This window comes from Actinia tenebrosa, unplaced genomic scaffold (genome assembly GCF_029948245.1).
Source record: "Actinia tenebrosa isolate PJP-AT-01 unplaced genomic scaffold, QUT_ActTen_1.0 PGA_scaffold17__23_contigs__length_9995812, whole genome shotgun sequence".
Classification (NCBI taxonomy): domain Eukaryota; kingdom Metazoa; phylum Cnidaria; class Anthozoa; order Actiniaria; family Actiniidae; genus Actinia; species Actinia tenebrosa.
The window spans coordinates 5613774-5897169 of NW_028292577.1; the positions used below are offsets into that span (position 1 = coordinate 5613774).

The following is a 283396-nucleotide window of genomic DNA, read 5'->3' on the forward strand; positions in this document are numbered from 1 at the left end:
ATTACTCGGGAAAGAAGTTGATCCTTTGTAGTATTTGCCTTTGCGCCGTGAGTCATGCTAACGTGGGCTTTCGTTTTTGCGACGATAATGGCATACTACAGCCCATGCGCGTAAAGACGAACAACAGGGAGCCTGCGCATTTCTCCGTAGAGCCGCCAGCGAATAGCGCTGAGAATTTATCGGTTTGGACTCTTCACATGGTTGCCGATTGCCACGGAAAGGTAAAGCTGCAAATGCGTATAGACGACACGGGAAGCGTCTGCATAAACAGCATAGAAAATCAAAGGGATGAGATTTACAATCACAAGGTTATTAGCACTCTTACGGTATTAAGTCTATAGACCTGAAATATATGAACCCACATAAGAAAGAAGAATTTTGCTCACATCTTATGGAGGAGAAGCGCTGCTTACAACAGCAATGGTACGATACCGGACTGCAGGTGAAGGTTGGAGGTTTAGGGCTGCTCATGTGCACCATTTGCATTAACACGGAGGCCTCATGTAATGTTGGGTTTAAAATTGTCGATGAGAACGACCAACCATTACTACCTTTTAGAAAAAAAGATAATAATAGGAACCCAGTTCATTTTTCGGCGGAGCCCTATGGAATTTCCCAAGAAAACCTAGCGCCCGTAACTTTTCATATGATAGTCAATTGTCAATATGCGAAGCTTTATGTTCTTCCCAATGACGTCGCCAACCTTCGCATAAATGCCGCTCCAACGGTAGGTCCTTCGTCGGATGCTACTTGGAATCATAAGACCATTAGTACTATGAGCGTATTACCTTTAGTTCCGCATTACCAAGGCGGCGCGAATACTATCTTTACTTATCCCCAGTCGAGAACACCTCGGGCGTCCGACGACGATAAGCCTGACATAACATACAAGGATAAGATCAGCCCTTCATCTTCTTCAGGAGTACCACCCCAATAGCGACGACTAATATCCAAACGTTATTACCCACGAACTTCAACAGTTCGCCGCCGGTTCTTAATACCAGGCTTAAAACGCTACCAAGCAAGCCCGGAATGCTTGCTGCCATTTTTTTACCTAAGTCCGTTAGCCCATTGCCTAATTTCTTTACGCCCGCGCCCGTAGCCTTAAGTGTGCTAAGGATGACTCCTACTACGCTCGAAATAGCGACCGCAAATGCCAGCGGAACGCCATACTTCAAAAGGGCTCTTTTTATCTTTTCCTTGGTGGTAAGCCCCAGCTCCTTTTCCTTACCTTCTATTTGCGTTTGTAATTCCGCAACTCTTTCTTGGAGGGTTTCTACTTTCTTTTGGGCTGCTTCCCTTTCTTCTTCAGGGCGAGTTTGATCTTCGATTATTACTCGCTGTCGATCTATTTCGTACTCCAAGTCTTCGACGGCCTGTTGAAGTTGCCGTATTTGTTCCTCCGCCACTGCCTTGTCCAGCATTACTTGTCTTTCTCTGTCAACAGACTCCATTAATTCTTGTCCTAAGCGCTGTAGTTCCGTGTCTTTCCCCGCCGCTTCATTCAAAGCAGCCCTTAGCTGATTCCTTGCGTCGCTTTTTTCGTCCAACGCCTTAGAAAGTCTATTCCTAAAGTCTACGATTTCGTTGGCATGGCTTTTAGTAGTTAGTTCATTTTGTTTAATGAATTCGTCTTCCAATTCTCTTATACGTTCCTGCAATGCTTGGTTTTCCTCTTGGACGGCTTCGAAGCGACTGACGAGACCGCCTTCTTTCTTGGTTACGTCATCAAGTTGTCGCGTAAGGTCATCGATAGTTATGTTATTTTCCTGTATTTCCTTCTTAAGTGCTTCCTTTTCAGCACTTATTTTCTGCAAGTAACTCATTGAGCCTCCGGTCGCAGAGGGAAGTTCTTCAAGTCGTTTAAGTTTTTCCTGGCACTCCTCTTGCAGTCTGATTGCGGATCTGAGGGCAACTTCGCTACCCGGCAGTGAAAGGCGACTAACGAAGACCTTCTTAGCAGCTTTCGTATCCTCTTTAGCTAAAGTGCTTAGCATCGTCAAGTTGGGCGTTCCAAGCGCATTTGTGACTCCTTTTGGAAGCTGGTTGTTAAGCAGGTGGGAATTCTTCCTTTGATACAGGTTGTGCCATTTTTCCCTACCCGATTCTCTAACTTGAGCCTGCCCTTTGTCTCCTATTTGGAAGTCCAAGAGAGCCAGGTTTAGGCTTGGGTATCGCTCTCTTAGGTCCTTGATGAGGTCCGCTATTAAGAGCGACTGTCTGTAAAAATCGAGAATGGTCGGACAACTGTGAAAAATTCAATTTCTCCATACTTTGCCCAAAAGACCCTTATGGTAAACTATTTTCGAAAATAGCATTAAAAAGTTTGGCCGATTTTTATTTTTGACGAAATTGAGAAAAGTTGAAATTCCCGTACGACGGCGTCTGGCGGCCTTCCAAATGGGTGGAAAATGAAGCATTTTTGATGATCGCTCACGACCTGACGAAAGGCCGTTGGAAACTGAAAATCCCACAACTGATTTACCTATGTTTAAGCTATCACCACATATAATTTGAGCTATAAAGACGTTTTATTTATTTTTATTTTCTTACTATGCTGAGGGCAGTTCGGAGCCGCTAGAGAAAACATTGTATTAAGGGCAAATTCAATGCAATAATTCTCCAATGCGCTATACAGTTTTACAGAAAAAATAATTTTCCCTTGAAGCCCAACTATCATAGTTAGTCACCACAAAATTTCTAACTTGGCCCGCTAAAAGCCTTACTTCTAGAGAAAGAGTTCTAAGCACTACTTTGACCTATTGTAACACAATCTCGCACTTGAGCGTTACCGAGATGATAGGCCTTAGCGGCTTCTAAAAAAATGTTCTGTGCTTATAGATGACTGTCGTATTAATTTTTGCTTGTTATTCGACAGCAGAGGTATACGTTTTATAATATTAAGATGATAATATCCGAGAATCTAGGTACTGACCTGCAACAATGGACTACAAGTTACATTCCTACAGTAACGCAATCCAATAACAACAAAGGCCTAATATGATAATTTTGCACAAAACCAATTCAAAAGAGGAAATATTGAAACAAAACTGAATACAGCGAGGTATTTAACTCTGCATATTTGTAATTTGAAACAAATGAACGATTTTAATCGATATTAACGGCAATAATACGTGACAGCCGTTACTTGATAAATGCCGCTGCTGTCTTCAACCAACCTAACAATATTGTCTTTATTTACGAAATTGAAATTCAAAATTATATGAACATGATACATACTGCATTTATCAATAATAAAGGCCAAATGCGATTACTAATATTTTCAAACAAATTTTAAATTAATTGTAAATTTAGTCAGTACGGCTACTGACCTTTGTTTAGCCGTTTGTTAGCTGTTTGTAATCAGTTCCTTAATATCCGTCCCGATTAGTAGATGTGTTATTTGTTTAGCTAATCTTCGAATTCCTATATTATTGTGACAGAGTTAATATTCACGATCAATTTAGCGAAAAACAACCGTGGCTAACAATAATAACAAAGAAAACCGGTGGGGGTGTTGGAGGAGGCGGAAGGTTTGGGGTTAGGGAGAATCTTCAATGTTTATAAAGTAGAACACTGGCAGGTTGCTACCATTTCTTTCAAAAGGGCAACATAGGGCGCTTTCTTTCGGCTGTCCTTTGGATCAGTGAGGTGCAAGTCAAAGTTGTTGCAAATTAATTTCAGAACCGGTAGCTTTAATTTATATAGAGAATCGTCCTTCACCATCGCGCATACGTCGTACTGCTCGTACGCAATGGGATGCCCAATTTGAAAAGATGACAGTATGACTTGTTGGGCGTTGCTGAAGTTGGTCTCCTCTTGAGCAGCAAGAATATCAGCCTCTGAGGAACTCTTTTGCTTCGCTGCTTGTCTGGAGAAAAACGCCTTAATTTGCTGTGCGGTCAAGAATTCTGATACTCTAAACATCCTCTTTCCGTCTGTTCCCACACATTTCCTCATTTCTTTTGACACCGCTTCTGCACTGACCTTATGTCCAGAAGACACACCGACTTTGAACTTTGCAAAGAGAAAAGACCTTTGTTTCTCGTTAAATCGATAAGATTTGGTTGCTTTCTTCAGCGACCATCCCTCTTCAAGTACGGGGTGATTAGCATCCTCCTTATCAGACAAGGTAGGCGTAAGCGTTGGGATGACTCCAACTCCCTCTTCTAAACGTAATGCGTACTTTGTCTTTGCTAAATCTAACAAAGACTGCCTTTCAACCATTTTCTCGCACTTTTCCAGGGATAGGTGACGCTCAAGATTAGAGTACCTGTCATGAAGAGATAATTATGCACCATAAGTTGACGGGTAAAATGAATAAACCGTGAAGCAATTCCTTATAACAAACCTTTGGAAGACTTTTACGCAGCCATCCTCTGGACACGAATACAGGTTGCTTGCTGTTTCTTGTTGTGGGTCAGAAGTGCTTTCTTCAGTCGTTGTAGGCTTGATCGTCTTAGTAGTTCTCACAGCCATTGTTCTAAAGTCTCCTGGGGAGAATTGCGCGTCGAGCCACTGGTAACTGTAATCTATAAATTGTAAAAGAACGAGAAATAAATCGCACACCTTATGCTATAAGTGTAAATCTAAACTATTTTATTACCTTTTCTCAATTGTTTCATTACTACTTTGCCACTGCCAATGCCATACGCTCTCCACGCGAAAAGCTTTCCGTTACGGAACTCGTAATTGTTCAACGTACTAATTCCTGGAATTTTGTGTTCCACGAGGTTGGACTCGTCGACTCTGTCAACTGCAACAACTCTTACTCCAGCAATTCCACCATGTGACAACAGCGCGTCTTTCATCTCCTGGGTTGTTGTAACATCATGTCCCTCGTTGATGTATAATCGAATATGGGACTTGGCGGTCGCAGCCAACCTGTCGGCAGCTCCCTTCCCACCTTGTGGGTCGCTGAAATCGATACCTTGTATTTTGATGCCAGTAGCTTTTTCGATGGTAGGGCAGGAGAGGATCGTAGTGGCGGAGTGGTAGCACCCCGCATTATCTTGACGAAAATAGGCTTTGTTGATCTCGGGGTGCTCGTTCTTTAAGGTCTGGAGAACGTGCTTCATTATGACGACAATAGCAGGGCTGTCCTGGCTGCAAGACTGAATTAGGTGGATGAACGCTTGCCACTGTAGCTCACCTTGTTCTCGGCGATAGACAACGGATATATGCCATGATATCCCCCTTTTCCCGAACCAATCGCTTTGTGATTCTCGATACATATGGGGGATGAACTTCATGGCCCAGTCATTAATTATGAGTACGGTGCTATTGTTGATGGTGTCTAAGATGTCATGTCGTGCTTGGTCTTGACGCACTGACCTTAGCTGGTGGCACTTCCAGGACTGTATTGCATGTTTGGCTGTACCGTGGATGTACAATGCCTCGTCTAACTCGTCGTTGCTTGGAAACGAAACTTCTCTTATTAGTCCTTCTATGTCCTTGATTACACTATCCAGAGCTTCACAATGCTCACAACTCTCGTCATGCTTGTGTTTGCATCGTTTTCGCAGGGTTTTGTCGAAAGGATCGCTTGTAGCATATACGCTGCAATGGTCAGCGATCTGGGATTCCTCGCTGACATGTACCTACGATTTTTAAACAAAGGAAAAAAACACTTGAATAAATAATGTTTTATAAAGGTAGATTTTAAACTTTCAAATAGCAGAAAGTAATCACATACCTTGTAATCCCCTTTAAGGTATAATTTTCCTGCTTTCAAAGCTTCTCTCGATTTTGCTATTTTCTCCTCATCGCAACCAAGGGAAGAAATCATGTCTAAAAGATCAAGAAGGTCTTCAAATGCTTTACCACCTTGTGCGGCAAAATTATCAAGTCCTTGTAATGACTTTCGTACAGAGGCGCTGCATTCATTAAGAATCCGAAGCAATGTTCGGTCACTTAGGGGTACAAAGCTCTTTCTTCACAATACAGCTTATACTGGTTAACGATCCTTTGGGGCACCATGGTTCTGATGACATTGGGTACGGGAATGATTTGGCCTGAGGACAACTTCAAATGTGTTTCTCCAAATGGGAGATCCTGCACTAGGTGTGGACTTGTAACATAACAAAGAAAATGGTCCAACTGTTGTTTGTCTATGCGCAGCCGTGGAGCGTCCTTTTTTGGCACCGATGCTGCTCTACCATACTGTTGTCGATGTAAATTCGCGCTGGTGTAGCGGTATTGTGTTAATCCTGGAATATACTGCAACAATTCTTGAAAGCTTGCGACACCTGTCATTATGGAGAACACCTGTCTGCGCGTATCCCAACTGGTGGCGTTTTTATAGGATTCAGCTAAAGCTTCCAAATAGCTATTATTAGCGGCAGACGAACCAGTTGAAGTCGCTCCTAAAACATTGTAAATGTTCGAGGACTTTTGAAGTTCCTCCCACAAATTGATGGCAGCTCCAGGGTAAATGACATGGAGGACAGAAGAAACTATTTCTGCTGACCGTTGAACATAACGTTGTCTTGTTCTCTCACTTGTTTGATCCCACTGAAGCCAAGGTCTCTCAATTGGTTGTAACTTACACTCCTCAAGAAAAGCATTCAGTCTAAATCTTTGGCCAAGCTCATGATATCCTCTAGATGGGGTACTTTCGGAAGATGTTGTGCTGGTGGTTTCACCTGGCGACAGAAAATAGCTTTCATCTTTAAGCTCAAGCTTCTCCATTTTCTTCGCTAGCTCGTCGCATGAAGAAGCCTGTTTATCGCTCCCCTGCAAAAAAGGTACAACTGTAAGTAATTTGAAATAGCATTAAATCCACTGGCGTAGGGAGGGGGCATGGGAGGCCCGTGCCCCCCGCCAAAAAAAAAGTTTGCTTTCGGCACCAAAATTTAATTAATTCATGCGGGATTCCTGTGGATTTGGCGGGAAAATGGTACATACACGCCCCCCCCCCCCCCCCCCCCCACCCCCCTCCTCATAATCCCAACCTCGCTATGTCCCTGATTAAATCATATATTTCATACGACAAAATACGCATACCTGTTGCACGCTTTCTTCTCCACTACTTTCTTGGTTATCGAAGCCCTCAGTTGCGTCATCCACATGGGATGTTCCTTTGCGAGCAGTTGTGTCAACGAAATCCTTCACTTTATCGGCAAGTTGCTCTTTGCATCTTTTACAAATTACTGTTGATAATAATCAAACATAATATATATAAACGACCCGACTTTGTCAAATGTAGACAATAGACGGAATTGCTGACTAGCAATGCATTATGGGTGTTATAGTCATTCTGATAATACTAAAAAAGTATGCATATTTATAACTCACGTGTTCCTACTGGGATCAATGTTTTCGTTATGAAGAAGATGTACTGTGACTCATTGCTGTTAACACTACGATCTCCTTTTGCAGAGGACTTGTGAGAAGCTACCTCACTTGGAATGGGACACCTCACTTTCCCGCATTTCCAATGAGCACCACAGGCATCCCGGTGGTGTGGACAAATAGTCAAAGACAGATTCGAATCATCTGATTGAAAAACTCCTTCAATTAAAATTAAACACGATTAAAGGTTAGCTTTTGGGGTTGCCGTAGAGTTTCCATGCTAATAGCGTCTCCCGTGGATGAACTCTGCTAGCAGGGAACCGGAAAGTATGAAAGTTATGAAAGAAACAACATCAGTTACCTGCTCTTGCAAGTAGAAGTGTTTGTTCGTCTTTAACAAAATCATCAGCCACTAATTTACAGGTCTTGAGGTGCTGCGTTATGTCTTTGTCACACTCACTCAAAGCAATACACTGTATATTGTCGGTATTCCTCCAGCTTGCTCCACAAGGTGTAGGATCTTGAAGCAAGAGAGAATAACCGCACGAAGCCATTTCACCAACGCAGCAACCAGCTAGCTCGACATCGCGCAATGGTAAGAAAGTTCCCTATTTCACAATATTTGTGGAATGGAGCCGTCAAACATAACACGCGTTTATTTCTTACGACACAAACGAAGCCGCTCGTCTAGACAACTAGCAAGCTTCACGCCTTGGACAATGCAGTAATGACTATAAGATCACACATAACATAAGATATAAAGCTTGTTTAGTAAATATAAATGTGAACAACGTAAATAGTTTCATCGTAACAAACAGCTGTCATTTTTACTCACATTGGATATGGCCTTTGTTATCTATAAATGCAGTATCAATTTTATATAATTTTGAGTTTCAGTTTTGTTTCAATATTTCCTCTTTTGAATTGGTTTTGTGCAAAATTATCATATTAGGCCTTTGTTGTTATTGGATTGCGTTACTGTAGGAATGTAACTTGTAGTCCATTGTTGCAGGTCAGTACCTAGATTCTCGGATATTATCATCTTAATATTATAAAACGTATACCTCTGCTGTCGAATAACAAGCAAAAATTAATACGACAGTCATCTATAAGCACAGAACATTTTTTTAGAAGCCGCTAAGGCCTATCATCTCGGTAACGCTCAAGTGCGAGATTGTGTTACAATAGGTCAAAGTAGTGCTTAGAACTCTTTCTCTAGAAGTAAGGCTTTTAGCGGGCCAAGTTAGAAATTTTGTGGTGACTAACTATGATAGTTGGGCTTCAAGGGAAAATTATTTTTCTGTAAAACTGTATAGCGCATTGGAGAATTATTGCATTGAATTTGCCCTTAATACAATGTTTTCTCTAGCGGCTCCGAACTGCCCTCAGCATAGTAAGAAAATAAAAATAAATAAAACGTCTTTATAGCTCAAATTATATGTGGTGATAGCTTAAACATAGGTAAATCAGTTGTGGGATTTTCAGTTTCCAACGGCCTTTCGTCAGGTCGTGAGCGATCATCAAAAATGCTTCATTTTCCACCCATTTGGAAGGCCGCCAGACGCCGTCGTACGGGAATTTCAACTTTTCTCAATTTCGCCAAAAATAAAAATCGGCCAAACTTTTTAATGCTATTTTCGAAAATAGTTTACCATAAGGGTCTTTTGGGCAAAGTATGGAGAAATTGAATTTTTCACAGTTGTCCGACCATTCTCGATTTTTACAGACAGTCGCTCTTAAGTCCGACCGCACGCCAAGGGATTCCATTTGTAAGTATTCTGGAATGGGCGTGTGGGGGTTCTTAGATCTAAATTTATCTCTTAAGGAACGCATAGCATCGCGGGCCCTGCTGCCATATTTGCGTCTTAGTTTATCGAAGAGACCTCGGGAGTCTACGTTGTCATTAGGAAGTAAAGACTCGTATTCTTCGTCGTTAATGTCGACTTGGCCTTCTTCGGTAAGGGGGTCAAAATCCGTTCCTTCTACTTCCATTATATATGATAAGCTCAAAGTTAAACCCAAACGTATTACCTAAGCAGGTTGGCGGACTGAAAGCAGAACGCACCTTTCACCGGGTTACATTCACACCTTCTAGCGCAAAGCCAGGGGAGACGCTGTACGTAGGCGTGCCCCGCCTAACGGATAACCTAGTATTGGTACCCGGCACCCTGGCGTTAAGGTTTGACCTAGCAATACAACCAAGCACAAAATTAGAAACTTACGTCGTCAATAACGCAGGCAGAAACCTCGTCTCTAAGATGAGAATCAAGTTTGCTGGGGAATCCCTTTTGGACTTAAATAGGTACGATCTGTATACCACCTATAAGGATCTATGGTTAACGGTCTTTGACCGCGCACAAAAGATAGAGCAGGGAATTGGAAGCGTCATTCTTCGTAAGGTCCGCAGTGATACTAAGACACAACCTACGGATTCTGGTGACGCAACGGCAGTAGCAGACGCAAAGCGAATAAAGACCGCCTATGGCATTAAGTATGTTATCCCGCTGGACTTCGAGGTGATTACGAACCATGGCGTGTATTATCCCAGACAGCTATCCGAGTTACAGTTTGAAGTAACCCTAGCGGATACCACAAACATCTTGCAGATGGACGCATCTGGGACAGCACTTACCGGAAGTATTCATCCCTATTCCGTTACCAACTTAGAGCTGCAGTATGAGACCGTGTACAGCGAAGAGCTGGCCCGTAGCGCTGGCATGGAATACAGCTCCGGAAAGGCATTCCTTTACGACCACGTAGTGATGTATAAGACATTTAGCTTCTTGGATAAGACGGATGAGGTTATCAACCAAAGCATTAACCTCCCCCGAAGAAGTCTCACGGGGCTAATGCTGGTGTTTGCTAAACCCTACGAGGCCGGTAAGCGCGACTCCGAGGCCTTTCACAACCCTAACATTACTAACGTCGGCGTGAATATTAACGGCGTTCCAAACAAGGTCTACTCCCAGGGAATAAAGCCTGAAGACATTTACAGAGAGGCCGCGCGCAAGTTTGGCGACCAAATTAACCCTGAGGAATTCTTCAATGATAAGTACGCGCTGTTGATCGACATGCGCACAACGAACGACGAAGACCTACATGGTCAGAGTTTACGTTTAGTAAATACGCAGGATGGCATAACATTGGAGATCAAGCGCACCAAGAATACTGACGCGCAGGACGCTGACAAGATAAACTGCTACGTCTTCGTGGTGTCTGACGCGCAACTGAGCGTAGAAATGAATCAGCTAAAGAGTGTTGCCTATTGAGGCCATAAAAAATATGCTATATATACAATGCTTCGCGTATTTCAAAACAACGAAACCAAACTGCAATGCGTAGTGCAAGGCGACAAACTTTACTTCAAAGCGAAGTCGGTAGCCTCAGCGTTAGATTACGAAAATTCGAGAGACGCGGTTAGGAAACACGTGTCAGAGGAAAATAGGGTAACCCTCGGGTCTATAAAGGGTGTAGCTCAGCGCGACACCCTTAACGAACAGCCACATTCCGTGTATTTAACGGAGGAAGGTCTTTACGAGCTAATATTTGGATCTGAGAAGTTAATTGCTAAGAAGTTCCGTAAATGGGTGTTAGGTGACGTTCTTCCTTCACTAAGGAAAACGGGTAAGTACGAAATAGAACGGCGGTTTGATGGTCCAAACAAGTTGGTATTCAAAATAGAAAATGAGTTTGACCTGCATAAAAAGGTAGTGGACTACATCCGCAGGTTTTACCCCCAAATGCCCGTGACCCCTGGCCTAGGTGAATTACAGGATTCGGATGGAAAGCGTATAAAGTGCTGGTAGAAAGGATATCAACGCGGTCAACCCGACTTAATGATTTTGAATGCACACACCCATTACCGTGGATTCTGCATAGAGCTAAAGACTCCGAAAGGCAACGGCAGGTTATCTGAGGATCAACAACTACTCTTACAGAGGTACAAAGAAAACGGTTATAAAGTAATGATCAGCAGCGACTACGACGAAATCTGCAGGGAGATCACTGCGTATGCTGAACACCTACGAATTCCCTGCAGGTGGTGCTGTAAGGTCTTTAAAACCTCGGAGACTTTGGCAACACACTTAAAGATATTTCATAGAATATATGGACAAGGATAAATTTAACGAGTTAAAGTTCATACAAACACACTGGAGGGATTTGGTGGTGGGGGAGATTTACGAGATAAAGAATTACGTGGTCTTTGAAGACATCGACCGCCTGCGCTTGGTCTTAAAGAATAAAAAAAGAACATACACCCTTTGGGCGCCTGATAGGATAAGGTACGTCATCGAAGGGCAGGATGTTACCCATGTTATGAGTCATGGTAAAAAGGATGGCAGGTGGGTATTTGACGTGGTTAAGTATGAGCCGGAGAGTCCTCTGCATTCGTAAGGACCCGCTGATCCGCGGAGCACCAATGGGATCCTTCAAGAAATACCTTGCCGCAATGAAGGCAGGTGTATTTTTTACGCGGTTTTGGGGGCGTAATGCAATCGGCTGGTAGTTCACACGTAATACAGTCCATATATTGAAAGGGTGATTAGGAATCCTGCGGCTAGCATATACCTTTAAAAGGGGTCCTTATTTTTATTTATTATTATTAAATATCCTTAATAAAAATAAATAAAAATAAGAATGGGATTTGAGACTCTTTGCGCAAACCCCATTCTAAAAGGGTCTCAGAATGTTGAGCATAAGGTTGTTATATTGTTAAGGACGCTTATTTGTTAAGACAGTTGAAGATATGTTCCTCTTCTCTAACGCAACCACAACGATCGCACTCCTGCCTCCAATACTCCCTTTTAGTCCACGGAACGCCTTCGGCGCGTTCAAAAGAGGGGAAAGTACGGACTATCTTCTTATGGTAATCTATGCGATTCCTTAAGTAATCCTCTTTATGCGGGCAGCGACTCATCATATCCGCACATTGGTAGCAATCCACGCCTTCCAAGTCGTAGCTCCCAAAGAGAAATCGATAGTTGACTTCATGTGTTTTCCGATGCGTCTGTAAACGTTGACGACTACTAAGTATCTTATTACAGAAACTACACTGTCTGGCTTGTTCACAGACGCCCCTTTTCAGGTGCTCGGAGGTGTTAGGGAATTCCTTATTACAGCCCTTACAAAGCCCACAAATGCGTTTGTCTTGATGTTGTCGCATCTTTTGAACGGTACTGAATTCTTTACCACAATCCTTACAAACTTTACTAATCGGTTTCTTTGTGCAAACGCCACGACGAACGTGGTATTGTAGTCTTTGCTTGGTGCTGAACACCTTTTTACACGTTGAACAGTTCATTTATACTTAAGTGTACCTTAACCACAATATAATGTATTTTTAACTTTATTGTTAACATTCTTAGGTGTCTTTTAAAACAAGTCTACGAGAGCATACAGCTGCGTTTAAAAGATACCTTAGAATGTTAAGTATAAGGTTGTTATATTGTTAAGGATGTCTTGTATGAGTCATTTAAAAGACACCTTAGAATGTTGAGTATGAGGTTGTTAAATTGTTAAGGATATGCATGAGTCATTTAAAAGATACCTTAGAATGTTAAGTATAAGGTTGTTATATTGTTAAGGATGTCTTGTATGAGTCATTTAAAAGACACCTTAGAATGTTGAGTATGAGGTTGTTAAATTGTTAAGGATATGCATGAGTCATTTAAAAGATACCTTAGAATGTTAAGTATAAGGTTGTTATATTGTTAAGGATGTCTTGTATGAGTCATTTAAAAGATACCTTAGAATGTTAAGTATAAGGTTGTTATATTGTTAAGGATATGCATGAGTCATTTAAAAGATACCTTAGAATGTTGAGTATGAGGTTGTTAAAGACTATTACTTTTTTAAGAAGATACCTAAGAATAAGGTTATTTCTTTCTTTAAGAAAAGTAGTATCTTTAACAATTTAACAACCTTATCTTTAACATTCTTAGGTGTCTTTTAAAAGTAACATGCATATCTTTAACAATTTAACAACCTTATACTTAACATTCTTAGGTGTCTTTTAAAAGTAACATGCATATCTTTAACAATTTAACAACCTTATACTTAACATTCTTAGGTGTCTTTAAATGACTCATACGTATATCTTTAACAATTTAACAACCTTATACTTAACATTCTTAGGTGTCTTTCAAACAGCTCTATAGGGGATATCGCATGAAGTCCTTAACGCTTTCTTTCGCCCAACCCGCCATAGTTATCAGCGCGCCAAACCGTTCTGCACGCTTCAGACCGCACATTTCATCGTACAACTCCTGCACGTGCTCTTTTAACCGATCGATCTCCTCCCTTTGCATTTCTATGGTGTCTCTTTTATCTTTTGCGTCGCCGGCAATCCTTCTTACTGCGTCCACTGGGTCCATCGTATATATAATGGATCCGAACCATATTCCTTGTAACGCGTTGATAGTAGGACCCACCGGCTGCGGAAAGACCCAATTCGTAGTGGAGCAGCTATTAGGACCCTTTAGATACCGCTTCGACTATATCGTGCTATTATGCCCCACCTACGTGAATAACCGCACCTGGGAAGGCATAGGAGTGAAAGATGACGACTTCTTCGTGGATATTTTGGACCCTAACGAGTTATCCAGCCATCTTAAGTTTTGGCACAAACAATTCCCCAAGAATACGCAGACACTCCTCATATTGGATGACATTGCCTGTGGGGACGACGTAAAGAGACGCACTTCGGAGTTGGTGAAGCTCGCCTTTAGCGGCAGGCATGACAATATCAGCGTTTGGTTGCTCTCGCAGCAGCTTACCAGCGTCTCTAAGCCTTTTAGGGAAAACATAGGATCACTTGTCGTATTTTATACTCCGAGCCGGAGTGACCTGGAAACCATCTTAAGCGACTACGGCGGTGAGATATCCAAGGAACAGTTACACGAATACATGCGGCATTTAAAAACGCACCAACATTCCAAGATGATCTTCTCTTTGAGGTTTCCGTATTCCATTAACATATATGGAGATTGAGCAGCTCTTAGATGAAGTCCCCACACAGTTAGATGAAAGTAACCTTAAGGAACAACTTAACATCCTTGTGTCATCTGGAAAGTGTAAAGAGATGATAGGTAAGGAACTTACCCATGAGCAGGTTAATAAGTTGTCAGAAGAGGAAGTCAAAAAGTTCCATAAGAGGTACGAGGCTGCCCTTGCAAGTAAGACCACGGACGCCGTAGCAGACTCCGCTATCCGACTTGCAACTAAATTGCTTGGACTTGCGCTGCCCATAGACGACGTGGAGCAACTGCGGAAGGACATTAGCGATGACTATGTTATCGCCCAAGAACTTAAGATAACCTGCGGGTGGTTGTCCTTGAAGTGCGGTAAGTTAATGGCAGTCGCCTCTGCGGCACTTCACGTAGCTCAGCACGTTGACTTGAAGGAACTTGCGGGCACCTTTGGTGCCTCTTGGAAGGACTTCAAGAAGGACAGAGAAGTCGAAAAGGTCTTCCAGGCAGCACTTGCTGAGGTACCTGATCAAGTCGCCTCAAGTACTTGATCAAGTCGTCCTTAAGTACTTAGTCAAGTCGTCGTCAAGTACTTAGTCAGGTCATTCGCAAGTACTTAGTCAAGTCGTTGTCAAGTACTTAGTCAAGTCTTTATTAAGTCGCCGTTAAGTCATTGACAAGTCGTCATCAAGTTACTTGTCAAGTCCTTCAAGTCCAGGCGACAAAAGCGGAGATTTGGCCGCCGAAAGGAAGAGACACGACTTAGCGCTGGAGAAATATCAGCGGGACGTTGCAGCTTGGAATGAAAAAAGACAAGCTTACAGGGATTGGTTGGATAAGAACTACCAAGACAAGTTGCAGGCAGACAAGAACTTCGAAAATACAGACTACGCCTTTAAGCTCTAGGGTCTCCTTTCGAACTTACTGGGGTCTGCATGCGGAAACATCTTCCTAAATGCTCTCCAATTCCAGTAATCCCGGTTGTCGTGATGTGGCTGCTCCTCAATATCATTCCCAAAAGCGTCGTACATTAGTATATATAATGGATGTTATACCATCAGCACCTCCACTTTATCCTGAACTTCCTAAGGAACCTAACGAAATGAATGCCGAAAACTTCAGGCTCAATAAAGCAAACTTAATCCTGGCTTACTTGGAAGGGCAGGCAAAACACTACGAAGAGGTTAGAAAAAAGTACGCCAGAGCCCGAAGCACGCTACATAAAATCGCGATAACTTCCGGCTCCATGTCCGTGGCGTTAACAGGCACCGGCGTTGCTACCTCACTCACCGGACCTGGAATAGTCGTTGGCGTTCCTTTGGCCAGCGTTGGGGCCATTTGCGGCATCGTTTCCGCTGTTACGACAGGCATTATAAAGCAATTGTCCTGTAAGATATCCAAGCACGACACTCACATAGCCCTAGCAAAAGCAAAGGCTAACACCATCGCCGACTTGGTGTCTCAGGCTTTGCGGGACCGCCGCATAGACGACACGGAGTTCTCTTTGATCCTCGCGGAGGAAAAGAAATACGGCGAATTAAAGTCGGGTAATAAAAAAACCATCGTGAAAGATCTTTCCGAGGAATCTCGCAAAAAGATCTACCAGGAGGCAAAGGAGGAGCTCCAAAGAAAACTCGCTCAGTAGACATCTGCTTTGAAAAGAACGTAGGGGGATTTCGACTGCACATTTCATCTTCTCGGAATCCATCCTAATAGGGGGTGGTTGGAGTCAATTTTGTAAAATATTTCGTAAATTAAGTCAGGGTAATAAGGAATATTCTTATTCAGCCGACAAAACATCCACTCGGCTCTGCTCATATCAGAAACCTCGGGAATAGACTTACCGGTAATTTCAGACAAAAGATAGGGAATAGCTTTGTAATATTTCCCTAGTTTTAATTTTTTCAATGTCTTCCGTAGACTTTGCGGGGTTGGCTCTTCTAAGTGGTCTATGATTTTCTTCTTTACTTCGGTGTCTAAATATACCGGTCGATAACCTTGGATATGACTCATCCAGTCTCGGAAGTATTTTATTCTTTTGTATGGGGTCTTCTTACGACCTCCATTGGCGTAATATTGCTCTTTGGTAGCATTTGGTACGGCATTACGAATATTCTTACCACACTCGTAACACTGTGCTGACGTGTCGTCTTCTATTTGCAGTTTTTTACCACAACACCAAAAGGGTTCTGGCTTAGGTACGATAACTTTAGGTCTTAGACAAATTATGCAAAAGTCGTTAACGAACTTCTTACATTCGTGCATCGTATATTTATAAGATATTTTTACCTCCGTTTACGGTACCCAACACAGCAGCAGTAAGGGACTTTTCGCGAATATTCGCATATCAGAAACCTCGGGAATAGACTTACCGGTAATTTCAGACAAAAGATAGGGAATAGCTTTGTAATATTTCCCTAGTTTTAATTTTTTCAATGTCTTCCGTAGACTTTGCGGGGTTGGCTCTTCTAAGTGGTCTATGATTTTCTTCTTTACTTCGGTGTCTAAATATACCGGTCGATAACCTTGGATATGACTCATCCAGTCTCGGAAGTATTTTATTCTTTTGTATGGGGTCTTCTTACGACCTCCATTGGCGTAATATTGCTCTTTGGTAGCATTTGGTACGGCATTACGAATATTCTTACCACACTCGTAACACTGTGCTGACGTGTCGTCTTCTATTTGCAGTTTTTTACCACAACACCAAAAGGGTTCTGGCTTAGGTACGATAACTTTAGGTCTTAGACAAATTATGCAAAAGTCGTTAACGAACTTCTTACATTCGTGCATCGTATATTTATAAGATATTTTTACCTCCGTTTACGGTACCCAACACAGCAGCAGTAAGGGACTTTTCGCGAATATTCGCATATCAGAAACCTCGGGAATAGACTTACCGGTAATTTCAGACAAAAGATAGGGAATAGCTTTGTAATATTTCCCTAGTTTTAATTTTTTCAATGTCTTCCGTAGACTTTGCGGGGTTGGCTCTTCTAAGTGGTCTATGATTTTCTTCTTTACTTCGGTGTCTAAATATACCGGTCGATAACCTTGGATATGACTCATCCAGTCTCGGAAGTATTTTATTCTTTTGTATGGGGTCTTCTTACGACCTCCATTGGCGTAATATTGCTCTTTGGTAGCATTTGGTACGGCATTACGAATATTCTTACCACACTCGTAACACTGTGCTGACGTGTCGTCTTCTATTTGCAGTTTTTTACCACAACACCAAAAGGGTTCTGGCTTAGGTACGATAACTTTAGGTCTTAGACAAATTATGCAAAAGTCGTTAACGAACTTCTTACATTCGTGCATCGTATATTTATAAGATATTTTTACCTCCGTTTACGGTACCCAACACAGCAGCAGTAAGGGACTTTTCGCGCTGCCACCGGATTGCGCAAGACCCCCTGTAGGGCCTTGTCAAACCCGAAAAAGCCCAGGGGGGGCCGGGGGTTTATTTTGCCTCTGCCGGCGATTCGCGTGTCCCCCTTACTGCTGCTCATCTTAAGCGACTACGGCGGTGAGATATCCAAGGAACAGTTACACGAATACATGCGGCATTTAAAAACGCACCAACATTCCAAGATGATCTTCTCTTTGAGGTTTCCGTATTCCATAAAGATATATGGACATTGAGCAGCTCTTAGATGAAGTCCCCACGCAGTTAGATGAAAGTAACCTTAAGGAACAACTTAACATCCTTGTGTCATCTGGGAAGTGCAAAGAAATGATAGGCAAGGAACTTACCCATGAGCAGGTTAATAAGTTGTCGGAAGAGGAAGTCAAAAAGTTCCATAAGAGGTATGAGGCTGCCCTTGCAAGTAAGACCACGGACGCCGTAGCAGACTCCGCTATCCGACTTGCCACTAAATTGCTTGGACTTGCACTGCCCATAGACGACGTGGAGCAACTGCGGAAGGACATAAGCGAGGACTATGTTATCGCCCAAGAACTTAAGATAACCTGCGGGTGGTTGTCTTTGAAGTGCGGTAAGTTAATGGCAGTCGCCTCTGCGGCACTTCACGTAGCTCAGCATGTCGACTTGAAGGAGGTACTGGTGTCTTGGAAGGACTTCAAGAAGGACAGAGAAGTCGAAAAGGTCTTCCAGGCAGCACTTGCTGAGGTACCTGATCAAGTCGCCTCAAGTACTTAGTCAAGTCGTTGTCAAGTCATTGCCAAGTCATTGTCAAGTCGTCATCAAGTTACTTGTCAAGTCCTTCAAGTCCCTTAATATAAGATGAGTGGCACCGAAGAACAACCACCCGTAGAAGATACCAAGATTACCAAGGCTAAATCTCCGGGCAGAGTCGCTGCCGGAAAGAAGCTCGCGGAGATGAACAGGAAAAACAAAGCCAAAAAGGAAGAAAAGGTGGAGGAAAAAGAAGAGGAATCCTTTATTAATCCGGGATACGTCATTGGCGCGTTAGGAGTCGCTATAGCAGCAGGCAGCCTCTACTTACAATGGCGGGCAACGAAAAAGGTAGAACCACCAACATATCGCGCACCTGTGGAACCGGCTGTTAGAAAAAGTAAGATCCCTGAAATGGAGTAATAACCTTCTCGCTTTGTAATATAATGTCAACCGCGTTATTGAAAACTGTTGAAGAAGCAGCTATCATTACTTCCATCGTTGCGGGTATTGGTTGGGTAGGTAAGAAAGTGCTCAAAGAAGACTTTACTGAAGACCCAAGCAAGAGCTTCGCTAATTTTGCTAAGATGACCGCTGCCGTTGGCGGGGCTATCATGGTAAAGGATTACCTACGGAAGGAAAAGTACCTACCTACGACGTAACTCGTGAAAATCCCTGTGATTTTCTAATATATAATGGCTAGCGTGGTCGCAGGTGGAGTTATTGCAGCCTTAGCATTCACTGGAGCTAATTATGGTGGTCAATATTTGGATAGAGTAGTTAGAGGTGATCGCAGCGGAGATTTGGCCGCCGAAAGGAAGAGACACGACTTAGCGCTGGAGAAATATCAGCGGGACGTTGCAGCTTGGAATGAAAAAAGACAAGCTTACAGGGATTGGTTGGATAAGAATTACCAAGACAAGATGCAGGCAGACAAGAACTTCGAAAATACAGACTACGCCTTTAAGCTCTATGCGCAAGCACACCCCGACTTTAGAATGAAAAAGCCTCAGTTCAAGAATTACTACCAGCCTTCTAAGAAACAAAAAGACAATGAGCTGGTCTTCGTAGGAGTCGCAGGGCTGGCAGGAGGCGTAGCTTTGGCGTATCTGCTCTGAGCGCAGCTCAGATCACTAGAAGGGGACTTGTCCCCTGTAATATATGATCGTCTTTTTGGAAAGCGACAAGAATAACTTTACCACTTATTTGAATCCTCCCATCAAAGCCCATAAGGTTAGGCTGGTTAGTTGCTCTTTGTACAATTCTTGGTATAATTTAGTCAATGCCTTGGTCACTGAGCATAAAGGCGGCGGCAATTATCAAGGCGTATTGCTGCCCGATGGACATTACACACCAATCACCCTTGCTAAGGAATTAGCAAAACACGGTTATACTCTCACCACGGGATTGCCGCACGAAATGACCTTCAAACATAATATGCCAAACTATTCAGTAACTTTTGGAAAGTCTGTCCCATTGGGATCTTTATTATGTGCCTCGGGCAAAACAATTACCGACACAGCCATACCCGTGAAATGGAAAGTCGCATCCTCTTACGAAGTCTATTGCGACTTGGTCAATAGTTACAACAATGGCGAAAAGTCTTCTCTTATGTCCAAGTTTCTGCCCAAAGGTAATCCATTTGACCCAGTAGAATACACTCCCATTTCTTTAAGCTATGACTTGTCTAATTTGGTAGAAAGCATAAACATCACCATCAAAGTGGACGGAAAGACGGTGGATTTTAACGGACGTAAGATCAATCTTGTTTTATCCTTCGCTTGAATCAAGCGAAGCGCGATTCTATTCATATAATGGGCCGCGTAGAGGACAAACTCAAAAGGATTTACTATGGGCCTGAAGGCTATTGGAAAGGAGCGTCGGCCATCAAGAAACTCGCGACCGCGGCCAGGGTATCAGATGAAACGGCTAAGAACTGGCTAAGAAAACAAACCCTCTGGCAGGTTTATCTTCCCGTGCCCAAGTACATTCCCAGGCCCAGCTTCACCGTAAATGCCCCCAACGAGGTTCATCAGGCGGATTTGCTTTTCTTACCGCACGACAAGGTGAGAAGAAAGACCTATAGATACGCTTTGACCGTAGTCGATATCGCAAGCAGATACAAGGACGCCGAACCCATAACCAGCAAGGATTCTGGGGAAGTCGCAGAAGCCCTAGGTAGGATTTATAAGCGCGTCTTGAAATGGCCTAAGCTGCTGCAAGTGGATGCGGGGACAGAGTTCATGGGCGTGGTTACTAAGACCCTGAAAGACCACAGCACTAAGATTAGGAGAGCTGAAGCTGAGTACCACAAGGGCCAGAGCATCGTCGAAAGATTCAATAAGACCCTGGCTGAGCGTCTCTTTGGGTACCAGTATTGGAAAGAGCTGGAAGATCCCTCCAAACGCAACAGGGAATGGACTCAGAGGCTCCCCCAGGTCGTCGCGGCTTTGAACAACGAGGCGGCCAGGGCTACGGGAATGAAACCCAAGGATGCTATTAAAAAGAAACACGTGGAACATAAGTCCTTCGTCAGAAGTTCGAGGGCAGTCTTCCCCCAGGAAAAGAGATTAGGTGATGTCACGGTTCGATATCTCTATGAGCCGGGTGAATTAGAAGGAGGATCCAAAAGAGCTACGGATCCCAATTGGTCTTTGGAAACTTACCAGATCCGAAGCGCGATAGCTAAGAAGGGTCAGCCCATCTTGTATTATCTTCATGATGGTCCCACTCGTGGGTTCGTCAAAGAAGAACTGCTTATCGTGTGATGTCCGAATGCTATCGTATGGATACCATCATCACACATCCACCTCTTACCGTCAAATGCAGACAGTGACACCTTCTCCTGTGTAACGTTGTGTATTTGATGTCCGTAGCTGCGCAGGCTGTTCATTTTATGTCGCTGTTCCTTACGCGTACGCAGGACCTTTAAGTAGGAATCGTGGGTTATGTCCTTCTTAACCACGTATTTTTTTACGCCTTTAGCTTTCTTTTCTACACCGTCCAGCTTTAGCACGCTGTACATCTTGAGTTTCAGGCCCACGTATTCCACGATGGGTTTTCCTTTCATCTCATCCTTCATTTTCCCGATTACTTTCTTGTTTTTAGGGGAGTAAAGAAAGTGGTCGCGTGGGTAATCGCTGGTGTCGTATTCATCGATGTCGGGAACACAGTCTTCGTAAATGTCTTCCGTCGCACCTCTAGTATCAAGGAATCGGTGTCGGTGTATAAAAGGCGGCACTTATCACCGTATTTCGGTTTTAGCTTGTCGTAGTAAAACTCATACATGAGCAGCTTTGATAGGTCTAACACTGTAAACCCCGTGTATGCGGGTTTATTCAGGAATAGATTCGCTTTCTTCATGTGAATCACGTAGAAGTTTAACATTTCTAAGTATCTAACGAATCCAGGCTGTGACACGTATGCTTCTGCTTCCTCTCTGGTTCTGGCTATCTTTATGCTTACGCGCTTGCGGATGTTCTCCATCGTCTTACCAAATACGCTATTGTTCATTAGTTTAAACAGGTTCTTTTCGAAGTCATTCTTTGCCTGCGTACGCTTTTGTGTGTTAAAGTCAATGTAGGAGCGCATCCATGGTTCCTGCGTGAACTTCAAAACGCGGTGGATCTTCTTCACGCGTAAGCCGTGGCGCACATAGAACTGCAGGTTGCGGTAATGCACCACGTACTTCTTCTTGTCCATCAGGTTCATCGTTAGCTTCCTGTATGGCTTGTATCCGGGACACATTTGCTTTTGCAGCGGACTCAGCTGCTTAAATGGTATCTCTATCGCTTCTGGTGCTAACGGGAACTCATCGTGTGCGTCGTGCAAATGCTCTGGGTACTCCAGGTCCACCTCCAGCACGTAACCTTTGTCGTCTTCTTTACCTACGTTTAGGTAAAACTCTATGGGCTTTATGTTGTCCCATTCGAAGTCGCGTACAGGTAAGTACTGCGACATTGCCCAACCGTAGAGGTTGTTTGCGTCTAAGTAGAAGATGTATGTGGTTGGCTTCTCCGGGTCGTGCTCTACCAGGGGATTGTTTGCGCGGGCGTAACGTCTGCTGGGTCCGCAAACACCGCCGCGGATACCGTCTTCCATAAAGCGGTACATGTCGTATTCCGTTAGGAGATCCAGTTGCGCGTTTGTCTTCTTTAGCAGCGCACTCCAACTAAGCCCAGGAGCCGTGTAGAAGTTTGCTGGATCCAACCCGTAGTATTCCATTGCCATCTTTCGAAAGCTTTGGAAAACATCTGCGAGCAGCACTACGTCTGAACGTAGGTAGATGTCGTGGTATTCTCCCATATTCTCACAGGAGTACTTTTCCCACACATCTAACGCATGCTGGTACTCCTCGTCCTTTATACCAGACTCGTTTAGGGTGCTGTAGAATCTCTCTTTGGGTGGTAGGGGTTCTTTGAATCGATCCCAGGAGTCCATGTATTCGTATGGGTAGACTCCTTTCCTTTCCGCGCCGTATTGACTGGAAATGGGGAGCTCCGTGTTGTATTTAACCAAGTTTGCTAAGGAGTCCGCCATAAACTGCTGCGAATCTAAGAATTTTAGCTTGCCCACAGTTACGGACATGTACCTTTCTTTGTGGTTGGGTATGCACTTTACTTCGGAGCCGTCTGTTCCTTGTAAGAGTAAGTGACTGTCGTAACCCCTTAAATTGTGAAAGAATACGGGTATTTCCATTTCTGGATCTACTTTGAAGTTTATATTACATTTCCAATGAGCCGCACCTCTGTATTTACCCGTGATGTGGCAGTGATCTCTAACCTTATCCACATAGAAATCCTCAACGAATGCTTTATGACAATGAATGCAGTGGGTGGAAGGCTTGTTGGGCTTTTCCCCCTTCCTTGCATACCTGCCACATTTGAAATGAGCTTCTCCTAGATACTTTCCATCTTCGTCCCACGCTTTCTTGGCTCGTCTTCCAAACTGGAGAAGCGTATGTTGGCAAATGTGGCATTTCTTTGCCTTGGTAAAAGCCTCCTGGTTCTCTTTGGTAAATACCATCTTCTTTGGGCGTCTTAATTGTTCTCTTATCTCTTCCTCCTCTTCTCGCAATGCTTCTAGAAACTCATTAGCTGCGTTCTTACCTCGGTAAATCACAGGAGGGTCGGCCTTACCATCTGATCTGACTACTATGTAACCAAAGGAGCAGATCTCGTGTAATCCCACCTTATTCGTGGCACCACTTTTCTGCTCTTCCTTAGTTATCAACGCTTCAAAGTCTGCATATATCACGTAAGGCACCTGCATCTGCTTTTGATGGTCTGAGTAGGATAGGTTCTTATCTGTGGGCATCTGGATCCGTTGCGCCACTTCTTCGACTCCGCGACATATTTCGTCGTGATCCTTTAGAGCTTTAACGCTGGTAAAGGATAACAAACAACAGTCGCAGAAGTATTCCTTGCCTTTGTGTTTGGTGTGTCTGTAAAATAGTCTGCTAACATGTTTGACCCACGAATAATGCCCGCCGTGGTAGAAGAGGTGTATTCGTTCTCCTTTACTCTTTGACAGCACTAGTGGCACTATCGTTTGGTCTCTGACTCCGTAAACGTTAATGGCTAGGTCATTTTCCTGCTCGAATATCGGTATGTCTGTCAGCTGCATTGGGAACTTCACACCGTCCCACTCCAAATCGTCTGTTGGGTACTTGCTTGGTCTACATGGATCCTTATCTACTGGATACAGTGCGGATCGTATTGCCCACATAAAGCAGCGATTGTCGTCATTCTTTACGTTAACGATTGCCTTCTTCCTTTCTACCCACACCGGCAGGGGCACGTAACTTCCTCCTCGTATTGGCACGTACCTTGCCATGCTAACCTCCATACCTTCTACCTCCTCCACTGTCCAACCTGATCCTTCTTTCGTGTAGTTAGACAGCGACTCCATTATTGCTTCTAAGGCTTCGCTGAGTGACCTACCCAGATTCGTGGACTCTAATATCACTAACGACTTCGATCGCAACATTGCTGCCGTCATTACCTCGTCTTTTGACAAACTTACTTCTACCATTATACTCGCTTTCAGGGCTCCTAATTCTTCTATGCCTTTTCGAAGAGTCCTTTTAACCTTCCTTTCTGACTGGCGCCAAAACTGTCTAACGTCAATCTCACCGTTACCGGGTATTGACACCGTTTCGAAATTGCTTTGGGATTCCATCTATATAATAGGAAATATCTTATACCTAATTGCAGACCCTTTTCAGATCGTCGTAGTCATACTCACAATCCTGACAATGCCAAAACAATTTAACCTTAGTCTCAAACTTCTTCCCACATCCACAATTATAGCTGCTCATACATTTCGTCTTCATCTTCAAATGCTTCTTCAAGTCCACTTCTTTCTTAAAAGTTCTCTTACATTCTTCGCACTCCATATATAGACTAACATATTTAACTACATAGACACGGGTTGCGGGTAATCGCGGTACGAATCGAGGAACTCACTTTAGACGGGTAATCCTCCGGTGGTCGTTGCGCTGGAACCCCCATCCCCTATACTACTCACAGATAGAACCCTGAAACAACCTCTGGGCTGATCTAAGCACCCTATTCACACGATCTAAATGGCTAATACCCGGCTAAACTAAATTTAGATCAATGGGTCGAAGCCGTCTTAAATGATCATCTAAGTCATCTGAGCAACTAATTACATATTCATATACAATTCGACCAATCAAATCTCCGCGTTGTCTGTGGACTAGAAGAGACAAAGTCCAGGTTTGATTCTCGCTACTACACTGTATTATAATAATGGCACGTGGGGATATACGCCAAACTGACCTCAACGCAAAGCGTATTTTGATACACTAGCAAATTTTCCTTTAACAATTGTTGTTCCTATAAAAGAGTACCATGTTGATAAAAATCTGGCAAAGAGTAAAAAAAGTTGTCGAGTTTGGAATCTTCAACGATCTTCAACGATCATCTGGCACGTACTGAAGCAGTCGAAAGCCAATAAAACGAAAAACCTCTTTTCTTAAAAATAACAAGACAGCTAAATGCGAGGGAGGAATTTCTCAATACGAGCATGTAAAAGAAGAAATTTCTTTTAATTTAACCTATTACCTGGAGAAAATGGTGGGAGGAGGGGGAGGGGAAAGGTATATATGCAATCTGAGTAGTTTTTAATGAATTTAAATATATCAGACTTGTAGAAGGGGATTGGAAATGCCAGACAAAAGGAAAAGATTAGTACTGGGAGCCAGCCAGCTCCAAAGCCAATCAAGATACCCACTGGATCACGTGGCTCACATTCCTATAACATGTTTTGTGCAGAATATTTCAAGTCAGGTCAGTACTCAACAGCTTACTAGCCTATGATACTTGTGAATAATATCAATGAAACATTTGTGACAAGCAGTAGTGTGTCATGTTATTGAAAACAAGAAGCATGAAAAAGTGCATGCATGATTCTTAACATGCATTTTGAACTAGCAGCCAAAAGAAGGATTTTGGTCTCAGCCATCATTGCCAACAATGCATAGTAAAACAGTGGTAAAACAAAGGATTGTGCACAGTCACGCTTGAAAAAAAAGTGAACAAAGACCTATAACAAAAGGGTTTCCTAACCATTCCCTTCTATTAACTATGCCCAGGAATTTAAAAGCTAGACAAAAGAAATAATTGGGTTTTATCTGCACAAAACGATTGCCAATTTTATTGCCCACATATTGCCATATTGTCCTATTGTTTCAAGGTGAATAATTGACAATTATACCGAAAGTCCACATGCATGGTGTAGTAGTCAATAGCACCTGAGGCCAATGGCTGAATGGGCTTTTGTATCACACATGTAGACCATGTGAGTGTATTTTTGTTGAGATCTAATAGTTTTAGTACAAATCTACTAATCTGTACTGACTACAATGCTGCAAGCAATATTGAATTTAGCTAGTTTTAAAGAGAAGATGCAAGTAAATAATAGTAAGATAAGTAGTATAGCTAAACATTCCAGGTGTGTATTTCAATAATACATATAAACCTTAATTAATTATAAATATTATTAACTTTTCTTTAGATGAATGCGGGAAAATGTCTTTGCCTGAAAAGAATAAAGAAGCATCCAAAAAGTGGAAGGAAATGACTTCTGCAGAGAAAGAGAAATATAAACTCAATGCAGACAGTTTAAAGTCTCCAGATGTTTCAGAGCTAAATGAGGCTCAAAAATCAAAGCTAATATCTGTTCACAGAAAAAATCTCCTCAGAGAGGTATGTAATAAGGTTTCAGAAATTACATAATGAATTTCAGACCACAAAGTCCTGTAAACAATATTATAAGTCACCTCTTGACTGATAATCAAAGTTACATGAACGTCAGAAAAATTAATAACTTACATGTACAGATGTTTGGCTGAATATAAATAGAAGTAGATTTCTTATTTTAGTCTTTTGGATGAAGTAACATTCAAGATTGCATTACAATCATTTACAATCAAAATTCTTCAGCTGCCCAAGTCCTTTTTTTGGTAACCTCAGCATACTGTAGAAACACTTTTTTGTGTGTAATATTTCAGATGTTTCTCGAAGACATGGGATGTGAGTCTTCCATTGTTTTTAAAGACACTTCTGGCCAGGTTTACAACTTTGGATCAAGTGCAGGATTGTCTTTTCTGTCCCTAAATCCTGAGATTAACATCAAATTCAGAGATCACTTTGGTAGGTATAATTTTAAAACGACTGTATCCATACTTCCTTCAAATCTTAACAAAATTACCCTCAATTTGGGTACTTCCTCAAAAACATCACACCCTTATTCATTAGTTGTCATAGTAACCATAAAAACAATGTAGCAAGAGCTGTGTAGGTATATATTAAAGTTTACCAACAGTTTATTTCCAAAATTTATAGCTTGGTCATTTAAAGCTCGGTCAATAACATCATTGGATATCCAAAAGTGTTTGAAATACATATGTTTTCCTATACATTTTGATAGTTACATGGTTTCCATTAAGGATGTTTGTTTTAGTCATAGACCACACAATCCTGTGTTATATATCTATCTAGGTATAGTAAACCTATACTTATTTAATACATTTCATTTGTCCTTTAGTATGTAGTGATGAGAGATACACATACAAAAATGTTCACGAGCTGTTTAATTCTAAATACAGTAAGTGAAAAAGTATTGATAATTCATGGTATTACTGTTTAATCATATTACAATTTCCTTAAGATACTGTATTGAAGAATGGGGTGAAACCTTACTATCAATATGCGAAAGTTGAAAACAAAACATTGGCTTAATAGCCCACTTCCGAGATATGCTTCCCTTATCGCGCACAAAGGTTTCAGTATGAGGCTACATGGGAAATGCTCAGTTATTCGTGACAGGTGGTAAGGATTAATTTAATTTAGCACGTAGCCTCATACTGAAACCTTTGTGCGTGACAAGCAAAGCATATCTCATATCATGAATTGTGAATAGGGACAAACGGGTGTGTGTAGGGATCATCATGCCCTTGGAGTAATCTCATTATTTTCCTTTACAGGTGAAGCAATACAGAAGCCAGGCAGCAGAGTTCCATATCTGCATGGGGGATTTACTGTCGAAAACTTACCAGATGGCCTCCAATTTAAAAGGCCTTTCCATTATGGCACGAATCAGTTGAAAGCTATAATGGAAAACAAAGAAAAAATAAAGTTTGTGATTCAAGCAAAGGACAATCCTGAAAGAAGTAATAGCAGGACTGTTAATTCAACTGCAACTCATCATGATACGTCAGCAATGGTTGCCCTCCTATCCAAGGTGGTAGAGAGACAAAGTGCTGATAGAGTGGTGAGAATGTCCAGCAAAATATCAGAAGAGGAAGTAGAAGTAGCAGAATTATTTCTTGACCAAGATGAAAGACTTCTGCTGAGTGAATGCTCCAATTTCTTTGATGATGATGCCTGGCTTGCTGTTGGTGCCAATATTCAGCACTCCTCTGAAACTCAAGGGATCATTTTACCAGTTTGTACTGAGTCAGAGGATAAGTATTTTTGGCTCTTTTACACTGTGCAGAATCCATCTAAACTAGTGAAAGCTTCTAATAATCATAAGCTGAAAGGCTACTGGCTTGATATTCAAGACAAATCTCAGTACAAGCTCCTTCACAATCACCAGGACTCTCTTATCATTGCCAATTTAATTAGGAATGGAGCACTTGGGCCATTGTATTTTTTACACAAGATGGAAATTGCTGATAACCAGTATTTTAATGTTCCCGAGATATTCAACAATGCAATTATTGCTGCATTAAAGCAAGCATAAATCAATACTTTTTTAATACCAGAAAACACAACAAAAACATAATGAGGTACTAAGGCATTTTGCAAAATTGAACCGAATCTAGCTGTTTTTTGATCATTATCAATCATTTTAGCATCCCATTATACCTTGTGTGCTTGAGTCAAGGGAATTGTTTTAAGTATCATTTAACTGCATCTGATCACCAGCAAAATAATTAAGCTGTTCTTTATATTACACTCAATCTTCATTACTCCATTCTGATTGGACATGAGGAGTACACTTAAATCATTTATTGTACTCTGTATTGTTCCAATTTATTATAAACAACAAATCTTCTCTTACAATTTAGAATTTATAGATACCTTTGACGTTTTGAAAGTTCTCAAATTGGATTCCCACTTGTTCCTATTGTTCAAATTGCACCTGAGATCGTACAAATTTGATCTACACAAATACACCTTAGTTACTCTTATGTGTTACGGTATGGTATGGTTGAGCCACTTGTAACAGTGGTTTTTAACAATAACAAAATTACAGTTGCTTTTCCTTATTATTTAATAAGGCTATGCTTTCTTGATGCAGCAATGATTGCATTGTTAATTATCTTGAGGTGTAATATTCAAACACAGGGGTGCTTACCATTTACCTGGAAAAAACGGAAATTTTGGTTGGAAAACAATTGGTGCACCATTCCAATCAGAAAGTTCCTGAAAAAGCAGTCTCCTGATTAAGGTAGTCCACTTTTCCCATTTCCCCCCAGTTCTTCTGGTAAATGCCTGTACCATTTTTCGAAAGTCAAAGGTTCCTCCTCTTTTCTTACAATCAGTAAATAGATTTCAACCAGATGTATTGGTTGAAATGGTAAGCACCCCATTTTATCTGAAATTGGATTGTTTTTACAAGACACTTTTTTGTAATATTCAAAATGATTATCTACAAGTTATAAGTAGCACTCTAAGAATGATTTTTTTTATTTATTTGGAATGAATTGATTGGCCTAACATTTTAATTTAAAAATTAGATGCTTGTGTTGTGTAATTTTTCCTCAGGTTGGCCCTCAAAACTGCATACACTTTGCAGTGTAACTCAGCTAACTGTGGCCACCCAACTTATTTTTTACCAATGTGGTTGAATCCTTTACCGCCAAGTTTTTCCATCAATTAAGAATTATCTTTAAGAAAGTGTCCAAAAGGGAACATTGCTGTTGGTGAAAATGGTGTTGCATGTTGCTTAGTAAGCTGGAAATGTCTGGTATTTATAGGTAAATTGTGCCAGCAAAGAAGGAAATATACTGGCAAAATTAATTAGGAAAATGTTATGGTTATGACCTTTTGCTGATTGTATTCACAACACCCATGCATAGTACATTTTGGGCCAGGAATGCAGCATGTAACAAAACCTTCAATAACCTTATCGATGTATAAACAAAAATTTTTTCAATAAATTTAACTATATTTTCAATTTTAATAATTATATAGAGGATATTACATGAGATATCAAGTTTTCGACACTAGAGAAAACCTGGTATTTCATCGATATCTATATAATAAATTGTAATATACTCTAATTCAAGATTTTTTGTTAATCAGTGATAGGTACTTTTTAGAACCCTTCTTAATTGCATGGACTTTTGGCAAGTGGTAATCATAACGTCGTCCAACCCATGTACATCCCTTCAGTGGGCAACATATCATAGACCTCTTTTTACTGCTGCAAAAGATATACAAAAAATGCAATCAATGTCATGAATGCTATCCTTAAATTATTACATTGCACAAATGATCATGTAACAGAGACATAAACCATAGACAGAAAAAAAACCTAGAAAATCCTGAAAAAAAAATCAGATAGTACAACTCTATACAACTAGCAAATAGAATAGCTACATGTATATTAATGACCTTTAAACAGCTTCTCTTTGAAATTTCAAATGTTTCTTGGTGTCCCCAAATGTTCCCCCAGGAGATAAATTACTGTGAGGTGTCATATTGGGGGTTATTTTTAGATAGTCTTTACTTACAAATATCAAAATGTGATTGTGAACGGGTTGGAAATAGAGTTGCACATAGGAAGTATAGGTAATGAAATACAAAGTCATGTCACATCACTCATCATTTGTTGAGTAATTGAAAACAATGTTTTAATTCATTTTTATCTTTCTTCTATATTTAAGTTTTATATCAATTGTAGAAGAGTATGATGCATGAATGTAGAGATTTCAGACTCAAAGCGCATGGTTAAGGAACTAAAAAATTGATGCAAGTGATGTCATTCAATCTGTAATTTATCTCTTCACTTATTCATATATTTTGGTTTCATAAAGTTTTAACTTTTTGTGATGCTTAAGCTTATATTATAAAGGACTTACCTCTTTTCCTTTTCCTGATTGCCTTGTGCCCTTTTCTGATTCTTTTCTTTCTTAAGTTCCTCTATTTGACTTTTACTGAGTTTATGTGCATGCCTCATGTGGTTTGAAATATTATTATATTCCTTTTTGCAAATCTAGAAATAAAGTGAATAAATAATCCAAGGTCAAAAACGTTTAAGACCCCTAAAATGTGAAGGCACGAGAATGACAGCTGTATATTTCTGACCTATTCCCCAGTTAACACCTATTAAGATGGATCTGCTATAATTATAATTTAAAGAAATGACTATTTATCGCCAAACTGATATAGACTTATATAAGCATTAATAATCATAAGAGCTTTAAATTACAGTATTACTTTATAATTGTTGTATATAAAGTAATCTTAAACTCTTATTAGCTTTATACTTACACTGCATGGATATTTATAAACCTTTCGATGTATTTCTTCTCCATTCTTCGTCTCAGCCTTCTGTGCAGGATCATTTAAATAGTCCATAATCTTATGAGACTCATTGGACATTTTCATTTTTATTACCTCCGATGACATTCGAGCTCGAGGTGCAGGTATTGAGCCCACTTCTCTGATTCCGTGGAAATGGCACACTAGATTTTCCATGAGACTAAGAAAATTGCTCCTATACGACAAACCAATCTCCTTTGCCGCTTTTTTTTCTTGGCGAAGTTGACCGACAAGGTCAATAGCATCGTATCCAGATTCATAATGGAAATACATTTCTTATCTATAAAAGCGATATAAGAAAGTTAATTAAAATGATTTCGTTGTGGCTGAATATCACTGACAATTTAAAAAAATACAAGTATTTTAAAGGCCGCAATGCATTAGTGTCCATACCCAGTCACTGGCATGGTTTCATTTACTAGTGAGGAAATGGGGTTCCGCTTGCAGTATCGGATATATATAGAGGAGTAAAGGATAGGATACTTTTTACATGTTTAACCGGTAGAGTGTAAAAGGTAACTTTATGGGGGTACAGTATATGGGGTTAAGCATGGAATCCAACACATGTGTTTTATTTGTTGTATAGTTATTCTTTCGTCTTATGTTTACTATCAACCTAGAATTAATAACATCAGATTTCACAGGACAAAAATTACATTTCACATTGAACATTGAAGAACCAATCATACGACATACGACATGCAACTTGTATTGGCTTTTGACTTTATTAAAAAATGATAAGACAATAACACAAGCCAGGGGCGGAGAAGACGATAGGGAATTAAGGGGGGGCTGGGGTGGGGCTGGGGCTGGGGGTCCGGGGCTGGAGCCCCCCCCCCCCCCCCCCCCCGGTTTTTCAAAAAGATAGGTGGTTTTGGTAGATATATATTAATAGACCTACAAATGTAAGCCCACTCCCCCCCCCCCCCCCACCCCCCCCCCCCCCCCATAAAAAAACGCTGCGCCGCACCAGCAATCCATAACTCCCCCCCCTCCTCCAACAAAGTACGTTGTGTACATTTTGAACATATTTAAGCTCTATCAAAGAGCCAAATTTAAACTCATTCAAGTAGCTCGCCGACCTACGGCTACGAACATCAGTTTTCAGTTTAGTTGGCCGTGGTGCTAATTTCGTTATGTTTTCGTTATAGGTCTCGTTACACAGAACCATGATCCTATATAATAAGAGTTGACATATTTTTTAAGCAAGTACATATATTTATCTGCCACCTTAATGTTTAACAACTGCATGTCCGTATTAACCAGTGTCGGTATGTTCATCCAATCAAAAAGGTAACGAGTTGCGATAACGAAATCATGTGCTAATCGCGACTCATCCGTAGAAAAGTTAAAGTATTTTAAACACACTTTGCTCAATATCTAGGGCTATAAGAACACATTAAACATTACTGTTGTCCATAAACGACAATTTTATGAAGTATATTTAATAATCTAAACCAGAAAACTGCAAAATTACAACGGCGGTGTATGTACGCGATGAGGCTGCTCTGCCACATAGTGAAGTGATATGATACTGACCCATATATGTATAAGTTGAATAAATTCAACTATTCAGCTCGCATGATAACGTTCCCTCGCATACCGAATTATTCAACTAGACTGTTCCAATTAGTAGTACTAAATGCCTATGTATTAGATCTGCAAAGAAATCCATTATTTAGGGCATTAAAACATTTCTTTTGATTTTTTCGCGGTAATTTCGACACGTGTGACAATTTCGTTATAATGTGCTAATTTCGTTATGGCCGCAAGAAGGTTGATACAGTTACGTTATAGCGACTTGTGCATCTTGGTATAATATACAAAACAGGAAATTGAAATATAGATGTATATTTCTTTATTTACCGAGATCTACTGGCCCTGGTTGTACACTGAAGCCTGGATAGCGCTGTCCGGCGGATAAATCCTTATCCAATAATAGGTAAGTCTATGCTGTTTTCCAATAAATTTATCGACTGGATAAGATTTATCGGTCGGATAGCGCTATCCAGGCTTCGTACAACCGGACCCTGGTGTGTAAAATTGTGTGTCCAAACGATGGTAGAACTGTAAGGTGCGTCCCGACGTGTTCCATCAGCAGGCAGTAGATAGGCGCATAATGTACAGACTGACGTTTGCAGCCAGGTATTACGTACGTAGATTGCGACATGATATACAAGATTCAGTTTATCCATTGAATACATTTTCATGGTAACCCATCATATACCCAACGGAAAGATAGAGCTTTCCATATTCCGTTCTATTCAGACCCGTAAGAAGGGGAAGGGGCGTGGGGTCCTGCCCTGATTCCACGGTTTTGTGTTGTAACGGGGTTTATTCATCTGAATCGGAAAACCACCAGTATGGTTCTAGTAACTGCGTAAATAATTGTCTTAGATAAGCTATTTTTTATTATTAAAAATTGTTAACAAACCTTTATTTTATATATTCCGAGAGAAATGGTGGCTTTCTTTATTACATGAACACGATCACGTGACACGAGTGCATAAGCGCAATTACAAGTATGAACACTTTTTTTCAGTTCTTTGCGCTTGTGTTTATGATTGAGATAAGAAATGCTATGACTTATCTATAACTATCTGCACCAAGAAATGACTTATATTTCATTAGTTACTCCCTTTATCGCAGATACAGCTAAGCTACTGTATGATAAGTAAGAAAGCATGGAAAAGGGCAATTTTATTTTCGATACATAATTAATAATGTCGTATACGATTAATTAACAAATAACTATTTTAGAACGATTTCTTAGGGAAAGAATTCTATATTCTCTAATACTGTAAACAAATTACAGAAACATTTTTCCTTCTATGTGCACGGTCAACGTTATATAACAATGGATACAGTCAATCAAAAACCTAGAACAATACGTTTCCCAACCATTCCGTTCCATTAACTATATTTTGAGCTACGGTTCATGGTACTGTCCACGGTTTCTAGTTGAGCGGGCTCATGTTTTACGCGACTTGAAGTTGCGAAAGGCCGATTAGCACTCTTATTCAGTCGTTTCATACAAGGCTCATGATTTACCCATTACGCATGTTCTTATAAAATTTCCGAGCCCATCCCACACGGCTTACCGCCTCATCTATTATGGTTTGAACTGTAAAGCTAATAGCGTTTTTACTCCGTCCCTAGAGAGTTAAGTCACCATATTGATAGCAGCTATATTGGTGTACCTAACAAAAGAAACTAATGACAAAGTTATTGTCAGAGGTACACCAATATGGCGGCTGTGACGTCATGTATGACAATAGAGATGGCAGCCATATTGGTGTACCTAACAAAAGAAACTAATGACAAAGTTATTGTCAAAGGTACACCAATATGGCGGCTGTGACGTCATGTGAAAACGCTCTATAGCTATTATTATTATTGTTCATTACTCATCATCAGATAAATCACTATCTGATGACAGCTCCAAAACAAAACTTTCATCCTCTTCATCTTCCCGCATTAACATCAAGTCATTTAGCTCCACTGAGTTCTGTTCAGCTAAAGTGTGATCTATGCCACTGAGGTTAGAATACGTTTTCACTGGTGGCACCTGAACTGTGGTATCCCAGATACCACTCCATAACCGTCCCAAAAAGCAAACTTGGTTAGAGTAAACCATCCTTTTTTTCTTCAAGCATGCTGTCAATCCTGCATTAAGAGGGACATCAGGCTGAAGGGTATCCACATATTCGTCTATTAGCCTGATTTGCTCATGGATAAAGGAAACAAGTCGCCTCATTTCCTCCTTCAACATGTTGATCTCCTCTTCACACCTCTTGCTCAGGCAGGACAAATCAATAATTTGTCTCCTTAGAGAGGCTGGTACAGTAGTGTCTCCATCATCATCGTAGAGTAAAGGCTACTTTTTGGATCCTTAGCCTCTTCATACAGGATCTGCTTATCAACAGGCAGTAACCCATTAACTTCCGACAAAGTCTTGTTGATTGATTTTACAACTTTGTCAATCTGTTTCGAAAGCTTTATAGCGATTGCTTGACCATCTATAAGGTAAAATGACAACAATCAGCAAAAAATGCAGTACAAGAGATTTTTATAATTTCCTTAACCAAATGTATTCCCTGATAATTCCCTGACATTAAAATGTTTTTGGATTTCTCTGCCTTTTAGAATTAGAGTGGGGACCTGAAGCTAATTAAATACATACATTAATTATTCATGTGAATTTTGGTACAATACCTGCATACTTTCGCTTTAGTTCTACCAAAAAACACCTCTCCGATGCCATGCAGTGCAACTTCAGCAACAGTTCGCTTTTTCTTTTATCATTCAGTCGCGACTTGACAGTAATGAAAACATGGGATACATCAGACCATCTTTCTCTTACATTATTTTTTTTCTCCATGGCTTTTATAGCCTTCTCGTTTCTGTATCACAAAAATGAATGGTAAGTAAATACTTAATTGCTTGTTTCAGCTTCATGGGAAAACCCCTCCCAACACCCCACTCTCTCTATCTCTTCTGCAGGACCTCAGAACCAGTGGTTTCTACAGGAACATAGATTTACCAGTTTTCATTGCTACGGGCTGACCAAGACAGGAAAGAAGCTGCTGACACAGAAATTGGTCGATATCTTTACATTCTTTGATTGATGACAGTCTATAGAGACTTTACCATCATACCTTCACAATCACATGATGGCAGACATGACAGGAGGCAGGAACAAGTGAATCTGGTTTAATGTGTCGGATTTACATGAGAAAGGATTCAGTTTCCCAGGGGAAAAAGACTCTATTGTTTTGCTTCCTGTAATGGCTACCTGATCACGTGATGGTGGAAATTAGCCTCTGTTGCCCAATTTTTATGTCTTGTATGTTTTGTCAATCAGTGCGTATCAATTAAGACAGTAAAAGTAATATCTTCATATTTTGGCATTACAATTAATAGAATCTTGGCAACAAAATCTTTAAAATGTTCATACATTATACATAGTTTAATCATTGACAAAGCTACATGACTGAAAATATCTTACTTACCGTTTAATTTTCTTTTCTACATCTCTGACTTTCTCTTGGTCTTCCTCCTGCACACAACTTAATTCATTTCTGCAAATTAAGAAATAGAGCTGTTTAGGAAATATATTTGGTTTATCACTTATAATTCTTTATTAGGAATTCTGTACTAGGGGAGAGGTGGATGGCCTGACACTACACAGACTAACAATTAAGATGGAATGAGCAAAATCAGAAATCCTCCTAAAAGTACTATACTATTATATTGCTTGGTATACATGAATGCTATGTATCCACACTTACATACCTGAGCTTTTTAGCTGAAAGAAGGAGGCTTACGTAAGTTTCATCCCACTGCAGTATCAAACCTTTAAACATAAATTACACATATGAAAATAAATGAATACAAATAAAAGACAGCTATTTTCAGCAAGTGTTTCATTTCTAATAACAGCTATATACATATATGCATCATTGCTGTGAAAACAGAAATTTCATGTAAATATGATTCAAAATACCTTGTTCTTTTGGCTTTAAAGCATCTACTTCTTCATCTTTCCACTCTTGTATCTTGACAGTATCACATTCAACTAGGTATTACAAGAATAAAAAATAGATTTAAGAAGAGTTGAAGAAATTATCTCAAAGCATGTGTGGAGTGCGATTGTGTGTAATAGCATAGCATTTAAATTAAAGTATTTCCGTGATAATAAGTTATACATTTAAGAACAGATAGTGATAAATTAATACCTGGGAGTTTATCGGTAACTGCTTTAAGCTTTGAAGTGACATCCTTGAGAAGAGTTTCTGCTCTCAAATATTTTGCTTTAAGACTAACACCTTATAAAAAATAACATGAATTAATTTATTTTGCAAATCACAGCTTTATCATAGCTGATCGCTTTTTTCTGCATCTTAATTATATTTCTTGGAAAATGGAAGTGGGTATAGTAATTTAAGAAAAAGAAAGAGTTTACCCTGGAAGCTAAAAAGACCTCAAATACTGTAACATGTTATGTTATAACCACCTTTTAGCTTCTCTCGTTATGGTGGCTGTTTCATTGTACAATGTAGTTATAATTTATTCATATCTTAAGGTATTTCGAGTCATATGAGTGCACACACTCTATAGATAACTAGTACATAGTATCATCCTTTGATTCAAAAAAATTATCAAAGTACAGTATTTAAGCATAAAATGTACTCATCAAAAGCATGTTATGTTATGCACATGTAGTCATAAGCAACACGAACGCTGCCATTCTGACAGCTTGTTTGGCGATATTATGTCACTGTTACAGTATATAGGCATCAGGGAAATGTAACTTATTATAATTTTTACATACCAAATTTGAAGTACAAATGATGACCATAGTGAAGTAATCCATCAGTCAGGACATCGGTTCTTTTGTGGGCACTCATTTCTTTAGTAATACACGAGAACCTTCTCAAAAAAGACCATAACCGTTCTACTCCTTCACCATCTGTTAAACCAATACCTTCAATCCTTCTCGGACTATACTGGATCTTTAAACATGCAGCAAAATTGAGAAAATTAGTAAGCATTTGAGACACAAGAAGGATAGCTATTATACAATTGGTAAAATATAGAAATTAAGATACAAAATGGCATCAGTCATAAGACCAATACAAAAATAACTGTTTTTCTTCTCCCTGGCATGAAGCCTTGTGTCCATAGCAGTGAAATATGGGTATGGCCACATCAACACCTTCTATGAGGCTTTCCTGAGAGGAGCACTATAAATTATGCAGAAATTTATAAATTAAAACAAGATAGCTAGAGTACAAACAAACCATACTTGTAAACACTATAAGATTTATTTAGTGTTTGTTACATTTTATGTGCAAAATAGCACAAAGTATTTCACACTTTTAGTGTTTGGAAATGTTGACTGAAGGGATGATTTAACACAACACATCCTACGTCAGAGTTGCATGCTATACTACATCAATATTCGTCTGCCACTTCTGACTTCAAAATACCATATGGGGAAGGGTAGATGTAATTTCTGAAATTTCTGGAATATAAGCCTGCAAATAAGATTGGCATTATAGTCACCCTAAAACACTCTAAAAGTTTATATTACATAATATAAAATGCTTAATTTCATCATCTATATCTGAGTCTATGATATTACTAACCTTTAAATGCTGTGACAAAAGACAAGCAACGTAATACATGATGATAACTCTACTTTTAGCATTCTCATTAAAACTTCTAAGTTGTTTTAGCTCATAAACAGAGTATGATATTCTGTGCAGAGAAAAGGAATTTAACACATTTAGTACAACAAAAACTGTTTCACATACAGTATGCATGAAGGCATAGAACCTGCAGCTTCTGATGGAATACATTTCCTTTCATACTCAAAAAATAATTATTTACCGACAGACTATAGAGAATTCATTGACATGAAGAATCATACATTGCTTGGCAATGCCACATATTTATGATAATTTGGTATTCCGTTATTTTACATCTGTGAAAAAATGAACGGCCTAATCCTTGATATTAATTATTAAGTTACAGCTTCTTACCTTTCACCATGCTTTATGTTATGAAATCCTTTAGGAAAATCGTGTCTGCAGTTCTGTAAAAAATAAGGAATAAAAAACAGTCATATATAAATGCCCTTTCAATGGAGTGACAATGGAGTGACGTTGGAGTGTGCATAATAAAAAGTCATTAAACATGTCAATTTTAACAGCAAAGAGATGTAATTTTTTCTCTGAATGTAACAGAAAGAGTGGAAAATTTGTCTGGCTTAGTGGGCTACAACAAAAAAATACATTGCCATGCATGAATAATCTGAAGTAGATCGGAGAGGTTTTTACCTGTTCCATGTCTGCCCCAGCTTTACCATAGCTGTTGACAAAGTTATCAACATCATCCTGATCTGCAAATAGTAGTGTTCCATGTTTTGGTGTTCCTAAATGATGTCCCTTCTCCTTTTTCCTGCAAAGTCCAAAACACCCATCCATGCTTTCAATGAGAACACCCCCATCCTGTTGAAAAAACGAAGAAGAGTAAAAAAAAAAGGAATCTAACAGTATATATTCATTTGAAGAAATAGAAAAATTGTGCATGCAAGTGCTTGCCAAGGGATGGTAAATATGGGTGGCTGGTGGAAGTTCTTTCATTGGTTAGTTCATTGCTAGGCTTATTATGGCCCTGGCCACGTGGCTATCAGTCTCCCTCGCATCCGTTTTTAGTGTCGGTCGTCACGCAATGCTCCCTCCGTACAGCTGCAATGCATATGCCCCTCCCCACTCACTTTGAAAAAGGCTATTCTGCCATAATGCTATCTTGAATAAGACATATAGGTATGCACTTAATTCCAACTAATAGAATCATGATATTTATGATAGTTATAATACGAAAATAGTTGTACCGTTGGACATAAAGGACACAATGCGCCATTGTAGAGGTCTTTAACATACTTTGTCAAATGCCTGTATTCATACATGAAGTGCCTACATGTGGACAAAAAACCAGTTTAATATTGTTACTTCGATAAAATAGTTCAGCAAGTCAACAAGTGAATGTTAATTGAAAGAAAATATCAGTTTAATGTAGAGTAGAACTTTCATTTCAAGCCTTTACTTTTTGGACATACGTATTAATGGGAGGCAATATTTTGCATGGCAAGTTTGATTATTCTAAACAGTTTATATACAAATACCTGAATTCTTCAAAGCAATCTGAATTCAGTATATTATAAATGGAATTCACCTAAAATACATATAAGTTAAACCATAATTAAAAAACAAAATAAACTATCACCAAAGTTATTGACCCAAGATTTTATAACATACTTTGACACAAAGGGTGGTACCATATAAAACCTACATGTGTTGGTTGCAGTTGAGGATTCAGTTCTGAAATGACTTCTGAGAAGTTTAATAGGGACACTTGACAATGAAGGAAGACCTTCTCAGCAAGTTCCATTAGTTTGAAGCTAAATCCTGTTGTGGGATTGGCTGGTGATCCTGGCCAAAACCGACATTTCAACAGTGATACTGCTTGTGGCTCACAGTCACAAACTTCAACATACTTTAGGTGATGATTTCCTGAAATGCATAGTATTTACAGAAATTAAAAGGTGTCCCAATAATAAATAAATATATTTTATAGATTACCTGAGGCATCCAAGAGTCTAAACAGCTTAGTCGTCATTGTATCGCAGGTATGGCCATAACCAACAACTGATTCATCCGGATATAGCGGAACAAATACTCCCTCCTGTCAAGAACAAAAAGAAAGTGGCTAATTATAATATCGTTCAACTAACTAAATGAATTCTCAATGGAATCTATCACAAATTTAATTTAAGGACATGCCTTCCATTGCTCAAGTACGTGAAATTTGTTTCTGTTGCTGTGTAGTGATTTTGCACATCTCGCAAAAAAGAACTGGTGAGGGCCACAGTATTCACATCGTGTCGTAGCGATAGCATCCACGCAGTTTAAGCACCGCACATTTTCTGGCAGTTGCTGTTCTTTTATATAAGAACTTAATAAATTCTCTCGTACTTTATCCCAGTTATCAGAAATGCTCAAAATACGTTTTTGATGTTGTGTTTTAAATTCAGATGCCTGGTTATAAAGATCGTCGAGAGGGATGTTTTGGCTTTGTTCTGCTGTATCCTCGCTGCTTTCTCGATTTCGATTGTCCTTTTGAGACTCCGGCTTTCCAGGATCAACTGTCAGTGGAATAAATACTGTTGTCTTTTTTCCATCGCGCCCAACATTCTTGACTTTCAATGAAACGGGTTTTAATCGACGCATTTTAAGCTTAAATCTTCATAGATTACTGTGTTATTGTTGTTAAATCTAAATGGCGTCCTTAGATATACCAAGATTCACCAGTGAAAAGATTTGATTGGTCGAATTGTATATGAATATGTAATTAGTTGCTCAGATGACTTAGATGATCATTTAAGACGGCTTCGACCCATTGATCTAAATTTAGTTTAGCCGGGTATTAGCCATTTAGATCGTGTGAATAGGGTGAAACTGCAATTTAAAAGATTCGAATTTTGACCGTTAATCGCTCACATTCAAAGCTGTTATAAGCACTGTATTGCAGTGCTTGGGCTGCCTGTGTTCGCGTATCCACGAGTTAAAGAGAGCAGGTGTGTTATCACGTGATCAAGGTGTGCCACATCTATTCAGACGCGACGCCAACGTCTGATCGCCCACAGTTTCCTTGTAGCGTCGTCGAAGATTATCAAAAGTTGTTGTACTCTCGAGTTTTCCTCGAATTTCTCGCTCAAATTCGGCATTATTCCATCCAGATTACCCATCTGGTAACATAGGTAAGTCTAAGTTAAGAAATGCAAAGTTATTTTCAAGTTTAAAGCCGGAAATGATGGACGAAGATCCACAAAACAAGCATTCTATGTATATCATAGAGCACTTTACACTCGGTCTTATATTACTTTAAACGATAGGCTCCGAACTCGGTACGGAAATTGCCAAGTTGGTGACCAACTTTGGAAAAAAACTGAATCGATCTTTCTTTATTCTATTAATTACTAACCATCCATCTCTTTAACTATGGTCGAAAGCACGTTTTCGTTGTGGGTTGCCAGGATACTTTGAAGGGTTATTTTGAGCGGCTATGCTGCCCCTCGAGCTCATTTACATGAACACTGTCAACTTTATTAGTCTGGTATGGTTGATGAATGTCTTCAAGTATCTTGGTGACGGCTGTTGGTAAAATGTGGTCTTGCATATATCCGCAGTACTTCACTTACATTATGTAACGACTAGCATTGTAAGGAATCTATTAGTCGTCCAGACTGTAGGGAAATGTATTGTACCACAGAAATATATTACCTTGTAATTAGACCTTTAGTTAATGCCAAATGTTGATATTTCAGGTTTGTTTCTTTATTTTCTGTAATAAACTGATATTGGACGACTGCGTTCTACAATAATTAGCAAATTGCCGAATTTCGAGGAAGAAGACAATCTCCGACGACGGTGGAAGCAGGATAGTAAGTTTAGTGTGATTACCTTATTTTGAATTGATTTAAGGACCAGGGACAATTAATTATTTATGTCTATATGGGCTGGCAAAAATCAAAACTTTTTTTTAATATTACGCGATTTCGAAAAAGCTGTTTTATTCTTCTTATTATAGAGCTATAAATTCTTCGCGCGCGCGGATGGCGTCAGCACTGTGCTCTGTTCACTAATAAGGCACAGTTTCCGCCCAATCAGCGCGCGCGTACTATCCTATGAGTAGTATAGGGGATGGGGGTTCCAGCGCAACGACCACCGGAGGATTACCCGTCTAAAGTACCCCCCTCGATTCGTACCGCGATTACCCGCATCCCGTGTTTATGTAAAATATGTTAGTCTATATATGGAGTGCGAAGATTGTAAAGAGTTTGTTTATGATTTCTGTGTAAAGTGCTTGAAACCCAAGTTTGTACCTACTAAGCCAAATAAGTATATTTGTTGTGGTAAAAAAATGCAAATAGAAGACGACACGTCAGCACAGTGTTACGAGTGTGGTAAGAATATTCGTAATGCCGTACCAAATGCTACCAAAGAGCAATATTACGCCAATGGAGGTCGTACGAAGACCCCATACAAAAGAATAAAATACTTTAGGGACTGGATGAGTCATATCCAAGGTTATCGACCGGTATATTTAGACAACGAAGTAAAGAAGAAAATCATAGACCATTTAGAAGAGCCAACCCCACAAAGTCTACGGAAAACGTTGAAAAAATTAAAGCTAGGGAAATATTACAAAGCTATTCCTTATCTTTTGTCTGAAATTACCGGTAAGTCTATTCCCGAGGTTTCTGATATAACAAAAGCCGAGTGGATGTTTTGTCGGCTGGATAAGGATATTCCTTATTACCCTGACGTAATTTACGACATATTTTACAAAATAGACCCCAACCACCCCCTGTTAGGATGGATTCCGAGGCGACAATAACATATTACGCGTAATTCATACGATGAATTTATATTACGCGTAATAATTTGCCAAATAAGGTTATGCAAATAATTCATATTACGCGTAATAATTCACTGAATTTATATTACGCGTAATAATTCACTGAATTTATATTACGCGTAATTTCTAGACTGACGTTCGATATGTAAATAGAATCCCGTCACGCTCTTTTCGAAGCAGATGTTTACTGAGCAAGCTTTCTTTGAAGCTCTTCTTTTGCCTCCTGGTAGATCTTTTTGCGAGATTTCTCGGAAAGATCTTTTACGACTGTTTTTTTATTCCTTATGTCCGACTTTAATTTCTCGTATTTGTCTTCTTCGGCCAGAATAAGCGAGAATTCTACGTCGTCTATCTTTCTGTCACGCAAAGCCTTTGAGACAAGGTCGGTAATAGTATTTACTTTAGCCCTAGACAGAGCTATTGTCATGTCATGCTTGGATATTTTCGTGGATAGCTTTTTCATAATACCCGTAGCAACAGCAGAAATAATACCACAGGTTGCCCCAACGCCGGCCAAAGGAACTCCAACAATTATTCCCGGCCCAGTAAGCGAAGTAGCAACGCCAGATTCCGTTAACACAACAGATATGGATCCTGAAGTTATCGCAATCTTATGTAGCGTACTCCGGGCTCTGACGTACTTTTTTCGGACTTTTTCGTAGTGTTTTGTCTGCCCTTCCAAGTAAGCCAGGATTAAGTTCGCTTTGTTGAGCCTAAAGTTTTCAGCGTTTAATTCGTTAGGACCTGTATCCTTAGTGGTAGCGTGATAATTGGGAACATCTGGGTACAACTGAGGTGCTGATGGTATAACATCCATTATATATACTAATGTACGACGCTTTTGGGAATGATATTGAGGAGCAGCCACATCACGACAACCGGGATTATGCCAACTGGAGAGCATTTAGGAAGATGTTTCCGCATGCAGACCCTAGTAAGTTCGAAAGAAGACCCGATGGGATTTACTATAACGGCTCCAGGATGTACAGCAATGAGGATTTGGAGTCAAAGAACCCAAAACCCGAGCATAAAGAAAGGCAGCCTAACTTTCCAGAGAATTTATTACCGTCAACCCAGAATTACCCATTTTACAACAACAAAGGCGGCGCAAATAACTTTGCTAAGATGGTTACCTCCTTAGAAATCCCCGTGGGTTCTACGACTTTCAAAATAAAAGTCAGAGACATCTTTAGAGAAACTGCCATGAAACATACCTCAGGGAAAGAATCCAGAGAATGGTTATCAGGCCCCAACATGCGGTATTGGCCGCAGCAGTTAAACTTTGCTGTCTGGGCTGCTACTAAAGGATGCGGTATAGCCGCGGACATGTTCCATATTCCTTTCCTGCGATTTCATATTGCTTTTACTATTCGTAGAATATTGTTTGAGTTAGGAGCGCCGCTTCCTAGTGACACTATCTTTAACCCGAAGGATAACAAGTATGACAAAGTTGCATGGGAGCGATTAAGGAATGAGTTTAAGCTTACCAACCCCGATTTTCGTAACAAAGAGGGTACCGCCCATGGTTTAGGAGAGACTTACACCTATGCTTCGTATGTTGGAGCCAGCATAGAAAGGCCGGGCATGGGGTATCCCAGTTCCTACGAATTCTCGGACTTAGGAGGCAGCGGAACAAAGGGTAATCTAATTTACTTCATAGAAAGCAAAGAGAAATATCCTTGGGCGCCTTTCTTTGCCGCAAAGGGCATTGGACTGAAGAATTTAGCAAGGATTAATCGAAGCATCGAAGCCTTTGTTTACTGCATTCTAGGAGCCCAGGTTAGCACTCGCAGCCCCATCGTAGATGCCAGTGGTGCGTCACAGGAAACGCAACAAGTATTCCTTGTCCTCTTTGAAAGCGCTGTTATCGAGAATGAGATTTCTAAGTCGGTGCAGAGATATCAACTTGCAGTGCAGCAGTCTAAAGTGCGGCTAGATTACGCTTTGAGTCCTGGTTGTTGGTTAATGCCAAGTAATTTGGTTATTAACACTAATTCCGTTGTGGGTTATAACAACAAGCTGCAGCGAGCTACTAAGGATATGAAGTTTGGGGTGAATGATGTGAACTCTGACATGACCAAGGGCATTCCTCACTTCGTAGAGAAACCAAAAAAGGAACACGCAGAAAAACCCGAACCAAAGAAACCATCAAAGAAGGTCCTACCTACGATACCCGAGGAATATGACCATAACTTATTAAAAGCCGGCCTAGCAACCGCAAGCATTGGTCTGAGCTATTATATATGGCGATGAACAACCCCTACGTAGCTGGAGTAGATTGCGTTTATACGACTTACACAGGCGAGAAAAAATACAACCAGGCATCTTGGGTTGATGTCACGGGCATGTCAGTTAATTTGAACTACTCCGGAAAGAAGTTGATATTATGCAGCATTTCTTTGGGGGCCGTTAGCAGTGCGAATGTAGGATTTCGTTTCTGTGACGACAATGGAGTATTACAGCCCATGCGCGTGAAGACGAACAACAGAGAGCCCACGCATTTCTCAGTAGAGCCGCCAACGAATAGCTCTGAGAATCTTTCCGTTTGGACTTTCCACATGGTTGCTGATTGCCACGGGAAGGTAAAGCTGCAGATAAGAGTAGATGACACCGGGAGTGTTTGCATAAATAGCATAGAAAATCAAAGGAATACTGTCTATAACCACATGACCATCAGCACTTTGACGGTAATGAGCCTCTAGAAGGGAACTTGTTCCCTGTAATATATGAATCCATACGTGAGGGAAACGCGTTATACCCACCGCTTAGATGAAGAGGGATATGACAACGGCGCTTGGCATGACGTTGGACTGTGGGTTGAGGTTGGGGGCACTGCATTGGTCATTTGCACTATTAGCATTAATGCAAATACGCATGCGAATGTGGGGTTTAGGCTTATCGATGAGAATAATAAGCCCCTGCTTCCTTATCGAACTTCAACGAACACCAGGAAAGTTACCCATTTTTCGATGGAGCCCTACACTAGGTCCTCTGAAGACCTAACGCCAGTAACTTTTCATATGCTAGCCAATTGTAAATATGCTAAGTTGCAAGTCACTTCTGATGACGGCAAGTTTGGGATAAATCGCATAGGTCGCAGGCCCGCTAATGCAGCCTGGAGTCATAAGCCCATTTCTACCATGAGTGTGTTGCCGTTGGTTCCAAATTACCAGGGCGGTGCTAATACCGTCTTTCATTATCCTCAAAGCAGGACACCGTCCGATGAGAAGGATAAGATCAAGCCTTCATCTTCTTCAGGAGGACCACCCCAATAGCGACGACCAAGATCCAGATGTTATTCCCTACAAACTTCAACAGTTCACCGCCGGCCCTAAGTGCCAAGGAAACAACTGAACCCAGCAGCCCAGGAAGACCGGCTGCCATCTTTTTTCCCAAGTCCGTCAGCCCATTGCCTAATTTCTTTACGCCCGCGCCCGTAGCCTTAAGCGCGGATAGGATGACTCCTACTACGCTCGAAATAGCAACCGCAAATGCCAGCGGAATACCATACTTCACCAGAGCTCTTTTTACCTTTTCCTTGGTAGTAAGCCCCAGCTCCTTTTCCAGGTTGTCCTTTTGCGCCTGTAATTCCGCGACTCTTTCCTGAAGGGTTTCTACTTCCTTTTGAGCTGCCTCCCTTTCCTCTTCGGGACGAGTCTGGTCCGCAACTATTTCTCGCTGTCGCTCTATTTGCCCCTCCAGGTCTTCAATAGCCTGATCTCTTTGCCGGATTTGTTTTCTTTAGTGTTGATTTCGGCAACCAACTGCCGCCGTTCCTCCAAAGAGCCGGTTATGGTGATATGCAAGTTTTTAGCTTCTTCCTTGCTTATGTCTAGGTCTTGCAGGGCGAGCTCGAAAGCCTTTTGGGCTTGATCTCTTTCACGTAAGGCATTTTCTTTTTGTTCTCTCATTTCTCTTATTCTTTGGTTTTTATCGTTAAGTTCTCTCTTTTGAGCATCAAGGAGTAGTTGGTTTTGTCGCATATAATCTGCCTCCCTTTCCTCCATTGTCTCCTTTAGTTCTTCAACTTCCCTTATCGCTTCGATGCCTTTTTGTTGCCGCTGCATTAGGGTCTTGAACTTTTCAAAGGCTTCGCTGGTGTTTTCATCGTTTTCTCTTAGTCTTTCCACCAAATTAGGTTTCCCTAATGCGTCTTGGATTTCTTTTGGGAGATTACTGGCGAGCTTGTTGGAGTCTGTCCTTTGGTAGAGATTATACCACGTATCCCTTCCTTGATGCTGGATTTGAATTTGCCCCTTATCCCCGGTTTGGAAATTAAGGTGGGCCAAGTCCACATTTGGAAATTTCTCCCTTACGTCGTCTAAAAGCCCCCTTAGCATTTCGGTTCTTAGGTCCGTGGAATCCAAGTTTTGCAATTCTAAATATTCTGGAATAGATCTCCCTGGGTTCCTCGATTGCCACTTGTCCTTTAAGGAACGCCAGGCCTCGCGGGCCCTACTTCCGAACCTATTTCGAAGCCTATCCCAAATATACTCGCGGGACACGTTGTCATTTGGGATTAACGTATCGTATTCTTCGTCGTTAATATCGACTTGACCTTCTTCGGTGGTGGGATCAAAATCCGTTCCTTCTACTTCCATTATATATGATAAGCTCGAAGTTAAACCCCAACATATTACCTAAGCAGGTCGGCGGACTGAAAGCAGAACGCACCTTTCACCGGGTCACCTTTACCCCCAGCAGCGCTAAGCCAGGGGAAACCCTGTACGTAGGCGTACCCCGCCTAACGGATAACCTAGTCCTAGTACCCGGTACCTTGGCTTTAAGGTTCGACTTAGCGGTGCAGCCCAGCACTGTGGATGAAAGGATTATCGTTAACAACGTGGGTCGCAACATCGTTTCTAAGATGCGCGTAAAGTTCGCCGGGGAATCCTTGCTGGACTTAAATAGGTACGATCTGTATACCACGTACAAAGACTTATGGTTGACGGCCTTTGACCGCGCGCAAAGGATAGAACAAGGAATTGGTAGTGTCATTCTACGTAAGGTTCGCACACCTACGAAAACGCAACCTACCGACGGCAGCGGAGAAACCGCAGTGGCAGACGCAAAGCGAATAAAGACCGCCTATGGTAGCAAGTATGTCATACCACTGGACTTTGAAGTAATCACGAATCACGGTGTGTATTACCCAAGACAGTTATCCGAGCTACAGTTTGAAGTAACTTTAGCAGATGCTAATAACATCATTGGTGGGCTGACCACTGCACTTACCACAACAACCCCATACTCTATTACCAACTTAGAGCTACAGTACGAAACGGTGTACAGCGAAGAGCTGGCCCGTAGCGCCGGCATGGAATACAGTGCAGGGAAGGCATTCCTTTACGACCACGTAGTGATGTATAAGACATTTAGCTTCCTGGATAAGACGGATGAGGTTATAAACCAAAGTATTAACCTCCCCCGAAGAAGTCTTACGGGGTTGATGCTGGTGTTTGCCAAACCCTGTGAGGCTGGTAAGCGCAACTCCGAGGCCTTTCACAACCCCAACATTACTAATGTGGGGGTCAACATAAACGGCGTTCCCAACAAAGTTTACTCCCAGGGGATAAAGCCCGCAGACGTATACAGGGAGGCAAAGCGTAAGTTTGGCGACCAAATTAGCCCTGAGGAATTCTTTAAGGACAAATATGCACTGTGGATTGACATGCGCACCATTAACGATGAAGACCTACATGGACAGGGTTTGCGTCTAGTAAATACGCAGGATGGCATAACATTGGAGATCAAGCGCACCAAAAACGCCTCCGCAGGCGACGGCGATACGATAAACTGCTACGTCTTCGTCGTGTCTGACGCGCAACTGAGCGTAGAAATGAATCAGCTAAAGAGCGTTGCCTATTGATAAAAAAAAATATCCCTTATGTATAATATGCTTCGCGTATTCGAAAACAACGAAACCAAACTGCAATGCATAGTGCAAGGCGATAAACTTTATTTCAAAGCAAAGGAGGTTGCGCTGGCGTTAGAATATGAAAACACCAGGAAGGCGATTAGAGATCACGTTTCTGAAAAGTACCAGAAAAGGTGGGAAGATCTAAAAGGGGGAACGAATCGTTCCTCACAACCAAATGCCGTGTTTATCTCCGAACCTGGTTTGTACGAACTGATATTTAGCTCTAAGCTACCTAAAGCCGTGGAGTTTCGTGATTGGGTGTTTGAAGAGGTGCTGCCTACGCTAAGGAAAACGGGTAAGTATGAGATAGAAAGGCGGTTTGATAGTCCTAACAAGTTAGTCTTCAAAATGGAAAATGAGTTTGACCTGCATAAGAAAGTCGTGGACTACATACGCCGCTTCTACCCACAGATGCTCATAGCACCCGGCTTAGGGGAATTGCAGGATTCTGACAGCAAACGCATAAAATGCTGGCAGAAGGGTTATCAAAGGGGTCAACCCGACCTCTTAATACTGAACACGCATTTAAGGTATGAAGGGCTTTGCATCGAATTGAAGACGCCGAAAGGAAATGGCATACTCTCCGCAGACCAACGCAAGATAATTTCGCAGTATGACGCGAATGGTTACCTGACCATGGTTAGCAACGATTATGACGTCATCTGTCGTGCCCTTAGCAACTACGCGGAAGGCATCCGTATTCCCTGTCGGTGGTGCTGCAAACGCTTCAAGACTACGGAGACAAGGGCAACGCATTTAAGAATATTTCATAGATATAATGATCGTAAACCAAATACACTGGCGTGACCTGATTTGCGGTAAAGCATACGAAATAAAAAATTACGTCGTCTTCGAAGACATCGACCGCTTACGGTTAGTCCTCAAAGACTTAGAAGGTAAGGAATATTCCCTTTGGGCGCCGGATTGCGTGCGGTACGTAATTCAGGGCGAGGAATTCACCCACTTACGCAGCTATGGTAAGGCAAATGGCCGATGGAAGTTTGACATTGAAAGAAGAGTCACTCCATCTCCTCTTTGTAGTTGAGCGCGTCTGCTAAAGTCCGCTGCGCTTTAGGATCCGCGGAGCACCAATGCCCCACAAAGGATCCTTCGGAGAATACCCTGTCGCAATGAAGGCAGGTGTATTTTTTTACGTGTTTTGGGAGTCGTAATGCAGTCGGCAGGTAGTTCGCAAGTAATACAGTCCATATATTGAAAGGGTAATTAGAATGCCTCCCAGAAAGGCAGCTGCGTAGGCTAGCATATATCTTAACATCCTACAGGGGATATCGCATGAAGTCCTTAACGGACTCCTTAGCCCACGTTGCCATCGTTATCAGCGCGCCAAACCGTTCCGCGCGCTTCAGACCGCACATTTCATCGTACAATTCCTGCACGCGCTCTTTCAGCCGATCGATTTCCTCCCTTTGCATTTCTATGGTGTCTCTTTTATCTTTTGCGTCGGCGACAATTCTTTGCACTGCTTCCACTGGCTCCATCTATATATGAACCCAGATCACATGCCTTGTAACGCTCTGATAGTAGGACCCACCGGCTGCGGAAAGACCCAGTTCATCGTGGAGCAGCTATTAGGACCCTTTAGATACCGCTTTGACTATATCGTGCTATTATGCCCCACCTACGTGAATAACCGCACCTGGACGGGTATAGGAGTGAAAGACGACGACTTCTTTGTAGATATCTTAGACCCTAACGAGTTATCTGGACATCTTAAGTTTTGGCACAAACAATTCCCTAAAGATACGCAAACCTTGCTCATACTGGATGACATCGCCTGCGGGGACGACGTAAAAAGACGCACCTCCGAATTAGTGAAGCTCGCCTTCAGCGGTAGGCATGACAATATCAGCGTTTGGTTGCTTTCCCAGCAGCTTACCAGCGTCTCTAAACCCTTTAGGGAAAACATAGGTTCACTTGTCGTATTTTATACTCCAAGTAAGTCTGACCTGGAAACCATCTTAAGCGACTACGGCGGTGAGATATCCAAGGAACAGTTGCATGAATACATGCGGCATTTAAAAACGCACCAACATTCCAAAATGATTTTCTCTTTGAGGTTTCCGTATTCCATAAAGATCTGCGATCTTTAATATATATGGACATTGAGCAGCTCTTAGATGAAGTCCCCACACAGTTAGATGAAAGTAACCTCAAGGAACAACTTAACATCCTCGTGTCTTCTGGGAAGTGTAAAGAAATGATAGGCAAGGAACTTACCCATGAGCAAGTTAATAAGTTGTCAGAAGAGGAAGTTAAGAAGTTCCATAAGAGGTACGAGGCCGCCCTTGCAAGTAAGACCACGGACGCCGTAGCAGACTCCGCTATCCGACTTGCCACCAAGCTCCTCGGACTTGCGCTGCCCATAGACGACGTGGAGCAACTGCGGAAGGACATAAGCGAGGACTACGTTATCGCCCAAGAACTTAAGATAACCTGTGGGTGGTTGTCTTTGAAGTGCGGTAAGTTAATGGCAGTCGCCTCTGCGGCTTTGCACGTGGCTCAGCACGTCGACTTGAAGGAGGTACTAGGTTCCTTCGGAACATCTTGGAAGGACTTCAAGAAGGACAGAGAAGTCGAAAAGGTCTTCCAGGCGGCACTTGCTGAGGTACCTGATCAAGTCGCCTCAAGTACTTAGTCAAGTCGTCCTTAAGTACTTGGTCAGGTCGCGCCCAGGTTATTTCCAAGTCGTCCTTAAGTCCTTCTCAAGTACTTATCAAGTCCTTCTCAAGTACTTATCAAGTCCTTCAAGTCCTTAGATATAAATGGAACCAGAGTCGAAGGTAGAGCAGCCCCAAGAGGAGCAGAAGATTACCAAGGCTAAATCTCCGGGCAGAGTCGCTGCCGGAAAGAAGCTCGCGGAGATGAATAAGAAGAACAAAGCCAAAAAAGAAGAAAAGGTGGAGGAAAAAGAAGAGGAATCCTTTATTAATCCGGGATACGTCATTGGCGCGTTAGGAGTCGCTATAGCAGCAGGCAGCCTCTACTTACAATGGCGGGCTACGAAGCCAAAAGTAAAGTGGGAGGCCGCAACATATCACGCACGTGTGGAACCGGCTGTTAGAAAAAGTAAGATCCCTGAAATGGAGTAGATTTATCACCCGTGGCGACCTAGATTTTCCTTCTCGCTTTGTAATATAATGTCGACCGCGTTATTGAAAACTGTTGAAGAGGCAGCTATCATTACTTCCATCGTTGCGGGTATTGGTTGGGTAGGTAAGAAAGTGCTCAAAGAAGACTTTACTGAAGACCCAAGCAAGAGCTTCGCTAATTTTGCTAAGATGACCGCTGCCGTTGGCGGGGCTATCATGGTAAAGGATTACCTACGGAAGGAAAAGTACCTACCTAATGTATAAATGGTTAGCCTAGTCGCAGGTGGAGTTATTGCAGCTTTAGCATTCACTGGAGCTAATTATGGTGGTCAGTATTTAGATAGATTAGTTAGAGGTGATCGCAGCGGAGATTTAGCCGCCGAAAGGAAGAGACACGACTTAGCGCTGGAGAAATATCAGCGAGACGTGGCGGCTTGGAATGAAAAAAGACAAGCTTACAGGGATTGGTTGGACAAGAACTACCAAGACAAAATGCAGGCGGATAAGAACTTTGAAAATACAGACTACGCCTTTAAGCTCTATGCGCAGGCGCACCCTGCGGCATTAACGGGGTTAAGAAAGCCTCAGTTCAAGAATTACTACCAGCCTTCTAAGAAACAAAAAGACAATGAATTGGTCTTTGTAGGAGTCGCAGGGCTGGCGGGAGGCGTGGCTTTGGCGTATCTGCTCTAACGAAGGGAACTGTGTTTCCTGAAATATATGATCGTCTTTTTGGAAAGCGACAAGAATAACTTTACTACTTATCTGAATCCTCCCATCCGCGCGGAAAGGGTTCGGTTGGTTAGTTGCTCTTTGTACAATTCTTGGTATAATTTAATTAATGGCTTTGTCATCGGAACTTCCGGCGCCAAGCCAAAAATACCAGATTCCCATTACACCCCTATAACACTGGCTAAGGAGCTAGCAAAGCATGGATATACTCTTACCACAGGATTACCCCATGAAATGAAATTCAAGAAAAATAGTGGAAGCGCTAATTTAAAGGACAGTTCATTGGTAGAACTCCTGGGCCTTACTAGTACCACAATAAATAGCGGCAATACATATGATGTGAAATGGAAAGTCGCATCCTCTTACGAAGTCTATTGCGACTTGGTTCATAGTTACAACAATGGAGAAAAGTCTTCTCTTATGTCCAAGTTTCTGCCCAAAGGTAATCCATTTGACCCAGTAGAATACACTCCCATTTCTTTAAGCTATGACTTGTCTAATTTGGTAGAAAGCATAAACATCGCCATTAAAGTGGACGGAAAGACGGTGGATTTTAACGGACGTAAGATCAATCTTGTCCTATCCTTCGCTTGAATCAAGCGAAGCGCGATTCTATTCATATAATGGGCCGCGTAGAGGACAAACTCAAGAGGATTTACTATGGGCCGGAAGGCTATTGGAGAGGAGCGTCAGCTATCAAGAAACTCGCGACCGCGGCCAGGGTATCAGACGAAACAGCTAAGAACTGGTTGAAAAAACAAACCCTCTGGCAGGTTTATCATCCCGTGCCTAAGTACATTCCCAGGCCCAGCTTCACCGTAAATACCCCCAATGAAGTTCATCAGGCGGATTTGCTTTTCTTACCGCACGACAAGGTGCGAAGAAAGACCTATAGATACGCTTTGACCGTAGTTGATATCGCAAGCAGATACAAGGACGCCGAACCCATAACCAGCAAGGATTCTGGGGAAGTCGCAGAAGCCCTAGATAGGATTTATAAGCGCGTCTTGAAATGGCCTAAGCTGCTGCAAGTGGATGCGGGGACGGAGTTCATGGGCGTGGTTACTAAGACCCTGAAAGACCACAGCACTAAGATTAGGAGAGCTGAAGCTGAGTACCACAGGGGTCAGAGCATTGTCGAAAGATTCAATAAGACCCTGGCCGAGCGTCTCTTTGGATACCAGTATTGGAAAGAGCTGGAAGATCCCTCCAAACGCAACAGGGAATGGACTCAGAGGCTCCCCCAGGTCGTCGCGGCTTTGAACAACGAGGCGGCCAGGGCTACGGGAATGAAACCCAAGGATGCCATAAAAAAGAAATACGTGGAACACAAGTCCTTCGTCAGAAGTTCGAGGGCGGTCTTCCCCCAGGAAAAGAAATTAGGCGATGTCACGGTTCGATATCTCTATGAGCCGGGTGAATTAGAAGGAGGATCCAAAAGAGCTACGGATCCTAATTGGTCTTTGGAAACTTACCAGATCCGAAGCGTAATAGCTAAGAAGGGTCAGCCCATCTTGTATTATCTTCATGATGGTCCCACGCGTGGGTTCGTCAAAGAAGAACTGCTTATCGTGTGATGTCCGAATGCTATCGTATGGATACCATCATCACACATCCATCGCTTACCGTCAAATGCAGACAGTGACACCTTCTCCTGCGTGACGTTATGTATCTGATGACCATAGCTGCGCAGGCTGTTCATCTTATGCCGCTGTTCCTTGCGTGTTCGTAATACGTTGAGGTAGGACTCGTGCGTAATGTCCTTCTTAACCACGTATTTTTTTACGCCTTTAGCTTTCTTTTCTACACCGTCCAGCTTTAGCACGCTGTACATCTTGGGTTTCAGGCCCACGTATTCCACGATGGGTTTTCCTTTCATCTCGTCCTTCATTTTCCCGATTACTTTCTTGTTTTTAGGGGAGTAAAGAAAGTGGTCGCGTGGGTAATCGCTGGTGTCGTATTCATCGATGTCGGGAACACAGTCTTCGTAAATGTCTTCCGTCTGCACCTCTAGTATCAAGGAATCGGTGTCGGTGTATAAGAGGCGGCACTTATCACCGTATTTCGGTTTTAGCTTGTCGTAGTAAAACTCATACATGAGCAGCTTTGATAGGTCTAACACTGTAAACCCCGTGTATACGGGTTTATTCAGGAATAGATTCGCTTTCTTCATGTGAATCACGTAGAAGTTTAACATTTCTACGTATCTAACGAATCCAGGCTGTGATACGTATGCTTCTGCTTCCTCTCTGGTGCTGGCTATCTTTATGCTTACGCGCTTGCGGATGTTCTCCATTGTCTTACCAAATACGCTATTGTTCATTAGTTTAAACAGGTTCTTTTCGAAGTCATTCTTTGCGTGCGTACGCTTTTGTGTGTTAAAGTCAATGTAGGGGCGCATCCAGGGTTCCTGCGTGAACTTCAAAACGCGATGGATCTTCTTCACGCGTAAGCCGTGGCGCACATAGAACTGCAGGTTGCGGTAATGCACCACATACTTCTTCTTATCCATCAGGTTCATAGTTAGTTTCCTGTACGGTTTGTAACCAGGGCACATTTCCCTCTGCAACGGACTTAGCTGCTTAAATGGTATCTCTATCGCTTCTGGTGCTAAGGGGAACTCATTGTGTTCGTCGTGCAAGTGCTCTGGGTACTCCAGATCCACTTCTAAAACGTAACCCTTGTCTTCCTCCTTTCCTACCTGCATGTAGAAGTCTATCGGCTTCACTGGATCCCATTCGAAGTCGCGTACAGGTAAGTACTGTGACATTGCCCAACCGTAGAGGTTGTTTGCGTCTAAGTAGAAGATGTATGTGGTTGGCTTCTCCGGGTCGTACTCCACCGTGGGATTGTTCGCTTTTGCGTATCGTCTGCTGGGTCCGCAAACACCGCCGCGGATACCGTCTTCCATAAAGCGGTACATGTCGTATTCCGTTAGGAGATCCAGTTGCGCGTTTGTCTTCTTTAGGAGCGCACTCCAACTAAGCCCAGGAGCCGTGTAGAAGTTCGCTGGATCCAACCCGTAGTATTCCATTGCCATCTTTCGAAAGCTTTGGAAAACATCTGCGAGCAGCACTACGTCTGAACGTAGGTAGATGTCGTGGTATTCTCCCATATTCTCACAGGAGTACTTTTCCCACACATCTAACGCATGCTGGTACTCCTCGTCCTTTATACCAGACTCGTTTAGGGTGCTGTAGAATCTCTCTTTGGGTGGTAGGGGCTCTTCGAATCGCTCCCAGGAGTCCATGTATTCGTATGGGTAGACTCCTTTCCTTTCCGCGCCGTATTGACTGGAAATGGGGAACTCCGTGTTGTATTTAACCAAGTTTGCTAAGGAGTCCGCCATGAACTGCTGCGAGTCTAAGAACTTCAGCTTGCCTACGGTTACGGACATGTACCTTTCTTTGTTGTTGGGTATGCACTTTACTTCGGAGCCGTCCGTTCCTTGTAGTAGCAAATGGGAGTCGTAACCGCGGAGGTTGTGAAAGAACACCGGAATCTCCATTTCTGGATTTACTTTGAAGTTTATATTACATTTCCAATGAGCCGCACCTCTGTATTTACCCGTGATGTGGCAGTGATCTCTAACCTTATCCACATAGAAATCCTCAACAAATGCTTTGTGGCAGTGAATGCAATGCGTGGAGGGCTTTCCCGGCTTCTCACCCTTCTTAGCATACTTCCCGCATTTAAAATGAGCTTCTCCTAAATACTTTCCATCTTCATCCCACGCTTTCTTGGCTCGTCTTCCAAACTGGAGAAGCGTATGTTGACAAATGTGGCATTTCTTTGCCTTGGTAAAAGCCTCCTGGTTCTCTTTGGTAAATTCCATCTTCTTTGGACGTCTTAATTGTTCTCTTATCTCCCCCTCCTCTTCTCGCAATGCTTCTAGAAACTCATTAGCTGCGTTCTTACCTCGGTAAATCACAGGAGGGTTTGCTTTACCGTCTGATCTGACTACTATGTAACCAAAGGAGCAGATCTCGTGTAATCCCACCTTATTCGTGGCACCACTTTTCTGCTCTTCCTTAGTTATCAACGCTTCAAAGTCTGCATATATCACGTAAGGCACCTGCATCTGCTTTTGATGGTCTGAGTACGCTAGGTTCTTATCTGTGGGCATCTGGATCCGTTGCGCCACTTCTTCGACTCCGCGACATATTTCGTTGTGATCCTTTAGAGCTTTAACGCTGGTAAAGGATAATAAGCAGCAATCACAGAAGTATTTCTTACCTTTGTGTTTGGTGTGTCTGTAAAATAGTCTGCTAATGTGTTTAACCCACGAATAATGTCCGCCGTGGTAGAAAAGGTGTATTCGTTCTCCTTTACTCTTTGACAACACTAGTGGTACTATCGTTTGGTCTCTGACTCCGTAAACGTTAATTGCTAAATCGTTTATTTCCTCAAATATGGGGATGTCTATCAACTGCATGGGAAATTCCACACCGTCCCACTCTAAATCGTCTGTTGGGTACTTGCTTGTCCTACAGGGATCCTTATCTACTGGATACAGTGCGGATCGTATTGCCCACATAAAGCAGCGGTTGTCGTCATTCTTTACGTTCACTATGGCTTTCTTCCTTTCTACCCACACCGGCAGGGGTACGTAACTTCCTCCTCGTATCGGCACGTACCTTGCCATGCTAACCTCCATACCTTCTACCTCCTCCACTGTCCAACCTGATCCTTCTTTCGTGTAGTTAGACAGCGACTCCATTATTGCTTCTAAGGCTTCGCTGAGTGACCTATCCAGATTCGTGGACTCTAATATCACTAACGACTTCGATCGCAACATTGCTGTCGTCGTTACCTCATCTTTTGATAAACTTACTTCTACCATTATGCTTGCTTTCAGGGCTCCTAATTCTTCTATACCTTTTCGAAGCGTTCTCTTGACCTTCCTTTCTGACTGACGCCAAAACTGTCTAACATCAATCTCACCGTTACCGGGTATTGACACCGTTTCGAAATTGCTTTGGGATTCCATCTATATAATAGGAAATATCTTATACCTAATTGCAGACCCTTTTCAGATCGTCGTAGTCATACTCACAATCCTGACAATGCCAAAACAATTTAACCTTAGTCTCAAACTTCTTACCACATCCACAATTATAGCTGCTCATACATTTCGTCTTCATCTTCAAATGCTTCTTCAAGTCCACTTCTTTCTTAAAAGTTCTCTTACATTCTTCACACTCCATATATAGACTAACATATTTTACATAAACACGGGATGCGGGTAATCGCGGTACGAATCGAGGGGGGTACTTTAGACGGGTAATCCTCCGGTGGTCGTTGCGCTGGAACCCCCATCCCCTATACTACTCTATGTGCGTTGTATAGCATTGACTTTTCGGCTACGCTGATAGTGGCCAAATGGCTTATTCTTCGTTTGTCTCTTGTGTTTCGGCTTTTATTCTGAATTCAACTGGGCTTTTGCCCAGTTTGTCTAACACAGTATTTGCCACAATCCCACTTCCCGTCAAATTACGGTGGCCGACAACGGTCATCCAAAGTCAAAACCACAAAATTGGTAAAATTGGTAAAGTCTAAATTCGTTTATACGCAAAAGTCAAAGTCAGTTCTTCTTTTCTCTATTTTCGCTTTATTGATTTTCGCCTTTGTCAATATTCGTCTTTCCGACTTTCGCTTAGACGTGACTTTTCCTTTTGTGCATTTTCACTTTTTGAAAAAAAAACGGCAGGCGTTACTTGCTCAATACCTAAGGGAGACTGGCTACTTGTTCTCAGTCCCCCTCGTTTTAGTACGAACAGTACGACCAGCAACAGCAAGCAACAGCCAGCTTTGCAAACATGGACTCTGTTTGGGATTCCCTTGATCATGAATTTCTTCAAAAGGACATAAGGCGTATATTTCAAGAAAATAAGGTAATGAAATATGTATTTTTTATGTACTTTGTCTCCAAAAATTGTCGTATTTTGACACCTCCATTGCTATTCACGAGAACTGTTTTTCTTTTGCAAGTGACATGCTAGTAATTTTCTGATACCATGGCATTATTTCAGATAGACAATATCGAAGCCTTTTTGAAGCTTGATAGCGAAGATTTGAAAATTCTTGGAGTGCGTTTTCACTCTGATAAGTGCAAACTACTGGGTCCGTATACGTTCCTTTGTAATTAGGGGAGGAGGGGCTGACTGATGCAAATATGGGGGTGGGTAACTCATTTTTATGAAGGGAGAAAGCGGCCACGAAGTGGTTTATGTATGAACTGGTTTGCAAAAGGGGGAGGGCATCACATTTCTCAAATGCACCAACCCCCTTTTCGAAAGTAATGGCCCTGCAGTCCTTTTAAAGCCAGTATTATAATATGTAATTTATGATGAATGTGTGGGCCATGTGATTTTATAAAAAAATGAATATATTTTATGATCTCAGATAAGCAAAAGGAGCTTTTATTGAAAGAAAGGGAGGCTGGCCACGGTGGAGGTACAGTTTGTAAATCATTTCTTTATATTGATTTTATTTAAATATATGGAATATATACTTCTTTTGATCACTAAATCAAAATTCACTAAAAGCATACATACAATTATTAATGCAATAGATGGTTTACTGCCTAAATTCCTTTCACATTGTGCCTGGCATACCTGTCCTATAGCTTAAGGTCACAAAGATATCCCAACATATTCTTGAAAATCAACCCCTTTTCTTGTTGGTTTTTGTAGGGTTACGTACTGACCTTAGAGGCTTGGAAGATGGTAAGGCAACAGATAGCCCATCACTCCCTGTACAGATAAAATCTAATATTAACCCATTTTACCTACTATATTATCCTTAGACTGGAAAAAGATAGAAGATTGGAGACGTAACAAGGCACCATTTGCCAAAAAATCTCATTCTTTGAAGTTAAAACAAAGGGTAATAGCTTTTAATCATTTTTATAATGACTGGTAATTTAAATCACTTATAATTCCAAGCAATGTCTATGACATAGTTAAGCTTTAATACATTTCATATCCATGTAGGAATTTTACGTAAGCAGAATGTGTTTTTCAAGACAAAAGAGCATACAAGTGGAAAAAAACCAAATTCCTCTAAAGGTTAGTATGTTTAAAAAAACTCACAATAGAATAAATAATTGTTTTAATTTTGTTTAATAAATACAAATTGTTTGAAATTATCTTTTATTCACTACTTTCACAATAACCATAATGCCCTCTGTTTTTGGGGGGTAGTTATTGTAATTCAAATTTATTTCATTTGAATTACAATAACTACCCCCCAAAAATAGAGGGCATTACGGTTATTGTGAAAGTAGTCAATTGAGAATTTTATGTATCATTAATTAATATCTATTTAAAATTTATTTCTTTTTTTAGATTTCATGTGTACCAACTTTGCCTGAGGTCAAGCTTGCCTGTTATAATGCCTTTGAGAATGAAGAGCGTATGACACTACCTGAGCATGTAGTGATCAATATCACTGACAACACCAAAAAGAAATTTATATGCAAGATCACAAATGACCTTCAACTAGAAAAAACCATCTGTATTGGCTATTTGTGCAAGGTACTGTGAATTGATTTGAAATCATGGCATTCCAGCTTCATCACTTAGACTCCTATGTTAGATAAACCTTGATTATAGAATAATTTGAATCAAAAATGATTAATTCTAAATTATACTGTTGTTTACAGGAAAAAGTGGAAACAAACTGTAGTAAAGAGGAAAGTGTACCAAAATCATCTGTTTTAAAATCTAAAGAGAAGACTTCTAGTCTTAAAAGCATATCCTGGACTTCAGTGTTGTATGGCACTGCAGACAAGCAAGCAAACTGTGCACAGAAAGACATGGTCCCAGTGTTTGCTAAAAGAGCATGAACTGTGGAAAAAGCGATTGAGCCATCAACACCTTTATGGAGGAAAGGGTGCTTTGAAGGGATACCAATTTATGACCCCAGTGACAAGCACACTCCAGAACAACCTCCACACACTCCATCCGATTTCATTTCTCAAGATAGTGATATTTCCTTTAAAAAACAAGGTAATATTATGGTAACAATATATAAAAAAGTATCAGTTAGAGGCTGATATAGGATATCGACCTAGAGAATGGGGACAATAAATAAAATAATTATGCATGGAGAACATTCGGAATGCAGGTGTCATTAAAATCTATACCCCCCAAAAATATTCCATTGTTGACCTTAAGTATACTACTTTCAACAGACATTGCTACAGTTACAATCAGTGAGGATGATATTGAAGTGAGGGACATGATTGGTAAAGGGCAATTTGGTACTGTGCATAAAGGCACGTGGAAAGGAATGCAAGTTGCCATCAAGTGCATTGCAAAAGGGTATGGGGAACCAGATATGAAAGAAATAGACATCTGCAGGTTTGTATGAATAGAGTTTCCTTTGATATGTTACAGTACCTAGTTTAAGGCTTGACTAATTCAATTTTATACATACAGTTTCCTCCTGAAAATTTGAAAATTCGGTTACATTATTAAGTAAAAATAACTGACACGTATGCATGTACTGTAGTAATGCTATTTTAGTTAAACTGATAAATTGGATCTGATTTTTTTGCAGACGTCTCAAACATCCCAATGTTATCATGGTCCTTGGCTGGGTTGTTGGCGAAACAGACATTATGATTCTAATGAATTATATCAAAGGTATCAACCTAGCCTTTGCCATAGGATTGGCAAAATCAAAAAAAAAGGAGGTAGGCACCTAATTTGGAGACATAACATACTAATTACATATAATCATGTGTAGCTTGGAGGATGCCTTTAAAAAAGCATGAAAAAATCTCCTTTGAATACCCCAACAGGGAGGACAATGATGTATATTATTTATTTTTTAGTTAACTTAAGAATGTCAGGTTACGCATTCAACAATTAAATAGAGGTGATTGCGTACCATCTGATTAGCTCTCAGCAGTGCGATGTAAGTGTGAAGCACACTATTTTGATTTTTTTTTTTGGTATTTTTATTTATTTTTTCTTACGTTTTCCATATATTTACAATACTTCTAAAACACAGAAAAAATAGACATACTGTATATATATACACACATACAGATATCATTATTTGCATAGCAAGGCAATGGGGCTAGGAGTGGCAAATAAGATTCATCAAATTGGCAATATAGGATTCCATTTTATTCGGTGATACTGTATTTTTTTTCTTTTTCTCTTGTGATAGGGAATTCGACTTGATTAGTTATTATTAATCTTACACCATTTCGAGTTGTAAATCATACTCTTTTGAATTGAACCAAAATTTAATAACACTGCATGAAATGGGAAATTACGAGGGACTAAATAACCTTATCAGCAAAGGATAAATTGATCAATCTCAATAGTGAAATGTTTTAAAGTTTTTTTACTTATGTCTTGCTTGTTTGCAGATAACACTTTTAGATGACACCTACAATGGGTACATCATGTTCTACATTGCCCAAGGAATGACGTATCTGCATGAAAAGGGTGTAATACACCAGGATCTGAAGCCTGCAAATGTTATGGTACATATCTCAAAAGATACATTTTGTTTCTAAAATGTACAGTAAGATATTTCTTTGTAGTAATCCTCATACCATCATGGTTAAGTGAAGGCAAAATATATTAAGAAAAGATTTGATATTAAAGTTCTGCACTTTATTTCACTCTTTTTACAGATAGAGGACAAAACCTTGAAACCTATAATATGTGATTTTGGTGTCAGTAAGTTGAAAGATGGCACAATGGTTACCAATGTTGGTGGCAGTAATGCTGGGACACTGGCTTACCAGCACAAAGAGCAGCTTAAAGGGGAAAAACCTACCATGGCTGTAGATGTTTATTCCTTTGGAGTAATCATGGGAGAGGTATACAGCAGGAAAAAAGCATGGGATGGGATGAATGGACGGGAGGTCATGAATGCCATAGAAAGGGATGAATATCCCACCTTTCAGGACATTTCCACTGGTGCTCAAGAAGTGCTGTCTCTCTGTTTTCAACCCCCATCAAACAGACCTTCTTTCTTAGACCTTCTTCCTAAATTAGAGTTGCTCAATGAAGTTGATATTTGGTAAAATATTTATTGAGAAAAATGCAAGACAAGTGCCTCGTAAATTTCTGTTGCAGTTTCAAGTTTCAATACCCTACCAGTGAACTTTATGAATAAATCGGCCTCCTCTTTGAATGTCTGGGGAAGGTAATCAAGGTCTTGACCAAGGTCAAACTTTTCTTTCAAAAATGAAATGTCTGAATGGGACACTTCATGCTTCATATCTTGTGCACCTGTTGGGTAAAAAGCATTATTTTAATAATAAAAATTAATCTTGTTGAAATCTAAAAGTCAGCTTTGTGAGAAAGAAATACAAGATTATTCATTCCATTTTTTTAAGAAATTCGTTTTGAATAAAGATATGTTGGCAATATTTATGAATGTTAGCATGAGTAACATTTTATTATCTAGCTTACAGAGCAGTTCAGTTTTAAAACACAGTTCATGTTTTTTAGTTCAAATTTACTGTATATCCAGTTGATGAATATGTGTTATATATCTATATAAAATTATATAACAATTATTGTTTGGTAGTTAGAAAAATACAATTCATTAAGTGGTATCTGTTAAGGTACATAAATGTAATGATTTTGCAGTTATTGAATGATAAAATAACTGATGAATATATTACAGTTTCATTGATGAAAAATATCCCCATAAAATATCCTTAGGTTTTATGTCTACTATTGCAAGGGAACAGAAGTTTGTACAACCGTCCAGTGAAACAGGGCTTACCATGCATACTTGGAAGGTCAAACAAATCATTTGGTACTCCACAAGGACGGTCTTTTCCTTTCTGGAACCTTATTCTGTGTGAGTTCCAATCCTCTTGTATGTCATGAGCTTCTCTTTGCAGAAGAGGCATATAAACATAAAGCAGACATAACCTTCAAGAAAATGAAAAGAACAATTTGAGCATGACAGTGTCAAGTGTCAGTAACTTCGTTGGCATTAAAAAAATATTTTACTTCAATAATTATTGTCTACTTGCCAAACAAAGCCATAAATGAAAACAAGGTAATACTTAGCTATTTTTTTAACTTGCTGATGTAAGGTATTTCCTGGATTCCACTTTCCATCCAACTTCAACCGCTTGCAAAAAATAAACGTAAAAATTGATTAAACAATTGATGGAAATTTGGCAGTAGAGTGCAAACACTATAACCATGAAACAGTACTATATAAATAACACTAATTAGAACTAAATAGCACTAAAAAAACGTGGAGTTTGGGTAACCACATAAAGATGCAATAATTATGTTAAGCATACCCAGGAGTAATCCAGATGGAACTTGAAGCAGTCATTTGATTCTAACAAAGTACAAGCCCAAAATGACAATGTAATAACACACCTTAAACTGATCAATCCAAAATTGAAATCCTTCTTCCCTGTAATGTTGCCAAAACGACTCAATGGGCTAGTAATTAATAGAATGGGAATATTGTCAAAACTGATTAATAAACATTCTGTTAAATCCAAGGACTATAGAAGTTTGTTTACCTGATTATTTACTGAGGAGCCTTCAAAATAGCTGTCTTCTCCAGCTAAATCGTCTTTCCCATTTCTTCGTAAAAACATTTGGCATTTGCCAATTAAACCATTTTCAGTCCCAGGATCACATCTTACTCTAGTGGGACAACCTTTCAATTCATAAAATCAATTTCAGTTTTGATTGGCAATAAGCTAATAAGGCAATGAGATACTACAGCATTGTACCCTTGCAAGTATCTTCAATCTTCTCAATTGATTCCATGAAATGTTTTAATGTAATCCAAGGGTCTTTGTTTGTGACAAATACTTTAAGCCATAAAAGCTTCCTGCTATAACCTGAAGAGAAGATATGTAACATCATTTTACAATAATGTATACACTATCGTAAAAACATACATAGTATTCATGGTTAATACTCTTTTATGAAAGATACTGTAGGTTACATCTAATAATTTTAAAAGGAAATCAAACACCAACAGAAACATTACCATCAACTGCACCATGGGTATAGAAGCCCCATGTTGCAAGTTTATCGTTACCATCGATGTGCCAGGTGTAATTTGGTTCCCTGAAAATAAATACATATATAAAAACAGTATCAAATGCTATTGTTTTATCATGGCAAAGGTTGGTTTAACAATACTAACAAAACCACAAATTATGTAGAACATCACTCCAATGTGGATACATGTTCATTTTCAAATAGCCACAATAATGATAACTCTACATTTTACATTAGGGTTGAATTGAAGTATATAAGTAACAGCACCTTGGAATAGTAATTAGGATAATGCTTGCGTTTGTGTGCTGGTGCTTGCTTCTCAGCTCCAAGAACTTTCATGCAGGCAGCTACTTGATCCCTTTTAAAAATGTAAAATTTATACAATGAAATGTAAATGTTATGTTAGTTCCTCCTGTAAAGTAGAAGTTCCAAACTTTGTTTTGCTAATCTTCTGAATATTATGGATTCCACTGTGTTTTATTGTACAGTAGTTTACCTTTTTACCAGAATTCCCCTTCTCCTAAGTCGAGTCCACATCATTCTGTAGCCTAACTTGCAAGCACTTCCATCCATTTCATTCTATTATAAAAAAGAAGTATAAAGTGACCTTTGATTGAAGAGTTGCATAATTTTTTATTATTGTAAAAATGACCTTGTACTTACTATTATGGATAAAAGAACATCCTTAGGACGAAGGTTTGGGTCATGCCTAACAATTCCTTTTTCTCTCAGAAACTTTCCGAGTTTGCTTTCTCTAAATAAGCATATAACATAGATATACATGATCAGCTAGGCTACATAATTTACAGCTGTAAAAGTGGCCACTTTATAACAAAGGTTGTTTGCTTAAGTAATAAAGGTCTCAACAAGAGATCCACAGTGTTTTACTGACAACTACTTCAGTTGGGACTTTTGGAAAGTGGTAGGTTAATAGAGGTTCCATTGTATATTCAATATTCATTTGCATATGGGACCGCTCATTTTTTGGCCCTAGTAGGGGAAGGGAGGAGCTCAGCCATAAAAATGGAAATTAACCAAGGGTTTGGGCTTAAAAATATATATAATATTTAAAGTGAAATAAAAACAGTGCTGTCTGAACAGTTAATTTGCTATTTGTTACGAAAAAAGTGATGGAATTTAGAAGGTTTTAAATACCCCAGAAGTGGGTTGGGGGGGGGGGGGGGGGGGAGCTTGAGAAAAATGATATGTTAGACACATTAAGCTTCCCAAAACCAACCCAACCCCGATAAAAAAAATGAACGGTCCCTAACAACCTCTCAACCCTCAGGGCTTAAATCTTAACATTGGTAAATTTGTGGACTTACGAGCAAGTGATATTGCATTTGATCTGAAGAATTTTTAACAACGTCTTCATGGGTTTATTCAACTGGATCTGCCTTTCCAAAAATTGTACAACATCTGGCGGACAAAACAAAGCAATAAATAAACTATAAACTACTACTACTACCACTACTACTTATTTTCTTTAATGAGAAAACGATACACAATAATCCCTCAGAACAATCAAAGCTTACCTTCCAAATCACCTTCTGTATCCGCCATTTTGTTCGTACTAAAACGAGGGGGACTGAGAACAAGTAGCCAGTCTCCCTTAGGTATTGAGCAAGTAACGCCTGCCGTTTTCTTTTCAAAAAGTGAAAATGCACAAAAGGAAAAGTCACGTCTAAGCGAAAGTCGGAAAGACGAATATTGACAAAGGCGAAAATCAATAAAGCGAAAATAGAGAAAAGAAGAACTGACTTTGACTTTTGCGTATAAACGAATTTAGACTTTACCAATTTTACCAATTTTGTGGTTTTGACTTTGGATGACCGTTGTCGGCCACCGTAGTCAAATAGACACTTATATTAAGTTCACTGAGGCGGAAGTGCTTGATGCACTTTGTGAAGAATTGTTGAACGAATGGTAAATCTTTTAAGTAATTTTCTAATGAGGTCAGTAGTGTTTGCGATGTAGGGCAGGCAAGCAAATCCAATGATCTTGTCTTGTGACACTTATTTTCCAACATCTTTACAGCGGTTTTCGATATTCTGCGAACCAGGTAGTTACAAGCTGCATGCTGTACTTTGTTTTTTCGCTGCCGTCCATCAAAAATAATCAGTTAGTACCTTTTATATTTTTGACTGAAAGCAGCCCAAATTCACAACAAGCCGTTGGAATGTCTGAGTCGCAAAATATCGAAAATCACAGTAATAAAGAAAATGTCTGTTTGGTTTTAAAAGTTGAATAAACTGGCACATTAAGTTTTAAATAGACGTCCCCTCCTAAAACAATGAGACAACCGATTTCCTGATGTGTGTACGCGTCTCCGCTTTTAATACGAATGTTTTTTTTTTTATTTCATCAGTCAAATCAAAGTGCACGATCATCCAGTGAATCAGAAAGTAACTCTTCAAACGACGAAGTAAGTATCGTAAAGAAAATCAATAATTGATTATAATTGCTTTTAAAAGTTGAATAAACTGGCACATTAAGTTTTTAATAGACTTCCCTCTAAAACAATAAAACAACCGATTTCCTGATGTGCGTAGGCTTCTCTCACTCTAATACGAATGTTTCTTTTTATACTTTCATCAGTCAAATCAAAGTGCAGAATCATCCAGTTACTTAGAAAGTCATAGATCCCCTTCTTCAAGTACGGTAACACCAATGACTAACTCTTCAAATGACGGAGGTGACCTTTTAGAGAGTTTTAGCAATCTAAATCTTAAGACTAATGAGACCCCCTACGAGTGGCTGAAAGATCATCCTTGGCAAGATCATGAAGCTAATGATTACTTAAATAAAGACTTTGCTAAACAGATCAGCTGTTCAAAGAGATACCCAATCCCCCAAAAGTGGAAACGGGGGGAGCGTAATATTGATCTTCGAAGAGTTTGCAGTGACCTTCCCAGCCTCATACCAGATATAAAACAGAGCGAGACCCAGTCTGATGATGGCCAGGAACATAATACAAAAAAAAAAAAAGAAAAAAAAAAAAAAAAAAAAGAACCTTATACAGCTCAGCCTTTACCTGGTACCACAAATGAAGATTTTGAGGAAGAGAGTCTCGATGTCGACGGATACATACTAAAAGTGAGTGTCCCTAGACGTAAGAAAACGTTCTTAAAAAAGTCTGTCTCGTTTACGTCTGCTAAGCGCCCTAATCTTACTAGAAGATGGATTTTTATTCCTTCATATAGGCGCGCAAACTGTGGTCTTTTTGACTGGAGTGAAGCGGGCATAGATGAAGAGATCACCATTAGAATAATTGTAGTACGGCCAAGTGAGTTTAAGGAATATCAGAAGCATTGTGGTAATTATTTGCCCATCATTAGTCTCCCAGTCAACGAAACAGGTGTCGGGTACGCAAGGTACTGGATTCAAAAGATCGCAACTTCACTGGGCCTCGAGTATATTTGGATGATTGACGATGATGTAAAACAGTTTTATGAAGTTCACCCAAAACGTCGTCGTAAACTAAAAAAGAGATACTATTCACGTCGCCGAAGATTCAATGAAGTTTTTACGAAATTTGAAAGCATTGTTAAAGCAAATGAGGGGAACAATTTGGTTGCAATAAGTCCCGTAGTTTTCCCCAATTTAAAGTTTAAAGAGGAAGAAGCCTTTGTGCGTAAGCCTCCTAGAGCTGCAGTATTCCTAAATCTAAAGCTCATCAATAAAAAAGGCGTTAGGTATCGCCCTCAGCTTGCAAGGTTTGAGGATATGTTATTCGGTAAAGAATGCGAGGGAAAAAACCTCAAAGTGATAATGTGGCGACGAGTTCAAGTTTACTGCATGAATTGGAGAAAAAAAGGAAGTGGTTCGCCTGGTGGTGATGGTGGTGGTGGTGGTGATGATGGTGGTGGTGATGATGGTGGTGGTGGTGGTGGTGATGATGGTGGTGATGATGAAGGTGGTGGTGGTGATGGTGGTGATGGTGATGGTGGTGATGGTGATGATGATAGTGCTGGTGGTGAATGAGGTAGTGAAGATATAATATATACAGCTGACATTCATTATTTGTTGGACACGTCTAATATAAAACTACACCAATGTGTAGAGAAAATAAATCGGTTAGAAACATGCAGTATTGGGTCGAATTAAAAATACAAATTCAAAATTATTGAAGCAAAAAATATTTGAAAATCATCATCATTATTCTCATTGTTTACGCATGGCCCTATTTTAAGTATTACAGGTCAAAATAAATACATTTTCCCAGTATGACGTCACAGTCAAAAATATAAACCTTCATAACTTAGAAACGCATCACTCAAATTTAGAAATATTTCACCATTCAACTATTTATACTTAATGTAGAATCAATACTGAAAGTATTGTGTCAGGCTTTAGGTGCACTTTTAAATCAGCTCTATAAATAAATGGCAAGTGAAACGTAATAATTTTAGAAGCTTTAAAAGATAATAAAATGTTTCGTACGATTTTGACCCTTCTTTATTGTCTTATCGCTTCTCCTCCCTCTTAATCTCCTCCTCCTATTCTATTCCACCTCCTCCTCCCCTACTTCTCAGGGGCGTATCGAGGTCTCGATTATAGGCGGACGATGTACCATTTTCCCGCCAAATCCACAGGAATCCCGCATGAATTAATAACATTTTGCTCCCCTCCCTACGCTAGTGCTCCTCCCCTTCCTCTTTATTCTCGTACTCCTCCTGCTGCTCCTTGTTCTCGTCCTTCTCGTTAGTGCTCCTCGTCCTTGTTCTGCTCCTCGTCCTCCTCCTTAGTGCTCCTCGCTGGTCGTATGCTCAAAGATTTTATCTTTCTCTACATCCACATTTTTAATCAATGAACGGAATGATCCCAACATAGATTCAACATATGCAGGGTGAATTTATGTCGAGTCAAAAGACGGGATATTTTTTCAGGGTCTTTAAAATTTACGGCAAGTAGATGTGAACTAAATCGGATTTTTGATGGGGAGGTCGGGAGGTCGTGGTTGGGATCCCGGCAGGACCAACACTCATGCAGGGTTCATGAAGGAGGAAAGGTAAGGAGAAAGTGCTGCTTTTGTAATTACATGTCACTCTCCACACTCACATTACTAACCAACATCGGAGGGACGTAAAAGAACCACTGAGGACGTAAAGAAACCCTGGCAGTGACCACCCTCAGTTCCTACACTTCATACTAACCATCTCTCATGCTTGTAAATTGCATAAAAAGCAATCTGTCATTCACAACTCAATGTAAAGCGCATTTGATTATATCCATTGAGAAAGGACGCTAGGTGAATCAGTACCGACAAGGTTACAGTAAATCAATATTTATTTATTTATTTATTATTTAGTTAGTCAGTTAGTTATCTATTTATTTATTGTTATTATTTATTTATTATTATTTTTATTATTATTATTATTTTATTCATTTATTTATTTTTAATTAATTAATTAATTTGTTTTATTTATTTTTTCCTAAGCGCGCGCGAATTTGTTTAATTTAATGCGCGCGCACATATGCCATGGTTTGATCGCGTTTTTCTTTGTCAATATGTAATGTTTTTTATTTCCCTGAGGATGGCCGAGTAAGCCGAAAGCTCGGAACATATGTATTAAATCTATGGTTGGTACGACAAATTATCATGAATTATAATTTAGTTTTCACAGTCATACGACATCTAAATGATAAATCGTTATTGAATATCAATTATTGATTATTAATGACAAATAGACCTTGATTCTCACAACAAGATACAGCACCCAAACATTGATTGTTTCTTGATGGTCGCCGGGGCGTTTTTCACAGCTTCAGATACTTTTTTAGCTTCTTTGTCTGCCGCTGTAGCGTGTTTAATAATGTCTGGACGGTTGATTCCTTGTGATAAACAAATATTGATATCTAATATTTAATATAGGATATGTATCTAATTATTAAAGATTATTTAAGATTTATAGCTAACACATTAGTCAAATCCAACTAGTTGGTCTATCATCAAATGCTGCGTTCTCATTGCATGAGAAATTTCAAGTACTTCTAGGATTTAATAAGAAAACTAGTTGTAAGAGACAACGTTTCGCCGTCATCTCGACAACATCATCAGGTCTAATGAAAACTGTAAAACACCTGAGATGTTGTCGAGATGAAAGCGAAACGTCGTCTTCTACAACTAGTTTTAAATTTTATTATATAATTACCAATGAAATATCTAATTTTCTCTATTTCGAAAAATTGATATCTTCACACGTGAAAATAACATGATATTTTCACGTGTGAAAATAACATCATTGCGATGGCTATTCAAAAATACACGGAAAGAATTGCCTGAAAAAGCCAAAACATACTTCATTGATAATTATATAATAAACAGAATATTACATGGTCACTTGGAGATAGGAATTTTATCTTCTCGTGTTGAAAATCGCTCACTCGTGAGAGATCTTTTCAACACTCGAAGATAAATTTCGTATCTCCGCGCGCCCATGTAATATCCTCTATGTATTCCAAAAAGTACCTTTTATCAAACTTTTAGAATTAAAATATTAATTTAATTGATTAATTTTAATTAATTTAATTAATTTTAAGAACTTTTAAAATTCAAATTAATATCAAGGATTTTCTTATTCGCTTGACAACCTGTCATTTTTAATTTTAAAAAACTTATCCCGCAGGATTTCTATTCTTAAATGAAATATGAGCTTAGAATAAATAAAACAAAAAGAAATTCAGTTGTCTAGTACTTACCAATGTCGTCTTTTTGCTTTTCGAGCTGTTTGTCTTCTTCGTTGTATCTGATTTAAAAACAACAAAAATAAGGCAATTTAAAATGGGGATCGGCTAGGTCTGGACTGGTACAGCCTTTGGACTGATCTAAGTCAGGGCACGGCTAACTTACAGATTGAACCCTGAAACAACCTCTGGGCTGATCTAAGTCAGGGCATGGCTAACTTACAGATTGAACCCTGAAACAACCTCTGGGCTGATCTATGTCAGGGCATGGCTAACTCACAGATCGAACCCTGGAACAACCTCTGGGCTGATCTAAGTCAGGGCATGGCTAACTCACAGATCGAACCCTGGAACAACCTCTGGGCTGATCTAAGTCAGGGCATGGCTAACTCACAGATAGAACCCTGAAACAACCTCTGGGCTGATCTAAGTCAGGGCATGGCTAACTCACAGATCGAACCCTGAAACAACCTCTGGGCTGATCTAAATCAGTGCACGGCTAACTTACAGATTGAACCTTGAATTAACCTCTGGAATCTTTACACTATGATATCATAAATGTTTTCTTTCGAAAGTCATGACTCTAATGTCTTTGACACCAGTAGCAACACATGTGAATGCGTTACAACGGGTATAATGTATGTATGACGTCAAAAATGACGTCACTTACTGAGTGTAGGTTTGGACCCCACCCCCCTCCCTCAAAATCCTGGACCCTCCCTTATATGTTACTTTTCACTTACTTGTGTTGAGCTGCTTCCATTTCTGAGATCAAGTGCTCTCTCTTTTCGACCACGACAAGCATTTCCTGCAACAGTTCTTTCTCGTTGGATTTATCATACTCGGTCTTGCTGTTCTCTGTCGGTGTAAAGTAAAATAATAGACCTCTTTATCTTGGGCGCAATGTTCCCCCATTTCAGACCACGTGTCATTCTCTTGAGAATAGACTCGTATCCATATTCACGTGCGCAACCGTTAAACAAAGAAATGTTACTTAAGAGCAACACACGGTCTGAATGGGGAAACGGTGAACTGCTTTAAAGACATCTTTATCTTGGGCGTAATGTTTACCCATTTCAGACCACGTGTCATTCTCTTGAGAATAAGATTCTTTGTTTGAATTGTATCCATATTCATGTATCTTCTCATGCGCAACCGTTAAACAAAGAAATGTTACTCTAGGGAATGACGTGGTCGAAATGGGAAAAGATTACGCCCAAGGTAAAGAGGTCTTTTGCCAAATGATTGTCACAAAAGTTTGTGAAACTATAGAAATACAAGTGAGAGCTTATTATTTTGGAATTTTGGGCACAAGTCAAAATTAAAGGCGCTCAAGAAGCGCATGTGGTTAGTCCAAAGAAGTAAAATGAACGGTGTGAGGACAGGGGAGTTAATACTAAAGTCTTCAAAAGGCATTAACAATTCATGATTACAACCATGTGATCAGAACGGACCAAGGAAATGAACTCGTATATAAAATCAAGAAAGGGTATTTCCCATGAACTTTAAAAATTTGTCAAAAGTGGAACGTAAATCCTCAGTGTACATACATGGGAAATTATGCGCATGATGATCAGAAGGGCCTAAGGCAGTTTTCATAACTTTCAATTTTTGTACATTTTCGATTATTTTATTTAAAATTTTTGGTTTTATTAGGCTGGAGGTTTTTAATGCCATATAAAAAAATTCGAACCACGTGTTTTATTAAAAACTTTTACATTTGAATAAACACTGCTGCTTGTTGAACGACTGTTTTCATTGATCTTTGTTGTTCAGTTTCAAATCTGCTGTATATATAGCAAGAACCTATTTATCAAATGATTGCAAAGAAATAGAAATAGTTTTAAGACAATGTTGCCTTGTTGATCGTTATCGATCACAATAAACTCATATTAGATTATTGCTCAAAGATATGGTTTGTCGATTGTTCTAAGAATGAATTTGAAAATCCCATGAGCAAAAGACTGAATTATCTTAAAATTCATCGGAAGAGATTCAAGGTCTGATTTAATTCACAACCGACAATGCGTGTTTTTTTTGTTGTTGTTGTTGGTTGGTTTATCTTAAATTCCCTGAAGGGCTGAATATATCCTGTAAAGTACGGCCTCACTTATCCTCCAATTAGGACGCTCAATATAGTTTTCAATATCGTTTTCAATATATATATATATTTTAATAGTTTTCAGTATATTAGTAATGAGTTTGTTTTGTATGAGACTATCTTGTCGAGATTGTCGTGCGCTCTTACTTTGGCCCTGACTTGATTAAGACGTCAGAAAATTTGTTGTAGCAACTCGAGCCACGAGGAAAAGAAATTATTATGGTTTATATGATGATGTAATCCACGAGTGAAAATGGCATACACCATTTTATCGGAAGGAAGCATGATTTGTGGCACGATTGCAACAATTAACCCCAGGGGGAAGGTCTAGTGGCCCACAAAAGCGCGACACAAATTGGTCATCCGTCTTTTTTTTTTTTTTTGCAATTTCGCTGTTAAGATTGGCCATGAAAACTGTTATTCCACTGTTTAGAGATGTATAATGAAAGCTCTAACAGTTAAATGAACTGATAAATTCAGTAAATTAAAAACTTACTGCATAAATTGCGAAAAATGATTCGCCCTACCAGGGGAGGGGAAGTGGTTCACGCTACGCGATAGCATAGTGGTTAGCCGTCTATCGACGGACTAACCACAAAAATTCACTGCGGGCTCGATTTCAGCTTCGATGCGCATGCTCAGATGTGCAATGAAGCGTTTTTGCCGCCTCTGATCGGACTAGTGTGGACGCGAAACTTTTTATCCGTTTTCATGTGTGGACGGAAAACTTTTTTTCCAGTTTCGGTGTGAAAGTTGCGGATTAGAATTTATCCGGCATAGTGTGGACGGGGCACGAAAGTGTGTTTAACATAGTTTAGAATTAGAGCCATCCTGCAATCAGACAAAAGGACAAAGGATTATATGATTTCTGCTTCTATTTTACTTCATAATGTACGAGTAGTTGTTAGTTCTCTCCTGTGTCTCTAAAGGGTTTTGTTTTTACTGCTTCTCTTGTTTTTTCCTCTGCAAGAATCAATGCTTTTAAATCCCATTGTGGTATTTGCATGACCTTGTCCTGGGCCCAGTTGCACGAAAAGTAGATATAGTGCTACGTGTATCTAACGGATAAATCCTTTTCCAGTGGATAAGTCAATGCTGTTATCAAAGAAATTATTTATCCACTGGATAAGATTTATCCACTGGACAGAGCTATCCACCCTTGGTACAAACTGGTCACTGTAGATTAATACCATTTGTAATTAATATACCTAAGAGCATCTATTTCAAGTGCCGGGCAATGCTTAGCCACAAACATAAGTCGGCTTAGCTTTGTAAGACCCATGTAGTTGGATGCAAATACATCAAGATCCTAAAAAAATAGAAAAGAATATCTCTGTCATTGAATTCGAATATCAAAGGGATGGGGAGGGTCTGAGGAGGGTATATTGTGTAGTACCAGAAAATATCCATACCTCACCCATGGAGGGGGATTGGAATTTCCAAGGGGTGGGGAGGGTCTGAAGAGGGTATATTTTGTAGTACCAGAAAATATCCATACCTCACCCATGGAGAGGGATTGGAATTTCCAAGGGGTGGGGAGGGTCTGAGGAAGGTATATTGTGTAGTACCAGAATATATCCATGCCTCACCCATGGAGGGGGATTAGAATTTCCAAGGGGTGGGGAGGGTCTGAGGATTATGTAGTTGATTGCCTTCTCTCGAAGAGAAGAACTACACCATCAAAAAAAATCTCTTGAAACATGGATATGATTGAAATAAAACCCTATTAAGCTTACAATACTTGAAATAAAAATGGTAAGTTTATATATGTACAGTAGTGTTGTGATTTATTCTTTGTTGTAATACTTACAATTGTAGCCGCTTCAATTATAAAATTATCTTCTGCAGCTTGTTGATCGACTTCAGGAGCAATATCAACCTGCATTGGTTCTATAACCTGGTAAAAACAAAACAAAACAAAAATCATCTGCAGACATTTTGAAAGAAAGTTGATTCACAATCTCGCGAAGTGGAGTAAATTTTAACAAAAAAATGGCAAAAATCCTTAACAATTTAGTTACCTCATTATGTCTTGAACCTCTGGACGGTAATGGCATTGTAGCAGAGTACAAATTCAGGTTAATATTGCATTTTTTGGAAAGAAAAATCGTATTTTTTTCCTGTAAAGTTTTTTCGTTTTGACTTGGTTCAATCTTACTTGACCCAGACTACTACGAACTTTGTAGACGGTGTAGGACTGGTAACTAAGACACAGGAATCCCATGACTTCGTAGTGTAGTTGAGTTGAATAAATATAATAATAACAATAATAATTATTTTATATACAGGTGACTAGGTAACAAAACATTTTTATGCAGACAAGGAAGCTTGCAGCTTTGAATTATTAAATTACCTTCGGGAGTATTTTGAATGTAACGGTTTAACGACTTCTGAGTCAAAAACGACAAGAAGTTTAAATGAAGATCTTCATTACTTTTCTTCATGAAAGGATCTGTTTCCAAATTTTTAATCTTTTAAGGGTGGAGGTTAAATCGCTTTATTTTAGCAGTTTTCGTGGGGATTTAAACGCATACGTCAAAACTCTTTAACTGAAACTTCCACACTGACAAACTCGTAGATACTCCCCTTTGAATCCAGACTTGCCCCAAGTCGACCTCTCTTGTTTCCCGGTGTTTTTTACATTCGAGCGGAAAAAACAAAGCGGGTGGTGGACTTTGCGAAAGTCTACTTTGAATCGACCCACTTGCACCCTACTTGAGAAATTGGGTTCCCTATACTCCTCATAGCGTAGCGTTTATGCTGTATTTACTTACACTGTGAAATAGGCGGATATCCTATAAAAAGTCGTACAGTTAAATCCGGTCTGTACGCAGGCAACATACATTCAAGTCTGTATGATAAGACTTGTATATTTCATTGTTCTTCGCTGATTTTTCTACGTAAATCGGGCCGGAAGAATTATCTAGTACAAAAAATGGGGATGAATAAAAACATGCCCGCCATTGGAATAAAAAGATAAATCTCATGATCACTGTGTCACTGTTATCAAGCACGTATATTAGCAACGTTATTTTTTTCATTTGGTGGCCTGGAATGATCCTTGATTTCAAGAAGAAAAGTGAAACCTCAGTTATACAAATTTTCTCGATTTCTTTTTCTTTCAGATCAGCTGGGTAGTTTTGCAAGTCCAAACCCTTGCTGAGTCTCACCTGCCAGAAATACACAACACACTGGAAGTCTTCTTCCTGTTCGACCGGTTCATCATCGGTTTCGTCGTCTTTATTGTCTTCAGGGACTTCTTCAACGGGCACCCAGCATCGACAAAGAAAAACGTAACAATCTCCGCCTTAAAAACATAAAAATCCACCCGGGTTAAGATATACAATGACCACAAGCTTTGAAGTCAGAAGCATTTCAATTCTCCCAGTTCGTCAAATCGTCGTCAACCACGCGCGTACTCAATATTAGCATGTTATTTTACTCTCTTCGGGTATCCACGAGTTAATCACAGCATGTGTGTTATCACGTGATCAAGATGTGCCGCATCTATTCAGACGAGACTCCTATCTCTGGATGCCCACAGTTTCCCTGTAGTGTCGTGGAAGATTGTCAAGAGTTGTTGTAGTCTCGAGTTTTCCTCGATTTTCTCACTTAAATATATAACTACATGCAGATTACCCATCCGGTAACATAGGTAAGTCTAAGTTAAGAAAAGCAAAGTTATTTTGAAGTTTTTAAAGTTCAGAGCCGGAAATGATGGAAGAAGATAAAGAAAATGCTTCCAAAAATGAGTGATTACGAAGCTCTTGACGAACAGACTTATTTGCCACAAAACAAGCATTCTATGTATATCATAGTCCACTTTACACTCGGTTTCCTATTACGTTACACGATCGGGTTCCGAACTCAATTCGGAAATTGCCAAGTTGGCGACCAACTTTGGAACTTCCAAACAAAGTTCGTTATGAATTCTAAACTTTCCGCTGATCTTCGGAACTTGGTTGGCTTATTTTATGCAGCAAACAAATTTGATTTTCAAACAGGAGCTTCTACATTTCCTTGCCACACATGCTCGGGTTTGTAACCATGACTTGGTTCTACTTTCCAGATCTTCACGAAGTTATCGATAATGCTAGAAACCGTTTTTAGCCATATATCATGTTCATAACCAATTTTCGCCGGTTTTTCACTTTTAAGATAATAGTCAATAATTTTTTCCCTAGCTTAGAGAGAGCTCGTCGGGTGAGGATAAAACGCGGACCCCCGGTCCATGGACCAACGCATATAAAAAAGGCGTACGAGTCCCTTGAAGATCACTAAAAACTATTAAAAACACCAAATTCTTAAGACTTGAGCTGATTTTAATGCTTATAAATTAAAAATCGAACGAAGGTTGCCTCTAGTTAATTTTCCGGACATCATCATGAAATCGATGGACTCAACGAAGCCTAAAATCATTGCAGATTTTGGTTTCCCGCTTGTTTCCTTCATTTGATTGAGGTATCAATATATTGACCGCTAAACAAACCAAAATATCAACTGTTTTATCGATCGAGTGCACGCCATTACAAACACCAGTCTCTCTTTACCACAAGAGGCCCGATGTAAGAGTAATACTACTCACCTTCCGCTGTTCATTAACCGCAAAGGAATATTCATTGAAGCGAAGAAGCATTGTCATTAGAGCGAACAGGCATACAATAAGGCGAACGGAGTCTCAATTCTCGGTTTTCACGTGACGTCACGAGCGGATTAAAACTTAGTGTCCGCCATATTGGTGCACAGGAAGCTCATTAGCATATGTCAAATCACACACGTGCGCTTATGTTTTGATTCGAATTATGCGATGTCCGAGGATTTACTCGTCGATATTTCAAAAAACGAAACCCAAGAACAGAAAAGAATTGAAGATACCTCTTCAATTGTCTTATCTGAATACGCCAAAAAGCTTGAAAATCACATTCGAACGAGATATTTAAAAAAAATCGAAGGTATTGGAGTCGACCCCGCGTGTTTACAAGGCGAGAAGTTAGATGCAGAATGTCTGCCACCGATCGAAGCCACCGATCTTCTCTCTTATCTTGTGCTGGAAACCAGCTTCTATACTTTAAGGCAGTTCAAGGCTTTCAAGAGTCTAGAGAGTTACAATCAAATGGTATCGGGCTTCATAACGAGCGTTCAAGGAAAAGCCATTGGAAATAAGTTCGTGGTGTTAGGAAAAGTTCGTCATTCGCAGCGAATGAATGAACCGCCAATACCAATTTGGATTATCGCTAATGGAGAAGGAACGATAATATCTGCCCACTGCCTTGGTTGCAAAGCAGGTCTAGCAGAGTGCTGCTCTCATGTAGGGAGCGTACTGTTTTATATTGAGGCGTGGAATCGTATACATGGAAAGTTGGCCTGCACAGAAGTGAAATGTACGTGGCTACTCCCAACTTACGTAAACGAAGTACCGTACGCTCAAGTTGAAGACATCAATTTTAAATCAGCTCGAAAGTTGAAAGATGAATTAGACGTTAAAATTGATGGTGTACAACCTTCGACTAGCACTCCGGTAGGGAAAACGAAGTCCGTCCCAAATGTCACCCCTACAGAAACGGATATGAAAACCTTCTTTGCAAAACTAAATGAGAGCCAAAAAAAGCCTGTCATTCTTTCTCTAGTGGCTCCTTATGCTGATCAATTTGTACTAAAAAGTCGGCGTGTTCTAACGATACCATCCCTTTACAATCATGAGAATCTGAAGCTGAACTACCCAGAGCTGTTACAAAAGTGCTGCAAAGTCGAACTATCTCTTTCTGATTCCGAGATAGAATTAATAGAACAGGAAACAAGGGATCAATCAAAAGGAACTGCGTTTTTTAAACATAGAGCTGGTCGTGTTGGGGCTTCAATGAGTTATTCTGTTGCCAATACAAATCCTGACCAACCATCTATCTCACTTATTAAAAACATTTGCTATCCACAGTTGTTTAGTGTGCAATCTAAAGCAATCAATCATGGAATCAAAAATGAAGGCAAAGCCATAGAGACTTACAACCATCTCATGTCTGCAAACCACAAAGATTTTGTACTGATAAAGTGTGGAGTTTTCATTGATAAGCAACATCCCTGGATGCATGCAACACCTGATTTCCTCTGTTCCTGCTCCTGTTGTGGTGATGGGTGTGGAGAAGTAAAGTGCCCTTACATTATTGAAAACTGGGACTTTGAAAGTTATGTGCTTAAGAAAAGTTCTTGCCTAGAGAAAGTGAATGGAATATTTCGACTAAAGAGAAAGCACCAGTATTATTACCAAGTGCAGCAACAATTGTCTATAACTGGTCGCCAATTTTGTGACTTTGTCGTGTGTGCATTCAGCGAAAACAAACCTCAAGTCTTCATTGAAAGAATTCTCCCAGAAACAAGTCACTGGGAAGCTATCGTTCCCAAAGTTACAAAAGTATGGCAGACATGCATACTACCTGAGATTCTTGCTCGATGGTATACAAGAAAACAGCACTTACCTGAAATAAAACCAGCAAACAAGTCCTCTGGTATTTGTTACTGTGGAATGCCTTCTCAAGGAAGAACTATTCACTGCAGTAACCCAAAGTGCCTAATAAAGGAATTTCACCAGACATGTTTGCATTTATCAGATTCAGTCCCTGATGTTTGGTACTGTCCTAACTGCCGCTTGCTAGCAGAATTTCAATGCAAAAAGCCAAGAAAAGCATCAAAGCCAAGTTCTACTAAGTGCACACATAATGATCAAGCTTTGAAACTGGACAGTATTTGTGTATGTGGCTCATCACCAATGATGAATGAAAGGCTTCTCAAATGTCACAGTGAAAATTGCCAAAATGGAAAGTTTTTCCATCTCCAGTGTCTGGACTATAAAAGAATGCCTAGCAATAGTCAAACTACGTGGGTGTGCAGCAATTGCAAGGTGTCTCAAGCAGCCAAAGTAACTGCATCTAGTTCTATTGGTCCTACCACTTGTTCTTCTTCTTCAAAAGCCAACACTGTTAGTGCTGCATCAACAAGCCAATTAAAATGTGAAAACAGTATTCCACAAATGCAAGCAGCTAAATTGGACAAAAAGGAAAGTACAATCATTGGTAATAATGCTAGTGCTGTATCTACTAGTTATTCATCAATTATTGATTCCAGTGATGATGAATCGGATGTCAAAATAACACAAGTGACTAAAGGGGTTTTAGACAAGAGGGCTTCCCTTGGTAGCCTCAATGACAGTCATTTTGACATCATTAATTCACCTACTGGATGGCTGGACTGTACAATAATTCAGAAAGCACAAGTACATCTACAGAAAGTCAATCCTCTGATAGAGAGCTTTCAAAAAACAACCCTTGGCCCCATTAGGAACTTTGATGTTGTCACTTCAGAATTTGTTCAAATATTACATACAGGACATATGCACTGGGTCTGTATAAGCTCTATTGGATGTAGACCAGGCATGGTCAACCTTTATGATAGTCTCTACCATGATATCATTGCCAAAGAGGTTGAAGAACAGGTAGAGAGTTTAATGGCAGACAGCTATGTAGGCATAGAAAATGTAACAGTCCAGCAACAACTGAATGGGAGTGACTGTGGAATCTTTGCCATAGCATTTGCTACGTGTCTGGTTTATGGTTTCAGCCCACGAGACTTTACATTTGACATACCCAAAATGCGCCCACATCTGGCTCAGTGTTTGGAAATTGGTAAAATTACAATGTTTCCATCAGTTTAGAATATGTGTTTAGAACACGCTAGTGTTCACTAGCCATCATCTACTCTTTATTTGAAACAGTAATGTTGTTTTAGAAGAGCAAATGCATTAATACCATGAAAGAAATACAAAGTTGTTAATAATCATAGTAGCTATTTAGCAAATAACAGTTGGTTTCGATCCACTAGAATATTCATTACACAAAAACATATCTATACACCTATTTCATTTAAGAAAGGTTGTCATCGCTAAAGGAGAAAGGTGATAGGTTATTCATAGTTCCAACAATTTCTGGAATCACTTGGTTTTTTTTTTGTTTTTTTTTAATGAGTTTTGAGATATCCAGTGTTGTTTGTAGCCTGAAAGAACTTTAAAGGCTTTGATTATTTGCGTTTATTTTCATATATTACACCTTCGAATCGACTATTGCCTTTGGCAGTGACAACTGTTTTTTTGAAATAGGTGATACAAAAGACCACTATATTCTATTGTGCTTTAAATGCAACAAAATAGTAGTAAATTTGAGAATTAATAATAAACAATTAAGATACACTAGTTTTCATCAGCAATGTCCAAAAATAAAATAGCTACTCTGACAGGAACAAAGCAGAAAAATATTTCTTGTGTCACCAATACATTATGACATTTTGAATACAAGAATATCCTGGTATTTCATTTTTATCTTTATAAATAAATTCAAATTCTTAAATTTTGGTAATAATTAGTATGTTTATAATCTAGTCAAATGGAATGATTGGTGGACAAAGGTTAACAAGACCAGAACACACCCTTAAAATGATATCAATGACTGGTACCTGTTCCTTATTGCTCATGAGAAAGTCAGTGCTCAGTGTCCCTTTCAGAATTGTGTACTTGCACCTCAGCAAACCGATTACCCTCTCCACATGAATTCTGACATTTGCAATTCCTCGGGTGTTCTCAACATCGATGGGGTCCAGCTGGCTCTTCCCCTTAGTAAACGCTGGTATAACAAGCTCTGCTCTCTTGAATGCCACACTTTCATGAACTGTAAATCCCCTGTCGGCCATTACTAGATCACCGGGCACAAGTTTATTTAAAATACCACAGTTTTCAGTGAGGAACTTATCAGATGTTCTGCCACCCCAGGCCTTTGATACAAAGGAAATGGTGCCTTGTGGAGTGATTCCAATTAATACCTTTACAGTGTTGTGGTGTTTGTAGGAGCTGAAGGTCTGGGCTCTTGCCAGCAGGTTGGTAGGCCTTTCTATGAAGACCTCAAAACAATCAATAATCACTGTTGTCTTCTTTCCAAACGAAAACTCGAAGCATTGAGGCATTGTTCTCCATAGTTCATCCCGCTCAGGCCAATATATTAGTTGAGAGAGTCGTATGTCCATGATTGTTATCCAGGTAAAAAATATCCTGGAGACAGTTGGTGCAGACACTTCAAAACGGTATGCAAGATCCAAGTATGGCACATTAAGTCGGAGTTTCATCAAGACCATGACAAGTTCCTGGAACTTCGTTAAGCTCAACGACTTTCTTGCCACATGAGGGGCTACATGTTCATATACAGCTTGTAAAATAGTAGCTGAAGGCAATCCAGTGTAAAATAGTACCTTCCCATCTTCCAGCATATCTTCGCGATCGAAAGGGGCTTTCTTTGGCTGAGAAAACATATAATCTAACTCCTCAGTTTGTGTGCTTGACTCGGTCATTTCTGGATTAACTTCGTTTGTTTGTGTGCTAGAGTCAGTGATCTTACAAAGTTCCTCCAGCTTCGAAGTAATCCCGTCCAATAAATCGCCATCTTGGCAGTGCAACTTTGATTTATCACTCGCTGATTGAAGGTCATTTGCGATCTGGCTGATTTCCTCAGTTAAAGAAGGAGAGTCAAAAGAAATATTGTCGATTGTAGCGCCTTCTTCATCCAGTTTCGCTACCTTTGCAGCTGACTCGAACAATGCTCTTTCCTGTTGTCTCTTCCTTCTCACTTTTGCACGTTCACTTCGCGCGGCTTGAAGATCAGAGTTTTTCTCACTTACTACTGTTTTGTTGTGTCCCAAATTTAATGTAGGCACCCAATCGACGTTAAACTTATCCCAATTGGCAGCAGGTTTTCCAGAAACGAAGTGACGGCTGCAAATTCTCCCACTGTTGATGATTTCTTCGGATAACCCAACCCTACTAATGGCGGCCAACCACTTTCTACGTCGTTCAATCGACAGCTCTTCTGCCTCCTCTCCTTGACTTTTTCTAACCGATGGAACACGAAAGAGGGAAATTCCCTTATCACGAACACTCCTGGTATGACAATTTACCATTAAACAAAGAACCATTATAGAAAATGTGCTGAAAATATTGACTTTTAGTCGCTCGATTGTGATGAATCTCTTTTGTTTACACTATGTTGTGCACCAATATGGCGGTTAGCAACCGTTGTCATGCACCAAGTCACGTGGGTGAAAACCGAGAATAGTGTGATGGAACTTTCATTAAGAAATTTAGCATTGAATTTGACATTCATGAATATGTTTGCGTGGGTTCATTAACGTTTTCAAACTTTCATTAGCGTTTTGGTGCATTCAATAAACCACAACACAGTAGTATAGGGGATGGGGGTTCCAGCGCAACGACCACCGGAGGATTACCCGTCTAAAGTGAGTTCCTCGATTCGTGCCGCGATTACCCGCATCCCGTGTTTATGTAGTTAAATATGTTAGTCTATATATGGAGTGTGAAGATTGTAAAGAGTTTGCTTATGATTTCTGTGTAAAGTGCTTGAAACCCAAGTTTGTACCTACTAAGCCAAATAAGTATATTTGTTGTGGTAAAAAAAATGCAAATGAAGATGACACGTCGGCACAGTGTTACGAGTGTGGTAAGAATATTCGTAATGCCGTACCAAATGCTACCAGAGAGCAGTATTACGCCAATGGAGGTCGTAAGAAGACCCCATACAAGAGAATAAAAAACTTTAGGGACTGGATGAGTCACATCCAAGGTCTTCGACCGGCATATTTAGACAACGAAGTAATGGAAGCGCTTAAGTTAGCAGAACCAACCCCGCAAAGCCTAAGGAAGACATTGAAAAAATTAAAGCTAGGGAAATATTACAAAGGTATTCCCTATCTTTTGTCTGAAATTACCGGCGACTCTATTCCCGAGGTTTCTGAAGATACTATGAGAAGGGCAGAGTGGATGATGTGTTCTTCGGTCTTGGCTTTCCCCAGCCAATACTTTATTTTCTGTTGGGCTGCATGTAGTCTTTTCTTAGCATCATCTTTTTCTTTATTGTACTTTACCCAAAGTTGACGAAGCTTGTGTTGGTCTAGCTTTGGTTCTTTCAGATATTCTTGGACGAATACGTCCGTATTTTCTGACGTTTTTGGAGTCGGAAGCTCGGCGTCGTCGTATTCAAAGTCGTTGCTCATAATGAAAGACGTGGTTACGTTGCGACATTAAATAGGATTGATGTTGTCATGTTGTATAAATAGGGTTGACATCACGTAGCAACGCCAACATTTCTTTTCCTCATAACAACCAGCGTTTTCCGAGCACACGATCAAAACCCGAGCACACGACCAAAACCCGAACCAAATATAAAAAGCCGAACCAAATATAAAAAGCCGAAGTAAGTTGGAAATGTAAACAACCTCGGCGAGAAACTAATTTGCATATGACCCAGACATCCGGCGTTCAATATGTAAATAGAATCCTGTTTTGCTTTTTTCAAAGCAGATGTTTACTGAGCAAGCTTTCTTTGAAGCTCTTCTTTTGCCTCCTGGTAGATCTTTTTGCGAGATTCCTCGGAAAGATCTTTTACGACTGTTTTTTTATTCCTTATGTCCGTCTTTAATTTCTCGTACTTTTCCTCTTCGGCTAAGATAAGCGAGAATTCTACGTCGTCTATCTTTCTGTCACGCAAAGCCTTTGAGACAAGATCGGTAATTGTATTTACTTTAGCCCTTGACAGAGCTATTGTCGTGTCATGCTTGGATATTTTGCTTGACAACTGTTTCATAATGCCCGTAGCAACAGCAGAAATAATACCACAGGCTGCCCCAACGCCGGCCAAAGGAACCCCGTTCAGTAAGCGAAGTAGCAACGCCGGAGCCCGTTAACACAACAGATATGGACCCTGAAGTTATCGCAATCTTATGTAGCGTATAATGTATGGGCTCTGACGTACTTTTTTCGGACTTTTTCGTAGTGTTTTGTCTGCCCTTCCAAGTAAGCCAGGATTAAGTTCGCTTTATTAAGCCTGAAATTCTCCGCGTTTAATTCGTTGGGTGTAGTATAGGGAACATCTGGGCACAACTGAGGTGCTGATGGTATAACATCCATTATATATACTAATGTACGACGCTTTTGGGAATGATGTTGAGGAGCAGCCACATCATGACAACAGGGATTATGCGAACTGGAGGGCCTTTAGGAAGATGTTTCCACATGCAGACCCTAGTAAGTTCGAAAGAAGACCCGATGGGATTTACTTCAACGGCTCTAGGATGTACAGCAATGCGGACTTGAGTCCAAAGGAGGTACCACATTATGTGACAAAGAAGGCACCCGAGTATAAAGAAAGGCAACCTAATTTTCCAAAGAATCTATTAATAACCAACCAGGATTACCCATTTTACGATGCTGAAGGTGGTGTAAACGACTTTGATAAAATAGTAACACATTTGAAGATTCCAGTGGGTAAGCAAACGTTTGACGTAGTAGTAAGGAATATCTTTAAGGGTTTTAACCTTACGCACACTTCAGGAAAAGAAGCCAGAGAATGGTTAAAGGGACCTAACTTTAAATATTGGACGCAGCAGTTAAACTTTGCAGTTTGGGCGGCTACGAAGGGCTGTGGGGTTGCCGTGGATATGTTTAACACTGCTTTTCTAAGGTTCCATGTGGCTTTTACTATGCGCCGCCCATTAAAGGAGCTTAACGTACCATTACCGGGGGAGAAGCTTTTTGATAGAATGAATAACCATTACGATTCCGCTGCCCTAGAAAGGCTAATGAATGAGTTTAAGCCGCAGCAAAGAGACTTTCGTTATCGGGAGGGCGCCACGCATGGCTTGGGTATCATTTATCTTTACCATCCGACTGGAACATACCCCGCAGACATGTATTATCAAAAATACCCAGGTAAGTTAGAGTTTGCAGATTTAGGTGGTAGTAGGTGGAACCTTAATCTTATTGAGAAGATTAAGACGATTTACCCCAGTCCATGGGAACCATTTGTATTATTAAAAGGAAAAGGCCTAAGAAACCTAGCTCGAATTAACCGCAGCATAGAGGCATTCGTGTACTGCATCTTAGGAGCGCAGGTAAATACCCGCAGCCCCATTGTTGGATCCCAAAGTGCTTCACAGGAAACGCAACAAGAATTCCTAACTTTATTTGAGTCCGCAATAATAGAAAATGATATATCTAAATCGGTGCAGAGATATCAATTAGCGGTGCAGCAATCAAAGGTTAGACTGGATTACGCTTTGTCGCCTGGTTGTTGGTTAATGCCAAGTAATTTGGTTATCAACGCTAATTCCGTTGTGGGTTATAACAACAAACTTCAGCGAGCTACTAAGGATATGAAGTTTGGGGTGAATGACGTAAACTCTGACGTGACCAAGGGCATTCCTCACTTCGTAGAGAAACCAAAAAAGGAACATGTAGAAAAACCATCAAAGAAGGCGCATGTAGAAAAGCCACCAAAGAAACCAGTAAAGAAGGTTACCGAGGAATATGACCATAACCTGCTAAAGGCCGGCTTAGCCGCCGCAGGCGTTGGTCTGAGTTATTATATATGGCGATGAACAACCCCTACGTAGCTGGAGTAGATTGTGTCTATACGACTTACACAGGCGAGAAAAAATACACCCAGGCATCTTGGGTTGATGTCACTGGGATGTCTATAGACCTGAACTACTCAGGAAAGAAGCTGATAATATGCAGCATTTGCATTGGCACGAGTAGTTACGCCAACGTGGGCTTTAGGTTCCTGGATGAGAATGGCATACTGCAGCCTATGCAGCCCAACCCCGGCAGCGCCGAAAACATCTCGGTTTGGACTTTCCACGTGGTTGCTGATTGCCATGGGAAGGTAAAGCTGCAAATGAGAGTAGACGACACGGGCGTAGTAACGATAAATAGCATACATGACCAAAGAGATCGACCTTATAATCACGCTACCATTAGCACTCTTACGGTGCGTAGCCTTTAGAAGCAAATTTATTTGCTGAAATATATGAACCCACACGCGAAGGAAGATTGGTTTCTCCATTACCTGGAGGAAAAGGAGTACGTGGGCGACAAGTGGCAAGACGCCGGATTGTGGGTGGAGGTTGGAGGCCTGGGATTAATCATGTGCACTATTTGTATTTCGGCGGGGTACTCATGCAATGCCGGCTTTAGGATCGTTGATGAGAATAACCACCCATTGCCACCATACAGGGCAAAAAGTAATAATAAGTATCCAGCTCATTTTTCGTCGGAGCCCGTTCCTCCGCAAGCGGAAGACATAACGCCGGTAACTTTCCATATGATAGCTAATTGTCAATATGCGAAGCTTCAAGTTCGCCCCAGCGATGCCGGCCGCGTACGAATAAATGCCGCCCCGACCGTTAACCCTTCGACGGATGCTATTTGGAATCATAAGCCCATTAGCACCATGAGCGTGCTGCCGCTAGTTCCGCATTATCAAGGCGGCGCGAATACTATCTTTACTTATCCCCAGTCGAGAACACCCCGGATGCCCGACGACGATAAGCCCCCAGTAATACACAAGGATAAGATTAACCCTTCATCTTCTTCAGGAGTACCACTCCAATAGCGACAACCAAGATCCAAACGTTGTTGCCCACGAACTTCAACAGTTCGCCGCCGGCCCTAAGTGCCAAGGAAACAACCGAACCCAGCAGCCCAGGAAGACCGGCTGCCATCTTTTTTCCCAAGTCCGTCAGCCCATTGCCTAATTTCTTTACGCCCGCGCCTGTAGCCTTAAGCGCGGACAAGATCACGCCTACTACGCTTGAAATAGCGACCGCAAATGCCAGCGGAATACCATACTTCACCAGGAGCTTTTTTATCTTTTCCTTGGTGGTAAGCCCCAACTCCTTTTCCAGGTTTTCCTTTTGCGCCTGTAATTCCGCAAGGCGTACCTGAAGGGTTTCTGATTCCCTTTGGGCAGCCTCCCTTTCCTCTTCGGGACGAGTCTGGTCCGCAACTATTTCTCGCTGTCGCTCTATTTGCCCCTCCAGGTCTTCAATAGCCTGATCTCTTTGCCGGATTTGTTCTTCTTTAGTGTTGATTTCGGCAACCAACTGCCGCCGTTCCTCCAAAGAGCCGGCTATGGTGATATGCAAGTTTTTAGCTTCTTCCTTGCTCATATCCAGGTCTTGCAGGGCGAGCTCGAAGGCCTTTTGGGCTTGGTCTCTTTCGCGTAGGGCATTTTCTTTTTGTTCTCTCATTTCTATCATTCTTTGGTTTTTATCGTCGATTTCTCTTTTTTGAGCATCAAGGAGCAGTCGGTTTTGTTTCATGTATTCTGCTTCCCTTTCTTCCAACGTTTCTTGCAGCTCCTCGACGCGTTTTTCTAACGCAACCCTTTCATTTAGGGCTGCCAACCTTTCTAACGCACTTCGGGTAGCTAGTTGAAAGCCTTTTAATCTTGAGACGTCACCCCTAACGTCACCATTCTCATCAAAGAGGGGTTGCGGTTTCGTCCAGCGGTTTTTGTAAGGAAATCTCAGGTCTTGGACGCTTATGAGGACTTTGTTTCCGCGTTCTGTGAGCCTTACGTCGTCAGCCTCAAAGCGGGAATAGCGCTGCGTTAGCTCTTGCGTTGCCCACTCTACGGTTTCCCGCGTGGTTGCTTCGTCTATATTTTGAAGTTCTAAGTACTCAGGGACGGGCCTGCCGCGGTTCCTTGATTGCCACATGCGTTTTAGGACGGCCTTGGCGGCCTGCCACTTGCCACCATATTTGTGATGTAAAGCTGCGTCGTACATTAGGGGGTCGGTTTCCGCGCCTTGGGTCCATGCGTCGAATTCTTCATCGTTAATGTCGACTTGGCCTTCTTCGGTGGTGGGGTCAAAATCCGTTCCTTCTACTTCCATTATATATGATAAGCTCAAAGTTAAACCCCAACGTATTACCCAAGCAGGTTGGCGGACTAAAGGCAGAACGCACCTTTCACCGTGTCACCTTTACCCCCAGCAGCGCAAAACCAGGAGAAACCCTGTATGTAGGCGTGCCCCGTCTAACGGATAACCTAGTCTTAGTTCCTGGCACCTTGGCTTTAAGGTTTGACCTAACGGTGCAGCCCAGCACCAAGGACGAGCGCTATACCGTCAATAACGTGGGCAGGAACCTCGTCTCTAAGATGAGAATCAAGTTCGCCGGGGAATCCCTCTTGGACTTAAATAGGTACGATCTGTACACCACGTATAAGGATCTGTGGCTAACAGCCTTCGACCGTGCACAAAAGATAGAGCAGGGAATTGGAAGCGTTATCCTTCGTAAGCTTCGCAGCGATACCAACCCGGCGCCTGCGAACTCCAGCGGAGCAACCGCAGTAGCAGACGCGACGAGGGTAAAGACCGCCTATGGTAGCAAGTACGTTATCCCTTTGGATTTCGAAGTGATTACGAACCATGGTGCGTACTACCCCAGGCAGTTAAGTGAACTACAGTTTGAAGTAACCTTAGCAGACACTACGAACGTCATTGGAGGCATGGACAGCGCAATTAGCGGGGCTGTTGATCCCTATTCTGTTACCAACTTAGAGCTACAGTACGAAACGGTATACAGCGAAGAGCTGGCCCGTAGCGCCGGCATGGAATACAGCGCAGGGAAGGCATTCCTTTACGACCACGTAGTGATGTATAAGACGTTCAGCTTCCTGGATAAGACGGATGAGGTTATTAACCAAAGTATTAACCTCCCCCGAAGAAGTCTCACGGGGCTGATGTTGGTGTTTGCCAAACCCTACGAGGCCGGTAAGCGCAACTCCGAAGCCTTTCACAACCCCAACATTACTAACGTGGGGGTAAATGTCAACGGAGTACCCAACAAGGTCTACTCCCAGGGAATAAAGCCCGCAGACGTGTACAGGGAGGCAATGCGTAAGTTTGGCGACCAAATTAGCCCCGAGGAATTCTTTAAGGATAAGTACGCGTTATGGATTGACATGCGCACCATCAACGACGATGACCTACATGGGCAGGGTCTACGTCTAGTAATACGCAGGATGGCATAACATTGGAGATTAAGCGCACCAAGAACACCAGTGCGGGCGACGGTGATAAGATAAACTGCTACGTCTTCGTCGTGTCTGACGCGCAACTGAGCGTAGAAAGGAACCAATTGAAAAGCGTCGCATATTAATGACTTCGTTGCCTCAGTCATTCTAGAATATTTTCGAAGAAAATATGGTATATATACCATGCTGCGGGTCTTCGAAAACAACGACACCGAACTGCAATGCATTGTGCAAGGCGACAAATTGTACTTTAAGGCGAAGGCAGTGGCTGCTGCGTTAGGTTATGAACGTTCCAGGGACGCTATTAGAGCACACGTTTCAGAGAAATACCAGGAAAGATGGGCTGATTTACAAGGGGCTTCAAATCACCGCTCCCTTACTATACAGCCACATTCCGTGTTTATTTCTGAGCCTGGTCTGTATCAGCTGATATTTAGCTCCAAACTACCCAAGGCCGTAGAGTTCCAAGATTGGGTATTCGAGGAGGTCTTGCCAGCATTAAGGAAGACAGGCAAGTATGAAATAGAGCGGCGTTTTAACAGTCCTAACAAGTTGGTATTTAAGATCGAAAATGAATTCGACCTGAATAAAAAGGTAGTGGACTACATCCGCAGGTTTTACCCCCAAATGCTCGTGACCCCTGGTCTAGGTGAACTGCAGGATTCGGACGGCAAACGTATAAAGTGCTGGCAGAAAGGATATCAACGCGGTCAACCCGACTTGTTAATTCTTAATGCACACGTGCGATACCGTGGTTTCTGCGTAGAGCTGAAGACCCCTAAAGGCAATGGGGTATTATCTGAGGACCAACGTCGCTTGTTGCACGAATACGAAAGAAATGGTTATAAAGTAATGATCAGCAACGATTACGACGACATCTGCAGAGCCATCACGGAGTATGCACAAGGAATGCGTCTACCATGTAGGTGGTGCTGCAAACGCTTTAAAAGCGCGCAGACTCTGGAAACGCATTTAAAGATATTCCATAGGTATAATGGTGAGGCAAATACATTGGCGAGATCTAATAGAAGGTATTGCGTATGAAATAAAAAATTACGTTGTCTTTGAGGATATCAACCGCTTGCGGCTGGTCCTCAAAGACGGTGACGGCATAGAGTATTCCCTGTGGGCGCCTGATAGAGTCAGGTACGTCATACAGGGCGAGGAATTCACCCATCTGCGCTCGCATGGTAAGCAGAACGGGCGGTGGGAGTTTGACATCGAAAGAAGAGTCACTCCATCTCCCCTCTGCAGTTAAGCGCGTCGGCAATGGTCCGTAGCGCCTTAGGGTCTGCGCTGCACCAATGGCCGGTAAAGTCGTCGCCTAAGTAGGTGTGGCGGCAGTAGAGACAGTCATACCTTCGCTCTGCGACGAGGATGACTCTTTTTTTTTTAACTTGCTTGGCGCGCTCTTTGACGACCTCCTTAATGACTTCTATGACCTCAGGCCTCAAAATGCAGTCGTTGGGTATCTCGCAGCTGATACAGTCCATATATTGAAAGACTAGGAAGGCGGCTGCGTATGCTATCGTATGTCCATCCCAGAATGTTAAATGGTGGTTAAGACTTTGTTAAGCCACCCACCAAACTCTCCCGAAAGATGCCTCAGAATGTTAAGATATGGTTAAGACTTTGTTAAGGAAGGCCGGAAACTATCTCAGAAAACCATCTCAGAATGTTAAGGTGTGGTTAAATTCTCGTTAAGAGACAGTTGAATATGTGCTCCTCCTCTCTTACGCACCCGCATCTCTCACACTGCTGCCTCCAATATTCCCTGTTAGTCCATGGGACGCCTTCTAACGCGTCAAAGCGGGGTAGCGTCCTGCTTATCTTCCTAAAGTAGTCTATTCGATTCCTTAGGTAATCATCTCTATGCTCACAACGACTCATAAGATCGCCGCACTGGTAACAATCCACTCCTTCCAGATCGTACTTCTCTGCAAAGAAATGGTAACTCTTCTCATGTTTTTTCTTATGCGTTTGTAAACGTTGGCGGCTACTAAGAACCTTATCACAGTAACTACATTCTGTTGTCCTACGGCAAACACCCTTCTTAACATGCTGCTGTAGTTTCTGTAAGGTACTGAACTCCCTGTTACAGTTACTACACACCTTACTGATTGGCTCCTTTGTGCAAACTCCATGCCAAACGTGGTATTGCAGTCTTTGTTTGGTACTAAATACCTTCTTACATTTCAAGCAGTCCATATATACTTAACAATATTTTAACCTCCATTTAACATTCTGAGGCATCTTTTGAAATAGTTTCCGACCTTCCTTAACAAAGTCTTAACCCCTACGCAACATTCTGAGGCATTTCTTAGGGGAGTCTTGGACCCAGCTTAACAATATCTTAACCTCCATTTAACATTCTGAGGGGGTTTCTAGGAGCTCTTAACATTAGATTGGGTAGCGCATGAAGTCCACGACTGACTCCTTTGCCCACGTTGCCATCGTTATCAGCGCGCCAAACCGTTCTGCGCGCTTTAGACCACACATTTCCTTATAAAGCTCCTTTACGCGTTCATTCAGCCGGTCTATCTCCTCCCTTTGCATTTCGACCGTCCTCTCCAGGTCTGACTTTTCTTTGACGACGTTAACCATTGCTTTGACTGCTTCCACTGGTGTGTAGGCACCCTCCATATATACCAGCAAATAAATTTGCTTCTAGAAGGCAACTTGTTGCCTGAAATATATGAACCCAGATCACATGCCTTGTAACGCTCTGATAGTAGGACCCACCGGCTGCGGAAAGACCCAATTCGTAGTAGAGCAGCTATTAGGACCCTTTAGATACCGTTTCGACTATATCGTGCTGCTCTGCCCCACCTACGTGAATAACTGCACCTGGACGGGCGTGGGCGCGAAAGATGACGACTTCTTCGTAGATATCTTAGACCCTAACGAGTTATCCAGCCACCTTAAGTTCTGACACAAACAATTCCCTAAAGATACGCAAACCCTCCTTATACTGGATGACATTGCCTGCGGGGACGACGTAAAAAGACGCACCTCCGAATTAGTGAAGCTCGCTTTCAGCGGCAGACACGACAATATTAGCGTTTGGTTGCTCTCGCAGCAGCTTACCAGCGTCTCTAAGCCCTTCAGGGAAAACATAGGTTCACTTGTCGTATTTTATACTCCGAGCAAGTCTGATCTGGAAACCATCTTAAGCGACTACGGCGGTGAGATATCCAAGGAACAGTTGCATGTATACATGCGGCATTTAAAGACGCACCAACATTCCAAGATGATCTTCTCTTTGAGGTTTCCCTACACGGTTGGAATCTTTGATTCCTAATGTATATGGAGATTGAGCAGTTGATAGAAGTCCCCACGCAGCTAGATGAAAGTAACCTCAAGGAACAACTTAACATCCTCGTGTCATCTGGGAAGTGCAAAGAAATGATAGGCAAGGAACCTACCCATGAGCAGGTTAATAAGTTGTCGGAAGAGGAAGTCAAGAAATTCCATAAGAGGTATGAGGCTGCCCTTGCAAGTAAGACCACGGACGCCGTAGCAGACTCCGCTATCCGACTTGCGACTAAATTACTTGGACTTGCGCTGCCCATAGACGACGTGGAGCAACTACAGAAGGACATAAGAGATGACTATGTCATCGCCCAAGAACTTAAGATAACCTGCGGGTGGTTGTCTTTGAAGTGCGGTAAGTTAATGGCAGTCGCTTCTGCGGCACTTCACGTAGCTCAGCATGTCAACTTGAAGGAACTTACGACGTCTTGGAAGGACTTCAAGAAGGACAGAGAAGTCGAAAAGGTGTTTAAGGCAGCACTTGCTGAGGTACCTGATCAAGTCGCCTCAAGTACTTAGTCAAGTCGTCCTCAGGAATTACCCAGGTCGCCTCAAGTACTTAGTCAAGTCGTCCTTATGTACTTACCCAGGTTACCTTAAGTTACCTGTCAAGTCCTTCAAGTCCTTAGTATAAATGAATGAATCTGAATCAAAGGTGGAGGAACCCGAGCAAAAGATTACCAAGGCTAAATCTCCAGGCAGAGTCGCTGCCGGAAAGAAGCTCGCGGAGATGAATAAAAAGAACAAAGCAAAGAAGGAGGAAAAGGTAGAAGAGAAAGAAGAGGAATTCTCCATCAATCCGGGATACGTCATTGGCGCATTAGGAGTCATCATAGCAGCAGGTAGCCTTTACTTACAATGGAAGGCAGCAAAGCCAAAGGTAGAATTAGAGGCCGTGCATGTGACGAAAAGCAAAATACCCGTAATGGAATAGCAAGGTCATTCCCATGCGGAATAACCTTCTCACTCTGTAATATAATGTCGACCGCGTTATTGAAAACTGTTGAAGAAGCAGCTATTATTACTTCCATCGTTGCGGGTATTGGTTGGGTAGGTAAGAAAGTGCTCAAAGAAGACTTTACTGAAGACCCAAGCAAGAGCTTCGCTAATTTTGCTAAGATGACCGCTGCCGTGGGCGGGGCTATCATGCTAAAGGACTATCTGCAGAAGGAAAAGTACATCCCTTCTAAGATATAAATGGCTAGCGTGGTCGCGGGTGGAATTATTGCAGCTTTAGCATTCACTGGAGCTAATTATGGCGGTCACTATTTGGATAGATTAGTTAGAGGTGATCGCAGCGGAGATTTAGCCGCCGAAAGGAAGAGACACGACTTAGCGCTGGAGAAATATCAGCGAGACGTGGCAGCTTGGAATGAAAAAAGACAAGCTTACAGGGATTGGTTGGATAAGAACTACCAAGACAAGATGCAGGCAGACAAGAACTTCGAAAATACAGACTACGCCTTTAAGCTCTATGCGCAGGCGCATCCCGACTTTAGAATGAGAAAGCCTCAGTTTAAGAATTACTATCAGCCTCCTAAGAAACAAAAAGACAATGAGTTGGTCTTCGTAGGAATCGCAGGGCTGGCGGGAGGCGCGGCTTTGGCGTACTTAGTCTAGAAGGTAACTTTGTTGCCTACCCCTTTTAACGAAGGGGACTTGTCCCCTGTAATATATGATCGTCTTTTTGGAAAGCGACAAGAATAACTTTACCACTTATTTGAATCCTCCCATCAAAGCCCATAAGGTTCGACTCATAAGTTGCTTTTTGTACAAGTCTTGTTATAATTTGATTGGCGGCTTTGTCGTTGTGGGTGCCAACAAACCAAAAATACCAGATTCCCATTACACCCCTATAACACTAGCTAAGGAGCTAGCAAAGCATGGATATACTCTTACCACAGGATTGCCCCATGAAATGACATTCAAGAAAAATAGTGGGAGCGCTAATCTTACGGGCAGTCCGTTGGTAGAATTCCTGGGTCTTACTAGTACCACGATCAATGGTCAACTTGACGTAAAATGGAAAGTCCCCGCTAACTACGAAGTTCACTGCAGCCTAGTAAGATCATACTTTAATGAAGGACCCAGCAATCTAATGTCCAAGTTTCCGCCTAAGGGTAATCCATTTGACCTGGTAGAATACGCACCCATTCCTTTGTGCTATGACTTGTCTAACGAATTGGTAGAAAGCATAAACATCACCATCAAAGTCGACGGAGAGACGGTGGATTTCAACGGACGAAAGATCAATCTTGTCCTATCCTTCGCTTGAATCAAGCGAAGCGCGATTCTATTCATATAATGGGCCGAACTGAGGACAAACTCAAGAGGACTTACTACGGACCTGAAGGCTATTGGAAAGGAGCGTCAGCTATCAAGAAACTCGCGACCGCGGCCAGGGTATCAGAAGAAACGGCTAAGAACTGGTTAAAAAAACAAACCCTCTGGCAGGTCTATCTTCCCGTGCCCAAGTACATTCCTAGGCCCAGCTTCACCGTAAATGCCCCCAATGAAGTTTTTATCAGGCGGACTTGCTTTTCTTACCGCACGACAAGGTGAGAAGAAAGACCTATAGGTACGCTTTGACCGTAGTTGATATCGCAAGCAGATATAAGGACGCCGAACCCATAACCAGCAAGGATTCTGAGGAAGTCGCAGAAGCCCTAGGTAGGATTTATAAGCGCGTTTTGAAATGGCCTAAGCTGCTGCAAGTGGATGCGGGGACAGAGTTCATGGGCGTGGTTACTAAGACCCTGAAAGACCACAGCACTAAAATTAGGAGAGCCGAGGCAGAGTACCACAGGGGTCAGAGCATTGTCGAAAGATTTAATAAGACCCTGGCCGAGCGTCTCTTTGGGTACCAGTATTGGAAAGAGCTGGAAGATCCCTCCAAACGCAACAGGGAATGGACTCAGAGGCTCCCCCAGGTCGTCGCGGCTTTGAACAACGAGGCGGCCAGGGCTACGGGGATAAAACCCAAGGATGCCATAAAAAAGAAACACGTGGAACACAAGTCCTACGTCAGAAGTTTGAGGGCGGTCTTCCCCCAGGAAAAGAGATTAGGCGATGTCACGGTTCGATATCTCTATGAACCGGGTGAATTAGAAGGAGGATTCAAAAGAGCTACGGATCCTAATTGGTCTTTGGAAATTTACCAGATCCGAAGTGCGATAGCTAAGAAGGGCCAGCCCATCTTGTATTATCTTCATGATGGTCCCACTCGTGGGTTCGTCAAAGAAGAACTGCTTATCGTGTGATGTCCGAATGCTATCGTATGAATACCATCATCACACATCCATCTCTTACCATCAAATGCTGACAGTGACACCTTCTCCTGCGTAACGTTGTGTACTTGATGTCCGTAGCTGCGCAGGCTGTTCATTTTATGTCGCTGTTCCTTACGCGTATGCAGGACCTTTAAGTAGGAATCGTGGGTTATGTCCTTCTTAACCACGTATTTTTTCACGCCTTTGGCTTTCTTTTCTACGCCGTCCATTTTGAGAACGCTGTACATCTTGGGTTTCAGGCCCACGTATTCCACAATGGGCTTGCCGGACATTTCGTCCTTCATCTTCCCTATTACCTTCTTGTTCTTCGCGGAGTAAAGGAAGTGTTCCTTAGGGTAGGCGCTGGTGTCGTACTCATCGAGGTCCTCAAGGCAGTCCTGGTAGACGTCTTCCGTCTGCACTTCGAGGATCAAAGAGTCGGTGTCCGTGTACAGAAGGTGGCACTTATCACCGTATTTCGGTTTTAGCTTGTCGTAGTAAAACTCATACATGAGCAACTTTGATAGGTCTAACACTGTAAACCCCGTGTATACGGGTTTGTTCAGGAAGAGGTTCGCCCTTTTCATGTGAATTACGTAGAAGTTCAGCATTTCTACGTAGCGGACAAATCCAGGCTGTGACACGTATGCTTCTGCCTCCTCTCTGGTGCTGGCTATCTTTATGCTTACGCGCTTGCGGATGTTCTCCATCGTCTTACCAAATACGGAGTTATTCATTAGTTTGAACAGATTCTTCTCAAAGTCGTTCTTTACCGCTGTGCGCTTCTGAGTGTTGAAGTCGATGTAGGGCTGCATCCATGGCTCCTGTGTGAACTTCAGCACGCGGTGGATCCTCTTGACGCGCATGCCATGGCGCACGTAAAACTGCAGGTTGCGGTAATGCACAACGTACTTCTTTTTGTCCATCAGGTTCATCGTTAGCTTCCTGTAGGGCTTGTAATTGGGGCACATCTGCTGCTGTAGCGGAGACAGCTGCGCAAATGGTATTTCTATTGCTTCTGGTGCTAATGGGAACTCATCGTGCGCGTCGTGCAGGTGCTCTGGGTATTCCAAATCAACCTCCAGCACGTAACCTTTGTCGTCTTCTTTGCCTACGTTTAGGTAAAACTCTATGGGCTTTATGTCGTCCCATTCGAAGTCGCGTACAGGTAAGTACTGCGACATTGCCCAACCGTAGAGGTTGTTTGCGTCTAAGTAGAAGATGTATGTGGTTGGCTTCTCCGGGTCGTACTCCACCGTGGGATTGTTCGCTTTTGCGTATCGTCTGCTGGGTCCGCAAACGCCGCCGCGGATACCGTCTTCCATAAAGCGATACATATCGTATTCCGTTAAGAGATCCAGTTGCGTGTTTGTCTTCTTTAGCAGCGCACTCCAACTAAGCCCAGGAGCCGTGTAGAAGTTCGCTGGATCCAACCCGTAGTATTCCATTCCCATCTTTCGAAAGCTTTGGAAAACATCTGCGAGCAGCACTACGTCTGAACGTAGGTAGATGTCGTGGTATTCTTCCATATTCTCACAGGAGTACTTTCCCCACACATCTAACGCATGCTGGTACTCCTCGTCCTTTATACCAGACTCGTTTAGGGTGCTGTAGAATCTCTCTTTGGGTGGTAGGGGTTCTTCAAAGCGATCCCAGGAGTCCATGTATTCGTATGGGTACACTCCTTTCCTTTCCGCGCCGTATTGGCTGGAAATGGGGAACTCCATGTTGTATTTAACCAAGTTTGCTAAGGAGTCCGCCATAAACTGCTGCGAATCTAAGAACTTCAGCTTGCCCACAGTTACGGACATGTACCTTTCTTTGTTGTTGGGTATGCACTTTACTTCGGAGCCGTCTGTTCCTTGTAAGAGTAAGTGACTGTCGTAACCCCTTAAATTGTGAAAGAATACGGGTATTTCCATTTCTGGATCTACTTTGAAGTTTATATTGCACTTCCAATGAGCCGCACCTCTGTATTTACCCGTGATGTGGCAGTGATCTCTAACCTTATCCACATAGAAATCCTCAACGAATGCTTTATGACAATGAATGCAGTGGGTGGAAGGCTTGTTGGGCTTTCCCCCCCTTCCTCGCATACCTACCACATTTGAAATGAGCTTCTCCTAGATACTTTCCATCTTCGTCCCACGCTTTCTTGACCCGTCTTCCAAACTGGAGAAGCGTATGTTGGCAAATGTGGCATTTCTTTGCCTTGGTAAAAGCCTCCTGGTTCTCTTTGGTAAATACCATCTTCTTTGGGCGTCTTAATTGTTCTCTTATCTCTTCCTCCTCTTCTCGCAATGCTTCTAGAAACTCATTAGCTGCGTTCTTACCTCGGTAAATCACAGGAGGGTCGGCCTTACCATCTGATCTGACTACTATGTAACCAAAGGAGCAGATCTCGTGTAATCCCACCTTATTCGTGGCACCACTTTTCTGCTCTTCCTTAGTTATCAACGCTTCAAAGTCTGCATATATCACGTAAGGCACCTGCATCTGCTTTTGGTGGTCTGAGTAGGATAGGTTCTTATCTGTGGGCACCTGGATCCGTTGCGCCACTTCTTCGACTCCGCGACATATTTCGTCGTGATCCTTTAGGGCTTTAACGCTGGTAAACGATAACAAACAACAGTCGCAGAAGTATTTCTTGCCTTTGTGTTTGGTGTGTCTGTAAAATAGTCTGCTAACATGTTTGACCCACGAATAATGCCCGCCGTGGTAGAAGAGGTGTATTCGTTCTCCTTTACTCTTTGACAGCACTAGTGGCACTATCGTTTGGTCTCTGACTCCGTAAACGTTAATGGCTAGGTCATTTTCCTGCTCGAAGATCGGTATGTCTATCAACTGCATTGGAAACTCTACGCCATCCCACTCCAAATCATCTGTTGGGTACTTGCTTGGTCTACATGGATCCTTATCTACTGGATACAGTGCGGATCGTATTGCCCACATAAATCATCTGTTGTCATCATTTTTTACGTTGACTATGGCTTTCTTCCTTTCTACCCACGTTGGTAGGGGCACGTAACTTCCCCCTTGTATTGGCACGTACCTTGCCATGCTAACCTCCAACCTTCTACCTCCTCCACTGTCCAACCTGATCCTTCTTTCGTGTAGTTAGACAGCGACTCCATTATTGCTTCTAAGGCTTCGTTAAGTGACCTATCCAGGTTCGTGGACTCTAATATCAATAACGACTTCGATCGCAACATTGCTGTCGTTATTACCTCGTCTTTTGACAGACTTACTTCTACCATTATACTCGCTTTCAGGGCTCCTAATTCTTCTATACCTTTTCAAAGCGTTCTCTTGACCTTCCTTTCTGACTTCCGCCAAAACTGTCTAACGTCAATCTCACCGTTACCGGGTATTGACACCGTTTCGAAATTGCTTTGGGATTCCATCTATATAATAGGAACTATCTTATACCTAATTCCAGACCCTTTTCAGATCGTCGTAGTCATACTCACAATCCTGACAATGCCAAAACAATTTAACCTTAGTCTCAAACTTCTTACCACATCCACAATCATAGCTGCTCATACATTTCGTCTTCATCTTCAAATGCTTCTTCAAGTCCACTTCTTTCTTAAAAGTTCTCTTACATTCTTCACACTCCATATATAGACTAACATATTTAACTACATAAACACGGGATGCGGTTAATCGCGGCACGAATCGAGGAACTCACTTTAGACGGGTAATCCTCCGGTGGTCGTTGCGCTGGAACCCCCATCCCCTATACTACTCAACACACATTCAATACAGCGTTTTGGTTCTTTATTTAAGCAATACAATATAAGTATATTTTCCACTAGGAATTGTAGGATTTTAACTGTCTTTTCTTTTTTTTTTTTTTTTTTTTTTTTACGAAACGTGAATATAATTTCGTACAAACAAAGCGCCGTTAGGTATAAATATCAAGTCAGTTCTGAGTTTTTTAATCCGTCTTTTTTGGATATTTCAATGGTTCAACAAATAAACCAACTTCCAAATGAGTCAGACTAGCATCTTTTGAGGGCCTATGAAGATCCACAAAAATGCATAAAATGGTACAACCACATGCAAAAATATCGTCCAAGATGTTTAAATACAGAACACATTCAAGGATAAATTCACTTTTTTGTTTTTGAAAATGTACAATCGTAAAAGCACAATATATAGTATATATATTGTATTGCGTAAATAAATGTCCAAAACGCTGTATTGAATGTGTGTTGTGGTTTATTGTCTGCACCAGAACGCTAATGAAAGTTTGAAAACGTTAATGAACCCACGCAAACATATTCATGAATGTCAAATTCAATGCTAAATTTCGTAATGAACGTTCCATCGCACTATTGAGACTCCGTTCGCCTTATTGCATGCCTGTTCGCTCTAATGGCAATGCTTCTTCGCTTCAATGAATATTCCTTTGCGGTTAATGAACAGCAAAAGGCGAACCTGGATTGTCTGAAGATCTCTTTTTACCCCTCATTCATTAAAGATATGTTATTTTACTCTGTTCGCGTATCCATGACTATAAGAGAGCAGGTATGTTATCACATGTTAGTAAAAATACACAGGTGATTATTGAAAATCTCGCGCGCTGATTGGTCGAGAAACTCACACTATCACACGATAATCACCTCCAGCGATAATCCAAAATGGCGGCCAGCCCCTTTGTTGCTGTTACCGGAGAGGAATTAGAAATAATGAAAGAAAATGCTGTACCCAAAAGGACTAAAGAGGCTAACAAATTTGCACTAACTTTGTTCAAATGTAAAAAAGGACTTAAAACAATCAAATAAGCTCAAACAAACTGTTTTGTTTCGTGATTTTGTGTTGTAATCATGAAAGCCTCGTTTGTCACTTCAATTTAAATTTTTCCTAATTTTAAATGTGTCTTTTATCTTCCATTTTTGGGAATGGTTAGGAAGACCGGCAAACTTCAAAGGGATAGGTTATTGTTTGAGTTTTTCGAAGTCGTGACATTGACCCTGCACACAGTCAAAACAAAAAAGAACTTAAATTATAGAGTAGCGTCGTGAGTCCAGGATTTCTTGGACGTCCGGTATAAGAGCGCATGCGTTAAAAGACTTGCCAAAAATTTACAAAATATGTTCCCCATTTCTAGATTTTTATTTTGATCAGAAGTAAACACAGAACTCTGTTTGAAAGCATGATTTTCATTGAATCAATCAATGATGAATCAATGTGACGCCTAAGATCTTCAAAGAATTCAATTACCCAGTTGAATCTTAGGCGTCACATTTCAGAATAACTGTAAATTTTCATGACTTAAGCTAGTAGAATAAGTGTCTCTATATCATTAGGTGTTTACGTCAGGAGAGCTATATACAAACTGAAGTAGATTATCTTTTTAAAAATATAGTCTTATCTAAGATCTTATATGGAATCATGATTTAAGGTGCTTCACCGCCAGAACTAACTACGATACAAAATGTTTAACTAAGTGTTTTAAACGTAAATATATTTCCTATCCTTGCATCCTAAATATTTGCAGCTTATTACAAAAATCAGATTCAAAGAACTTTTCAAAGATAAGTAATATGCCCGAACATCCTCTTTTTGCATACTTGCCAAAAGTTAAGGAATCATCCAGAAGACTTCGCAATAACACCTGTCAGTTCCCTAATGTAAATACGGAGCGCTTTAAGCAATCGTTTGTAAATAGATTAATTTTGAAATATAGTTTAGTAGTTGATTCTTAGAGATTGTTCACTCGTTTAGCATAACTATAATATATATCTTTAGTTTTTTTTTCTTTTTCTAGCATAGAACTTTTTCATAATTACCTATGTAAGGATAGATGTGTACTTTTATCTATTTATAATAAAGACATTTATTATCATTATTATTATTATTATTGTTGTTATTATTATTATTATTATTGTTGTTGTTGTTGTTATTATTATCATTATTATTATTATTATTATTATTATATTTCACTACGCATGCGTCAAAAAATGGATTATGCCAGAGTTCTTCGTTCTTCGTCGCAGGCCAAAAGAAACGCAGGCTCTGGGTACGAGATTGATTTGTTTTGATTGTGTGCACGGTCAGTGTCACGTGATGGTACGGTTCAACATCAAATGCGAAACAATAGGCTGGTCCTTTGAAGTTTGCCGGCCTTCCTAACCATGCATCCCCCTCTTTAACTATGGTCGAAAGCACGTTTTCGTTGTGGGTTGCAGGATACTTTGTGAGGTTATTTTGAGCGGCTATGCTGCCCCTCGAGCTCATTTACGTGAACACTGTCAACTTTATTAGTCTGGTATGGTTGATGAAGTATCTTGGTGCCGGCTGTTGGTAAAATGTGGTCTTGTATACAGTCAATTCAAAAAATGTTGTCGTCGACCAAGTCAAGCCTACGCGACTGGACCGAAAGGAACTCTGGGTAGCAATCATTAAAGCCGAGTTGACTGCATAATTTTATCTGACTAGTTATGCCTGGTTATGCCCTATGCACGAACCTTCGTAGGCGAGCGGGAATTGTTGAAGGACACGTATTATTAATGCCTTCATTTTTTTCAAATTGTGAACTGAATCATAACTACTTTGTTTCTCTTTCCCTAAACCCAAAGACATGCATTTGATGGATTGTTTCTCGACATTATTATTATTACTAGCGAGAACAATTAATTCAGAACGAATATTTAACCGCTTCAGTGATTTTTACCCATATTCCTTTCGGTCCAGTCGCGTAGGCTTGAGCCGGTCAACGACAACGTTTTTTGAATTGACTGTATATCCGCAGCATTTCACTTACATTATGTTACGACTAGTATTGTAAAGGATAATAATAATAATAATAATTTATTAACTTATATTGCGCAAAAATCAACATTGCTGTTTTCTAATGCGCATTACAATCTAAGAAAAAAATAAAAATAGATATATTATTAAATCCCTCCCTTCCCCAACCCAGCCAAACATATATATATATATATAAATAAATGAATGAATAAAATAGATATATTTAAACAAATAAAGAATAATCTAATTAAAGTATGCCATCTTATAAAAATACGACTTTAGGGCCGTCTTAAATTTGACAAGAGAAGAGATGTTGCGAATGTCCAGTGGGAGCCCATTCCACAGTTTGGGAGAAGTCATTCAAAAAGATCTATCGCCAAGTGTCCTTAGAGACTTACATGTGGGAATATTTAATAAAATACCATTATTATTTGACCTAAGACTATACCTCCCAGTATTACTCTTAACAGATATTAGATTAGAAATGTATGGTAGAGCAAGCCCATGGATAGCCTTGAAAGTAATCAGTACTATCTTAAAATCAATGCGATATTTCATGGGTAACCAGTGAAATTTGCTCTCTTGAAAGACAAGACGAGCAGCCGCGTTCTGAACCCTCTGGAGCTTTTGAAGCTGATAAGCTGGCAGGCCGTAAAAGAGACTATTACAATAATCTAAACGACTAGATATAAAAGCATGAATTAAAGTCTCTGTGCAATCCCTACTCAGGTACTTTCTAATTCTTCTTATGTTGTATAAGTAATAAAATGCAGCAGAACATGTTTTCGTAATGTGAGCACTCATAGATAAATTTGAATCTAACCACACACCTAGGTTACGTACAGGCGACTGCGGGACAATGTCACAGTCTCCTATACTTAAACTATTAATACTGACTTTTGCAAGCTGCTGTTTGGTACCTAGCAAAAGAAGTTCGGTTTTGATATCATTCATAAGTAGCTTATCCTGAGACATCCAACTCCTGATATCTTGAGTGCAGCGTTCGACGGCTACAACTGCATCAGCTTGTCCAGGCTGCTCTTTGGGACTAAGGGAAAAGTACAGCTGCGTGTCGTCAGCATAACAATGCACATTAGGGAGTGATGAATCAGCACTGATTCGAAGGACAAGAATCGATAAGGTCTTGAATTAAATTATCTAGTATAGGCCAGAACGTAGGATTTGTCTCTTATAATGATAAAAGATGTAAAAGTAGTATGGCGTATTCCTCGTTTGTCACTTGTGTTTCGGCTTTTATTCTGCATTCAACTTTTGTCCAGTTTGTCTAACACAGTATTTGCCACAATCCCACGTTCTCAAATAGACACTTATATTAAGTTCACTGAGGCGGAAGTGCTTGATGCACTTTGTGAAGAATTGTTGAAGGAATGGTAAATCTTCTAAGTAATTTTCCAATGAGGTCAGTAGTGTTAGCGATGTAGGGCAGGCAAGCAAATCCAATGATCTTGTCTGGTGACACTTATTTTCCAACATCTTTATACTGCGGTTTTCGATATTCTGTTAAAAGCTGCACGCTGAAATTTGTTTTTTCGCTCATGGGCAAAAATTCTTTACAGTATGGCGGATGAGCATGCGCACTTCGCTCGTTTCTGGTCGAAATAAAATGGCAGCTTCATAAGAGAATGAATGGAGAAGAAATTAAAAGCTTCTGGTAATATATGGCTCACCTCTGCACATCTAGAAACTGTCATATCCCATCTAACTTTAAGTAGATCGTAAACATTCTTTACTATAATGCACCATTCCACGGCCCGAAGCTCGTAAAATCTTTGAAAATTGCTCCCCTAACTGCCCTGTAAATCACAGAAAACCTCTGAGTAGCACAAAATCGTTTGCTCGTTGCTACGTAGGATCAATCGTTGGACAACCTCTATACATCGCCACTCAAAGTTCGATAACCAAACATTTCTAAGTAATTTTTCTTCCCTATTACCAAAAATCCATGCGGCCAAATCCTTTCAAAAACTATATAAATAGTAATCTATTTCATAATGCTCGCATTCATGCCCAGTTGAATTAAGTATGGGAAAAAATCTCCATTCAGCGGCCTAAGTCAAGCTGGCACGGCTTGGCTTAGGGGACGGCAACGACCCACGCGAATCGAAGGGAGGGCGGGTGGGCCGCTTCGTCTTTTACTGCTGGTAAAACTGAGCAAGAATGCAATACCTCTGCTTAACAGCCGTATTTATGGCTAAGATATTACGTAATCTACGTGAACATGTCCATTAACATTTATTGTTTTGGGTTTATTACTCAAATTCCACCGTGCATATCATTCCCATCATTAAGAATAGTAGGAAGACTCAATATTTTTGAATTTTTGGGCTTCCTGTGGTATATAATTTATATGGCTTATGACCAAAAAATCAGATGTACTCAATTCATTCAAGCATTTATAAAATTTATTCGACTCGCCTCTTCTTTCCCTCTTGGATGCCATATTGTTTTGGTCGATTGAGCATGCGCATAAGGTGACAGCGAGAATTTCCGCGCCCGCGAATTAAACCGCTGGACTGTATGGAATTTTTGCCCATGTGCCGTCAGTCAAAAATAATCAGTTGGTACCTTTTATATTTTTGACTGGCGGCAGCGAAAAACCAATTTCACAGCAAGCCGTTGAACTATTTCAGAGTTCGCAGACAATCGAAAGCCGAAGTAGTAACCATATGTCTGTTTTATTTCGAAAGGTAGAATGAACTGGCACATTATAAGTTTTAAATAGACTTCCCCTCTAAAACGATGAGACAAACGATTTCCTGATGTGTGTAGGCTTCTCTCACTCTAATACGAGTGTTTCTTTTTATACTTTCATCAGTCAAATCAAAGTGCAGAATCATCCAGTTACTCAGAAAGTCGTAGATCCCCTTCTTCAAGTGAGGGTACAACAATGACTACCTCTTCAAATGACGAAGATGAACTTGTAGAGGGAATATCCAATCTAGAGCTTGAGACTTCCTACGAGTGGCTGGAAGATAATCCTTTGCAAGATCATGAAGCTAATGATTACTTAAATAAAGACTTTAATGGCCTGATCAGCTGTTCAAACAAATACCCAGTCACCGAAAAATGGAAACGGCAGCATAAAATTGATCTTCAAAAAGTTTCCAGTGACCTTCCCAGTTTTATACAAGAGACGAAACAGAACGAGACCCAGTCTGATGATGACCAGGAACAGGAAAAAGCTCTAAAAAAATATAGATATATAGCTAAGCCTTTACCTGGTATCATGACATATAAAGATTTTGAGGAGCAGAATCTCGATGTCAACGGAGACATGCTAAAAGTGAGTGTCCCTGGACGTAAGAAAACGTTCTTAGAAGAGTCTGGCTTTACGTCAGCCGAGCGCCCCAATCTTACTTTAAAGATGGATTTTTATTCCTTCATATATGCGCGCAAACTGTGGTCTTTTTGACTGGAGTGAAGCGGGCATAGATGAAGAAATCACCATTAGAATAATTGTAGTACGACCAAGTGAGTTTGAGGAATATCAGAAGCATTGTGGTAATTATTTGCCCATCATTAGTCTCCCAGACAACGAAAAAGGGGTCGGGTACGCAAGGTACTGGATTCAAAAGATCGCAACTTCACTGGGCCTCGAGTATATTTGGATGATTGATGATGATGTAAAACAGTTTTATGAAGTTCACCCAGAACGTAAACCACCAGGAAATAAATACGATTCACGTCGCCGAAGATTCGATGGAGTTTTTACGAAATTTGAAAGCATCGTTAAAGCAAATGAGGGGAACAATTTAGTTGCAATAAGTCCAGTAGTTTTCAACCCATTTAATTTAAAAAACGAAGAAGCCTTTGTGCGTAAGCCTCCTAGAGCTGCAGTATTCCTAAATCTAAAGCTCATTAATGAAAAAGGCGTTAGTTATCGCCCTCAGCTTGTAAGGTTTGAGGACATGTTTTTCGGTAAAGAATGCGAGGGAAAAAACCTCAAAGTGATAATGTGGCGACGAGTTCAAATTTACTGCATGAATTGGAGAAAAAAAGGAAGTGGTTCGCCTGGTGTTGGTGGTGGTGATGGTGGTGGTGGTGATGGTGGTGTCCCCCCTGCTCCCCTCCTTAAGCTAGTGCTCCTCCCCTTCATTATTCTCGTCCTCCTCCTGCTCCTCCTTTTTTTCGTCTCCCCGTCCTTGTTCTGCTCCTCGTCCTCCTAATTAGTGCTCCTCGCCGGTCCTCCTTCTTCTTCTCCTTCTCCTTCGACGTCAAAATGTCGACTATGACGTATGCTCAAAGATTTTGTTTTTCTTCACATCCACATTTTTAATCAATGAACGAAATGATCCCAACATAGATTCAACATATGATGGGTGAGTTTATGTCGAGTCAAAAGACTTGACATTATTTCAGGGTCTTTAAAATTTACGGCAAGTAGATGTGCCCTAAATCGGATTTTTGATGGAGTTCATGAAGGAGGATAGGTGAGGAGAAAGTGCTGCCTTTGTAATTACATCTACAAATGGTTAGACTTTCAAGTGGCTCAGATGACCACTTTAAATGGTGGTCCCGTCTCTCCACACTCCTTCATTACAAACCAATACCGGAGGGACGTAAAAGAACCACTGAGGACGTAAAGAAACCCTGGCAGTGACCACCCTTAGTGCCTACACTTCATACTAACCATCTCTCATGATGGTAAATTGCATAAAAAGCAATCTGGAATTCACAATTCAATGTAAAGCGCATTTGATTATATCCATTGAGAAAGGACGCTAGGTGAATTAGTACCGAAAGGTTACAGTAAATCAATATTTATTTATTTATTTATTTATTATTTAGTTAGTTAGTTATCTATTTATTTATTTATTTATTTATTTATTGTTATTATTTATTATTATTATTATTATTTTATTCATTTATTTATTTTTAATCAATTAATTAATTTGTTTTATTTATTTTTTCCTAAGCGCGCGCGAATTTGTTTAATTTAATGCGCGCGCACATATGCCATGGTTTGATGGCGTTTTTCTTTGTCAATATGTAATGTTTTTTATTTCCCTGAGGATGGCCAAGTAGGCCGAAAGCTCGGAACATATGTATTAAATATATGGTTGGTAAGACAAATTATCATGAATTATAATTCAGTTTTCAGAGTCATACGACATCTAAATGATAAATCGTTATTGAATATCAATTATTGATTATTAATGACAAATAGACCTTGATTCTCACAACAAGATACAGCACCCAAACATTGATTGTTTCTTGATAGTCGCCGGGGCGTTTTTCACAGCTTCAGATACTTTTTTAGCTTCTTTGTCTGCCGCTGTAGCGTGTTTAATAATGTCTGGACGGTTGATTCCTTGTGATAAACAAATATTGATATCTAATATTTAATATAGGATATGTATCTAATTATTAAAGATTATTTAAGATTTATAGCTAACACATTAGTCAAATCCAACTAGTTGGTCTATCATCAAATGATGCGTTCTCATTGCATGAGAAATTTCAAGTACTTCTAGGATTTAATAAGAAAACTAGTTGTAAGAGACAACGTTTCGCCGTCATCTCGACAACATCATCAGGTCTAATGAAAACTGTAAAACACCTGAGATGTTGTCGAGATGAAAGCGAAACGTCGTCTTCTACAACTAGTTTTTTTTATTAAATTTCATTATATAATTACCAATGAAATATCTATTTTTCTCTATTTCGAAAAATTGATATCTTCACACGTGAAAATAACCATTGCGATGGCTATTCAAAAATACACGGAAAGAATTGCCTGAAAAAGCCAAAACATACTTCATTGATAATTATATAATAAACAGAATATTACATGGTCACTTGGAGATAGGAATTTTATCTTCTCGTGTTGAAAATCGCTCACTCGTGAGAGATCTTTTCAACACTCGAAGATAAATTTCGTATCTCCGCGCGCCCATGTAATATCCTCTATGTATTCCAAAAAGTACCTTTTATCAAACTTTTAGAATTAAAATATTAATTTAATTGATTAATTTTAATTAATTTAATTAATTTTAAGAACTTTTAAAATTTAAATGTTGGAATGCTTAAAATTCAAATTAATATCAAGGATTTTCTTATTCGCTTGACAACCTGTCATTTTTAATTTTAAAAAACTTATCCCGCAGGATTTCTATTCTTAAATGAAATATGAGCTTAGAATAAATAAAACAAAAAGAAATTCAGTTGTCTAGTACTTACCAATGTCGTCTTTTTGCTTTTCGAGCTGTTTGTCTTCTTCGTTGTATCTGATTTAAAAACAACAAAAATAAGGCAATTTAAAATGGGGATCGGCTAGGTCTGGACTGGTACAGCCTTTGGACTGATCTAAGTCAGGGCACGGCAAACTTACAGATAAAACCCTGAAACAACCTCTGGGCTGATCTATGTAAGGGCATGGCTAACTCACAGATAGAACCCTGAAACAACCTCTGGACTGATCTAAGTCAGGGCACGGCTAACTCACAGATTGAACCCTGAAACAACCTCTGGACTGATCTAAGTCAGGGCACGGCGAACTTACAGATAAAACCCTGAAACAACCTCTGGGCTGATCTATGTAAGGACATGGCTAACTCACAGATAGAACCCTGAAACAACCTCTGGGCTGATCTAAGTCAGGGCATGGCTAACTCACAGATTGAACCCTGAAACAACCTCTGGGCTGATCTAAATCAGTGCACGGCTAACTTACAGATAGAACCTTGATATTAACCTCTGGGATCTTTACACTATGATATCATAAATGTTTTCTTTTGAAAGTCATGACTCTAATGTCTTTGACACCAGTAGCAACACATGTGAATGCGTTACAACGGGTATAATGTATGTATGACGTCAAAAATGACGTCACTTATTGAGTGTAGGCTTTGGACCCCACCCCCCTCCCTCAAAATCCTGGACCCTCCCTTATATTTTACTTTTCACTTACTTGTGTTGAGCTGCTTCCATTTCTGAGATCAAGTGCTCTCTCTTTTCGACCACGACAAGCATTTCCTGCAACAGTTCTTTCTCGTTGGATTTATCATACTCGGTCTTGCTGTTCTCTGTCGGTGCAAAGTAAAATAATAGACCTCTTTATCTTGGGCGCAATGTTCCCCCATTTCAGACCACGTGTCATTCTCTTGAGAATAGACTCGTATCCATATTCACGTGCGCAACCGTTAAACAAAGAAATGTTACTTAAGAGCAACACACGGTCTCAATGGGGAAACGGTGAACTGCTTTAAAGACCTCTTTATCTTGGGCGTAATGTTTACCCATTTCAGACCACGTGTCATTCTCTTGAGAATAAGATTCTTTGTTTGAATTGTATCCATATTCATGTATCTTCTCATGCGCAACCGTTAAACAAAGAAATGATACTCTAGGGAATGACATGGTCGAAATGGGAAAAGATTACGCCCAAGGTAAAGGGGAAAAAACATATAGGGTAGAAAAAACATATCCACTGTCAGCAACTGGTTGAACCATGTTATAAAACTTGTTTTACCTGTTTTGAACCACTTTATACAACTTGTTTTTAATACCTGTTTTTTCAGTGATAGAACGTAGCTTCTTCTCCAGATCGTGATACTTCTCTGACAACTCTGTCTCTCGCACCCTAAGAACAATAATATATACACCTACTTGCAATAACGTTGTCATACGAAAATAGAACATTAGTGATTTAGTGGGATAGGAATTATATTAAAAAACAAAAGAAGATCACTGAAGCTGAACTTTTTCTTTTGTCTTTTAATGTATTCCTTTCTCACTAAATTAATAATGTTCTATTCTTGTATGTCAACGTTCTTGCAAGTAGGTGTATACAGTCAATTCAAAAAACGTTGTCGTCGACCGGCTCAAGCCTACGCGACTGGACCGAAAGGAATATGGGTAAAAATCACTGAAGCGGTTAAATATTCGTTCTGAATTAATTGTTCCCGCTAGGAATAAAGATAATAATGGCGAGAAACAATCCATCAAATGCATGTCTTTGGGTTTAGGGAAAGAAAAACAAAGTAGTTATGATTCAGTTCACAATTTCGAAAATATGAAGGCATTAAAAAAACGTCTCCTTCGACACTTCCCGCTCGCATACGAAGGTTCGTGCTGTAAACCAGGCATAACTAGTCAGATAAAATTATGCAGTCAACTCGGCTTCAATGATTGCTACCCAGAGTTCCTTTCGGTCCAGTCGCGTAGGCTTGAGCCGGTCGACGACAACATTTTTTGAATTGACTATATTTAAGGAATATAAAACGCGCGCACATGTCTTTGTACTGTGACATAAACACGCTGGGAGCTGTAGGGTGAGAGAGAAGCAAGACTAGGAAAACACGAGGCGTAGTCGAGTGTCTCTTGCTTCTCGAGTGCTCTACAGCTCCCAGCTAGTTTATATCACAGTACAGAGATATAGACAGGCGTTTTTATTGCTTTTGTTAAATATTTTGAACGATTTTGCAGAAGCGTGTAAAATTCGAATGAAATTGAAATTCTTGACTCACTTAAAAGTTAATTCTGCCTCCCTTCTGAAAGTGGTATACTTCTCACGTTCATTCTCAAACCATTCTTCCCACAGCTTTCCTTTCTCCATTTCATTCCCTTTGAATCCATCTATTTGTTTTCGTAGTTTTTTACTTTTCTTCTCGAGCTTTCTCCCTCGCTTGCTAAGAAGGGAAATCTTTTCTTTCATGACATTCAAAGTGTTTTGAGCTTTGCTGGAAGCTTTGTCTCCACCTGCCTTTGGCTTACTATCCACAGAATCTGTAAAAAAGATATTTTCTTAAGATAAACATTTGCCATGGGAAAGATGGACCTACTCTGTTTGTCCGTTAGTCTGTTTGTCCGTCTGTCCGTCCGTCCGTCCGTCCGTCCGTCCGTCCGTCCGTCCGTCCGTCCGTCCGTCTGTCCGTCTGTGTATCAAGCTCACCTGGTACATAGTTAAACTGTTGTTGTACTCCAGGACCAATACCCAAAGCATGCCGTATCTGATCATCAAGTCCCGCCGAGGCACTTTCAATATCCTGGTAGTGTTGAATACAATAAAACTTATCATGGTCAGGGACGAAGCAATAGTTGAAGTGATTCAACCACGAGCTGCAGATGGCACAGATAAAACAGCTCTTGTGAAACACATGGTTCTCTACAGCCACTCGCTGGAGGATGTCTACTGACTGGCTACATCTGTCACATCTGTTGGCTTTGATTGGTGGGCTGGAATCTTGGGAAGCCTAAGAAAAATATTCAGTAAGCGTTAGCACAGGGAGCCCAATTTAGTATAAACCTACTAATGGTCTATCAAAAGTCCTGCGCTCTGAAAAAATTTTCAGTTGGCACTAGAGGCTAAGAGATTCCATTTTAGTATAAATCTACTAATGTTCTATCAAAAGTCCTGCGCTCTGATTGGCTGAGCTACCAGTGGTCTATTAGTGATGATCACCATAGTAACAAAAAGTAGGGGTATTGAAAAACAAAACAACGGAAAAATCTAATTCAAATATTCTTTGTATTCATATATTTGATCTAATATGTAGGTTTATACTAACATAATTAGTCCTTTCGTCCTCATGGTCTACAAGTCAATAGGCCATTGACTCTTAAGCTGAGGTCAAAAATCGTTAAGTAAAGGTCAGAAAAGAAAGATTTTAACGAATTTGAAGAGTTACCGTAAGATTTTGAACACTGGGACATTAGGACAGTAAAGGGAGCTTGTAGATTTAAACAAGGAGGAGGGTAGAAGGTATTGCATTTTTTTCTGCAGGAAGTGTAAGATGGTGGGATAGGGAGAGATGAATGTAGTCCCTAACAGGGTAGGGGTGGGGAGAGATGAATGTAGTCCCTAACAGAGTTGGGTAGGGAAAGATGAATGTGCTCCCTAACAGAGTGGGGGTGGGGAGAGATGAATGTAGTTCCTAACAGGGTGGGGATGGGGAGAGATGAATGTAGTCCCTAACAGAGTTGGGTAGGGAAAGATGAATGTGCTCCCTAACAGAGTGGGGGTGGGGAGAGATGAATGTAGTTCCTAACAGGGTGGGGATGGGGAGAGATGAATGTAGTCCCTACTAGGGTGGGGTGGGAGAGATGAATGTAGTCCCTAACAGGGTGGGGTCAGGGAGAGATGAATGTAGTCCCTAACAGGGTGGGGTCAGGGAGAGATGAACATACCTCAGTTAATACCACTTGTACTGCACTGACAACCTTACCGGCATTAGACTGTGAAATCCCCTGAAAGAAATTAAAAGCAACGTCTTAATTGATCTAACAAAATACTGAATTCCAATTGGCTTACCTAAGTGGTAATCCCAACCAATCAGATTGAATGAACAATGAAACCCAGATTTAAGAGACACTACTCATTGGATGTCATAATTTCTTTAAGATGCACTTTTCATCTATATAAGATATTTTCAAAAGGTATAGGACAAGTTCTCCTTCTTCTCTAACTCTGCAGACACAACACCCTAGTAACGAGTGAGATGTGATTGGCTGGAGGTCAATGTATGATAATGATTTTCATCATCATCATCATCATCATCATCTATGTTTGTGTGGCACCTAGGGCCAACACCAAGGACCTCATGATAATTATTTTGCTCTCTCCAGATTGGATTTTTTTTAATTCTAAATTTTATTCAAGTGGTAAGTGTGTCCACACTGTAATTTTCTTAAAAATAACTTGATTATAAACACGTGCACCACACCTCTCACTCGACACAACAATTCCAACAACAGCAGCACACAACAACACATGCTAAAATCCTGTTTGCTATGATAATCCCATTCAAACTATTTCACAAACAGCCTTACTCTACACATGTACTCTGCAGGGTATTAAACTTCTGGGTATACCTCAGGTTGTTTTTCTTTTTTTCTCTTAGAAGCCTTGAGGTACTGCTTGTAATGCCAGCGTAACTCTTTTAAGATTTCCTGATCTTCTGTCTCATTGGACAATGGTTTTGAACTATCACTGCTTCTTCTTTTGCTTGCTGGAATAAAAAATACATAAACACAATTAATTTTTTGATATTTCCCTCCTTCCTTCTCTATCAAGAACCTTACCTCCCTCCTTCATTCTCTCCTTCACTACCAACCTATCCTCTCTCCTCCTTTCTCTCCTTCACTACCAGCCTTTCCTCCCTTCTTCCTTTTCTCCTTAACTACCAACCTTCCCTCCTTCCTCCATTCTCTTCTTCACTTACCATCCTTACCTCCCTCTTTTCTTCTCTTCCTCAACAGTTGCTTTGTTCTTTCTTCTCTTCTACTTAATTTCTTTCATTCCCTTTACTCCCTTCCCTTCCTCGCCATTGTTTCCTCCCTTTTGTTCTCCCTTTCTCTCTTTCTCCCTTCACCCAATTACTCATCTCTCTATACCTCTTTTCTTCCTCCACTCCCTCCTATTCCACCATCCATCTTTCCTTTCTTCCATCCTGCCTCTACTCTATACCTCTTTTCTTCCTCAACTCTCTCCCAACCCACCATCCATCCATCTTTCCTTCCTTCCATCCTGCCTCTACTCTATACCTCTTTTCTTCCTCAACTCTCTCCCAACCCACCATCCATCCATCTTTCTTTCCTTTCATCCTGCCTCTTCTCTATACCTCCTTTTTTACTCAACTCTCTCCCAACCCAGCATCCATCCATCCATCCATCTTTTCTTCCATCAATTTTTGATTCCTTCCATCCTGCCTCTTTTAATACTCCAGTTTTGAGTTCTCTGCTGCTCGATCAGAGTTAGTCTCGATTTTGTGGATAAATATTCACATGTTCCAGTGAAGGTCCATCAAGTTTCAAAGTGTTTGTGTTGTTGAAGTTGTACATTCTTTACTTTACAGTTGATATTTTTTCAGACACTGATACGAGGCTAACCCTGGGTAAATGAGTTTGTAATCAAGGAACACAGCGGTAATTTTGGGCTCAAAAATGGTCCATTATGCCAAAAAATAGTCCTTTCCATACCCAGTACTTGCACAATGAGTGCTTTTTTCTAATCGTCAGGTTGCTAATTTTAGACTATTAATTTAGAACTGAAATTTCCATTCCATTCCTTTTTTAGAGCATTCTAAAGTACTCCTTCCATCCCTAGAATGTTGTTCAAGATATACACACAAATACCACCAATATTATCTTACCTGGAGTATTGGGTAAGGACACTGCATTATTGTTAGCACATGGAGCAAGATTTTCCTTCTGTTGACCTTGAACAGTGTCTTCAGTTAACTGAGAAGTCGTCTCTTCTTCTTTATAAAACTCAATCCCCTCAATTCCAGACAAGGACCTTGATCTCTTATGCAAACTGTTCCTAAACTGACGGCGTCTAAACTCTGCTTGTACCTCCGGAGGAAGTTCATGAGGAATTTTCTTGCTTCCATATTTGGCCAATTCCTCTGGTGGTATTTCTGGCAATCGTTTCCTGCATGTTTGTGATTCTGAAAGCTGTTGGCTGTTTGCTGATGAAGTGCTCAATGATGTAGCCTCTGCCATTGCTTGCTTGTTTAAATGTCAAAAAGGCTGTTTAGGGACCACAAAAATTATATATTATGTTATTACTTGCATTCAAAAATATGTTATTGAAGAAATAAAAAATGCGAGTGTGCTGTGTGCAGTTATAAAGCAGGCGAGGATTAGCAGAACACGAAAGAAGTGTTACACTTCTCGAGTGTTCCGCCAATCTCCAAGTGCTTTATAACTGCACCCAGCACAGCAAGCAAGTTTTTTATTTCTTTTATAAAATACAAGGGCACGTGCGTGCTGTGTGCTCTCATAAAGCACATGCTCCCAACCAATCAGGATGCAAGATTTGTAACAGTTATTTTATAAGTACTATTGGGAGAATGAGTAAGATATACCTCTTTTCCTTGGGCAAATGTTTTCATATTTCAGACCATGTGTCATTCTCTAGAGTACCATTTCTTTGCTTAGTACTTTTGCAACTCAATCAATAACAAGAGAATTAGATGTGGTCTGAAATGCGAAAAGGTCTATTCGTTCATCAATCTATCCTTACATTATACATTCATTTATTCATCCATCCATGTCCATTCATCCATTCATTCACCAATCCATTCATCCCTTCCATCCTTTCCTCCCTCCCTCCCTCCCTCCCTTCCTCCCTCCCTCCCTCCCTCCCTTCCTCCCTCTCTCCCTCCATTCATTCATCCATCCATCTATCTATTCATTCTTTTTTACATTTATATATCCATCCATCCATTCTTGCACTTATTCACCCATCCATCCATTCATTCATTGATACAAAAAGAAACATATAAACACAAAAAAACCATCATAATATCCTGAAATAAATATTATTATTATTATATATACATATTATATTATTAAATAATATTTTTTGGTTATTGTAAAGAGAGATGCAAAAAGATTCCTCATCTACCTATTAAAAATAATATATTAAACCATTATATTGCCAGCAGAAAAATATCAAAAATTACATGTTTTTTTAAATCCTAAGGTGAAAGCAGTTTTCAGTTCAAAGTCTAAATAGATCAACTTTCTTTCCTGAGGCAGAAAATTAATTTAGATGTAAAACAGCTATTTTTTAATAGCAAAACAAAAAATATAAACAGAAGTGACTGCACAAATTAATGAAGTAAGGAAAGAAAGAATAATGGCAGCGTAGCACTTAATGAAGATACCATTTTGCTAGTTCTTAAAAATGAAAACAATGTAGTTTATTATTAAACAGAAAAGCATTACACGGTTATAAAGTGTTTTTCCTTCTAAATTCTAAATGAACACAATCCTTATAAATATCACAAACTGTTTATACCACGTATTTTGAGAGAATAAACTATAGTGAGATTTAATTCGACTTCTATTTGAAATAAATACATAAAATTAAGATTCGTTTAAACAGACAGCTAACTGATTTTAAGCTATTCGTTTTGCCGAATTTATGTTTTGTTTTGAATGGGGAGAATAAGATAAAGTTTTATTGAACTTAAGTTGAGATAAAATGTACACTCAATGTGTATATATTATACGTGTACAAATGTAACACGCATTAAGTGAAAAATAACTCGTTTTCCCCCTTATAACTTTAACGATATATACGTAGTTGAATTATTAAAACCATAGCAGTGTTTTTAAATCAATACAACTACAGTCGAGTTAACATACTCACATTAGAAAATAGATGTTGAATGTTGAAGGACTTTTGTCAGACCAAACGAATGAATTCACCAGAATATGCAATCACAAAGTGGTTTCTATCGATAAACCATGATTAAAACTTTTTAGATGGTATTTTTGATGAGTTAAATGGGCAAAATACGGCTAATAGTCTTTGTAGCCCCAGCGAAGTCCGGATGTGATTTGATCCATCGAGCCTAACAGATGTCGATATGTAAACACTTTTGGAAAAGCATTTTTCCTGTGAACTTTTATCACTCTGGAAACAGCCTCCGGTATTGTCAAACTCTTAATCCTTCCACCAAAACATGAGAATTTTCGCTTCATTTTCAAGAACGTATCCCTCTTTGACAGGACCAGAGCTCTTTCGGCCTTGGAACCAAATTTTTTTTACAAGAAGTTTCCTTTTCTTGTACAGTAGGTCGTGAGTCAGAAACCAAAAATATCATGTCATAAAATACATATTATGACAGAATAATAATTTATCTCGAGCTCTTCGTCGTTGGAAATTCTCGAAAACACAATTCCTAAGAGCTCGTTTTGTTTCAGTTCTTGTACCAATATCCATTTTTGTTACCAAAATGAGTCAAAAATATAAGAAAAATAACTGATTTTTTCCCCTTTTTTCCCTTTAAAATGCAAATTTAGACAGGCGTTCTTCGTTATCCCCTCGCAATGCTTCATGGGAGATAAGTGGTTTTAAAAAATCCACGTTGAAAATTGTTTTTTATTTTATATTTATTTTAGATATTTTTTATAACTTAATCATATATAAATCAATAAAAATAAATTATAAAGATAAGACAAAATATTGTCTCGAAATTTGTAATTATTAGTTGTCGGGCTTCCTTTATATTCTTGTTCAGACCCTCTCGGTTTTACTAGGAACGCCTGTTTTACATTGCATGACTCAACAAAACTTCCTCAAGTTGTAAACAATAGAATGTCCATAGAATCCATAACTTTTCTCCAAGATCTTGTCGAATTTTCTACTTTTTATTCAGTTATAACATTTTGAATATCTAGTGCTATTGATTTTACAACAAGTTATGGCTACAAATGCTGTAAAATTGTACATTTATGAGTTGTCAAATGGACTCGCTCGTCAAATGTCGCCTCTTTTACTTGGTATGTAATTTATGATCATTTTTCATTCTAAAAATATATGTTAAAAAATATTCTTTGATTGTAACAGATATCCTCTATATAATATAGAAAAATTAAACTTATTTTAGTTGTTTTTTTATCCTATATTTTGCGACATAAATTTAACTAAAACTTAACAACATTAAGGTTCTATAAATATTTCCTTGCAATTGTTTTTTCTTTGATAATAATTTTGATGTCTTTGACGTTTGTAGGGAAGCAGATTGATGGTATTTGGTAAGTTAAATGACTCTAAAGTTATAAAATACACTTTTTGTATTAAAAAAACATTTGATATTAAATATATTCAAAATCTCACACCAACCAATAGGTATATGTATGTATGACATAGGTATATACAAAAATCTTTTTTTTGCAGGCATACTGGAGTGGTATGTTTTGGCCATGAGTTTTTCTTTGGTGGAGGTGGAATAGAGTACTGCCGACCAGTAAGTTATTTAGGATTAGGATTTTATTTAATTTTTTTTGTTTGGCAATTAGCACAGGAAGACAAGAGTGTATCCACAAGGCACTTACAATAGACTACTTTGATGATAACTTTGACAATATGGTGGCAATCTTGGATTGCAAGGTATTATGCGGTGTCCAGGCGGGCAAAACAAAACAAAGATGGCAGATAATATGTAGATGTAATTTCTGTGTCTTTCTTTCATAAAAAAAGGTGATGGATGTGAGTGGTGATAATATACTTTGTACCATCAAACATCAAATATCATATTAGATCTATATTTGCCCCTTGGATATTTTACCCCATAATGCCTTATGATTCAAGATGGCCATTGCATCGTCAAAGCAGTCTATTAAGGCATCACCCACATCCTCATTAAAATACTATGTGATTATAAATAAATTTATCATTTGATTCTGCAAAGAACGTGCGTAATATGGAAAAGACCATGCTTGATATGAGACTTATAGTACTTCTCATCTGCTCGCACTGGGTATGATAAGGTTTAGAGAGATTTTGAGCATTTCTTTGCAAAATTAAATGATAAACAACTTATCAAACAGCTAAGCATCTGATACGGCTATGCATTTTTACTCATCACTTGTTTTGGCTCGCCTAATTTTTGGCAAAATACTCCGCGACTACACAGCCGTATCAGATGCTTAGCCGACTGATATTACCTCTATAGCATAAATGATATGTAATAATAAATAATAAGTAGCTAATACTAAATATTTATTCAAAACAATTCATGTTTTGAGTTTTACAGAAGGATGACAACCAGATTGTTGACTACTGCAAATAAATTAATTTGTTTATATGCATAGGGAGGTACGATTCTTGGCCAACCAGATGAAGTCATCAACCTTGGTGACACCCACATCCCAGAAGATGTGTTTATGGAATATCTTAGAGGACTTGGAGCAGATGCATTTAGGTAACATAATAGCAGTATATGATAGACATTATTCAGTGCTAGACTTAATGAAACATCAAGCTAGTTCGTGGTTTGCACCTCCATGATTTCATTATTTCACCGCAGTTCTATCCATTCAATATTCACACTTATTACATATGGTGGCTTGATGAACCCAACAAAAATGACCGGTCACCAACAGGATTGGCTTCATAGCTCAGTTGGTAGAGCATCGCACAGGCATCGCGGAGGTCATGGGTTTGATTCCCATTGAAGCCTGAAATAATTTTTTCAGGTCTTTCTTTACAGCGTTCGCTTAGATTGCTCATTCACTGTGATGATCAACACATCTATCACTTCCGTGATAATGGTATAACACTATATATAGATCAGCTGTTTTCTCATTCACTGACTAGGATTTCAATGAATGTCAATCAAAGAATTGCAATAAAAAACAATATGTTAAGGGAGATTTTGGACTGTATTAAAGACTTTTATTAATCCTCTAATTCTCTAACATCAGTTAAAAATATCCCAAAAGGTTTTTTTGCAGTTCTTTGAATGACGGTCATCAAAATGCTAGTCTGCACTGAGACATCGAATTTGATCTTTTTAAAGGTTTCAAGAAAAAGACATTTAAATGATGGCACTGTAATAGATGGAGATAATAGCATTATTTTTTTCCACAGAGCTGACAAATACCATCTTTTTGAGCACAACTGTAACAAATTTTCCAATGAAGTAACTATGTTTCTTACTGGAAGGAAAATACCCAAACACATCCATGATCTGCCCAACGATATACTGAACAGGTAAGACAAACGATGTGTAGTTCCAAAAATTATCCATACCCCCCCTCCCCCCCCCCCCCCCCCCCCCCCCTCACGGAGGAAATTTTTTAAGACACCCCCGTATCATACAAACTCCGTAATTTTTGTTCTTTCTATGACCACCCTACTCTTCGGAAATTCCAAATTCCTCTGTGGGGTGGGTATGGATGATTTCTGGAACTACACATTACTACAAATTTTCTATTATAATGTAAGACAAACGATGTGTAGATCCAAAAATTATCCATTATACCCTCCTCGGAGGAATTTTTTTAAGACACCCCCCAACCCCCTTAAATTCCAATTTTCTTCCATACAAACTCTATTATTTTTTGTTCTTTCTCTGACCGCACTACTCTTCAGAAATTCCAAATTCCTCTGTGAGGTGGGTATGGGTGATTTCTGGAGCTACACAATACCTTAAAAATTTTACCATGTTAAGAATCCCTTGGTCAGTTAGTTTGTCTACTAAATGCAAAAATCCTTCCAGTTTTAAGCTCCCCCCCCCCCCCCCCCCCCCCCCCCACCCCCTTTCTTCCCCGGGCCAGTCTTTTATGACGATAATAAAAGGAAAGGTAGACTGGAAGTATAGCAAAGGTTTTTTTTCCCTTCTGGTTATAAAAACAAACGATACCATAAAACAATAGACCTATCCCGAATTCGCTTGACTGATCACCAAATAATGGTTTCAAGTCGAGGTTGGATTTGATGAATAAAAGAATCAAGTTCAATCTCAACTTCAAACCATATTGTTCCATATAGAAGATCCCCCATGGAATTTTATGGTATTTACTGTGAATTTTTTTTTTTAGTGCTTTTGGTCAGATGATTAAGCCTATCGTTGATTCCATGAGAGTCACTCCTGCAGGAGGATCGACAGTCGACGATTCAGGCCACGTTTCCTCCTCTTCTAGTTCACACCCAAGACCCAATCCATCCTCTAAAGCTAAGGAATCCAGTAACCCAGAATCCATCTTTGAACCAAGGAGTGATCAGCACCAGCCATCAACCAATCATGAAAGTCTTCCTGTACCAGTCGTTCATAATGTTGAAGATGTCACAAAAATTTTAGAAGCTCTGCAAAGTGATCTTGGTGAAGATAGAACAGAACTTGAATCTTGTTTGGACGATATCGAAAGTTTGTTATTGAAGAAAAAGGAAGTTGTAATCTCAGAGGAATTCGTGAGCAGCATTGGTATAGAATAGTTATTATAAATATATTTATTAATATTAGTATTATAATGATAGAGTACAAACACTAAAAGTGTGCAACACTTTGCACTATTTAGTAGTTAATAGTGCTAATTAAACAATAGAAAACAATAGGATTATCATAATTTAACAGTATTTAGTGGTATTTATGTTGCACACTTATAGTGTTTGTACTCTAGTTGACTTGTAACTTTGTTGGGGAAGTTTAGTAGTGTATGATGCTACAAATGCATTGTGTCTGTGGGCTGGCAATTGCTGCACTCACTGATTCAAGTACCCTTCGAGCAGAGTCTCCTTTTACCTCCTCTACGCCCATAGAGGAGGTAAAAGGAGACTGTGCTCACAGGGTATGATTCGAGTAGAGTTGAGCTTGTTGATTCTCTCCCTTGTTTTGAGAGTTTTTTTCAAGGTTTGCGGGTTTCCCTGCCCTCAAAAACCAGTCAATTCTCCAATTCTATGGGATAAGGGCTTCTGTTGATTAGATGCAAAGGTTTGCCCTCATAAACAAGAACAATTGTATTTCTTATTCTATTCATATGCCAGAAAGTTAAAGACTAGCTCCTAGTTTTAGGATATTCTTCTATTTAATATGTTGACAGTTGGTCACCTTTTTTCTTTAGAAAAACTGTTTTCCAAGATGAAAGAAGTGAAAGACAAGCCTAGATTTTTATTAAATTTTCTTGGAGTAATGAAAGGACTCTGTTTAGAAAAATCATATTTGGAACATCCAAAAGGTATATATCTGCCATACAAGCTCTCATCATCATCATCATCATCATAGCCACCGCCATCATCATCATCACCACCATCACCATCATCATCATCATCATCACCACCATCATCATCATCATCACCATCATCATCATCACCATCATCACCATCATTATCAGCATTAACATCATCATCACCATTATTGTACCACAATTGCCAGTGTTGATATGTCATCACCATCATTGCTATGACCATTATCATTATCATCATCATTATTATCAACACCATACCAAGGGATTATACCAATATTCCATGAGATATTGATGGTGTACGACATTTGCAGCTCAAGACATTTTGTACAAGTTGATAAGTGAGCTGTCTGTCTGTCCATCCAAGCAAAGTCAGATCATTCTAGTGCCTTCTCTACAAATGGTACGTCCAATCAATCAAATCGTTGTACAAGAATATTAGGAGAATTTCATCAAGACATGTCTATTTGTTTTTTCACAGTTATGTAATGCAGTGAGTATAAAACCTGGGCATGATCTGTTGCTAAGCAACACGGCTTCACAGCCTCACATGTTATCAGTCTTAACAAACTGTCTTCTGGAAGGAGAAAACGATGTTCAACTTGCTGCTAGTGAACTTACTTTTAATGTTGCAAGACACAAGGTGTGTACAAGGTGTCTAGAAATAAAATAAATAAATAAATCTTTAACTTCAACTTTGCATTCTGATTGGCTGGGAGCGCATGATTTATGAGAGCATACAGCACACATCATGCATGTACACTTTCTATTTCATTATTTGTATACAAGATAACAATTATATTCTAATCATTTTTTAATTTGAAAAAGAAATAAAAAACTTTCTTGCTGTTCTGTGCTGTGTGCAATTACAGGGACTTTAAGATTCGCAAAATTTGCGGCGGCAACGTCAACTGGAAGTGTAAATTACTGCACTTTGGGTTTCGCGCCTTCAAAATCTGTCTTCCCTATGGATGAAATCTCCAATGCACAGAACCCCGAAGAACAAATATTTACACTTCCAGTTGACGTCCCCGTCATAGATTTTGCAAATCTTAAATTCCCTTATTAAGCGCTTGGCTGTTTGCATGATGCCGTCACTTTACTACCACTACCAAAACGCTTCACAAATTTTCTTTCTTCAAGTTACTATTTCCTCATGTGAGGAAGACATTTGGTGGTAATTAACTGGAAAAAAAACAAAGTGTGCAAGAGATTGGTAGTGGTAGTAAATGATGCTATATATAATGCAAGTGACCTATTGGCAGAATTATGCGTCATTTGAGTTACAAGTCTCTAGTCTTAGGACACAAGGAAACTCTTGCAGTGCCCATACTGGCCTCTACTAAAGATTTCTTATTTACTAGTGAATTGATTGGAAAATTTGTAGGTCTCTAGCGACATTGCATTTGAGTGTTCTACTGCTGTAATGGAATTACTGACTAGAGAACCGGACAAGACAATAAGTATGTGACCATGATAAACTCACAACGTATGATAAGGTGTTAGTAAGTGGTCGGCAAGTGGTCATTAAGTTGGCTGAACACTTACCAACACCTTTTCATTGGTATATGTTGCGAAATCACTTAGTACAGAGTGATTTAGTCACTCTATATTTAGCAACTGATGATGAAGTCCTGTATTGTAAAACTGTTCAAAAACATGTCTTGCTTGAAATTCAAAAGCGTAACTTTATCTTTTAAAGTAATTGTTCGTTTACTACTCTTAGACTTTTTGGTAAATTTGGATCTATAAGAGTATATTTATTCTTATTTTCAGCCTATTACTGCTTGTTTGCGCTTCATCGATTCATGCAGTACAACTCTGAGGTAAGTAAGGGTGTGGTTATTGGGGGAAGAAGTTGAAGTAGGTGTCTGGTCACCCCTCCCGACCCCCACAAGAAACAGTTACTTGCATTTCAATGTCACATGCATGTGCATGCTGTAAGTCAGTACCGTATGTTTCCCACTCATACGATAACCATTCTTATGGGAAGCCATCTTAATGTTATGGCATGTTGTACCATGTATGAGTGCTGTAAGTCAGTATAGTACGTTTCCCACTCATATGATAACCATCCTTATGGGAAGCCGTTTGATGTTACGGCATGTTGTACTATGTACGTGCTGTAAGTCAGTACCGTATATTTCCCACTCATACGATAACCATTCTTATGGCCAGCCAGCACCATACATTTCCTACCCATATAATAGCCATTGGTACCAATATCCATACAATGCTTTTGTATTTCCAGATTCCTGGTCTTGCAAAAGCCTTAGAAGTTGATGTCACAAAGTACAAAGGTCAATCAGATGAGGTAGACAGTCTCTGTCAGCAGCTCACAGTTTTAATGACCTAATGCAATCAACACATAACATACTGGCTTCATGTCAATGTACTGTATGTAAGTTTTTATTTAATTGGGCTTCCTGTGGACTTACTCACGTACCTCTCTTTCATGCTAAGGCTTGGTTACTTTCCAATATGACAGCTCTGCATTGTATTTTTAATATAAATCGCTATATTGCTAGTCACTAACATTATGACTATCCCCCCCCCCCCCTGGTAATTTATTTGCAGTCAGTTGTATTTAAGGATAACAGTCAAAAGTGCACAAAAATAGCTGCTAAAACTGCTTGAGAATTCAATTCTGTATCAAATACATGCACGTGATACATAATTTTAAGTTAAAAGGAGAAATAAAGGAATATAATTTAATTAGCTGGATATTCTGCATCCTGGATTTGAAAAGTGCAGCTATGTAAAAGTGAGGTGTGGTGGTGTTGTTTGATGTGTGTCGAAGTGAGGTGTGACAAAGGTATAACACGGTATACTGTATTGTGTAGGTGGCGTGGTGTGAGTTGAAGTGAGGTATGGTACAACATGGTGGTACTGTATTGTGTAGGGTGGTGTGAGTTGAAGTGAGGTATGGTGTAGCATGGTGATACTGTATTGTGTAGGGTGGTGTGGTGTGTGTTGAGCTAAGGTGTGGTTTGTGTTGAACTAAGGTATGGTTTAGTGTGGTGGTACTGTATTGTGTAGGATGGTGTGGTGTGTGTTGAACAGCTAAGGTGTGGTGTGTGTTGAAATGAGGTATGGTTTTTTATGGTGGTACTGTATTGTGTAGTGTAGTGTGTGTTGGATTGAGGTATGATGTAGCATGGTGATACTGTAAGGTGTAGTGTGCTGTGCTGTGCTGTGATAAGGTGACATGTCATTATGCACCAACACATACTCAGTGCCCACGGAGCATATTGAAAAGTTGGGGCTGGCATTTGAAAATTAAGCATATTAAGCATTAAATTTGGGGGGGAACGTTTGCAGGCAGCCCCCTCTCCCGGCTCTGCGGTCCCTGGTACTCCACAGACAACACAAATCAATAAACCTTTTGTCATAACTTTAATCAAAATAATTTCATGGTATTCAATTCACTTATTTTTTCATGATTTTTTTTACCCTAAAACTCAATTAGACATTTCCGATTTAGCGGCATAGGGAAAGTATATTCCGCATTCTATAATCCGACCGGAATAGCATAAATTAAAAAGAGCTATCATCATTTTATTCCAGATTTAACCAATAGAATTTTCAAAACTCCTTATCTTACTGTTTTCTCAGCTAGTACAATGTATTATTAGGTAAATAACAACTGCGAAAGTTGTCTGTAACTATTGTTACAGACGTTACTCCTTCGTCTTACTACTATGGTCCTTAATATTTAATCCTCTTACTACGAAGAACTAATGTCCCAAACGTGATATACTTTTGAACTTTCTTATACACCTGTTATATTCAACGCACCAAAACAGTCACAACTGACTAGTAAGCGCTAGTTATTATCAACATATCTTGAGATTTGTTTACAATATCAAGCTAGGAATTTTTCTGCTCTCACTAATATAAATGTGTTACGCCAGTTTGTTTTACTTTTCCGAAAAGTATATCAAAAAGAACATATATAACACTACAGTGTTTTTAGAATTCTTTTCCTTCGATTAGCAAGAGCACCACTAGTTGCTATTACAAAGGGTTGAAATGGCCTCATGTGTCGAAAAATATCCGAGGTCGCTGAGTAAATTTTCAGCCGGGAATCCAATGGCGTGCTCTACGCGGATACGAAGCGACCTTAGCGCTCTGTTGGCATTCTGTTGTCGTCTGTTGTAAGCAATACGCCTTGGAGTGATAAGAGGTGGGGCGTTAGCGTATCCCCCATCAGCTAGCAGCCTTGCTCATCGTGGTAGATTCCTTCTTCTTCCATGGCCTATAGCAAGAAGTCGTCTGTATGACTCCGCATCGTTCATGTGCCCCGGAAATCTGCAAGACGTTTGTTAACTATGAATACGTGTAGTACTAAATTTTGCTTATGTTTGTGTTTGTTTATATATGCAGTAAAATAGCAGCTAGATCGAAATACTTATGCACAACGTGACAACGCTACTATATAGCAAACTTACCCAGCTACAAGGAGTAAATTCAAACCATCTGCAGCATCAGCAGCTGTACTCTTACTGGTTCCGAAAATAAATGCCAGAACATGAAGTTTTAGGTATTGTCTCAACCACATAATCACCAGTAGAACTCTGTTGCTGACGTCAAGATTACAAGATCTTCTTCTACCTGTAGTTGGCACCCGAGGTGTGTGTCTCGGACGGGTAACTTCTATACCAATTCTTCGTACAATAGCATCAAAGTATTCTGGTGTTTCCCCGGTCATGTACCATGTGTGGATTTCTTCGTGCTAAACAATAAACATCTCTGCCACATGTTACGATGGTTAAGCAGCTGATTGCCAAAAAGTCGGGCTAGGAGATTAGCCCCTGTTGGTGCCGTAGAGACAAGCGCAACAAGTGTGATGAGCAGGTTCCCTTTTACATGCATAGGAAATAAAGGGACCAAACGTTTTGGTCTTTGAGGACTCAATTTTATAGCTGCAAAGATACACAGCAGGGTTACTACAATAAACATTGGGAAAGGTGGGACATCCATTGTTGACTGACGCGAACAGGTAGTGTATTAAATGTATATGCAACTTTTCCGTTCGCAGTCACGAAACCAAACAAAAATATTTAAAAAAAACATTACGACCAGTGCACGTGTGCACGTGCCTATGTATGCAAATTTTTAGGGCTCTTTTCACTTTTCTTAATCCTGCGAGAAAGGCGCGATGGACAACAACAAGCAAAGAAAACCAAGGAAAAACTACACTCAAGTGGAAGATACTCTTCTTCTTCAAGCTGTGCAAACATGTGGAAGAGAGTGGAAAAGTGTTTTGAGTTTTATGAGAAGGCATGTTGAGGTTTTGGGAGAAGCAGGTGATCAGTATTTGGCTAAAAGAAATTCCAACAAAGTGTTGGAGGAGCAATTAAGGAAGAGAGCTACTTAACTGCGTAACAACGCTCTTCCTTCATGGTAAGAATGCTGTTGACCAAAGAAGAAAGGACTCTCAATAACGGTATTATATGGAGTGCGATGATTCTTTTATTTCCTGGTAGGAATGCCAGTGAAGCAAGCACGTCAAATAAAATAATTGATGAAGAATACTCGTCCGCATCCAGTGTGGAATAAACTTGTAATAAAGATACTGAAGAAGTTGAAGACATTTGCAGAGCTATCAATGACCGCGAAACAAAGTATGTGTTAGATGCAGAAAAGAACGAACCAAATGACGACCCTGCTGACATCCTTACACGAATCAAGAAAACAAGAGAAAGCGAGAGGATGGAAGACAGGTAATTTATAAGCAGACAGAATTACTTTTAACGTTGCTCATACCTATTTGATAATAAAACCTCGTTAATTTTGCTATTATCCTTTCAGGAAAAGACCTCTTAAGGAAAGCTCAAAGTCAAGTAAAAAGCTGAAGTCATCTAGGAACTCCCAGGTCACCAGAGAGAAAAAACTGGACAGCTTACTCGAAGCAATCCCCGCCGTTCTTGATGCGGCCCAAAGTGCTGCACGAGAGCACCAGAAAGCATTAAAAAGCTGGAGGGCAGTTCATGGTCTTGACGTGACAGATTCTTTGTCAGATGAAGACTAGCACCTTATATGCTTTATAAGTTCTGTTCACGTTATTAGTAAATAGACATTAAACATCACGTTTTTTCTTACCGCAGAGCCTGGCCGGCATGGGCACGTTTTTGTTCTTTCCCTGTAATTTAACTAGTACCTTTTACAAACCTTTTCACCAAAGACAAAGGTTATTTTATTATATATCTATTGCTTCTTGAAAAGCTTTTCAACTTCTTTTTACTTTTTTTTCGTTTGCGTAGCACAAATGTTTGTCGAAAACACGAGATTCTTACTGAATCTCTCAAATATCTTGTTTTGTTCTGAATTTCAACGCATTGGTTATGTGCACAGCCATTTCCACTGTAGAAGAACTAACAGAGAACTTGAATAAAATCATGTTTTTCCCCGCAGAGGGGGTACAGAGTTGGGAAGCAAGTGCGTGTTTACAGGCAGTGAACAATCTCAGTAGGCATCCACATATCAACTATATGTTAGCAATACGTACGTGTCCATGCAGAAGGAAAACTTCTCGAAAATAATAACCGTCGTGATATTCTACATTATATGCTAGCATTCTTAGTTCTTTTATAAATTTAAGGGCGAGCATTTACATTAGTATATTATGAACGCAACTTTTTTATATAACTGCGTTTCAACGGGACGAGATCTTATTCTCGAGCACACTGCTCGTCAGTTAAGCTAATAAAACAGGTAGTGTTAACGATTATAATTGTGCAATACCTTAAGTTAAATAAAACAGGTATACTGAAAGCTGTTTCATTATCTTATTGAATTTTCTGGTCATAACGATGATTCTAGCCTTATTCCGCTGGTTAATGCTTATTCCGCTAGTATATGCCTATTCCGCTCATATGCCGCTAAATCGGAAATGCCTATTATAGTTAGGCTCTCTAGTATGACAAGCTTATTAAAATGATCCAAATATTCCTATGTGTTAGTTAATAGTAATAATAGTAATAAATAATCATGTTTTTCAGAATTCTTTAGCATCATATTATCAACTAGATTATTTTTTATTGTGTTTCCTTTTGGTGAGAGCAAGTCCTTTTAGCTTTGGGTGACATTTATATCTTTTTCTTTATCACTAAATATGCATCATATTGGATATTTTCCTTATTCAATTATTGCACAAAATTTTATATTAACCTTCAATTAATAATAATATAATTATTTATAAATTAGTTTCAAATCAAAACTATGCAAATCTATTGAATTATGCCAGCTGTTCTAAGGAAAAGGCCTACAACTAGGCCAAAAAATGGAGAATCTGTCCAAAAATGCCTCTCGAAAACTCTGAAAATCATTAAGCGAAGCTAAAGGAAAGTCAGGGCCTGATCCTCTGAATCGATGCATAATATCTCTCTCTATATTTCTTCATTCAATTTGGAATTTGGGGATGTAAAAACAAATTAATTAAAAAAAGCTTTCTTTGCTTCATGAAATTGAAAGGAAGACCTATATAAACCCTTCTCTAATGGAGTTATGGGACTAGATGTAATATTTCAAACACGCGAGAGAGTCCTTCCTCCGATTTCCAAACACCGAAAAGTGAGTTGAAAAAACGAGGCGCAGCCGAGTTTTTTTAACTGACTTTGAGGTGTTTGGAAATCGGAGGAAGGACTCTCTCAAGTGTTTGAAATTACTTCTCAAACTCATGAATGTTTCTTGGAGAAAATCAAAGAAAACGTTTACAAAATTTAATGCAAATTAAGAACACATTTCCAAACCACCGTCACAGTAGTGATTTGCTTTGTTTTCTCCTCATTAATTATTCATGAGTATGAGAATTAAAGATATGAGTTCACAGGTTTTGTAACTCATCTGTAAATTCAAAACATGTATAACAACTTATTACTTATGAGGAGAGGGGAGGGGGATGAGATTTAAAGAAGGTAGGATCTTAGCTTTGCAATGCGAGAAAATTTAAAATTTAAAAACTATGAATTTTTGCCAACTTCATTCCACCAAACCCTAAAGAAATAGTCACATCAAACAATGCAAATATTTGAGAAAAACTAATATAATTAGATTTCCCCTTCATTGTATTAGCCATTCCAAGGTCGAGAAAAACTCTGGGTTGAATTGGCATTGCAATGCATTGTTGAACTGCTTAAGGGGACATTTTATAAGGTGGTGTCTATTTTGTGCCCTCATACAGCCCCACAATGCACTGCAATGCCACCTTTACCCAGCTTTTTTCTTAACCTCAGAATATCTAATATTAGTTTATAGACCAAAATCAAACTGCATTCTGGTCTAGCTTGGGTACAAACAACATCATATACGTCACCACATCCACTATGTATTCATAATGTCACTCATATAGATTCATTTTTTTAAGCAAGTAGATTCCAATTCTTGTAACGTAAAGAAGAAAGATATTTTTAAAAATTGTGACAACCGATGACGTGAAGAGCCATAATATTTTACAATATTTTGCTTGGCATTTAATTTGTAACGTGTGTACTGTGTGCTATTTTTCAATTACTGTACATCTTCATCAACATGAATACCTGACTATAACGGACACACGGCTGCACAAGACCTCTATAATACGGACACCTCTCTATTATGGACAGTTTCTTTGGTACTGACCCCACTTATTCATCATAAAGAGACCTCTATAACACGGACATTTGCTATTGTGCACTCATTCTCTTTCAAACAGACCTCCTAATATAGACATCTCTCTGTTACTGAAACCTGTTCAATGCTTGGCTTGTCTTTTAAAGGCTCAGAGACACGATAAGACATAAAAAGGAAAAACTACAATGCAACCGTTGCACTGGGTGGACAAGGAGTGCAATTTACCAAGTTGCAAGCAACGTTGCAGGCAACATCAGAAACAACATCACATCGTGTGTCCAGCCTTTAGGGGCAACATTAGAGAGACTCGACTATATTTTACTTTCATAGAGATCGAATGGGAAAAGTTAAGTAAAAATAAATATTAAATACTTGTGTAAGCCAGACCCCTGTTGTTCAAGGTCTAAGAGATTTCAGAATCTTTCATCGCACGTTTCGTTTCCATGGAGACACTATCAAAAATAAGAGGTTACTACTTCATGTAGACCTCTAATCATAATGGATCGCTGACACGATCCTTGGTTTATGAAAGGATCCATAATATATAATCATACATGAGGTAGTAACCCCTGTGTTGGACGATGAACCAGCATCGCTTTCAAGTCACGTGACGTGGCACGTGACAGCAATAAGGCGAGGTTACCTTTCGTAGGCCGTTATCTCTCGAAGAAGAGCTCGTTTAAACATAACTCTGTTTTTTGTTACTTCTTTTGTTTCTTGACTCGCCTGCTGAAGGGCGACGCCCCTTACTTGACCTCCGTCGCCCCGAAAAGGATGACAAGATACTTCGGTTACTACCTGATTTAGGGGTACCCCAAGCATTTTCTGTACACCTTGAAGGCAAAGAGTTCGTCGGGGCCTGGTGACGATCATCGTTATAACTGGACGAAGAGGAACCGGAAGTAGAAGAAGCACCGGAAGTGTTGGACTTGATCGAAGGACGCAATGGTCGAGGGGAACTTGGCGTATGGCTAGAGTCATTGTAATCGCCTTCTAAGTTACTATCATACAAATCACTATCTTCACTCATTTTATAGATTGGAGCCCTCGGGGACAAAGGAATCCCACCTTCAGGGCTTAAGTCGTTCTCGGAAGCGTGGTTGGTCATGCCGGAAAATTCCAACGGAGGAAGAGTATGCGCATGCGCACGGCTGACAAGCTCATCAGAGTCATCAAAACGCCGTGATTTTGCCAGTCTCCCTAAAATAGGGCTAAGTTTTGCTAAAGATGAGCTACTACTAATCTCTTTGACGATCCTAGGTGCTGCCGACGACGATCTGTTTCTTGTTCGTAGCACAGGGCGAAGAGTTGGTGTTGATTGGCTCAAGACAGGTTTCTGATGTTCCATTACTTTGGTTTGAGGGATAGGAGATGTCGTGCTGTATTCAGAATCCGAATGATTCACATCTTCACCATTCACTGCTACCAAAGGAAGTACTCCTTGGCCTCGATTTGTTGGAACAGTTATGTCTACAGTCGCTTGATTCTCTTTTTTGCCAGAATCGTCATCAAACGAAACTTTCCGAAACTTTTCCGAAGGAGGGACCTTTAGCGTGACCACAGGTTCTTCTTGTTCTTTAGAATCCTTGCGTGACGAAGTAATGGAGTTGCGTGACCCAGAAGTAGAAGAATTGTCCTCTTCCTTGGCTTCTTCTAAGTGTTTCATTAACACAGCAACAACAACATTAAGCAAGACGAACTGAGTAGCAAGCACAAATACCGCGAAGTATATCGGAGCAACGTGCTCTAGGACTTTACAGTCCACATCAGGACTGACTTCACAGATTTTCTCGTTTATAGTATCCTAAAAATACAAGCAAGATGGCTGTGTAAGCTCCTTTTTAAAACTAGATATTTTAGTAAGACGATTAAGTGGCACAAATATGTACAGTACCGCTTTGTTCCTTGATAACAGACTCATTTACAATCTGGTCTAGATATAAAATACATACCTTTAGAATCCCGTTCCAATTGTCCCCCGTAGAAATCCTAAATAGTGTCAACATTGCTACGCCGAAATCTTGGAAGTGTGCATGCTCATCCATCCCTTCACAATTAAACTTCTTGCAGTCTGGAAGCAAAGGAATATAAGAAAATAAGTACTTTCGCGGCACTACCTTTCCTCTAAGAATCTAAGGTTCCATTTCTGCACTCTACAATCACATGCGAGTAGAGTTTGTTAGGTTTTCTTCCTTTTCTCCGGGTTTCCCCCCTCATCAAAGCCAACGAGCTAAATTCCAATTTGATTTGTTATTCAGCCGTGCCCTGACTCACGTCAACCCAGAGGTTGTTTCAGGGTTCAATCTGTGAGTTAGCCATGCCCTGACTTAGATCAGCCCAGAGGTTGTTTCAGGGTTCTATCTGTGAGTTAGTCGTGCCCTGACTTAGATCAGCCCAGAGGTTGTTTCAGGGTTCTATCTGTGAGTTAGTCGTGCCCTGACTGATCAGCGCAGAGGTTGCTTCAGGGTTAAATCTGTGAGTTAGCTATGCCCTTAGATCAGCCCATAGGTTGTTTCAGGGTTCAATTACGTTCTTTTAACGGTTTTGAATAAATATTTGTTTACACTCACCAATTCTGCCAAAGAGCTCGATTCCTAAAGCAGCAAAGATGAAAAAAAGTAGAAGGAAAAGTAGTCCAAGATTGGCAACCTGACAATTAGAAAAAAGAAGAAAGTTTAAAGTCAAATACCCTTCCAAAGTTGAGATCCATTTAGGTGATCTGGGAGCGTATCCAGAGCCAAGTTTGTCCTCGTTGTGCAAGTACCGGGTGTGGAAAGGACTATTTTTTGGCATAATAGACCCTTTTCGAGTTCAAAATTACCGCTGTGTTCCTTGATTACAGACTCATTTACCCAGGGTTAGCCTCGTATCAGTGTCAAAATATTCACAAATACCAACGGGAAAGTAAAGAATACACAACTTCAACAATACAAACACTTTGAAATTCCACGGACCTTCACTGGAATAGATGAATATTGTACACGAAATCAAGGCTAACCCTGAGCAACAGAGAACTCGAAACTGGAGTATATACACAAGAGATTGGCCATGTGGTCATGAATTGGTTTCATCTTGTAGGTTGGAATCTAATACTCACTTGTGGCAGAGCTTGAAGTACCGTGTCCAATAACTTACGAATCCCTTCTGCAGTTTTTAGGAGCTTGAGAACTGTCGGGGGAAAAAAGCCACATTACAATATTGATTTAGTTCTACGCATGCATTACAAGTATGGACCTTTTTCAGACCACGTGTCATTCCCTAGAGTATCATTTCTTTGTTTAACGGTTGCGCAATGAGAGGACACATGAATATGGATACAACTCAAACAAAGAATCTTATTCTCAAGAGAATGGCATGTGGTCTGTAATGGAAAAACATTACGCCCAAGATTCAGACCACGTGTCATTCTCTTGAATACCATTTCTTTGTTTAATGGTTGCGCATGAGAAGACACATAGATATAGATACAACTCAAACAAAGAATCTTATTCTCAAGAGAATGGCATGTGGTCTGTAATGGAAAAACATTACGCCCAAGATTCAGACCACGTGTCATTCTCTTGAATACCATTTCTTTGTTTAATGGTTGCGCATGAGAAGACACATAGATATAGATACAACTCAAACAAAGAATCTTATTCTCAAGAGAATGGCATGTGGTCTGTAATGGAAAAACATTACACCCAATGTAAAGAGGTCTGACCACCTGTCATTCTCTTGAGTATATTTCTTTGTTTAATTGTTGCGCATGAGAAGACACCTGGATATGGGTGCAACTCTAGTCAAGAGAATGACACGTAGTCTGTAACGGGTAACAATGAATGGACGTATTTATCACCTCTTGCTATCCTCAATACCCTCATGACTCGGATGATGGTTGGGTTGATTGGCAGTTCCTTGGTGTTCATTTCTTCCAACACGATGCCAACAACAGACAGGATGACTATCAACATGTCCAGGTGGTTCCATCTGTGAGACAAAACACATAAGCAATGCTATGAGGGGCTGCGTTTTTACCAGGAAGGGGGAGGGGGGATTTACTTGCCAAACACATATCAGAAATCTTACTCCCTGTTGCCTACCCCCCCCCCCCCCCTCCGTTTTCCATCCTGTTTATTGTAAAAGTGCTGCGCGACCCAGATTAAGGAAAAAAGGACGAATGGATAATGAATGAACAAACAAATGAAAGAATGGCTGGACGGATTGAAGAAGTGTATCATAAAAATCCTTTTTATCAGCGAGTGTGAAAATTTACTATAAAACTAGTTTCCAATTTGGCTCCTCTTCCAATCACTCTCACTACCACTACATTCAATATTCTATGCATACAACTCTTAACACACATCTCGACTTTAACTAGTCTTCTACGCAGCCGCTATGAGCGTTGCGTGACGACACTAATAGCGGCTGCGTAGGAGACTATAGCTTTTAACTTACTTGTCTCGAAAGTAAATCCTAAATCCCATGGCATAAATTTTCAAAATGGCTTCCAAAATGAAGATGGCGGTGAATACGTAATTGGCAGATTCTAAAAAGGTTCCTAATGCTTTTGGTTGGTTATAGTGTTCTAACGCCATACAGATCACATTCAGGCCAATGATCGCAGCTATTGCAAGATCAAAGTAGCCATGAGTACAGATATGATGGATGAAGCGACGAGGTTGTGAAAAGTGTTCGCTTAGTGCTTCTTCTTCTTCACATTGTTCTGTAAAAAAGAAAATCAAAAATGGATGAAAATGAATAATGGGATCCCTGTGTCAAAGACCACGTGATTACGTAGACTCTAGGTCACGTGTCTCCACATTTTTATTTTAGCAATTCCTACACCAAATCGAAATAAGGCCGAATAATTTGAAAAACTACTGATCTGGAATGACTAAACTCTCTTACATGTGAAAACGCTTGTATGCTAAATAGCCCTTTTTCAACAGATCTTTGTCGAATTTATAAAATACCGCTGTGTTCCTTGATTACAGACTCATTTACTCAGGCTTAGCCTCGAATCAGTGTCTAAATATTCACAAATACCATCGGTAAAGTAAAGAATGCGTAACTTCAACAATACAAACATTTTGAAACTCGACGGACCTTCACTGGAATATGTGAATATTCTAAACAAAATAGAGGCTATTCCTGAGCAACAGAAAACTCGAAACTGGAGTTTACTCACTAATTCTCTTCTTCTCATCTTCTTTTTTCTTCTGTTCTTCTTCGTTTCGTTCCATTTCGATCAGGCCTCGGCATTTTTGAAAGTTCTCTACCACGACTCCAACCAACATGTTGAGGACAACGAACCCAGCAAGCAGTAAGAAGGCAACGAAGTATAACACCTTCACTTGACTGTAGTTCTTGATTGGCTAAAACAACAGAATTTGGTTTAAAGAGTTTAGAAAGAAAAATAAAAAGAGTCGTGAAGAAAATAGATGGAAAAGAAATGGGATAAAGATGGGGAAAAGGGACGGGAAAGACAAGAGAAAATAAGGAAACGCAAGACAAGTGTAGAAAAAGGGAAAAAACCCATAAAGGAATACCAAAGCGGGAAGCATTGTTTATCATGTCACGTGATAGTCACGTGACTACTCACCTGTTTATCAATGCCCACAGCGTCAATGCCGTCGTACATGATAGACACCCAACCATCTTTTGTTGCAAACACGAAGAGCGTAAGAAGTGCCTGGAAATGTTCAATACCTTCAGTACGTTTATCCATCCATTCTTTCATCCATCAATCCATCCACCCGAACACCCGAACACCCGAACACCCGAACACCCGAACACCCGAACACCCGAACACCCGAACACCCGAACACCCGAACACCCGAACACCCGAACACCCGAACACCCGAACACCCGAACACCCGAACACCCGAACACCCGAACACCCGAACACCCGAACACCCGAACACCCGAACACCCGAACACCCGAACACCCGAACACCCGAACACCCGAACACTCATATTTGTCGCTTTCTTTCTCACCTTGGCTAGATTATCAAAGTTATATTCTTTGTTTTTCCATTCTCCATTCTTCTCTATACATTCTGCTTTGGTGGTGACAGGGCCGCTCGCTCCAACACAATGATGAAACTTTCCCTTGAAAAGCTACAACAAGATTAATACTATTAAATCGACTTATTCTCATGATTACAAATTGCCGTGCACGGATCAAATGCCGGCAGATTTTAATTCCCAACGATTTCTCAACTAAAATTGATTCTAAGCGAATCAAATCCTTCATGAACAACAAATATCACTTCCTAAAATGCATCCTTCTTAAAACTATCTTGAATGCGATTGTCTTATTATTCTCATGAGGGAAGCCAAATTTGAATAAGAAGCAATATTCGTGAAGCACTATGCTAGTGGGAGTCAAATGACACCATCATGCAGACGTCCTATTCAGGACTTCAGAAACAAGCAGTAGCCTAGGTCGAGTTTAGACACGCAAATTAAGACGCTTGGGATTCTTACAGGGGACAGAGCTACAATCTTCAACGCTTTCTCAGTGATAGATATTTCAATTTTTGTGTCTGTTACCCCTTTTTTTTTTGCGCATTCTGCCATGTCTGTTTGTATGCAGGTGTCCCCTGTAACAATCCCCAGCGCCTTTGCATGTCTAAACTCGACCCAGGCTACAGCTCGTTTCTAAAGTGGCCAATTGGAATATTAATAGTGGATAAAGAGCTACTCTGTATAAATGTAAATTGTCAAATCCCAATTGCTTTATTTTGTTTTTTTATTTTTTTATTGTCACTTACCTGTACCCCAAGAATCCCAAATATGATGAAGAACGTAGCAGCAATCAAGACGATGTTACCAATGGGCTTGAGAGACGAGATCAATGTCTCTACTACAATCTTGATGCCTGGTGCGCGGCTGATCACCCTGGAAAAGAATCGAAAAGAATTAAGACATCAATAGACGATAGATCTCGAAACATTGAGTCAAATGTTTTCCCATTTCAGACCACGTGTCATTCTTTTTGGGGTGATTCTTCGTTTGAGTTGTATCCATATTTGTGTGTCTTCTCATGCGCAATCATTAAACAAAAGAACTGGAATTTAGAAATCGATTTGATATGGAGGGGGGGGGGAGGGGGGGGGAGGGGGGGGGGAGGGGGGGGGGGGGGGGGGACCCGGAGAACCCGGAGAAAAAAAACCGAAGCACTGGAGAGAACCAACAAAAACCTCTTCTCACATACATGGAGCGTACGTGGGGTTTGGTAATGAAACCAAGGTTGCATTGTTGAGCAAGCTCACATCGTTACGCTTATCGATAACGTAATCCTCCAAAAAAAGCCATGGCCTTAGATTTGTTTAACGAGTCTCGGGATGACGTCAATACTAGTACCTTAAGGGTCGTAGTGTCCTCAAGGCTCGAAACACCCTCAGTACGCCAAGAATGTTGTTTTGACTGTCGGTGGATAACGTCACAATGACGTCAATCCAGGAGACGATAACAAGGAAACCATCCATGACGTTCCAACCGCTTCGAAGATAGGCGTCTTCACCAATCCACATCCCCTTGGCAACCACCTGGAAAGAGAGGTCACGAGAAACCTTATTAAGGGAGCGTGACAGAGAGAGCGTGACAGTCACACTTGACACCCTTGGCTAACCATTTGTAGTTATCTTTAAGATACGAAGTATTTTATTCCCAATATGTTAATGACTATGACGTAACATAAGGCATCATTTAATATACAGCACTGCACTCGTACTGAAATACAGTATTTTAAAAGCATCACCCTTTTACTCGTGACTCACGTAAAGGTTCTTACAAATTTGTTCTCAAAAAATGTCCAGCATTCAATATTAAAAGTTGCCACAAAATAATTCAAATCCCTTATGTTACGTCATAGTCGTTAACATATTGGAAATATAAACCTTCGTATCTCAAAGACCCGACATTCAAATGACGAATTATTTTCACAATCAACTATTCACTATTTAAAGAATCAATTCTGAAAATATTGTGTAAAGGCTTATAAGCACTTTAAAGTAAGGCGGCACTTTCTATTTAGATATTTTAAGACGTGGATATAATTATGAGAGGAAATCGTTAAATTTCCCATAACCGTGCAATGGACCTCTTAACCTTGGGTGTACTATTTTCTCATTTCAGACCACGTGTCATTCTCTTGGGAATAAGATTCTTTGTTTGAGTTGTATTCATATTCATGTCTCTTCTCATTAAACCATTAAACAAAGAAATAATACTCTAGAGAAGTGACATGTGGTCTGGAATGGGAAGACATTACGCCCAAGATAAAGAGGTCTATTTCATATATTCCAGTGCACTTGATTTATTTTTTAAAAAACTGGGATTTTTCTCCACACAAAATGTACTGACCTTGATCATCATTTCCAAGGTGAAGATGGCAAGAAATATATACATAAAGATGTCAATCCATCGACGTTCCTGTTCAAAATTAAGAGCTGTAAATTACTAATTTATCAATATTCATTAGTAATCAATTTTAAAAACAACACAACACTTTTAAATTTGAAAGACATGTTTCGATTTGTCACAAAGCCATCTTCAGTTAAGTGAAGCTAATTACAATTCACAAGGTTATGTATAGGCGTTTTCAAAAGTATAAAATTACATGTCTTTCAAATTTAAAAGTGTTGTGTTGTTTTTAAAATTGATTTGTTCTTTTGTGCTATTACGCTCATATGGAAATACTATTCATTAGTAATCCTATTGGTGTAGAAGTAGTGCGCCTCTCAACTCTAGACTTGGCATGACGTGTTATTAGACTTTGTGAGGTTCTTTACTGATTCAAGACTTTTTCTCCTCGTGCAAAAAACGTTAAATTACGATTGTACCATGCCATGCCCTGACTTAAATCGGCGAAGAGGATGTTTCAGGGAACGACAAAATTGATGTATGGTTTTCGTTCAGAACTGATTTCCTTACATAACTCGATAAGTTTAAAAACTGCTATTGTGTGTCGTATACATGTAGTCTGTTACCGAAAAGTGAAGGCTTCGTGCTCGTTACTCACCATACTTCCTTCCTTCACAGAAGGTCCCTCCAGAGCCATGACAACACAGTTTAGTAAGATAAAGAACAAGACGACTCTGTCGAACCATTTATTCTTGTAGATCATCATATTTAGTGCACGAAATCTAAACAACAAAAAATAATGTTCTTGAAAACACTGAAGGAAGTGCGTTTGATAACGGGGTTGTGTCCAGGACCTTCTGGAGGAAGGGGGGGGGGGGGGCTACTATTCTCAACAATCACCCCTCCCTCCCAAAATCACTCCTCTCTCCCAAAATGCACATAATAAGACTGTCGATAGAAATGGGGTGATATGGACCCCTTAATCACGACCACACCATGTCTCATTCAAGCTCCCAAGACAGTAAAGGGTAACGTCTGATATATCGATAAATAAATAAATTTGAACACACCAGTTCTGCTTTCGATGCATACCGCTGTTTTTGAAGACCACAGACTCATTTACACAGGCTTTACCTCGTTTATAAGTCAGCTATTCACAGAAACCATTAAAAGTCCATGGGATTTCAAAACATTGGTATTGTTCAAGCTGCACATTCTTTACATTAAAGTTGACTTTTGCTAATGATTTGCTCTTAAATGAGGTTAAGCCTGTGTAGATGAGTCTTCAGTCATAAAACAAAGTGGTATTTACCGAATAAGAAAAGGTACTATTGCAGAGGTAGAACGTAGGGGAGATGTTTCTTACTTGTTGTCGGGAGAGAAGATGAACAAGGACCAATCAGATCGCTTGGCACAGCATCGAGACGATGCCTTAACTGACTCATCCGGGCTCTTTTCTTCCTCTGTCTGCAATATACATGTATTTAATTTCAATTATTCGTTGTGATGAAAAAGTCTGGCTGAAAGAAAGGTAACCGAGTGCTGTGATTGGTTCATTTAACACTAGATAACTTACCTTAGTATCTTTGCCCTCTGTCCAAGTCCCTTCCTCCTCTTCATCCTGAGAAGGACTGGTAACAAACACCTCCGTTCTTCCCTTTGGTGGAAAAAACTTGCCAAATTTCCGCGACGGACTGGGCGATAGACAACTTCGTGGAGCAGCCGGTGCTACTTCGGGATACCGACTTTTAGACATAACAGGTAGCGAAGACCTACGAGTGTAGATCTTTGAGCCATCGTATGTTTTGCATCCCAATTGATCCACATAGTAGACAGATGGTGTTGGACTGATACATACGCGGGGTTTACTGCCGCCATAATACTTCGATTGTTGTTCTAGAGAACACTCTTGTCGCTTCGCTATCTGGTTTTCAAATTTGGGAATGGTAGCCTGCCTGAGGTTGACCGAACTCTCTCCTTTATCCTGCAAAACAATTATATATACGATATTAGCAGAGAGATATTTGTGATGGTCGAAGGATTGATGGTCGTTCAAGAGAGGTAAGTGGTGCCTTACAATTAGGGATCGAAGAATAGACGGTCGATCTAGAGAGGCCAGTGGTGCCTTACAATTAGGGATCGAAGGATTGATGGTCGATCTAGAGAGGTCTGTGGTACCTTACAATTAGGGATCAAAGGATTGGTGGTCGATCAAGAGAGGTCAGTGGTGCTTTATAATTAGGGATCGAAGGATAGATGGTCGATCTAGAGAGGTCAGTGGTGCCTTGGTTGTCTATCCAACAGTCTTACCGGTTGGTTTGCGAATCCCTCGACCAGTATGGCCACGAGTAAGTTAAACAGAATGTAGTTCCCAATAGTCATCAACAAAATGAAGTAAAGCCCCGCCCACTTCCCGATCGCTCGCATTCCATTGGTCATCACAACATTCCAGTCTTCTTGCGTCAGAACCTGTGCGAAAAAAAAACCAATCAGAATCTTCTATATGTGACGTCATAGCTGCCATATTGGCTAAATGGAACAAAAGATTTTGGTCTTGCTCTTTTATCTCAACCAACATGGCGGCCGTACGGCAACGCGTACGGCAACGCGGGCGACATCGTCGGCGAAATTGAATCGCTTCAACCTCCTATTGTATTATTATTTCAGTTTTGTCTAGTATTTTACTCAATAGGCGCCCCAGCCGAGTTTTAGAGTGAAATGCACAGGAGAGATCAAATAGACTCTGCTCTCACATGACACATGGCTGTGGTAATCTCTCTTAAAAAGACATTCTCGATTACTGGCTCGATCACTTAGCCTATTCCAACAAAATCAAGGGCTGCCTTCTTCCTTATATACTTATTTGATTTCATTCTTAATAATGGCTTTTAGGTGTGTTTTTACCTGAAACACTGTGACAATAGCCCAAAACAGGTCGTCAAAGTTTGCTCTTGCATCCTCATCAGGGAAATTATATTTCCCTCCGAATAAGTTCATTCCTAGAATGCTTGCGGTGAAGATGAAGATGCAGAGAAGAGCAAGGAATGTCATGACATTGTCGAGGGTGTGAATCATGACGAGTAGCTGGCGCTTCAGGGCGGGAAGGAACCGGACGATTTTGAAGATACGAAGGAGACGAAAGGAGCGGAGGACGGAGATACTGTTGTTGCCGTCACCAAATAGCTCAACGATACTAGGAAAAAAGGAAAATATGTGGGTAAAGAGGGTAAAAACCAACCCACCAACCCACCCACCCACCCACCCACCCACCCACCCACCCACCAACCCACCAACCCACCAACCCACCCAACCCACCCAACCCACCCACCAACCCACCAGCATTTCATGAACTAACGAAAGAAAGCATGGCTCGAAAGCTACCAGACAAGAAGCAATTAAAAAACAGTTTCACAATGCTCAGAATTATTTATAAACTCTCAAGAAGTTTAAAAATTTGAAGATAAAAAATTCAAAGTATTAATTTAAAAGTTTTTAAATTTGTTTTTATGTTTGGAATTTTAAAAACCTTCCTTCAACATTTTGAAGAAGAAAAAAAAGCTAAAAAAAAATCTTAAAACTCTGGATACGGTGGGAATCGAAACTTAAAAAAAAGATGACAAGAAGGGAAGAAGAAAAAAAAAAGAAAAAGAGTTAACGTCGATTCTAATTTGCCATACCCCCGAGACATCCGCAGAGCTGAGGCGGCGTATGGACTTCGGACCTGACGGCGATTAAATCCTTCTGCCCTTGGGTGTACGAATTACGCAAGAAAATGTTCTAGCCGAAGCATCAGGGGAGAGACCAGCCGGCCCCCAGACCATATCGGCTAATCCCTTACATCTCTGCCACGCACGGAATCGGTTGATAGTACAATGTTAAAAAGTCTAGTCTATTCGGTGCATTGTTTTCACGGCTATTGTTATGCTGATTCACCTGTAAACGTGGTCCAGTGGAAAAAACTTGGTCTTCAAAGACAGTGAGTCAAGCCCGGTTGAGGAAGGTTAGTACCTGGATGGGTGACCTGAAACTTATGCCTGCTAAAAAAAAATTTTCTATTTTTTTCTTTTTTTTTTTTTTTTTTTTTTTTTTTTTTTTTTTTCTTCTTCTTCTTCTTTTTTAACTATACGTAATATTTTTCAGATTTCCGTCTACTAGTCTTCCTCTTCCATCTATCTAGCGGCAAATTAGCATCCAGTCTCCTATATTAGTTTCTGTGAAGGGGAATTTGACTATTCATTCCCAACAGGCATTGCAGCCTAGGCCGCGCTTTAATGATATGGTATAAGATAATCATATAATGCTTTCTTGTAACACACCATAGAAAATTCCAAATCTCCAAACTTTCAAATGTTATCGATATCAGGGCATGGCTAGCTCACAGATCGAATTAAAATTAAGCTTGTTAGGTTTCTTTGAGGGAATAAAACCAGAGAATCCGGAGAAAACTCCTCGAATCAAGGGAGAGACCTAACAAACTCTACTCACGTGTGATGCTGAGTCCAGGAATCAAACCCGAGTCCCCAGAGGTGAGAGACAAACAACATCTACGCTACCCTTGATTCCCCAAGATAGATGACATTACCTGATTATGACTATCGTGCCATCAAAAAGATTAAACGCGTCTTTGATGTATCCATAGACACCAAGGCCAGCCAGCTTGAGGAGCATCTCGAGGAAGAAGATCGCTGTGAATATGTAGTTAAGGTACTCTAAGGTGTCTGTCATCTCTTGTTCCTAAGAGTACAAAAATAACACTCTTTACTTTGGGTGTAATGTTTTCCTACTTCAGAACACGTATTATTCTCTTGCGTTTCTTGAATTTGGTTAACGGTTGCGCATGAGAAGACATATGAATATGGATACAACTTAAACAAAGATTCTTATTCTCAAGGGAATGACACGTGGTCTGAAATAGGAAAATATTATGCCCAAAGAATTCTAATTGTTTGGCGGCACAAGGCCATGTTGTGAGAAGATTCTCCTTTATGAAAAGGAATATCTTGCTATGTCAAAAAATTTCTTTCTCGCGCAAAAAGCATATTTTGTCAAGCAAAAACATTTCCTTGTCGCGCAAAAACATCTCCTTGTCGCGCAAAAACATCTCCTTGTTGCGCAAAAATATCTCCTTGTCGCGCAAAAATATCTCCTTGTCGCGCAAAAACATCTCCTTGTCGCGCAAAAACATCTCCTTGTCGCGCAAAAACATCTCCTTGTCCCGAAAATCTTCTCCTTGTCGCGCAAAAACATCTCCTTGTCGCGCAAAAACATCTCCTTGTCGCGCAAAAACATCTCCTTGTCGCGCAAAAACATCTCCTTGTCGCGCAAAAACATCTCCTTGTCGCGCAAAAACATTTCCTTGTCGCGCAAAAAACATTTCCTTGTCGCGCAAAAACATTTTCTTGCCACGCATTATCCCTGTCCTCCAACATGGCTACCATTCAGTCTTACCTGTCCGTAGTACTCGATCCCCATGCTTAAAGTGTTGACAGATATAGCTCCCATGATGATATACATGAACCATTTGCTGTCCACCCAGACTCGTAAAGTATGTCGAAGCTTCCTCAATGGCGTGAGTTTCCGTTCGTCTTTGTCAAAGTCATCATCGGAGTAATCAGTCTCGGATTCTTCTCCCTCGTAGACAAATTCAGATTCAAACTCCTCCACATTGATTCCCTTATCCGCGTGATTGACAGCACATTCACACGCGTTTTGTATCATCGAAGCAGCGGCAGCACTAGCTGTAGCAGTTGCGGCTGCGCTTGACAGTGATGCCGCTGAAACAAAGGAATGCGCTGCAACGTCCGACAAAGCTGGCTGGCCGTTAATATTCACAGCCGCCGTTGCCATAGTGACCATCTCCCCCATTTTAGGTGTAGTCGAAGGCCGTACAGAGCAAGCTGATCCTGCAACTATTGAGATATTAGGCACCGTGCCTGGCAAATCGGCGCCATTTTGAATTTCATCACCCTCCCTACCCTCCCCCTGATAGAAATTATTGGTCGGTACTTGACCGGGGATGGTGAGAGTATTCCCCGGTATGATATCGACCGACTGTCCGTTATTAGTACTAAAGTCTACAGTTGATAGATTTGGAGTTAAGTACCCCTCGGGTAGAGGGTAGTATCCATCAAGATATTGTCCATTCCCCGGGCAATGCACATGGTGGTGAAAATGATGGTAGTGATGATGATGATGGTGGTGATGATAGACAAGCTTCTTCTTCCGTCTCTTTCGTTTCTTAGCAACGCGGTTTTTGTGAGTAGCTGATTTACTACATTTGATGTTGATTGTTTTGCCCAAACGACGTTTTGTTCGTCGAAACACGTGTCCAATATATTTAAGTATTTCTATCCAACATCCATCGCGGCCGAACCGACTGCTTGCTATAGTACTAGTGCTTGTTGCGTGTTTGCGTCGACTCTGACGCATTAAATCATTCTCTCTTTGCTTGGTTTCTTGGAATTGTGTTGTTATGACAACTAGACACAGATTTGTCATGAAATACGAACCAATCTGAAGAAAACAAAAACGAAGAAAAAAAGAGAGTTGAGCCTTCCTTCTATAAACTGGATATTCTCAAGAGGTTTTTTTTTTTTTTTTTTTGGTTGTTTTTTTGTTTTTTGTTTTTGTTTTTTTGTTTTTGCCTCATAAAAGTATGCGTTTTTCTTATTTTGTCTGGAGAAATATGCGGAGAATAAATTGTAGAGAAGCTGGGTGAGAGTCTATCGAATTGGTCAAAGGAATAAAAGATGGCGTAGCCGAAGTACCCTCGCTTCTCACTTCTGGGGTCTCAGGTTTGATTCCTGGACTCGGCATCTCCGACTTAGCGTTTGTTTCGCCTCTCCAGAAACTCAAACGGGTTTTATGAGTTTCTTGTCTCTCCTTTGATTCCGGGTTTTTCTCCGGATTCTTAAGTTTTTCTCCCTCCGCAAATATTAACACACTTAATTCAAATCTGATCTGTGACTGTTAGCCGTGCCCAGACTTAGATAAGCCACGGCAGAGATGTTTCAGGGTTCAATCTGTGAGTTAGCCATGCACTGACTGAGATCAGTCCAGAGATTGTTTCAGAGTTCTATCTATGAAATGGCCGTGCCCTGACGATAAAATTTGAAACTTTGAAACTTTAGATTCATTAAGAATCTAACCATCATGTTCACTTACCACAATTAAAACAACAAAGTATATAAAACTCCAGGAACTGTGCGCATCCTGAATGAAGTACATGATATCAGACCAGCCCTCTAGCGTTATCACCTGGCGTGAAGGAATGAAAGCAAGTGTTACAAACCTGATGAACATTTTTGAATACAGCTATTTCAATAAAGGTTAGTGAAGGTTTTGTTTCATGTTGCATACCATGTACAACTTCGAACAGCAGTTGACTGCACTATGGAATTTTCCTGAACTTTTTCTGCGCGTTTTTTCCAGGATATTTTCTTCTGTGCTGACATTATTTACATATGATCAACAATACATTTCGAGCTTGGTATGCGACATGCGACATGCGACCTGCGACCTGCGACCTGCGACCTGCGACCTGCGACCTGCGATCTGCGACCTGCGACCTGCGACCTGCGACCTGCGACCTGCGACCTGCGACATGCGACATGCGACCTGCGACCTGCGACCTGCGACCTGCGACCTGCGACCTGCGACCTGCGACCTGCGACCTGCGACCTGCGACCTGCGACCTGCGACCTGCGACCTGCGACCTGCGATCTGCGACCTGCGACCTGCGACCTGCGACCTGCGACCTGCGACCTGCGACCTGCGACCTGCGACCTGCGACCTGCGACATGCGACATGCGACATGCGACATGCGACATGCGACATGCGACCTTCTTTACATTGGGCGTAACGTTTTCCCATGTTAGACCACGTGTCATTCTCTTGAGAATAAAATTTTTCTTTTGAGTTGCATCCATATTCATGATTGTGTCTTCTCATGTGCAACCGTTAAACAAAGAAATGATACTCTAGGGAATGACAGGTTGTCTGGAATGGGAAGATATTATGCTCAAGATAAAAAGGTTTATTTCATTTAGGTCTGTGTCTTCTCATGTGCAACCGTAATGTTTTCCCATTTCAGACCACGTGTCATTCTCTTGAGAATAAGATTTTTTGTTTTCGTTGTATTCATATTCATGTGTCATTTCTTGTGCAACCGTTAAAGAAAGAAATGCTACTCTAGGGAATGACACTTGATCTGAAATGGGAAAGCATTGACGCCAGTGAAAAACTTTTTTTTCCATACCTGAAAAATGGCCACCCATGCTATAAGAATGTTATCGAATGATATGGTATTATAAACCGGGTTTAATCCAATCTTAGTACAGTTCGAATAATACAGGTTCCAGTTGACGCACACGTTGGTGTGGTTAGAGCGGGCGGTCGTTTCAAGGTAGGTCTCATAATCCAACGAACAGTCCCGACCGTTCGCTCTGTAGGGGTCGATGCTCGAACAACGCTTCATTCCTGATACTTCTGGTGGAGAACAAACAAAGTCTCCTTCGCTTGGCACATAGAATGTGCTTAAATTGTAACTAAAACAAATGCATTTATAAACTTAATTGAGGTTATTGCATATATAAAATAAAAGGAGATAACTATAGCTAAAAATAGTGTGAGTTGCGTTGGTGTTTCTAATGAAACAGTAATGATAAAAGGGTAAATTATACACCGTGAAAAGATGAAAAAACTTACTGACGTCAAAAAAAACTTAAGGACAAGCGTCCGAAAGGTCAGTAAGTGTTTTCATCTTTTCACGGTGTATAATTTACCCTTTCATCATTACTATAAAATAAAGATTAAATAAGCGATATTGCATGGCCGCTTGAAGATACATATTTTATCTCCCAGTGTTGAGTTGATATCTTACAAGTGAGCGCAGCGAACGAGGAAAATATTCTCAACACGAGAACACAAAAATCTGTAACCTCCAAGCGGCCATGTAATATTCTGAACAAAAGAAAGTCTACAAGGAATTCTGGTTGTATGCGCAAATGGTTTTCTTATGTTTTGTGACGTCATCGACGCCATCTTTGATTTTAAAAACTCATTTATTTTACTTACTCATTTGCTGAGAGATTAGTTGGCATTTCTATCTTACAACGATTTCTTAATAATCCTTGCCACATCTGAACACCAACTATCCCAAATATCGTGAAGATTAGCGAACACATTGCTAGAACGTTCCCCAGCATCGGTAACGTATCGAGAAGTAGGGTGACAAGAATTCGTATGCCTATATAAGGACAGATGAGTCACGGTTACAAGATTGCGTTACTTTCATCGTAAAAAAGACAGTTTCATCGTAGAAAAGACGTGCTTTACTAGGCGTGTCTGAATCTATATAGAGGCTTTGTACCATCACGTGATGGCGGCCATGACAGGTTTGATGGTGCAAACTCATGTGCTCTATTTACTTACTTGGTACTCTGTTTATTGCTCTTAAAGGTCTTAAGACTCGTATGGCACGCACTGCAGTCATGTACTTTCCTTTGTCGTAGAATATTTCAAATGTCCTAAAAGAAATATTTAAAAAGGTGAAGCAGAAGCAAAATGGGAACCCTGTGGTGACGACCGCGAAGACTTACTGGGATACATCGCTCATATTTTCAATAGGCTTTTTGCAATTTACAACCATGCCAAAAGCTAAGAAATATTTTAAGTGCACAATTATTTTCATTGGAAATTCGATAGACCTTTTTAGCGTAGACGTTTGTTTTCCCATTTCAGATCACGTGTTATTCCTCTGAGATTATTATTTTTTGTTCAGCAAATTGACAGCAAATTTACTTACCCTGCAGCAACAATAAAGAAGTCGAGTTTGTTCCAGTTATCAGCTAAGTATCCCAGCTTTCCAAATATCCCCATTGCCATCCATTTACACAACATTTCCACCACGAAGAACACGTAGATCGCAAACTCTATCTTCTCTAGGATCTGGCATTTCCGTGTCACGCAATCATCGTCGAATGGATCGAAGAGACCAAGCGTGACACAGTTACATAGAATAACGAATATACTGATGCGCTCAAAGTATTTGACAAATGTTAAGAATTCAAAGCAAATGTTTCAGTTAAAAATACAAAATTTGATAGATAGGTAGATTTGGCTAATTTCCTTAGTTACTGTTGCTATGTCCCATCCATGACTCAGAATTTAAAGGGCCTATCACCCTTCTGACAATATTCTCAGTATTGATTCTACATGGGGTAATATGTTGAATAACCCGAAAAATTTACATAGTTTGAGTGCGGCTTCTTGAAGTTATGAAAGTTTCTATGGGAAAACTAACTTGCAATCATTTCTATAAGAGCAATGGGCAAAACAATGACGTATTTCAAATTTAATTTATCTGTACCAGTAGTGTTTTGTATATTAAATGATTACTCCTCATACGTCACAGCATTAGCATATGGCATGGAAAAACCTTTAAGACTTCAAGAAGTTGCACTTAAACTTTTTTTTTTTTTGTCTTATTCAACATCTTACTCCATGTAGAATTAATACTGTGAATATTGTCAGAAGGGTGATAGGCACTTTAAAACTCTGATCTTGGAAAATTGATTATGAATTATTTCAATTGTTCCATGTCCTGCGAAAAGAATAGAAAATTGCTTCGTAGTCCTGGTAGTTCTCTTCAAAACAGATACTTTGTAGTTTTTTGAGGGACAAGATTTTAATTTCACTGAGAAAACTGCTGCACGGTGATTGGTTCGGTAATTTGTCTGAGTCGACTCCATGAATATGACGCCACAGCCAATCATAAGCGACATATTTATGAAAGTACATAACGATAATCAAACATAAGTATACACTCATGTATAAGTTTTAAAAGATTTTAAAAAAGCAAACTGGCTGAAAATAGTGTGTTACCAAAATAGTAGGAGATCACTCAAAATAGATTTATAAACCTATAGTTTTATTTCCTGTTTTCACTAAGAAATATTAGCTCTTAATACTAAATGAAGATTGGATTGAAACGGCTGTTAGAGCGCAGTAAATGACAAGGCTCCAGAATTCTTCATTAAGAGGTTCACTAATTCCCTAATATTCGCCGTAAGCCAATCATACACGAATAGGCTTGATGATAATTATTGTCGGTAAAATTGCCTTCATCAGATGGGAATGCATAAATAGTTGAATTAAATAATTTTGGGGCCGCGGGAAACCAAACGTAAACAATAAGATGAATATTTATTTTGACGAAAGTTTGAGATACGAAAAACCCCATGCATTTCCTACTCATACGATGGCATTCTTATGGGAAGCCATTTCAATGTTACGGCATGTCGTACCGTGTAAGTGCTGTAAGTCAATACCGTACGTTTCCTAATCATACGATAACCATTATGGGAAGCCATTTCAATGTTACGGCATGTCGTACCGTGTACTTGCTGTAAGTCAATACCGTACGTTTCCTAATCATACGATAACCATTATGGGAAGCCATTTCAATGTTACGGCATGTCGTACCGTGTACTTGCTGTAAGTCAATACCGTACGTTTCCTAATCATACGATAACCATTATGGGAAGCCATTTTTTCAATGTTACTGCATGTCGTACCGTGTACGTACTGTAAGTCCATACCGTACGTTTCCTACTCATACGATAATAGGTTATATACGCATGCTCAAAAAAATATGCCGACAAAATATGTAATACTTTTCAAAAAAATGCTAAATTGAGGAAATATTTCCAACACTCTTATGACTGGCCATTTCAAGATTTTTAATATCTTCCGTGCGTATTTATCTTTATATGATAAGTTTTGCTACATGCTGAGATTTTCATTAAGGAAAAACAGTTGGTTGTATAGAAAAACCGGTCCCTTGGATCGACAAATTTGAATATGCTCATTTTTCAATCCGTAGAAATATCATCTGTTTATTTTTTAAGATATTATCATAATATTTTCGGTTTTGGCATTGATTTTTGATAAACATTTAAATAAAATTCCTTCTTAGCGTCGAAAATAGTTTTAATGCTTTCAAAGCTTGATCTAATGAATTCATTTTTGCCTTCAAAAGTGTGAGATAGGCTAATAAACTTCCGCTGGAGGAAAAAGACGTGATATTGAAATTTATATAGAAGATATAAATGACCTTGTGAGATAGGTATATTGTCCTCGTGTTTTCAATTTATGTGACATACACAATTTGCCAACAAAACTAACTTGTACTAAATGAATTACGTCTATGGCCCAGGCGACGAAAATCAGTACTGCCATTCTAGACTTGTTATGTATATTGGTCGTATTCGTAAAATTATTACGATTAAACCTTACTTGATATGTCAAGACAAAAAGCACTTAGAATCAAGATTATCAGCCTTTTTTCTCGAAACGCGAAAATTTTTTTCTAACTATTTGGGGAAATCTCTTGAATTCTAACCACGACGAATATGAATTACTCGTAAACAATTAAACACGGTTTTGAGTGCATTTATTTTCAAAAAAACCCGACAGACTTTTTAGCTATAGGATTTATCCTTGCTAATCCTGATATTTGATGCAGTTTTTTGAAACATGGATTCTGATACAATTTTCTTAATTATAAAATTAATTTTCTCAGCATCTTTAGGATGTAATTAAGAAAGCAGAAGCTGCATAATTCCCTATAGGAAGAACACATATAGTTTAAAAATAGTAAATAGCCCAATCTATAAGCAGAAATTGTTTGCCCGACGAAAAATAAATAAAACTTCAACCGAAGCGACTCGTATGAAAGAAAAAATTGAAAACGAGTATAAATATGCAAAAAAACGTTTAAGAAATGATTTTAATCAATCGATGAAAAAAGGAAACCCTGAGATTGGAGTGTAAAAGAGCATTATTTTATAGATTATGAATATTTTAGAGCAAAAAAGGTCTTTCAAATATCGTCTGTGAATGTAAATCTACAGGTTTGTGCTTTTTTACCAATAGCAGAAAAAAGGGTTTCTCAGTTTACAGCCAAACTCTTGAAAATTTAAACTTGAATAGACAAACAGACGAATCGGGTTGAAAAACACAAAATTTAAGATCAAAATATCGTAAAAATAAACTCCTATTTGATGAAGGATTAATTCTCGTTCGTGAATGGATTGCAAACATCTTCCCCTCTGAAAATAAGCCCATTTTTTTGAAATTTTATTTTGGGATAAAAGCTTTAGGATTTTACTAGGAATAGCGATAAAAATGTATTAAATAAATAATGTTTGTTCTTTTGCTTCTGTTTTTTGCGGGTAAACATTTTTTTAGCTTTTGACTTCGTATTTTAGTGATCGATATATGATGGCACTAAGAGTAAGATAGAATCGACCGCAATGCAACTAAATTGTCTTGTAACTTAAGGCTATGACTCGAAGTTAGAAGACCATTTTTGCGGTGCGCATAAAATATCGAGTCATTTTGAATTCAAACGCTGTCTGGTTTAAAACTGGCTATGCTCACCTGCTCATCATCGCTAAGACAGAAATACCTTTTGCACTAAAAACCTGGGAGAAATAGATAGATGTTTAAATAAATAGATAGAAATAGAAAATTTTTAAGGATTCTTTAAATGTTTAAGGATATGACCAAGAAACCAGGTGAATGAAGAATAGTCTAGGAAGACGTTCTCTCTTGATGAAGTAAAATGCCACAGGCTCGAAATTTTCCAAAATATCAACTCCATTGTATAAATCATCATCATCATCAACTTCGCCGCCATCTATGTTGATTTTGTCCTCCAAGTTTTTGGAATCTCGTTGTGATTTTCCGAACTCGGCGATAGCATTGTCCTGCAAAGCTGTATTTTCGGGTATTTTAACCTTAGACATGGCCACAAATATACAATGCTTCTGACTCAGGTTAATAAATCTTCACCCAGGGAGAGTTATTCATAAATAAACTGATGCGAATAATTAGTAGAGATGACTTGACTTCTCTACACTGACAACATAGAACATTCGTAAATTCGTAGCAAATACTCACAGGTAGAATTTAAGAACATATATGAAGCGGAATCCTGTTCCCTGGAAGTCGCGACCGATTTCAAATGTTCCATTTTACCGAGAATAAATATCGAGCAAAGTTTCAACCCATATTCAGAATCATTCGTAGCTTTCTGTTTAGCGGTGTAAGTTTACGATGCTCGTGGCTTTAAAGCGTGACAACTTACGACCAAATACCTTATTCGACGATTGACTCGATAGCTTCTCGATTATATTGATAGTCAACTTCTAAACTTCAATAACTGAGATCATATGGTAGTCTTGACAACGAAGAAGATTGGCCATCACCAAAAATGCGACCTTTGAGGCTTCTCTCCGAGGACAACTTGAAATCCTTCGATGATAACACTCCTTTGGTCCAATAAAATATTTCTTACCGCGAAAATTAAAACCTATAGATCAAAAATTTAGAAACGGTTAAGCATGAGAAAAATTGAATTGAATTCATAAAATAAACAGTTTTAGATATTCTTATTCCCAGTTTGCTCGAGGGAAAACTCAGAGATTATTCCTATGGCGTTTTCTTGATAAGCTCTCTTAGCACAAAAGATAAATATTGCCTCATTTCCATAGTTTTTACAATTCATTACTTGCCTAACCTTTTAAGAGAATCCAGCCAGTCGAGTTTTAGCTGTCTTCACTGCAAACTTGCATAACAATAATACCTGAATGACTTAGTTCTACTTTGAAATGCAGATTGTAATTTTTTTTCACAAGTGTTGTAGAGTAAAGAATATGACAGTGATGGAATCGACTGGATACCGTGGTTGCCCTAGAGCTTATTGTTTCTGTTCACGACTCAAATATGTTTTGGCTTCGAGATAATAATAATTTCAAAGTAATCCACTCTTTAGCTCATGAACCAATTACAGACAGAAATTTATGAGTGGTTTACGTGTTGGTTGAGCTAGTACCAGTGAAAAGACCAATTCTCACAAAAGAAGGCAAACAGCATCATTAACACGAAAGAAAGCGGCTTCCTTTCAAAGGGGATCACCTGCTACTCACGTGACTAATACCGAACAAGTTATATAACGAGAAAGATAGCAAGGCAAGCTGAAATACAAAGCAAAAATATCTCTAAATGCGATCTGTAGGTGGTCTAATGAGCCTAGTTTTATCTTATCTTTATCCCCTTCTGGTTTTGCTCTCTTCTTTTTCTACCCCAATTGCCAAGACGATATTTTTTAATGTTCCCTCATGATCATATCACTCTCAGAAATCTCTATCCACAAATACAAATGATATAAAACCTGCACACATTCATTTATCTACTTGTATGTACAGCCGTTAACTGAAATATTTAAAAAATATATTTTTGAAATTTTTTTCGAAGCTTTTGTTTTCAGTCTATTCAATCCTTTTGTTTGCTTCAAAACAATAAAGTTACTTTAGGAAATCTCACAAATATTCCATATCTATATCTAGAAAACGTTAGAATTATACAGAGAGACAAGAGACAGACAGAAAGCTCTCTTACGTGATCATAAAAATGTATTTGAAAAACTATGGACTATAACTGAAAATTCGTGCTAACGTTAACTAAATAGAGTGCACGCACTAAATCCGTGAACATTAATTAGTACTAATTAGTACTATTTCATACAGAATACTTTGTTTTCTATGGTTTATTTGTCCCCATTTAGTACTAAAAGTTAGTATTTCTTTCACGGGTTTAGTGCGTGCACTCTAACGAACTATGAACTAACTAAATAGAGTGCAAAACAGAATAACTTTGAAACTTTGGTGAAGCAAAATTGCACAAGTTTGTACAAAATCCTTTGTTTTCTATTGTTTAATTAGCACTATTTTGTACAAAATAGTAATTTGCATTTCACGGATATACTGATTGCACTGTAACTAACTAGCTAACTCACTCACTCACTCACTTACTCACTCACTCACAAACTAACTGTACTAGTCAGAGTGCAAAACAGAATAACTTTGAAACGTTGGTAAAGCAAAATTGCACAAGTTGGTACAAAATCCTTTGTTTTCTATTTTTTAATTAGCACTATTTTGTACAAAATAGTAATTTGCATTTCACGGATATATTGATTGCACTCTACCTACCTAACTCCCTCACTCACTCACTCACTCACTCACTCACTCACTCACTCACTCACTCACTCACTCACTCACTCACTCACTCACTCACTAACCAGTTAACTAACTATTTTTAGTCTCTCTGTTGTCTCTTCGACGTGTTAGAGTGAAGGCATTTAACCCGTGAAATAAAAATTATTAGTCAAAGTGTTATTCTCAAATAGACACAAAAGAAAACAATGGAATTAGGGTCTACTGATTGTGTTAGTCAAATATCTATTTCACAGGTTTAATGACTTCACTCTATCTCTCTATTTCAGTTCTTTCATCGTTTAAATTACCGAAAAAACTACATTAATCAAAAAATAGTTCTCTACCATCTCAAGTTATAGTGGAAACAATGCAAGGGATAAATTGAGTAGACAAATTTAAATTGTGGAAAGAAAAAAAGAAAGAAAGAAAGAAAAATTATCCCCGCTGACGTCAGAATATCATAAGATATTTATTCATTGAATATTTTTTTATTTTCAAAGAAAAACAATAAAACAAAATAAAAGATTTCAATATCTTTGTAACTACCTTATAGTTTAATGACTAATAGTATGTTTTATTTTTCTTATACAGCCATTTCTAAAGTCGTTGACTACTTAATACTGCATACTAAATGGTGTATTCGAAGAGCGAAATGCATTTTGAGCGTTATGTGACATTGTCTAAAGCAAGACAAATAATCATTATTTATTTGTTTTTAGTGCATTTCATCCGAAACAATGTACCAGCTACATATAGAGAACAAGTCGGTGTAAATAGATTTACTTTACAGTTCAAATTAACGTCGACACTCACATTGCACTTGGGTCTTGGAATACACTATTTACTATGCATATTTCGTATTCAACATTTTTTTGATATGAGATGAATGTTTGTTTGTTGTTGTTACCGTAGCTTGTTGCTGCTGTTGTTGTTTCTTTTGTTGGCATTCTCGACTTTCACATCCCCATAATGCCTTGCATTTTTGGGGGGTAACCAATCAAAAAACTGTCCCAAATTGAAAGATTTCTTAATTGAATTTATCCTATACCTGCTTTTATCTGTACAATACTGTTTATCAGTTTATTCCAAGTTATTTTCGCGTGTACAGATCATGAAGAGTTTTGGTCTTACAGAAAATGTATTGACTTACGAATTTTTATTTTTAAATTTACCTTAAACGTCTTCAAGCTTCTATCATTTTCTGTTTTTTACTTCTTCATTTTATCTTTGGATACCAAACAAGGTAGTGTCAACATTGTCTGATCAGCAAAATAAGAGGATTTTTACCCTCTGGTTACCCCCCAAAGACGCAAAGGATTATGGGGATGTGAAAGTCGAGAATTGAAGTGCGTCTGTTTTTTTCCCAAAAAAAGCCCCAAAATGCACTGCGATTCTTACTCGACCCAGACTTCGGAATACACCGAATCGAAATATGGCGACCAATTTGAATAAGTATTGTTCTGCACTGAACAGCGACTGACTAGCCTCGTGTTCACGTGGAAACATGTATAGGAGGCTAGTCAGTCGCTAGTCAGTGCAGAACAATAGTTATTGAAATTGGTCGCCATATTTCGATTCGGTGTATGGTCAATAGCAAAGCGTGTTTTACAGATTGATTTAGCACAACACATCAAAAACAGCGCGAACAAAAGACATTCCTCAGTGATTTAATTACTGGCTATTTTCTCGTCTTCATTCATTCACAATTTATCAGACTGTTTCCTACCTAGTAAGTTTAGAAGCCTCGAAAATAGAACCAATCAGCATGGGCCAGATGTAATGCAAATAACATTTATCACCTATCAATCATTTAATATACAACCAATCGAAAACGTCTTCATAAGGAAGTCTTTTAAATGCAAATTTATAAAGCTAGAAGTGTGTTTTTTTTAAATAATATTTAAAAATTTTTTTTAAACTATAAAATTTAGGTAAAAATTGACGATAAATTAGTATTTAGAGATAACTTTTGTAGTTTATTTTTTAAAGAATGTTTTTGCCACGGTTCGCGATAATAATAAAAAAGATTATGACAATTAACCGTCTGAAGAAAATTCTATACGCGAATTTAAAATGTTGAAATAAAACCAGAGTTGACATTTAAAGGAAAAATGTAGTAACTATAACACTCATGTGTTAAAGTCTCTCTTATTAGAGACACAGAATATTTTTTTGAATTCATTAAACGAAAAATCCATTTTTTGGCTTGGAGATAAGACAATATTGAGTCAACACGATCAATTTTAGATATTTCTTTGACGTCATTTGACGTCATTCGGCCATAGTTGACATATTCGCACCAGCCGATCGCCCCCTTTGCAAACAAAACGGCCGAAAACTTAATAAAGAAAAAAATATAAGCTTTAACAAAAGATAAAAACTGTAATCATTTGTGTTGTATAGTGTTGTTAGATAGACGATTATTAGAGCACACATCCCACACGGATCTACGTACACCAAGTTTATTCAATACATTGAAATTAAATTTATCATGTGCCTTAATTTCGAGAGAAATCCACGTTTCGTCATAGATCTGCATATTTACTTATTTTTCTTTATTTCGTAATCAAGCTTTATTTAATCAGGTAATGATAAGCACGTGATCAGGTAATGATAAGCACGTGATCAGGTAATAATAAGCACATGATCAGGTAATGATAAGCACGTGATCAGGTAATTATAAACACGTGATCAGGTAATGATAAACACGTGGTCAGGTTATGATGTAGTCAGTGTTTTAGGAAATATTACGAAAATTAAAAAATTCTGGAATAAAGTTAAAAAATAGACCCCTTTTAATATGCAGCACTTTGGAATATATGCAGCTCGATATGGGGGACAAAACAATAGATTAGAGATTGGAATTCTTTTGTTTTGTCCCCCAGATCGAGCTGCTTTGACGTCACATGCAAAGCAGCCTATAACGAACCTCAATTTTTCTTCTGGCCCAGTTCATTATGTTTAAGTCACGTCACGCTTTGAGGTTCATTTGACAATGTTTTTCATTTTCTATTGTTTATTTTTGTTTCGAACGCGAAATTTTCCAGTAAACGATTTAAAAAAAAGAAAATTTTTGAAATTTCGTCAACATGGGAAAACTTCCCAAATTTATGTAGACTTAAAAAAATCCTTTGAGAAAATAGGTTTTTAGGAGTTTTGTCTTAAGTTTATAAATTTTGCCGAGACAAAATATTATTAAGTAAGAAATAGTATAATTACTGAGTTTAGAAATTCTCGTTGAAAACAAATAAAAAACATATAAAATTTGAAAACAAAGCCAAGAGCTGCTCCTCTGATTGGATAACTTAGCCCATATATTTTCTTGTATTGCGCAGCGATTGGTCCGCAGTCAAAACCACTCAGAAACCGCCGGAAAAAAACATATCGCATTCTCACTCTGGATCAGTAATAAAACTACAACTTAAAACTTAAAATATTAATAAATAATTGATAACAATTATTATTCATGCTTAAACAGCCAATGACAATAAACGAGACAATCTCTCGAAACTGAATTTGTTAAATTTTTTCTATTAACTCGTTCCTGAGCCCACAAATTTCAAACTTCCACTAAATAATTATTCGATAATTTCTAGTTTTCTTCGTCTCTTTATCTTAATATTTGCAATCTTGATACGGGCGGTTCGGTTTATTTCTTTCAGTTCAAGTTTTGAGTTGAATATTTTTGACAATTTATCAGTTCAACAAACTTGCTTCAATTTTTGGACTGTAAGTGGTTTGAAGTTTCGCTTTTGAAAAAAAAAGATAAATATTTTACGTCTTTTTCATTTCGTTAAGTTATTTCATCCAACGCATTTTAATTTTCAACTTATTCTGAAAAATAGTCCGCTAACTCCACCAGTGTTTGCTAAATATTTTAGAATAGATACTTTATCGAGTTCCTAAGCTTCAAAAACTATCCCTTACCTTAACTGAGAAAGCGGTTCCAACTTCAGTCAATATTCCAAGCTGTAAGAAATTATCGAAGAGAGATTTTACACTTTGCACGCCGTGAGAAACGTTCTCCTCACTTCTGCGTGTAGCTAGCTGGTTGAGTGGTGTGTTGTATGGGGATTAACAGTTGGATTAAACAAGCTTAGCGGGTAAGTGGTCATATTTCTCACAGTAATTGAAAATGAACTATGTTCAACGAACGTAGCCTGTCACCAAGGAACATAAAATACAAAAGCAGGGGGAAAAGTTTGAGTTATCTGAAAGTCATATCAGAATAATGGATATTTCTCATACCTCTTATAAGATGATATTTTAACACCAATATACTTAATCAAGATAGTATTTTGCTAACGTATCATTTACTCGTGGGTTCAATATATTATTTTTATATATTGCATCGTTATTAGTTCAGTCAAATTTGCATATCAATAAAAAAAGTGGTATTTTGCTAAGTGGAACATATTGGCTATGAACAGGTATACTAACACTTGTTATAAGGATCTTGGAACTCACCAATAGGAAAGAGGAAAATAAAGAACAATTATAAACACTGAATTATCTATTACTTATTGATGGGTTGCAAGCATTCCCAAGAGAGTTAAAAGACAAAAACATGGCGGCCATTGTGGTACCGTTTACAATGGATGCTAATGAGAAATCTTTTGTTAAATGGTACCAACATGGCCGCGATGAAGTAACGTGCAATCGAAGAATATATGCTGAACATACTAACCTATGCAATTTCTTACAAAGTTTTTTGTGCAATTTCTTACGTTTTTTTATATGGTATACATCGCTATATAAGAAGAGATATCTTTTGTCTCGATAGATAACAAATATGCAGTGCTAAGCTCAGGGACTGTAGTTAAGAAAGCTTATCTCAGAGATAATATTGCTTTAATAGCATTTGGAAATTAAAGATGCGATTTATGTTCCTTCGAGCAAATCTTTCTCGGTATCTATTTATCACTAATCATCAAAGATACGTATGACATCACTGATGACGTTAAAAGAAGGGAGAGATTGTCACGTGACGTCATAGAGTAGTAATCTTTTTCAAACATTTAAGACAAATTTTTCTAAAAGAAAAATTTTGAGAAACTGTTATATTTCTTTAATTTTCAGATTCCATTTCAAAATCCTAAGTTAAAAGTAGAAAATAAAATAAAATAAAGCAATAAGAAAGTAAATAAAGAAGAGAGTTCGTCGAAATATATTTATTTCAAAATTGAATCGTCGAGACATCTCATGCACTAAGCAAAGTCCTTACGATGCCTCTCCTGCTCTTCGTAAGATTTTTAACCCACATATTTTTTCTCATAAAGAGTGGACTACAGACTCCTCATAAATTTAAATCTATCACTGGAAATATCAAAAATAGAGCTCCTTAGAGATTCATCATTTGACCACGCAATATTGGTCTAACAGGAAATTTTCAAAAACATTTCCATTCAATAATAAGAAGAATAAATGGTATAACCAACTACGAGTATAACAGAATACTATTTTGAACTATACGGACATTATGCTCCGTCATCTTTGCTTTAATAATTTTCGAAACACAGGATAAAAAGAGGTTGAAATTTTTCACTTTTTTTAATCTTAAAGAAAATAAATTTCATTTATTTTTGAAATTATTTTAGTTTGGGACCGAATATTTTTCTTACATGGAAACAAAAAAATGTGTGGTTTATAGAGAACAAATGTAGTGTAAAGCAGTTTCTAGGTTTAATATATTGGTCTAAGAAAATATCGAATGAAGAGAACAAAAAAGCCCATTTTTACGCTCTAATTTCGAGTTATTTCTACCCGGAAACATTGAAGGAGCTTTCAAGAAATCATCGATGGATCGAATGTTATTAAAGACGTTAAATTGATGTTCTATTTATTTTTCAAAGTGGAAAAATTTACTTACCAACAAATAACGTCGACTGAGTATCTTGTGATATAATTTTTCGTTACAGCTTTGAGAACAGAAACCAAAATAATGCCCCGTGAAAATCTAGTTTAACTGAAATGCACCGCTGCAGTTTGCTTCCCACCAAGTCTAATAATTATCGGTCTTGTCTCTTCATATTTGATATCAATTCACACCTTTAAGCATTTGAATTTCAAAAATATTCGCTAACAATGCATGAGCGTTAGCATTTCGCATTCAAAAAGTACTTGATCCTTCGGACAATATGTCGCTTAATTAAAAACGCTAAAGTAATTCTACAACCGGGGAACTTTACGTCGTCTAAGGATAATAAGAAAACATTCCCGACACAAAATTTTGAAGAAAATGGCGATTTCAAAATATCAATTTTCTAAACTCTCGTCTTTAATTTTATACGATTTTGACAAGGGACAAACAGTTAAAGCAAACAAGAACGTTGCGATGTTAATAATAAAGGAATATTGAGAAAATTAAGCGGCAGAACTGCTCGTTAAGATATAAATAACGAGGCTAAGCTGTGGCTGTCTCGTTCGCGTCGAGTGCAATACAGAGTAATTTCATTATTTAACAGCCGCCTTGAGGAAACTCCATATTTTTCGAGTACTTTCGTCATGACAGGTTATTAAGTTCATCGCAACAAAAGTATTCTAATTCAGTGCGAAAAGGAGGGGGGAGGGGGAAGGGGGGAATATCTTAAATTAATCGTAAAAGGCTCACTTATAACCACGGTCAATTTTTTAGTCGGGCTACCTGTGGTAGGCCGACTCTAGGTTTACCTTTTCTATCTTCACGTCGCGAATGTGCCATGAAAACGAGGCAACCACGTGATTAAATGACATCATATTTTCCCCCAATCATTTACCTCAGCACCACTTGCCTTTCATTTACTTTTACATTATATATTAAACAGTGTGGATGAGCTCAGAATACACCTACATTCAATCTATCATTTTTTAACTGCCAAATAAATGTCTATCCATGGATGCTATCATCCACAATACATATACTAGTTATTCTCCCAAATGTAGCCCGACCACACACTCTTTAGAGTGTCTAGTTTTGTTTGGTTACGTAATCGTCATAGATGCAATCTTGGTTGAATTTACAATAGAATTGTCAATGAATTCTTTTGTTGTATCAACAAACATGGCCGCAGTGTTTTTTGTTACCTTACACCCTTGGAATTGATTGAAAACAAGCAATTCAAGAGAGCTGTAACATATCGTAAAGGCGCGATTACGCGGAGTAATTTTCTCTACAACTTGTCTCGCAACAGGCTTGCCGCTACACAAGTTTCAAGAGTGTTTACGCGATGCAACAGACACTCTGCCAAAATTAGAAACGAATTCTACTTGCATAATGACCCCAATCTGTCCGTCTGTCTGTCCGTCTGTCCGTCCATCTCTCCACCCTTTTGTCTGTCCGTCTGAGAAAAACGCCTTCAGCACATGTAAACCATTAAACCAAGTTATTTTATTTTACTTGTTTTCTCCGAGACTATCAAGAAACTGTCAACCAGGATTCAAGAGTTCGCATGGCTAAACACATATACATTTACCCTCTTAGACACAGATACTCAAAAGAGAGGGAAATTAGAGGGGGAGGGGTGGGACAAAAATTAAGTGTTGGACTAAAAAGAAAACTGACGGTTACTAGAGTTTTAGTGAATGGCCAAAAGTAAGAGTAGATTTTCATAATTTTTGCTTCCAGACCCTGCATTCTTAATGATCTCCGCCAAGAAACTAAGGGCTTTCAGAATACCAGATTCAGGTTTTCTGGTTCATGTTTTCCAGATTTCGTTTTTGCGTTAACCAATCAGAAAGTTATAGATTCGTACGACTTTGTTACTTCGCGGGGACTGAAAGAAACCGCGCGGGGTTTGGGACGAGAATAAACAGTTCATGAAAAAACCTTCAACTTTTTGATACATATCTTCACCTAACCCATCCAAGTAGTCTCATGATAAAATATTCATGCTTTTCTCCATCACCAGTCATCGTGCTCCAGAAGCTACGCTCATGTCACTTGTAGAATTTTCACGAGGAGGACTCTGGGAAATAATAAACGAAGAGGTTAGCAACAGATTCATCATTTTCCATACATCGGTTCACTGGTCAAACACAAAGCATTCATTCACCATTCTCCATACATCGGTTCACTGGTCAAACACAAAGCATTCATTCACCATTCTCCATACATCGGTTCACTGGTCAAACACAAAGCATTCATTCACCATTTTCCATATATCGATTCACTGGTCAAACACAAAGCATTCATTCACCATTTTCCATACATCGGTTCACTGGTCAAACACAAAGTGCTCAAGCGAGGCGCCAAGGTACTTTCAAAGAATTATTCAAATTTGAACCTTGCAACCTCGACTGAATGCTTTGTGTTTGACCAGTGAACCGATGTATGGAAAATGGTGAATGAATGCTTTGTGTTTGACCAGTGAACCGATGTATGGAGAATGGTGAATGAATGCTTTGCACAGGCTTAGCCTCGTTTATAAGTCAGCTATTCACAGATACCATTAAAAGTCCGTGGGAATATTTTAAAATATTGGTATTGTTCAATCTGCAAATTCTTTATATTACAGTTGACATTTCTAAATGATTAGCTCTTTAGCTAGGCTAAGCCTGCGCAGATGAATCTTTAGTCACAGAACACTGCGGTAGTTAACACAAATGAGAAACGTACCTTTACAACAATTTGGTTTCGTAAGATAGCAGCACGAAGTACAAGCGCCTTAGTTCGCTTCTTATATTCTTTGCCCATTTCTAAAGCTTTCCCGAATGTTGAACTCCGCTGGTCGACTTCGCGGGCGTAGAGAACCTGTCAATCAAAATGACCATATTTGGTAACTAATGAAACTTATGTCACGCAACCTCCCTTGTTTGGTAATACCTTAAAAAATGACCATATTTGGTGAATGAAACTATACCATAAAACTTAGGTCACGCAACCTGCCATTTTTGATAACTGAGTGGTCCACATAAAAAATAGCCACATTTTGTAAGTGAACTATACAATGAAACTTAGGTCACGCAACCTGCCATGTCTGGTTACTGACAAGATCAAATCTTTTGATTAAGTTGATCAACATGGCGGCTAAGACATGCACAAGGACAAAAGACATGGCCGCCATGTTGGTTGACATGACAAAAGACCCCAAGACTGAATCTTTTGTTCAAGTCATCCAACATGGCGGCTATAAAGTCACATGCACAATAACAAAAGATATGCCCGCCATGTTGGTTGACATGACAAAAGAAACGAAGAACAAATCTTTTTTTTTTCAAGTCACCCAGCATGATGACGGACAAAAGACATTGCCGACATGTCGGCTGTGAGGTCATATCTACCTGGGCACGGTTGTACGAAGCCTGGATAGCGCTATCCGACGGATAAATCTTATCCATTGGATAAATTTATTGGATAACATCATCGACTTATCTACTGGATAAGGATTTATCGGCTGGATAGCGCTATCCAGGCTACGTACAACCGGGCCCTGAAGAAGAGCATTATTAGATTTTTGCGAAGTTTACCTTATTGTGTGAGTCGATCCGCGCATTGATTTGTTCATCAAGAATAAGCTGAGACAGTTCATCTTCAAGTCGAGACACCGAGGTATTAAATGCGCGTGCCATCTTGCTCATATCCGCTGACAAGTAAGGACTGAAGTACTAGAAAGCATTAAGAATCAGTGTCAATAATACAATCAGCGTTACTTATTAATGATAGAATTCTAGTTACAGGAATGTGAAAAATATTTAAGAGCAATAGCTACAGCATTGCGAGACAAATTGCAAGAGGGTTAACACGATGCCACAGAGATGCGATCAGCTCCTCCTTCGTGTTCCAGCCACAGTTTATACAATTCAATTCAATTCGCAATTCAAAGAATACAATAGGTTTCTGATATATAAATGAGAACCCAACGCAATCATTGTCAAAAGTAGAAACAAATTCTACTTTTCTCAACATTTGCTGCCACTTTTCTCTCAACTTTTTTTTCAAATCGTTGTAGGTTACACACTCCAATGCTCCATGCAACTTGTATCGCAATGGTGTTGTGAGACAAGTTGCAGAGAGAATTGCTCCGTGTAATAAGTCATACAAAGAATAAACATAGTCAATCAAGCAAATATAAATGTAAATGTACAAGCCAACGAGAATAGGAAAGAAATCGACATGAGTGAACGTGTGCATGCGCTTATAAAAGAATGCAGAAAAATTTGAAAAATATAATATAGTAAATCCAAGTTTAATCTCTGTATGATATATGATATCATTTTTAGGGGATAGACAAGGGGGGGCATAAAAATAAAGGCGAAACTTAATATATGTACCTGTATAAGGGCTCTCTTTCGAATCTGACTGTACAACGTGTTCACGTGAGGAGCCAAGTAGATATCAAGCATGAAGTTATCCTGGAAAATTGTAAAGCATAGAATAAAATATACCGTAATAACTGGTATGGAGTAATGGTCGCCGTGTTGGAGGATGTAACAAAAGACATGACCACCCTGTTGGATGATATAACATTAATACTTGCAGACATTTTTCGTTATTTCCTACCTTCAATTCATCTAGTAGTTTCAGACAAGTAGCATACTGTGATTCATGAAACTTGTACAACACATCACGCAATTGTGGCTCAAGCTCCAAGAACAACTTGAACGAGCTTTAAAAAGGAAAGTACGCATTAAGTATATAAATAGGAAAACCCAGTGTCCAATCCCAAATAATTTGGACCAAGAATAGGACGTTCGCATGATGGTGTCATTTGACTCCCACTACCATGATATTTGAGAATTTTCTTTTTTATTCAAATTTGTAATCCCTCATGAGAATAAAAAAAAATTGGTGCTATAAATGAACTAAACAAAAGAAAGTGTGCAAGGGAATCTGGTAGTACAGGTCAATGATGCCATAATGCAAATGTCCTATTGTTTACAGGACTCAAACAAGAGTCTGCCCTGCTGTAGGAGGGGTAGGGAGTGTAGTAGCACCTCACCTGCTTGATAGTACTTTCTTTTGCAGCTCCTGTCGGTCAAACGATGCCAGGGCACAAAGTCCTCCATATATTGCAACATTATTAGCAGACAGCAGCTAAAAAAAATTGTTTCCTCACATTCAGTCTCAAAATCTTATGTGAATATCATTGTGCCCCCCCCCCCCCCCCCCCCACATTTCACAAGAGATAAGACTGGTAACGATTTTGTGATGCAAAGCATTGTGGGTCAAGATCAGAAAGCTCCGCTATCTTGTGTCCTCACATTGACTCCCACAATCCTATACGAACATCCTTATGCATTTCTTCCCAATCTTCACATGAGGAAGACTGGTAAGTTGCAAAGGATTATGGGGTTAAAAGGTTAGACTTGCTCCAAGTCCACCTCTCTTTTGTCTCCTGAGGAGTTTTTTATTTGAGCGAAAAGAGAATTTGACGAGCGTAGTGAGCTAGCAAAGAAGGGTGACAGACTTTGCGAAAGTCTATTAAAAGGTTTGTGGAAGGCATATTAAAGAAAGCTGTTCCAGGTCACCTACCTCAGGGCAATCTGTGTGATCAAACTGCGCCTGTAAGAAGTAACGTGCTGATGACTTGTACTTTCTAGTTGCAAGTTCTGCTAGACCTGGAAGGTAAGAAAGTCATTACTCAGTCAACAATAGTATTGAGCACGACATGACATGACATGCCCTGATGTATGGCTGCTGTAAGACAATGATAGTTTAAAAATGCTGTACCCTCATGGTAACAGTTCAACAAAGTCAGAGTGCGTCAATTCAATGAAGTCATTAGGACCAATAACAGTGCACATAACCCCTGATCAGCCAATGAATTTGCTTGAAAACAATATAGAAAATAAGAAAATTAAGAAAATAATTAATGAGAAGCTGCATAATTAATATTATAATTATACAGCTTCTCATTAATCCCATATTGGTATCTGTCCAATTATTTTCTTAATTGGACAGGTCTGTTGATATGGGATTAATTAGGCAGCTATATAATTAATAGGTAATGGGATTTCATGCTCCCCAATCAAGAAATAATTAGACTCGAAAAATTCCTCTGACTGCCAAATTAGACTTGGCCTACGGCCTCATCCAATTTTGTCAGTCCTCAGAATTTTCCTCGTCCAATTATTTCTTTATTGGACAGCATGGAGTCCAATTACATCTACTTATTTATCAAGGTATTATAATTCTTAGTGTCAAATTACCTGCTGCACACTTTAGTTTGGTTAAAATATTGGTATTGCGTCCTTTGTCCTTCTAAAACAAAAATAAAACAATATTGATGACAATGATATTATGATGATGGCAATAATGATGTCATGGGTAGAGTAGTGGTTTACTGCTCTCCTCTCACCACTGTGGTTTGGGTTTGAGCCCCGCCTCAGACTAGATCTTATGTGAGGATGGTGATGGTGATGTTGGTGATGATGGTGATGTTGGTGATGATAGTGATGGTGATGATGGTGATGATAGTGATGGTGATGATGGTGATGATGGTGATAATAGTGATGGTGATGATGGTGATGATAGTGATGGTGATGATGGTGATGATGATGGTGATGTTGGTGATGATGGTGATGATGATGGTGATGATAGTGATGGTGATGATGATGATGGTGATGTTGGTGATGATGGTGATGATGATGGTGATGGAGATGATGATGATGTCCATGATGATGATGATGGTGCTGGTGGTGCTGATGATGATGGATGATAATGGTGGTGATAGCGATGGTGATGATTGTGATGTTGATGGTGATTATTATTATGATGACAATGATGGTGATACATCAAATGATGGCGATGATGATACTGACGATGATGGTAATGACATATATTGATGATGACAATGATGATAAAATTAATGATGGTGATGGAGATGGATGATGATTATAACGATGACAGTAGTGTAAAGGATGCTGGTGATTATAAAGATCTTTTGCTGATGCTAGTGATTTATATCATAATGATGTCAACGGTAATGATGTTGACAATGATAATAATGATGATCTCAAAGATCATGACTGCCTAATAATCATAATAATAACAATAATCATGATTAATAACGAAGATGGCAATCTGTTAGACACACCTCTAATAAGTATACTGAGGAAAATGGTCAAGTACTGTTAGTTTACCTCTGTTAGTTCTGTAGTGTTTTCTGCCTTGTTGACATAATTTAAAACATGTGCCCAGTTACCCATATGAATACTGACCTGAAATAATAAGGAGTGAAGTTTTATTTACAGTAATAATAGGGAAAAGGGGAACAGGGGAGGGGGTACAAAGGAGGAGTACCTATTTCTATTGATAGAAGAACATTGTATAAATCTATGGAAGTATTCCAGAAAACATTTGTGGCATGGAGGACAAGGGAGTGGGGAAACTTTAAGCTTGACATACATTGCTTTAACAGCTTCATTGGGAACTAATATTACGAATACTGTAGCGTTGAATAGAAAAAAACTAATAGTTACCTAGAAAGGAAAGTCACGAATGGGAAACGAGACCCATACAAGGTGACCACCTCATGAAATGTTGAAATAATTAAACATAAAAATATATGCAAAAAATATAACATCGTACGTTAAAATAAAAAATAAGAATGGAAAAATAAGTTCATTAGGATAAAACTAGTGTACTTTATGAGGTTAACCTCTATGACACCATTAATCATGGTTAAATTTGGCCTTTTGCCTCATGGGCTATTGACTCATAGATCATTCAGGCTGCTGTTTTAATTGTTATATACCGGCTTTGTACCATCACATGATGGCAGCCATGACAGGAGAGAGGAACAATTGATTCTGGTCTAATCTGATTTACATGAGAAAGAATTTAGTTTTCCAGGGGAAGAAGGACTTTTTCATTGTGCCTCCTGTCATGGCTGCCATCTTGTGATGGTGCATAGCCTCAATAGCCTATGATCTACATATATGGTCAATAATCTATAGCCTATAGTGTCCAACCTACTTTAATAACATTCCAGCACATGTTGACTACATGTTTAGCACTTGTGCAGTAGTCCCTTGCTCTTGAGTAACATTTTAAAGCATTGCTGAAAGACATTATATAGACAACAGTCAGAGACAGATATTTAAAAAAAGTATTTTGCACAGCTAAGAATGAACCACCATAGAGTTGTTTTGGTAAGAGAGGTGGACTCATTTGCTGTACCCATAAGAATGGTTAACGTATGAATGGGAAACATATGGTACTGACTTACAGCACATACACTGAATGACATGCCGTAACATTGAAATGGCTTCCCTTTAATCCAGATAACATGCTTGAAATCATTGGTAAGGGCATGTGCACTGTTTTATGATTTGTTTTTCACACTTTTCCAAACTTAACTCATATTGACTTACTTGAGGTCTCCACACTCAAAATAATGGTCACCCAAGTCATCATGACCACGCCTGAAACAAAAACAGTTTTTGATTTTATCACTGGGGGTTTTGACATTCAATTTTATAACAACCTCTAGGCTGATCTAAGTCAGGGCGTGGCTAACTGTCACAGATTGAACCCTGAAACAATCTCTGGGCTGATCTAAGTCTGGGCATGGCTAACTCACAGATTGAACCCTGAAACAATCTCTGGGCTGATCTAAGTCTGGGCATGTTTAACTCACAGATCAAACCTGAAACAACCTCTGTTCTGTTCTAAATCAGGGCATGCCTAACTGTCACAGATCAAACCCTGAAACAACCTCTGGGCTGATCTAAGTCAGGGCACTGCTAACTCACAGATCGAACCCTGAAACCAACTCTGGGCTGATCTAAGTCAGGGCATGGCTAACTCAAAGATGGAACCCTGAAACAACCTCTGGGCTGATCTAAGTCAGGGCATGGCTAACTCACAGATTGAACCCTGAAACAACCTCTGGGCTGATCTAAGTCAAGGCACGGCTAACTTACAGATCGAACCCTGAACCTCTGGGCTGATCTAAGTCAGGGCATGGCTAACTCACAGATTGAACCCTGAAGCAACCTCTGGGCTGATCTAAGTCAGGGCATGGCTAACTCACAGATAGAACCTTGAAACAACCTCTGGGCTGATCTAAGTCAGGGCATGGCTAATTCACAGATAGAACCCTGAAACAACCTCTGGGCTGATCTAAGTCAGGGCATGGCTAACTCACAGATAGAACCCTGAAACAACCTCTGGGCTGATCAAAGTCAGGGCAAGGCTAACTCACAGATCAAACCCTGAAACAACCTCTGGGTTGAACTAAGTCAGGGCAAGGCTACACTGTAACTCACAGATCAAACCCTGAAACAACCTCTGTTCTGTTCTAAATCAGAGCACTAAAGGATTTTGAACAGACAAGTTATTCCAATATAAAATTTTTAAAGAATTAAAGAAATAACTTTGCCTACCTTACACTTTCCTTGATGGAGTTGGTTTTGCAATTCTTTAAGTCAGTGTCCAGTTTTTCAAGCTAAAATTAAAATTAAAAATAATCAATTAATTTTACAATTAACTCACATGTATCTAGATAATTTTCAGAGAATTACAGAGTTACTTGGACAAAAATAATAAGTTCAATTCAGCTGAAACTTTACAGATCTAAAAATATCATACATTTTACTCGCTACATCAGTGACTTGTGATTGATATAAATTTACATGACTATAATTTTTGTAAAAGCAGAAGAAAATGGAATCTAAGAAAACTTCTTGTCAGAAGAGAACTTACAAATCCAGGGCTCAAAATAGTGGCTTGCCAATGGCCAAATGCCAAGCCAAATTTCAGGTTTAGCAGGTTTTTCAGAAGATTAATGCTCTATATAAGAACCCCCATTATTATTACTATTATTATTATTATTATTAAAAGAATAATACAATGGCATGCAAATATTACTGGAATAACCCCCCCATACCATGCTCCTTTATCTACTATGACAGACTACAATTTTTCTCTAGGAAAAAAATGCAATAAATAAGAAGGGAAAATCTGAATTGAATGATCATAAAGAAATATAGGAAAACTTGTGAATTAGAATAATGAGATACCTTTAGTGCTGCCTTTTTGCTTGTTGTCTCTACCCATGTCGTCTCTACTGTAGGAGGCTCTACGTCTCCATGCCTATTACTAGTCAAGTACAAGCATGACATTACTACTACAACAACGTTCAACTACTATCTCCGCTTACTGTATTTACTTGAATAAGTGCCACCCTCGAATAAGTGCCACCCTCAAATAAGTGCCATCTTTGAATGAGCGCCACCCTTGAATATGTGCCACCCTCGAATAAGCGCCCCAGCTCCGGTGAGGCACTTGTTTGAGTATTTCCATAAGATGATAAAATTGCACTGTAATTGCTAACCTCCTGAACTACCTGAGTGTTGGATTTCATAACTGCCTTGTCAATACCTTTCTGCAGGTTTTCAACAACTCTTCACTCGGTGTCGATGTCACGACTGTTGCGGAATGTCCAAAATTATATCTAACGCAAGTGGATCCACTTTGTCTTAGTCTGTGCCCTTAAAATGAGTTCAGTTGCCCCACTCTTATTAATACAGCAAACAAATCTCCTGTAGTCACATCGTTATCCAACATCTTTTGGTACCTGGCATGAGACTTTTAAATAAGTGCCGCCCTTGAATAAGATCCACACCAGAGATGCGCTTACTCGAGTAAAATACTGTGACTGTTTCTGCTACAATATTACTAATTCATATGCATATATCCTCATAGTGTTTCACTCACCATGCATCTGCCAACCTTTGGATAATTTCTTGATACAGTTGAACATTGAAAGTGTGTTTAACATAGTTAAGAGCAATCCTGCAATCAGACAAAAGGACAAAGGATTATATGATTTCTGCTTCTATTTTACTTCATAATGTGGGAGTAGTTGTTAGTTCTCTCCTGTGTCTCTAAAGGGTTTTGGTTTTACTGCATCTCTTGTTTTTCCTCTGCAAAAATCAATGCTTTTAAATTCCATTGTGGTACTTGCATGACGTTGTCCTGGGCCCAGTTGTATGAAGCGTGGATACGGTGCTACATGTATCTAACGGATAAATCCTTATCCAGTGGATAAGTCAACATTTTTAAACATTTTTATTGATTCACATACACATAAATATTTACAAGTATTCACAGGTGTAACAACGAATTAACATAAATTACCAGAAAAGATAAATCAGACCCAGGCCTGCGCGGTAGTTTTTTACTTTCGAGTTTTGTTTTACACGTGCAAAATCATCCGTAGTATTTTTCGTTTATTTTTTCATATCATAAATTCATGTAGGACTTTTAACCGTCAGGTATGTAACTAGTGCATTATTTTCCTTATATTAATATTAGTTTTGTAATATTTTGTTTGTTTTTGTTTAGAAACCTCACTCGACTCACTCGACTCACTCGACTCACTCGACTCACTCGATTCATTCGATCAAATTACCTTACTGTGAACTTATTCTTCTTATTGTACTTTTACTGATTCAAGTTAAATACAGAAATAGTTTCAACAACCCAGTGAGCGTTTCAACGTTTTTTTAGTGCCTACAACAGGAGTAATATTAATGAATAGTGAAAAGAAAGTTGAAACTAAATAAATAATTATATGAGAAAGAGCTAATTTTTGGTGTGTGTGGTTGTCAATGCAGTTATCGAAGAAATTATTTATCCACTGGGTAAGCTTTTATCCATTGGACAGAGCTATCCACCCTTGGTACAAGAGGTCCCTGTAGATAAAAAACCATATGTAATTAATATACCTTAGAGCATCTATTTCAAGTGCTGGGCAATGTTTAGCTACAAACATAAGTCGGCTTAGCTTTGTAAGACCAATGTAGTTGGATGCATATACATCAAGATCCTAAAAAAATACAAAAGAATATCTCTGTCATTCAATTGGAATATCAAAGGAATGAGGAGGGCCTGAGGAGGGTATATTATGTAGTAACATAAAATATCCATACCTCCCCCATGGAGTGGGAGAGAGATTTCCAAGGGGTGGGGAGGGCCTGAGGAGGGTATATTGTGTAGTACCAGAAAATATCCATACCTCCCCCATGGAGTGGGATAGAGATTTCCAAGGGGTGGGGAGGGCCTGAGGAGGGAATATTGTGTAGTACCAGAAAATATCCATACCTCCCCCATGGAGTGGGATAGAGATTTCCAAGGGGTGGGGAGGGTCTGAGGAGGGTATATTATGTAGTTGATTGCCTTCTCTCGAAGAGGGAATTACACTTTTTCTAGAACTACACCATCAAAAAAATATCTCTTGAAACATGGATATGATTGAAATAAAACCCTATTAAGCTTACAATATTTGAAATAAAAATGGTAAGTTTTTATATGTACAGTAGTGTTGTGATCTATTTTTTGTTGTAATACTTACAATTGTAGCCGCTTCAATTATAAAATTATCTTCTGCAGCTTGTTGATCGACTTCAGGAGCAATATCAACCTGCATTGGTTCTATAACCTGGTAAAAACAAAACAAAACAAAAATCATCTGCAGACATTTTGAAAGAAAGTTGATTCACAATCTCGCGAAGTGGAGTAAATTTTAACAAAAAAATGGCAAAAATCCTTAACAATTTAGTTACCTCATTATGTCTTGAACCTCTGGACGGTAATGGCATTGTAGCAGAGTACAAATTTAGGTTAATATTGCATTTTTTGGAAAGAAAAATCGTATTTTTTTCCTGTAAAGTTTTTTCGTTTTGACTTGGTTCAATCTTACTTGACCCAGACTACTACGGACTGCGTAAACGGTGTAGGACTGGTAACTAAGACACAGGAAGCCCATGACTTCGTAGTTTAGTTGAGTCACAGGTAGCCCAAGCTTGGTTTCTGTGGTGTCCTGTTATAAGGAAATGTATGGAGATTCATCAAAATTTTCAATAAAATCATTGAAACGTGAAATAAAGCCTCGAAATTTTACCAGATCATTGAGTAATAGCACTTCTTTCGCTCTGTGTGGTTATTTTTCTAATTTAGCCCGTTTTAAGGATTTTTACTCTCATTTTAGGTCGAATTTTGAAAGCGTTAAAATGATTCAATCAAAATGAAACTTTGGTATTATGATGCTAATATATTGTGGTTAATTTTGCGAAAATTAGAATAAGATTCATCGGGCAGTTTTTAAGCTACATTTATGTTAGTATTATAATACATTAGCTGCAAAATACGGCTCATAGTGACCTCAAGTCTATCGGATATTTTGAAAAATCGAATGGCTCTATTTCTTTTAATTTTCTTGTCATTATTCTACAGGGATTTAACAACATATTTAAGTCAAAAAAGGATCTCCAAATAAGTAAATTAACTGTTTTTCGATGAGGTTACAAAAATGTTTGGTTTTTGCAAGATTATTATGTCTAAAAGCTTTAACGTCAAATATCTCGCAAACGCCCATATAAATTTCCTTCAAATTTTCTGAACTTTGAGCAAATCATATTTACTCCACTATATAAAGCGCGATTTCAAAACTTAGGTCAAAAAATGGAGAACAAGAGCAGTAAAGCAAAAAAAAAAAAAAAGCGATTTTCGTCAAAACTTCCTTCTCTTAATACCTGGGAAAGTTTTATTTTCTAATGATTTGTTTGCGTCCGCGTAATTGCGCTTCGAAGTTGAAAGGTAGCGCGCCGAAATTATCCAATCAAGCCACCTTAAAAGAGAGCAGGTGCGTTATAGCTTCCGGACCTTGAATTTCGGACCGGAAATTTCAACTGCGGATGCCTTGATCACAGGTAAGCTGATCGATGTCCAATCTCGTACCCAGAGCCCTTATTTCTTACTGCGCATGCTCGATGAAATAATTGGGCTCTGGAAAACTCCAATATTTCCTGTGCTGTGATTGGTTCTCGAGAACAAAGGAAGATACCGGAAGTAAAACTTACAGTACTAGTGAAAGTAAACAAGATGGAGTCTCGACTTAAGTATACCAAAAAAGCCTGTAGGGCCGGATTTTTCGAAGTTTTGCCGGTTTTGTAATAGAAATCATATTGATGTCCATCCAATAGATATTTTTGGAGTTAATTTAACTGAAAACCATCTTCAAAACCTAATTTTCCAAGCGCGAATTCACATGCTCGTTGAACATCGTCCGCCATTTTGAATTTACTTAGTCTGTCATAATGCGCATGTGCGAGAAACCCAGAATCTGGGTCTTCCGGTTTGGAGTTTTCCAGAGCCCAATCAATCTCGTACCCAGAGCCTGCGTTTCTTCTGGCCTGCGGCGAAGAACTAGGGCTCTGGCATAATCCATATTTTGAGACCAGGATTTCTTGGACTTCCGGTATAACAGCGCATGCGTTCAAATACTTGCCAAAAATTAAAAATATTTTTTCCCCCAATTTTTAATTCGTGCTATAATTTTTAATTTGATTTTGAGTTCGATTTAATTTTTACTTCGCTTATTTTGATCGTTTATATCTCACTTTCCGAAAATTGCGCATGCGCCAAAATATGGATTATGCCAGATCCCTAGTTCTTCACCGCAGGCCAGAAGAAACGAAGGCTCTGGGTACGAGATTGGAGCCCAATTATTTCGTCGAGCATGCGCAGTAAGAAATAAGGGCTCTGGGTTCGAGATTGATCGATGTTTGGGTTACCTTTGATCTTCAGAGATCTTCAGGGATTCAAATTGCTTCGAACAAACGGTACTCAATTTTTGACCTTTTAAATTTTTAGCTTGAATATAGTAGTTAAATTATTTATCCTTTGCCTTCTTATAGTTTATTTAGTAAATTTCCCCCCCCCCCCCCCCCCCCCGGGTTCTAATTGCTTGTGCTATTTTGTGAGTTTTTAACACGTTTTTTTGAGTTCAAATCATCATGACAAATGCAAGGGCGATCGGCCGCGAACTCGACTCGCACTAATCCTCGTGAAAATATGCTTAAATTCCAGTCTCCTTCTCATCTACTTCGGGTATGCGAAAGATTGATTATTGTACCACATTCTAGCAAATTTAGAGTTCGATCCAAGCCAATTTAATGCTTGAAAAATCCACTTATTTCCTGATTCGAGTCGTTAGACATTTTACTTCCGGAACGACTCTTCCTATTGTTTTTCCCCGGACCAATAGGAATGCTCAAAAAATCGGTTACAACCAGGCCTCTCGCTTCTCGTTACTGACCAAGAGGAACGTGGGCTCTGGGTACGAGATTGCTATTCAGACGCGAAGAATTGACGCGCGAAGCTAACCCAGACGCAGTTTCTCCTTGTAGAGCGTCTCCGAAGATTGTCAAGAGTTGTTGTACTGTTTTCCTCGATTTTCTCGCTCTAATTTTGCACTCCATGCAGATTACCCATCTGGTAACATAGGTAAGTCTAAGTTATATTAAGTCATATAAATTTCCTTCAAATTTTTTGAACTTACTCCACTATATAAAGCGCGATTTCAAAACTTAGGTTAAAAAATGGAGAAAAAGAGCAGTAAAGCAAAACCATCAACGCTGACTAGCGGCTGTGAGTTAAATGCGATTTTCGTGAAAACTTGTTCATTCGAAAATTCTATCCTTCTCTTAAAACCTGGGAAAGTTTTATTTTCTAGTGATTTGTTTGCTTCCGCGTTCGAAGTTGAAAGGTAGCCGACATTATCCAATCAGCAGGTGTGTTATCACGTGATCAAGGTGTGCCACATCTATTCATAGTTTCCTTGGTAGCGTCGTGAAAGATTGTATTGTCAAGGGTTGTTGTACTGTCGAGTTTTCCTCGATTTTCTCGCTCTAATTTTGCACTCCATGCAGATTACCCATCTGGTAACATAGGTAAGTCTAAGTTATATTAAGAAATGCAAAGTTATTTAGAAGTTTTTTAAATTCAAAGCCGGAAATGATGGAAGAAGATAGTAAAGAAAATGCTTCAAACATGAGTGATTACGAAGCTCTTGACAAAAAGACTTATTCAAATTTCGTAATCGATTCTAAACTTTCCGCCGAACTTCGGAACTTGGTTAGCTTATTTTGCAGCAAACAAACTTGATTTTCAAACAGGAGCTTCTGGATTTCCTTACCATACATGCTTGGCTTTGTTATCACTGATGACTTTCCCTTTCACTTTCGCTGTTATCGATAATGTTTGAAACCGTTTTTATGTTCACGACCGATATTTCAAGATGATCTACTACCTTTCTAATGGCATATTTTGGATTGGAACCCTTCTTCGCTCATTTGAGTAGGTTTATAGACGAGGTTTAGGACTAAAAGTCGAAGGGTATATAATATTATTAAAATACACAGATCAAAAATCTCGCGTACAACTTGGTGAAATGGATATCCAAATATGGTTGAAACTCTATACCAGTCACACTCTGTTAGTACAACATGTGGTAGTCCAGAACTGCACCCACTTTTCACAATATGCAGATAATGCATTTCACATGTTTTTGATGTGGCTCGATCAGCATATAATTCACGTGCGTATGTGAAATCTTTAGCGTGCATGTAATTCTCACATGGGCATTAAATGCATTTCACATTTTTTTGATTGGCTCAGTGTTGTTTCACATGAATTTCAAACACCCTTTCACATGGTCTTGCCAAAAGTTTATATGATTTACTCTCATGCATGCAATGCAGTAAAATTTCTTTTTCACTTTTCACATGCTTTTTCCCAGGTGAAGGCTGACAATTAATCCCCATGCACATGTGAAATATTTCAAAATGTTTGACATGCTATTTCACACTAATATAAAATTTCGCATGGAAATTTTCACATCCTATTTTACATGTAGAAAAATAATCTTCACATACTTTTCACATGTATTTCACACACTTCCTTGCACTTCCACTTCCATGAGTCATACTCATGTCCTCTGTCTGAATTTCACAACTGCCGTAATTGCAAAACTTTTGTGACTTTGGGACTGAGACGTCATGTGACATCAGAGATCACGCTATAATACATTGTTTAATGAACATGTCATATGGGGTTGTTATAACGATGTATGTCAGGAGAAAAATGTGACAGATTTTTTCTGTTTACTCTTTTAGATCTTGTATTAACCCTTGATGTATCATGGATAGCCAAGAAGAAAGGTGGGTGAATTTCATCCCTCCGCAAAAATTAAGTTCTGATTTCCAATATGACCTAGGCATCGATTTAAGGCTTAGTCATGAGCGTCTGGCTCAAGAGACTAGGCAATCACAGACTCTGCCTTCTCAAAGTAAAATATATTATGAGTATATTATATTTATTAAATTCATATGTATTTGCAAATTTTACTATACGCATATTCTGGTTTTGGTGTTAAAACGAGGCATCTGTGAGGAAGAGTTGGATCAACTTGTCATCCTTTTTTCACAGTAATTAAACTGCAGCATTCGGAAACTGCATTTTGATTGCCCCATAGTAAAGCACCTCTTTTGTGATAGGTTAGGTCTTATTTTAGTTTTAAGTTATTTGGAAGACCTGAATCTATTGTTATTTTATAATAATCCTACAGTATGTATTTTTTTGACCAATCATAAAACTCATTTCAAACGGTGCGGGAAGTCCCTTTTTCAGACTGTAAATGTAATTTGTTTTTTTTTTGCAATTTGGTGTTTTGCAGAGATAATTACTTCAGCTTGACTCTTCTGTTGTTCCGTGTTGGGAACCAAAAGTTACGAGAGTATTTCAAGACACAGTGGCCAAACGTTTACCAGCGTGTTAGACCTGGTACAGTACCACCCCCTTGGAATGACACACCACATGATGCAGCAGAAATGAAAAAAATACAACCATCCAAACTGAAATTCAAGTTCAAAGATGAAAAAACAAAGTTCAATTCAGGAAACACAAGCGACTGGGACTTCTCACTTCTCACCTCAGTGCTGCGATATTCATCTTTGCAATTTGTGCTGCCTTCCAGTCCTGAAAGTAAAGCTTTAGATGATCTTAAAAAAATCCGTAACGAACTAATAGGACATGCTACTGATGCAGCAATACCTAATGCATTATTCCATACAGCATGGACAGATGCTTGCAATGCATTAGCACTGTTCAATGCATCTGATGCTGACTTCAAGTGTGTACAAGATGGTATGTAGTCTTCAGTTGTGCTGTATTATAGATATCAATATATAACAGTTTTGTTAATGTGGCATGTTCGTTCGATGAAAGTATGACTGAACACTAAAAGTGGCAATATAATTACGATGTATGGTAATCATGTAATAATTTATGACCAGGTGACATATGTCAGTCAATAGTTGGCTTACTGTTGGCCAATGACCAACCAGTGGTTGACCAACACTTAGTAGACACAACACCAACACTAACATTCACTCACTCACTCATGCCTACAAAAGATTTTTAATCTGAGAACATCTGAATCTAAATTTATATTATGCTTTTTATGGAATATATGTGAACCAATACATGTATACTTAGATGACAGTTAATGCATTATTGATGATAAATTTAATGTTTCTGACAACTTTTGTTCTTGATATTGTCAAATACAGATGTGAATAAACCATGGAATGTGTTGTACCCAATGCTGCAACAGTGTGTTAAACAAGAGCAAGAAATAAAAGATTCTGTTGACACAAGTGAGTTAACACCATGTTAAATTTTCTTAAAGATCTTGTTGAACAACAAATATTTTTCAAGCTTTGATTCATAAAAAGCTGAGATAGTGTAGGCTTGACTGACCAGTAAGAATGAAAATAGGTGTGCAAGATACCAAGCAGTTTTCATGGTTATACTTAAACTCATCAGCAGTAATGAGATTGGGCAAAGACACCTACACTGCTATGTAGGTACGTGTACCACTTGTACAGTGATAATGAGGGGGACCATAGCAAAGTGCACTGTATCGAGCAACAAATAAGATGTGCAATGATTTGCAAAAAAAATATTGCTAAGGGAGAGATTACTGGCCAACAGGACTCAGTTTTAACTGAGTCTAAAATTTAATTCAAACTCATAAAAGTTATAATAAATTCTTACCCAGTTAATATACTGGAAAAACTCTGAATTTACTATTTAACTTTTGCAATAGTAATCAACAGAATAGAGCATTTACAGCAAACAGTGGAACAGCAGCATACATCACTACAACAAACAGTGGAAAAGCAGCATGAGACACAATTAGAAGCAGCAAGAAACATTGAAAGAAAAAGTAAGACAAAATATTTTACCTACCTAGTAATTAACATTACCTTAGGGGTCACTCATTATTTATGTCTAGAGGAGCTGGTAAAAAAGAGGGGAGGCTGCCATGAAATATAGAGAAAAGGGGAGGATGGCTAGTTACAGTGTCAGTTTGAGGGATAGGACATGTATATGACATGAAGCAGATGGTATGGTGACTGTAATGGTCCAGTCAGGTTAAAGTATGTAAGATGTCAGTTAGAGTGGTAGTACATGTATATGACATGAAGTGGATGGTATGGTGACTGTAATGGTCCAGTCAGGTTATAGTATGTAAGATGTCAGTTAGAGTGGTAGTACATGTATATGACATGAAGTGGTTGGTATGGTGACTGTAATGGTCCAGTCAGGTTATGGTGTGTAAGATGTCAGTTAGAGTGATAGGACATATATATGACATGAAGTGGATGGTATGGTGACTGTAATGGTCCAGTCAGGTTATATTGTATGTAATTAGCGTAATTAATATCAGTGTTTTTCCTGTCATTCTTAACAGTTGATCTAATGTTGAGTCAAGGGCAACAAGGTCAGAAGAGGTCAACAGCTGATGTCCAGCCAGGTTGGTTTCTGAATTTGAGTTGGATTTGTTAAACTGCAGTTCATAATAGTATAATAGTAATTTATGTTTTACACAGCACTTTCCAGTAAGTTCTTAAAACCCTTGACATGTTTAAATACAACGCTTCCAAGTTATAAAAAAAGTATTGCAAGTAATCTGAAATACAAAACCATTGTGTGTCATTTCCAAAAAAGCAATGTATTAGGTCCTGAGTTTTTGAATTTGTATGGGTCAGAAAAAGAGGAATAACATTTCAGAGTTGGGTATGCATGCAGTGAAAAAAGATATCCATTTGTGCATTTAATCCTCCACACCTATTCAAATGTAGCTGTTTTGTTGCTTATGGTGCTTCATGGTGTTTTAGTAAGTAAGTAAACTCTTTATTTACTGAGTAGCACTAAATAGCAATATGCTAACAAACCTGTGGCCCTCTAATTTTCTTTCTTTACAACTATCTTATTAAACGAGTTGATAAGAAAAAGGGCCACTTAGACCAGTTAAACAAGAGAACCAATTAAAATGTGGAATGAAGACAATTCATTTCAACTTTGGGTAGTGGAACCAATCAGAAACCTAGATTGTATGAGAATGGTAATTTGACCCTGATGTTACGTGTAAACAACTAGATAGCCATCATCATTTTCTTGTGGGAATGATGATGTAGTCATCTGGTATATAGTGTATAGATGTATGGATGTACTCATCTGGTATATAGTGTATGGATGTACTCATCTGGTATATAGTGTGTAGATGTACTCATCTATAGTGTATAGATGTACTCATCTGGTATATAGTGTATGGATGTACTCATCTGGTATATAGTGTGTAGATGTACTCATCTGGTATTTAGTGTATAGATGTACTCATCTGGTATATAGTGTATGGATGTACTCATCTGGTATATAGTGTGTAGATGTATGGATGTACTCATCTGGTATATAGTGTATAGATGTATGGATGTACTCATCTGGTATATAGTGTGGATGTACTCATCTGGTATATAGTGTATGGATGTACTCATCTGGTATATAGTGTATGGATGTACTCATCTGGTATATAGTGTATAGATGTATGGATGTACTCATCTGGTATATAGTGTATGGATGTACTCATCTGGTATATAGTATATAGATGTACTCATCTGGTATATAGTGTATGGATGTACTCATAGTGTATGGGTGTACTCATCTGGTATATAGTGTATGGATGTACTCATCTGGTATATAGTGTATAGATGTATAGATGTACTCATCTGGTATATAGTGTATGGATGTACTCATCTGGTATATAGTGTATAGATGTATGAATGTACTCATCTGGTATATAGTGTATAGATGTACTCATCTGGTATATAGTGTATGGATGTACTCATCTGGTATATAGTGTATAGATGTATGGATGGACTCATGTGGTATATAGTGCATAGATGTATGGATGTCAGTTAGAGTGGTAGGACTGCATGTATATATATAGCATGAAGTGGTTGGTATGGTCCAGTCAGATTACATTGTATGTAGTTAGTATAATTAATATCAGTGTTTTTCCTATCTTTCTGAACAGTTGATCTAGTGTTGAGTCAAGGGCTGAAAGAGGAGCAGGTATTTAAATCTTACAGTAGGTCGTCAATTGTGTCAGTTTTACTGGCTTAACCTGACTGTTAGTTTCTTTAGAAAATCTACCTAACAGAATGTCGTAACTGCTAAAATAATGTAAATTGTTAATAAGAGGTGGTTTTAAGAGGAAATGCATTTTTGAGCATAAATTCCGGATGAAAATAGAAACCAATGAGAAAATAGTGACCAGAAAGAAAAAACACTTGTCGATTTCAGTCAAGGTATATGTGAAAAATACCCAATATTCATTGCCTTTTCGTATGAACCCTAAATAAAATAATCCAAGCTCATTTTTGGATATTCTCTGCTTTCACATCCCCATAATACTTTGCGTCTTTGGGGGTAACCACATGGTAAAAACCCACTTATTTTGCTGAAGGCTGATCAGACAATGTTGACAATACCTTGTTTGGTATCCAAAAATAAAATGAAGAAGAAAAAAACAGAAAAAGATAGAAGCTTGAAGACGTTTAAGGTAAATTGTAAAAATGTTTTCGTAGGCCAATACATTTTCTGTAAGGCCAAAACTCTTCATGATCTGTACACGCAAATATAACTTAAAATAAACTGATAATCAGTATTGTACATATAAAAGCAGGTATAGTATAAATGCAATTAAGAAACCTTTCAATTTGGGACAGTTTTTTGACCCAAAGCATTATGGGGATGTGAAAGTAGAGAATGTTCTGGAAGAACATCTAAATAGTTCAGTTTTTTTTTGCATAACAAGGGTCATATCTATGTGCGAATACCACTCAATTCTAAATATCATCTGACCGCTTTCAATAAATAGCTAAAACCATTATTTTATATCCAATCAAGTGTCAAACATCTCTTCTATCAGTTTATAAATATATAGTTTTCATATCTTTTTCCTATTCTGTATGCTTTAGCTGTTTTTGGACCTGTTTGATTCAACTGAAAATTTGCATACTTTTGAGATTGCTGCTGGGCCAACAGTTTTTATCGAATTTCTCATAATCTTAGCGGTTTTTTGAAAAACGAACTACTCCACGTTTGTTTACTTGGTAATACCTTCCAGCAAACCAAAAATGAGCAAAAACGAAATTTTGACTGTGACCGCGAATTCTCGATTTTGTTCGATATTGGTGGACATCTGCTCTTAAATTACTGTTCATCGTCCAGTTTTATTGCTATGAAATTCAGTTGAATACATTGCTATGAAAAACATTAAACGTATTAAATTTCATGGCCATTTGAAGGTATGGAACATCTCTTCGATAAGAGATCTATTTAATGATGTATCGTAGTTTATCAACTGTTTATATCTCTCTAAATTTGTAGGCTCACCAACTGCAAGTTGAAGAATTTGGAAAATATAAAAATTTGGAACATCAGGTGCCTGTTACAGATTTGCAAGAAATTTCCAACAGAATAAAATATTCTGTTGGTGCAATAATTGCTATAAATATTAGTAATTTGCCAAACTATGGGGCAACTTGTTTCAGAATTGGAACCAAGTATGTTATTACCAACAAGTATGTCGTTGATGACATAAGTAAATTGGCTATCCAATTGAGTAGCTGTTATGTTGACTTTAACTATAAAGAACAAGATCACCCTGGCTATCGTTTTGGTTTCGCACCTAACCCCGTACGGTTCTACTCTGAAGCACTGAACTATGTCATCCTTGAGTTGCGTTCAAATGGTGAGGGTTTTCCTCCGAGTGTAACTGACTTAGGTTATAATATTGTCCCACCTGGCCACAAGCTTAAAAGTGGAGACTGTTTAACGTTTATTGGGCACCCTGGAGAACGTAGAAAGCAAATAGATGTCTCCTGTCCAATCAAGCTTCTGCAAGATATTCAAAAACATCGACGTGACTATGATGCTAGGGCCATTAGCTTAATGGAAGAGGCCTGCAATCATCCAGATTATGCTACCTACAATGTAAGCACTTTATTCGGAGGGTCTTCTGGATCTCTCGGGATTTTGATGGAGAAAAAGCTATTGGTGGTTCTCCACACAGCGGGAATTTTCCAGTGTACCAATCATGTATTAGAATATGGCATTTTAATGTCGTCTGTTGTCAAAGATGTTATGACAAAGATAGAGAATACTCCAATTCAAAACGTGAACCTGGATGAAATTTTTGGTGGTTCGACTTCCTCAATATTTGACCAGTGCTCCTTGTGGTAAGACATGCCGTAACATTGAAAATCTTAACACGTATTTACGTGCCTATGGGATGTCACAGAAACGCCTTGATTGGCATCTACCATAAACTTCTTCGTGACGACGATTCCTCGAGAATGACTATAATAGTATATTAGTTAGACAACTGCTCTTATTTTAAATTGATAATTGCGATTGCTCATATACGCATGGCTCGGACAACCAGGTAAAATGAAGTTAGTCTCAATCGTCATGTATGGTAGCTTTATTATAAATTGTGACGCTTGCTTGCTATAAATATAGATGTTTTAATATCTATATTATTATATATGTACAGTAAATATATAATATTTAAATATATAATATTTAAATATATAATATTTAAATATATAATATTTAAATATATAATATTTAAATATATAAATATATGTGTATCTGTAAAAAGAAAATTGGGGGTCACCGTTCGTCCCGAAGAGATATGAGAGTTTGAAGAAATGAAAATAGTTTCAGCTTATTAGCCATTGTTGTTTTTATCCCAAAAACCATCAGTGGTGTGCTTGTTCTTTTCCATCAATTAGTATATGTAATAGGACTCCATGCTGTCCAATTAAGAAATAATTGGACGAGGAAAATTCCGAGGACTGACAAAATTGGATGAGGCCGTAGGCCGAGTCCAATTTGGCAATCAGAGGAATTTTTCGAGTCTAATTATTTCTTGATTGGGGAGCATGAAATCCCATTACCTATTAATTATATAGCTGCCTAATTAATCCCATATGGACAAGACCTGTCCAATTAAGAAAATAATTGGACAGTTAACAATATGGGATTAATGAGAAGCTGTATAATTATTATAGTTATTATAGTGGGAATTATACAAAGTACCAACCAAAAACCATTCATGTACTTTTACGGAAAAACCATTGTGAGTAGTTAGAGAAACATGCATGTATTATAAGTCAAACACATGTTTTCAGCTTACTAACCATTAATGTTTTTTATTATATAATCCATAAATGGGAAGTGTTCTGTTTTTCCATTCATGTTTTTTTAATGGGATTTACTATAATTACCTTTCTAAAAACCATTATGTTTTTTAGAAATTTTTTCCTTAAAATTTATTTGTTTAGTCTTTTAGGGAAGTTAGAATACCTAAGGTTTATATATGGTTTAAACCCGGTCAGATTGTATGAACGTAATTGAAAAGTCAAGAATAAAATAATGTAAACTTTATTTTAATTTTTCTTACACACAATTGTAAACCTCACTGTAACCTAGGCAGTTTACAATTTTCTACTTGAATCGATTAGAAGAAAAGTTTGAATAATACAATCAAACGAACATTAACAAGCACAACAAATTATTATAAAGAAAAGAAAAAACAAACAAACAAAAAAAAACTAATAGTTTAACAATTCAGGATTTGACCATTCCTTATTCCTACAACAAAATATGTAATATGTTGCTCTTATTGCAATTAATGTAATGTTCTTGATTGTATACTGAATGATTTTATCATCGAAACCAAGTTCAGCTAGCATTTCAAAAAAATGTTGTTGACTCTTTAGAAAAAACTCCTAACGCACTGATTGACAAATTTATAAAAACAATTTTCTTGAAATCATTAACATTGTTAGGATTCAACAGTTTTTTATACTTAATTTGTTTACATAATAAGTTCTTAAGTCAATTCAAGTATATATAGGCGTGCGTCTGAAGTGGTTATTAAGAGGTCTGGTCTTTGACTATCTCCGGTGATAATGGAAGGGGAGTTAAATGTTGGTAGATCAGCATAGAGTGTGACGTCTTTGACTGTTGACAATGATTTTGCAATGGACTGTAAGATGGAGTCACGTCTACAAGTATAGTGACCCTGATTTAGATAGTAATTCCACCCACAGACAACGTGAAGGACCAATTCTGGCAGTAAGCACAAGGAACAATCTGAAGACGAAGAAATGCCCCATTTGACCACGTTTTTCTTGTGGGAAGAGTATTATTGATGTAACGGATGGTGAAGTTATAGATGTTTTTGGGTAGTTTAGATTGTGCTAGTGACCAGACTTTGTTCAATGAAGGAAGAGAACACTTTGATACAGTTCTGAAAAATAGACCTTGTGAAGATAGTTCGTTGCATAACTTGTTTTCTTGACCTTCATGGAATTATTTGATGATTTCTTTTGTGGACTTAAATCTATCATACTGAATGTTGGTGTGAATTGCGGTGGACTTCCAGAGTTGTTTGATGTCTTCATTAGGGGAGGTTTTGAGTACTTTTCTTAAAACGACTTGGCATTGAGTGAACTTGACTGATGGAGGATTTATGTTTAAACCAAATTTATTGACTGGAAGAAAAACTTTACTGAGAGTTCCAGAAACCGGGATGTCTAGCCACTTTCGGATATATCCTGCAACAATGTTATCAACATTCTCGATAACCCACGTTTTTGATAGATCTGCAATCGTGAAATGCCAAGATATTTTAGGAAGAACATATCTGGAGTAGAGGTAGGGTGAAGTTCTTTAGTGTCGATTTCTGTCATCAATTCATTAATTAAGTTGTTTAGAGCTGATTTATATTCCATATTCAACATATCGAAGTCAAAATATGAGTTTCTGTTTTGGTCGAGAGTCGAGAGTACCAGGTCGAGATTCGAGAGTACCCTTTATCTGAGTATCCAATTATAGTTTCTATGATTAGGTTCCTCAAATATAAATCAATAAATATAAATGAGAGCGTACATATATAATAACACTGATGATCATGGGATAATAAGGCGGTCTTCTCCGGTGTCATTAGGCTAATTGCCTGCTTACAAGGTGCATTGGTTTGTTCTTTTTCTATGTTTTCGACTGAATTTCTTTAGCCGTCGCCTTAGCAGCTGGGGCCAAGCAATCACTGTGGGTAATTTGCAAGGCATTTTAACGGCTTTGATAGGAATCTAACGTATAATGCCCTTCTGAATAAATTCACTAGTCTGACGTCAATCATTCACTGGCAAAAAAGATTTGTGCTGCTGCTTCTCGTGCTCCTTCTAACCAATAGCATTTTAGTCCTACCATAGCCTAGTCTAATGCCGTCTGCGAAGGAGACTAACCCAAGCTTTCCAAACCCAAAATGGAATAAACTCTTAGCACTCACTGAATAAACAAGAATCAGTTTACAATTACAACAGGGTCGCTTTGGTATGTCCCAGAACTGCACCGCACAAGACTGTCAAAATTTTCGGCAGCTTCTGTCTTATCTTCTCGTTGAGGATATTCTCGTGGTTCCGCGTTCTCGTAAGCGTTTATCATAATCAGAGATTAACAAGTTTTCAATCCATCAATCCAAGGTAAGATCGCATTCCGGTATATTAGCAAAAAAGTGGTATTATTCTTTTTTTGAATGATAATAATTTCTTTTTGAATAATTTAATAATAAATAATAATAATAAATTGTACACAAACAATGACCCGACGATAGCTGTAGTTAGAAACTTTGAAGAGCAAGCTGTAAAGAAGGGAAGACTATCTCTTGTAAAAGATGCTCAAGGAGCTTCTGAAGACTATGGTATCACTCTCAACTTAGAGTACCCGGACGAGGTCAGAGGAAAAGTGGCAAGGAAAGCTGAATGCCAAAAGATGCTTGAAACAACCTCTGGGCTGATCTAAGTCTGGGCACGGCTAACTCACAGATCGAACCCTGAAACAACCTCTGGGCTGATCTAAGTCTGGGCACGGCTAACTCAGATCGAACCCTGAAACAACCTCTGGGCTGATCTAAGTCTGGGCACGGCTAACTCACAGATCGAACCCTGAAACAAGCTCTGGGCTGATCTAAGTCTGGGCACGGCTAACTCACAGATCGAACCCTGAAACAAGCTCTGGGCTGATCTAAGTCTGGGCACGGCTAACTCACAGATTGAACCCTCAAACAACCTCTGGGCTGATCTAAGTCTGGGCACGGCTAACTCACAGATCGAACCCTGAAACAACCTCTGGGCTGATCTAAGTCTGGGCACGGCTAACTCACAGATCGAACCTTGAAACAACCTCTGGGCTGATCTAAGTCAGGGCATGGCTAACTCACAGATCGAACCCTGAAACAACCTCTGGGCTGATCTAAGTCAGGGAATGGCTAACTCACAGATCGAACCCTGAAACAAGCTCTGGGCTGATCTAAGTCAGGGCACTACAAAAACACTACACTTACTTGAACTTTGAACAATCAACCATGAACAGTCGAGTCTCCCACCACGAGGTTCCAAGGCCGTCATCGGTTGTCATCCCCTTCGGCAATAATAATAATCAATAATCAAATAATAATAATAATAATCAATAATCAAATAATAATAATCAATAATCGGAGTACTGCGAGATTTTGTTGTTCAAACGTTGATTGGTTCCGAAGTTTGTTCATTGTTTCGTATTGTTTATTATTGATGATTGCTAATTGGTTCCGAAGTTAATCACAATGCCTCGAAACCCTTTCGACTAATTCCGAATGCTTGCCGAGTCACACTCACTCTTACGGACGGACACAACTCGAGGACTTAGTGGCTTCGCCTCTTCGAAGCAGTAGCCACAAAAATTGAGCTCTGGTATTTCTTTAGAAAAACGAGGCAGCAATCAAAATATGAACCAGAGATTTTTAATCTTAGTTCTCACCTGTGCTTATGTATTTTTTCAGTTGCTGTACTAGTAGCTGTAGTAGCTGGTGTTATTCTCTATGGTTGTACACACTATGATCCAAGAGCCTTGGTTATCAGTGCTGTTATTGGTGCCTTACTCATCTACTTGACTTACAGGGCATATATGATGTGGTGTAAGTGTATTGATGTATATATTATGAGGGTTCATTGCTGTTATTGGTGCCTTATTCATCTACTTGACTTACAGGGCATACATGATGTGGTGTAAGTGTATTGACGCATATATTATATTAATACGAGGATTCAGTGCTGCTCATACTGGGCATACATTATATCTTGTATGTCACGTCTCTAGTTTATCATTTAGTCTACTGTAGATCCCTTAGCATATCGTTAGTTAATTGTTTAACTCCTTTTTTAGCATCATTTTTGAGTTTGTTATTAACCCTAAGTACTTATGTTGAAATACGAGCCTTAAGCGTCCTTTTCGAAGCCACATGTCAGGAGTAAACAAGTCAGGAGTCATAACCAGGAGTTTTAGGAGTTCTTTTTAGGAGTTTCCTTCTAGTTGTCAAGTAGCATCAGACGTAAGTCAATTCTATATTTTCTCATACTGTTTCCTTCATTGCTGTTATAATTTTCTTTGTGGTGTATTAAGTCGTACCTTAGTTTCTACCTCCTCGTCCACACACTCATATTGCGTTGTTGTTCTAGTTTTCACCGTTTTGTAATCAAATAAAATCTTTACAAGACTGGTTGGACACTAAGCGTTCTCCATGAAAGCTGGGATCGCGACATTGTAAATGTGGTGTTTTTTGAAGGAGATAGCTAGGACAGGCTTTCCTCTTTCAGTTTCTTTTTAACAGTTTGATAAATACACATACCCTTCAACTCCCGTTTCATACAACAACTCCAGCTCGCGCTATAATCCTGTACCCACAACTTCGCTATTCAAATTAAACAGCCTAGGAAATCAGCAATCCAGAAAAATTATTGGAACTTGTAGATAAATAGAATCACCGTGAAAAGGTTGACAGAACTGCAATCGTCGGACGTCCGAAAGGTCAGGTCTATACTCCTTTTCACGGTGATTCAATTTACTCTACAAGTTTCAGCAGTTTTATTCAAAAACACCGACGCAGTTCACGCTAGTATTCTACTAGTTATCATCTACTCGTTAATCCAGAAAAATTGTTTTTTCAGTTACGAACCATGACGTACACATGGTTCGCACAGGCCTTGAAAAGTCCTTAAAAATGCATTCGGTACTTGAAAACTCCTTCAATTCTAAAATTTTGATTTTTGTCCTTGAAAAGTCCTGGTATTTTTCTTTTGACTCCTTGAATAATTAATTTTTATCCTGGGAATTTCTTGGGTACTATCTAAAATAATTTTTTTCATCTTTAGAAAGAGGAAAACCTTGGCTAAAATTGGAAAAATAATTAAAATAAAACAGTAATTTCCGGTTGTTTTGCGGTATTGTGGGTAATTTTCAAGATGGCGTAGGGCTCTTTCAAATTTGGTAATTAAGCTACCCCCTATCCAATGCTAATTCCAAGTAAACACGAGTACGGCATGTTTAAATACGGTTACTATTTCGCTTCACTGGTTCTTTCCTGTCCTTGTAGTCCTTGAAAATGACCATTAAATCCTTGAAAAGTCCTGGAATGTTTTTTCTTAAATTACTGTGCGAACCATGCGTACAGGACCAACACTCAGGGTCTTAAAATAACTGAGGAGAAGGTGCTGCTTTTGTAATTGCATCTGCAAATGTTTAAATCTTCTAAGTCAGTTCCTTGACAAGGACTAAAACCATAAGCCCTGTCTGTCTCCACTTACCCTGTATGATGACAACAATCTTCGAAATCTGTTGTGTTGTCCTGTCCCCAGGGGAAAAAGCCAAATAAAATAAAATCATGAGCCACACGTTTAATCTACGCATTTGTATTTTCTGTGCGGGTGTGGGATAAGATAATCATACAATGTTTTCTCGTGTTTTCTTGTCACATTGTATTTTCTTGTAGTGCTCACTCAAATCATGTTGTGCATACTAAAAGATACAAGTGACGCATGGGTTATTCCATGGTATACCACTCGACACCATAGGCATTGTAGAAGTAACTAGTATATACTGTATTCACAAGTTATTTATGTTAAAACACGAACGAGCGGGTCACGATGACGATAGACGTTCATTTTGCAATATCTTTTTTCTTATGTTTTCTTCTAACTCTGCTGAAACACAGTGCAACAATGCATGCAACATTACACGCAGCTGGACTGTTACAGCATGTGTCTACCCCAAGCTTGTTGCACGCAACAAACCTGAAGTTGAATTGCGCTCTACTCTTGCAACATTGCGCGCAACAAATTTCATCATGTGAACATGGCTGCAACCTTTTTGAAATCAGCCAATCAGCTTGCACCAAATTTATAACTGCTGACCAAATATCTTAGCATAGTAGGCTGACACAAGCGATGTTGCATGATTTTGTTGCAAATGTGTCACCCCGATTCAAATTTGTTGCTTGCAATGTTGCACCGTGTTTAAGCACCTTGATATCATATCAAATGAGCGTTGTTATTCTTTTACAGACATAAATAACTGTAGTCAAGCATTAAAATCATCCGTCGAAATACGAACAGAATCATCCAAAATGATGCCTTCCCATGACGGTCGTAGTGTAAAGACTGACAACATCTTCACCAATCTGACAGTATATTATGCAGATGAAAAACAAGAGAAAAAAGAGCAAGCAAAAGACCTGGGTAGAAGTGAACAGCTGCAGGAATACACCAAAAGAACGATGAGTTGTAAAGTTGAGAAATACGAAGATGTTTTTATTGACATGAAAGGAGAAAATCCAAAATTACTTCTTACCGGTAAAGCCGGGATAGGTAAAACCTTACTTTGTGAGAAAGTCATACGAGATTGGTCTATGAATAGATTATTTCAAAAGGAAAACACTCCGAATATTCAGTTTGCCTACCTGTTGAAGTTCCGTCAGCTCAGTTTACAGGGCGACAAAAAGATGAATTTACAAGAACTACTGAATTGTTCGCCCCTTCTTGACCACAATTCAGTCATCAACGATTCATTATTTGAACATTTGATTCAAAATCCCTCCAAGGTACTGATCATCTTGGACGGGTTTGATGAATGTTCAGAAGAGCACCGTAAACAAATCGCTAGCGATTACGAAGAACAATATCCAAATGATTCCAAAGAAAAGATGCCAATCCCAGCACTTTGTTCTAAACTGATCAGAGGAAAAGTTTTAAGAAATTCTGTTGTTCTGGTATCTTCAAGGCCAGGCAAGGCTGAGGAGTTGGGAAAAATCCATTTTGATCGATACGTAGAAATCTCGGGCTTTTCACCTGAACAAGTAATCGAGTATGTTGACAAATATTTCAGCGAACCAGGAAAAGAACAAACAAAAAAGGTGGTACGCGAACACGTAGAAAAAAATGAGAACCTAATAAGTTTTTGTCATATTCCGCTATCGTCTTTGTTGTTGTGCTGGTGTTTAGAATGGCGAATTAGTCGTTCAGGAATCACAGAAAATCTACCCGATAAAATAACTTATCTTTATGATGAAGTTGTTAAAGTCTTGGTAAAAAAACTTCATGCAAATCTCAAATATTCAGAAATGTCAGAATATGCAAAGAAAATAGCTAACGAAACGATAAATAAACTAGCTAAATTGGCAGCTAATTTACTGAAGGAAAGTAAATATATTTTTGACGAACAAGACATGAAAAAACTAGGCCTTACCGAGGACGAAATTGAAAACTTGAAAGTAAGCGGCATTCTTCATTGTGATCCTGGAATTAGAACTACTCCTCTTCAAACAAAAGCAGAGTTTAGTTTCACTCATTTGACTCTGCAGGAATATCTCTCGTCTTATTTTTTTGTAAAAAATAAAGAAATCCCAGAGAAAGTGAGTGGGCAGACGTTTGTGTTCATGTGTGGACTTTTGTCGAGAAAAAAACATGGAGAGAAGCTAATGAATAAACTAATCCAACAGGTAGCGCCTAAGGATCGTGAAGATAATGTAAATAAACTGCTAATGTTACAGTGTCTGTATGAGTATGGAGAGCAAGAACTAACTACAATAACCATAAATAATCTGTACTGTAAAAATGATTATATATTGGACATTAGTGGTTCACCTTTAACCTCGTTTGGTGTTGGTGTTGTTTGTCGTTCACTTGTTCGTAATTCGTTCATAACTGAACTGGACCTAACAGATTGTAGTTTAGATGATAAATGTGTAGAAAAAATAGCTGACTCATTAGTAAACACTGGAATAACCAACCTACACCTATGGGATAATAATATTACAGATGAAGGAGTGAAGAGTATTTGTAGTGTACTAACAGATACTAAAATAACCCTCCTGAAGCTATGGAAGAATAATATTACAGATGAAGGAGTGAAGAGTATTTGTAGTGTACTAACACATACTAAAATAACCTACCTATACCTAGGGTGGAATAATATTACAGATGAAGGAGTGAAGAGTATTTGTAGTGTACTAACACAAACTAAAATAACCCGCCTAGACCTAGGGGATAATAATATTACAGATGAAGGAGCAGAGAGTATTTGTAGGGTTATCACGCAAGCTGATTGTCAAGTAGAATTCTTATCCTTATCTGACAATAAGAAAATAACTGCAGAATGTAAGGAACATGTAAAACAACTTGTAGAAAAACACAAACCTGGTGTTGTTCAATTTCTTATTTAAATGAATGAAAAAAAGAATTATACTGGAATATATCTGTAATTATTTGTACAATATTGTATTAGATAATAAAGTAAATATTGGAGTTTAATCTTGTTTGGACTGAATAATTTCTGTTTTTCTCAACACAAATCCCTTGAAAATCCAAGATATTTATTGATAAATGTCAAGTGGTTTGATATCAATACAACTACAAATTGGTTTGAATCAATATTTCCATTGAACAAAGTTAAAAGAGACTTTTTCCCAACAAATAAAGTCTTTTTTTCAGGTTCTTAACAAAGTGAATTTGACTCAGAACAGCAAACAAATACTTGTTTTCTTCTTCAAAATCAAAATATTCCACTTGAAAATGAAAGAACCCCTCCATATTTTCATCATTCTACAGAGTTTCATTGATAAAATAGTCGTTTTAGTTGGTTTTGATTGGTTTTTGTTAATAATACCGCGGTAAAGTAAAAACTTTGTGGTAAAAAATGGCGGCAAATGATCGCTTGTTTTGTTGAGTCGAAGATGGACGAAAAAATGAGTAAAAAAGAAACTGTACTGACAAATATAAGATGGAATTACTAAAATATATGGAAAAATAATTATTTTACAACTAAATTAAAAAGATAAAAAATATAAAGAGCATTAAAAAGGGGCTTTCACCTTGAATGAGTAGAAAGAAAACATGATTCAAAAACAAGACTTCGTGTTCGCTCGAGTTTATTCAATTTTCATGATGTACAAAGTTCTTTCTTTATTATTTACAATTTTAAAGCATTTCGATTATTTGACTTGATTTTCCTTCTCAAAACTTAACGGAATTACAACGAAGAACCAAAATCTGAATTATATGTTAAAAAAACCCGTGAAGACGACAATAAGAAGCAAGTCTAAAATATTTCAGGGATAAAAACACATGGTGTCTCGTAAAAACAGGAATATCAAGAAACGACTGAGTTTTTGCTTACCGTTTGTTTGTTCTTTTAATACAAGATTCTTCCTTCAAAACAACTGAAGATAATAAAGTCCAAACGAAAGTCTCGACGGCCATTTTAGAGTCTGACAAACTCGAAGCTGAAAGTATTAATTTCCATGCTTTTTATCCCTTTAAAAGTATGATCCAAAAAGATTTACTAGCTGAGGTATTCACTCCCAATTTGTTTGGTTTTGCAAGTCAGTAAAGTGTTGAGAAAGGAGGAATAATCCAGTAGATATTCTTGGTTCAAAGAACAAGAAAATACTAAACCAACTTTGAACTCTTTGGACCAACAACCAGTCACGTGGGACAAAGAGCGGGAAAATCATCAACGCTGATTGTATGACACACTAGATTATAATACACCATCCTCGTGAAGGGTTTCAGCCCCGATTTGCAATAATGATTATTATTAATGATTGTAATAATATAATAAAGGGATATACATGAGGAATAGGAGTAATGCACTTGCCAAACCACAGGAAGACCAAGATCAAATGAGACCCAAAATCAATGCTGGCTCTCCCATTAGTCATACAGGGATAAGGATATTTGTCTGAATGAGGAATTCATTTGTCAATAAATATCTGGTACGTGGAAAAGTTCAATCATAAGACTATCCAAATTATGAGTATGACGTGTGTGTAAAAAAATAAATCGAAAGAGAAAGAACTAACGGATGAATACAGCCATCTCTTTTATTTCAAAGACAATGAAATAGCTGTAACATTTTTACCTACAACTAAATCTGATCAACGCAAAGATAGCGAAAAGTTATCCACCTACAAGATCTCTAAATGCTATTGGCTAATCTGTAATATACAATATTATTAGTATAGAACGAGATAGTAGTTAGTGCACCTTAATTCATGATTACGTGACCAAGACCACTCCAGACCTCTGGTGTTTCCATTCCGTCAATCAAAATATTTATCATTTCAGATTGGATTAATTTTGATGAAAGAAATTTGAGAACCAAACATCTAGAGACGGCCTGTGACGTCATCATGCAAATTGGTGTAAAACTGTAGTGAACATTACTTTACAGGATAACACGACGCAAGTTAGCATAACACAGGGAGGATTTGATCCGTAACGACTGAAAAACATGGTGCACGGTCACGGTACGGTAATGACCAACCGCAAGGCGTCTATTTTTTGTTCGTCCAATCAGAATGCACGGATGTTATGTGGTCTCGATGAGGCACACCGCACCCATACTAGATCTCCTCTAACATGACTAATAATAATAACGTAGCATGGCATAAGACACTGAAGCAAGACAACACAGGACACAATGGGTAATACCCTTACAGTAACGCTTTATATGCAGTACTTGTATGGCTAAATAAAAGACAAATCTATTGTAAGCATTGAAGTCCAGACCTTTTAGTCCAGGATTAGGACCACAGGAGGCCCAAATATGGCAAAAGCCTTCCCTGCGTAATAAACGAAAAATGTAGGACAAATGGAATAGCAATGAATGGAACGATTTAGCCTTCTTGATAGGCACCGGAAATACGTCACATCATTGTTTTCTAATAATCTATATATCAGGATAATAATAATCCTCAACTAGTTGAGTAAGTTAACCCTCAGGTCAACTCTGTCTTGGTCAATAGATGTTAGTTTCTGACCAGGAGAGCTCTATTGTCTCCTTAAACTTGACTGGGTCAAGCTGCTGGCTTGGTATCATGTACTCTTGTTTGCTCAACTCATACGGTACAAATTCAGCAATTTGAGTTGGACATTCCCAACAAATATCTTGGTTGGTTTATGTAACAGTTTACCAGCTGGATGGTGGTGTTTGTGTATCCTATAGCTAAAGGCTCAATCTAGACAAATGGTATTGCCATTTAGGAAGGTTGAAGCTTGAAACAACAGTAGGCTGGTCCAGTAATGAGTGCCAAGCTGGTTAGTTGATGGTAAGTGGTTGGTTAGTTGATGGTAAGTGGTTGGTTAGTCCATGGTAAGTGGTTGGTTAGTTGATGGTAAGTGGTTGGTTAGTTGATGGTAAGTGGTTGGTTAGACGATGGTAAGTGGTTGGTTAGTTGATGGTAAGTGGTTGGTTAGTTGATGGTAAGTGGTTGGTTAGTTGATGGTAAGGGGTTGGTTAGTTGATGGTAAGTGGTTGGTTAGTCCATGGTAAGTGGTTGGTTAGTTGATGGTAAGTGGTTGGTTAGTTGATGGTAAGTGGTTGGTTAGTCCATGGTAAGTGGTTGGTTAGTTGATGGTAAGTGGTTGGTTAGTTGATGGTAAGTGGTTGGTTAGACGATGGTAAGTGGTTGGTTAGTTGATGGTAAGTGGTTGGTTAGTTGATGGTAAGTGGTTGGTTAGTTGATGGTAAGGGGTTGGTTAGTTGATGGTAAGTGGTTGGTTAGTCCATGGTAAGTGGTTGGTTAGTTGATGGTAAGTGGTTGGTTAGACGATGGTAAGTGGTTGGTTAGTCGATCATAAGTGGTTGGTGGTCTGTTATTGACCAATTGTTAATCAAACAATTTTTACGACACAAGTCTAATATTATTTCAAGCTGTTTCGTTTTTTTCAAAGTTTGCTTAACTGCAAGGTTTGTTCTGGTCCAAAACTAACGTTACAAGTAAATAAGCAAAACTACGTCGATCTTTTTTTCCAAGTCGTTAAGCTAGCAACGCCATAAACTCCTCTAAATACATTTGCAGCACGACACCCGTTACTAGGCAACGATACAAGTTTAAGCACTATGGACACAAACACCTGGATTGTTGGGTCGATTGTTGCTAGCTGGCACTGCTGCTGTTCCATGATTAGCTTTGTTGCTATGGTGACCTGGAGCAACCAATGAAATTGATGTAGAGAATATGGACATACAGACAGGATTGTCTGGTATCGTCTCGTCTATACCCATGCAGTCCATCCTTCGTACATCTGGCTGAGATTGTCTAGACTGGTTGCTTCATGGATAACATGGTCAACCTTGAGGAGAAGTCACAATTCAAAATAGGAATCATTTGTGATGAGAGAAAAACAGCAGTAGCAAGGGCGGCAACGACGACAGCAGCAGCAGCAGCAGCAGCAACTACAACAGCAGCAGCAGCAACGACAACAGCAACAACAGATGCAAAAACCATGCAGCAGCAACAGTAGCAACAGCAAAAACAACAACAGCAACAGTAGTAACAACAGTAGCAGCAAAAATAACAACAATATTAAAAAGAAACAATAATAAAGAAAAGTAATAAAACCCTACCTGGTCCGTTACAGACATTCTCTTTGCTTGATCCGCATCCCTACCATCGAGTTTTGCTTTTACTTTCCTCCACACACTAATGGCATATGTGTTATGCTGCTGTAGAGCTGTTATCAGATATCAAGCTATTAATATACATCATACTAAACCATAGATAATATACATCATACTGAACCATAGATAATATACATCATACTAAACCACAGATAATATACATCATACTAAACCATAAATAGTAGAGGGAGACTGATTTGTTTTTCTTCGTGTACGATAGCGCTGCTGTGCTAGATATTTGAATCAACGAAGAACAACAAAACTTCAGATTGAAATTTAGACTGACATGAGCACTTTACCTTTGCCAGTTTTTGGATCTCTGGCGAGGAAAGCTGAGGAAGACTTTCTTGGACTTGCAACTGAATATACAATAAAACAAACGTACTGATTACAAATGGTGTATTCCTGGAGTTGTGGTAGCTTTTATCATATGACCTACCTGTAGCAGGTCGTGTGGTAGGTGAACCTCCACCTGATGGACTTTGTGCCCCATGATCTTTGTGTAGAATGACTGGGTTTGTTGGAGGACAGTAACTTGATGATGTTTCTGGGATGTCTTTGGTCATGGTAGTGCTACCCTTCTGTAATGCTGACCACACAATTTCATGTCATTAATTACCTACATTTAATGTTGTCTATGTGTCTGTCTGTCTGTCGCTGTGTGTGTGTCTATCTTTGTTTGGGTACCTGATGCAAAGGTAGGTGGTGGTGCCGCGATGGGTGTCTTCCCTCCATTAGATCCCGAGTCCTCAGGCATCAGAGGAGACGCCAGGGCTAACAAATCATCATGTACCCTGTAAGACAATTGAATCAGTATTAAAACTTATAAGTATTCAACTACTGTATTAACGTGTTTTGAACCACGAATGGCTTACGTGTGATTGGTTCAGAGCGGAAGCCATTTCACAGTCAACCTACTACAAATGATTTCCGTGTGCTTTCCCACTCTACTGCAACAAGTCAGTTGTCTGTACTTACCAGTGAATCAAAGACGTGATAGACGTGATTATAGCTTGTCTGTACTTACCAGTGAATCAAAGACGTGATAGACGTGATTATAGCTTGTCTGTACTTACCAGTGAATCAAAGACGTGATGGACGTGATTATAGCTTGTCTGTACTTACCAGTGAATCAAAGACGTGATGGACATGATTATAGCTTGTCTGTACTTACCAGTGAATCAAAGACGTGATAGACGTGATTATAGCTTGTTTGTACTTACCAGTGAATCGAAGACGTGATAGACGTGATTATAGCTTGTCTGTATTTACCAGTGAATCAAGGACGTGATAGACGTGATTATAGCTTGTCTGTAATTACCAGTGAATCAAAGACGTGATGGACGTGATTATAGCTTGTCTGTATTTACCAGTGAATCGAAGACGTGATAGACGTGATTATAGCTTGTCTGTATTTACCAGTGAATCAAGGACGTGATAGACGTGATTATAGCTTGTCTGTACTTACCAGTGAATCAAAGACGTGATGGACGTGATTATAGCTTGTCTGTATTTACCAGTGAATCGAAGACGTGATAGACGTGATTATAGCTTGTCTGTACTTACCAGTGAATCAAAGACGTGATGGACGTGATTATAGCTTGTCTGTATTTACCAGTGAATCGAAGACGTGATAGACGTGATTATAGCTTGTCTGTACTTACCAGTGAATCAAAGACGTGATAGACGTGATCATAGCTTGTCTGTACTTACCAGTGAATCAAAGACGTGATAGACGTGATTATAGCTTGTCTGTACTTACCAGTGAATCAAGGACGTGATAGACGTGATTATAGCTTTCACTTGTTGTATATTATCATCAAACTCCTTGTCATCTGTTGAATCACTGCTGTCTACTTTCCCACTGCAACCTGTAGACAATTGATGGAGCAACAATAGAACACCATGTCATGTTACTTGCAATCATATAACCAATCCTGGTACTACCATTGCCCACACAGGGCTGAAAAACATACGTGATGTGCCAATCTTTCCAAAAATAAATCAAGGATGCTGGAAAATTCGTATTTAACACGAAAATAGGTCGACGTTTACAGGAGAAACTATTTGAGCAGAAACATTGAAGAATGATGGGATATTCTGGAGTGTAACAATAGTCTAAAGAACATGGTGCATTGTGGTTTAGTTTGGGTACAAGAATCTATTGCTCATCATGACTTTTATAGTGTTGTTGTACTCAAGCTAGACCACAATGCATCATGTTTAATATGGTAAACAAGGTCAAGGTTGGTATCAGAGTCTTACACGATAAAGTGCTTTTAATCAACTGTGCACTCTCGTCTGACAGCCTGTTGTAGGATGTAATGAACGACTTAGCAGCAGTACTTGATTCATGTCCATCTTCATCCTGAGGAGAGAGGGGAAAACAGACAAAATTCATCTATGAACTTTAGCACAGGTTAAGAGCCCACAACAATAACACTGTACGACATGCCGTAACATTGAAATGGCTTTCTATAAGAATGGTTATCGTATGGATAAGAAACGTACGATTACAGCAAGTACACGGTAGGACATGCCGTAACATTCAAATGGCTTTCTATAAGAATGGTTATCGTATGGGTGGGAAACGTACGGTTACAGCACGTACACGGTACGACATGCCGTAACATCGAAATGGCTTCCCATAAGAATGGTTATCGTATGGGTGGGAAACTTACGGTTACAGGACGTACACGGTACGACATGCCGTAACATCGAAATGGCTTCCCATAACTGGAATGGTTATCTTATGGGTGGGAAACATACGGTTACAGCACGTACACTGTGTTACATGCGGTAACATTGAAATGGCTTCCCATATGAATAGTTATCGTATGGGTGGGAAACGTACGGTTACAGCACGTACACGGTACAGCATGCCGTAACATTGAAATTGCATCTTCTTTCACTAATTCATGCAACCAAAACGAGTAGTTACTGGTACAGCAAGGTATGCTACAGCCATGAATTTGCAGGACCGTTTCTCACTCATGCACTCACTCACTCCTAATATGTAGGTACGATACCTTGACCATAGTGGTTAGCAATGCTTTCACTTCTGACACCAGCTGCTGATGTGTTACTATCAGTGCTTTGAGGGCATTGGTGTGGGACTTGAGTGATTCCTGAACAATAAAAGCAAATAATATCAACATCATCATCAACAACTTCAACAACACTACATCACATCACTAAACGCCAGCAAAATTAAAGCTTAATACTGCAAAACTAAAAAAACAAGGACTCACTCTCTTGGTGGTGACAGAACTGATAGCCTGTATCTTCCTGGACTTATGTGATGATATCTCTTGACTGACTGACTCCAGGTTAGTTTTCATCCATCCAAGAGTGATGGGTGCTTCAGGCGGACATTTGATGTTCAATAACGATGTCATCCCACTCACAGCCTTTAGCTTCACCAGAAGATTTTTCTAACTCTGAGGAACTGTTCTTGCATCTGGAAATAAGTTACTCAGTCAATTGTGAGAAAAATACAGGATAATAAAATAAAGAATACTCCAAGAATATTGATTGACAAATTAATTGAGTATGTAAATCAGTATGAAGCGTAACCATATAAAATACATTAGGGCTTACTTGGAGACAAGAGCAGTGATGGTGCTGTCCAAAGCTGTGACCTCATGGGACTGGCTACGGAGCATCTCGAAGTGAATCAGGGCATTAGATAGTGAGCAGATGTCTGAAGAGTGCTTGGCCTCCAACTATGGTATACAAAAAATTATATATAAGATCAATGACGTACACTTCTACAACTAAAAAAATATATTTTAAAAATTAATTTAGATTTACACAGAGTAATATTCATTCAGGCCCTTTCTAGATCGAATTAGAATTTACAAGTTGATTTTTGCAGAGGGAGGAAAACCGGAGAACCCGGAGAACCCTTGAAGCACACGAGAAAACCAACGAACATCTCACATACGACGATGTTGAAAATCGAACGCGGGTCACATTGGTTAGAGGCAATTGCTCAAGCACTCACACATTGAGTCTTTCAAAACTTACCTTTTCCCTTTGAACAAATCCAAAAAGCACACAAAAATGTTTTCTCTTAGTGTCTAGTCATTCTAGCAATCTCACAGTAATTGGGAAGCCTTTTCACTCACACTCTCTACCGCTATATTCAATGTTCTATGCACACAACACTCAACTCACATGTTGATTTTTACGGAGGGAGGAAACAGTAAAACTACTGAGCTAGGTATAGTTAAAATACCGTTATGAGCAGGGCAATCCAGTCATGAAAAAGCTTAATAAAACTATTTCTCAGCTTTAACAAAATGGTATTGCATTTGATCTACAATATTAAACATCATGGATTACTGAGGAAAGGGCGCTACCTTTTGTAATTACATTTGCAAATGGTTAGACCTCTGCATTAATGGTGCAGGTCCCATCCCTAATCAACTGAAGACCATCAACGAGGACCATAAGTTTATCAGTTGAATTACTGTCAAGTAATCTGTAAATCCTCTTTAAACAAATATGATTTATTTATTCGTACCTGCAGCTTTTTAGCTTCTTGTACAACATCACAAGTTTTATTCCCAAAACTGCTGTTCACCTGGGCTAAGATCGCATTCATCAAATCCAATTCACTTTCAACTTTAGTGAAGAGTCCATTAAAACCTGCCAGTAACATCTGTCCTGCTGACATCTGTTCACTTGACTTCTTCCCTAAAAACATGACAATTGCACAGGATGACACATACTGCGGCTGAATGGTAATAGGAAACAATACAATCCCTAAATATGACTCTCAGGCATTGCTGAATACTCCAGTATTGAATTCTCTGTTGCTCGGTTGCTCTTTTGGGCCAACAGTTTATCTGTAACCCTGTTTTACCGTAGGGTATTTTAACCCTCTTTCAACAAAGTCTTTTTATTATTTATTATAGTGTTAGCCTCGATTTTGTGAAGAATATTGTGTTCTTGTGAAGGTACGTGGAGTTTTAAAGTGTTTGTATCGTTGAAGTTGTGTAATCTTTACTGTTGGTATTAATTTTGTGAATATTTTGACCTTGAATGAGGCTAATGAATGCTCAGTGCAAATGAGTCTGTTATCAAGGAACACAGAGGTATGTTATGAATTGGAAAAAAAGTCTATTGAAAGTGAGAGATCGCATCAGTCTTCAAACACTTTGTTTGGATAACATGCAATAAAGTACACGCTTTGTGTGTCAGGGAGCAATTAAGTAGCAATAAAGTTGGAAGAATCTCCCTTACCGATTGCATTCCTTGACTGTTGGATGGCATCAAACTGCTGCTGTAATATGGATATCTTTGAACTGATGCTGGAGGAATTAACATCCTTTAAAAGAAAAAAAGAATGATCATCATAATGTTGGTGATGATGACTGTGATGATGATGATGGTGATGATTAGGGGGTAGTAGTGAATGATGATGGTGGTGTTAGTGAATAACAACCATCCGACAAGGCAGGGAGGTTGTAACATACCTGGCATTCATGTGAACTGTTCATCTCTCTTTCTAACGTTTTGGCCAGTGCAGCAATATCTTCTCCATGTACAAGTCTCTCTAAGCTCTCTAACATACGAGTTACGCTAGGATCTCCTGAAGTGAAACTCTTGATGGCCTCAGGAACAATGATATTCCTGAAGTTTGTCATCAATTCCTGCAGGAAAAGAGAATAGAAATCACAATAATATTGATAATCAAGTGGTTTTGAAATGATGGGAAAATGGTGCTTAGGAGTTAGGTGTTACATAATGCAATGTGCTGGTAGAGTAGGTGTGGTGGTGATGTTGTAGTAAGCTGTGATATAATGTGGTGTGGTGGGGTTTGGTGTGGTATGGTTGTGACATGTGGTGGGGTGTGGTTTAGTTTGGTGTGGTGTGGTGTGATAAAATATGATATATTGTAGTAAGGTGTAGTCTGGTGGGGTGAGGTTGGTTTAGTTTAGTGTGAAGTGATGGTATGGTGTAGTATGATAAGATATTACATGATGCAGTATTTTTGTAGTACAAAGCTCATGGTGGTGTATTGTGAATTAAATCAATAATAATGAAATACCATTGCCAATGAACTAGTATAACATTATATCAAGAGATAATGGAAAATACTTTTATTACCTGAAGGGCAGAGAAGACTTTGTGAACTGCAAAAATGCCCTTGATAGAGTTGTTTAGTTCTTCTTTAGACGAACTCTTCTGTTCTTCAATGACCTGAAGACAACATATATACATATCGGTATTCATATCAAAGATAAGTAACTAGTATTTATATGCAGCATTCATCCTACCAACATAGACCTCTGTCAAGAATATTTGGATGCAAAGGTAATGGTAATTTGTCATATGAGATTTGCACTTGTTCTTTTATATTTTCCAGCTAGCCACATGTGCAAGAAAGTTTGAAGGAGGTCTATATCAATATATCTCTCCCTCATTCCATCTGTCTGTCTGTCTGTCTGTCCATCTGTCTGAGTGTCTGTGAATACTTAGCAGACATCCATCACTTCTTTAGCAATATAGAATTCCTAGTTTATTGCTCACACCTCAGCTAGTGTTATACTATTCATTTAATAGATGTATAGAATCTGAGGATAATATGACTGCGTATAGGCAGTACTCACCAGAGGATGACCTCTCAGCAGGGACAGAAGCTGTGTGACATTACCGCTCATTGAACATAGCTCTTCTAAAAACCAGTCACCTTCTCTTGATGTCAGGTCTGATAGTCTGTCACCAGCAACTACAATACATCAAACACAGCATTAAAAGAGAGAACCTAGCCTCCTCCTCTGAATACTCCATATTAATTTTATTCTCAAGAAAGAAATTGGGATTCCTCAATGTTTAAATATATGGAAGAAAAGAGCTGGGGACAAGAGAGGGATAACCTCAAACATCTTATTCCTTGAAATAAAGTCAAAATATTCTCAACCTTTAGCTGTGTTCTCCATCACTAAACATCTCTTGCTCTGAGAATAAAGTACTTTAACAATGACAGAGCTCAGGCATATGGTGGCACTGGGTTGGTTATCTGTAGAATAAACAATAATAAATATGAATGGTTTACAAACAGTTGTCAGTTGGAGGTCATACAATTCTCATGTTGTCATCAGATGGTTGTCAAGGTGGTACGTCACACACTTGCTGAGTGACTGACAGGTAAATGACAAACTAAGTGTAATCAGATGGTTGTCAAGGTTCCACACTTGCTGAGTGACTGACAGATAAATGACAAACTAAGTGTAATCAGATGGTTGTCAAGGTGGTTACATACTTGCTGAGTGACTGACAGATAAATGACAAACTAAGTGTAATCAGATGGTTGTCAAGGTGGTTACACACTTGCTTAGTGACTGATAGATAAATGACAAACTAAGTGTAATCAGATGGTTGTCAAGGTGGTTCCACACTTGCTTAGTGACTGACAGATAAATGACAAACTAAGGGTAATCAGATTATTGTTGAGTGGCTGTCAGTCTGATGTCAAGTGGTCTACAGCTATTGTTTGCCTGAAACATATTTGTTAAGACTGGCAAGTGATGTGCTCTAATTCTTGTTATAATATAGTCAAGTAAATCCGCGCGATCTGATTGGTTGAAAAGCATGAACCATTTGCCCAGGGGTTGCACGCTCACGTCAGCTTTTTTTGCTTCGGCGAAAAAAAACATTTTGTATCTTTTTGCTGACAATTGATCTATAGAAAAGATAACTGACAATAATTGAAAAAACTAGCGAAAATACTCATCAATCTCCGACATTTAGTATAGAGTTGTCATTTGATCAGCCTAGTAATAAAACGTCAAGATTTGCATCACTTTCAAACAGTGAGCTGGACAAGATTGTGTCAGAGCGTCACTCCAAAAAGACAAAGCAAACCACAAGTCGGTCGGTGTCTACATTCAAAGGGTTTTTAGCAATGATTAAACAAACACAAAAATATTGTTATCGTGTATTTATTCAACAAAAGTATTTCCAAAGTAATTAACTATAAATATCTTGCTCACCATCTACTTCGCAGCTTCACAACTGCAGTGAAGTCCTTTCTGAAGCTCCACATGGGAGGGAAAGCCGACATAGCATACTATCCAGAGAAAATTAATCCAGTTCAGTCAGTTAGTTTTGATCCGTGTACAAGAAGCTTTCCATTGCTAAGTCATTGTACGATAACAAACTTGAACATCGCCAACAACAACCAAGACAGCCACTGTGTTTTTCATTGATTTTCTCGGGCATTTAACTGTACTAAGATATGTCAACATTTGAAATGTACTTCTTACAGTTGAAAATCACTTTCTCCGTAGTTTTGAACATTTTTGATTCCCTGGTAAGCTAAATTTTTGCCATTATTTTAGTCATAACAGTCTTCATGCAGTGTAAAGCTGCCATTTTCAAAACGACTGTTTTTTTCTGTTTTTGGCGCCTTTGTGCTTTTCATTCGCACGCAAGGTGCGTAAGGAGAATTTAGGGCATGATCAACAAATACAGTCTATAATTTGTATTTATTTCTTGTTTGTTCACTTGACTATATTATAAAAGTAATGGATCATAAGTAGCTGTGCGTCCATCGAGTCATGGATGCAATTGGGAGGTTGCTTAAGCACTCAAAAAAGCTAGAGTTGCACTCCACTTTGCGTAGTGCAACTCTTTACGCTTTTCTTCGTGCTTCGTCCATAACTCGATGAACGCACAGCTACTTATGATCCATTGCTTAAATGTTCTCTCGTACAGGCAGCTTGTTTACCCTGTCCTAGCCTCTTTATGATAGAAAACATATTTATTACTTGTTTACAGTTCCAGCATGTTTTTCATGAGATATTGTTTTGTCTTGTTATTGTTGTGCTTCGTTTGTAAACACTGTGACGTAATGTTATTATGCCGCGTTGCATCATGGTTTAGGACACCACAGGTAACCCAACACGTCTTGGACTTTCAGAGCTCTTAACAAAAATACAGTTGTCATTTCTTCGTCAGGTAAGGATTTTTCCCAAATTTCTTAATTGTTTCAGGTAAAACGTCACAACCCTGAAGTCAGCCGTTTCTTGAACAGGGATTAGGATACCTGTTATAGTATGAATGCATTGCACTCTTATACTGTACTTCCTGTCTGCTTCGTGGGTTCAAGTCAAATCGAAGGCAGCGTCGTTTCTCTCTCTTCTTATTCTCTTCGCTGTTCAAGTTTCGTAGGTCATTTTGTATCAGTGAATGCATCAATACATCAGGTATTCATTCTCATTGAAGGCCTGATACTCAGGCTAGGTATTCATATATATTTGGAATTTCATACCTGGCCGGGCATAGGAATTATAGGCGTTGTTTTGGGGGTGGTAACGTTTTATATTTATATTTAGCTTCCCAACCCATAATATCTATGATACCTGTCAATTATCTGTCACAGTGTTGATTTTCATCCAATCATAAGCCACATAGCTATCACATGTGGTGTGACGTAGGCTCTGGTTAACTGAGACTATAAAAACATTCTTGATTCTAATCTGTTTCATTTGTCTGGGGCACAAAGTGACGGTCCAATATCCATGTCTCTTTGTCATTCTTCTTCTTCTTCTTCTTCTTGCTGATCAAGTAAGTTTTACATGTCAATTTGTATCCGTGAATGCATCAATACGTTAGTAGGTCTCCAGGTATATGTTAAGATAAGATTTAGTATAAGATGTATGTAACATAACACAGTGCTATAAATCAAGGAATACTAAACTTCTAACTGTGTAGCAACAAGATGTTGATATCAGTGTATCGTAAAAGAGATTATACTGATCGTTGCTAGTTAGCTGTTCAATATCGTTGGTAAGTGAAAAGTTTTGATTCAAGATTGAACGAGAAGCTGTAAAGGGGTGTTCCCGGTAGACTGTAGACTGGAAGAATGTGTGCATGTTCTAATGTACCAGGTACATCAGTACTACATCAGATGATGTATTGTAGATCCGTGAATTGCATAGAGTCTAATATTTAGGTGCAGTTTAAAATCAGTAGTCCTGATATTTGCTAAGAAACAACTCATTTGCAGATGCCACATTCCTGTGATCATCAAGCATATCATAAATCAGATTGAGCAATCTTTTAAGATTTTAGACTTGAAGTCATTTTCCTTATTTAGATTTCAGTTTACTGTTATTTACTGTACCTTTAGTGATTTTAGATGAATTTAATGGTAAAATTCTACCTCTAGGTTGTATGATCTAGGAGTTACTATCAAAGTGAAATCTTGGGTGGGACGAAACGTCATGGGATATCAGAGCTCATGTGATAATAATACAAATTTATAATGACGCATGTTAGCAGTATTTGAATTTTTAATGAAGTCCGACAGGCCATGCCTATCTCTGTGCTTTTCGTTGTTCTGTTCTCCTTCAACTTATTCTACCACAATTTCGACAGTGAAAGTGCACATCTAAATACCGAATACTGCTATTTGTCTGGACAAACTGTCAAAACTTCTACGTTTCCCACTGTTATAGGCCATTTTTTTGATTCACAATGTCACGGATCATCAACATTGGTATACTTTTTAATTTGCATCAAGTTACACTCTACTTACCACACATTGTTCTTTGAAACAATAACCATTGAACCAACTACAATATGGATATGCAGTCGGTTTGTTCTTCAAGTATCAAAACAGATCAAACGACATAAACAACTTTGTTTATACTATCCAAATGCCATTGCTACATTCCACATGCCTTTCGAAGGTGAACTGAAAGACAAGGGGGCGGTCTTGCCCTTTGACACAGAACCAGCCTAACCATCAAAGGGATTATGAACAAAACTAAACCGTCTTATGAATGCTTTGAAGCTGTCATCCATCACGGCAAATTCACCATGAAACTTATGACTTTATATTGTCCGCCTTTCTCCAACGAACACCTTGTGACTACCACTACATTCTTGAACAAGTTCACTTCCTACGTCGAAGAAATCATACTATCCCCTGAACCACTTATTAATGTTGGTGATTTCAATCTCCATACTCAAATGCCTTCTAAACTCAGTTAAACCACAGTTATCCAAGAAGCTGATTACTTACAGAAAGCTCAAAGATGTCGATATTAAGGCATTTATAGATGACCTCGCTTCTGCCAAGCTTACTCAGGATTCTACTATTGACTATTGACTATTGATCTCGACCTCATTGCTGACAAGTACAACTCTTCTCTCATGCTCCAAAGTAGTCATCGACAAACCCCACCTATCCTGGTTCAACAGTAAAATCTGAACAGTGATCGTTGCCAGACGACGTGCTGAGCGAAAATCATGCTCTATCAAACAGGCCGACCATCTAGCCGAATTTAAAAAGGCAAAGAACTACGCTACTATGATGCTCATGAATAAAGCCAGATCTCTTCACCTGACCGACCTTGTAAATGAAAACTGCCATGATCAGCATGAGCTCTTCAAAACTGTGAACTACTTGCTCTCTGACTCTTAAACTTTATCACCGCCCGCTAGCACAGATTCTGAAGATCACTGCCTGTCACCTACAGAGTACAATTCGATATCATCCTAATTACTTTTAAAGCATTGCATGACATGGCTCCCTTGTACGTATCAAAACTGGTACAGGTCAGATCTAAATACAGATTTTGATCCAACAATGCAGTATTGCTAGCTACACCACTAACAAAATCACCAAAATTATGGAATTCTCTCCCGGCCGAAATCAGGAACATTCATAACATTGATAATTTGAAAAAAACATTTAAAGGCACATTTTCATCGTTTAGCATTTTGATGAACTTACACTGACTCTATCGAATACCACAGTTTTATAATATTTAACATTGTATATAGATATTTATATTTATTTACATTATATAGATATATATATAATATATATTTACATTATATGCATATATATACTATTTATTTACATATATTGACAATCAATAATATTTTAACAATTATTTGATTTTCATCATTATGCGGAATATTGGATTTTAGTTTTTGGAAAATATGCGTTTTATCTAGATATATGTCATCTTATTTGCTCAATTGATCATTTCGTCGTGAAAAAATGTGCGTTATAAGTATTAAAGTTATTATTATTATTATCAGGAGAAACGTGTCACAGATTTTTTGTTTACTCTTTTAGATCTGGTATTAACCCTTGATGTATCATGGCCAGCGAAGAAGAAAGGTGGGTGAATTTTCATTCCTCATTTGGCAAAAATCAAGTTCTGAATTCCAATATGATGGGTGTCGAGGGCTTACGAGTGAGCATCTGGCTCAAGAGACTAAGCAAACACTTCCTGCCTCCTTGAAGTAAATTATATTATATTACAAGCAAATTTTATTAAATAATTAGTTCTAGTTAAATTATTATTTGTTTATTGCATTAAATTATTGTACACATATTCTGGTTTTTGTGTTAAAACAATCTGCGTTAAAAGCATCTGTGAGGAAGAATTGGAGAATTGGAGTCATCCTTTTTTGATTGATTTTTGAGGTTTAGTTTAATTATTTGGAAGACCAATTTATTGTCATTTTATAATCCTATGTATTTTTTTAAACCAACCATAAAACTTATTACAAATGGTGCTGAAAAAGCCCCTTTTTTCAGACTGTTAATAATTTTTTTTTTTCAATTTGGTGTTTTGCAGAGGTAATTACTTCAGCTTGACTCTTCTGTTGTTCCGTGTTGGGAACCAAAAGTTAAGAGAGTATTTCAAGACACAGTGGCCAATAGTATACCAGCGTGTTAGACCTGGTACAGTACCACCCCCTTGGCAAGACACACCACATGATGCAGCAGAAATGAAAAAAATACAACCATCCAAACTGAAATTCAAGTTCAAAGATGAAGAAACAAAGTTTAACTCAGGAAACACAAATGACTGGGACTTCTCACTTCTCACCTCAGTACTGCGATATTCATCTTTGCAATTTGTGCTGCCTTCCAGTCCTGAAAGTAAAGCGTTAGATGATCTTAAAAAAATCCGTAACGAACTAATAGGACATGCTACTGATGCAACAATACCTAATGCATTATTCCATACAGCATGGACAGACGCCTGCAATGCATTAGCACTATTCAATGCATCTGCTACTGACTTCAAGTGTGTACAAGATGGTATGTAGTCATCATTTGTGTTATGTTATAGATATCAGTATATAACAGTTTTGTTAATGTGACATGTTTGTTTGATGAAAGTATCTGTACATTATATATAATTACAATGTATGATAATCATGTAACAGTTTATGACCAGCCGACACATGTCAGTCAATAGTTGGCTGACTGATGTACGTTCCCCAATGGTCGACCAATGCTTTACCAACACTTAGCCGACACTAACATTCACTCACTCATACTTTCAAAAGATTTTTAATCTGAGAACATCTGAATCTAAATTTATATTATGTCAAGCTTTTTATGATATACATGTAGATTTAGATGACAGTTACTGCATTAATTGATGATAAATAAAAGTTTTAAGTATACTATGTAATGTTTCTGACAACTTTTGTTCTTGATATTGTCAAATACAGATGTGAATAAACCATGGAATGTGTTGTACCCAATGCTGAAACAGTGTGTTGAACAAGAGAAAGAAATAAAAGATTCTGTTGACACAGGTGAGTTAACACCATGTTAAGCTTTCTTAAAGATCTTGTCGAACAACAAATATTTTTCGATTTATAAAAAGCTGAGATACTATAGGCTTGACTGAGAGTAAGAATGAAAATAAGTGTGTAAGATATACCAATCAGTTATCCCCGGGGGGGGGGGGGGGGTACTACCTCCCCAACTTGGGTAGGGGTGTGCCACCAGGACCTCAAAACCCTGACCCTATCCCAGACCTAAAATTTTGAATTTACATACCCTACCCCAGACTAAGGCTAAGAATTGTACACCCTATCCCAGACTAAAAGACAGAAAAGACGGTTATTTAATAGATTGCAATCAATATTTACCAACATTTTTATTGTTTTTGTGCCGGCAAAAGCGTAGCCTATTCGCCAGACAAAAACGACCAAATCGTTAACTCTATCCCAGACAAAAATGATACCCTATCCCAGACAAAATGTCAAAAAATGATACCCTACCCCAGACCCAAAAGCCGAAAAACCATACCCTATAGGGTGGCACATCCCCGTATAGCAAATATAGGGGAGTAACCCCCCTCCCCCCCCCGGGGCAGTTATCATGGTTATAATTAAACTCATCATCAATACTGAGACTGCATGGTGCAAAGACACCTACACTGCCATGTAGGTACATGTACCACTCGTACTGCAGTAATGAGGTGACCATAGGAAAGTGTATAGTATGGAGCAACAAAGAAGATGAGCAATGATTTGCCAAAAAATATTGCTAATGGAGAGATTACTGGCCAAAATTCCTCATTTTTAATTAAGACAAATATTTTTCAAACTCATGAAAATTATGAAGTGAAGCAAAGTCTTTATTTCAAGAGGGTAACACCTAAAAGTGAAACCCTCAAATAATAATAAATTTTCATTTAACATATTTAAAAAATTCTGAATTTACTATTTAACTTTTTTGCAATAGTAATCAACAGAATAGAGCAATTACAGCAGACAGTGGAAAAGCAGCATGAGACACTACAGCAAACAGTGGAACAGCAGTATGAGACACAATTAGAAGCTGCAAGAAACATTGAAAGAAAAGGTAAGACAAAATATTTTACCTACCTAGAGTGCAAACAATTAATCCGTGAAACACTAATTACTTAATAGTACAAAATAGTGCTAATTAAACGATAGAAAACAATGGAATTTGCAAGAAACTGTGCTATTTAGTATTACTAAAGTGTCACGGTTATATTGTTTGCACTCTAGTAATTAACATTACCTTAGGAGCCAATCATTTTTTATGTCCAGGGGAGCTGGTTAAAAAGAGGGGAAATATAGAGAGAAAAGGGGGAGCTAGTTAGAGTGTCAGTTAGAGTGATAGGACATGTTGTGTTGATAATCTTAATGAGGGAAACCTACTCACTAAGCGTGGTTTTCAGTAGTGCCCTAAATAAGAATATACAACGACTAATTTTACAATAATACAATTAAAGAAATACGAATAAACAAAAACATGGATAAAAAGATAAATTAAATACGATGAGATAAGAAAAATGTAAAGTTATAAAATATAAAAGAGTGATCTAAAAAGTCTCATGATATATACAAAATATTAAAAAGCTAATAAATATTTTTAAGAGATCTCTTGAAACTATCGACTGATGTTATTTTCTCATAATCTAAGTTTAATTTATTATATTCTTATTATGTATATGACATGAAGTGGTTGGTATGGTGACTGTAATGGTCCAGTCAGGCTATGGTGTGTAAGATGTCAGTTAGAGTGGTAGGACATGTATATGACATGAAGTGGATGGTATGGTGACTGTAATGGTCCAGTCAGGTTATGGTGTGTAAGATGTCAGTTAGAGTGGTAGTACATGTATATGACATGAAGTGGTTGGTATGGTGACTGTAATGGTCCAGTCAGGTTATGGTGTGTAAGGTGTCAGTTAGAGTGATAGGACATGTATATGACATGAAGTGGATGGTATGGTGACTGTAATGGTCCAGTCAGGTTATGGTGTGTAAGATGTCAGTTAGAGTGATAGGACATGTATATGACATGAAGTGGATGGTATGGTGACTGTAATGGTCCAGTCACGTTATATTGTATGTAATTAGCGTAATTAATATCAGTGTTTTTCCTGTCATTCTTAACAGTTGATCAAGTGTTGAGTCAAGGGCAACAAGGTCAGAAGAGGTCATCAGCTGATGTCCAGACAGGTTGGTTTTCTGAATTTGAGTTGGATTTGTTAAACCTTCAGTTCATAATAGTATAATTTTAATTTATTCTTTGCACAGCACTTTCCAGTAAATTCTAAAAACCCTTTACATATGTTCAAATAGAACAACACTTCCAAGTGATAAAAAAAGTATTGCAAGTAATCTGAAATACAAAACCATTGTGTGTCATTACCAAAAAAGCATTGTATAAGGTCCAGATTGTTTGAATTTTTATGGGTCAGATAAAGAGGAATAACATTTCAGAGTTGGGTATGCATGCAGTGAAAAAAGATATCCATTTGTGCATTTAATCCTCCACACCTATTCAAATGTAGGTGTTTGGTGCTTCATGGAGTTTTCTTTCTTTACCACTGTAGTGACTCGACGCCATATCTAGATCAACTATTTATTATTCACGACTTAGCTAATTATCATACATGATTAGTTGCTATGGATACTACATCTCTCCCTTTCTTCCAAATGTCCATGTGTCTTTCGTATGATTACTGAATTATATTTTTTTCATGTTCAAGTACAATAAAACTCAACTATAACAATGTTCCATGTCCTCTATCCCTAAGGGTACATATAGTAGTCTTCAAACTTCTTGGGTCTTCGTCTTTCCCTTCTTGGTCGGCTTACTTTCTCTCCTTCATCTTGTGGTTTTTCTCTTTCCACTCGCTCTTCGGTTTTCTCCTGTTTAACTTGAGTCATCTTTGATGATTTCTCCTTCAGCTCCGCTTGTTTCTCTTCGTTGTTCGGTGGTTTCTTCCGATCCTCATGACTTTTGGTTTCCCTCAGAATTCTCTCTCTAGGGTCTTCCTGCTTGGTGTCTGTTGTCTCCTTCGGTTCTTCCTGGCTTGGTCCAACCGTTTCTGTTTCATCTGCTGTGTTGATGACAGTGTTGACTAGTTTGAAGTAACTTGCGTCCCGACAAACTGTGCGTCCATCTGTTGTTCTTCTTGCTGTTATCTTGGATCCTTGAATATTGCAGATTGTATAGAATATGGGTTCATATGGTGTGCTCCATTTGTTTTTCTTCTCTTGTTTGACTAACACGTAGTCTCCGAGTAGCAGTCTCTTTTCCTTTGTTCGATTGTTTTCTCTCTGCACTTTCATCTTCTCCTTGTATCTTGCGTCGTTCTTGTTTATCTGTTCGTCTTCTTCTGATGTCTGTTTGTTGGGTGCTATGTAATCGAGCTTCGTTCTTACAGCTACTCCCCTCATCGCCTCGTAGGGTGATACGGCTGTTGCTGGATGTGGAGTTGACCTGTATGCGGTGAGCATGTCATGAATTGCGTTCTGACTTTCTAGTTTATCTTTGCCTTGTAGGTGCGCTATTTGTTCTGTTTTATTCAGCATCTGCATAAACCTTTCAGCTTCTCCATTCGCTCTAGGGTGTAATGGTGTTACCTTGTGATGTTGAAATCCCTCTTTTCTTGCGAAGTCTTCAAAGTCTCTTGAGTTGAATGGTGGTCCATTGTCGCTTTCTATCCTCCTTGGTGTCCCGTATGTCGCAAATACATGTTTCAACCTCTCTTTGTTGGTTGTGAAAGAAGTTGATGATACTCTTTCTACGACAGGGTATCTTGTTCTTTTGTCAATAATGACTAGGTTGTAGTGTCCGTCAGGATAGGGTCCGCCATGATCCAGTGATACAGTGTCCCAGGGCTTGTCTGGAATACTTGAAGCCTTGATTGGTTCTGTTTGTTTGTCTTTCGTTGCAACCTGGCACTCGTAACATTGGTCAATAGCGTTGTCTATCATGTGATTCATATACGGGAACCAATACTTCTCTCTTAACATTCTCTTTGTCTTTGTCTTCCCAAGGTGTCCTAGACTGTGTCCTATCTTCACTACTTTTCTTTGAAGATTCTCTGGTAGTACAATTCTTTCCTCTCTAAAGATCAATCCTTCCGCTGTTGATAGTTCTTGCTTTATGTGTGTGTAGGGTTCTATGTCTCTGTCTTTTCGGAATTTCTCCCAGTCACCTTTCGCTATCCTTTGAGATAGTTTCTGCAATGTCTTGTCTTTCAGTGTCTCTTCTCTTATCCTTTCCAGAACTACTGAATGCTCTGCTTCTACAGTCCATTTGATGATCTTCTCGGTGCCGTCGTCTTCTGTCTCGGGTAATGGATGCCTGGAGAGGTAGTCTAATGGGTCGGCTTCGTCCTTTCCGGGTTCATAGATCAGTTCATAGTCTACATCTTGCATCTGCATAACCCACTTCTCAATCCTTGGAGGCATATTGGTCTTTGTCTTGTTGAATAGTGGTAATAGTGGTTTATGTGCCGTGATGATTGTGAACCTTGGCGCTCCCAGTAAGTACACTCTTAGTCGATCTTTGGCCCACTTGATGGCGAGTGCGTCTTTCTCTGTCTGGCTGTATTTTCTTTCAACATCTGTCATTGTGCGGCTTATGAAGTGTACCGGCTGCATACCTCTTTCTGTCTTCTGAAGTAGAGCTGCAGATAAACCCTCGTTGAAGCTTGCCTCTGTTCTCAGGATAATTTGTCTGTCTGGGTCGAAGTACGCCATTGTCTTCTTGTCAGATAGGCTGTTTTGTATTGTCTGGAATGCCTTCTGTTCTTTCTTTCCCCACTGGAACTTTACTTCTCTTCTCGTCAGTTGGTGGAGTGGTGATGCGATGCTTGCGTAGTCTTCAATAAAGTTGTCTAAGTATCCGGCCATCCCGAGGAAACTTCTTACTTCTTCTTTGCTCTTGGGTGCTCCGCACTCTTTGATCGCTCTGACTTTGTCAGGGGATGGTCTCAGTCCGTTCTTGGTAAACACGTGACCGAAGAATTCGATTTCCTCTTTTTCGAATTCGCACTTCTCTCTGTTGAACGTGATTCCATGATCTCTGGCTCTTTGTAGTACTGTTTGCAGAATTTCTTTGTGCTCCTCTTTATCTTTTCCCCCTAGCAGAATATCGTCTCGTTGGTTGAGGCAGTGCGGGATGTCTCCAAATACTTTGAATATCGCTTCATCGAAAACGTCTTGAGAAGATTTGGCTCCAAAAATCAGTCTTCGTGGTCGATAATTCCCCCATGGTGTACTGAATGTCGCTACTTTTCTCGTCTCTGGGTCCAGTGTCATCTGATGGTATCCCTGTTTGAGGTCGAGCTTCGAGAATATTTTGCAATCATGGAGATGGTATATGAAGTCATCGATTTTCGGTGCTTGTACACATCTGCTTCTTTTCATGGATTCGTTGGGGATCCTCATGTCAATGCTGGCTCTTATCATGTGTGGCTCTAGCTCATCTTTCTTGGTCTCTGAAAACTTTGGTTTGGGCTGCACAACAAGGGGTGAACACCAAGTTATCGCTTCGCCGGGTGTGACTTTCTCGAATATCTCTTTCTCTATCCCTTCGTCTAGCCATTTCTTCAGGGGTTTCTGCAGGTGATAGGGTACGTTTCTCGGTTTCTGTGCTATGGGTGTCGCGTCTGGGTCCATCTCAAGCTTGACCTGCATGCTCTCTCCCGTATCTTTCTCTTTGAAGCATCCGATTCCTTGGAATACGTCGTCGAACTCTGTCAGGAGTCCCTCGATGTCGTCTGAGGTTGTGCTAACGGTCTTGATTCTCAGGTCGTTGGGTTCTTTTAGTATTCCGTCTGGTTCAATTCTGAGCATTCCTAGGTCTAGTAGTGTCTTCTTGCTTATGAGTGGTGGTGAGTCCATCTTCCCCTTTATCACTAGGAATTTCGTCTTCACTCCTCTGGTCTTGTTTCTCAGCGTTACTGGAAATTCTCCTTTGACCTCTAGCTTGCTCTGTAAGGTTCTTACTCTTTCTTCGCTTGGAAACAGTTCCTGTATCTCTTGAGATCTGTGCTCGAGTGCTCTGAATTGGTACTCGTCCATTATGTTAGCGCTAGCTCCACTGTCGGGCTCCATGTCTGCGTCTAGGTCTGCTATTCTTAATCGCATGGTGTTCGTCTTTCCTCCTGATCTCACGCTTTTGGCTCTCTGGTCAATGTGGCTGGCTGTTTGCTGTAGGAATTCCTCGTCGGATTCACTGCTGGATTCTGCGGTCTTTTTCACTTGTCTCTGGGGTCTCGCGGTTCTACTGTTCTCTTTTTCTTGTCTCTGTGTTTTGTTACAGCATTTCGCGAAGTGGTTGTATTTTCCGCATTTTAAACACTGCTTCCCGTATGCTGGACAGTCTTTACCTGGTTTGTGTGTTCCTGCGTTGCCACAGTAGTAACACGGTTTTTCGGTGTTGTTATATCCTCCGGGTTTAGCTTGTTGTTGTCTTCTTGCTTGCTGGTTATTTGGTCTTTGCTGTGATCTTCTATTTTGTTGTCGTGGTTTGGTTGGTGGTTTGCCACGATTTAGTCTCGCCACCTTGTGTTCGGTTTTCATGTCTTTCACTTGTTGGCTGATGTCTTCGCGTTGGCTTGCTTCGTCTATGAATCGATCCAGATTCCATCTCTTTCTAATGCATTCTTTAATGAGGTCTTCGTTCGACACTGTTTGGATCAGATGTTCTAGGATACGCTCGTCGAGTTGGACTCCGAATTCGCAATCCTTTGCTTTCTCTCTTATCCTTGCGGCGTAATTGACAATTGTCTCGTTGGATTCCATTCTCTCCTTGCTAAATGTGTATCTCGCATGGTGTTTGTTCTTCCTAGGTAGAAAATGGTTGTTTAATTTCCTCTTGAGTTTCTCGTAGTCGTCCTCGATTTCTTCTCCTATCGGTTCTGGTAGGATTCGAGCAAGTTTCTTGATTTCTGGTCCGCCGTAAATTTTCAAAGCGCTGACCTTGTCTTTGACCTTTTCAATTTCTAAGTAGGATATTTCTTCCTCGAAATCCTCTAACCATTCTTCCCAAGCTCTACCCGTTTCTAATCTATTCTCTGGGTTTTTGAACTTTTCAATACTTAGTGCTTTTGTTGTTGTAAATACTTTGATCTCTGTTTTTTCTGCTGCTGGTGGTTCCGTCGGGTCTTCGTCGTTGTCGGACATGTTTTTCTGCACGTGCTCGAATGACTCTTCTGATTTTTTCTTCTTTCGCTGCTGTTTCTTCTTCACTGGTCGGATCCTAGTTTATCTTGAGTTGATTTTCTTTCTCTTGAGTTGATTTCTTTTCCCTTTTTCTTGGTTTCTGCTTCTTTTCGGCGTTTTTAGATCCCGACTCGTCGCCATATGTAGTGACTCGACGCCATATCTAGATCAACTATTTATTATTCACAACTTAGCTAATTATCATACATGATTAGTTGCTATGGATACTACAACCACTATCTTGTTAAACAAGTTGATAAGAAAAACGTTTTGACAGTGCAATAACTGTAGCCGGGGCCACTTAGACCAGTTAAACAAGAGAACCCATTAAAATGTGGAATGAAAACAATTTCATTTCAACTTTGGGTAGTGGAGCCAATCAGAATGAGAATGATAATGGTAATTTCACCCTGTTACGTGTAAACAACTAGATAGCCATGGTCATTTTCTCATGGGAATAAAAGAGTATGTTGAAGGGTATTGTCTTCTGATACTTTCTGATTGGCTGCACTACCCAGTTAGAATGTATTGTTTTCATTCTATAATTTGATTGGTCCTTCCTATCTAGGTGGCCCTGGTTATAGTAGTCACACTGTAAAACCTGCGATAGGGGTTTTGATGTGAATTACCCTTTTCTGTATGTACACTTATTTCAAAAAAGTTTGTTGGAGCCAAAGGAGATAAGCAATAGGTCATTGCAAGACAGAAAGAAATGATTAATGGGCATGCATCTAAACAGGAATAATCAAGGTGTTATAATGGCTTCATTGACTAATAAGCAACACTGAATATCTCAACAATTAATCTTTGTGTCCTTGATGAGAATATTAAATAGTAAGAAACATTCCAGCTAATTTTGTATTTTCTGAGATACCACTCAGTTTAATTGTGGTTCTTTTTAAGAGACCTAGGAAAAGAACATGAAGATATATAAATATAGATAAGTTATAGTGCTTGGGAACGAGGTTGTACCGGGCGAAAGACCCTTGGAATTAAATTCAGAAAAATTAATTTCCAACCTCGCTGGGAATCGAACCCACAACCTTCAGAATTGTACTACCGAACAGTGTTGTTTAATGAAAATATTAAGCTTCTAAAAACCAAATGACTCTCCATTGAAAATATTTCTCCAGTGCATAGCTTAGAATAATTACTGGTCAGCCTCTGGTCACTATGACTGGCCAAATTAGTTTTAGCTCAGCCATACCTCATTTCTGCCTCAACATTTGTGATCAAAATGACCAGCAAGACAAAAATTTAACCATTCAAGTTCCAATTCCCGCCAGACATTGTCCAATGACCAGCCCTGCAGTGAAGTTGCCATAGCCAGCTTGAAAACAAAATGAAATGAAATTTTGTAGACCCGTGCTGCATGTCCTTGGGTCTTGGAATGTCCTATCACTTATCACCTATTACATATCTCCTTTGACTCTGACAACCTTTTTGAAAATAGGTGTATACACTTATTTCAATAAAGTTAGTCGCCTTAAAAGCTACAAAGCTGAGACCAACAAGGATTATGAGTAGTTACATTTGATGTTTCAACCGCTTTAATAACTGTTGATGGATTTTAGATCTTTTACCAGTTAGTCTCACCTCTTCTGAGCATCCTCAAGCTGCAAATTGTATCAAAAGCTTTACTTGTTTGATATTAAAAATTTCCCATGATCCTCAGTGATCTCAGCTTTCTAGGTTTTTTGGTGACTAACTTTATTGAACTAGTTACAAACCTGTCTTATATTTCCATACACCTCTAAAGGTGGTCAGAGCTAAAGGAGAGAGAAAAAGGAATTATTGGCATACATCTAAACACAAATAATTGAGGACTTAAAATAACTTTGTCTACTAAAAGTAACACTGAATTTCTCAATATTGGGCTCTATTCTTGAGAAGCATAATATAAAGAAACACAAGTCATTCCAGCTATTCTTGTATCTTGGAATGACCTGTCTAATTGCCTATTGTCTTTGACTTTAACAACCTTTTTTGAAATAAGTGTTTACACAATAGCAAATGTGACATTCCCAAATGAGCAAAACCATCCTCTTTATTTATAATTTGTAAAAAGTGGGATTTTTGTGTTTTTAGAGGAAGATGTCAAGACCAAAAAACCAAGAACTACAATCAACAACAGAGAGAGGGATCATGCTGAAGGTATCTTTCACTTTTCTACATGTTTTCTTTTACATACTCATCTGGTATATAGTGTAAAGATGTATGGATGTACTTATCTGGTATATAGTACCAGGGGGGGGGGGGGGTACTCTGCCAGGATTTGGGTAGGGGTGTTCCGCTGGGATTCTGAAAGGGGTACCCTGTTTATGACAAAAAAACTCAATATCATAATATCATGCCAGCTTGCGTATCGCTTTTTGAAGACCATAATAAGCAGTTTCGGTCAATACGAAAGGAGAAACCCTGAATATGACAGGAAACTCAGGAAAAAATTGGAACTTGAGTGAAATTGCATACCCTGTTTATGACAAGAAGCTTGAAAAACCATACCCTGTTCAGCGGATCATCCCCGTATAGTCCATATATGGGAGTACCCCCCCCCCCCCCCGGGTATATAGTATATAGATGTATTGATGTACTCATCTGGCATATAGTGTATAGATGTACTCATCTGGTATATAGTGTATAGATGTATGGATGTACTCATCTGGTATATAGTGTATAGATGTACTCATCTGGTATATAGTGTATAGATGTATGGATGTACTCATCTGGTATATAGTGTATAGATGTACTCATCTGGTATATAGTGTATAGATGTACTCATCTGGTATATAGTGTATAGATGTATGGATGCCCTCATCTGGTATATAGTGTATGGATGTATGGATGTGCTCATCTGGTATATAGTTTATAGATGTACTCATCTGGTATATAGTGTATAGATGTACTCATCTGGTATATAGATGTATGGATGCCCTCATCTGGTATATAGTGTATAGATGTACTCATCTGGTATATAGTGTATAGATGTCTAGATGTACTCATCTGGTATATAGTGTATAGATGTACGCATCTGGTATATAGTGTATAGATGTATGGATGTACTCATCTGGTATATAGCGTGTAGATGTATGGATGTACTCCACTGCTATATAGTGTATAGATGTACTCATCTGGTATATAGTGTATAGATGTCTAGATGTACTCATCTATAATATAGTGTATAGATGTATAGATGTACTCATCTGGTATATAGTGTATAGATGTATGGATGCCCTCATCTGGTATATAGTGTATAGATGTTTAGATGTACTCATCTGGTATATAGTGTATAGATGTTTGGATGTACTCATCTGGAATATAGTGTATAGATGTTTAGATGTACTCGTCTGGTATATAGTGTATAGATGTATGGATGTACTCATCTGGTATATAGTGTATAGATGTATGGATGCCCTCATCTGTAATATAGTGTAGATGTCTGGATGTACTCATCTGTAATATAGTGTATAGATGTACTCATCTGGTATGTAGTGTATAGATGTATGGATGTACTCATCTGGTATATAGTGTATAGATGTCTAGATGTACTCATCTATAATATAGTGTATAGATGTATAGATGTACTCATCTGGTATATAGTGTATAGATGTATGGATGTGCTCATCTGGTATATAGTGTATGGATGTACTCATCTGGTATATAGTGTATAGATGTATGGATGTACTCATCTGGAATATAGTGTATAGATGTATGGATGCCCTCATCTGGTATATAGTGTATAGATGTATGGATGTGCTCATCTGGTATATAGTGTATGGATGTACTCATCTGGTATATAGTGTATAGATGTACTCATCTGGTATATAGATGTATGGATGCCCTCATCTGGTATATAGTGTATAGATGTCTAGATGTACTCATCTGGTATATAGTGTATAGATGTACGCATCTGGTATATAGTGTATAGATGTACTCATCTGGTATATAGTGTATAGATGTATAGATGTACTCATCTGGTATATAGTGTATAGATGTACTCATCTGGTATATAGTGTATGGATGTACTCATCTGGTATATAGTGTGTGGATGTAGTCATCTGGTATATAGTGTATAAATTTCACTTTTCCAACATGATTGGTTTGCTGGAAATGATATTGAATAAATTAGGACTGACTGTTTATTGTGTGGTTCCAGATAATTTCCACACCCTACCATGGAGAATATTTGACAAAAGGTCCCCCACCCCTTTGGAATTTCCACTAAAAATTTTTCTATACAAACCTTGTAATGTCATATGTAGGGTATGGATTTTTCTGAAACCACACATTCAAAGAAAAAGAATATTACACTTACCTCCCTTACCATATAAATTGGATTTCATGAAGATCGACAACAGCAGTGTTTAGAATATTGTTTTTAAAAATATCCTTTTTTTCCAGATTCCGAAATGCTAAAAGAGGCAATAAAAGCCAACACAGAAAACCAAACTAAAATCATGGCTGCACATGACATTCCCAGTGCAAAGACAGACGACATCTTTACCAATCTGACAGTATATTATGCAGATAAAAAACAAGACCACGCAAAAAGAACGATGGATCGTAAAGTTGAGAAATACGAAGATATTTTCATTGACATGAAAGGAGAAAATCCAAAATTACTTCTTACCGGTAAACCCGGGATAGGTAAAACCTTTCTCTGTGAGAAATTCATACGAGATTGGTCTATGAATAGAATATTTCAAAAGGAAAACACTCCTAATATTCAGTTCGCCTACCTGTTGAAGTTCCGTCAGCTCAGTTTACAGGGCGACAAAAAGATGAATTTACAAGAATTACTGAATTGTTCGCCCCTTCTTGACGACAATTCAGTCGTCAGCGATTCATTATTTGAACATTTAATTCAAAATCCCTCCAAGGTACTGATCATCTTGGACGGGTTTGATGAATGTTCAGAAGAGCACCGTAAACAAATCGCTAGCGATTACGAGAAACGATATGCAAATAATCCCAAAGAAAAGATGCCAATCCCTGCACTTTGTTCTAAACTGATTAGAGGAAAGGTTTTAAGAAATTCTGTTGTTCTGGTATCTTCAAGGCCAGGCAAGGCCGAGAAGTTGGGGAAAGTCCAATTTGATCGATACGTAGAAATTTCGGACTTTTCACCTGAACAAGTCACCGAGTATGTTGACAAATATTTCAGAGAACCAGAAAAAGAACAAACAAAAAAGATGGTACGCGAACAAGTAGAAAAAAATGAGAACCTAATAAGTTTGTGTCATATTCCGCTATTGTCTTTTTTGTTGTGCTGGTGTTTAGAATGGCGAATTAGTCGTTCAGGAATCACAGAAAATCTACCTGCTAAAATAACTGATCTTTATGATGACGTTGTTAAAGTCTTAATAGAAAAACTCCATGCAAATCTCAAATATTCAGAAATGTCAGAATATACTGAGCAAACAGCTAAAGAAAAGCTAGATAAACTAGCAAAATTGGCTGCTAATTTACAGAAGGAAAGTAAATATATTTTTGACGAAGAAGACATGAAAAAACTAGACCTTTCCGAGGACGAAATTAAAAACTTGAAATTAAGCGGCATTCTTCATTGTGTTCCTGGAATTAGAATTACTGCTTTTGGAACAAAAGAAGAATTTAGTTTCACTCATTTGACTCTGCAGGAATATCTCTCTGCTTCTTTTTTTGTAAAATATAAAGAAATCCCAGAGGATGTGAGTAATCAGACGTTTGTGTTCATGTGTGGACTTTTGTCGAAGAAAAAAGATGGAGAACAACTAATGAATAAACTAATCCAACAGATATCACCTAAGGATAATAGATTTAAGCTAAATAAACTGCGAATGTTACAGTGTCTGTATGAGTATGGAGAGCAAGAACTAACTAAGCAAACCATAAATAATCTGTACTATAGATACTGTGATAGTGATGGGATCATTGCTTTTGATAAAGTAACTGATGCTGATGTGAAATACGTATCGTATTTGTTGGATATCATTCGTTCACTAAAAGAACATCATCCACAGTCATCTTGTGATTATACATTGAGCATTCATAAGTCACCTGCTTTAACCTCGTTTGGTGTTGGTGTTGTTTGTCGTTCACTTGTTCGGAATTCGTTCATAACTAAACTGCAGCTGATTCAATGTAGTTTAGATGATAAATGTGTAGAAAAAATAACTGACTTGTTAGTAAACACTGAAATAACCCACCTAGAGCTAAATGGCAGTAAAATAACAGAAAAAGGAGTGAAGAGTATTTGTAGTGTACTAACACAAACTGAAATAACCGACCTACTCCTATATGCGAATAATATTACAGATGAAGGAGTGAAGAGTATTTGTAGTGTACTAACACAAACTAAAATAACCGACCTACTCCTACATGGGAATAATATTACAGATGAAGGAGTGAAGAGTATTTGTAGTGTACTAACACAAACTAAAATAACCCACCTACTCCTAGGGAAGAATAATATTACAGATGAAGGAGTGAAGAGTATTTGTAGTGTACTAACACAAACTAAAATAACCCACCTATTCCTAGGGAAGAATAATATTACAGATGAAGGAGTGAAGAGTATTTGTAGTGTACTAACACAAACTAAATTAACCCACCTATTCCTAGGGAAGAATAATATTACAGATGAAGGAGTGAAGAGTATTTGTAGTGTACTAACACAAACTAAAATAACCGACCTACTCCTATATGGGAATAATATTACAGATGAAGGAGTGAAGAGTATTTGTAGTGTACTAACACAAACTAAAATAACCCGCCTACACCTAGGGAATAATGATATTACAGATGAAGGAGTGAAGAGTATTTGTAGTGTACTAACACAAACTAAAATAACCTACCTATTCCTAGGGAGTAATATTACAGATGAAGGAGTGAAGAGTATTTGTAGGGTTATCACGCAAGCTGATTGTCAAGTAAAATACTTATCCTTATTTGGCAATTTCATGATGACTACCGAATGTAAGAAACATGTAAAACGACTTGTAAAAAAACACAAACCTGGTGTTGAATTAAATATTTAGATGAATGAAAAAGAGTATTATACTGGGATATATCTGTAATTATTTGTACAATATTGTATTAGATAATAAAGTAAATATTGTAGTTTAATCTTGTTTGGACTGAATAATTTCTGTTTTTCTCAACACAAATCCCTTGAAAATCCAAGATATTTATTGATAAATGTTAAGTGGTTTGATATCAATACAACTACAAATTGGTTTGGATCAATATTTCTATTGAATAAAGTTAAAAGAGACTTTTTCCCAACAAATAAAGTCATTTTTTCAGGTTCTTATGTTAACAAAGTGAATTTGACTCAGAACAGCAAAAAAATACTTACTTTCTTCTTTTTTTGAATAAGGCTGCGTTCATATTGTATGGCCGAAGGGGTGGGGGCAGATGAAATCTTTAAGTGACAAAACAATTCTTAAGACCACCCAAAAGTCCCCAAAAAAATAATATACCCCCCCCCCCCCCCCTGGCAAACTCTCGTAGCTTCTTCTAAAAATTTTGCATCCCCCCCATTTCTCTGAAAAAAGGTTTTCAACCCACCCACCCCCCCCCCCCTTTTTATTGGTAAAACTTTTTCCGATCCCCCCTAAATTCAATCTGCCCCCCCCCCCCCCCCCCCCCTCACCACCACTCTCTGGCATACATTATGAACGCATCCTAATATCTCATGGAATTCAGACATCAAAGAACTAGTTTATATAAAAGTTAACTAGAATCATCGAACCACATCCCACATCGATTTGCAATCAAGTAGCTTGCGTCCCTCGTGTTGTTCGACTTAACAAAGTCAATTCTTCCATTCGTAAGATAACTTCACTCTCTTCGTTGGCCTCCTCAAGACTATTTCTATATGTGTAAGGGACTGGTCATAAAGTATGGGGGGTTGGGGGGTTGGGGGCAAAATCAGGGGATGGGTCACATAATTTTGAACTCCTTAAAAGGGGTGGGCTGTTGATAAAATTTGACAACTAAAATGGGTGGGCCTGCAATTTTGCTTCTAAACTGGTTTTGGGTCATCAGGATTTTCAGCATCATTTTATTTGGGCCACGATAAAAAACACTGATTCTATTCTGATTTTGCCCACCCCCACCCCCCCTATATTTTATGACCAGTCCCTAATCAATGATGTAGTAGCGTCAAGCTTGCACAATTTCACGACTGAGCACTGCGCAAGTAGTCATGGCGTCGTATAGACCGTACATATTAGTCAATGTCATGCTAGCAATCCACCAACCTTCCTGAACCAACAGTAAGAAAAACACCAGTCTCTTTTAACACAGTTTTCGATCCACTTTTGCTCAAACCCCACTCTGCTTTTGGATTCCCACTCTTTCTTTTGGGTCAAACCCACAATGACCACCAATGATAGCTTGAAAAGAACATGATTCACGAGCCTCCATAACTGATGCTCACCATAATTAACAAATTTCTATACTGACTATAAACACTTTGTTAAATGCTGCTTTTATTTTTGTCTACCTGGTAATGTACAACAATTTTTTGGAATTTGATTGAAACTATCAAATTCCTGGACATTTCGGCCACACACGCATCATGTTCAGATCACAGTTCTATCAAATCGCACTATCGACATAAAATGTTATATATATATATATATATATATATATATATATACTTTAAAATGTATTTTCTTTTTTCTCATAGTCTTATATCAGATTTACGCTTCCACGAAACCAGGCGAGGCTATCATACATTCGATCTATTGTACAGCCATGAAGCTAGTGGGGTAGGGGAGGGGGAATTGTATATCAGGCTACAACTGCACTCATTATACATGTAACCAATTTTAAACATGACTTCGATCAAGCAAGAAAACATATGACAGCTAAAAAAAACAAATCTTGATAATGAGTGATTCTCTTTAGTTTATGCCAAATCACAAGATGTTCAGGCAATAAAAAACGTACTGTACCAAACGACGTCACGTCCTGCTCCGCGCAAACTGTTGTTTGTCACGCCATCAGCTCACATAATCCGCTTTGACAGGTTTGATCCCTGCTTATTTACAAAGTAATGCAAACTTTCAAGCATACTTAGTATGTGAAAATACTATGTGATAAGCTGGATACCACTAATGAGGAATAGTAACGTTTATAGAGCATGTTAACAGTCATTTATAATTACTAAGTCTACTACGCACCGATGGAATGCCACCCAGGCAAGCAAGCTGAGTGTCTTCAACACCGGAAGTGTAGGCTTAACTTCAACAAATAATCGTTTAAAATAATAACAAAGGCCAATCATGCTTAGATAGTCCTTAGATAGGCTAATGTGTGGATTAATAAGCTGTTAAAACTATTTTAGATGACTTTTTTCGCGGCCGTGATTTGTGGTGTGGAGATGTAAACAAACTGCTAATTTGCATATTTACATGGCAAATTTTTCCAACTTCGCATAAAGTTTTCATAAGGCCTGTGGAAAAACCCAAACTACTTTTTGTAGTTCGTGTTATTCTATCATTTGAACATTGTACAGCTTGAGTTTTGTAAAAATTGGAGAATGGCCACATGCAAAAAATCGCTTTTATAAATGTGAGGTAAAATCGAGACTGTGAATAACTGTGCTGGAAGAATGCAATTTTTTCTATCTAAAGTTTAGTTTAAAACGTCTAAAATCACCTGGAACAATTGTTCAACACCCCTTTTCTTGAATTCAGTTGCAAATTTGATTGTAACTTGGGTTTTCACTTGGAGCGAGAATGTTTTTGAAAGCGTAATTCGCAGCCGTTTCTTGAGCAATTTTTAGAGCGACACGGGGTGAAATCGTTTTTTTCAAAAAAATCTGGATTTTTTACGTAGATCGAAAAACCGACCCCAGTACGTTCATAAACTCATCTAATAGTGTCTACAGACCAAAAATGAAGGACTTTTATTTTTTGACTGTGGCCGCCCCGTGCTCGATATTTCTGGACAGTCGCTCTTAATTGTGTTCGCTCGAGTTTATTAAACCGGCTTTTCATGATGTACAAAGTTCTTTCTTTAATATTTACAATTTTAAAGCATTTCGATTATTTGACTTGATTTTCCTTCTCAAAACTTAACGGAATTACAACGAAGAACCAAAATCTGAATTATATGTTAAAAAAACCCGTGAAGACGACAATAAGAAGCAAGTCTAAAATATTTCAGGGATAAAAACACATGGTGTCTCGTAAAAACAGGAATATCAAGAAACGACTGAGTTTTTGCTTACCGTTTTCTTGTTCTTTTAATACAAGATTCTTCCTTCAAAACAACTGAAGATAATAAAGTCCAAACGAAAGTCTCGACGGCCATTTTAGAGTCTGACAAACTCGAAGCTGAAAGTATTAATTTCCATGCTATTTTATCCCTTTAAAAGTATGATCCGAAGAGATTTACTAGTTGAGGTATTCGAGTCCAATTTGTTTGGTTTTGCAAGTCAGTAAAGTGTTGAGAAGAGAGCAATAATCCAGTAGACATTCTTGGTTCAAAGAACAAGAAAATACTAAACCAACTTTGAACTCTTTGGACCAACAACCAGTCACGTGGGACAAAGAGCGGGAAAATCATCAACGCTGATTGGATGACACACTAGATTATAATAGACCATCCTCGTGAAGGGTTTCAGCCCCGATTTGCAATAATGATTATTATTAATGATTGTAATAATATAATAAAGGGATATACATGAGGAATAGGAGTAATGCACTTGCCAAACCACAGGAAGACCAAGATGAGATGGGACCCAAAATCAATGCTGGCTCTCCCATTAGTCATACAGGGATAAGGATATTTGTCTGAATGAGGGATTCATTTGTCAATAAATATCTGGTACGTGGAAAAGTTCAATCATAAGACTATCCAAATTATGAGTATGACGTGTGTGTAAAAAAATAAATCGAAAGAGAAAGAACTAACGGCTGAATACAGCGATCTCTTTTATTTCAAAGACAATGAAATAGCTGTAACATTTTTACCTACAACTAAGTCTGATCAACGCAAAGATAGCGAAAAGTTATCCACCTACAAGATCTCTAAATGCTATTGGCTAATCTGTAATATACAATATTATTAGTATAAAACGATACACTAGTTATTGCACCTTAATTCATGATTACGCAATCAAGACCACTCCAGTAGTATAGGGAATGGGGGTTCCAGCGCAATCTCAACACGGGCAAGACCCGTGTCAAAAATCCACCTACGGACGACCCCCACTCCAAGTGTGGTTGAGGGCAACAGCGCACTTAAACATGTTAGTCTATATATGGAGTGCGAAGAATGTAAGAGAACTTTTAAGAAAGAAGCGGATTTGAAAAAGCATTTGAAAATGAAGACGAAGTGTATGAGCAGTTATGATTGTGGATGTGGTAAGAAGTTTGAGACTAAGGTTAAATTGTTTTGGCATTGTCAGGACTGTGAGTACGACTACGACGACCTAAAAAGTGCTTGGTATTAGGTATAAAATATTTCCTATTATATAGATGGAATCCCAAAGCAACTTCAGCACGGTGTCAATACCCGGTAACGGTGAGATTGACGTTAGACAGTTTTGGCGTCAGTCAGAAAGGAAGGTTAAAAGGACTCTCCGAAAAGGTATAGAAGAATTAGGAGCCCTGAAAGCGAGCATAATGGTAGAAGTAAGTTTGTCAAAAGACGAGGTAATGACGACAGCAATGTTGCGATCAAAGTCGTTAGTGATATTAGAATCCACGAATCTGGATAGGTCACTCAGTGAAGCCTTAGAAGCAATAATGGAGTCGCTGTCTAACTACACGAAAGAAGGATCGGGTTGGACAGTAGAGGAGGTTGAAGGAATAGAGATAAGTATGGCCAGGTACGTACCCATACGAGGGGGGAGTTACGTACCGCTACCAACGTGGGTAGAAAGGAAGAAGGCTATTGTAAACGTGAAGAATGAAGACAATCGATGCTTTATGTGGGCAATCAGGTCTGCACTGTATCCAGCAGAGAAGGATCCCTGTAGGACAAGTAAGTATCCCACAGACGATTTAGAGTGGGATGGTGTGGAATTTCCCATGCAGTTGATAGACATCCCCATATTTGAGGAAATAAACGATCTAGCAATTAACGTTTACGGAGTCAGAGAGCAGACGATAGTACCGTTAGTTCTGTCAAAAAGTAAAGGAGAGCGCGTACATTTATTCTACCACGGCAGACACTACTCATGGGTTAAACACATTAGCAGACTATTCTACAGACATACTAAGCACAAAGGCAAAAAGTACTTCTGCGACTGCTGCTTGCTGTCATTTACATCCTTAAATACCCTAAAGAAACACGATGAGATCTGCCGCGGAGTCGAAGAAGTGGCGCAACGGATCCAGATGCCCACCAACAAAGAGCTTTCATACGCAGACCATCAAAAGCAAATGCAAGTGCCTTACGTGATATATGCAGACTTCGAAGCGTTGATAACTAAGGAAGAGCAGAAACGTGGCGCCACGAATAAGGTAGGAGTACACGAGATCTGCTCCTTTGGTTACATAGTAGTCAAATCAGACGGTAAAGCAAACCCTCCTGTGATTTACCGAGGTAAGAACGCAGCTAATGAGTTTCTAGAAGCATTGCGAGAAGAGGAGGGGGAGATTAGAGAACAATTAAGACGTCCAAAGAAGATGGAATTTACCAAAGAGAACCAGGAGGCTTTTAACAAGGCAAAAAAATGCCACATTTGCCAACATACGCTTCTTCAGTTTGGAAGACGAGCCAAGAAAGCGTGGGATGAAGATGGAAAGTATCTAGGAGAAGCTCATTTTAAATGCGGGAAGTATGCTAAGAAAGGTGAAAAGCCGGGAAAGCCCTCCACGCACTGCATTCACTGCCACAAAGCATTTGTTGAGGATTTCTATGTGGATAAGGTTAGGGATCACTGCCACATCACGGGTAAATACAGAGGAGCGGCTCATTGGAAATGCAATATAAACTTCAAAGTAAATCCAGACATGGAGATTCCGGTGTTCTTTCACAACCTCCGCGGTTACGACTCCCATTTGCTACTACAAGGAACAGACGGCTCCGACGTCAAATGCATACCCAACAACAAAGAGCGCTACATGTCCGTAACTGTGGGTAAGCTAAAGTTCTTAGATTCGCAGCAGTTTATGGCGGACTCCTTAGCAAACCTCGTAAAGTATAACACCAACTTTCCCATTTCCAGTCAATATGGCGCGGAAAGGAAAGGAGTCTACCCATACGAATACATGGATTCCTGGGATCGATTCAAAGAGTCCCTACCACCCAAAGATCGCTTCTACAGCACCCTAAACGAGTCCGGCATAAAGGATGAGGAGTACCAGCATGCGTTAGACGTGTGGGAAAAGTACTCCTGTGAGAACATGGGGGACTACCACGACATCTACCTAAGGTCTGACGTAGTGCTGCTTGCAGATGTTTTCCAAAGCTTCAGAAAGATGGCTATGGAATATTACGGATTGGATCCCGCTAATTTCTACACAGCTCCTGGGCTCAGCTGGAGTGCTTTGTTAAAGAAGACAAATGCGCAGTTGGATCTCCTAACGGAGTACGACATGTATCGGTTTATGGAAGACGGTATTCGTGGCGGCGTATGCGGGCCCAGCCGACGTTACGCCCGCGCAAACAACCCCTTAGTAGAGCACGACCCAGAGAAACCAACCACATACATTTACTACCTGGATGCGAATAACCTTTATGGTTGGGCAATGTCACAGTACCTACCTGTGAGAGACTTCGAATGGGATCCAGTGAAGCCGATAGACTTCTACATGCAGGTAGGAAAGGATGAAGACAAGGGTTACGTCTTAGAAGTGGATCTGGAGTACCCAGAGCGCCTGCACGACGAACACAATGAGTTCCCCTTAGCACCAGAAGCGATAGAGATACCATTTAAGCAGCTAAGTCCACTGCAAAAGCAAATGTGCCCTGGTTACAAACCGTACAGGAAACTAACTATGAACCTGATGGATAAGAAGAAGTATGTGGTACATTACCGCAACCTGCAGTTCTACGTGCGACACGGAATGCGCGTAGAGAAGATCCACAGAGTCCTAAAATTCACGCAGGAACCCTGGATGCGTCCCTACATTGACTTTAACACGCAAAAGCGTACCGCAGCGAAAAATGACTTCGAGAAAAACCTCTTCAAACTGATGAACAACAGCGTGTTCGGAAAGACAATGGAGAACATCCGCAAGCGCGTAAGCGTAAAAATAGTCAGCACCAAAGAGGAAGCAGAAGCATACGTGTCACAGCCAGGCTTCGTTAGATACGTAGAAATGCTGAACTTCTACGTGATTCACATGAAAAGGGCAAACCTCTTACTAAACAAGCCCGTTTACACAGGCTTTACGGTGCTGGATCTATCGAAGCTGCTTATGTACGAGTTCTACTACGATAAGCTTAAGCCAAAGTACGGAGACCGCTGTCGCCTCCTGTACACAGACACCGACTCCCTAATTCTAGAAGTGCAAACGGAAGACGTTTACAAAGACTGCCTCCCCGACATAGACGAGTACGACACCAGCGGTTACCCGAAGGAGCACTTCCTTTACTCTGCGAAGAATAAAAAGGTAATTGGGAAGATGAAAGACGAAATGTTAGGAAAACCCATAGTAGAGTACGTGGGTCTGAAACCAAAGATGTACAGCGTGCTAAAGTTAGACGGCGTAGAAAAGAAAGCTAAAGGCGTAAAAAAGTACGTGGTTAAGAAGGACATTACGCACGAGTCCTACCTCAACGTATTACGAACACGCAAGGAACAGCGGCATAAGATGAACAGCCTGCGCAGCTATGGTCATCAGATACATAACGTCACGCAGGAGAAGGTGTCACTGTCTGCATTTGACGGTAAGCGATGGATGTGTGATGACGGAGTGCATACGATAGCATTCGGACATCACACGATAAGCAGTTCTTCCATGACGAACCCACGTGTGGGGCCATCGTGAAGATAATACAAGATGGGCTGACCCTTCTTAGCTATTACGCTTCGGATCTGGTAAGTTTCCAAAGACCAATTAGGATCCGTAGCTCTTTTGGATCCTCCTTCTAATTCACCCGGTCCGTAGAGATATCGGACCGTGACATTACCTAATTTTTTTTCATGGGGGAAGACCGCCCTTGAACTTCTGACGTAGGACTTGTGTTCCACGTGTTTCTTTTTTATGGCATCCTTGGGTTTCATTCCCGTAGCCCTGGCCGCCTCGTTGTTCAAAGCCGCGACGACCTGGGGGAGCCTCTGGGTCCATTCCCTGTTGCGTTTGGAGGGATCTTCCAGCTCTTTCCAATACTGGTATCCAAAGAGACGCTCGGCCAAGGTCTTATTGAATCTTTCGACAATGCTCTGACCCCTGTGGTACTCAGCTTCGGCTCTCCTAATCTTAGTGCTGTGGTCTTTCAGGGTCTTAGTAACCACGCCCATGAACTCTGTCCCCGCATCCACTTGCAGCAGCTTAGGCCATTTCAAGACGCGCTTATAAATCCTACCTAGGGCTTCTGCGACTTCCCCAGAATCCTTGCTGGTTATGGGTTCGGCGTCCTTGTATCTGCTTGCGATATCGACTACGGTCAAAGCGTATCTATAGGTCTTTCTTCTTACCTTATCGTGCGGTAAGAAAAGCAAATCCGCCTGATGAACTTCATTGGGGGTATTTACGGTGAAGCTGGGTCTGGGAATGTACTTGGGCACGGGAAGATAAACCTGCCAGAGGGTTTGTTTTCTTAGCCAGTTCTTGGCCGTTTCATCTGATACCCTGGCCGCGGTCGCGAGTTTCTTGATGGCCGACGCTCCTTTCCAATAGCCTTCAGGCCCATAGTAAATCCTTTTGAGTTTGTCCTCTACGCGGCCCATTATATGAATAGAATCGCGCTTCGCTTGATTCAAGCGAAGGATAAAACAAGATTGATCTTTCGCCCGTTAAAATCCACCGTCTTTCCGTCCACTTTAATGGTGATGTTTATGCTTTCTACCAAATTAGACAAGTCATAGCTCAAAGAAATGGGAGTGTATTCTACCAGATCGAATGGATTACCTTTGGGCAGGAACTTAGACATAAGAGAAGACTTTTCTCCATTGTTGTAACTATGGACTAAATCGCAATAGACTTCGTAAGAGGATGCGACTTGCCATTTCACAGGTATGGCTGTGTTGGTAATCGTCTTGCCTGAGGCACATAATAAAGATCCCAATGGGTCAGACTTTCCAAAAGTCATTGAATAATTTGACATATTATGTTTGAGGGTCATTTCGTGCGGCAATCCTGTGGTGAGAGTATAACCGTGTTTTGCTAATTCCTTGGCCAGTGTGATTGGTGTATAATGTCCATCGGGCAGCAATACGGCTTGATAGTTAGATCCTCCTGTATGCTCAGTGACTATGCCCCTAATCAGGTTATACCAAGAATTGTACAAAGAGCAACTAACCAGCCGAACCTTATGGGCTTTAATGGGGGGATTTAAATAAGTGGTAAAGTTATTTTTATCGCTTTCCAAAAAGACGATCATTATATTAGATACGCCAAAGCTACGCCTCCCGCCAGCCCTGCGACTCCTACGAAGACCAACTCATTGTCTTTTTGTTTCTTAGAAGGCTGGTAGTAATTCTTAAACTGAGGCTTTCTCAACCCCGTCGATGCCGCGGGGTGTGCTTGCGCATAAAGCTTAAAGGCGTAGTCTGTATTTTCAAAGTTCTTATCCGCCTGCATCTTGTCTTGGTAGTTCTTGTCCAACCAATCCCTGTAAGCTTGTCTTTTTTCATTCCAAGCCGCCACGTCTCGCTGATATTTCTCCAGCGCTAAGTCGTGTCTCTTCCTTTCGGCGGCGCCGCTTTTGTCGCCTCTGACTAATCTATCCAAATACTGACCACCATAATTAGCTCCAGTGAATGCTAAAGCTGCAATAACTCCGCCTACGACCACGCTAGCCATTATATATTACGCCGTAGGCAGGTACTTTTCCTTCCGTAGGTAATCCTTTACCATGATAGCCCCACCCACGGCAGCGGTCATCTTAGCAAAATTAGCGAAGCTCTTGCTTGGGTCTTCAGTAAAGTCTTCTTTGAGCACTTTCTTACCTACCCAACCAATACCCGCAACGATGGAAGTAATGATAGCTGCTTCTTCAACAGTTTTCAACAACGCGGTCGACATTATATTACAAAGCGAGAAGGTTATTACTCCATTTCAGGGATCTTACTTTTTCTAACAGCCGGCTCCACAGGTGCGCGATATGTTGGTGGTTCTACCTTTTTGGTTGCCCGCCATTGTAAGTAAAGGCTGCCTGCTGCTATGGCAACTCCTAACGCGCCGATGACGTACCCAGGATTAATAAAGGATTCCTCTTCTTTTTCCTCCACCTTTTCTTCTTTTTTGGCTTTGTTCTTTTTATTCATCTCCGCGAGCTTCTTTCCGGCAGCGACTCTGCCCGGAGATTTAGCCTTGGTAATCTTGGTATCTTCTACGGGAGCCTTTTCTGGTTGTTCTTCGGTGCCACTCATCTTATATTAAGGGACTTGAAGGACTTGACAAGTAACTTGATGACGACTTGACAATGACTTGGCAATGACTTGACAACGACTTAACTAAGTACTTGAGGTGACTTGACAACGACTTGACTAAGTACTTGAGGCGACTTGATTAGGTACCTCAGCAAGTGCCGCCTGGAAGACCTTTTCGACTTCTCTGTCCTTCTTGAAGTCCTTCCAAGACACCAGTACCTCCTTCAAGTCGACGTGCTGAGCTACGTGAAGTGCCGCAGAGGCGACTGCCATTAACTTACCGCACTTCAAAGACAACCACCCACAGGTTATCTTAAGTTCTTGGGCGATGACATAGTCCTCGCTAATGTCCTTCTGGAGTTGCTCCACGTCGTCTATGGGCAGCGCAAGTCCAAGCAATTTAGTGGCAAGTCGGATAGCGGAGTCTGCTACGGCGTCCGTGGTCTTACTTGCAAGGGCAGCCTCGTACCTCTTATGGAACTTCTTGACTTCATCTTCTGACAACTTATTAACCTGCTCATGGGTAAGTTCCTTGCCTATCATTTCTTTACACTTCCCAGAAGACACAAGAATGTTAAGTTGTTCCTTGAGGTTACTTTCATCTAACTGGGTGGGGACTTCATCTAAGAGCTGCTCAATGTCCATATACATTAGGAATCATAGATTCCAACCGTGTAGGGAAACCTCAAAGAGAAGATCATCTTGGAATGTTGGTGCGTTTTTAAATGCCGCATGTATTCGTGTAACTGTTCCTTGGATATCTCACCGCCGTAGTCGCTTAAGATGGTTTCCAGGTCAGACTTGCTCGGAGTATAAAATACGACAAGTGAACCTATGTTTTCCCTAAAAGGCTTAGAGACGCTGGTAAGCTGCTGCGAGAGCAACCAAACGCTGATATTGTCGTGTCTACCGCTGAAGGCGAGCTTAACGAGCTCGGAGGTGCGTCTTTTTACGTCGTCCCCGCAGGCGATGTCATCCAGTATGAGCAAGGTTTGCGTATCTTTAGGGAATTGCTTATGCCAGAACTTAAGATGCCTGGATAACTCGTTAGGATCCAGTATGTCCACAAAGAAGTCGTCGTCCTTCACTCCTATGCCTTCCCAGGTGCGGTTATTCACGTATGTGGGACAAAGTAGCACGATATAGTCGAAGCGGTATCTAAAGGGTCCTAATAGCTGCTCCACGACGAATTGGGTCTTTCCGCAGCCGGTGGGTCCTACTATCAGAGCATTGCAGGGAATATGGTTCGGATCCATTATATATACGATGGACCCAGTGGAAGCAGTAAGAAGGATTGCCACCGACGCAAAAGATAAAAGAGACACCATAGAAATGCAAAGGGAGGAGATCGATCGGCTGAAAGAGCGCGTGCAGGAGTTGTACGATGAAATGTGCGGTCTGAAGCGCGCAGAACGGTTTGGTGCGCTGATAACTATGGCAACGTGGGCTAAGGAGTCCGTTAAGGACTTCATGCGATATCCCCTGTAGAATGTTAACAATAAGGTTAAATCTTTGTTAAGGATGCCTGGAAACTATTTCAAAGAGTGTCTCAGAATGTTGACAATAAGGTTAAATCTTTGTTAAGTATATGTGGAAACTATTCCAAAAAATGCCTCAGAATGTTGACAATAAGGTTAAATCTTTGTTAAGTATATGTGGAAAGCCCGTAAGGATTAGTAGGCGGCTTAAAATAGCAAAGTAGGGTTCGTGCAAAGAGTCTCAAATCCCATTCTTATTTTTATTTATTATTATTAAGAATAATTAAGGATATTTAATAATAATAAATAAAAATAAGAACCCCTTTGAAGGGCACGTCTTAACAAAGATTTAACCTTATTGTCAACATTCTAAGACACTCTTTGAAATAGTTTCCAGGCATCCTTAACAAAGATTTAACCTAAACGTCAACATTCTGAGACACTCTTTGAAATAGTATCCGGGGCAAAAGAGTCCATTAAGGACTTTATGCGGTATCCCATATAAGGGCTATTAAATCCTTATTATATATGGAGTGTGAGCGGTGTAACAAGGAGTTCAGCAGCAAGCAAATGTTAAAATACCACCTGGAAAAGAAGGTATGCGCTAAGAAGGCACGCGAAAGGCGTTGTAAGGAGTGTAATCGCCTCTTTAGCAGCGCGCAGATGTTGGATTACCACGTGGATAACCGCGTTTGCTTAAAGAACGTATGTGAGCGCTGCGAGGAGGACAAGAACGACGAATGGCATCGACATCGGTGCCGCGGCAATTACGACCTGCTAAGCGTGGCTTGCGAGGAGCACGGCGACGTTGCTGCACGATGTTGCCCAAAGGAAACCCAAAGGAAGTTAACGCGCCGGAAGAAGGAAATTGACCAGCGCTTTGCGGAGTTTGACTGCGTCGAAGGCGTAAGGTGGGAGGATAGAGAATATTGGGAGGCAACTTGTGAGCGCTGCGGCTGTCAAAGAAGTGACCAACATGTTTGGCAGTGCCTCTACGACGGCCAAGGCGGTTTCAAGGAGTACTTAGATCGCTTCGAAGCTTGGCATGCCGGCAATGAGGCGGCAAGGAAAGCCCGTAATGATTAGTAGGCGGCTTAAGATAGTAGGTAGGGTTTGCGCAAAGAGTCTCAAATCCCATCCTTATTTTTATTTATTATTATTAAGGATAATGAATAATAATAAATAAAAATAAAGACCCCTTAAAGGGGCCTTGCAGAGTCCCCTAAGTATATGGTAGCCTACTTCATGGCATTCTTTGGAGGATTCCTAATCGCCCTTTCAATATATGGACTGTATTACTTGCGAACTACCTGCCGACTGCATTACGACCCCCAAACCGCGTAAAAAATACACCTGCCTTCATTGCGACAGGGTATTCTCCGAAGGATCCTTTGTGGGGCATTGGTGCTCCGCGGATCCTAAAGCGCAGCGGACTTTAGCAGACGCGCTTAACTACAAAGAGGAGATGGAGTGACTCTTCTTTCAATGTCAAACTTCCATCGGCCATTTACCTTACCATAGCTGCGTAAGTGGGTGAATTCCTCGCCCTGAATTACGTACCGCACGCAATCCGGCGCCCAAAGGGAATATTCCTTGCCTTCTAAGTCTTTGAGGACTAACCGTAAACGGTCGATGTCTTCGAAGACGACGTAATTTTTTATTTCGTATGCTTTACCGCAAATCAGGTCACGCCAGTGTATTTGGTTGACGATCATTATATCTATGAAATATTCTTAAATGCGTTGCCCTTGTCTCCGTAGTCTTGAAGCGTTTGCAGCACCACCGACAGGGAATACGGATGCCTTCCGCGTAGTTGCTAAGGGCACGACAGATGACGTCATAATCGTTGCTAACCATGGTCAGGTAACCATTCGCGTCATACTGCGAAATTATCTTGCGTTGGTCTGCGGAGAGTATACCATTTCCTTTCGGCGTCTTTAATTCGATGCAAAGCCCTTCATACCTTAAATGCGCGTTCAGTATTAAGAGGTCGGGTTGACCCCTTTGATAACCCTTCTGCCAGCATTTTATGCGTTTGCTGTCAGAATCCTGCAATTCCCCTAAGCCGGGCGCTATGAGCATCTGTGGGTAGAAGCGGCGTATGTAGTCCACGACTTTCTTATGCAGGTCAAACTCATTTTCCATTTTGAAGACTAACTTGTTAGGACTATCGAACCGCCTTTCTATTTCATACTTACCTGTCTTTCTCAATGCGGGAAGAACGTCCTCGAGGACCCAATCCTGGAATGTCTCTGCCGTTGGCATCTTAGAGCTAAATATTAGTTGATACAACCCAGATTCGGTTACGTACAGGGAATTAGGCTGTGAATACGAGGGGAGGCGATTCACCTCCACTCTAAGTTCGCTAAGCTTTACCTTATACTTTTCACGAACATGCACCTTAATTGCATCTTTTGGGCGTTCGTAACCCAACGCAGCCGCCACTTCCTTTGCTTTGAAGTATAGTTTATCGCCTTGCACTATGCATTGCAGTTTGGTTTCGTTGTTTTCGAATACGCGAAGCATTATATACCAACGATATTTTTTTATCAATAGGCAACGCTCTTTAGCTGATTCATTTCTACGCTCAGTTGCGCGTCAGACACGACGAAGACGTAGCAGTTTATCTTGTCAGCGTCCTGCGCGTCAGTATTCTTGGTGCGTTTGATCTCCAATGTTATACCGTCCTGCGTATTTACTAGACGTAAGCCCTGACCATGTAGGTCTTCGTCGTTCGTTGTGCGCATGTCGATCCACAGCGCGTACTTATCATTGAAGAATTCCTCAGGGTTAATTTGGTCGCCAAACTTGCGCGCGGCCTCTCTGTAAATGTCTTCAGGCTTTATTCCCTGGGAGTAAACCTTGTTTGGAACGCCGTTAATATTCACGCCGACGTTAGTAATGTTAGGGTTGTGAAAGGCTTCGGAGTCGCGCTTACCGGCCTCATAGGGTTTGGCAAACACCAACATTAACCCCGTGAGACTTCTTCGGGGGAGGTTAATGCTTTGGTTGATAACCTCATCCGTCTTATCCAAGAAGCTAAATGTCTTGTACATCACGACGTGATCGTAAAGGAATGCCTTTCCGGAGCTGTATTCCATGCCAGCGCTACGGGCCAGCTCTTCGCTGTACACCGTTTCGTACTGTAGCTCTAAGTTGGTAATAGAGTATGGGGTTGTTTTGGTAAGTGCAGTGGTCAGCCCACCAATGATGTTATTAGCATCTGCTAAAGTTACTTCAAACTGTAGCTCGGATAACTGTCTTGGGTAATACACACCGTGATTCGTAATCACTTCAAAGTCCAGTGGTATGACATACTTGCTACCATAGGCTGTCTTTATTCGCTTTGCGTCTGCCACTGCGGTTTCTCCGCTGCCGTCAGTAGGTTGCGTTTTCGTAGGTGTGCGGACCTTACGCAGAATGACACTACCAATTCCTTGTTCTATCCTTTGCGCGCGGTCGAAGGCTGTTAACCATAAGTCTTTGTACGTGGTATACAGATCGTACCTATTTAAGTCCAAAAGGGATTCCCCGGCAAACTTTACGCGCATCTTAGAAACAATGTTGCGACCCACGTTGTTAACGATAATCCTTTCATCTGTGGGGCTTGACTGTACCGCTAGGTCAAACCTCAAAGCCAAGGTGCCAGGAACTAAGACTAGGTTATCCGTTAGACGGGGCACGCCTACGTACAAGGTTTCTCCTGGCTTTGCGCTAGAAGGTGTGAATGTGACCCGGTGAAAGGTGCGTTCCGCTTTCAGCCCGCCAACCTGCTTAGGTAATACGTTGGGGTTTAACTTTGAGCTTATCATATATAATGGAAGTAGAAGGAACGGATTTTGACCCCCTTACCGAAGAAGGCCAAGTAGACATTAACGACGAAGAATACGAGTCTTTACTTCCTGATGACAACGTTGACGGGCGGGGCCTTTTTGACAAGCTAAGACGCAAATATGGCAGCAGGGCCCGCGAGGCCTGGCGTTCCTTAGAGGATAAGTGGCAATCAAGGAACCCAGGGCGACCTATTCCAGAATATTTGGAATTGCAAAACTTGGATTCCACGGACCTAAGAACTGAAATGCTAAGGGGGCTTTTAGACGACGTAAGGGAGAAATTTCCAAATGTGGACTTCACCCGCCTTAATTTCCAAACCGGAGATAAGGGGCAAATTCAAATCCAGTATCAAGGAAGGGATAAGTGGTATAATCTCTACCAAAGGAGAGACTCCGACAGGCTCACCAGTAATCTCCCAAAAGAAATCAAAAACGCATTAGGAAGACCTAATTTGGTGGAAAGACTAAGAGAAAACGATGAAAACACCAGCGAAGCCTTTGAAAAGTTCAAGACCCTAATGCAGCGGCAACAAAAAAGCATCGAAGCGATAAGGGAAGTCGAAGGACTAAAGGAAACAATGGAGGAAAGGGAAGCAGATTATATGCGACAAAACCGACTACTCCTCGATGCTCAAAAGAGAGAACTTAACGATAAAAACCAAAGAATAATAGAAATGAGAGAACAAACAGACAAAGCCCTACGCGATAGGGACCAAGCCCAAAAGGCCTTCGAACTTGCCCTGCAAGACCTAGACATAAGCAAGGAAGAAGCTAAGAACTTACGTACCACCATAGCTGGCTCTTTAGAGGAACGGCGGCAGTTGGTTGCCGAAATCAACACTAAGGAAGAACAAATCCGGCAAAGAGATCAGGCTATCGAAGACTTGGAGGGACAAATAGAGCGGCAGCAGGAAATAATTAATGACCAAACTCGTCCCGAAGAGGAAAGGGAAGCAGCTCAAAGGGAAGTGGAGGCCCTTCAGGAGAGAGTTGCGGAATTACAGGCGCAAAAGGACAACCTGGAAAGAGAATTGGGACTTACCACCAAGGAAAAGGTAAAAAGAGCCCTTTTGAAGTATGGCGTTCCACTGGCATTTGCGGTTGCTATTTCGAGCGTAGTAGGAGTTATCTTGTCCGCGCTTAAGGCTACAGGCGCGGGCGTAAAGAAATTAGGCAATGAGCTGACGGACTTGGGAAAAAAGATGGCAGCCGGTCTTCCTGGGCTGCTGGGTAGCGTTCTTGGCCTGGCGCTTAGGGCCGGCGGAGAACTGCTAAAGTTCGTGGGGAATAACATTTGGATCCTCGTAGTAGCTATTGGAGTGGTACTCCTGAAGAAGATGAGGGGCTGATCTTATCCTTGTGTATTACTGGTGGCTTATCATCGTCAGGCATCCGAGGCATCCTCGACTGGGGATAAGTAAAGATAGTATTCGCGCCGCCTTGATAATGCGGAACTAGCGGTATGGCGGTCATAGTAGAAATGGTCTTATGATTCCAAACAGCATTCGTTGGAGGATCTTTTGACGGGGCGGCATTTATCCGAAGGTAGGCAACGTCGTTGGGGAGAACTTGTAACTTCGCATATTGGCAATTGGCTATCATGTGAAAAGTTACCGGCGTTAAGTCTTCTGTGCTTAACGGTGGGGGCTCCGACGAGAAATGAGCTGGGTTCCTATTATTATCTTTTTTTCTGTAGGGTAGTAATGGGTGGTTATCCTCATCGACAATCCTAAACCCGACATTACACGAATACCCCGTCGAAATGCTAATGGTACACATGATCAATCCCAGGCCCCCAACCTTCACCCACAGCCCGGTGTCATGCCAATGCTGTTCTAAGTAGTCCTTCTCCTCCAAAAAATGTAGAAACCAATCTTCCTTCGCGTGTGGGTTCATATATTTCAGGGAATAAATTCCCTTCTATAGACTCATTACCGTAAGAGTGCTAATGGTCTTGTGATTATAGGTCGTATCCCTTTGATTTTCTATGCTATTTACGCAAACGCTCCCGGTGTCATCTACGCGCATTTGCAGCTTTACCTTTCCATGGCAATCAGCAACCATGTGAAAAGTCCAAGTCGTAAGATTCTCAGCGCTATTCGTTGGCGGCTCTACGGAGAAATGCGCAGGCTCCCTGTTGTTTGTCTTCACGCGCATAGGCTGCAGTACGCCATTGTCATCTAGAAACCTGAAGCCCACGTTGGCGTGACTACTTGTGCCAATGCAAATACTACAAAGGATTAACTTCTTTCCCGAGTAGTTCAAATTCACGGACATGCCCGTGACATCAACCCAAGACGCCTGGGTGTATTTTTTCTCGCCTGTGTAAGTCGTATAGACACAATCTACTCCAGCTACGTAGGGGTTATTCATCGCCATATATAATAGCTCAGACCAATGCTCGCGGCGGCTAAGCCGGCTTTTAATAAGTTATGGTTATATTCCTCAGGTATCGTAGGCATGACCTTCTTCTTGATTACGTTTTTTGGTTTCCCTGCAGGATTCTCTACGTGCTCCTTCTTTGGCTTCTCCACGAAATGGGGAATGTTCCTAAGAGTGTCAGAGTTCACGTCGTTCACCCCAAACTTCATATCCTTAGTAGCTCGTTGAAGTTTGTTGTTGTATCCTACTACAGAGCCAGTATTTATAGATAAATTACTGGGCATTAACCAACAACCCGGGGCTACTGCATAGTCCAACCTTGCCTTAGAATTTTGTATAGCTAGTTGGTAACGCTGTACGCCCTTGCTAATGTTGCCCTCCAAGATTGAACTTTCGAATAAGATCAAGGCTTCGGCTCGCGTTTCTTCTGCGGCGCCGGTATTTCCCACTATGCTAGATCGGGTATTTACCTGAGCTCCAAGAATAGAATACACATAAGCTTCTATGCTGCGGTTCAAACGGGCAAGGCCGGCTTTGGTTAGTCCTTTACCTTCTGGGGGTATGAAATTAAAGTATTGCTTCGTTTGCTCGTCGTTGGTAATCTTGATAATCAGCGGGTTAGCCCCGGCATACTTACCACCCTCGTCTTTGAACAAAGGCCCGTCTCTAACTTCCTTAGTGGTCTTAGCATTTGGTTCAAAGAAGGTGCTACTGTCGTGAGTTTCCTTATGATACCCGGTGTTCCATCGCAACTGCAATGCATGAACTTCCTTATCGCTTAGCTCGTGTCCACCAATCCCCCAATAAGCCCAAATATGTCCCAAACCATTGTTAGCACCGGCAGTGCACCTGAAATCCTTCCCTACGACACCAAACTCCTTACAAAGTCTGTCGTAGGCTGGAACGTCGTATTTGTTATCTCTTGGATAGAACGCAGCATCTCCTGGCAGCGCAATAACACCCATCTCATGCAGTATTCTTCTAACCGTGAAGTGAAAATGAAACATGAATATTGAATTCTTCATCAAGTTCACACTTACACCGCAGCCGCTAGTGGCACACCAAACCGCAAAGTTTAGTTGCTGTGGCCAATAACGCATGTTAGGACCACTTAGCCATTCATGAGATTCCTTAGCGGTGGTATGAACAATGGGCACGTTTTTGAAGATATCTCGCACCTTTAACGGAAAGGAATGGTTGTTAGAGATCCGCATATTCAGCGTTAGGCCCAAGCTTGGATGTTCATCAAATGGAACCGCGGGTATCGGATAAGTACTGGTACCCAGCAATAATTCCTTTGACCAACTAGGTTTAGGTTCGACATGCAAGGGCTTATGTTCGATATAACCAGAATTCTTCAGTTGATTGTCTATCTGATTAACCAGCGTAGGTTTCAAATCCTCATTGCTGTACATCCTGGAGCCGTTGAAGTAAATCCCATCGGGTCTTCTTTCGAACTTACTAGGGTCTGCATGTGGAAACATCTTCCTAAAGGCCCTCCCATTCCAGTAATCCCGGTTGTCGTGATGTGGCTGCTCCTCAATATCATTCCCAAAAGCGTCGTACATTAGTATATATAATGGATGTTATACCATCAGCACCTCCACTTTATCCTGATTTACCTAGGGAGGGACCTAACGAATTAAACGCGGAAAACTTTAGGCTCAATAAGGCAAACTTAATCCTGGCTTACTTGGAAGGACAAGCAAAACACTACGAAAAAGTTAGGAAGAAATACGTCAGAGCCCGGAGTACGCTACATAAGATTGCGATAACTTCAGGATCCATATCTGTTGTGTTAACGGGCTCTGGCGTTGCTACTTCGCTTACTGGACCGGGAATAATTGTTGGAGTTCCTTTGGCCGGCGTTGGGGCAGCCTGTGGTATTATCTCGGCTGTTGCTACGGGCATTATGAAACAGTTGTCAAGCAAAATATCCAAGCATGACACGACAATAGCTCTGTCAAGGGCTAAAGTAAATACAATTACCGATCTTGTCTCAAAGGCTTTGCGTGACAGAAAGATAGACGACGTAGAATTTTCGCTTATTCTGGCCGAAGAGGAAAAGTACGAGAAATTAAAGACGGACATAAGGAATAAAAAAACAGTCGTAAAAGATCTTTCCGAGGAATCTCGCAAAAAGATCTACCAAGAAGCGAAAGAAGAGCTTCAAAGAAAGCTTGCTCAGTAAACATCTGCTTTGAAAAGAGCGTGACGGGATTCTATTTACATATCGAACGACAGTCTGGAAAATATGCAAATTAAATATAATAATTTTCACATACATAAGCGTCCAGATGTGTCTGGCGTTCGCTCGTGATCGTGGACTTTGGAGCTGGGGAGGCCTAAAGTCCCGAGTTCGAGCCTCGCTGTAGATGCATTTGGACCGGTTGCTGTGAGTGAAAAAAAAAGCCTCCCCACACTCACAGCAACCGTGGGGGGAGGGGTGGAAAGTGCGATTCAACCCCGCGATGGGGGGTTTCGCGATTGGAAAAGTCAGGGGGTGTCTCGGGACGCTGTCCGGAGTTCACCCTCTGGTGGAAAGATATATGTGTATGTACTAGAGGGCCTCTGGCGCGGGATGAAATAAGCCCCGTAAGCCCAAAATACAAAAAACCCCACTGGGGATAGCTTGGTGTTCTGCGCGATGCATTCCCCAGTGGGGTTTCTGGCAACGCCAGTTTTGCATTCTTATTTTCTCGGAATCCATCCTAACAGGGGGTGGTTGGGGTCTATTTTGTAAAATATTTCATAAATTACGTCGGGGTAATAAGGAATATCCTTATCCAGCCGACAAAACATCCACTCGGCTCTGCTCATATCAGAAACCTCGGGAATAGACTTACCGGTAATTTCAGACAAAAGGTAAGAGATGTCTTTGTAATATTTTCCTAGCTTTAATTTTTTCAACGCTTTCCGTAGACTTTGCGGGGTTGGCTCTTCTAAGTGGTCTATGATTTTCTTCTTTACTTCGGTGTCTAAATATACCGGTCGTAAACCCTGGATATGACTCATCCAGTCTCTAAAGTATTTTATTCTTTTGTATGGGGTCTTCTTACGACCTCCATTGGCGTAATACTGCTCTCTGGTAGCATTTGGTACGGCATTACGAATGTTTTTACCACACTCGTAACACTGCGCTGACGTGTCATCTTCTATTTGCATTTTCTTACCACAACAAATATACTTATTTGGCTTAGAAGGTACAAACTTGGGTTTCAAGCACTTTACACAGAAATCATAAGCAAACTCTTTACATTCTTCGCACTCCATATATAGACTAACATATTTAAGTGCGCTGTTGCCCTCAACCACACTTGGAGTGGGGGGTCGTCCGTAGGTGGATTTTTGACACGGATCTTGCCCGTGTTGAGATTGCGCTGGAACCCCCATTCCCTATACTACTACTCCAGACCTCTGGCGTTTCCATTCTGTCAATCAAAATATTTATCATTTCAGATTGGATTAATTTTGATGAAAGAAATTTGAGAACCAAACATCTAGAGACGGGCCTGTGACGTCATCACGCAAATTGGTGTAAAACTGTAGTGAACATTACTTTACAGGATAACACGACGCAAGTTAGCATAACACTGGGAGGATTTGATTCGTAACGGGTGAAAAACACGGTGCACGGTCACTGTGCGGTAATGACCAATCGCAAGGCGTCTATTTTTTTGTTCGTCCAATCAGAATGCACGGATGCTGTATGGTCTCGATGAGGACACTCATACTAGATCTCCTCTAACATGACTAATAATAATAACATAGCATGGCATAAGACACTGAAGCAAGACATCACAGGGCACAATGGGTAATACCCTTACAGTAACAATATATGAAGTACTTGGCTAAATAAAAGACAAATCTATTGTAAGCGTTGAAGTCCAGTCCTTTTAGTCCAGGCTTAGGACCACAGGAGGCCCAAATATGGCAAAAGCCTTCCCTGCGTAATAAACGAAAAATGTTGGACAAATGGAATAGCAATGAATGGAACGATTTAGCCTTCTTGATAGGCACCGGAAATACGTCACATCATTGTTTTCTAATAATCTATATATCAGGATAATAATAATCCTCAACTAGTTGAGTAAGTTAACCCTCAGGTCAACTCTGTCTTGGTCAATAGATGTTAGTTTCTGACCAGGAGAGCTCTATTGTCTCCTTAAACTTGACTGGGTCAAGCTGCTGGCTTGGTATCATGTAGTCTCGTTTGCTGAACTCATACGGTACAAATTCAGCAATTTGAGTTGGACATTCCCAACAAATATCTTGGTTGGTTTATGTAACAGTTTACCAGCTGGATGGTGGTGTTTGTGTATCCTAGCTAAAGGCTCAATCTAGACTAATGGTATTGCTATTTACGAAGGCTGAAGCTTGAAACAACAGTAGGCTGGTCTAGTAATGAGTGCCAAGCTGGTTAGTCGATGGTAAGTGGTTGGTTAGTTTATGGTAAGTGGTTGGTTAGTCGATGGTAAGTGGTTGGTTAGTTGATGGTAAGTGGTTGGTTAGTTGATGGTAAGGGGTTGGTTAATTGATGGTAAGGGGTTGGTTAGTTGATGGTAAGGGGTTGGTTAGTTGATGGTAAGTGGTTGGTTAGTTGATGGTAAGTGGTTGGTTAGTTGATGGTAAGTGGTTGGTTAGTTGATGGTAAGTGGTTGGTTAGTTGATGGTAAGTGGTTGGTTAGTTCATGGTAAGTGGTTAGTTAGTCGATGGTAAGTGGTTGGTTAGTTGATGGTAAGGGGTTGGTTAGTTGATGGTAAGGGGTTGGTTAGTTGATGGTAAGTGGTTGGTTAGTTGATGGTAAGTGGTTGGTTAGTTGATGGTAAGTGGTTGGTTAGTTGATGGTAAGTGGTTGGTTAGTTGATGGTAAGTGGTTGGTTAGTTGATGGTAAGAGGTTGGTTAGTTGATGGTAAGGGTTTGGTTAGTGGATGGTAAGTGGTTGGTTAGTTGATGGCAAGTGGTTGGTTAGTTGATGGTAAGTGGTTGGTTAGTTGATGGCAAGTGGTTGGTTAGTTGATGGTAAGTGGTTGGTTAGTTGATGGTAAGTGGTTGGTTAGTTGATGGTAAGAGGTTAGTTAGTTGATGGTAAGGGGTTGGTTAGTTGATGGTAAGGGGTTGGTTAGTCGATGGTAAGGGGTTGGTTAGTTGATGGTAAGTGTTTGGTTAGTTGATGGTAAGTGGTTGGTTAGTTGATGGTAAGAGGTTAGTTAGTTGATGGTAAGGGGTTGGTTAGTTGATGGTAAGGGGTTGGTTAGTCTATGGTAAGTGGTTGGTTAGTTGATGGTAAGGGGTTAGTTAGTCGATGGTAAGGGGTTGGTTAGTGGATGGTAAGTGGTTGGTTAGTTGATGGGAAGTGGTTGGTTAGTTGATTGTAAGTGTTTGGTTAGTTGATGGCAAGTGGTTGGTTAGTTGATGGTAAGTGGTTGGTTAGTTGATGGTAAGTGGTTGGTTAGTTGATGGTAAGTGGTTGGTTAGTTGATGGTAAGAGGTTAGTTAGTTGATGGTAAGGGGTTGGTTAGTTGATGGTAAGGGGTTGGTTAGTCGATGGTAAGGGGTTGGTTAGTTGATGGTAAGTGTTTGGTTAGTTGATGGTAAGTGGTTGGTTAGTTGATGGTAAGAGGTTAGTTAGTTGATGGTAAGGGGTTGGTTAGTTGATGGTAAGGGGTTGGTTAGTCTATGGTAAGTGGTTGGTTAGTCGATGGTAAGGGGTTAGTTAGTCGATGGTAAGGGGTTGGTTAGTCGATGGTAAGGGGTTGGTTAGTTGATGGTAAGTGTTTGGTTAGTTGATGGTAAGTGTTTGGTTAGTCGATGGAAAGTGGTTGGTTAGTCGATGGTAAGTGGTTGGTTAGTTGATGGTAAGTGGTTGGTTAGTTGATGGTAAGTGGTTGGTTAGTTGATGGTAAGTGGTTGGTTAGTTGATGGTAAGTGGTTGGTTAGTTGATGGTAAGTGGTTGGTTAGTTGATGGTAAGTGGTTGGTTAGTTGATGGTAAGTGGTTGGTTAGTCCATGGTAAGTGGTTGGTTAGTTGATGGCAAGTGGTTGGTTAGTCGATGGTAAGTGGTTGGTTAGTTGATGGTAAGTGTTTGGTTAGTTGATGGTAAGTGGTTGGTTAGTTGATGGTAAGGGGTTGGTTAGTTGATGGTAAGTGGTTGGTTAGTTGATGGTAAGTGGTTGGTTAGTTGATGGTCAAGTGGTTGGTTAGTCGATGGTAAGTGGTTGGTTAGTTGATGGTAAGTGGTTGGTTAGTTGATGGTAAGGGGTTAGTTAGTCGATGGTAAGGGGTTGGTTAGTCGATGGTAAGGGGTTGGTTAGTTGATGGTAAGTGGTTGGTTAGTTGATGATAAGTGGTTGGTTAGTGTATGGTAAGTGTTTGGTGGTCTGTTATTGACCAATTGTTAATCAAACAATTTTTACGACACAAGTCTAATATTATTTCAAGCTGTTTCTTTTTTTTCAAAGTTTGCTTAACTGCAAGGTTTGTTCTGGTCCAAAACTAACGTTACAAGTAAATAATCAAAACTACGTCGATCTTTTTTTCCAAGTCGTTAAGCTAGCAACGCGATAAACTCCTCTAAATACATTTGCAGCACGACACCCGTTACTAGGCAACGATACAAGTTTAAGCACTATGGACAAAAACACCTGGATTGTTGGGTCGATTGTTGCTAGCTGGCACTACTGCTGTTCCATGATTAGCTTTGTTGCTATGGTGACCTGGAGCAACCAATGAAATTGATGTAGAGAATATGGACATACAGACAGGATTGTCTGGTATCGTCTCGTCTATACCCATGCAGTTCCATCCTTCGTACATCTGGCTGAGATTGTCTAGACTGGTTGCTTCATGGATAACATGGTCAACCTTGAGGAGAAGTCACAATTCAAAATAGGAATCATTTGTGATGAGAGAAAACCAGCAGTAGCAAGGGCGGCAACCACGACAGCAGCAGCAGCAGCAGCAGCAGCAGCAGCAACTACAACAGCAGCAGCAGCAACGACAACAGCAACAACAGATGCAAAAACCATGCAGCAGCAACAGTAGCAACAGCAAAAACAACAACAGCAACAGTAGTAACAACAGTAGCAGCAAAAATAACAACAATATTAAAAAGAAACAATAATAAAGAAAAGTAATAAAACCCTACCTGGTCCGCTACAGACATTCTCTTTGCTTGATCCGCATCCCTGCCATCGAGTTTTGCTTTTACTTTCCTCCACACACTAATGGCATATGTGTTACGCTGCTGTAGAGCTGTTATCAGATATCAAGCTATCAATATACATCATACTAAACCATAGATAATATACATCATACTAAACCATAGATATCATACATCATACTAAACCATAGATAATATACATCATACTAAACCACAGATAATATACATCATACTAAACCACAGATAATATACATCATACTAAACCATAAATAGTAGAGGGAGACTGATTTGTTTTTCTTCGTGTACGATAGCGCTGCTGTGCTAGATATTTGAATCAACGAAGAACAACAAAACTTCAGATTGAAATTTAGACTGACATGAGCACTTTACCTTTGCCAGTTTTTGGATCTCTGGCGAGGAAAGCTGAGGAAGACTTTCTTGGACTTGCAACTGAATATACAATAAAACAAACGTACTGATTACAAATGGTGTATTCCTGGAGTTGTGGTAGCTTTTATCATATGACCTACCTGTAGCAGGTCGTGTGGTAGGTGAACCTCCACCTGATGGACTTTGTGCCCCATGATCTTTGTGTAGAATGACTGGGTTTGTTGGAGGACAGTAACTTGATGATGTTTCTGGGATGTCTTTGGTCATGGTAGTGCTACCCTTCTGTAATGCTGACCACACAATTTCATGTCATTAATTACCTATATTTAAATGTTGTCTATGTGTCTGTCTGTCTGTCTGTCTGTCACTGTGTGTGTGTCTATCTTTGTTTGGTTACCTGATGCAAAGGTAGGTGGTGGTGCCGCGATGGGTGTCTTCCCTCCATTAGATCCCGAGTCCTCAGGCATCAGAGCAGACGCCAGGGCTAACAAATCATCATGTACCCTGTAAGACAATTGAACAAGTATTAAAACTTATAAGTATTCAACTACTGTATTAACGTGTCTTGAACCACGAATGGCTTACGTGTGATTGGTTCAGAGCGGAAGCCATTTCACAATCAAGGTACTAAGAATGATTTCCGTGTCCTTTCCCACTCTACTGCAACAAGTCAGTTGTCTGTACTTACCAGTGAATCGAAGACGTGATAGACGTGATTATAGCTTGTCTGTACTTACCAGTGAATCGAAGACGTGATAGACGTGATTATAGCTTGTCTGTACTTACCAGTGAATCAAGGACGTGATAGACGTGATTATAGCTTGTCTGTACTTACCAGTGAATCAAGGACGTGATAGACGTGATTATAGCTTTCACTTGTTGTATATTATCATCAAACTCCTTGTCATCTGTTGAATCACTGCTGTCTACTTTCCCACTGCAACCTGTAGACAATTGATGGAGCAACAATAGAACACCATGTCATGTTACTTGCAATCATATAACCAATCCTGGTACTACCATTGCCCACACAGGGCTGAAAAACATACGTGATGTGCCAATCTTTCCAAAAATAAATCAAGGATGCTGGAAAATTCGTATTTAACACGAAAATAGGTCGACGTTTACAGGAGAAACTATTTGAGCAGAAACATTGAAGAATGATGGGATATTCTGGAGTGTAACAATAGTCTAAAGAACATGGTGCATTGTGGTTTAGTTTGGGTACAAGAATCTATTGCTCATCATGACTTTTATAGTGTTGCTGTACTCAAGCTAGACCACAATGCATCATGTTTGATATGGTAAACAAGGTCAAGGTTGGTATCAGAGTCTTACAGGATAAAGTACTTTTAATCAACTGTGCACTCTCGTCTGACAGCCTGTCGTAGGATGTGATGAACGACTTAGCAGCAGTACTTGATTCATGTCCATCTTCATCCTGAGGAGAGAGGGGAAAACAGACAACATTTATCTATGAACTTTAGCACAGGTTGAGAGCCCACAACAATAACACTGTACGACATGCGGTAACATTGAAATGGCTTCCCATGAGAATGGTTATCGTATGGATGGAAAACGTAAGGTTACAGCACGTACACGGTACGACATGCCATAACATTGAAATAGTATCGTCTTTCAGAATTAATTAATTCAACCAAAACGAGTAGTTACTTCTACAGCAAGGTATGGTACAGCCATGAATTTGCAGTATCGTTTCTCACTTATTCACTCACTCACTCCTAATATATAGGTACGATACCTTGACCATAGTGGTTAGCAATGCTTTCACTTCTGACACCAGCTGCTGATGTGTTACTTTCAGTGCTTTGAGGGCATTGGTGTGGGACTTGAGTGATTCCTGAACAACAAAAGCAAATAATATCAACATCATCATCAACAACTTCAACAACACTATATCACATCAATAAACGCCAGCAAAATTAAAGCTTAATACTGCAAAACTAAAAAAACAAGGACTCACTCTCTTGGTAGTGACAGAACTGATAGCCTGTATCTTCCTGGACTTATGTGATGATATCTCTTGACTGACTGACTCCAGGTTAGTTTTCATCCATCCAAGAGTGATTCAGGCGGACATTTGATGTTCAATAACGATGTCATCTCACTCACAGCCTTTAGCTTCACCAGAGATTTTTCTAATTCTGAGGAACTGTTCTTGCATCTGAAAATAAGTTACTCAGTCAATTGTGAGAAAAATACAGGATAATAATATAAAGAGCAGGAAACTTTGAATTCTGACAAATGGTACATGCGTCTACCGGGAGAATCGAAAAGAACGGGAAAGATTACTTCAATTAGAAGACCGAGTTTTCCGGAACTTTCAGATCCGAATGACATATACCATTTGTTTTCCCAAGCGGAATGTTTGGTTTTCCGGGTAAATGGTAAGCATCCCTGATGTTAAATTAAGACGTGGTTAACTCCAAGAATATTGATTGACAAATTAATCGAGTAGGTAAATGAAGCGTAACCATATAAAATACATTAGGGCTTACTTGGAGACAAGAGCAGTGATGGTGCTGTCCAAAGCTGTGACCTCATGGGACTGGCTACGGAGCATCTCGAAGTGAATCAGGGCATTAGAAAGTGAGCAGATGTCTGAAGAGTGCTTGGCCTCCAACTATGGTATACAAAAAATTATATATAAGATCAATGACGTACACTCCTACAACTAAAAAAATATATATTTTAAAAATTAATTTAGATTTACACAGTGTAATATTCATTCAGGCCCTTTCTAGATCGAATTAGAATTTACAAGTTGATTTTTGCGGAGGGAGGAAAACTGGAGAACCTGGAGAACCCTTGAAGCACACGAGAAAACCAACGAACATCTCTACTCACATACGACGATGTTGAAAATCGAACGCGGGTCACATTGGTTAGAGGCAATTGCTCAAGCACTCACACATTGAGTCTTTCAAAACTTACCTTTTCCCTTTGAACAAATCCAAAAATCACCCCCCACCCCCACCCCCCATGAAAAACATCAGCAGTCCCCCTTCCCTTCGCGATGTAACAAACAATCAGTCCCTAAGTACCACCCATCACCTGTAACAGTTGTTTTCTATCATTGACAGTCTTGTCAAACTCCTTTAGTACAGGGTTCAAGGCTGGATTAGCTCCTGCTGCCCACTTGAGTCTCTGTTCGATGCTGGACTGTTGAGTTATGATCTTGTCTTCTATGGCTTTTACAGCTGGCTCCAGTTGAAGAAGAGACTGAACTCGCTGTAATTGATAATAATAGTAATAAAAACGGATAATAATAATCACCTTTGACAAAAAAGGAAAAGATCATTTACTTTATCTTGTTCAGCATACCTTTCTCATGTCGTTCATGATGCTGGCTTTAGCAGGGCTGATCATGCTGTTGTCTCTCAAGGGACAGCGCAGTAGATCATCTTCATACAACCACTACATCAACAAATCAAATGGACAATACAAGAAATAATATAAAAGAGGTCTTAGCACCTTGTTTTAAGGATGCACTGAGGGATTCTAGATCAGAGTAAAACTAACAAGAGAAATTCCAAAATCAATCTGTGGGGGAGACGTGCCCCGACATTAATCACCCCGGATGTTGTTTAAGGGATCAATACAATTTGAAGGTTTGAAGGAAAATGGAGAACTCCAAAGTGTAGCATGTGTTTATACACCTGTGTGCAATCTGAACCATGGCAAGGGTGGGTCCATGGGGTAGGGGGGAGGTGGATCTGGGGAAATGGTGGATCCGGGGGGATCCTGGGTGGGGATCCAGGGGGGACTAGCCACCATCATTTAGAGTTAAAAAAATAAATAAAGGATAAGATAAAACCTAAAGAAGACACTGTGATTCATAACTCTCTTCAAGTCTCGATTTACATCTCCCTCAAGCTCATGTAAGCCCCTTATAGTCTGTGCTAGAGGAAGAATATCTAGAGCTGAAACATACCTGGAACCTTGCTAGCTGTAACTGAGATCTTTGAACCACACCCTTGTAGAGACTGATATTGTGGTCCAGACGTCTGTAGAGAAAAACATCACCAACTAGATTAGCATGTTGAATAAGTAAAGTACTATTAACAACACAGACACTTTAAAACCAGCCTGTTTAACCCCATGATGGCTTCACAGATATCTACCGATATGTAAATAGAGGTTTTGCACCATCACGTGAGGGCAGCCCTGTTAGATAGCAGAAACAATACTTAAAAGGTTACATAAGTAAGAATTCAATTCCCAAGAGCAGAGGGATTTTATTGTTCTGCTATCTAACCACAGGCAGCCCAAGCTGTATATTATGAGGTCGGCATGTGATGGTGCAAAATCTCCATGAGATGTACTGGCGTGTTTCTAAAATATGCAAGTCAATACATTGTGACGCAAGTATCTTGTCACGTAAGTGTGTTGTCACACTAGCATTGGTATAAGTCAATCCATTGTGACGCAAGTATCTTGTCACGTAAGTGTGTTGTCACACTAGCATTGGTATAAGTCAATCCATTGTCACGCAAGTATCTTGTCACGTAAGTGTGTTGTCACACTAGCATTGGTATAAGTCAATCCATTGTCACGCAAGTATCTTGTCACCTAGGTGTGTTGTCACACTAGCATTGGTATAAGTCAATCCATTATCACGCAAGTATCTTGTCACGTAGGTGTGTTGTCACACTAGCATTGGTATAAGTCAATCCACTGTCACGCAAGTGTCTTGTCACGTTAGTGTGTTGTCACACTAGCATTGGTATAAGTCAATCCATTGTCACGCAAGTATCTTGTCACGTAAGTGTGTTGTCACACTAGCATTGGTATAAGTCAATCCATTGTCACTCAAGTATCTTGTCATGTAAGTGTGTTGTCACACTAGCATTGGTATAAGTCAATCCATTATCACGCAAGTACCTTGTCACGTAGGTGTGTTGTCACACTAGCATTGGTATAAGTCAATCCACTGTCACGCAAGTGTCTTGTCACGTTAGTGTGTTGTCAAACTAGCATTGGTATAAGTCAATCCATTGTCACGCAAGTGTCTTGTCATGTGTGTTATCACACTAGCATTGGTATAAGTCAATCCACTGTCACGCAAGTATCTTGTCACGTAAGTGTGTTGTCACATTAGCATTGGTATAAGTCAATCCACTGTCACGCAAGTATCTTGTCACGTTAGTGTGTTGTCACACTAGCATTGGTATAAGTCAATCCATTGTCACTCAAGTATCTTGTCATGTAAGTGTGTTGTCACACTAGCATTGGTATAAGGTGCTTTTATGTTTTGGAATCAATCCTACGAACCTTGCAAAGTCGTGTTTTCTCCATGCTACGTCATATGCACTGGTCAAAGAACTCATCTGTGAAAATTGTTTTTGCTGGAAGCTTCCCTTTTTGATCTTGATGTCAATCACCTGGTGGGATTGGCAGGTATCAGTATCATCACTTTCAATAATATATGGTTATAGTCGTACATTTTAAGGGTTGAATTCAACATGGCTTTAACACTGTTTTAATTTATGCATACCTTTTAGGAATCGTTTTCAAAACTGACCACTGATCACCCCTACCACTTGGACAAAGGGAGTACCCTCTCCCCCAGGGGCTTACCTTCTTGCAGGTTTCTTCAATAGAGTGTACCCTACTGCTATCACCACTGTCTGATCCATCCTCTAATAGATTGAGATACTCATAGACTATAATGCCTATGGCTTGAGAAGGCAGTCCAAGAATCCTTTTCTGTACACTCTCTGCGATGAACTGCCTGATGTGCAATGCAAGTTCATCTTCACTATAGCATTTGTCAGCTATCCAGTTGTACTGTGGTTGGTCTTCGGCAACTGTTTCTCTAGCTTTGGATTCGGGAGCTTCTTGAGGGGAAATATATTAAAGTTTTACAATTAGTGCACCTAGATAACTGTGCCCTAACTTTGTCCAGCACAGAGGCTATTTCAGGGTATCGTTAAAAAGTGATTTCTTTTAAATTTACGGCTTATTGATTTATTATATAAGTAGCAAGAAAAAATGCTCATTTCTTGCAATTCACTGCATATTTGCTGCATAGACAGATAGCATCATCACTGTGCTCTGTTGACTAATACAGCACAGTTCTTGACCAATCAGAGCACGAATAATAGGGCGACTACATATTATCTGATAAAGAGTATGTTCGATGTTAACACGCTTCATTTCCTGTGTAAGTTTATTCGTTGGTGCAATGCAAAATTTCACCACATTTCGTTTCCCCTTGTCTATAAGCAGGGGTTACACTATTTTGGATGAAAAATGATATAACTGAAGCCATAAAAGACTGCCTAAAAGCAGGATGATATAAATATCATTATAAGACACCTGAAAAACATTCAGTCTTGAGAGAAATAGTCATGGAAGTTAAGGAATTATTATCTACCTTTAGTGTTTTCCACTAGTTCTTTACAATCTTTGAAAAATGCTGCCATAACTGCAAGTCGTCTTAGGAAGAAAAGCTTACTACAAAGCTGGCTGTTTCCACTCCTGTTTGATTCCTATGATAGCACAAAGTTAAAAAAAAACAACTGAGCAGAGCATTCCGTCATGAAAAGCTGATATGGTTGAATTGCACAGGGTAACAAAACAATTTCTCAGCTTTAACAAAATGACATTGCATCTGATCTACGATATTAAATATCTTAGATGAATATTTACTCTCGAATGTCATCTGGTTAGCTCAGTTGGTAAGAGCATCATTCTGTTGTACGGAAGGTAGCGATTCAAGACTAAGGCTGATCAACACTTAGGGTGCTAAGATAACTGAGGAGAAGGTGCTGCCTTTGTTATTTTAACTGCAAATGGTTAGAAGTTCCCATGGCTCGGAAGAGCATGGGCCCATCCCTAATCAACTAGAGACATTAAATGAGGACCACAAGTTTATCTGCAGTTGAACTACTGTCAAGTATCATCCTCTATAAACTAACAAATATGATCTATTTATTTGTACCTGCAGCTTTTTAGCTTCTTGTACAACATCACAAGTTTTATTCCCAAAACTGCTGTTCACCTGGGCTAAGATCGCATTCATCAAATCCAATTCACTTTCAACTTTAGTGAAGAGTCCATTAAAACCTGCCAGTAACATCTGTCCTGCTGACATCTGTTCACTTGACTTCTTCCCTAAAAAAAAGAAAATTGCACATGATGACACATACTGCGGCTGAATGGTAATAGGAAACAATACAATCCCTAAATATGACCCTCAGGCATTGCTGAATACTACAGTCTTGAACTCTCTGTTGCTCGGTTGCTCTTTTGGGCCAACAGTTTATCTGTAACCCTGTTTTACTGTAGGGAGGTAACCGGTCATGACGCCCCCTTGTCATGACGCCCCCAGCCATGACGCCCCCACGTATACAATGATGGGTTTTTTAACCCTCTTTCAATAAAGTTTTTTTATTATTTATTATAGTGTTAGCCTCGATTTTGTGAAGAATATTGTGTTCTTGTGAAGGTACGTGGAATTTTAAAGTGTTTGTATCATTGAAGTTGTGTAATCTTTACTGTTGGTATTAATTTTGTGAATATTTTGACCTTGAATGAGGCTAATGAATGCTGTGGAAAAAAGTCTATTGAAAGTGAGAGACAGCATTAGTCTTTAAACACTTGGTATGGATAACAATTTGCAATAAAGTACAAGCTTGGTGTATCAGGGAACAATTGAGTAGCAAGAAAGTTGGAAGAATCCCCCTTACCGATTGCATTCCTTGACTGTTGGATGGCATCAAACTGCTGCTGTAATATGGATATCTTTGAACTGATGCTGGAGGAATTAACACCCTGTGAAAGAAAAAAGAATTATCATCATAATGTCGGTGATGATGACTGTGATGATTATTATAGTGGTGATAGTGAATAATGATGGAGATGGTAGTGAATGATGGTTGTGATGGTGATGACTGTGATGATGATTATGATGATGATTATGGGGGTGATAGTGAATGATGACTGTGATGGTAGTGAATGATGATTGTGATGGTGATAACCGTGGTGATGGTGATATCATGTTGAAAGTGAAAGTGTATGATAAGATGGCTGGGCCATGCTTACTTTAACTGACCCAACAAGGCAGGGAGGTTAAAACATACCTGGCATTCATGTGTGCTGTTCATCTCAGTTTCTACTGTTTTTGTCAGTGCAGCAATATCTTCTCCATGTACAAGTCTCTCTAAGCTCTCTAACATATGAGTTACGCTAGGATCTCCTGAAGTGAAACTCTTGATGGCCTCAGGAACAATGATATTCCTGAAGTTTGTCATCGATTCCTGCAGGAAAAGAGAATAGAAATCACAATAACGTTGATAATCAAGTGGTATTGAAATGATGGGAAAATGGTGTTTTGGAGTTTTGTGTAATGTAATGTGCTGGTATAGTAGGTGTGGTGGTGATGTTGTAGTAAGCCGTGATATAATGTGGTGTGGTGGGGCTTGGTGTGGTATGGTTGTGACAAGTGGTAAGGTGGGGTTTAATGGGTGCTGGTGTGTTGGTGATGTTGTAGTAAGCCGTGATATAATGTGGTGTGGTGGGTTTTGGTGTGGTATGGTTGTGACAAGTGGTGGGGTGAGGTTTATTTCAGTTTAGTTTACTTTAGTGTGGTATGGTGTGATAAAATATTATGATATAATGTAGTATGGTGTAGTGTGGTGGGGTGAGGTTGCTTTAGTTCGTGATGGTATGGTGTAGTGTGATAAGATATGATATGATGCATTATTTTTGTAGCACAAAGCTCATGGTGGTGTATTGTGAATTAAATCAATAATAATGAAATACCATTGCCAATGAACTAGTATAACATTATGTCAAGAGATAATGGAAAATACTTTTATTACCTAAAGGGCAGAGAAGACTTTGTGAACTGCAAAAATGCCCCTGATAGAATTGTTTAGTTCTTCTTTAGACGAACTCTTCTGTTCTTCAATGACCTGCAGTCAATAAACATATCGGTATTCATTATCAATGATAAGTAACTAGTATTCATATGCAGCATTCATCCACTTTTTCTCCTACCAACATAGACCTCTTTCAAAAATATTTGGATGCAAAGGTAATGGTAATTTGTCATATTAGATTTGCACTTGTTCTTTCATATTTTCCAGCTAGCCACATGTGCAAGAAAGCTTGAAGGAGGTCTATATCAATATATCTCTCCCTCACTCCATCTGTCTGTCTGTCTGTCTGTCTGTCCATCTGTCTGAGTGTTTGTGAATACTAGCAGACATCCATCACTTCTTTAGCAATATAGAATTCCTAGTTTATTGCTCACACATCAGCTAGTGTTATACTATTCATTTAATAGATGTATAGAAACTGAGGATAATATGACTGCATATAGGCACTACTCACCAGAGGATGACCTCTCAGCAGGGACAGAAGCTGTGTGACATTACCACTCATTGAACATAGCTCTTCTAAAAACCAGTCACCTTCTCTTGATGTCAGGTCTGACAGTCTGTCACCAGCAACTACAATACATCAAACACAACATTAGAAGAGAGAATCTAGCCTCCTCCTCTGGCTACTCCATATTAATTTTATTCTCAAGAATGTAATGGGGACAACAGAGAGATAACCTCCAACATCTTATTCCTTGAAATAAAGTCAAAATATTCTCAACCTTTAGCTGTGTTCTCCATCACTAAACATCTCTTGCTCTGAGAACAAAGTACTTTAACAATGACAGAGCTCAGGCATATGGTGGCACTGGGTTGGTTATCTGTAGAATAAACAATAATAAATATGAATGGTTTACAAACAGTTGTCACTTGGAGGTCATACAATTCTCATGTGGTTGTCAAGGTGGTTTAAACACTTGCTGAGTGACTGACAGATAAATGACAAACTAAGTGTAATCAGATGGTTGTCAAGGTGGTTACATACTTGCTGAGTGACTGACAGATAAATGACAAATTAAGGGTAATCAGATGGTTGTCAAGGTGGTTACATACTTGCCGAATGACTGACAGATAAATGACAAACTAAGTGTAATCAGATGGTTGTTGAGTAGCTGTCAGTCAAATGGTTTTCAGCTATTGTTTACCTGATACATATTTGTTAAGACTGGCAAGTGATGTGCTCTAATTCTTGATGTTCTCTTGGACAGGCAGCTTGTTTAGCCTGTTCTAGCCTCTTTATAATAGAAAACATATTTATCACACAATTTGCTCCTGAAACACGGCAATCGGGCCGTCTTTAAAGTTCCAGCATGTTTTCACGAGATATTGTTTTGTCTTGTTATTGTTGTGCTTCGTTTGTAAACACTGTGACGTAATGTTATTATGCCGCATTGCATCATGGTTTGGGACACCACAGGAAACCCAATACGTCCTGGACTTTCGAGCTACAGTTGACCTCCTGTAAGCGACCATCCCGGGGCCAGGAGAAAGTGGTCGCTTAAGGGAGATGGTCGCTTACGAGAATGGTCATTCAAAGAGAGTCGACTGTATTATGAGTCGTCAGTTAAGGATTTTTCAGAAAATTCTTAATCGTTTCAGGTAAAACGTCACAACCCTGAAGTCAGCTGTTTCTTGAACAGGGATTGGGATAGGAGTAGAGTAGTGGTGACGTCTTGCAACCATAACAACGACTTTTCTGATGACAAACAAACAAATATGGCGGCCGTTGTCTTCTCGTGACATTTCGAAGCCATTCTTGTAAGTTTTTTCGCTTTCCAAAAGACCCTGCTAGAAGAACAAAATGGATAACTTTGATATTAAAGGTGAGATTTAAAAGCTATTTCGTTATGGTATGCGTTACGAAGGATTTTAGCGTGACAAAGCTGACCTTTGTTTCATAAACAAAACCTAATACGCTTGAGATTAGTCCATAAAACGTGTAAATAAGTTATCGTTTCTTTTTAGGAGAAAAGATAGGGAGCCAGATGACACCGTAAGAGCGTGCAGCTGCCATTTTCGTGACGGTGTCAAGGCAAACTGTCCCGAAATCTTTGAGTGGAATAGAGAAAAACTCTTCCCAGCATCGGACGAAGCGAAAACGACTAGTAGACCAAAGAAGATAAAAGAAAATCATGAAAAGTGCGGATGTCTCAATGATTTACAAGAAAATCAAAATCCAGAAACAGAAAACTTGGACACTTTAAATGTAAAACACCCAGCAGAAGCAGAGAATGTGTCATCCTTCAAGCGAAACTAGACAACAAGACACGAGAACTAGAACACAAGAACAACAATCTTACAAAGAGATCATGCTATTCTGCCTCAACGCTTAACGAAGATGTTACACGGCCTTCCCAAAGGATATTTTTCATATTGTGGTCAGATATGCTGAAAGTTTTAACAGTGTTTTTAAAAAGATGTTGTTTAAAGGCGTTGTTTTGGGGGCGGTAACGTTTAAATTTATATTTAGCTTCCCAACCCATAATATCTATGATGCCTGTCAATTATCTGTCACAGGTTTAATTTTCATCCAATCATAAGCCACATAGCTATCACATGTTGTCTGACGTAGACTCTGGTTACTGAGAGACCATAAAAAACATTCTTGATCCTAGTCTGGGGCACAAAGTGGAAGTCGAATTTCCATGTGCATTTGTCCTTCTTCTTCTCCTTGCTGTTCAAGTAAGTTTTACATGTCAATTTGTATCCGAGAATGCATCAATACATTAGTAGGTCTATAGGGATATGTTAAGATAAGATTTAGTGTAAGATATGTGCAACATAAAGTGCTATAAATCAAGAATACCGTAAATGATCTAATGAACGCCGGGGGCGTTTTGAGTTGTAGCTGGGAAAAAATCCTCACTTTTTAGTAACTAGATAGCTTGTTTACGATAATATGAATCCATATTCTCTTTTTCTCGGAGCTTACTTGTTCCGTTTTCTTAGAAAACGGTGCTAAACTTTGTATCGAAGGGAGCCGTTTTGCTTATTTCGTGTGCAATAATAGAACACGGTGCTAAACTTTGTATCGAAGGAAGCCGTTTTGCTTACTTCGTGTGCAATGATCCGAGAATACTTGTATAGGTAATTGATCCTTTTGAACATACGCTTTGAAATGAACATCTCGTGGCCCACGCAGAGCAAGTAACATCGAAATTTGAGTCCCCAATGGCGGCTGAAATTGGTTCGATGAATTAAAAAGCTTGCCTGAATAATTGCAGTCGATTAAAAGTTATGGTGTGGTTTCGTGTTTCACTGTCGAAATACGCATGCGTTCAAGGCCGTTGCTATGAATGACGTCATTTGTTTGGGACGCGATACAGAATTCAGATGAAGCGACGTGTGAGCGATATAATACCAAAGTTTTCCGATAGTTTTTGTGGCTAGATTGACTTGATATCATAATTCATGACGTAGTTCGATGTCAGAAACAATATGGCAGCGAATTTTTTCGTTTGAATCCATAATTGAAGAAGTATGGCAACTTTAGCGCATTAAAGCACCACTTTCCCTCCCGTCCTTCGGTAAACTCTTTTGTATTTATTATACTATCCTTAAATTTGGAACGAAGGTTAAATAGACCTTAAAGATATACCTATTTTGATAAAATTTTACGACCGAAAACCATGTCACGGTAGTTTTAGCTTGCCAAAAAAAATATTTTGCTCCGGGCTGCCTAATTTTTTTTCTTTATACAATTTATTTTCATAGCTCAAGTTTGATATATATTTTTATAACATTTTCTAGATAGAGATATTAATAGATTACTGAAAAAGAGCCTTGGGTTGCCTGCGTTTTTTTGACACCTTAATTAGGTGTGAAATTTCACACTTTTGACGTGCAATTTCGAAAGGAAATTTTATTTATACATTTATTGTGAAGTACTATTTTAGCTGTATTGGATACAGTGTAAATAAAGTTTGTAGAAATGACAGCCACTTTACCCAATTCTAATACCTTAATAACAGTAATTAATATTGGTTTAAGAGACTACCACAGGGTCTGATACTGAACTTTCATAAGAAAAATATATTGGACAATTCGATAATTTGTGCGTTGGTTATTATTTAAGAGATATAAGACAGTTTTCTGTTTTAGATATACTGGTCTAAATACTTGCCGACAAATCACTAGCCTCTTATGTAGTTATATCTTTTTAGCCTCTTATGTAGTCGTTCTTTAGGGGTTATTGTCACGCATTGCATGACAGACCTAAGAAGGTGCCTACTTGCTGTCTGTTTTGTTGTCTAGCATAAAGTCAAATCATAGGTGTCATTTTGTCCCTCTTCATATTCTCCTCGCTGTTCAGGTTTCATATATCATTTTGTATCAGTGAATGCATCAATACATCAGGTATTCGTTATCATTGAAGGCCTGATACTCATGCCAGGTATTCATATACATATATGTTCACATAGGATTTTTTCAGCTTATAGGCATTGTTTTATAATGTCTATGATACCTGTCAATTATCTGTCACAGGTTTGATTTTCATCCAATCATAAGCCATATAGCTATCACATGTTGTCTGACGTAGGCTCTGGTTACTGAGACTATATAAATATTCTTGGTCCTAAACTGTTTCATTCGTCTGGGGCACAAAGTGACAGTTCAAGTTACATGTCTCTTTGTCCTTCTTCTTTTTCTTCTTCACATGTTGTCTGACGTAGGCTCTGGTTACTAAGACTATATAAACATTCTTGAACTTAATCTCTGTTTCATTCGTCTGGGGCACAAAGTGAAAGTCAAATTTCCATGTCTATTTGTCCTTCTTCTTCTTCTTCTTGCTGTTCAAGTAAGTTTAACACGTCAATTTGTATCCGTGAATGCATCAATGCATTAGTAGGTCTCTAGGGATATGTTAAGATAAGATTTAGTGTAAGATGTGTGCAACATAACACAGTGCTATAAATCAAGGAATATTGAACTTCTAACTGTGTAGCAACAAGATGTCGATATCAGCATATTGTAAAAGAGTAGAAACTGATAAAGATTATATTGATCGTTGCTAGTTAGCTGTTCAATATCGTTGGTAAGTGAAAAATTTGATTCAAGATTGAACGAGAAGCTGTAAAGGGGTGTGCATGTTCTAATGTAGCAGGTACATCAGTACTACATGATCAGCTGATGATGTATTGTAGATCTGTAAATTGAATATATATATGTTATTTACCGGCCAGGAGGTCTGGATAGGGAAAAACTGTGCCCAAGGTATTGAATATACGAACCGAGGCCAATAGGCCGAGGTCCGTTGTCAAGACCGAGGGCACAGTTTTTCCCTATCCAGACCAACTACAGGACGGTGAATAACTTTTTTTTTTTTTCCCCGTATTTTTTTACTTGTTTTTGTAATCGTTTTGTTTTGTTGTTTAGCGGCAAAGGATACCGGAGCGCGGGCAGATACTGACAAAATACCGCCTGCTCAAACAGCCAATCAGAACGCACGATTTTTCAGGATACCGGACCAGAAAAAAATAAAGTCTAATATTTAGGTGCAGTTTACAATCAGTAGTCCTGATATTTGCTAAGAAACAACTCATTTGCAGATGCCACATTCCTGTGATCATCAAGCATATCATAAATCAGATTGAGTAATCTTCTAAGATTTTAGACTTGAAGTCATTTTCCTTGGGTATCCTATATCCTCAATAACAGTAATTAATATATATGGGTTTGAGAGAATACCACAGTTATTCAAGAAATCCCTAGAATCGACATGTGCACTCGATTTACAGAATTTAGATTTCAGTTTACTGTTTACAGTAAATATACTGTACATTTAGGAATTTTAGATGAAAATAATGTTAAAATTTTACCTCTAGCAGGGTTTTCAATAGAAGCCGGCAACCGGCAGATTCTGCCGTCTACTCTTGCTAATTCAGCCACTTCCCCATGTAATTGTAAATTTTGATTAAAGTTCTTTAAAGTTCATTAAAATAAATTTTAACCCAATCTTTGTTGCTGTACTACGAAAACTGCAACGCAATCAAAACTACGACAATCGTTGTCCGCCATCTTGAATTTTTGTGTGAAGAGTGAGACTGGTGACAAGTATGCCTCGATTACATGTTCAAGTGAATTCCAGTTGACTGCCTATTTTAATTTCATAACCGCCTACCAAAAAGTTTATTGAAAACCCTGCTCTAGGTTATATGTTCTAGGAGTTACTATCAAACTGAAAGCTTGGGTGGGACCAGACGTCACGTGACATCAGAGCTCATGTGATAATAATACAATTTTATGATAATGCATGTCAGGAGAAATGTGTGACAGATTTTCTCTGTTTACTCTCTTAGATCTGGTATTAACCCTTGATGTATCATGGCCAGCCAAGAAGAAAGGTGGGTGAATTTAATCCCTTGGCAAAAATTAAGTTCTGAATTCTGAACACATATTCTGGTTTTTGTGTTAAAAGCATCTGTGAGGAAGATTTGGAGTAACTTGTCATCATTTTTTGATTGATTTTCGAGGTTTAGTTTAATTATTTGGAAGACCAATTTATTGTCATTTTATAATCCTATGTATTTTTTAAACCAACCATAAAACTTATTGCATATGGTGTGGAAAGCAGAGTGTTAATTTTTTTTTCAATTTGGTGTTTAGCAGAGATAACTACTTCAGCTTGACTCTTCTTCTGTTTCGTGTTGGGAACCAAAGGTTACGGGAGTATTTCAAGACACAGTGGCCAATAGTTTACCAGCGTGTTAGACCTGGTACAGTACCACCCCCTTGGCAAGACACACCACATGATGCAGCAGAAATGAAAAAAATACAACCATCCAAACTGAAATTCAAGTTCAAAGATGAAGAAACAAAGTTTAACTCAGGAAACACAAACGACTGGGACTTCTCACTTCTCACCTCAGTGCTGCGATATTCATCTTTGCAATTTGTGCTGCCTTCCAGTCCTGAAAGTAAAGCGTTAGATGATCTTAAAAAAATCTGTAACGAACTAATAGGACATGCTGCTGATGCAGCAATAACTAATGCAGATTTTAATACAGCATGGACAGACGCCTGCAATGCATTAGCACTATTCAATGCATCTGCTGATGACTTCAAGTGTGTACAAGATGGTATGTAGTCATCATTTGTGTTATGTTATAGATATCAGTATATAACAGTTTTGTTAATGTGACATGTTTGTTTGATGAAAGTATCTGTACACTAAAAGTGGCAATATATATAATTATGATGTATGATAATCATGTAACAGTTTATGACCAGCTGACACATGTCAGTCAATATTTGGCTGACTGATGTACGTTCGCCAATGGTCGACCAATGCTTCACCAACACTTACCCAACACATCACCAATACTACATTCACTCACTCACTCATACTTACAAAAGATTTTCAATCTGAGAATATTTGAATCTAGATTTATATTATGTCAAAAGCTTTTTATGGAATACATGTATATTTAGATGACAGTTACTGCATTATTGTTGATAAATAGGAGTTTTAAGTATACTATATAATGTTCCTGACAACGTTCGTTCTTGATATTGTCAAATACAGATGTGAAAAAGCCATTGGATGTGTTGTACCCAATGCTGAAACAGTGTGTTGAACAAGAGAAAGAAGTTAAAGATTCTGTTGACACAAGTGAGTTAACACCATGTTAAGTTTTCTTAAAGATCTTGTTGAACAACAAATATTTTTTTCGAACTTTGATTCATAAAAAGCTAAGATAGTATAGGCTTGACTGACAGTAAGAATTAAAATAAGTGTGTAAGATACCAAGCAGTTTTCATGGTTATAATTAAACTCATCATCAGTAATGAGACTGGGCAAAGACACCTACACTGCTATGTAGGTACGTGTACCACTTGTACAGTGATAATGAGGGGGACCATAGCAAAGTGCATGGTATGGAGCAACAAATAAGATCTGCAATGATTTGCAAAAAAATATATTGCTAAGGGAGAGATTACTGGCCAACATGCCTCATTTTTAACTAAGACTAAAATATGTTTCAAACTCATGAAAATTATGAAGTGAATTGAAGCAAAGTCTTTATTTCAAGAGGGTAACACCTAAAAGTGAGACACTTGTAAACTTTTAGACCTCAAATAATAATATTTTTACTTAAATTAATATTGGGAAAACTCTGAATTTACTATTCAACTATTTTGCAATAGTGATCAACAGAATAGAGAAATTACAGCAAACAGTGGAACAGCAGCATACAACACTACAACAAACAGTGGAACAGCAGCATACAACACTACAACAAACAGTGGAACAGCAGCATGAGACACTACAGCAAGTGGAAGTGCAGCATACAGCACTACAACAAACAGTGGAAAAGCAGCATGAGACACACTTAGAAGCAGCAAGAAACATTGAAAGAAAAGGTAAGACAAAATATTTTACCTACCTAGTAATTAACATTACCTTAGGGGTCACTCATTATTTATGTCTAGAGGAGCTGGTAAAAAAGAGGGGAGGCTGCCATGAAATATAGAGAGAAAAGGGGGGTGGCCTAAGTTATGGTGTCAGTTAAAGTGATAGGACATGTATATGGCATGAAGTGGATGGTATGGTGACTGTAATGGTCCAGTCAGGTTATGGTGTGTAAGATGTCAGTTAGAGTGGTAGGACATGTATATGGCATGAAGTGGATGGTATGGTGACTGTAATGGTCCAGTCAGGTTATGGTGTGTAAGATGTCAGTTAGAGTGATAGGACATGTATATGACATGAAGTGGTTGGTATGGTGACTGTAATGGTCCAGTCAGGTTATGGTATGTAAGATGTCAGTTAGAGTGATAGGACATGTATACATCATGAAGTAGTTGGTATGGTGACTGTAATGGTCCAGTCAGGTTATATTGTTTGTAATTAGCATAATTAATATCAGTGTTTTTCCTGTCATTCTTAACAGTTGATCTAGTGTTGAGTCAAGGGCAACAAGGTCAGAAGAGGTCATCAGCTGATGTCCAGCCAGGTTGGTTTTTCTGAATTTGAGTTGGATTTGTTAAACTGCAGTTCATAATAGTATAATTTTAATTTATTCTTTACACAGCACTTTCCAGTAAATTCTAAAAACCCTTTACATATGTTTAAATAGAACAACACTTCCAAGTTATAAAAAAATATATTGCAAATAATCTGAAATACAAAACCATTGTGTGTCATTACCAAAAAAGCAATGATAAGGTCCAGATTTTTTGAATGTGTATGGGTCAGATAAATAGGAATAACATTTCAGAGTTGGGTATGCATGCAGTGAAAAAAGATATCCATTTGTGCATTTAATCCTCCACACCTATCCAAATGTAGCTGTTTTGTTGCTTATGGTGCTTCATGGTGTTTTCATTCTTTACCACTATCTTATTAAACAAGTTGATAAGAAAAACGTTTTGACAGTGCAATAACTGTAGCCGGGGCCACTTAGACCAGTTAAACAAGAGAACCTGAATTAAAATGTGGAATGAAAACAAATTCATTTCAACTTTGGGTAGTAGAGCCAATCAGAAACCTAGATTGTATGAGAATGGTAATTTGACCCTGATGTTACGTGTAAACAACTAGATAGACATCATCATTTTCTCATGGCAATAAAAGAATATGTTGAAGGGTATTGTGTTCTGCTACTTTCTGATTGGCTGCACTACCCAAAGTTAGAATGTATTGATTTTTGTGTTTTTAGAGGAAGATGTCAAGACCGAAAAACCAAGAACTACAATCAACAACAGAGAGGGATCATGCTGAAGGTATCTTTTACTTTTCTACATGTTTTCTTTTACATACTCATGTGGTATATAGTGTATAGATGTATGGATGTACTTATCTGGTATATAGTACCGGGGCATATGTGGCGCGTTTTAGGATTGCGGATTTCTCGTAGCGTTTCTTGTAGCGCGCTACAGGCCTCATTTCCGTGTACGTATATGTCATAGACTGTTTTCTCAGTATTTCGAACTGTCTTTCTATGTATGATGTAGAGTATGGCTCTCTGCTTCCAATTCCGAACAATGCTACGACCCTCAAACCATACCCTGTTCAGCAGATCATCCCCGTATAGTCCATATATGGGAGTACCCCCCTCCCCCCCCCCCCACACGGGTATATAGTATATAGATGTATTGATGTACTCATCTGGTATATGGATGTACTCATCTGGTATATAGTGTATAGATGTATGGATGTACTCATCTGGCATATAGCGTGTAGATGTATGGATGTACTCCACTGCTATATAGTGTATAGATGTACTCATCTGGTATATAGTGTATAGATGTCTAGATGTACTCATCTATAATATAGTGTATAGATGTATAGATGTACTCATCTGGTATATAGTGTATAGATGTATGGATGCCCTCATCTGGTATATAGTGTATAGATGTTTAGATGTACTCATCTGGTATATAGTGTATAGATGTTTGGATGTACTCATCTGGAATATAGTGTATAGATGTTTAGATGTACTCGTCTGGTATATAGTGTATAGATGTATGGATGTACTCATCTGGTATATAGTGCATAGATGTATGGATGCCCTCATCTGGTATATAGTGTATAGATGTCTGGATGTACTCATCTGGAATATAGTGTATAGATGTACTCATCTGGTATGTAGTGTATAGATGTACTCATCTGGTATATAGTGTATAGATGTCTAGATGTACTCATCTATAATATATTGTATAGATGTATAGATGTACTCATCTGGTATATAGTGTATAGATGTATGGATGTACTCATCTGGAATATAGTGTATAGATGTCTGGATGTACTCATCTGGTATATAGTGTATAGATGTACTCATCTGGTATATAGTGTATCGATGTATGGATGTGCTCATCTGGTATATAGTGTATGGATGTACTCATCTGGTATATAGTGTATAGATGTATGGATGTACTCATCTGGAATATAGTGTATAGATGTCTAGATGTACTCATCTGGTATATAGTGTATAGATGTATAGATGTACTCATCTGGTATATAGTGTATAGATGTATGGAAGTACTCATCTGGTATATAGTGTATAGGTGTATGGATGTACTCATCTGGAATATAGTGTATAGATGTCTGGATGTACTCATCTGGTATATAGTGTATAGATGTATAGATGTACTCATCTGGTATATAGTGTATAGATGTATGGATGTGCTCATCTGGTATATAGTGTATGGATGTACTCATCTGGTATATAGTGTATAGATGTATGGATGTACTCATCTGGAATATAGTGTATAGATGTCTAGATGTACTCATCTGGTATATAGTGTATAGATGTACTCATCTGGTATATAGTGTATAGATGTATGGAAGTACTCATCTGGTATATAGTGTATAGGTGTATGGATGTACTCATCTGGTATATAGTGTATAGATGTATGGATGTACTCATCTGGTATATAGTGTATGGATGTACTCATCTGGTATAGATGTATGGATGTACTCATCTGGTATATGGTGTATGGATGTACTCATCTGGTATATAGTGTATAAATTTCACTTTTCCAACATGATTGGTTTGCTGGAAATGATATTGAATAAATTAGGACTGACTGTTTATTGTGTGGTTCCAGATAATTTCCACACCCTACCATGGAGAATATTTGACAAAAGGTCCCCCACCCCTTTGGAATTTCCACTAAAAAATTTTCTATACAAACCTTGTAATGTTATATGTAGGGTATGGATTTTTCTGAAACCACACATTCAAAGAAAAAGAATATTACACTTACCTCCCTTACCATATAAATTGGATTTCATGAAGATCGACAGCAGCAGTGTTTAGAATATTGTTTTTAAAAATATCCTTTTTCTCCCAGATTCCGAAATGCTAAAAGAGGCAAAAGCCAACAGAGAAAACCAAACTAAAATCATGGCTGCACATGACATTCCCAGTGCAAAGACAGACGACATCTTTACCAATCTGACAGTACGCGAACAAGTAGAAAAAAATGAGAACCTAATAAGTTTTTGTCATATTCCGCTATCGTCTTTCTTGTTGTGCTGGTGTTTAGAATGGCGAATTAGTCGTTCGGGAATCACAGAAAATCTACCCGCTAAAATAACTGATCTTTATAACGAGGTTGCTAAAGTCTTAATAGAAAAACTCCATGCAAATCTCAAATATTCAGAAATGTCAGAATATGCAAAGAAAATAGCTGAAGATACGCTAGATAAACTAGCTAAATTAGGTGCTAATTTGCTGAAGGAGAGTAGATATATTTTTGACGAAGAAGACATGAAAAAACTAGACCTTACCCATGACGAAATTAAAAACTTGAAAGTAAGCAGCATTCTTCATTGTGTTCCTGGAATTAGAATTACTGCTTTTGGAACAAAAGAAGAATTTAGTTTCACTCATTTGACTCTGCAGGAATATCTCTCTGCTTCTTTTTTTGAAAAAAATAACGAAATCCCAGAGGGCATGAGTGAGCAGACGTTGGTGTTCATGTGTGGACTTTTGTCGAAGAAAAAAGATGGAAAACAACTAATGAGTAAACTAATCCAACAGATATCATCTAAGTATAATGTAAATAAACTGCTAATATTACAGTGTCTGTATGAGTATGGAGAGCAAGAACTAACTACAATAACCATACATGAGCTGTACAATAAATACTGTGATAGTGATGGGTTCATTGGTTTTGATAGAGTAACTGATGCTGATATGAAATACGTATCGTATTTGTTGGATATCATTCGTTCACTAAAAGAACAACATCCACAGTCATCTAGTGATTATACATTGAGCATTCATAAGTCACCTGCTTTAACCTTGTTTGGTGTTGGTGTTGTTTGTCGTTCACTTGTTTGTAATTCGTTCATAACTAAACTGGAGCTGTATCATTGTAGTTTAGATGATAAATGTGTAGAAAAAATAACCAACTCATTAGTAAACACTGGAATAACCTACCTACACCTAGAGAGGAATGATATTACAGACGAAGGAGTGAAGAGTATTTGTAATGTACTAACACAAACTAAAATAACCTATCTAGACCTAGTGTGGAGTAAAGTAACAGACGAAGGAGTGAAGAGTATTTGTAGGGTACTAACACAAACTAAAATAACCCACCTAAACCTAAATAGGAATAAAATAACACACGAAGGAGCAGAGAGTATTTGTAGTGTACTAACAGATACTAAAATAACCTACCTAAACCTAGAGTGGAATAATATCAAAGACGAAGGAGTGAGGAGTGTTTGTAGTGTACTAACACAAACTAAAATAACCCACCTAAACCTAGGGAATAATAATATTACAGATGAAGGAGCAGAGAGTATTTGTAGTGTACTAACACAAACTAAAATAACCCACCTAAACCTAGGGAAGAATAATATTACAGATGAAGGAGCAGAGAGTATTTGTAGTGTACTAACACAAACTAAAATAACCCGCCTAGACCTTCTTGGGAATAATATTACAGATGAAGGAGCAGAGAGTATTTGTAGTGTCATCATACAAGATGATTGTCATGTAAAATGGTTATCTTTATCGGGCAATAAGAAAATAACTGCAGAATGTAAGGAACGTGTAAAACAACTTGTAGAAGAACACAAACCTGGTGTTGAATTGGATATTTAGATGAATGAAAAAAAGAATTATACTGGAATATATCTGTAATTATTTGTACAATATTGTATTAGATAATAAAGTAAATATTGTAGTTTAATCTTGTTTGGACTGAATAATTTCTGTTTTTCTCAACACAAATCCCTTGAAAATCCAAGATATTTATTGATAAATGTCAAGTGGTTTGATATCAATACAACTACAAATTGGTTTGGATCAATATTTCTATTGAATAAAGTTAAAACAGACTTTTTCCCAACAAATAAAGTCATTTTTTCAGGTTCTTATTTTGAACAAAGTGAATTTGACTCAGAACAGCAAAAAAATACTTACTTTCTTCTTCAAAATCAAAATATTCGACTTGAAAATGAAAGAACACCTCCATATTTTTCATTATTCTACAGGGTTTCATTGATAAAATAGTCTTTTTCATTGGTTTTGAATGTTTTTCGTTAATAATACCGCCGTAAAGTAAAAACTTTGTGGTAAAAAATGGCGGCAAATGATCGCTTGTTTTGTTGAGTCGAAGATGGACGAAAAAATGAGTAAAAAAGAAACTGTACTAACAAATATAAGGTGGAATTACTAAAATATATGGAAAAATATTGATTCAACAAATCAATTTAAAAGAGAAAAATGTAAAGATCGTTAAAAAGGGCTTTTTCTCGAATTTGTTTGAGTAGAAAGAAAACATGATTCAAAACCAAGACTTTGTGTTCGCTCGAGTTTATTCAACTTTTCATGATGTACAAAGTTTTTTCTTTAATATTTACAATTTTAAAGCATTTCGATTATTTGACTTGATTTTCCTTCTCAAAACTTAACGGAATTACAACCGAAGAACCAAAATCTGAATTATATGTTAAAAAAACCCGTGAAGACGACAATAAGAAGCAAGTCTAAAATATTTCAGGGATAAAAACACATGGTGTCTCGTAAAAACAGGAATATCAAGAAACGACTGAGGTTTTGCTTACCGTTTGCTTGTTTTTTTAATACAAGATTCTGCCTTCAAAACAACTGAAGATAATAAAGTCCAAACGAAAGTCTAGACGGCCATTTTAGAGTCTGACAAACTCGAAGCTGAAAGTATTAATTTCCATGCTTTTTTATCCCTTTTAAAGTATGATCCAAAAAGATTTACTAGCTGAGGTATTCACTCCCAATTTGTTTGGTTTTGCAAGTCAGTAAAGTGTTGAGAAGAGAGCAATAATCCAGTAGACATTCTTGGTTCAAAGAACAAGAAAATACTAAACCAACTTTGAACTCTTTGGACCAACAACCAGTCACGTGGGACAAAGAGCGGGAAAATCATCAACGCGCTGATTGGAGGTTTCAGATCCAATGCGGGCTACCTGTGTGGTATGGAAGAGGAATGATGTTTTGCCTATATCCCTTAGTCTGATTATGAAATCCATATTGAATCATGGTCGGTAAAGCTGCCGATACACGCTGCAATTTTTTCTCCCACTGGCAACGCAATTTCACATTTTCGTTACACCAAAAAATTGCAACGTCTACCATATCAAAAAATAGTTAATAGAGGGGAACTAGTGCCCCTCTATTAACTATGATCAAAAAGGTAAAAATAGTATTAAATCCCGATTGCCTAGTTTGAATAGGATTATTGTAATGCGCGAGACGCTGCAATTTTCAGTTTTCGCTATTTTTAGGCGTGCAATTCCGAAAATGTTGCAGTGATTTTCTGCAACAATTTGCGAGACATCGTTGCCGTCAAAGTCGCGGGGCATGATACACGCTGAAATCGTGCCTCGTGCTGGCAATGCAACGGAAAAATTGAGATTCCATTGCCAGCGCGCGAAACAATTGCAGCGTGTATCGGCAGCTTAAGCCTTCTTTTTCAAAGGGAATTAGATATGAACGAATAAAAACTATAGTGGTTCGAAAGGCTTTGCCGACAACGTTTCGTTGTACAGCGCTTTGGGGGATAGGAGTTGGCGTAGCTTCAAAGTTTACAAATCCTTGGCGATACAAAATAGGAATTGTGACAAATGATTGAAAAGGGAGGGCTGGAATAAAATTCACCTTTTCGGCGCTAGCCGTCATGGGGTATGAATTGTTTTAGATTGTGTTACGGTCATCAAAAACTTCAGACATTGTTCTCGAATTTCCGTACAAATGTACTGACTCTAAATGAACTATTTACTTGATTAATGTTTAGTTAGTTCTCTAAATACAAGTAAATAATCATTTTTCTAGCTTGATTGAAGCTTTTCTTACTGCTGTTGAGATAGCTAACTAAAGAAATCTACCTAAATTTTCTCTTTAATGTGAATTTGTATGGAAATTCGAGAACAATGTCCGAACTTTTTGGTGACCGTAACACTTCCAAGCTAGCGCCGAAAAGGTGAATTGATCATTAATAACAAAAACTACCATAACAAGTAAAAACCATTGAAATAATTTAAATGGTACATGAATTAGTAAACCAACTGAAATACTCAAATTTAAGACTAAGTCAGCAAAAATCTCTTTTAATTTACTAACTTCACGTTTATAAAATAGAAATTACACGACTTTGTTTGAGCTTGTTGCTCGTTTTCTTTAACTCTTAGTTATCAAACTAGATTTAACTTTATTATTGGCAACTTTTAGGTTTATTTTTAGCCGTTTTATGGGGTTCAGACATTTCCTTATCTAGACCTGCACAAATCATTATCCTTTTAATAAAATTCCAGTTTCCAAATGGACTAAATTACAAAATCCATAAGCGAAATACTTCAAATTATAAAAGTCCTACATGTTAATTATTACTTAATATTAATAGTAATTAATAATAGAATATTACCAATATCAAAAAAACTAAGCATCTACTACGTAGTATAAATCGACGATTACATTTGTTTCTCTTAATCAGGATCATAAGTTGCTGTTTTTTTCTTTCGTGGTATATTTTTCTCGGTAACATTGCATAAGAACACTGGGTTTTTATCAACTTAGCAGTGAAAAATGATTTAACATGAGTGTTAATACCAGACTCATTAAATATCCCAAGTACAGGCGTCCATTCAAGGTAATTAGAATTTTTTCAAAATCAAGGGACCAAAGAGCGATCATGTGGGACACCCTAGTTTAAGATTAAACTCCAGTATTTTGAAAAGAACGCAAGAGAAAAAAGGAAACATACAGATATTGCAGTTGGGGTGCGGCCTCCTTAAATACTTCAACAGGGGTAACTTTTGTTTTCTATTGAGTAGAATACCGACTACTATAAAACAGGCTAAGAAATTTAGTCCTCTTCTTGGACGTCGGCGGAAGCTTCTCCTTCCATGGGTTCAACCGTTGCCCTTTCACGTTTGCGCCTGGAATCGGGAGGAGTTGTATACCCGCTGCGACTGCTAACACCACCACCACCACCGCGACCCCTAAAATGTACAAAAAAAAGAATCCATCTTAGATATTTTAAAACTGCAAAGCGAATAAGATACTCTCAATATTACTCAAACTCCATAGCTGCGAGTCGACGATTAAATTATCTAAATTATCAGTTGGTACCTTTCAAATTTTTGATTGAAGCCCAAACGAAAATCAAATTCCAACGGGTAACTGGTAACCCATTTAATATTGAATATTGCCAAAAGTGAATAAACTAAAGACATGGTCTTTAACATTGTAGAACACGGATCTGCTCCCCTTTTCTTTTGCTAGGTCCCATTTTTCTCGCGGCACGTAGTCGAAACAGGAACCCCAAAACCCCGATTCTTCCTCAAAACCATCAAAAAAACGCCTGCTCTAGGATCTGCCTAGAATCTCCTCCAGTTTCCATCGTGTTCTGCAGCTCCACAGGTTGCTTATAGACACACAAGACATTTCTAATTCTATTCACTTAGGTATCATTGCGTACCTTAGTCGGTTCCTGAGCGAGGTCACCTCTCGTTGTAGTTCCTCATTGGCTTCAAGGGCGTCATCTAACTCGCGTTGGATCTTACGCTTAGACGAATTCATACGACTGGATTCCTCTTCAGCCTCATCGACTTGACGCTTCAAGGCCTTCATACGAACATTCAGTTTGTCCATTTGTTCGCGATATTGATCGGCATGTCGTCGCTCTTCTTCGTTCTGTAGCATCAACTCTTTGAGTTTTCTGTCCATCTTACGGTTAGCTTTGCCCAACAAAGCACGCTCCCTGTTAAAACAATCCTTATTACATATTCTATTCACATTCTATTTGCTGCTATTCTCAATATTCTGCGCATCAGAACTTCCAATGGGTTGTGAAGAACTAGGTTTATCGCTGCCGTCAATCAAAAATAATAAGTCGGTACCTTTCATATTTTTGACTGCAGGCGGCAGAGAAAAACCATTTTCAAAACGAGCCGAGTTCTCAGAATATTGGGAATCCCAGTAATCTCTCCCCAGTCGGGGTTGATTTAAATGAGACATATGCAAATAATGTCCGGAATCAGGAGAGAGATCTAAAGGTCTCTACTGGTCCCAAATACAAGGAAATCTTTCTTCCAGCATTATAGTGGTGTAGTGAGTATAGGTAAGGCTAGCTCACAGATCGAATTGGAATATATTTAGCGCGTTGGGTTTGCGAAGGAAAAGAAAGAAACGAAACAAAATACTGAATAAAATCCGAGAAAACCCACAAGTTAGAAGCGAGTATACTAACATATTACAGATTTTGTGCGATTTAGGCGCACTACTTTGTCAAAATCAAGCTGCACTGATTCAAAAAAAAAAAAAAACGAAATGCACACACTACCCACTGAAAATGCTTTGGGGCGAAAGGTATCGACAATCTCCCCCCCCATGTTTCCAACTTGTACCAAAATGATACAGCGGAAAGTTCTTTTACATACTTGGCTTCGTTTTCTAGCTGTTCGTTAAGAGTCGCCAGTTTACTCTCCAAGGATGCCACAGCCATCTTATGCCGCGTGCGTGACAGAGTTTCCAGTTCGTGAAGCTTAGCCTTCAGGTCCTTATTCTAGAAACAGTTTGAAGAATGTTAGAAAAATTGTAAAAAGATGGGACGCAGATTCTTCAATAACGAATGACAGCGTTGGTAGAGACAACAGAGGCATTGTCAGCATATTTCCTCCCCACTCTACCCCCAGAAAGTAATATTCAATTTACTCCCCATGTAATAGTGTTGAGGCATTGCTATCGTTGCAGGTGTGAATGACTTACTTGTTTCTCAAGAGATAACTTGGCACTCTCCAGGTTTTGGGACTGAGTTCTCTCAGCGTTTAGATCAGCTTGCAACTGTTCCATCTAAAGCAAGATCCAGAGGACATTAATACAAAGGGAGAAAGCCAGAAGTTTCAAAACTACTGAGACAAGGTCCACAACTTATTGAGCCGTGGAAGACGCCTTCTCCTCTTGAAGACTAGCTCGCTACAACACACGCTGTAAAACGTTGGACAATTGAAGTGCCTGTATAGGCCTCAAGATGATGCCGTTTTATATTTCCACCTACAGAATCCCTTTATGCGGTAGCTTAATGCTAATTTTCACTATTGTCTGTAAATGAGCTTTAACATTTCAATAAGGGCTGGTTCATACTTTAATATAAGAATAAGCGTAAGAACAACACAAGTGTGAAGCGGGCTTGCACGAAGCATAAGCATAAGAATATTCCCCTTCAAAAATCCCTGCGCCATCTTGAAAGGTAGCCGTGCCTTTGCAACTAAGCGAGACGAACGGTGACCTTGCAATGTTAGAGACCTTTTTTAACACCTTGGACAATTATTCACATCTCTATCATTGCAAGCTCACGTTCGTCTCGCTTCGATGCAAAGGCACGGCTACCTTTCAAGATGGAGCTGGCAACTGTGAAGGACACTATTACAATAGTACTACGTTTTTTATGCCTATGTTTGTGCTTATGTTAAAGTGTGAACCAGCCCTAAGAAGTGAAAATCTGAATAGGATTGTGGTAGTTTACACATGAAACGTCATAAGGGTTAACGTCTACTGCATTTTAAAGCAGCCTCATCACGGTTGTTTCTCAAGCGGCAGCCATCTTGGCTTGAAAAAGAGATTTTCAAACGTCTAGTCACGGGCGTAAATAAAGGTTTGAATTCGCGTGGGAATGAAATGACTGCAGCGTGATAAAGTTCAATGATCCACACTGCGCATGATTTTTGGTGTTGCTTCCACTGACCTGCATCATGGCTCGCTTTGATTTCTCTATGTTCAATTCACTCTGTGTTCGCTCTTCGTCTACTTCTTCTTCCAAAGCAGAGATTCGAGCCTCTAGTTTTCGTTTCTCGTCAGCCGAGACGCCCCTTCAACCACAAGTAAAAAAAAAACTTAGTAAGCAATCTATAAACCAGGGATACTTACTCTTGAAACCAATCCTTCCGGTTGGAAATTCGTTTGCTATTTGCAAGAAAAGAGCAGGAAACTTTGACGAATGGAACACGCGTCTACCGGAAGAACCGAAAATAGCGGGAAAACTGGATTTTCTCAATCGGGAGACCGAGTTTTCCACGGAAATTTCCGATCAGAAAGACGAATATCATTGGTTCTTCGAACCGGAATTTCAGGTTTTTCCGGGTAAATGGTTAGTACCCCTGGTGCTACTAATATGAACGCTATAAAGATCAGATGATGGGGCGAAAATGATTTGTGCTTCTGCATGAACGCGTCGTCGTCATCCTGAATTTTTCATCAAGGCGCAGGCTTGGACGATTGTGTTGGAAAAAGTATCGTAAAATTGCATCAGAAATGGGGAGTAACAAAGCATTACCTCAGCCCAGAAATCGCAGACAGTTCTTCCTGCAGCTCGTCTCTCTCGCGCTCAACTGTCTTCCTTGCTCGTTCAGCCGATGCAAGATCCTAAAAACCAATTGAAATAAGTATTAGAACTAGAAACACGGTGAAGGAAAGTAGCAGGATATTAACATGAACATTATTAGGAATATTGTATTCGTATTCACCCTCACCGTCATCGCTACAATCATCATTATCGTACATCCCTCATACGATTATTGCCATCGCCATCATCACTCTCTTTAATATTGTTAACATTATCACGATTCTGATCTATTATCACCATCATCCATCACCACTTATCGTCACCATCATCATCACTCATCGTCACCATCATCACTCATCGTTATCATCATCATCAGCATCATCACCACTCATCATCATCATCATGATTACCATCAACCATCACAACATTACTGCCATCATTACCATAATTCACCACAATATTACTATCACCCACCACAACAACACTTCCACCAACATTGCCATCTTCCACGAGTTTTTAGCTACACACCATTCTGTGCTACCCTCGTAAAACAAGTATATATCTATGTATTATTTTTTACCTCTTGCATTTGTAAGAATTCGGCTTCCAACTGCTTCAGCTTTCGTTCATTCTCCTTTGCCTGGTCAGCAATTTCATCACGTCCATGACGAGCATCATCCAAGTCCCTCTGGATGTCCTTCAACTGTTGCTGGTATTTCTTCAGCTGACGTAACCCATCTTCTTTAACCTTATTGGCTGCTTCAAGTTGGTCTTCCAGGTCCCTCATGTCCATCTCTTGCTTCTTTTTGGCATTGACGGCATTCACACGCAGCTTTCTTTCCTCATCCAGTTCTGATTCTAGCTCTCGCAGCTGAATACAAAACAGAAGAAAAGGTTAGTTTGATTTCCATGTGAAGAATAAACCGTTGACTCAGTTGGTTAAG

The 283396-nt window shown here is 39.3% G+C and overlaps 26 protein-coding genes, 2 long non-coding RNA genes and 1 other non-coding gene across 43 annotated transcripts in view; 11 read left to right on the forward strand and 18 right to left on the reverse strand.

Moving 5' to 3' along the window:
* Positions 1-2534: 2534 nt before the first annotated feature.
* On the reverse strand, positions 2535-4528 carry LOC148910342 (uncharacterized). Its single transcript, XM_089031576.1, has 2 exons — positions 4352-4528; positions 2535-4273 (listed from the first exon to the last, which is right to left on the reverse strand). Exons 1-2 carry the CDS (start codon positions 4477-4479, stop codon positions 3562-3564), a joined length of 840 nt encoding a protein of 279 aa, XP_088887702.1. The 5' UTR covers positions 4480-4528; the 3' UTR covers positions 2535-3561.
* A 61-nt stretch (positions 4529-4589) lies between these two features.
* On the reverse strand, positions 4590-6148 carry LOC148910343 (uncharacterized). Its single transcript, XM_089032041.1, has 2 exons — positions 5696-6148; positions 4590-5600 (listed from the first exon to the last, which is right to left on the reverse strand). Exons 1-2 carry the CDS (start codon positions 5786-5788, stop codon positions 4590-4592), a joined length of 1104 nt encoding a protein of 367 aa, XP_088888167.1. The 5' UTR covers positions 5789-6148.
* Positions 6149-6565: 417 nt separating this feature from the next.
* Positions 6566-8585, reverse strand: LOC148910344 (uncharacterized). Its single transcript, XM_089032081.1, has 4 exons — positions 7655-8585; positions 7297-7512; positions 7006-7151; positions 6566-6752 (listed from the first exon to the last, which is right to left on the reverse strand). Exons 1-4 carry the CDS (start codon positions 7845-7847, stop codon positions 6699-6701), a joined length of 609 nt encoding a protein of 202 aa, XP_088888207.1. The 5' UTR covers positions 7848-8585; the 3' UTR covers positions 6566-6698.
* A 17869-nt stretch (positions 8586-26454) lies between these two features.
* On the forward strand, positions 26455-30798 carry LOC148910345 (uncharacterized). Of its 2 annotated transcripts, XM_089032066.1 has the most exons (4): positions 26455-26630; positions 26936-27077; positions 27472-27531; positions 27911-30798. In XM_089032066.1, exons 1-4 carry the CDS (start codon positions 26502-26504, stop codon positions 28669-28671), a joined length of 1092 nt encoding a protein of 363 aa, XP_088888192.1. In that variant the 5' UTR covers positions 26455-26501; the 3' UTR covers positions 28672-30798. The 2 variants fall into 2 exon arrangements, with proteins under 2 accessions (XP_088888192.1, XP_088888193.1); XM_089032067.1 differs by lacking the exon at positions 27472-27531.
* Positions 29598-31830, reverse strand: LOC116308323 (uncharacterized). 2 transcript variants are annotated; one of them, XM_089032069.1, is made up of 4 exons: positions 31557-31830; positions 31431-31490; positions 31019-31152; positions 29598-30360 (listed from the first exon to the last, which is right to left on the reverse strand). In XM_089032069.1, the coding sequence occupies exons 1-4, from the start codon at positions 31752-31754 to the stop codon at positions 30219-30221; spliced, it is 534 nt and encodes a 177-aa protein (XP_088888195.1). In that variant the 5' UTR covers positions 31755-31830; the 3' UTR covers positions 29598-30218. The 2 variants fall into 2 exon arrangements, with proteins under 2 accessions (XP_088888195.1, XP_088888194.1); XM_089032068.1 differs by having other exon boundaries at positions 31431-31829.
* Positions 31831-34164: 2334 nt separating this feature from the next.
* On the reverse strand, positions 34165-41652 carry LOC116305681 (uncharacterized). Its single transcript, XM_089031616.1, has 15 exons — positions 40832-41652; positions 40631-40733; positions 40341-40561; positions 40174-40223; positions 39883-39964; positions 39326-39496; positions 39029-39081; positions 38633-38744; positions 37816-37996; positions 37220-37309; positions 36988-37059; positions 36777-36837; positions 36494-36562; positions 35697-35884; positions 34165-35500 (listed from the first exon to the last, which is right to left on the reverse strand). The coding sequence occupies exons 1-15, from the start codon at positions 41276-41278 to the stop codon at positions 35310-35312; spliced, it is 2091 nt and encodes a 696-aa protein (XP_088887742.1). The 5' UTR covers positions 41279-41652; the 3' UTR covers positions 34165-35309.
* Positions 41653-41666: 14 nt separating this feature from the next.
* LOC148910346 (uncharacterized) lies at positions 41667-69699 on the forward strand. The gene is made up of 4 exons (XM_089031619.1): positions 41667-41808; positions 42376-42492; positions 67623-67679; positions 67853-69699. The coding sequence occupies exon 4, from the start codon at positions 67925-67927 to the stop codon at positions 69236-69238; it is 1314 nt and encodes a 437-aa protein (XP_088887745.1). The 5' UTR covers positions 41667-41808; positions 42376-42492; positions 67623-67679; positions 67853-67924; the 3' UTR covers positions 69239-69699.
* Positions 58545-61080, forward strand: LOC116290774 (uncharacterized). Of its 2 annotated transcripts, XM_089031620.1 has the most exons (8): positions 58549-59125; positions 59264-59354; positions 59637-59687; positions 59927-59959; positions 60040-60119; positions 60227-60301; positions 60581-60769; positions 60898-61080. In XM_089031620.1, the coding sequence occupies exons 1-8, from the start codon at positions 59051-59053 to the stop codon at positions 61078-61080; spliced, it is 777 nt and encodes a 258-aa protein (XP_088887746.1). In that variant the 5' UTR covers positions 58549-59050. The 2 variants fall into 2 exon arrangements, with proteins under 2 accessions (XP_088887747.1, XP_088887746.1); XM_089031621.1 differs by lacking the exon at positions 59927-59959 and having other exon boundaries at positions 58545-59125.
* On the forward strand, positions 61089-64740 carry LOC116306492 (uncharacterized). The gene is made up of 5 exons (XM_089031622.1): positions 61089-61243; positions 61429-61597; positions 61797-61932; positions 62620-62736; positions 62890-64740. Exons 2-5 carry the CDS (start codon positions 61476-61478, stop codon positions 63283-63285), a joined length of 771 nt encoding a protein of 256 aa, XP_088887748.1. The 5' UTR covers positions 61089-61243; positions 61429-61475; the 3' UTR covers positions 63286-64740.
* LOC116306494 (uncharacterized) lies at positions 62848-66817 on the reverse strand. The gene is made up of 12 exons (XM_089032042.1): positions 66790-66817; positions 66580-66673; positions 65918-66008; positions 65751-65833; positions 65487-65612; positions 65241-65320; positions 64978-65088; positions 64762-64901; positions 64613-64678; positions 64306-64352; positions 63996-64147; positions 62848-63493 (listed from the first exon to the last, which is right to left on the reverse strand). Exons 1-12 carry the CDS (start codon positions 66815-66817, stop codon positions 63291-63293), a joined length of 1221 nt encoding a protein of 406 aa, XP_088888168.1. The 3' UTR covers positions 62848-63290.
* Positions 69700-70525: 826 nt separating the features above from the next.
* LOC148910347 (uncharacterized) lies at positions 70526-73016 on the reverse strand. Its single transcript, XR_016120110.1, has 4 exons — positions 73013-73016; positions 72685-72799; positions 71957-72003; positions 70526-71089 (listed from the first exon to the last, which is right to left on the reverse strand). It is a non-coding gene; the product is annotated as an uncharacterized LOC148910347 (long non-coding RNA).
* Positions 73017-73931: 915 nt separating this feature from the next.
* Positions 73932-85169, reverse strand: LOC116293876 (COP9 signalosome complex subunit 1). 2 transcript variants are annotated; one of them, XM_089031623.1, is made up of 4 exons: positions 76064-78733; positions 75853-75939; positions 75251-75351; positions 73932-74873 (listed from the first exon to the last, which is right to left on the reverse strand). In XM_089031623.1, exons 1-4 carry the CDS (start codon positions 76097-76099, stop codon positions 74810-74812), a joined length of 288 nt encoding a protein of 95 aa, XP_088887749.1. In that variant the 5' UTR covers positions 76100-78733; the 3' UTR covers positions 73932-74809. The 2 variants fall into 2 exon arrangements, 1 of the variants encoding a protein (XP_088887749.1); XR_016120050.1 differs by lacking the exon at positions 73932-74873 and adding an exon at positions 84855-85169 and having other exon boundaries at positions 74900-75351; positions 75853-76268; positions 77213-77349.
* LOC148910348 (uncharacterized) lies at positions 81740-84044 on the reverse strand. Its single transcript, XM_089031617.1, has one exon. The coding sequence runs from the start codon at positions 84042-84044 to the stop codon at positions 82461-82463; it is 1584 nt and encodes a 527-aa protein (XP_088887743.1). The 3' UTR covers positions 81740-82460.
* A 22046-nt stretch (positions 85170-107215) lies between the features above and the next one.
* On the forward strand, positions 107216-108494 carry LOC116305557 (uncharacterized). The gene is made up of 2 exons (XM_031715494.1): positions 107216-107649; positions 107693-108494. The coding sequence occupies exons 1-2, from the start codon at positions 107216-107218 to the stop codon at positions 108492-108494; spliced, it is 1236 nt and encodes a 411-aa protein (XP_031571354.1).
* LOC116305564 (uncharacterized) lies at positions 108100-119009 on the reverse strand. Its single transcript, XM_031715503.2, has 10 exons — positions 118430-119009; positions 116421-116799; positions 115141-115277; positions 114457-114516; positions 113222-113522; positions 112797-113055; positions 111837-111910; positions 111239-111353; positions 110509-110555; positions 108100-109639 (listed from the first exon to the last, which is right to left on the reverse strand). The coding sequence occupies exons 2-10, from the start codon at positions 116770-116772 to the stop codon at positions 109506-109508; spliced, it is 1479 nt and encodes a 492-aa protein (XP_031571363.1). The 5' UTR covers positions 116773-116799; positions 118430-119009; the 3' UTR covers positions 108100-109505.
* A 346-nt stretch (positions 119010-119355) lies between these two features.
* On the forward strand, positions 119356-126465 carry LOC116305562 (uncharacterized). The gene is made up of 12 exons (XM_031715501.2): positions 119356-119565; positions 119799-119820; positions 119963-120032; positions 120880-120989; positions 121658-121780; positions 122611-122993; positions 123631-123744; positions 124065-124153; positions 124232-124393; positions 125138-125213; positions 125527-125576; positions 126002-126465. Exons 1-12 carry the CDS (start codon positions 119487-119489, stop codon positions 126104-126106), a joined length of 1383 nt encoding a protein of 460 aa, XP_031571361.1. The 5' UTR covers positions 119356-119486; the 3' UTR covers positions 126107-126465.
* Trnaa-ggc (transfer RNA alanine (anticodon GGC)) lies at positions 121175-121247 on the forward strand. The gene has a single exon. It is a non-coding gene; the product is annotated as a tRNA-Ala (tRNA).
* Positions 126466-127129: 664 nt separating the features above from the next.
* Positions 127130-128461, reverse strand: LOC148910349 (uncharacterized). The gene is made up of 2 exons (XM_089031528.1): positions 128202-128461; positions 127130-128061 (listed from the first exon to the last, which is right to left on the reverse strand). The coding sequence occupies exons 1-2, from the start codon at positions 128459-128461 to the stop codon at positions 127977-127979; spliced, it is 345 nt and encodes a 114-aa protein (XP_088887654.1). The 3' UTR covers positions 127130-127976.
* Positions 127130-150920, reverse strand: LOC116305563 (voltage-dependent T-type calcium channel subunit alpha-1H). Its single transcript, XM_089031527.1, has 24 exons — positions 150521-150920; positions 150148-150242; positions 149791-149962; positions 148973-149261; positions 147880-147972; positions 146164-147228; positions 145298-145449; positions 143620-143908; positions 143026-143184; positions 142292-142699; positions 142082-142182; positions 141374-141497; positions 140716-140784; positions 139714-139898; positions 139122-139248; positions 138343-138465; positions 137948-138037; positions 137534-137720; positions 136801-137068; positions 136202-136332; positions 135461-135531; positions 134934-135012; positions 134316-134434; positions 127130-134167 (listed from the first exon to the last, which is right to left on the reverse strand). The coding sequence occupies exons 1-24, from the start codon at positions 150613-150615 to the stop codon at positions 133043-133045; spliced, it is 5616 nt and encodes a 1871-aa protein (XP_088887653.1). The 5' UTR covers positions 150616-150920; the 3' UTR covers positions 127130-133042.
* A 2788-nt stretch (positions 150921-153708) lies between these two features.
* On the reverse strand, positions 153709-155638 carry LOC148910350 (uncharacterized). Its single transcript, XR_016120021.1, has 3 exons — positions 155300-155638; positions 154681-155092; positions 153709-154202 (listed from the first exon to the last, which is right to left on the reverse strand). It is a non-coding gene; the product is annotated as an uncharacterized LOC148910350 (long non-coding RNA).
* Positions 155639-164123: 8485 nt separating this feature from the next.
* On the reverse strand, positions 164124-175437 carry LOC116305561 (COP9 signalosome complex subunit 1). The gene is made up of 17 exons (XM_031715500.2): positions 175269-175437; positions 175058-175144; positions 174432-174532; positions 173419-173496; positions 172722-172800; positions 172086-172147; positions 171072-171122; positions 170674-170758; positions 169839-169916; positions 168906-168957; positions 168229-168314; positions 167696-167790; positions 167257-167362; positions 167028-167108; positions 166224-166361; positions 165373-165507; positions 164124-164722 (listed from the first exon to the last, which is right to left on the reverse strand). The coding sequence occupies exons 1-17, from the start codon at positions 175302-175304 to the stop codon at positions 164666-164668; spliced, it is 1407 nt and encodes a 468-aa protein (XP_031571360.1). The 5' UTR covers positions 175305-175437; the 3' UTR covers positions 164124-164665.
* A 2869-nt stretch (positions 175438-178306) lies between these two features.
* On the forward strand, positions 178307-187347 carry LOC116305560 (uncharacterized). The gene is made up of 8 exons (XM_031715498.2): positions 178307-178436; positions 179661-179705; positions 180221-180690; positions 181116-181202; positions 181655-181774; positions 182303-182365; positions 183926-183963; positions 185284-187347. Exons 2-8 carry the CDS (start codon positions 179686-179688, stop codon positions 186136-186138), a joined length of 1653 nt encoding a protein of 550 aa, XP_031571358.2. The 5' UTR covers positions 178307-178436; positions 179661-179685; the 3' UTR covers positions 186139-187347.
* Positions 187348-188440: 1093 nt separating this feature from the next.
* Positions 188441-195587, forward strand: LOC116305558 (NACHT, LRR and PYD domains-containing protein 1 homolog). Of its 2 annotated transcripts, none has more exons than XM_089031630.1 (2): positions 188441-190921; positions 193344-195587. In XM_089031630.1, exons 1-2 carry the CDS (start codon positions 190912-190914, stop codon positions 195497-195499), a joined length of 2166 nt encoding a protein of 721 aa, XP_088887756.1. In that variant the 5' UTR covers positions 188441-190911; the 3' UTR covers positions 195500-195587. The 2 variants fall into 2 exon arrangements, with proteins under 2 accessions (XP_088887756.1, XP_088887757.1); XM_089031631.1 differs by lacking the exon at positions 188441-190921 and adding an exon at positions 190938-191335.
* A 1553-nt stretch (positions 195588-197140) lies between these two features.
* On the reverse strand, positions 197141-209045 carry LOC116291071 (serine/threonine-protein kinase SMG1-like). Of its 2 annotated transcripts, none has more exons than XM_089031636.1 (10): positions 203341-203464; positions 202992-203200; positions 202770-202868; positions 202006-202108; positions 201503-201611; positions 200428-200534; positions 200180-200329; positions 200040-200099; positions 199687-199793; positions 197141-199412 (listed from the first exon to the last, which is right to left on the reverse strand). In XM_089031636.1, the coding sequence occupies exons 2-10, from the start codon at positions 203136-203138 to the stop codon at positions 199335-199337; spliced, it is 960 nt and encodes a 319-aa protein (XP_088887762.1). In that variant the 5' UTR covers positions 203139-203200; positions 203341-203464; the 3' UTR covers positions 197141-199334. The 2 variants fall into 2 exon arrangements, 1 of the variants encoding a protein (XP_088887762.1); XR_016120051.1 differs by lacking the exons at positions 197141-199412; positions 199687-199793; positions 200040-200099; ... (2 more) ...; positions 201503-201611; positions 202006-202108 and adding exons at positions 204269-204441; positions 204991-205075; positions 205224-205400; ... (2 more) ...; positions 206672-206770; positions 207744-209045 and having other exon boundaries at positions 203341-203465.
* Positions 208692-227631, forward strand: LOC116291070 (uncharacterized). Of its 2 annotated transcripts, none has more exons than XM_089031629.1 (8): positions 208692-208710; positions 211847-211891; positions 212355-212824; positions 213244-213330; positions 214268-214387; positions 215455-215517; positions 222613-222678; positions 224926-227631. In XM_089031629.1, exons 2-8 carry the CDS (start codon positions 211872-211874, stop codon positions 227541-227543), a joined length of 3444 nt encoding a protein of 1147 aa, XP_088887755.1. In that variant the 5' UTR covers positions 208692-208710; positions 211847-211871; the 3' UTR covers positions 227544-227631. The 2 variants fall into 2 exon arrangements, with proteins under 2 accessions (XP_088887755.1, XP_088887754.1); XM_089031628.1 differs by lacking the exon at positions 208692-208710 and adding an exon at positions 209235-209319.
* A 21215-nt stretch (positions 227632-248846) lies between these two features.
* Positions 248847-255154, reverse strand: LOC148910351 (serine/threonine-protein kinase SMG1-like). The gene is made up of 9 exons (XM_089032043.1): positions 255023-255154; positions 254599-254701; positions 254137-254204; positions 254047-254090; positions 253658-253764; positions 253401-253550; positions 253261-253320; positions 252856-252962; positions 248847-252572 (listed from the first exon to the last, which is right to left on the reverse strand). The coding sequence occupies exons 1-9, from the start codon at positions 255152-255154 to the stop codon at positions 252330-252332; spliced, it is 1014 nt and encodes a 337-aa protein (XP_088888169.1). The 3' UTR covers positions 248847-252329.
* Positions 255023-264617, reverse strand: LOC116307792 (serine/threonine-protein kinase SMG1-like). 3 transcript variants are annotated; one of them, XM_031718102.2, is made up of 17 exons: positions 264473-264617; positions 263318-263957; positions 262895-262993; positions 262624-262742; positions 262110-262202; positions 261369-261545; positions 260976-261060; positions 260228-260400; positions 259661-259775; positions 258862-259121; positions 258556-258665; positions 257216-257288; positions 256606-256698; positions 256336-256512; positions 255780-255904; positions 255245-255445; positions 255023-255121 (listed from the first exon to the last, which is right to left on the reverse strand). In XM_031718102.2, exons 6-16 carry the CDS (start codon positions 261537-261539, stop codon positions 255331-255333), a joined length of 1497 nt encoding a protein of 498 aa, XP_031573962.2. In that variant the 5' UTR covers positions 261540-261545; positions 262110-262202; positions 262624-262742; positions 262895-262993; positions 263318-263957; positions 264473-264617; the 3' UTR covers positions 255023-255121; positions 255245-255330. The 3 variants fall into 3 exon arrangements, with proteins under 3 accessions (XP_031573962.2, XP_031573961.2, XP_031573963.2); XM_031718101.2 differs by having other exon boundaries at positions 263318-263960; positions 264473-264606; XM_031718103.2 differs by having other exon boundaries at positions 258862-259118; positions 263318-263960; positions 264473-264605.
* Positions 264618-264739: 122 nt separating this feature from the next.
* On the forward strand, positions 264740-275825 carry LOC116307791 (uncharacterized). Of its 6 annotated transcripts, none has more exons than XM_031718100.2 (8): positions 264740-264854; positions 268472-268516; positions 268782-269251; positions 269698-269784; positions 270321-270536; positions 271067-271129; positions 271835-271898; positions 273972-274112. In XM_031718100.2, the coding sequence occupies exons 2-7, from the start codon at positions 268497-268499 to the stop codon at positions 271894-271896; spliced, it is 918 nt and encodes a 305-aa protein (XP_031573960.1). In that variant the 5' UTR covers positions 264740-264854; positions 268472-268496; the 3' UTR covers positions 271897-271898; positions 273972-274112. The 6 variants fall into 6 exon arrangements, with proteins under 6 accessions (XP_031573960.1, XP_031573959.1, XP_088887758.1 ...); XM_031718099.2 differs by having other exon boundaries at positions 264741-264854; positions 268779-269251; XM_089031632.1 differs by lacking the exon at positions 264740-264854 and adding an exon at positions 266952-266970 and having other exon boundaries at positions 268779-269251.
* Positions 275826-278204: 2379 nt separating this feature from the next.
* LOC116307794 (uncharacterized) overlaps positions 278205-283396 on the reverse strand; it is a 34356-nt gene continuing 29164 nt past the window's right edge. The window contains exons 32-38 of the mRNA XM_089032104.1: positions 283033-283323; positions 282444-282532; positions 281856-281979; positions 280880-280963; positions 280552-280676; positions 279591-279872; positions 278205-279111 (exon numbers count right to left, since the gene is read on the reverse strand). Coding sequence (XP_088888230.1) covers positions 278976-279111; positions 279591-279872; positions 280552-280676; positions 280880-280963; positions 281856-281979; positions 282444-282532; positions 283033-283323 — 1131 coding nt within the window. The 3' untranslated portion in view covers positions 278205-278975. The remainder of the gene's footprint in view (positions 279112-279590; positions 279873-280551; positions 280677-280879; positions 280964-281855; positions 281980-282443; positions 282533-283032; positions 283324-283396) is intronic.

What these genes read in the sequence shown, in the direction of transcription:
- LOC116305557 (XM_031715494.1), top strand. Translation starts at nt 107,216, where the DNA reads ATGACTACCTCTTCAAATGACGAAGATGAACTTGTAGAGGGAATATCC. An exon ending in AAGAAAACGTTCTTAGAAGA is followed by an intron (nt 107,650 to 107,692) that starts GTCTGGCTTTAC and finishes CTTACTTTAAAG; the next exon opens with ATGGATTTTTATTCCTTCAT.
- LOC116291070 (XM_089031629.1), top strand. Translation starts at nt 211,872, where the DNA reads ATGGCCAGCGAAGAAGAAAG. An exon ending in ATGGCCAGCGAAGAAGAAAG is followed by an intron (nt 211,892 to 212,354) that starts GTGGGTGAATTT and finishes GGTGTTTTGCAG; the next exon opens with AGGTAATTACTTCAGCTTGA. An exon ending in AAGAAACATTGAAAGAAAAG is followed by an intron (nt 214,388 to 215,454) that starts GTAAGACAAAAT and finishes CATTCTTAACAG; the next exon opens with TTGATCAAGTGTTGAGTCAA.
- LOC116290774 (XM_089031620.1), top strand. Translation starts at nt 59,051, where the DNA reads ATGGACTCTGTTTGGGATTCCCTTGATCATGAATTTCTTCAAAAGGAC. An exon ending in CCTTAGAGGCTTGGAAGATG is followed by an intron (nt 59,960 to 60,039) that starts GTAAGGCAACAG and finishes TATTATCCTTAG; the next exon opens with ACTGGAAAAAGATAGAAGAT. An exon ending in CTTTGAAGTTAAAACAAAGG is followed by an intron (nt 60,120 to 60,226) that starts GTAATAGCTTTT and finishes ATATCCATGTAG; the next exon opens with GAATTTTACGTAAGCAGAAT.
- LOC148910343 (XM_089032041.1), bottom strand. Translation starts at nt 5,788, where the DNA reads ATGATTTCTTCCCTTGGTTGCGATGAGGAGAAAATAGCAAAATCGAGA. An exon ending in ACCTTAAAGGGGATTACAAG is followed by an intron (nt 5,601 to 5,695) that starts GTATGTGATTAC and finishes TAAAAATCGTAG; the next exon opens with GTACATGTCAGCGAGGAATC.
- LOC116305561 (XM_031715500.2), bottom strand. Translation starts at nt 175,304, where the DNA reads ATGCCATTACCGTCCAGAGGTTCAAGACATAATGAG. An exon ending in TTTGAGTGTGGAGACCTCAA is followed by an intron (nt 170,759 to 171,071) that starts GTAAGTCAATAT and finishes AATGTCTTTCAG; the next exon opens with CAATGCTTTAAAATGTTACT. An exon ending in GGATCGACTCACACAATAAG is followed by an intron (nt 165,508 to 166,223) that starts GTAAACTTCGCA and finishes TTTGATTGACAG; the next exon opens with GTTCTCTACGCCCGCGAAGT.
- LOC148910349 (XM_089031528.1), bottom strand. Translation starts at nt 128,461, where the DNA reads ATGACCGGGGAAACACCAGAATACTTTGATGCTATTGTACGAAGAATT. An exon ending in AATTTACTCCTTGTAGCTGG is followed by an intron (nt 128,062 to 128,201) that starts GTAAGTTTGCTA and finishes AACGTCTTGCAG; the next exon opens with ATTTCCGGGGCACATGAACG.
- LOC116305562 (XM_031715501.2), top strand. Translation starts at nt 119,487, where the DNA reads ATGGCTACAAATGCTGTAAAATTGTACATTTATGAGTTGTCAAATGGA. An exon ending in CTTGGAGCAGATGCATTTAG is followed by an intron (nt 120,990 to 121,657) that starts GTAACATAATAG and finishes TTTTTTCCACAG; the next exon opens with AGCTGACAAATACCATCTTT. An exon ending in AGAACCGGACAAGACAATAA is followed by an intron (nt 125,214 to 125,526) that starts GTATGTGACCAT and finishes TCTTATTTTCAG; the next exon opens with CCTATTACTGCTTGTTTGCG.
- LOC148910348 (XM_089031617.1), bottom strand. Translation starts at nt 84,044, where the DNA reads ATGGTTCTTTGTTTAATGGTAAATTGTCATACCAGGAGTGTTCGTGAT.
- LOC148910351 (XM_089032043.1), bottom strand. Translation starts at nt 255,154, where the DNA reads ATGATGTTGATATTATTTGCTTTTGTTGTTCAGGAATCACTCAAGTCC. An exon ending in TGCTAACCACTATGGTCAAG is followed by an intron (nt 254,702 to 255,022) that starts GTATCGTACCTA and finishes CTCTCTCCTCAG; the next exon opens with GATGAAGATGGACATGAATC. An exon ending in TACCACACGACCTGCTACAG is followed by an intron (nt 253,321 to 253,400) that starts GTAGGTCATATG and finishes TTGTATATTCAG; the next exon opens with TTGCAAGTCCAAGAAAGTCT.
- LOC116305564 (XM_031715503.2), bottom strand. Translation starts at nt 116,772, where the DNA reads ATGGCAGAGGCTACATCATTGAGCACTTCATCAGCAAACAGCCAACAG. An exon ending in AAAAAGAAAAACAACCTGAG is followed by an intron (nt 114,517 to 115,140) that starts GTATACCCAGAA and finishes AATTTCTTTCAG; the next exon opens with GGGATTTCACAGTCTAATGC. An exon ending in GAGGCAGAATTAACTTTTAA is followed by an intron (nt 111,911 to 112,796) that starts GTGAGTCAAGAA and finishes TATTGTTCTTAG; the next exon opens with GGTGCGAGAGACAGAGTTGT.
- LOC116306494 (XM_089032042.1), bottom strand. Translation starts at nt 66,817, where the DNA reads ATGGCGGATACAGAAGGTGATTTGGAAG. An exon ending in TACTTCAATTCAACCCTAAT is followed by an intron (nt 65,321 to 65,486) that starts GTAAAATGTAGA and finishes ATTTATTTTCAG; the next exon opens with GGAACCAAATTACACCTGGC. An exon ending in CCAGGAAATACCTTACATCA is followed by an intron (nt 64,148 to 64,305) that starts GCAAGTTAAAAA and finishes ATTTTCTTGAAG; the next exon opens with GTTATGTCTGCTTTATGTTT.
- LOC116305560 (XM_031715498.2), top strand. Translation starts at nt 179,686, where the DNA reads ATGGATAGCCAAGAAGAAAG. An exon ending in AAGAAACATTGAAAGAAAAA is followed by an intron (nt 181,775 to 182,302) that starts GTAAGACAAAAT and finishes CATTCTTAACAG; the next exon opens with TTGATCTAATGTTGAGTCAA. An exon ending in AACAGCTGATGTCCAGCCAG is followed by an intron (nt 182,366 to 183,925) that starts GTTGGTTTCTGA and finishes CTTTCTGAACAG; the next exon opens with TTGATCTAGTGTTGAGTCAA.
- LOC116305563 (XM_089031527.1), bottom strand. Translation starts at nt 150,615, where the DNA reads ATGTTGTGTAAATGGATGGCAATGGGGATATTTGGAAAGCTGGGATAC. An exon ending in GGCACGATAGTCATAATCAG is followed by an intron (nt 143,909 to 145,297) that starts GTAATGTCATCT and finishes CTTTTTTCCTAG; the next exon opens with TATCGTTGAGCTATTTGGTG. An exon ending in TTGGGATTCTTGGGGTACAG is followed by an intron (nt 138,466 to 139,121) that starts GTAAGTGACAAT and finishes ATCTTGTTGTAG; the next exon opens with CTTTTCAAGGGAAAGTTTCA.
- LOC148910342 (XM_089031576.1), bottom strand. Translation starts at nt 4,479, where the DNA reads ATGGCTGTGAGAACTACTAAGACGATCAAGCCTACAACGACTGAAGAA. An exon ending in TGCGTAAAAGTCTTCCAAAG is followed by an intron (nt 4,274 to 4,351) that starts GTTTGTTATAAG and finishes TCTTCATGACAG; the next exon opens with GTACTCTAATCTTGAGCGTC.
- LOC116307792 (XM_031718102.2), bottom strand. Translation starts at nt 261,539, where the DNA reads ATGACAAACTTCAGGAATATCATTGTTCCTGAGGCCATCAAGAGTTTC. An exon ending in AAGAAGCTAAAAAGCTGCAG is followed by an intron (nt 259,776 to 260,227) that starts GTACAAATAAAT and finishes GTGCTATCATAG; the next exon opens with GAATCAAACAGGAGTGGAAA. An exon ending in TCATGAACGACATGAGAAAG is followed by an intron (nt 256,513 to 256,605) that starts GTATGCTGAACA and finishes TATCAATTACAG; the next exon opens with CGAGTTCAGTCTCTTCTTCA.
- LOC116291071 (XM_089031636.1), bottom strand. Translation starts at nt 203,138, where the DNA reads ATGACATCGTTATTGAACATCAAATGTCCGCCTGAAGCACCCATCACT. An exon ending in TGCTAACCACTATGGTCAAG is followed by an intron (nt 202,109 to 202,769) that starts GTATCGTACCTA and finishes CTCTCTCCTCAG; the next exon opens with GATGAAGATGGACATGAATC. An exon ending in AGATCCAAAAACTGGCAAAG is followed by an intron (nt 199,794 to 200,039) that starts GTAAAGTGCTCA and finishes ATCTGATAACAG; the next exon opens with CTCTACAGCAGCATAACACA.
- LOC116307791 (XM_031718098.2), top strand. An exon ending in AGAGAGGGATCATGCTGAAG is followed by an intron (nt 271,899 to 273,971) that starts GTATCTTTTACT and finishes TTTTTCTCCCAG; the next exon opens with ATTCCGAAATGCTAAAAGAG.
- LOC116293876 (XM_089031623.1), bottom strand. Translation starts at nt 76,099, where the DNA reads ATGCCATTACCGTCCAGAGGTTCAAGACATAATGAG. An exon ending in TAATTGAAGCGGCTACAATT is followed by an intron (nt 75,352 to 75,852) that starts GTAAGTATTACA and finishes CTATTTTTTTAG; the next exon opens with GATCTTGATGTATTTGCATC. An exon ending in CTTGAAATAGATGCTCTTAG is followed by an intron (nt 74,874 to 75,250) that starts GTATATTAATTA and finishes GTCTGATTGCAG; the next exon opens with GATGGCTCTAATTCTAAACT.
- LOC116306492 (XM_089031622.1), top strand. Translation starts at nt 61,476, where the DNA reads ATGATTGGTAAAGGGCAATTTGGTACTGTGCATAAAGGCACGTGGAAA. An exon ending in CAAAATCAAAAAAAAAGGAG is followed by an intron (nt 61,933 to 62,619) that starts GTAGGCACCTAA and finishes GCTTGTTTGCAG; the next exon opens with ATAACACTTTTAGATGACAC. An exon ending in TGAAGCCTGCAAATGTTATG is followed by an intron (nt 62,737 to 62,889) that starts GTACATATCTCA and finishes CTCTTTTTACAG; the next exon opens with ATAGAGGACAAAACCTTGAA.
- LOC148910345 (XM_089032066.1), top strand. Translation starts at nt 26,502, where the DNA reads ATGACTTCTGCAGAGAAAGAGAAATATAAACTCAATGCAGACAGTTTA. An exon ending in CAAATTCAGAGATCACTTTG is followed by an intron (nt 27,078 to 27,471) that starts GTAGGTATAATT and finishes TTTGTCCTTTAG; the next exon opens with TATGTAGTGATGAGAGATAC. An exon ending in GCTGTTTAATTCTAAATACA is followed by an intron (nt 27,532 to 27,910) that starts GTAAGTGAAAAA and finishes TTTCCTTTACAG; the next exon opens with GTGAAGCAATACAGAAGCCA.
- LOC116305681 (XM_089031616.1), bottom strand. Translation starts at nt 41,278, where the DNA reads ATGCGTCGATTAAAACCCGTTTCATTGAAAGTCAAGAATGTTGGGCGC. An exon ending in ACGTACTTGAGCAATGGAAG is followed by an intron (nt 40,734 to 40,831) that starts GCATGTCCTTAA and finishes TGTTCTTGACAG; the next exon opens with GAGGGAGTATTTGTTCCGCT. An exon ending in AGTTACCGATAAACTCCCAG is followed by an intron (nt 37,060 to 37,219) that starts GTATTAATTTAT and finishes TGTAATACCTAG; the next exon opens with TTGAATGTGATACTGTCAAG.
- LOC148910346 (XM_089031619.1), top strand. Translation starts at nt 67,925, where the DNA reads ATGACTAACTCTTCAAATGACGGAGGTGACCTTTTAGAGAGTTTTAGC.
- LOC116308323 (XM_089032068.1), bottom strand. Translation starts at nt 31,754, where the DNA reads ATGTATTTCCATTATGAATCTGGATACGATGCTATTGACCTTGTCGGT. An exon ending in TTTATAAATATCCATGCAGT is followed by an intron (nt 31,153 to 31,430) that starts GTAAGTATAAAG and finishes CTTTATTTCTAG; the next exon opens with ATTTGCAAAAAGGAATATAA. An exon ending in AATCAGGAAAAGGAAAAGAG is followed by an intron (nt 30,361 to 31,018) that starts GTAAGTCCTTTA and finishes TATCTTTTGCAG; the next exon opens with CAGTAAAAAGAGGTCTATGA.
- LOC148910344 (XM_089032081.1), bottom strand. Translation starts at nt 7,847, where the DNA reads ATGGCTTCGTGCGGTTATTCTCTCTTGCTTCAAGATCCTACACCTTGT. An exon ending in ACTTCTACTTGCAAGAGCAG is followed by an intron (nt 7,513 to 7,654) that starts GTAACTGATGTT and finishes TTTTAATTGAAG; the next exon opens with GAGTTTTTCAATCAGATGAT. An exon ending in GAGAAGAAAGCGTGCAACAG is followed by an intron (nt 6,753 to 7,005) that starts GTATGCGTATTT and finishes AATTACTTACAG; the next exon opens with TTGTACCTTTTTTGCAGGGG.